Below are 248,831 nucleotides of genomic sequence, written 5' to 3'. Positions count from 1 at the left end.
GTAACCTCCCAGGCACTACTGTCTCTCTGTAAGTGTGGACAAATCAGCTTTTGCAGTCCTTGGGCAGTGCTCTAAAGAGAATCACAGGAGTGGGCCGTCAAAAGCAAAAGGACACAGAAGCTGGGGGGAGTGTCCTTAGAAATGGTAAAAAGAATCCAAAGGGATCTGAGAGGAGAACCCCAAAATTTCCACTACCATGACCAAAGAGGGTGATTATCATAGTGGTGCATCTGTCAGCTCTTCCAAGAGACTTCCCTAATTAATTGAGCAGTTGGTCCTCTGGGTGAAGGGGGAGAACAAATGAGAGACATATGGACAACAGCAGCATCAAGCCAGTAGATCTTTGCCTCGCACTTTTGGAATTGGAGGTGATAAGGAGTCTTTCGTGTGCGTGTGTGTGTGTGTGTGTGTGTGTGTGTGTGTGTTTTGTGACTCCTCAGCGCTGGCAGCCTTCTTCTGGGCCCATGCTTGTATTCCCTGGTATTTATTGCCATCATGATTAATGTGTCCACCTGTCAATATCAGTGGTATAAAGGAAGGGTGTAGCAATTCTGTCCTTTGCTTCACAGTGGATGAATTGTCACATCATGCTTATTTACAGAAACACAAAGCAAATATTAACAGAACAGTGGATACAGATCTGAGAATTTATGAGCACCCATCTAGCTTAAGGCCTGATTTATAGATACCCCAGATGACCATACATATAACCAAAGTTTTGTAAAAAAACAACAAAACCAAAAGTCAACTCTTAGAAATTATCCAGAATAAGAAATAACTTTTGTATTAAGACACAGTTGGATAAGTGATCTGCACTTACTCAGCAAACGTACGCTGCACACCTATGATCTGCCAGGCATTTCATTAGAGAGAGACATATCATGGTGAATAGTACATGGTCCTTTCCCTGGAGCTTATGAATTAATAACACATACACTGTATTTTTGTATGCATGCAAAAATAGAGGTACATACAGGTTCAGAAAAGGTACAGAGTAAGCTGCTTAGAGGATGCCTTGCTGCAGCCTCAGGAATACTTTATAAAACAGTAGTTAAAAAATACAGACAAAAATTAGCTGGGCATGGTGGCATGCACCTGTAGTTCCAGCTACTCCAGAGGCTGAGGTGGGAAAATCGCATGAACCTTGGAGGGGGAGGTTGCACTGAGCCAAGACCGTGCCACTGCCCTCCAGCTTGGGTAAGAGAGTGAGACTTTGCCAAAAAAAAAAAAAAAAAAAAAAGTCCGGGCGCGGTGGCTCACTCTTGTAATTCCAGCACTTTGGGAGTCCAAGGCAGGCAGATCACGAGGTCAGCAGTTCGAGACCAGCCTGGCCAATATGGTGAAACTCCCTCTCTACTAAAAAAATACAAAAATTTAGCCATGCATGGTGACGCGTGCCTGTGGTCCCAGCTACTCGGGAGGATGAAGCAGGAGAATTACTTGAACCCAGGAGGTGGAGGTTGCAGTGAGCCAAGATTGCACCATTGCACTCCAGCCTGGGTGACAGAGTGAGACTCCATCTCAAAAAAAAAAAAGAAAGAAAGAAAGAAGGAAGGAAGGAAGGAGAGAAAGAAGGAAAAGAAAGAAAAGAAGAGAAGAGAAGAGAAAAAAAAGAAAAGAAAAGACGTTACAGACACAAGACCAGGTGTGGTGGCTCATGCCTGTGATCTCAGCAGTTTGGGATGCCAAGGTGGGCGGATTGCTTGAGCCCAGGAGTTTGAGACCAGCCGTGGCAACATGGTGGAATCTCATCTGTACCAAAATTACAAAATGCAAAAATAAGATGGGGCTTTGTGGTGCATGCCTGTAGTCCCAGATACTCAGGAGGCTGAGATGGGAAGGATCACCTGAGCCTGGGGGGTTGACGCTGCAGTGAGCCGTGATCATGCCACTGTACTCCAGCCTGGGTGACAGAGTGAGACCCTGTCTCAAAAAAAAAAAAAAAAAAAAAAAAAAAAAATACACAGAAGACCCCAGAGTCACTGATCTTTCCCCAAGTAGAGATGAGGTGGGAGAATTATGTTGCCTCTGCTCTGACTGCCTCCCAAGGCTTATGACAGAGAAGACAACTTAACCACAGTGCCGATAAATTATTGCTAACCCTTGAAGGAGCTATTACCATCACCACCAACAAACATTTGTTCCCCCATGATAGATGCTATGGTGGAATAGAAGTTTAAAGTCTACCTCCTTTACAAAGGCTTTCCTGGTCTCTCCAGCTAAATTTTCTTTCTTGCACATTCTACCTCTTCCACAACATTTATCACATTATATATTATACTACAATTTGTGCTATCTCTTTAACTCAAGTGGCAGAGTTTGGGATATAGAGACATGTATCATGTATCCTTGTCTCTCTAACAGTAGCTGGTATTACAGTTTACATAGGTGGTTTTTACCAAATGTTTGTGGACGAGTGAATGAGTGAATGAAATCCCAAGACCTTACAGTGGAGTTGGAGTGACAAATTATGTACTCATAAAAAGTAATTATAATATTACATGTCCAGGTCATCAGTAACATAGTTAGAATAATTAGGAAATGCTTTGTAGTTATACCATCAAGGATGGGTAGAATTAAAGAAAATGAAGGAAGACATTTCAAAATAATAAATGAATGAATGAATGAATGGAGGATTTACTATATGCAAGGCCCTGTGTGAGTGCCTGAAGATATACAAGTGAATGACTGTATTTCTGCCTTCATGAAAGGTATATACAAAAGAAATACACAAGTAACTATACAATGAAAAATCTTGTAATACTACCCTGACATTGTGAAATATATATTTGGTCTTTGTCCTTGTTTTCTGATATACAGTTCCTAAAACCCTTGTAGATAGGGATGCTAGGAGAATATTTGGTTTTAATATTTGGTCTTTGATCCCCAGTTCCTGACACAGAGCTTCTAACATCTTTGTCATTCCCTGAGTGATAGGAGGTGACAGGAGTGTCTGACACAGAGCTCCTATATTTCTTGGAATTTCCTAGATGACGGGAGCATATTTTGGTCTAAAATGTGACCCTTGGCAGACTCCTGCATACTCTCAGGATGGCGGCTGGTTGCTAGGGGAACCAACCATGTGATTAGAAGGTTGGAACTTGCAGTCTCACCCCCGACCTCCAGAGAAGGGAGAAATGCTTAACAGTCGATGTTGTAATTAGTCCTGCCAACATAATGACGCCTCCTAAAACACCCAAAAGGCCTGGGTTTAGTGACCTTCTGGATAGCTAAAGACATGGGGGTTTTTGGAGGATGATGCACCCAGAGAGGGCATGGAAGCTCCTCAGTCCTTCCTGCACACCTTGCCCTGTGCATCTCTTCCATCTAGCTGTTTCTCTGTATCCTTTGAAATACCCTTTATAATAAACTGATAAATGGGCGGGGCGCAGTAGCTCACACCTGTAATCCCAGCACTTTGGGAGGCTAGGTTGTGTGGATTACCTGAGGTCAGGAGTTCGAGACCAGGCTGGCCAACATGGTGAAACACCATCTCTACTAAAAATTCAAAAAAAAAAAAAAAAAATTAGCTGGGCATGGTGGTGGGTGCCTGTAGACCCAGCTTCTTGGTAGGCTGAGGCAGAAGAATCGCTTGAACCCAGGAGGCAGAGGTTGCAGTGAGCTGAGATTGCGCCATTGCACTCCAGCCTGGGCAACACAGTGGGACTCCGTCTCAAAAAATAAAATAAATTAAATAAAATAAACTGATAAATGCAAGTAAAGTGTTTTCCTTAGTTCTATGATCTGCTCTAGCAAACTAATTGAGCCTGAGGAGGGAGTCATAGGAACCCTGATTCACAGCCAATGAGTCAGAGGCCCAGGCCACAACCTGAGGCTTGCCCTTGGCATCCCAACAGTAATGTTGGGACTGACATTTAGGAGTTTCAGAAAGAGAACAACAACAACAACAAAAGGGCAAGTTTCAAATGAATAATACAAAAATGTTCTGAACTACTGAGTTTCAAGATTGAAACCATCCTCTAAGTTTCTAGGATAATGAATGAGGAGTCCTACTTGAAGTGTAACACCAGGATGTTTGAGTCCTCACAGTCCTCTCTGTCTTTCTAGTTATGTTGGGTGTTTGAAGCTTGTTCTTTAGTAGATTCTACAGGAAGGGCCCATGAGAATAACATGCAAGAAACTCCAAATCTTTATGTGTTAATAATAGTTTGCCTATATTCCTTTATACTTAAAAAATCAGCTTTATTGTAAAAAAATTTATTTGACTCACATTTTCTTTCCTTGAGTATTTTAAACACGTTATTCCATTTTCTTTCGGTATAAACCATTGCTGACAGAAGTTAGATGGTCATTTAATTTTCTTTCCTTTCTGTCTCTTGTTGTTTTTTGCCTCGATGTCCAAATAATTTTTTCTTAAAGTCTGTTAATTTTTAAAGAATGTGTCTTGGTGTTGGTGAGTCTCAGGTTGATAGAGTTAGGAACATGGTGTGCTCTTTCAACACGTAGTTTTAAATTGTTTTAAAATTTAGCTTAATTAAAATTATTTTTGGACATGGGTCTGGCTTTGTCGCCCAGGCTAGAGTACAGTGGCATGATTACAGCTCACTGTCACCTTCACCTCCTAGGCTCAAGCAATCTTCCTGCCTCAGCCTTCCAAGTAGCTGGAACCACAGGTGTGTGCTATTGCACTCTGCTATTTTTTTTTTATTTTTGTAGAGATAGGGTCTCACTATGTTGCTCAGGCTGGTTATAAACTCCTAGGCTCAGGCAATCCTCCTGCCTTGGTCTCCCAAAATGGTGGGATTATAGGCGTGAATGACTGCACCTGACCGTGTTTTTTAAATTTTAGGCAAGATTTCCTGAATGACAGATTTTATTTAATTTATTTATTTATTTGAGACAGAGTCTCACTCTCGCCCAGGCTGGAGTGCAGCAGTGTGATCTCAGCTCACTGCAACCTCTGCCCCCTGGGTTCAATCGATTCGCCTGCCTCAGCCTCCTGAGTAGCTGGGATTACCGGTGCCCACCACCAGGTCCAGCTAATTTTTGTATTTTTAGGAGAAACAGAGTTTCACCACGTTGGCCAGGCTGGTCTCGAACTCCTGACCTCGGGTGATCTGCCTGCCTCGGCCTCCCAAAGTGCTGGGATTACGGGCGTGAGCCACTGCGCCCGGCTCTCAATGAAAGATTTTAATATTTGTTCTGTCCAGTTTGCTTTACAGGGGCAGGCCCTGTAAACCTTTTCCCAGTTTCAGAAGCTGCTGTAAATTGGGTCCCCTGTGCTTTCCAGGGAGTACCTGTCGGTTGCCGAGGTTCTCTTGTTTCGAGGCCTGTTAGACGCCTGCCGCTTCCCTCTGCGCTCCAGCATAAACGCAGACACCATGCAGGCCTATAGCTGCTGGGAGTTTGTCCTCACCTGGTGCACTCAGATTTATGGAGATATCTTGTTACCTACTTTTGCTTTTGACTTTACTGTATAATTATTCTGACTGTTTATATGTGGGGATATGGGGAGATTCAGAAACCATGTTTCTGCTACTGTCTTCCCAGAACCCTTCTCACTGGAACAAAGATAAAACCCTAAAATGTTTAGAAAGAATCAAGAAACAGAAATGTGTCAGATTTAGAAGCAGTAACATTGCAAGCAAGAAAGCAGGGGAGAAATGTCTTGAAATCTTCAGGGAAAAATGTTTTTAACCTAAAATTCTTTACATAGGTAAACTACCAGAAAAGTGGAATAGGACTGTAGAGTGAATTGGAAACTGCTGTTTTAAGTTTGGGAAACTTGCAATGCTACCTGACTTTAAAAAAAAAAACAAAAAAACAACAAGCTATAAAGTCTTATTTTTATTATATTAAAATAAAAATTAAACAATAAAATGCCAAAGTGGCTGGAGAAGAGTGAGTAAGGATGAGGGACTCCTGAGATAAAGCTGGGACATTAGGGGGCAGTAGGGAAGAACGTGTGACATTGTAGAAATGAAACACACCAACGCAAGGTATATTCAGGCCACAATATTCCTTTCCTTCCTTCCTTCCTTCCTTCCTTCCTTCCTTCCTTCCTTCCTTCCTTCCTTCCTTCCTTCCTTCCTTCCTTCCTCTCTTTCTCTCTCTCTCTCTTTCTTTTTCTTTCTTCTTTTTCTTTCTCTCTCTTTCTTTCTTTCTTTCTTTCTTTCTTTCTTTCTTTCTTTCTTTCTTTTCTTTCTTTCTTTTCTTTCTTTCTTTCTTTCTTTCTTTCTTCCTTCTTTCCTTCCTTCTTTTTCTTTCTTTCCTTCTTTCTCTCTCCTTCCTTCCTTCCTTCCTTCCTTCCTTCCTTCCTTCCTTCCTTCCTTCCTTCCTTCCTTCTTTCCTTCCTTCCTTCTGTCTGTCTTTGTCTCCTTCATTTTTTCTTCAAGGGTAGAAGGGAGAAAGGGTCTTGTTCTGCTGCCCAGGCTGGAGTGCAGTTGTGCGATCACAGCTCATTTAAGCTTCACGCCAACTCAGCCTCCTGAGTAGCTGGGACTATAGGTGTGCACCACCATGCCTGGTTAATTTTTGTATTTTTTTGTAGACACAGAGTTTTGCCATGTTGCCCAGGCTGGTCCCGAACACCTGTGCTTAAATGGTTCACTTGCCTAGGCTTCCCAAAATGCTGTGATTACAGGCATCAGCCACTACGCCTGGCCTGCCACCTTTCTTTTCTTTCTTTTTGAGACACGGTCTCACTCTGTCACCCAGACTGGAGTGCAGTGTCACGATCTCGGCTCACTGCAACCTCTGCCATCCAGGCTCAAGTGATTCTCCTGCCTCAGCCTCCTGAATAGCTGGGATTACAGGTGCGGACCACCACCGCCTGGTTAATTTTTATATTTTTAGTAGACATGGGGTTTCACCATGTTGGCCAGGCTGCTTTTGAACTCCTGACCTCAAATGATCCACCCGCCTTGGCCTCCCAAAGTGCTGGGATTACAGGCATGAGCCACCACACCTGGCCAGCCTGCTATCTTTCATTTGCATAATATGTCATCAAACATAGTCACATAACAGAATTCAGAAGGTAGAGAACAATAAGAATTCAATAGCTATAGAACTTGATAAAATAAGTAGGTCAATCATAATTAGCTTAACTTTATAGATTTATTTATCACATAATTGCCAAGTTATTGCGATGGCCGAAACAGACATGATCCCTGACTCATGCTGTTTATGCTATAGAGGGCAAGAAAGACATTAAATAAAAAATCCTAAAAGCATAACCACAACTATGATCAATAGCGTGCATGCATAGTATATAGCAGAGAGGCCATGATCTGGTCTGTGTGACACAGAAGCCCTTCTTTCAGAGGAAGCAGAAGCAGGTCAGGATGCTCAGTATATTCGTTTGTTTCCTGTTACCTACAACTGGATAATTTACTTTAAAAAAGGAATTTATGTCTCACAATTGCAAAGGCTGAGGCATCCAAGGTTGAGGTGGTGCATCTGGGCCTTCTTGCTGGTGGGGACTCTCTGCAGAGTCCCAAGGTAGCACAGGGCATCACATGGTGGGCAGCTAAGTGTGCTAATGGGCTAGCTCAGGTCTTTCTTCCTTTTATAAAGACAACAGTTCATCTCTCATGATAACCCATTAATCTACAAATTGATTAATCCATTCATGAAGGCAGAGTCCTCATGATCCAATCACCTCTTAAAATGTACATCATTCAATACCGCCACATTAGGGATGAGGTTTCGAACATAAATTTTAGGGGACACGTTCAAACCATAGGTTTCCAAGTGGAGAGGGAAGGGGAAAGTTGAACAAGATGAGACTGGAGAGTTAAGGAAAGGCCAGAGCATGCAGGGCCATGAAGGATGTAATTAGGATGCCATGCTTTTTCTAACAGAAATGAGAAATACTGAAGAGTTTTATACAAGGGAGTGATTAGAGCAGATTTCTGTTTTTCATGGGTTTTTAAATTTAGAGATAGGGTCTTGCTCTGTTGCCCAGGCGGGAGTGCAGTGGTGTGATCATAGCTCACTGCAGTCTCAAACTTCCGGCCTCAAGTGATCTTTCTGCCTCAGCCTCTCAAGTAGCTGGGACTACAGGCACATGCCACCACACCCTGTTAATTTTTAAATTTTTTCTAGGAATAGGGTCTTGCCATGTTGCCCAGGCTGGTCTTAAACTCCTGAGCTCAAGTGACTCTCCCATTTTAACCACCCAGAGTGCTGGATTACAGGCATAAGCCACTGCACTGGCCCAGATTTCCATTTTTAAAAGAGCATGTAATCGGCTGGGCGCCGTGGCTCATGCCTGTAATCTCATCCCTTTGGGAGGCTGAGGCAGGCAGAGATCGTGCCATTGCACTTCAGCCTGGGCAAGAAGAGCGAAAGTCCGTCTCAAACAAACAAACAAAAAATCATGTGATGATGCCATTTATGTTATTTTTAACAATATGTATATATATACTCTCAGGAAACTAGGAATAGAGGAGAATTTCCTCAACTTGATGAAGAACATTTACAAAGAAACTAACATCATACTTAATGATGAGTGTTATAGATTGAACTGAGTCTCCTCTAAATTCACATGCCAAGTCCTAATCCCTAGCACTTCTGAATGTGACTGTATTTGGGGATAGAGTTGTTAAAGAAATAATTATGTTAAATTGAGGTCATTAAGATGGGCCCCAGTCTAATACAACTAGTGTCATAAAAAGAGGAAATTAGGACACAGAGAAGTACTGAGAGAAGGTCATGAGAAGACATAGGGAGAAGGCAGCCATCTACAAGCCAAGGAGAGAGACCTCAGAAGAAACCAACCCTTCTGACACCTTGATTTCAAATTTCTAGCCTTCAGTATTGGGAGAAAATAAATTTCTGTTGTTTAAGTCACCCAGTCTGTGGTACTTTCTTACAGCAGCCCTAGCAAATGAATACAGTGAGAAACTAGAGGCTTTCTCACTAAGATCAGGATCAAGGCAAGGATGTCCCCTCTCACTACTCCCATTCAACATCTCACTGAATGTCCTACCTAATGCAATAAGACAAGAAAAGGAAATAAAGTGTATACACATTTAGAAGGACGACATGAAATTGTCTTTCTTTGCAGGTGAGAAGATTTTCTACGTAGAAGATGCAAATAATTAACAACAAAAAACTCCTGTAAAGAATAAGTGGTTATGGCAGCGTTTCTGCATACAAGGTTAATATATAAAAGTGAACTGATTTCTTACATACCAGCAGAGAACAACTGGGATTTGAAATGTAAAATACAATGCATTTACATCAGCACCAAAAAAATGAAGCTAACAAAATATGTATAAAATCTACGAGAAAAACTATAAAAATCTGATGAAAGAGATCAAAGATATAAATAAATGGGAAAATATCCCAAATACATAGATAGAAAGATTGCCTCAATATTATCAAGATGTCAGTTCTTCCCCAACTGATTCAATTTCCAACTGATCAATTTCCCAATGATCTATAGATTCAATGCAATCCCAACAAGACATTTTATGTGTGTGTGTGTATATATATATGCATTTGCATATGCATAGACTGTAGCTAGAGAGATTAATTAGAAACTTCTCACAATATGTTGCTTCTGGGTAGAGGAATGGGCATTGTGGGGGGGATGCTTGCTTTTACACATTTTGTATTTTGTATTTTTGAATTTTGTACCAGATGCATGCACGTAAACAAAAACAATTTAGCTTAGAAAATAATTTATACTAGGTCACACTGCTAGTAAGGGATTACAAAAGGGGACTAAATCCAGGTCTTCTGGAGTGTAAGCCCAGTGCTTTTTTTCACTAGCCCAGTATGTGAAGATGAATAAGAGAAGGGGGTTTCTTTTCGTATGGGATGGTAGTGAGAAGCAAGGATGGAAAGAGCCTCGTGGTTGGATTGGGAATGGGTTAGGCAGAGTGTTGGGCAAAGGGGTGGGAATGTCAGTCTGCAGATCATAAAGAGTGGCCCAAGTTTTATCCAGGGGGAATTTGATTAGAGTAATATTAGCGGCTTGTCTCCTTTCCTCTTTTGACCATTGCCCAGAAATCTACCCAGTCAGGATTCCAAAGAGTGAATTAGGAAGAAGAGGGACTGTTAGTCCCTTTGGGCTGCTGTAACAGAATACCAGAGACTGGGTAATTTGTAAGCAACAGAAATGTATTTCTCACAGTTCTGGAGGCTGGGAAGTCTAAGATCAAGGCAGCAGCCGACCGGCCAGCAGATTCCGTGTCTGGTGAGTGCATTCTGCTTAAAAGCTGACCCCTTATTGCTGCTTGGTGGAAGGGGGCGAGGTAGCTGCTTAAGGGCACTAACCCCATCATTAGCATGTAGCCCTGGTGATTTGATCACTTCCCAGAGGCCCCACCTCTTAATATTGTTACATTGGGTTTTAGGTTCCAATGTATTTCAAACATCTAGCCTTCAGAATTGGGAGACAATACATTTCTGTTGTTTAAGCCACCCAGTCTGTGATACTTTGTTCTAGCAGCCCTACAAACTAGTATAGGGAGAAACTAATGCATTTTGGGGGGACATCAACTTTTACGCTGTAAAAGAAGGATTCTTTAAGAATTGAAAAAGTAGTATATATACAGTCTTTTGTTATTTTTAATTATTAAATTTTTTTTATAGACAGGGTCTCAGTCTGTCACCCAGGCTGGAGTGCAGTGGCATGATCATAGCTCACCATAACCTTGAACTCCTGGGCTCAAGTGATTCTTCTGCCCCAGTCTCTCCAGTAGCTAGGACTACAGGGGCACACCACCACACCTGGCTAATTTTTAATTTTTTGTAGGGACGGGGGTCTCACTATGTCACTCAAGCTGGTCTTGAACTCCTGACCTCAACTGATCCTCCCACCATGGCCTCCCAAAGTGCTCGGATTACAGGCTCAAGCCCCTGTGCCTGGCCTTAGAATATTTTTGTTTTAATAGAAGCTCATTTGCATAAGCCTCAAAGGGTTTTAGGAATGACAAGAGCACCTAGTAGCAAAAAGGTAATGGAAGGACGACTTGATCAGTGGCCGAAGAAAGAACATATGCATAACTAACCAGCACTTAAGAGACAGGGAGAATGTGGGGGAAGGCATGAGAAGCAATTCTAATATTCCTGGCTACCCTTCACACGGATTGCTTTTCCTCTTAACGAAGCTGTGTTCACATTAGAATTACCTCTCCACGTTATGAAAGCATCTAGGATCTAAAAGTCATTGCATTTTTACATGTAAGCCCAGCTGTAATGCAATAATTTGCATTTATATAGCAACATTCATCTAAGGCAGAAACATGCTTCTCTAGCATTAACTCATTAATCCTCACAATGTCCTTGTGAAGGAGCTGGTGAGCGTGATTATCTCCCTTTCACAAATAAGAAAAATGGAGCCACAGAGATGAGAAGTGATTCGGGTGAGAATAGGTTGAGTCTATATAGTGAATTCATAACTAGTATTAATACAAATCTCTTGGAAATGAGTTATAAATGATTGGTTCAACACAGTTTGGTGTTCAGATGTCTCAAAAAATTTTAACAAATGAATATCTTACTTTGGCTTTATAACCAACAGAATCTGATTATTATTCAGGTTTTATTCACCCTGAATGATGAATGACAAAATTTGTCTCATGGGAATTAAATCCACATTCCTCTCCGACTAATAACTTTAGAGCCCAGGACTCTATGAAAGGAATTACAAGATTGGGGTAATAATAAGAGGAAGTCACTTGGTTTAAATGGGTTATGAGCAATTTTTTTTTTTTTTGAGACAGGGTCTTACTCTGTTGCCCAGGTTGGAGTGCAGTGGTGCAATTGTGGCTTGCTGCAACTTTGAACACCTGGACTCAAGCAATCCTCCCACCTCAGCCTCCCCAGTAGCTGGGATTACAGGCGTATGCATTACCATGCCCAGCTAAGTTTTTCATTCTTTTGTAGAAATGAAGTCTCATTATTTTGTGCAGGCTGGTCTTAAGGTCCTGGCCTGAAGCAATCCTCCCACCTTGGCCTCCTAAAGTGCTGGGATTATAGGCATGAGCCACCACTCCCAGCCTCCGACTTCTGAGATAAAGATTTGGGTGCAAGTAATTTATTCAGAGGTTATCCCAGGAAGCATGTTGAAGGCATGGAGAAATAAGAGAGGAAAGTTCATAACCATTTCCTTACATGGGGAACAGCTGTGAGCCTCAGCAGATGGAGCCCATTACCCACAGCTGTTATCCATGTGAGGCGCTGGACCTCAGAACTGGCAAGGAAGTTTTTTGTTTTGTTTTGTTTTTTGTTTCGTTTTGTTTTTTGTTTCTTTAGAGACAGGGTCTGCCTCTGTCACCCAGGCTGGAGTGCAGTGATGCAACCATAGCTCACTGTGGCCTCCACCTCCCGAGCTCAAGGGATCCTCCCACTTCAGCCTCAGCCTCTCCAGTAGGTGGGACTGCAGGTGTGCACCACCACACCTGGCTATTTTTTTTTTTTAATTATTTTCTGTTGGCCAGGCATGGTGGCGCACGCCTGTAATCCCAGCACTTTGGGAGGCCAAAGCAGGCATATCACTTCAGGTCAGGAGTTCGAGACCAGCCTGGCCAACATGGTGAAACCCCCATCTCTATTAAAAATACAAAAATTAGCCAGGCTTGGTGGCAGGCATGTGTGGTCCCAGCTATTAGGGAGGCTCAGGCAAGAGAATCACTTGAACCCGGGAGGCGGAAGTTGCAGTGAGCCGAGATTGTGCCACTGCACTCCAGTCCGGGTGATATACTATATATATATATACACACACATAAATATAGTATAGACAGGCTATATTGCCCATAGCCTGTTACCATCTTGGCTTCCATTTTCTTCATCTCTTCTAAACTGATTTACAAATATATGTGCTTCTTTCTTGTTAACTACTTTGCCTGCTTTTTCTCTTTCCAACCTGATTCTCCTTTGTAAAAATCTTTCCAATGATTGCGAGCTCATTTGGGGCTTTCCTTCTGTATTCTCTGATGATTTCTGGTCTCGCTTAAAATTTACTGATATTATTATATAATCCCAAAATTCTGTGCTCTTTTCTGGCTTCCAAGGTGATGCTAGGTAAATTTTTCCATGGGTTAGCAGGTTGTTGATGAGAAAAGACAAGCCCCTGTCTGTTCTGCCTGACAAATGCATCCCAGGGAGCATTTATATACCTTAAACACGATTCTCCAGAGTCAGCCTTCAATTTCTGAGCACTGCTTGGCCGAATGGAATAATGATGTCAAGATCTTCAGTTTAACATGGAGGCAAGGGTAATAGGCTATCTACGCATGGGGCTATTTTCTGCTCTGTACTTAAATCACTTGGATTACATTTCCAGATAGTTTTGTGAAGAAGGGAAAGAAAGCAATTTGGGATGCTGAGAAGGATTCAAGTCCTATCTCTATTAACAGTCAGGTAGTGTCTGCTGGCTGTCGTACAACTCTCCTCTTGGGCACCTGTGTGCTTTCTGGTCACAGTCAGACATTGAGAACTATTAAAGGTTGGGTGCAGTGACTTACACCTGTAATTTCAACACTTTGAGAGGCTGAGTCAGAAGGATGACTTGAGGCCAGGAGTTCACTATGGGCAACATAGTGAGACCCCCCTCTCTACAAATATATATATATTTGGTTTTCACAAAAAAAACTACACACACACACACACACACACACATATGGTCTCTACAAAATATATATATATATATATATAATTAGCCAAGTATGGTGTCATGTGCCTGTAGTCCTAGCTACTTGGGAGGTAGAGGCAGGATGGTCACTTGAGCCCAGGAGTTTGAGGCTGCAGTGTGATTGAGCCACTGCACTCCAGCCTGGGCAACAGAGCAAGATCCTATCTCTTGAAGAAGCAGAAGGAGAAGGAGGAGGAGGAGAAAGAGGAGGAGGAGGAGAAGGAAAAGGAGAAGGAGAAGAAGGAGAAGGAGAGGAAGAGGAAGAGGAAGAGGAAGAGGAAAAATGTGTTCGTGTGTGTGTGTGTGGTGATAACACAAAGACAAAGTCAATGAGTCTGGAGTGCATTAGCCATCTTGCATTATCAACACTACGTTTAGGAACTCCAAAAGCTGAGAGTTAATGCCACATCTGTTTGGTTTGGTAGTTTTTTCTAAGGTAACCAGTAGGTAGAAGGTATGAAGAAAAGACGCAGAAGGTATAATTACACAGTTGTAATCAATGAAAGTCAATTTCCCCCTTCACTCATTGAAACAATCTGGAGAGGTTATGAAGTATGGAGCCAAAGACATAAATTCAACCTATAGCTCCCATGCTAAATGGTGGTCCATTTATTATTAGGGGTGGGGGAAAGGAGAAAGGGAATGGAATTGTATTCTTGTATCACTTTAGAAAACAATTCTAAATGGAAATCACAAGGGCACGTTAGTTTCTCAAAAATATTGGCCAAAAAGGAAAGGAGAGAGGTAGAATGGTAGCTATGAAGGAATGCAGCATCACGCCAGGTGTGGTGGCTTATGCCTGTAATCCCAGCACTTTGGGAGGCCGAGGCAGGTGGACCACTTGAGGTTAGGAGTTCAAGACCAGCCTGACAAACATGGTGAAACCCCCATCTCTGCTAAAAATACAAAAAATTAGCCAAGGGTAGTGGTGGGTGCCTGTAATCCCAGCTACTCGGCAGGCTGAGACAGGAGGATTGCTTGAACCCGAGAGGCAGAGGGTGCAGTAAGCTGAGATTGTGCCACTGCACTCTAGCCTGGATGACAGAGTGAGACTCCGTCACCAAAATAAAAATAAAAATAACAATAATAAAAGGAATGCAGCATTAAAAAACCAGCAAGCAAGCAAGCACTCATTCCATCTTACTGGGATATTATCAAATAAAGTTAGGATATTTTGTTCATGTCTTTACTCTTCAAATGTTTCCCTTGGTTTTCATTTTCTTTGGCAAAAATGTCCCAGTCTCTACTGTACTCTATGCTCACTCTATGTGGGTTAGGTGGGGGTTACTCTGCCTGGGCAATCAGAACAGTTTATCCTCCTAGTCATCAGAATTGGCTCACGAATTGGCCAATTTCGAGCCAATGAAAGTCAGGCCAATGAAATTTTGGAGCAACTGGGAGACAGTCACTCTCTTTCTGAAGTGGTTGCTAAGGGGATAGGAGGTAAGCTTGGAGCTGCAGGTAGCCATTTTTATTTCATCTGGGGATGAACCCATATAAGAATGAAATTATCATAGAGGAAAGCATGACTAATAGGTAGAGACAGAAGAAGTTATGATTACATTGAATATTTGAATCCAGCCATGCCTGAAATATAACATTTATTGCTTGACTTTTCAGTTACATGATCCCGTACATTTTCTTTCTTTTATCTTTTCTACAAACAAATTTGAGTTGCCTTTCTTGTGCTTGAGAACCAGAGTTCTAATATAATCTTTTATTAATCAATGGCTTCTCCTTTCCATTGCTCTATTTGGCTTGTATGAATATTTTTAATATAAACTGAGCTTTTTTATTGTAATAAAATATACGTAACAAAATTTACCATTTTAACTATTTTAAGTGTACAATTTCGTGGCATTGAGTGCATTCACAATGTTGTACAACCATCATAATTATCCATTTAGCTCAGCCTTTTTAAAGAAGCAATATTTCAGTTAATTTTTCTTCTTTATAATCTATTTCCAAAGAGGCTTAGTCAATTACAGTAATGCTGGATCAAAACCATTATGTGAAATTAACTTACAAAAACAATGCTTGTGGGAGCAAAGAAATTACCCATCCACAGGTCACAGAGGAGCTATTTCTCCCAGATACATATTGAGTGGACACAATCTTGTTACACCCTGAATACCTCTTAGTCTAATGTTAGTATTGTAGAAGGACCCAATACAAAGAAAGCATTATTAAGTTATGAAACTACTTTAAGACTCAAAGTCAGAGACACAAATGGATGTATAAACACCATTGACTTTGCATTGGCAAGTCAAACGACTGTAAGTACTTAATTCTTTGATCTTACCCTTTGGAGTCTTTAAACAGTGACTTTGAAAGCACATAAAAACTTGGAGCAATGGGGAATACAGGACACTGAAGTGAACTGTTGCTGGGAAATACATACTAGAATGTAGTAAGATGGCCTTGTGTGTGTGTGTACATGTGTGTGTGCTGGACAGGTAGGGGAGCGGTATTTAGAGAAAGCTGATAAGGGAACCAGCTCAGATTTTATCTGGGCAGACAGATCAATGTGGCCTTCATTTAGAATCTTCAGGGAATTATTGGAGGTGATTTTTCACTTCCCAACCTTCAAATACGTCTCTTTCCTTTTCTCTTTTTATTGTCCTTCTCCTCCTATCTTCTGACCAATTTTTGCTTCCACATGTGTCCTTTTTTCTTTCTTCCTTTCCTTTGCCTCAATTCCATACTCATTACCAGAGGCAGTGATAGGCACCACGTACAAATGTTCTGAAAGCTCCTTAGAATCCAAAGTTGGCCCATTTAGGCCAGGAATCACCTTAATTTCTCAAAGAAACTCAAGGTTTACTAACTGCATAGGAGGTCAGAAATCATGTTCTCTATCATATGTACATGAAATTGTCTTGTAGATATTGGATTGTTGTGATTTTAGGAGTTCTGGTATTTCAAGCCCTCAACCATCCCTCAGTGGAAGATGCAGGAGAAATGATAATGGTTCTAGCTAAGAGTTCTTATTAACAGTGAGTATAATGTAAGCATAATTTTTTTCAAAGTCTTTATGGATAACAGCAGGAACTGGGATCAAAGGCATTTAAGAGTAACTCACGATGATTTAAAATATCTGTCCTGCTTGCTACTCTACAATTTTTTTTTTTTTTTTTTTTTTTTTTTTTTGAGACAGGGTCTTGCTGTTGCCCAGGTGGTAATGCAGTGGCACAATCTTGGCTCACTGCAACCTCCATGGTCTCAAGTGATCCTCCTGTCTCAGCCTTCCAAGTAGCTGGGACCAGAGATACAATTCACCACACCAGGCACCTTTTTTTTTTGTTTTTTGGTAGACATGGGGTTTCCCCCTCTTGCCCAGGCTGGTCTCAAACTCCTGAGTTCAAGTGATCCTCCCGCCTGAGCCTCCCGAAGTGCTGGGATTACAGGTGTGCACCACTGTGCCTGGCCTACTCTACAGTTCTGTGATGTTGGTGTCAGTGTGTGGAATTCTGATTTGGTTGATGCATTGCAGATATTGGGGAATAGTAGAATACACTCCTGTGATGAGTGAGGGTTTTCTCTAAAGAGTGTCCCATTTGGTGTTTGCTTTTTTAACAGATAGATTTTAAACAGAATTTTCAGGTAGTCAAGTGCCTGGGTGTGGACTACTGGGTTAGAAATGCAAAGATAGTATCTACAGGAAATTTGGCATTTATCACTTTCCTATTTAAGGTGTATTTTTTTTTTTTTTTGAGACACTGTTCTGCCACAGCTGTAGCGTGAATGTGGGTAACTAACTCGTGGATGGGTCAGTTAGATTTTTGCTTTAGAGAAGTTGGAATTGTAACAATGAGAGTGTGAGTCAACTAGATGATTATGTGTACTTGAACAAAAAGGTCATATCCACTCAGGGCTGGAATTGCTTTCAGGGTGGGGCAAATCCCTGTTGCAGCCAAAATCGTAAAGAGCCTTAAAGGTAGTATTCAAAGAGAAGCAGGAGAATGGCATAGCAATGCAGGCAAAAAGAGACCAGGGATTAAACAGCATCCCAATTGCTTAGGGGAAGCAACGCTAGCTGCTGTAATAAAAACCCAGGCCAGGTGCAATGACTCATGCCTGTAATCCCAGCACTTTGGGAGGCCGAGGTGGGTGGATCACTTGAGGCCAGGAGTTTGACGCCAGCCTGGCCGACATGGTGAAAACCCATTTTCACTAAAAATACAAAAATTAGCCAGGCGCAGTGGCAGGCACCTGTAATCCCAGCTATTGGGGAGGCTGAGGTACCAGAATTACTTGAATCCAGGAGGGAGAGGTTGCAGTGAGCCCAGATCACACCACTACACTCCAGCCTGGGTGACAGAGTGAGACTCCATCTCAAAAAAACAAAGAAACAAAAAACTCAGAGTTTAACGATGCATTTCCGTAGTTTAACATAGTAGAAGTTTGTTTCCAGCTATACACGGTCCAACTGGGTGATCTAGGTTGGTGGGTGGCCTTCCACTTAATCATTCAGGGACCTAAGGTCCTTTTGTCTTGAAGCTCTATTCTCCTCTAGTGGCTCATAATTATATTTTTGATATCAGTTCCTATACTGGGTAGAGTGAATAATGCTCTGTAACAGATAAATTCTGACCACAGTGGCTTGACAAAATAGTAATTTACTTCTTGCTCATATAAACTCCAATTTGGGATTTCTGGGTGGAGAACAGCCATCTCTGTGGTCATTCTGAGACACAGAATCTTTCTATCTTATAGCTCCACCTCCTTCTAAGGCCTTGGAGTATAGCTACCCTACAGGTTCTTCTTGCTAGCTGCACAGAAAAACTGATACACTGAGACGACAGTGTTGCAGTAGAGAAAGTTTAATAATTGCAAGGCTAGACAAGCAGAAAGATGAGAGATAATCCTCAACTCCACCTCCCTGATTGCTGAGAGGCTAACGTGTTTAAGGATAATTTGGTGGGCAGGGGGCTAGGGAATGGGTGGTGCTAATTGGTTGGGGATGAAATCTTAGGCATGTCCAAACTGTCTTTGTGTGCTGAGTCAGTTTCCAGGTGGGAGTTTCTGGGTGAGATCAGTTCCTTGGTATGAGTTACAGATCTGGGCAGAGTCAGCCAGTCACCAGAATGGAAAAGGCTGAAAAATATCTCAAAGATCAAACTTAGGTTTTGTTTTGTTTTGTTTTGAGACGGAGTCTTGCCCTGTCACCCAGGCTGGAGTGCAGTGGTATGATCTCGGCTCACTGCAAGCTCTGCCTCCCAGGTTCACGCCATTCTCTTGCCTCAGCCTCCCGAGTAGCTGGGACTACAGGTGCCCACCACCACGCCTGGCTAATTTTTTGTATTTTTAGTACAGATGGGGTTTCACCATGTTAGCCAGGATGGTCTTGATCTCCTGACCTCGTAATCTGCCCGCCTCAGCCTCCCAAAGTGCTGGGATTACAGGCATGAGCCACTGCACCCAGCCCCACGTTTGTTTTTTAATATTTGTTTTTTTGTTTATGATAGAGATAGAGTTTCATCATATTGCCCAGGCTGGTCTTGAATTTCTGGCCTCACGCAATCCTCCTAAAGTGCTGGGATTACAGGCATGAACCACTACTCCCAGCCCTTAGGTTCTGACAATAGGAAAACTCTACAGGAACAACTGGGGAAGTTACAAATCTTGTGACCTCTGGCTACATGACTCTTGAGCAGTAAGCGATTACAGAAAGGCAACCTAGGGAGCAATGGCTGGTTATCATTTAACTATGCCTACATTCTAGCAGAATTCTGGCCCCTCCTATAATCCTAACCTTGTGACTTTTCATTAGTCTTACAAAAGTGATTTCCATCCCCAAGCAGGAAGGAAGTTAGTATCAGGAAGGGACTGTTATTATCTTTGTTTTAAAGTTAACAAAGACAGTGAGCTTGTGAGGTTAGAAGCAACACGGAGTCAGCAATGTCAGATTTCTTTCACTGTCATAATTTTTGCAAAGACTGTTTCAAGAGTGCTCTTCATTAAGGGATCACATGGGATAAGAGAAGCTGATTGTGTATAGGTGGTTTTTGTGGGTTAGGCCTTCAAAACGGGGATGACATATTTACCATTCCTTGAGCAGAAGTTAGTCACTTGGCTACAGCTACCTACAAAGGGAGGTTGGGGAGGTTAATCTAGCTATGTGGCCAGAAGTAAAGGAAGGTGAGTTTGGGGAGCATTTTTTTTTTATGACAAACACTCTGATATTTTCTACTTCTAATTCTTTTCTTTTTCTTCCATGACATTTAAGACCATGTCATATGATATATATTTTATTTATTTATTTTGATTTTTGTCTGATTCCACCACATAATATAAACGCTCTGATAAAGGTTTGCTCATGGACATTTTTTTACTGCTGTATCTGCCTCATTTAGAACAGTTGCCAGCAGCTTGGGATAGATGCTCAATAAGTCTTTATTGAATGAATGAGTATAATTCAGATCTTTCTTTTTCCAATTCCTATGTAGTTCATTCAGCTCAGCTTTGCTTCCTGCCTGTGAATGCATTCTTGAGCACCTGTGTGTTCTTTCCAAAAAAAAAGTCTTTTGACTAGAGGTAATTTGACTGTGGTTCTTTTTTCCTCTGACAATTGTAAAAAGCCTGGATTGAGATAATACCTACCTCATGAAATAGACTATGGGGTGGAAAAAGATGGGGCCTGAGGGCTTCAGCAAGCAAACCGTATCTTGCAGATATGTTATTTTGTGGTATATTGAGCATTTATTTTTTCTCTTTTATTGTTCCCCCAAGTTAGTCTTACTAATATTCCAGCCAGCCACATGTTAGGTGTTTAGGAAAATTAAAAATTATGTATGTATGTATGTGTGTGTGTGTGTGTGTGTGTAGGTATAGTTGGTGCAAAAGTAATTGTAGTTTTTGCTATTATTATTATTATTTTTTTTTTTGAGATAGGGTCTCACTCTGTCACCCAGGCTGGAGTGCAGTGGTATGATCTCAGCTCACTGTAACCTCTGCCTCCTGGGTTCAAGCAATTCTCATGTGTCAGCCTCCCAAGTAGCTGGGATTACAGGGGGCCTGCCACCATGCCTGGCAAATTTTTGTTTTTTTTTGGTAGAGAGAGGTTTTCACCATGTTGGCCAGGCTGGTCTTGAACTCCTGATCTCAAGTGATCTGCCTGCCTTGGCCTCCAAAAGTGCTGGAATTACAGGCATGAGCCACTGCATCAGGCCTCCTTTGCCATTACTTTTAATGGCAAAAACCACAATTACTTTTGTGCCAACCTAATACAGATAGGGTAATATGGCAGAGACTACTAACTGTCCAACAAAATCCATTCTTTTCTTCTTCCATAATAATAATAAAAAAAAGATGTGCTATTCCATAGTTACACAAGGGAAGTTAGTGACCACATTTCCCAGCTTCCCTTGCAGCTAAGTATGACCATGTGACTCAAATGTTCCCAGTGGAATGAGCAAAAGTGGTCTGTGCAACTTCTTCCTCACTTGTTTATGATGGAATTCCCAGCCTTGGTGAATCATTCTTTCCTCCTGCCAGTTGCCTGATATGGTGAAGACCAGAGTGCCCTCGGAAGTCACACATTGAGGCCGCAGGGCAGCTATTAGCCTGACTCCCTAAAGGATCCTGTGGATAGATTTGCACGTCAACCTAGACCACCATTCTGGACTGTTGTGAGGGATAGAAATAAACTTAAAAAAAAGTCATGTTATTTTTTGGTGTCTTGTAACAACAGACTAATGAGAGATCCGAAAGAAATGAGCCTTTGGGGTCAATATCAGGGCTGCAATGTCTAATTGGCCCATTCTTCAATATGATGTGATGATTAAAATCATAGGCTTTGTGGTCAAACAACCTGGGCTTGAACAATAGTTTTTCTGCTTACTAGTTTCAATTTACTAATAAACTGAATAGTTTACTTAATCTCCCTGGGCCTTGGCTCTCTCTCTCTCTCTCTCTTTTTTTTAATTGAAGAACAATATTGCCTTAGAGGGTTACTGAGGGGATTAAATGAGATTAAAGTATATCAAGGACATGGTAAACATTTAAGAACAGTAGTAATCACGATTTTAAGTCTAGGAATTCCTCCTCTGGCTGGGTGCAATGGCTCACACCTGTAATCCCAGCACTTTGGGAGGCCGAGGCAGGAGGATCCCTTGAACCCAGAAGTTCAAGACCAGCCTGGGCAACATGGCGAGACCCCAGTTTCTATTAAAAAAAATTTTCTTCTCCATTGCCAACTTTGAGGTACAAAAGCTTGGTTTATTAGAGAGATGGTTGGTTTCCTTATAAGGCACAGAAAGAGCTTTGGGTTATCTAAGTTGATTGTGGTTAGACACCAAATGCCATAATCTCTGACTCTTCCAAACCAGAGGTGTTCTCACTTTTCAAAATTGAGGTACAATTCACATACCATAAAATGCGTAAATCTTAAGCTTTGAAAAACATATGTACTGCACTGAAGTAAGTACCATACCAGCCAATCTATAGAACATTTCCATCATCCCAGAAAGGGTCCTCGTCACCTTTCCAGTCAATTCCATTCCCAGTGGCAACCACTATTCTGATTTCCATCATCAAAGCTTAGTTTTTCTTGTTCTAGAATTTTATATCAATGGAATTATATAGGAAATGGTTTATTTTGCTCAACTTAATGTTTCTGGGATTCATCCATGTTGTTGGTATCATGTCAAAGACAAAACTAAGTCTGAGACAAAATTAGCCAAGGCTCATTATTCATAAACTTGTGGCAAGGGAACCCATCTGCCATCACTTTTGTGTCAGCAAGGGTTCAAAGGTGTTAGAAAGAGAAGTGAGTTTTTATAGAGGAAAAAGAGGAAATCTTCACACAGTCTCTGATTGGCAAATATTCTGTTAGGGTGGGATTTTTGGAAGCAAGGGAGACTTTCTAATTTGTTTTCAGGTACATTTGGCTGTTCTCAGTTGGCTGAAAGGGAGCCAATTGGAGCAGTTTAGGAACATTTCAAAAGAGGAAGGCCGGGCATGGTGGCTCACGCCTGTAGTCCCAGCACTTTGGAAAGCTGAGGATGGAACATTGTTTGAAGGTAGGAGTTCAAGACCAGCCTGGATAACACAATGAGATACTGTCTCTACATAAAATTTTAAAATTAGCCAGGCATGGTGATGCACCTATAGTCCTAGGCACTTGGGAGGCTGAGGCAAGAGGATTGTTTGAGCTCAGGAATTTCAGGCTGCAGTGAGCTCTGATCACACCTCTGCACTCCAGACTGAGTGACAGAGTGAGACCCTGTGTCAGAAAAAAAGAGGAAAGAGTTTTCAGTGTTGGGAGTGGAGGGCTTTCTGTGGCTAGCCATTGCCTGGAACAACGTCTTTTTGTGGTCAAACTGTCATAACAGTCCTTTGTGGGGCATATTGCCAGAGCAAGTAATTTCTCAATCAGTAATTTGGTCTTTTTCATTCCTGAGTAGCATTCCATTGAACGTATTATACCATTCCATAGTAAACCACAATTTGCCTATCCATTGAAAAATTCTCTTGGGGAAAAAACTCAATATACAGCCAATAAATTTGTTAAACTAGGCCAGCTGCAGTGGCTCACACCTGTAATCCCAGCACTTTGGGAGGCTGAGGCGGGGTGGATGACTTGAGGCCAGGAGTTTGATACCAGCCTGGCCAACACGGTGAAACCCGTGTCTACTAAAAATACAAAACAGTGAGCTGAGATCCGGCCACTGCACTCCAGCCTGGGCGACAGAGCGAGACTCTGTCTCCAAAAAAAAAAAACAAAAAACAAACAAGAAAGAAAACAAAACAATTAGCCAGGCGTGGTGGCAGGCGCCTGTAGTCTCAGCTACTCAGGAGGCTGAGGCAGGAGAATCGCTTGAACCCAGGAGGCGGAGATTGCAGTGAGCCCAGATTGCACCACTGCACTCCAGCCTCGGTGACAGAGCAAGACTCCATCTAAAACAAAACAAAACAAAACAAAACAAAACAAAACAAAACAAAACTGTGTTTGTCTTCTTGATGGAGTGTAGAGAGACCTACATCTAACTGAACATATGAAAAAAGTAAAGATTCCCTTAGGCAGAAGGCTAAAATAATGTGATAATACCTAAATGTTGGTTACTTTATTTTTTTCGGTTAGAGAATAAATAGGTACAAAAATTTTTTACTGGTCTCTGAGTCTTTCAGCATTTTAAAAATTTTTCTATAATTTATTTTAAAGAATCCAAATTAGGCCCAGTCCAAAAAAAGGGAGTCATCGCCTATTTTAGCAAGTGCTTAGCATAGCTACTAATTGATCCTCTTACATTTGTCTTTAATAAATCATCACTTCACCTGAGCAAGTAGAAGAGTGGTAATTTGCAGGATTGTGTTACTTACAAGTACTCAACTGATTTCTCTCTCAGAATTCTCCTTGATCAAATGCCTACATTTTACGTATCTTTCTTTAAAACATAATAAATCATTCAGCATTATTATTTTCATGTAACAAACACTTCTGTGGTAGGTGTCAGGAATACAGTAGTGAAAAATCAGCAAGCTTATCCTAAAAACAAGTTGCACATATTGTAAATGAACAGTTTCCAAGTGAGAAATTCATCAAGCTGAGATTTTGCTTTTGGGGAAAAGATGCAGAGAAGCGAGGAATAAAGACTTAAGGTGAGATTTCCCAAGGAAGGGCATTCACTCTTACTTTCACAAGCTTGAAAATGCAGGAAGTTCTGTGGTCAAGAACCTCATGTCTGGGATTAAAAGCATCATTCTTTAGAATGGTTGCTATTCCCTCACCCTAACATGGAACATTGTTTATAACATACAACACACAAAGAATGGCATTCCTTAAATTTAAAAACAAGATGAGGCCAGGTGTGGTGGCTTATGTCTGTAATCCCAACACTTTGGGAGGCCAAGGCGGGCGGCTCACCTGGGGCCAGGAGCTCGAGACCACTCTGGCCAACATGGCGAAACCCCATCTCTACTAAAAGTACAAAAATTGGCCAGGCATGGTAGTGCGCACCTGTAATCCCAGCTACTAGGGAGGCTGAGGCAGGAGAATTGCTTGAACCAGGGAGGTGGAGGTTGCAGTGAGCCGAGATTGTGCCACTGCACTCCAGCCTGGGCAACAACAGTGAGACTCTGTCTCAACAACAACAACAACAACGACAACAACAAGATGGACGATGTAGCCTGGATTTTGTGCAAGGAGGACATACAGGTCATACAGGTCAAATATGACATACAGGTCAAAGAGCATAACAAATTTGCTCCATCTTCACAGAAAAAGCGAAGTTTGTTTGAAATTAACCTATCAAGGTACAAATGGGCAGAAATGAAAGATGGAAGTATTTTTTTAATGAATAAATTTGCTTCACTCCAACAACTTTCTGCCATATAGTGATAAGAATGAGAAAGGAAACTCAAATGGAAATGCTAAACTCTTAGGCTGACCTGTTTCTACCGCCATCTAATCAGTGGGCCAATAATGTCCAGAACAGGCAGGCATTGCCTGAAATACAAGAACCATCCCTTGCTGTTTAAGTGACTATTCATGCTGGCAGCAATTTTCACAAACAGAGAAAACACTGGGGGGAAGGAAAGAAAAGTTCATTTTCATTGCGATTCCTCTGTAAAGCCAAAAATAGTCTGCTAAACAGTAGTAAGGGAAAAAAAACCTAACAGACAACTGGTGTTTGTCTGTTTCTAAAAATCATTTGTTAATGAATTGACTACAAAGAATAATTGTTTTTGCATCAGCTGGAACAACTTAAGATTTGCCAGTGAACAGACTGCTAGCCCAGTGATGGACAGTGGTGCTGCCGGTGGTAACAGAAACTATTATTCTTTAAATGTTTGCTATGTGCCTGGCATTATTCCACATCTAATCCCACAATAAGCTAATGAAGTGAGCATTATTATTGTGTTCAATGTATTAGGTTGATGCAAAAGTAATTGTGGTTTTGCCATTAAAAGTAATGCAGGCCGGGCGTGGTTGCTCATGCCTGTAAATCCCAGTACTTTGGGAGGCCAAGGCAGGTGAATTACCTGAGGTCAGGGGTTCAAGACCAGCCTGGCCAACATGGTGAGAAACCCTGTCTCTACTAAAATTACAAAAAGTAACCGGGTGTAGTGGCGGGCGCCTGTAATCCCAGCTACTCGGGAGGCTGAGCTACTCAGGAGAATCACTTGAACGCAGCAGGTGGAGGTTACAGTGAACCGAGATGGTGCCATTGCACTCCAGCCTGGGTGACAAAAGTGAAACTCCATCTCGGGAAAAAAAAAAAAAGAGTAATGCAAAACCGTGATTACTTTTGCACCAACCCAATACAATGAGGAAATGAGACTAGGGTAAGTTCTTTGTCCAAGATCACACAGCTAATATGCAGGCAGAGCTGGAATTTGAACCCAGGTTGGTGAACCTCAAAGCCATGTATAAGACATGCTGTGGAAGAGCTCATCCTTGCTAAAACTTGAGTTCCCAAAACGCCTAGGAAAACATGTGACTTGATATTAACAACCTAATAATGACATAGACCCCACATGCCTTAGATTTAAATAACTCATTTTTTTCCTGAATACTGTACTTCATTAGAGCAGTCGAATTCACTCAGTTACCTGTTGTACAGTCCAGCAAAGCCAACGATTATGTGGTTATCTCTGTAGGTTTCTGAAGAAAAAGTTGCTTAGGTGTTCGGTGCCTGGTTACTTGTATTATCTTTCTCTATGTAAGATGTGTCTGATGCTGAGAGAGCAGTTCATGGATAGAGAGAGAAGGCAACTGAAAGTCAAAGGAGGGTAAAAACCAGGAAACTTGAAGCGACCTATGAAAAACTGAGAAGAGTTAGGAGCAAATTGTTGAAAGATACCGCTGCGTGGTGCCCCAAGAGCAGCTGACAATTGGCGTGATATTTTCCATGTTCCTTTTACACAATGGAAAACCCATGACTCTGCTCTATGTATGAGGCAACTGAATATTTTTATTTCTAAAATGAGTTTCCAGACCTCTGGTATTTGATTAAAGAAAAACAATCTCTTCAGTTTTCAAGCACCCAATTTTTCAGTCCTTCCAAATTTTTTTTTTCTTTGGGAATACATTAAAACTATTGTTAAATAGAAATTATAGGAGGTTATTGCTTTGGACTAAGCTCCTGCACTAAGCCCCAACAGATCAAACTAAAAATCAAAATGGTGTCACTCACGCCCGAGGTTCCACATCACCAAACCAAATTAAATTGTTATCTGACCTTTTGAGAAATCAGGAAGGAGACGTAACAGTGCAATTTTCCAGACAGGTCAGTTTTAATCAGCATGATAATAAAGTTCCCTCTGCTTTAATTCTCACAACAAAAGGTAAACTGAGGTAACTGGATGTTAACCAATAGTTATTTCTCTAATGTTCTGTTTTCTTGTTCCTGCCTTACAAGGAAAGTGACTTTGAAATGACCAATCTGCTTTTTGTTCTTTCTTTCTGTTTTCTTCAGCCCTGTCTATAAAACCAAACTTGTCTGCTTGGATCATTAGAACATTTATTCTATTTAATGGAATGAAGTGTTGTTTGATTCTAGAATTGCAAATAAACCAATTAAGATCTTTTTTTTTTTTTTTTTTGACAGGATCTTGCTCTGTCTCCCAGGCTGGAGTACAGTAGCACAATCATGGCTCACTGCAGCCTTGACCTCCTGGCTCAAGTGATCCTCCCATCTCAGCCTCCTGAGTAGATGGGACTACAGGCACACACTACCACACCTGGCTAATTTTTGTATTTTTTGTAGAGATGGGGTTTGCCATGTTGCCCAGACTGGTTTTGAACTCCTGGGCTCAAGCAATCTGCCTGCCTCAGCCTCCCAAAGTGCTGGGATTTCAGGAGCAGCTGACAAGATATTCAAGTGAGGCCGGGTGCGGTGGCTCCTGCCTGTAATCCCATCACTTTGGGAGGCTGAGGCAGGCAGATCAAAAGGTCAGGAGATCGAGACCATCTTGGCTAACACAGTGAAACCCCATCTGTACTAAAAATACAAAAAATTAGCCAAGCGTGGTGGCGGGCGCCTGCAGTCCCAGCTACCTGGGAGGCTGAGGCAGGAGAATGGCATGAACCCGGGAGATGGAGCTTGTAGTGAGCAGAGATCGTGCCACTGCACTCCAGCCTGGGTAACAGAGCAAGCCTCTGTCTCAAAAAACAAACAAACAAAAAAAAAAAACAACAAAAAAAATGATATTCAAGTCAAATTATTGTAGTTTTGTCTTTTGACACATGATATCTATGAATTTGCCAAAATGGAGAAATATATCACCAAATTTAAAGTATAAAATATGTCCTACTTATATACATAAAGTGTAAAACATGTTCTACTTAATTTAGCCTTTCTCTTAATTATCATTTTCTGAACGTAAATTATATGACTATCTATCAAAATGTGCAAATAAAAAATTCCTACTTTGACACAATCAAAATGAGATATTTAAGTACATAACTAAATTACATGTTTATCTTCAATATACCTTATTCATTACCTCACACAGAATTTATTTGATGTTTGGATGTTTAAAAAGCCTTCTTTACAAACTAAGTATTGATTCATGCTACATGGATGAGCTTTAATTCCATTTATATGAAATGTCCACAACAGGCAAATCTATAGAGACAGAAAGTAGATTAGCGGTTGCTTAAGGCTGATAAGTGGGGACTCAGGGACTGACAACTAATGGGGATGGGGTTTCTTTTATGAGGAATGAAAATGTTCTAAAATTAGATTGTAGGGATGTTTGTGAACTATCCTCTTTTATCTCCACTTAAACCCCAACAAATTTGCACGTGGGAGTACATGCCACTTTAAGTATTGACATAGCAAAATCACATAGTTGCATTCAGAGTTATTCAGCGGTGAGACATGCTACTGTTTATATCTCATCTTTCACAGAGTTGGAGGGTGGCCAGTGATTTCAAATCCATACACAGAGTGTGATGTTTTCTGGTGTAATTAACAAGTGAGAATGTAAATGACTGATGCTGTGTGTCTAGTTTTAGCTCAACCACAAAACCATCTTTTAAAACCAGGAACTACAACATAAAGAAAGAAATTCTATTTAAATAACAATGCTCCATCTGTAGAAAATCAAAGCCAATTACTCTAACCCTTCATTTTCTCTATGCCCTCGTTGTTGAGGACCCAGGCAAGTCAGGAAGATAATTCGTCTGTTGGAATCTTTTTTCTCCTGCTACCAGTTGAGCAATGAATGAATAAATGCACACAAAAAGATACATGAAAGGAGATCACATATGTGAAAGAAAATAACATAGTGTCTAGCATATGGTGGGTATGTGATAAATAAATGATACAGTAGTTTCTTAATAAATAGGAGGGGGTTGTTTCCTGCTAAATAGAGAGCAGGCTTCAGCTTGAAGCTCTTCACTAATGCATAATTACTACTTCACTATGTGAGAGATTCAGAATATAATTAGTTATTTTCAGTATTTAGGCTTTTGCTTATTGGGGCAGGGGCAAGAGGATAGAATGCAGAAAGGAGATGCTCTTTTTTTTTTGTTAGTGCTTACACTTTGTGAGTATGGGGAAAAGAACATTCAATCTGGTGGTTCTTGGTGTTTTTAACCTTTTACTCTCTGGCCTCCTTGGAGAACTGTCAGGAAAGTTTTTAATTTTCACTCTCCTGCTTTGAGATCCATGAATCAAGAAGAGGTAGAAGTATGTCCTGAGAGACAAAGACACTTTTCAACTTAGTAGCCTCAGCCTTCGAGCTGATTTGAGAGAGGTGTTGAGTGCCCAGACACCATGCCAAATTGCTTTGACCTGCAACAGTAATGAGAGACAGAGGGATTAGAGAATTCAAGGAAAACATGAGGCACAGCAAGCCATCTCTACAATTTCATTAAATATCCCCATAGTGGGAAAGCAACTAACAACACGTTCCTCCAGCCAGGAGTGGGGAATCTCTAACTCACTTTTAGGGGAGTTCTGAGGACAGACACAAGGTCTATAGCCTTCCAAAATCTGAGAGTAGCAGCATTTGTTTTAAGGTTGCATAGAAAAAAAATGAGCTGACCCCTTCTGGGCAGGGTGTATCATTCATTCATTTATTCACTCACTAATTTCATTCAGCTCAATGAATAACGAGCGTCTATTATGTGCCAGACTCTGTCTTAGGTCGTGGAGATACTCTATTAAATGAAGATATTTAAAGTTGACAGTGATGCTGAGAGGGAGGTGTAAAAAGAAGGAAAGAAAATGAGGAAGACTAGATTGTTATTGACCCGGGTTAATAGGGATAATGGTCAAATTAGAAACAAACAAAGAGGCCGAGACAGGCAGATCACGAGGTCAGGAGATTGAGACCATCCTGGCAAACACGGTGAAACCCTGTCTCTGCTAAAAACGGGCGTGGTGGCGGGCACCTGTAGTCCCGGCTACTTGGGAGGCCGAGGCAGGAGAGTGGCGTGAATCCAGGAGGCGGGGCTTGCAGTGAGCCAAGATCACGCCATTGCACTCCAACCAGGGCGACAGAGCAAGACTCCGTCTCAAAAAAAAAAAAAAAAAAAAAAAAAAGAAACAAACAAAGAAGTATATAAACAAACTAGAGAACATGGAGAGATTAGTAGGATTGCATCAGAAAAAAAAGACAGCTTTACTGGAGGATGAAAAAGAATAGGTATGTAAAAGGGAAGTAGTAAGAGAGAGAGAAGAGCTTGCAAAAGCTGCCTTTGCCTAAAACTAATTGTGAAGATCTTGAAGATGGACAGCTGAGAGCTTTCATGCCAACTTCTGTGAGTGTTGAATTAGAAAAAGAAGGCATAAGAAGGGAAAAAAGGATAAACATATTACGTTTGAATAAGTGACTCACTCTTTTGGAATTTTCTTTTTGGTCAAATTTATTTTTGAATTGATAATACTTGGTTTCAGAAAAAAGTAAGTATGTATACAGTAAAAAATGTCTCTTTCCTAATCTAACACACAGTTACTCTTTCCTAAGGCACCAATTGTGTTTGTTTCTTGTATGTCCTTCCATGGATATTGTAGTAGTCCATTTTGCACTGCTGTAAAAAATACCTGAGAGGCACTTTATAAAGAAAAGAGGCCTAATTGGCTCACAGTTCTGCAGGCTGTAGAGGAAGCATGGCAGCATCTGCTTCTGGGGAGTCCTCAGGAAACTTACAATCATGGTGGAAGGTGAAGGGGAAGCAAGCACGTCTTAGGTGGCTAGAACAGGAGAAAGAGAGAAGGTGGGGGGAGGTGCTACACACTTTTAAACAACCAGATCTCGTGAGAACTCTATCATGAGAACAGCACCAAGGGGATGGTGCTAAACCATTCATGCAGGACCCACCCCCACGATCCAATCATCTCCCACCAGTACCTATCTCCAACACTGGGGATTACAATTCAACATGAGATTTGGGTGAGGACACAGATCCAAATCATATCAGATATTATGCAAATACAAGTACATGCAGTAGTATTTTTAAAATACAAGTTCTAAAGCAAATACAAGTATATGCAGTAGTATTTTTTCTCTTTTTATGTAAATGGTACCATAGTAAATATGGAGGGGAAAGTATTGAAGTTCTTCTGTGATCAGAATTGCAATTTGGGAGAAAATGCACTCTTTGGTACTGAATACAATCAGATAAAGGACCAAAGTGTGTGTATCTGTCATAGATAAGCTCCTTGGGGAAAAGGTTCTGGGTCTCTGAGACATGTGTGTGGATTGTTCTAGCCACTTGGTCTTGTAGTGCCTCTTCCTTGGTTGATGTTCTCTGGTGGATAACATGTCCTGACTACTCCAGTCTTTCCATCTACAAACCTCTTCCCCAGACTGTCTTTTTCCCAGTGTTCCAGTCCTTCTCCTTTCAAGGTCTTGACCAAGCAACCAAACCATTTGCCACTGTCCATGAGTCTGCATAGTTTTAGCTTGGGGCATTTTTCTTTTGCACAAAGTGGATGACCCCAGGTGCACCAACAGAAGCTCTCTCCATTGGGAGGATCTCCCTTCTCCGTTGATCTTCAGAGTCACCTCTGAGTGGGGTTATAGTGCAGCAGCAGTCCAGTTTTCACTTGTACCCACATATTGAGCTGAATCATCCATGAACCAAGCCCTGTCTCTTTTCTTCTCTATGAACTGTTCACAAGGGCCTTGTTATGTAAACACAGGTGTGAGCTGAAGGAGAGGTGCTGGTGCAATAGTGGTGAATGACATGGGGGCTGGGGCACCTGCTCGTAGAGCTTATTTTTGCCCTTTTTCCCTTTGCATGTACTCGATCCTGAATGTGTAACTTCCATCTTAGAATGAAATGCTGCTGAATGCACCTGACCTTATAACTTTGTGGGTGTGACAGATCCAGTTCATGATGGGTAGTTCTGGACACGTGGTCAATTCCTGTCCCACAGCCAAGCATTCCCTCTCTACCAGAACCTAATAGCATACCAGGAGCTGCTTTTCAGATGGTTTATAATTACCTGCTGCAGACGGCATGATTTGACCCCAGAACCCTAGGGATCTGCATTGTGATTTTTATGTTGGAATAAAATCCATATGGCATCTTTGCCTATTAGAGAAATTAGCAGATTTCTCTAATAGCATAGGATTAGCTGGGTCAAATGGCAAAGTGACAGATTTGTACTGCAGGCTGGATCTGCTGCAGAACCCTTTACTACTCTGGGCCTACTCAAAGCAGGAAGCTTCCTTGTTATTTGGTAAAAACATAGGCCAGAGCTGTATTTCTGAGTGTAGAATATGATAGCTCCAGAACCCAAAGATCCCTTCTAGGTGTTTTGGTTCCCTGCTACTGGTGGAAAGTGTGACATACATTAGTGTGTCCTTCAATTTTGTGGGGATATCCCATCATGCCTTAGACCATTGACCTTGAATATCTTTGCTGATGTAGTAGGCCCTTGAAACTTTGCTGTTTTATTTTCTCTATTGTCTGGAATGTGTGTCTTACTGAAGCTTCCAACACACTTGCCACTGTTTGTTTATCTGGGCCAACCAACATAGTGTCAACAATCCAATAGGCCAAGGTGATATTCTGCAGAATGGCCAGAGAATTCAGTTCCCTCTGGGCCGTAGTTTGACATAGCCCTGTGTCAATACAGTAAACATATAGTCTATCTCAAGTGAATGTAAACTTTCTAATCTGTCTTTCTGAGACAGAAAAGAAGGCATTTGATAGTTTAATGGCCACATACTATGTACCAGAAGCACGGTTAATCTGCTCCAACAAAGATACCACATCTGACACAGCAGGTACAATTTGGGCTACTATTTAGTAGAGTTTGAGGTAGTCCACTGTAATGTTCCAAGATCCAATTTTTTGTAGGACCTAGACTGAAGAAGTGGATGTTTGATGTGACCCACTAATCCCTGCATCCTTTAGGTCTCTAAGAATAGAACGAATCTCTGCCATTCCTCCCTGGATATGATATTGTTTTTTAACTTACTATCATTCGAAGGTGGTAGGGGAGACTTCTAGTTCCCATTTTGTTAAATTTCACCCCAAACCAAGTAACAAATATAGAGTATTCTGCCAACTATTAAGTATGTCTAGTTCAATAATACATGCATACATACACACATACTCACGTTTGTAAGATACAAAAATAAATCAATTGTATACATAAATATCAATTATATTTTATAGGATAGGAATGAACAATAAGAAAAATTATAAAAACACATGAGTGATAGTAAAATCAAAATTGTGAATATTTAGGAATATATCTGGAAAAAGATGTGCAAGATGTGTAAATTTAAAACTACAGCTCATGAGATAAAAATAAGAGCTAACTAAATGGAGAGGTATATAACTTTCGTGGGTCAAAAGACTCAATATTGTTAAAATCTCAATTCTCCCCAAATTGATATATAGATTGAATGCAGTCCCTTCAAAAATTCCATCAGGTTTTATTTTAGACACTGGGAAACTGACTCTCAAATTCATTTGGAAATGCAAAGGACCTAGAATAGCCAAAATGATGTTATAAAGGGTAAGAAAGTTGAGAGACTAATGCTTCTGATTTCAAGACATATTAATCAGGACAGTGGAGTGTTGGCACCTAGATATATAAATATATCAATGGAGTAGAATAGAAAGTCCAGAAATAGAGCCATGCATATATGGACAACAGATTTTCAACAAAGATGCAAGGGTAAGTCAATGGAAATGAAAAGTCTTTGCAACAAATTGTGTTAGAATTATTTGATATTCTTTTGCAAAAAAATGAACTTTGACCTATATCCTAAACCATGTGCTAAAACTGTGTACAAAATGTGTCATAGACCTAAACATGATATATACAATTATAAAATTTATGGAAGGAAACATTGGAGAAAATCTTTGTGACCTCAGGTTAGGCATAGAGATTTTAGCTGTGGAACCAAAAGCACAGTTCTCAAAAGAAACAATTGATAAGGTGAGCTTTACCAAAATTAAATCCAATTCAAATGTTCTTTGAAAGCCATTGCTAAAAAAAAAAAAAAAAAAAAATGAAAAGGCAAGCCATAGAGTGGGAGAAAACATTTGCAAATCCTATATAAGAACTTGTTTAAAAAACTCTTAAAATGCAAACAAGGCGATCAAAAAATGGGCAAACCAAAAATGGGCAAAGATTTGACACTCGGCCAAAGAAGATATATGGATAGTAAATAAGCATGTGAAAAGATTCACAACATCCCTAGTCATTAGGGAAACGTCAATTAAAACCACAACAGATGCCCCAACATCCTATTTGAATGGTGAACATTTAAAAAGCCGACCATACCAAGTATTGGTGGGGATATTGAAGGACTGCTGCTGGGAATGTAAAGCGGAACAAGCACTTTGGAAAATAGTTCGACAGTTTTGTAAAAAGTTAACATATACTTACCATGTGATCCAGTCATTCTATTCCTAGGTGTTTACCAAAGAGAAGTGAAAGCAAATGTACGTTAACAGTACTTGAATACAACTTTTTATAGGAGCTTTACTTTTAATAGCCAAAGACCGAATTAAACCAAATGTTCATCAATAAATGAATAAATGAACACATTCAGCATCCATATACATTCAGCATATCCATATCCTGGGATAATATAAAGAAATGAACTATTGATACACACAACAATATGTCTGAACCTCAAAATAAATATGCTGAGTAAAAGAAGCCAGATAAAAAAGAGTACATATTGTATGAGTCAATTTAAAACTCTAGAAAATGCAAACTTATCTATGTTGATGAAAAGTAGGTCAGTGGTTGCCTGGTGATAGGATCATAATGGGTGTCAAAGAGGGAAGGAAACTTTTTTTTTTTTTTTGAAACAGAGTCTCACTCTGTTGCCCAGGCTGGAGTGCAGTGGCGTGATCTCAACTTACTGCAATCTCTGCTTCCTGGGTTCAAGCGATTCTGCTGCCTCAGCCTCCCGAGTAGCTGGGACAGGGTTTCACCATGTTGGTTGGCCAAGATGGTCTCCATCTCTTGACCTCATGATCTGCCTGCCTTGGCTTCCCAAAGTGCTGGGATTACAGGCGTGAGCCACCGTGCCTGGCCAGGGAAGGAAACTTTTTTGGGTAATGAATATATTTATTATTATTATTATTTTTCAGATTCTCCTAGATCCTGAGGATATGCTTATTCTTTTGATTGTAGTGAAGGTTTCATGGTTGTATACATGCTCAACACTTATCCAGTAGTACATTTGAAATATGCACAGTGGTTTGTATGTCATTTATGCTAAAATAAAATAATTAAAATGTGCATCTTTTATGACCAAGATACTTCATTTAAGGTATGTGTAAAATGTGTTTAATAGAGCCTTGGTTGACACTGTAAAAATCTGTGAACAATGCAATGCCCACTATTAGGGGATTAGTTACATAAATTTTGATGCCTTCACACAATGGAATTATAAAGTACTAAAAAGAATTTTATTCATGTCTACACACAGAAAGATACTCAAGATATTTGAAATGTAAGAAATAGACTGGGCGTTGTGGTTTATGCCTATAATCCCAGCACTTTAGGAGGTCAAGGTGGATGGATTGCTTGAGCCCAGGAGTTCAAGACCAGGCTGGGCAATATGGTGAAACCCTGTTTCTACAAGAGAAAAAAATATATATTAGCTGGGCATGGTGGCACATGCCTGTAGTTCCAGCTACTCAGGAGGCTGAAGTGGGAGGATTGTTTGAGCCCCAGAGGTCAAGGTTGCAGTGATCTGTGATCATGCCACTGCACCTCAGCCAATGTGAAAGAGCCAGACCCTGTCTCAAAATAAATAAATAAATAAATAAATAAATAAATAAATTGCTGCTGGAGATATACAATGGTACAGCCACTGCAGACAACAGTTTGACAGTTATTCCAAAAACTAAACGTAGAGTTACCATATGACCCAGAAATTCCACTTCCCAGTATCATATATAGCCAAGAGAATTGAAAATACGTGTTCATGTAAAAACTTGTACATGAATGCTCATAGCAGCATTATTCATAATAGCCAAAAAGTGGAAACAACCCAAATGTCCATCTGATAAATGGATAAACAAAAAGTGCTCTATCCATATGATGGAATATTATTCATAAAAAGGAATAAAAAGGAATGAAGTACTGGTGTATCCTACAGCTTGGGTTAACCTGAAGGAAGCCAGACATAGAAAGCCACATATTGTATGATTCTGTTGATATGTAATGTCCAGAATGGGGAACCCGTAGAGACAGTAGATTAATGGCTAACAGAGGCTGAGTGAGAGGAAGAATTGGGACTGATTGCTAACAGATACGGCATTTGTTTTTGCAAGGATGAAAATATTCTAGGTGATGTGGTGATGGTTACATAACACAGTAAATATAATAAAACAACCAAATACACCCTTTCGAATAGTGAATTTTATAAGAAGTACATATCAATTTGTTTTTATTACAAATCCTCATTTCAGTAGAGTTTTAAAATATTCCAAAGGGGAATAAATATTAATCCATCTACAGAATTTCTCTTGCTGTTTTAAATATATTCTGATTTGCACATGTAAATAATGCATGCTTATGAAAGAAAGTCTGAACTTCCGTGGTGACCTTCACAAGTCCAAGTCAATTCCTAAAACAGGCAATGGTCAAAATACTGAATGATGTTGTACCACATACAGCCTGACAAAAATGCTAAAGACTGTGTAAGGAATATCCACATGTTTCTGAGGGTCATTTCCCTGGAAACAGCTTCCTTATGGCCCTTGGAAGGTGGAAAAGCTCCTGTTTCATAAAAATGTGATAAGAGGTCCTCTTTTTCAATAAACTGTTGATAGATCCCATTGGTAAGGTCATCAGTCTCCAGGGGTACATCTTTAACTGGAAAGATCCTGTAATGTTTGTGTGTGACTGTTGGTTTCCGGTACCCAAGGATCCAGGTTTGAATACTGATAGGTTCAGCTTTAGGATAAGCTATCGTTGTATCCATTATCCACTGGAGGCCTTTTGATTTGCTAATTCTTTAGCACGTCCTCCTGCTGGACTTCCATTTCCCTCTTGTGCTACAAGTGCATTCAAAATAATTTTTGTTGCCCCAAACCTTGGCAGAGTAACATGTGTATGAAATGGCAAGTTATCTTTCTCTGCAAATGCCCGACTTGTTTCTCGCCTCTTCCTGAGGAAGCCCCTTTCTGGAAACAAAATAATCCATTTTCAATCTCTGCTCCTGTAATTACTTTCTAAGTGCTCCTTGAGAAGCAGCAGCTGTTGGTCACAATAAGATCTTCCCTGTCTTATAAAAAAGTCTCCGTGAACTGGAGAAACAATTCCAAAGTTGATGTACTTAAAAATATGATCCATCAACCACATCATCTGAGCAGCAACCAGTCCTTTGTCCTGGAGGCGCATCATCAGTGTGCACACATCTGCTGTAGCCTGATGATTCACCAACATCACTGCTTCATCTTTTGAAATTGCTTTAACATCTTCTCCACATTCTATCTTTTTTTTTTTCTTTTTCTTTTTCTTTTTTTTGGAGACAGAGTCTAGCTCTGTCACCCAGGCTGGAGTGTAGTGGTGGTGTGATCTCGGCTCACTGCAACTTCCACCTCCCAGGTTCAAGCAATTCTCCTGTCTCAGTCTCCCAAGCAGCTGGGATTACAGGTGCCCACCACCATGCCCAGCTAATTTTTGTATATATATATGTATTATCTGAGATGGAGTTTCACTATTTTTGCCCAGGCTGGAGTGCAATGGTGTGATCTCGGCTCACTGCAACCTCTGCTCCCCCAGTTCAAGCAATTCTCCTGCCTCAGCCTCCTGAGTAGCCAGGATTACAGGCACCCGCCACCACACCTGGCTAATCAATTTTTTAAAGTATTATTTTTGAAAAGCTGTGAAGAGCAAAAGTTGCAATGTTAAGAAAAGAAATTTGGATATAGTATAATTGGGTATAGTAAACGTAATTTTATTTAAAAATTAAGGCCCCGTGTGGTGGCTCATGCCTGTAATCCCAGCACTTTGGGAGGCCAAGGTGGGCAGATCACTTGAGGCCATAAGTTTGAGACAAGCCTGGCCAACATGGCAAAACCCCATCTCCACTAAAAAAAAAAAAAAAAATTAGCTGGGAGTGGTGACACATGCCTGTAATCCCAGCTACTCGGGAAGCTGAGGCAGGAGAATCACTTGAACCTGTGGGGTGGAGGTTGCAGTGAGCCAAAGTTGCACCATTGCACTCCAGTCCAGGTGACAGAGCAAGACTCTGTCTCAAAATGTATATATATATTCCAAATTAATTGATATACATACATATATATGCTTAGACATACAAAAAGATTTTTAAAATTATATACACATGTCAATACATGTATATAATTAATTTGGAGGACTATTCATTGAACTGCAGACAATGAATAGTAGAGTTTTGCTATTAAATATGTCATATCAAAATCATTTTAAAATCACCTTTTAAGTGAAAATCATTTTATACTTACTATTTGTACAAACGTAGCTTTTTGTTTATTGAAAGAAATGGTTTTCATTCAATAGATAAGATATATATATGAGATATTTGTATGTTAAAATAGTTTTTTTTTTTTTTGGTTCTTTTTGAAACAGAGTCTTGCTCTGTTGCCCAGGTTGGAGTGCAGTGGTGCATTCACAGCTCACAGCAGCCTTGACCTCTGGAGGCTCAAGCAATCCTCTAACCTCAGCCTCCTGAGTAGCGGGGACCACAGGCATGTGCCATCACTCCCAGCTAGTATATTTATTTAATTTTTTGTAGAGACAGGGTTTTGCTATGTTGCCCAGGTTGGTCTTGAACAGCTGGGCTCAAGGGATCCTCCCACCTCAGCCTCCCAAAACAGTCTCTAAAGTTTTAAAGTATTTTATTTTTTTTGCAATAGAAAACTAACGATTGAGCTTAAGAGTATTCACTAATACTTTAATATTACTTTTATGTTTATTACTTGTGGACAGTTCAGATTCTAATTAGGGTGATTCTTTTCCCCCAATTTTGAGTATAGGAATACAAATTATCTCCCTCTCAAACTGAGCAAAATAAGCATGACCATTTCATTAATGGCTGAGATTCGCTTTGTGATCTCAAATGCCTCCATGCAACGGCATGGCAGCCCTGGGAATGTGCCTCTCCGACCTCCTGCTTCACGGAGGGTAAGTAACTAAAGGCACAAACTGTTGTGTACTGACCTCCATTACTGTGTTCAGGCCAGGGCTCTGCTTCCCCTGCACTGTTCCCGTTGACTGCTCATGGCAGGATACTAAGGCAGGCCCATTTCTGAAGACAGAGGACTCCTCTAAAAAGCACCTTTGGCTTGAGCATTCCCTGTTAGCCTTGCTGAATCTTCCTTATTGCAATGCTGCAAGCTAAGCTGTTTGTTCTCTCCTTCATAGGGGTGGGATCATAATGGAGTCTGACGTCTCACCAGCCTCCTCCAGCCCCCCATTTTCCCTCACCAACATTTGAACCAGTACACCTCTTATGTGTCTAATCCTATCTTGGCTTTGGCTTCTCAGATGTCCTGTGCTAGCAAAAGTAGTACCAAGAATGATCCAAGAAAACAGGTGGTAAGATTGTGATTTGGAATTGACCTACTAACACTCCAGTGGGCAAAGAGGATATTAACTTGGTTGATAGGTGGGGTATGGATAGTCGGTAGCATAAGGTGGCGAGTCAAAGGTGAAAGTTTCATCGATGGTGACCTGGGAAGATGTCCTGGTGGGGAGGAAAGATGTTGCAGGTGTGATGATTGAAGCATTTGAAACTTATGGAGAGAAAAATGTCCTCAAAGACAGCAGAATTGTTGGCTGTTTACTGCTAAGTTGTATTGCTGCTAGCTAAGGGATAATGAGAGCAGTTAAGCAAGGAGTAAATGGCTAAGTGTGGGAGGCAAGAGGCTTTTTGGCATTTTACAAGAAGGCCCTTACCTCCTGCAGTGTGGGAGAGCAGATGTGATTGAACGGGTGAAAATCAGATAGTTAGAATTGCAGAGATCCCTAGATGTTTGAATAATCAGTGAAGAATAGGTTGCCAGTGGTGGGGGCTGGGGGAGTTTGGGGAACACCTGGGACCCTGGGAAAACTTGGGACCCTGAAAACTGGGATGAGGGTATGTAGGCAGAGGCCCTTGAATATATTGTCTAGGCAAACTGCCGCTTTCTTTCCCAATCCTTTGGGCTTGCAAAAGTGCCCCATCCTTTCTGGTAAGAGCTAGTGCTTCTATTGTGTAAGAAGATGCTGCAGAGGCCTCTCCTTCACAAGGCAACACATGTTCCCTCAGTAGGTGTCCTCATCTCTCCTGCCTGAAAACTAAGGTTCAGTCCCAGCATAACGCGAGTGGGTACATGCTGGGGACGATTAAGTAAAAAGGAGACTATACACCAGATGAGTCGCAAGAATGAGCCAGTGGGAACCAGAGGAGGGCACCTTGGCCTGTACTTTGAGAGTGCTTGATCAAAGGACTTGGAATGGAAGTTTCTCAGAAACTGAGATCTAACACGTTGGCCAGGACCCCAGGGAATAGGACAAACTCACTGCGAGGGTGGTTCTTAGAAGTCTGGGAAGAGTGATGACCAATGCACAGTGAAGTGGAAAATTCCGAGTTGCCTTTAGCAGGAAGGACTTCTGCAACAGGTCCAGGCTGCAGTGCAAGCAACACTGCTCATTGGTCCATAGGATCAGAGGAAGGGATAAAGAGGCTGAGGGAAGTGGGGGCTTGAGAATGTACCCTAGGAACATTCAGGCTCCTGCCACTTCAGTGACATTTTTTAGGAGGTTTATTAGGGCATGCCAGGACCTCTTCTCAAAAGTGAAAAAAAAAAAAAAAAAAAAAGAAGCAGGCACCACTTATATCCCTACTCCATACAGGAAGCTGAGCATCCGGCAAACCTCTTTGGGTTCAGGAGATGACACATTCCACAGATAAGAACACTGCTCTGCTGCATATACTGCCAGCTTTGAGCAGGTCTCAGAGCAGGAAAGGGCACTGCGGCAGGTGAACTGGCCCTAATTCTTAGTCTGCATGACTGGGCAGATCCAAGCCTTTGGAATGTCACTGTAGGGAAAAGAAGCAGTGGGAAAAGACAGAGTTTGTATCAAGCCCCAGGGAGAGAATCACCTTACAGCCCCTGGGATTCTGGAGGAAGATCATGCAAACCACTGCAGAGAATTACACACCTTTTGAGAAGTCGCTATTGCATGCCTGTAATCCCCGCACGTTGGGAAGTCGAGGTAGGAGTTTGACCAGCCTGGGTGATACAGAGAGACCCTGTCTCTATTTAAAAAAAAAATTAGCTAGGCATGGTGGTGTGTGCCTGTAGTCCCAGCTACTTGGGAGGCTGAGGTGGGAGGATTCCTCAAGCCCAGGAGGTTGAGGCTGCTGTGAGCTATGATCGCATAGGCAGTCCAAACTGCCTTATTCCTTTCAGCTTCAATAGATACATCAGTGCCCTCTCCCATCTCACATGTATGGCCATGTGGAAGTTCCCATAGGACAACTGAAGGAGAAGGGAAAAGCCTGAACTTAGTTGATAGATGAGGTGGGTCTGTATGTAGATGCAAACTGAAAACTGGTGAGGTGGCTTTGAAAGACAGTGGAGAGGGAGAATCTTCCCAATGAGCAGAGGTGCAAGCAGTGCACCTGGTCATCTACTTGGCAAGGAGGAAGTGGCCTGGGTAAGCATATTTATAGTTCCTGGGCAGTGATCAATGGCCTGGCTATCTGGCCAGGAGCCTGGAAGGAAAAGGACTGGAAGATTGGGTCTAAGAGGCCTGGGGTAGAGGCTTGTGGGTGCACATATGGGAGCAGGCACACACTATGAAAACTTTTTTTTTTTTTTGAGATAGAGTCTTACTCTGTAACCCAGACTGCTGTGCAGTGGTGCAATCTTGATTCACTGCAAACTCCACCTCCCAGATTCAAGTGATTCTCCTGCTTCAGCCTCCCGAGTAGCTGGGATTACAGACATGCACCACCACGCCTGGATAATTTTTTGTTGTGGTATTTTTAGTAGAGATGGGGTTTTACTATGTTGCCCAGGCTGGTCTCCAACACCCGGCCTCAAGTGATCCGCCCACCTCGGCCTCCCAAAGTGCTAGGATTACAGATGTAAGCCACCACACCTGGCCCAGACTGTGAAGAGTTTTGTACCACATGTTAATGTCCACCAGAAGCCATCCATCATGGGAGAGGTATTGAACAACCAAGTTGACAAAGTGACTCAGACAGTTGACCTGACTCAGACTGCCATTGTCCACCTTGGAATTGGCAGGATGGGCATATCAACAGAGTGGCCATGGCAGCAGAGACAGAGGCATCCAACTAAGGGACCACTTCCCAGCAGAGGAGGTGGATGGTGTAGGTAGAACATGAAAACCACACCATCCAAAAACTAGCATCACAGAATGGAGAAAGAGCCTGTGAGTCAGTTATGCTCCCTGCAGAAGGAAATCTGAGAGATGCATTTTCATGGCCACCACAGACTCCTATTGGCACTGAACGGCTCTACGTCTCCACCTAAATGGCCCACAGGTCCAGCTGTGGTGCTCTGAAATCTATCATCACGTTTGCTCCCAGCCAATAACTGAGTGTGACAGGGATACTAAGCAGGTTGAATGTGCAAGATGCTGGCCTCTTCTGAAGAGTGACTTTGGCTCAAGGACTCCCCTAGGCCTGGCTGAAACTTGCTTATAATTGCACTGCAGTCTAAGAAATAACTTCCTTCCTACCTCCTTCCCCTTTCCTCCTCTCTTCTCCTTTACAGGGGGCGGACTTGCATCTGAGTCTGATGTCTCCTCCACTGGCTCCTTCTCCATTTTCCCTCACTGGCATTTCCTCTAATAAATCTCTTGCACATCTAATTCCATCTTGGCATCTGCTTCTTGGAGGACCCAGACTAACACAGATGGCATGTATACGTGCTGATGGGTGTCTAAGGCAGAAAGGCAACTATGTCAATCTTGCATGCTAAGTGTAGTCAACTGGGAGCAGCTGCCAGGAGAGTGCTGAGTTGAGAAAGACTCTAGAGCTGTATCTGGCCATTTGAAATAAATACTATGGCCTACCTTTTTTTTTTTTTTTTTTGAGACAGGGTCTTGCTCTGTCACCCAGGCTGGAGTGCAGTAGCATGATCACAGCCCACTGAAGCCTCGACCTCCTGGGCTCAAGCGATCCTCCAGCCTCAGCCTCCTGAGTAGCTGGGACTACAGGTACATGCCACCAAGCCCGGCTAATTTTTAAATTTTTTCTAGAGATGGAGTTTCACCATGTTGCCTAGGCTGGTCTTGAACTCCTGGGCTCAAGCAATCTGCCCGCCTCGGCCTCCTAAAATGCTGGGATTACAGGTGTGAGCTGCTCCCAGCTGCTATGGTTTATTGACGAGGTCTACCATTGAGGGTTAAGGGAGGAACATCTTGATCTTTCACCAGTCACCTCTGCTGAATTTGGATGTTCCCTAAATCTCTGTCAAGAAGGGTCATGGTCAGAGAGCTATTGTATGTAAAACTTTTGTTAATGATGAATGATATTTATAATGAGAGTGAATGATTAATGATACTTAATGACTAATAATAATGATTATTAAAAAAAAGGCCAGGCACAGTGGCTTATGCCTATAATCCTAGCACTTTGGGAGACCAAGGCAGGAGGACTGGTTGAGGTCAGGAGTTTGAGGCTGCAGGGAGCTATGATCATGCCACTGCACTCCAGCCTGGGAGGTACAGTGAGACTCTATTTCTCAAAAACAAACAAACAAAATAATAACAATGATTATACAATAGTGTAATGATATGATTATGTAATATGATTAAAGATAATGCTTAATGATGAATGATATTTGTAAAACAGTAGTCTATCATTGAAAATCCTAAGGTGATACTAAATGCAAGATAATATGTGGCTTAATCATATAAGCAATAATTTTCACACTGAATGATGGTGGGTCACATGCAATCTAGAAAAAAAAAAGATTTAAAGCATAAGGATTGGTTAGTGGTTTCCGTCTCTGACTTGGGGTGACTGTGCTCTGAGCCGATGCGCTGATGGGGTTATTCCTGTTTTCTTGGCAGGTCTGTATCATGAAGCCCATCATAACATGATGCCATTCATGAATATTAGTCATTTTCCTTTATCTGATTTTATACTTGCCAATCAATGTGCTGACATTCAGCAGGTTTTAGAAGTAGATTTTCCAGCTGGGTGCAGTGGTTCATACCTGTAATCCCAGCACTTTGCAAGGATTGCTCAAGCCTAGGACTTTATAAGACCAGGCTGGGCAATATAGGGAGATGCTGTCTCTACAAAAAGTAAACAATTAGCCAGGCATAGCGTCATGTGCCTGTGGTCCCAGCTATTTGGGAGGTTGAGGTAGGAGGATTGCTTGAGTCTGGGAGGTTGAAGCTGCAGTGAGCTGTGATCCTGCCATTGCACTGCAGCCTGAGTGACGAAGTCAGACCCTGTCTAAAAAAAAAAAAAAAAAAAAACAAGCAGATTTTCCTACTGGAAAGAGAATGTGCTGACCAGTTGACATAGGTATTCTAGTCTGTCTAGCATTTGATTTCTTTCCTTTAAAAAAAAAGTCTTTTATAAATTATAAAACAATACAAGCTTATCATGAAATAACATTCAAAAAGTATAAAAGCAAACTTCAAAGTTCACTTCTTATGCACATCTTCTTTCCAATCCACTCCCTGGGTGTACCACTTTATTTTTTGTTGTAAGTTAATTGGTTTCTCCATTGAATATCTGATATTCAAGATGTTTTCTTTATGACCTTGTTTAAAAGGAATCTCTTGTGAATTCACTCAGAATGAACTAACAAAACTGAGTTTCATTTTTTTCTTTTTCTTTTTTACTTCTTCCTTCATCAAAGTCTTCTTAGCTACAAAAAAACCCTGAACTTCCAAATACACAAAACTGAGGGCCAGCCTTTTCATTCAGTCCTTTTGATCTTCACGTGCCAGTGTTCTGTTAAGTCTTTTATGATGGGAAACTTGCTTCACGAAAAGTGTAAGACGAGAACAATTTGGCAGAACATGTGTAGCGCTGAGTTCACTGCATCTCATGATTTATTCAGTCCTATGAACTACCACTCCCTTATTTTGTGTGTATTGTATTACTTTTTAGTTATTTTCCAAGAGTCTTTTCACCTCCCTTGAATCCCTGCCAAGGATAAAGGATAAAGTAGGAGTTAAGAAAAATAACTTTAGTCCTGGTGTAAGTCAGTATGCACCTAGTTCAACAGTTTTTTAAAAAGATCTCATGAAGACAAATCTGAAATGATGTAGACTGCAGATTGGCTTTTTTTTTTTTTTTTTTTTTTTATTGGCCATTTTTAAACTCAAAGCAATTTCTGATGAGAAAAATTACTTCCCTAATACAAGTACTGTTATGCTTTTAGTGTACATAGAATTTATTATAAAAGAGTTTCCTTACTGGAAAGAGAACATTTAGGTCTGTTTTTGAAAATGCTTTCCCGTAAGGATTTAGGGAAAACACCTTGAGCATAAGATCTCTAAGGGAAAATTACTGTTTTAGGAACAGAAAAGACAACTTACCAAAATAATGCTAATAAAGCTATAAAAATAGATGTAATTATGTAATTTAAAAATGGTTCCACTTAGAGAGGGACTACATTATTTTTATAGAGGAACTAAACTTACAAAGTATATTCATGTTATTTAAGGCTAAGATTTTTTAAAAATTTCGCTACTACCAATGAAAGCTGAGAAGCATTTTTCAGGATAATCTTTTTGATGGGACAAACGATGAAAATCAATACAGAAATCTGGTTGACTGCGGGTGTAAAATTAGAGATATTTTCATGTAGATTAAACAGATTTTTCTTCCAAAAGAAAATGTGGAATTAATTTGTAGCACATTTATTATTTACCAGTTTTCATAAAATGGAATACAGTTAAGGTAGTTACAAAAATATATTGTAGAAATATCTTTGGTGAGAGGCTGTGATTTAGAAAATATTGCATTTATTTCAGATAGTCACAGAAGTAAGCTTAAGTTCACATTGGCACTATTCTCTAAACTTCATTTTCTGATGTTAGAAGTTAGACACAATTTAACAGCTAGTTGAGGCAAAAATTACTGGGCCTGAAACTCTTTATATAATAAAGAACCATAGTAGTATGGGACTATCATTTCAGTAATCATACTAGATTATTAGACCAATAGGTTTGATCATCTTCTATTTAAGGTCAATGATTGTTGCTCAAGGAGCTTTAATACATTTGTTTCCATTTTTTCTTTTCAAATTTTAACATTACCCATGAGTTAGGCAAAGTACCAAGGTTGGAATGCAAATTTACGTAGTGCCTTTATATTGAGTTTATCTCTGGCTTGGGAGAAACAGCCCTCTGCCCTCATGAAGATATTGGCAGGTTCACGTGGCCTTCTGTTGTGATTTAATAGAGATGCAGAAGCTAAAAATCCAATAAAACCATTGCCATGAGTTTATCTATTATGACATTCTGGCATATGATGTCAGTTTGTCCTGGAAAATTCAAAATTAATTTTTTGTCACTATTTTCATACATGGGGAGTGAACTTTTAATATCAGCATATAGAAATGGCCTTTTCAATGTCATTTGAGTTGCAATAAAGGTTTTGAAGGCATACTTGCTTTCATGCAAATGTTATCTCCTGGCTCAACCAGGTGCTAAAACCTTATTAATAAATTACAAAATAGATAAAGGCACTGTAATAGACTGGATTGGCACATTTTTGATCTTCTCAACTTACTCATTTCCAGTTCTGATAGGTCTAGTTTCTGTAGATCCTACCTAAACATGATTTTGGAAGCCAGACAAACTGCATTTAAATTTATAAAGATACCATGAATTGGGGGGCACAAATGATATAATGAAATAAACACAAAATCAACTTTTGGGGTCCAACAGAGCTGAGATGCTTTCTGTAAAATAATTAAGAATCCAAACTAATCACACATATAAACAAGTTTATTAGATTGTCAGTGATACTTTGAGACAAATTCAAGTTATTTTATTTTACTTCATATAAACAGAGTAAGGGAGGAAAGTTTTAAACTTCAAGCTTTGTTCAGCATGTGTGCAGTTAGCATCCACAAAAGCACCATTGGGTATGGGAGAATTAGCACCACAGAATTTTAGGACCTAACTGTTAACATGCATCACTGAAAAACTTGGAACATAAAAACTGAAGTAGTACGTGGTATGGTCTATTATAAACAATACAAGGCAATTTATGATTTGTTTTCATACAGTACAATACAATCACAATAAATGAGAATCTTTTAAGAACAATACGGGACAAAAACCACCTTGTACCCTGTTAACACTAAAGCAGTTACAGATTTAAAAAAATGTTTCTGGTAAGAGGCAGTGGGTTGAAATTATCCCTCCCCCTCAATTTTTAAATTCAGAGTTATATAGTTACATGATCTCTTAAGAAAGTATTTTCAAATCTATACGTCTCTCTACCTCAAGGCTGACAAATGGTGGTTTGAAAACAGAAAGGCTTGATGAATGAAAAAAAAAAAAAACAAAACCCAAAAACTGGATAGAGTCGAAAAGTACTTCAATGTGGTGGAAATTATTCCACATAAGATCAGTTTGGAAATGATGCCAGTGGTGTTGATATTTGTCTTCCCTTCTGTGGAGGAATGTCAAGTACTGAGGGCTTACATTCATGATGAACTTCAGTTCATTTCTTTCACCGAATGCCTTTATTCTGAGGTGTAACATAAGAGATTTATTCCTTATTCCTCAACTGTTTTTGTAGTATCATGGGGCTGTTCCTTATGCTTGATTTGACAACAGTGAAAAAGGTTGATATTCTCTCTGGATTTGGGGTAATTTGTGAGCTAAAGAAAAAATATTAATTTGAATTTAGCAAACATGAAGTTTTCAAGGGAGTTCCACTATTTTCACAGTACAAACCCATAATTAAACTCGTTGAAAACCTTTCTGTTAGAAAGCATGTAACAAACCCTCAATTTTTAGTTGTGTCTAGGCCAATTTTGGCATATTTGAAGCTACTGCATAAGAAATGTGTAATAAGGATCGATAGATACAGGTATATTCAGATCTCAATACATTGATGCCAAGGAAAATATAATTTTACTCACCAAGAGAAGAATATACCTTGAAGCATCTATGCAGACACATGAATCAATCATGTATCTGCCCAACTTCTAATTCTGGAATAGTGATAACAGGGTCATTTAGGAAAAAGTACTCAATTACAGTACGGCAGCAATTTTATGTTGTATATATTTAACAGCAAAACATTTTTGAAAATAGAAATCAGTACTATATGGTAAGTTTACAATTCACCATTTCTATATTTGTAATACATGCGTTTATTTGTTTTCCAAGTTTTAAAAAATCCCACTAGGACCAACATCTTTCAGAACAACAATCTAACATTAAACAAAACTTCCTAAGGAAAATATTTAGCATCACAGAGAGTTGAGAAACGTCTGTTACTCAGCATCACAAAATACTCAATAGGTCTACATTGAAGATTGTTCATGCCATGACATTAACACACCTTTGGGTTAATATATCCTATTTTTAAAAGAAAACAAAGAACCAAACCAAAACAACTGACATGGAATTTGTGTTTGGTCTCTCCCCTTCACAAGGACAGACCTCTGAAGGACAGACCTCTGATAAACTTGACTCCTTTCTATATCATGTAATGATCAGACTGTCTAGGAAACTGCATGTACAGTTAGCAAAACATTTAAAATTAGAGATGGAAAAATGGCCACCACAGAGAATGACTTAAAGATAAGGAAACTTATAGAAAAATGTGTTTTTGTAAAAGTGTACTGCCCCTCAAGCAAAAAAGAAAGTGGAGTTTGTCCACTTTGAAATATTTTTCTGTTGAAAACATTTCTTGGATAAAAGCCTATCCTTATGAATGTCAGAAAGATGTTAAGGTTTAACTTGAGAGGGTTGAACCCTTTTGAAAAAATTATCCTATGCTTTTTCTGGTATAAATCAAGTACTAATTTTCTGAAGAGGAAACAGCTATACACAGCAGCACATCCAGGTTGATGATTTAAATTTGATAGTTCACCAGGTGTGGCTGACTTGAGCAAAAAAGAAACAAACGGATGTTTTAATGTTTTAGAATTACACTAAAAAATCTCAACTAAAGCAAAATTGAATTATAAGGGACCGGCTTAATGATTGCCTTTACCTTTGATCAACATTTCAAGACAAGGTAGTACCAATTAAAAGTAAGATTTAAAAATAAAAACTGTCCAAAAATTGTTCAATGAAAAACTCTTCAAATCTGACATTTTAAAATCTCAAATGATTGTAGACTAACTTAGACTAACAGTCTTATTATCACATGTACTTTTGTTATTCTTGAGTTTTATGTCTGTATTGTTCATTGGTTATATCGTTAACAATTTTTCTGTTAAGTTACAATAGTTTGAATTGACACATTATACTATAAGAGGCTTTAGAAAAACATGTAACTAGGATAAATTTATAAAAGGATAAAGAATAATTTAAGGGATTTTTGACATATTCTATACAGACGAATAGCTAGTTCAAGGTAATAAAGTGCCTTCTTTTCCAGGTAATTAATTTATCATTAAAATATTTTAAGGCTTTATAAGAAACTCAATGCTATCAGAAGTTTGATAGTATATGGAGTTATGTTATTAATTAGCATTCTTTTGTAGCTTTTATTTTGTGTAATCTTCAATCCATAAGATATTAATAAATTTTAATAATTAGCAGCTTAAAATTACAAATTTGAATTGTCAATTCTGAATTCACTTTGTGGGAAAAAAATTTCTAAATGCTGTGATAGACTCATGTTGCTTGTGAACAATAAGTTTATGATGTAATATACAGCAGCCAATGCCCCTCAGAAAATTCAGCAGAATTTTTAATCCCATGGCAAACAGAGCCATCATTTTATCCATTCATTCATATATCCTGCTATCTATACATTTAAAATGATCATGCAGGCCTAAACAAAAAAGGCCAGAGAAAACCTAGTAAATTTTTCAGGTACAGGCACAATGAATATTTTTTATTGCAACAGCTTATGCATAATCTATATTGGTGCCAACATCTAAAGTTAAGCATTTATATTTATTTTTATTTTGCTTCTACTACCCATGGGTGCATGACAGTAAAATACTGGTAACCTAATAGAATGTACGTGTATGTGTGTATATATATATAAAAAATAGCTTATATATATGTGATACCCATAATAATACAGAATTCTGATTCTTCCAAGTCTTGTCATTTCTCTTTAGGGGATATGGGTGTGTTTTAAGCACTTCTGTGTACTTAGTTGCCTTGGCAGCTCCAGAGTTTAGATAAATTATGACTATATGGACATCAACTACTCAATTATTTATGACCAATGAAAACTAATTAAAATGTTTGAATATTCTTTTCCAGGAATTCAGTTATTTTTATCAGAAAATTACTAAAATCAGGCACAAGATTAAGTGGTCATGATACTTAAAATATTCTTCTGGTTACCACTGGATTAATTTAAAATGGTTCTTAAGTTAAAGGTTTTGAAGTTAGGATAGAGGAGGAAAGCTAAAACTCATTGCAAAGAATGGTTTAAGTTAAACATTCCATGTAATTACAAAAACAGGAATTACCAGTAGGAAAAAAGTGCTAGTCTTAAAATTGGGTTTGGTTTTGACTCTAAAGCCTAGTAAGAATAATTACTGGGAATTAGAAAAAAAATCAAATGGCATTAACCTTTATAATTGCACATTCCTTTACCAAAGTGCCACAAGTTGCCAAATGTTTTTCTAAAATGCACAATGCTACTTTTCAAAATCTAAATACATATACAGTTTTACTTTTTCATACCGGTATAGTACAGATTCATACATTTAGCACAAATATAACCAAGAAGATGATACTTTCTAGAAACAGTATAGTCTTTGTTTTTTGTTTTAAACAACTGTTAAGAGCCTTTGTGATTATGAGGATTCCAATCCAAGTACTCTATAGTCAAAGCATTACCATACAACCTGAAAACATCATGATGGTTTGTTTAGGCAAATTTTAGTAATACTCTGCCATGCAATGCACATAAGTCACATGTGTTTTCCTTTAAAATAAAAAAAAAAACCCCACACTGGTTTAATTACCCTGTTTTTATCTATTTGTCTACATATACATCTTGTCTTCAATCACTGAACTGACAATATATGTAACAATCAAGTTTTGAAAACAGTATTAAACACTGAAGTTTCTAGCCTTAACTGGTTATTCCTATAAAGTCCAGCAAAAATGTCTGATGCATGGGTTATTAATTTTCATGCTTCTATTTCTTTACTCTAAATAGAAACACTAAATGGAAATGTTCAGAGATAATATAATGACAAAAGGACAGTAGAGAACAAAGCACCAACATGTGGAACAAGTAAAATAATATGCAACTGTGTGGAGGTTCTCTGTATTACCTAATTTGGCAAATCAGGGATGACAATAAAAAATGAAGATCTCTTACTCATGTAATAATCACATTGATATATATTTGCAAATAAATGGAATGCACAGAAAGTTAAATTTTGAATATTTTTGTTGTTTCTGAGTGTGATAAAACTAGAGTTGCCTCATTATAAATTAAGATTCTCCCCCACCCCAAAGTTCTATTGTTCAGAGGAGAGACAGAATGTAAGATTATGATTCTCTGTGACAGATGACCTGGGCTCTGCTATGCCACAGGCTAACCTCTGCGGTGTAGTGCCCCATTTAATTAGGGTGAAAGCTGGTAGGAACATAAAAGTACTAAAGTTGCCGGGCGCGGTGGCTCACGCCTGTAATCCCAGCACTTTGGGAGGCCGAGGCGGGCGGATCACAAGGTCAGGAGATCGAGACCACGGTGAAACCCCGTCTCTACTACAAATACAAAAAAATTAGCCGGGCGCGGTTGTGGGCGCCTGTAGTCCCAGCTACTCGGGAGGCTGAGGCAGGAGAATGGCGTGAACCCGGGAGGCGGAGCTTGCAGTGAGCCGAGATCGCGCCACTGCACTCCAGCCTGGGCGACAGAGCGAGACTCGGTCTCAAAAAAAAAAAAAAAAAAAAAAAAGTACTAAAGTTAAAATTAGGATTAGTTCATAGTCAAAGAACATTAAATAACTGTCTAAATGGGTCCCTTCCTTGAGCATCTGAATCTTAGGTATAAGAATGACTATATAAAAGCATCTTAAAGATATGGCCCATTCTATGAATTCATCTTTTGAGGGTGTACAATGGGATATAAATTGGCATCCTCATCTTCTGAGAGAATTAACAAACTTTAAAAACATAACTAAAATCAGAAAAGATCAGGCATAATAAATCACTGATAGCTCCCCCAAACCCAACATACTGGTAGGTTAATCACAGGACAGATTCATCTTATTTAACAAACCTTCCTACAGTTTCTGAGTATTAGAATATAATCCATTGTTTGTGAATAATAGTCTTGGATAGTTTCAGCATTTAAATATTGGAGAAATACTTCTGATAAACATTGAAATACAGAAACTCTTAATAGAAGCTGCAGATTTATAGAAACTTCATAGTATGTGTGATATTCCAACTATATTTAGCTCACGTAATACCCAAAATAATATAAGATTCCACAGTTTATCTTGTTAATACACACAGGTATTTTCTCAACTTTGTAAAAGCTAGGCAACTGTATTTACCTAAAATAGCTTTTCCGTGGTAGTGGTCCTACAGTGTTGACATAAATACTGAACATACCTATGAGAATCATTTCCACCCTATAATTTAATATTGTTTTCTTTTATTCAGCTGCTTTGTAGCTCTTTCCATTTCCAAAATGCTTCACAACGAATTATAACAGTTATTTCTCACTGTATCCCAATGAACAAGGCAAAGTTAATACATTGCTTGTGCAGTGGTTCAGGTGCACAGGTTGATAATGATCCTATGTAACTTCTCTGCTCTCTGGGCAGTTATCTAGCATTGTCCATGTTGTGAGAACCTATACTGTATGCTCTTTGGGACCAAAGACTGGATCTTGTTGTCTGCTATATTATCCAGACCCAGAGAAACTGTTAGCTCATACCACAGGCAAAATAAATATCTATTGATTTAAAGAATGAATGAGAAATGAGAGTGAGAAAACAGAAACAAAGAACTTCACTGTAACACTCTCCTACCCCTAACCCCCACAAAAAGCTGTGCTGGTTCACTTTGGCTTCACCCATACAATGGGATGGGTAGTATTACTTGTCTTAAAGAATAGGATAGTATTACTCACTCTTGAAATGGTACTCTTGAATCGGGTAGTATTACTCTTGAATAGGGTAGTATTACTCACTCCTGAATCGTTATGGCAAAAACCATATGATATATTTTCCAGAGTACCAATGACACAATTGACTATTACTACAACTACTTCTAAAACTCTGAATTACTCATCTTTACCTTTGCCAAGCATTTAAATTAAAAGTTGTGCATCTGGTAGACTATTCTTTTCTTAAGCTAATTCAGGCATAATGAATCAAGGAAATAATCCTCAGAGCTGCAATCATTAGCATGAATATGGAGAATATCAGAGGGAATTAAAAGACAATTACACATATACACAAAGTGGATCTGGGGACTACTGGTTCTTCATTGTTTTGGAAATTAGGGCAGGAAAGCTAAGACCTGTAAAAAGGTAATAATTATATTGAACTATTGAATACTGAGAGGTAAGACTTGATGATGTTGAAAGTCTCTTCTAGCTCTAAAATTCTATATTATGCTAACTAGTTCTTCCTCTGATAAGATGGGAATCTGTACAGTATTCAAAATAGATTTTCTTTTTTTTTTAGGAAAAGGATAGTTGAATCCAAAAAGTTTGATGTTTTGGAACTCTTGAACAACTGTATTAAACATTTTCTTTAAACCACCATTACTCCTTTTGCAAAGATACCATGTAAAATATTTTATTTTATTTTTATTTTTCTTGAGACAGGGTCTCTGTCTGAAGCCCAGGCTGGGGTGCAATAGCGTGATCTCGGCCCACTGCAACCTCTGCCTTCTGGGTTCAAACGATTCTCCTGGCTCAGCCTCCCAAGTAGCTGGGATTACAGGCACCCGCCACCATGCCTGGCTAATTTTTGTATTTTTAGTAGAGACGGTGCTTCACCATGTTGGCCAGGCTGGTCTCGAACTCTTGATCTCAGGTGATCCACTTGCCTCGGCCTCCCAAAGTGCTAGGATTACAGGCATGAGCCACCGTGCCCGGCCAAGATCTCTTTTACCTTTCTAACATTAAATGGATAGCACTGTTCATATTCAAATAGGAACAAAGACCATATCCTCATTTTTTCATCTGGAAACAAACATTATCAGCAGTTAATTAAAATTAATTACTACAACCAAAACGATAATGAACTGTTTGGAGACTTCAATTCATACTTTTGAGCGATTGCTCAAAAGCACTTATCACTCTTGAGAAGATATATCCTTGAGGCTTAGTATGACAGCACTGTAAGCTGCCCTTCTGGGTTAAATTATACCAACAAGATTCTCCTAGTAATTCAAATGTAACTGCTTTTGTATGAGAAATGAGACTTAGGCCAAATTCTACACTAAAGTAGGTCATGTTAAAGGGAAGATTCATTTAAGTATTTTTGGAATTATCAGAATGAAATATGAAGATGGTAAAACAACTTAGGAACCTGAAGAAAAAAGTTAAGTATGACAGGGGAAAAGGAAAGCGCAGGTATTTCAGTGGGAGGTGAAGGAAATGAGAAAAGCGAATGAGAAGTATTTCAACAACGGGAATAATCTGAAACTTTATCAGTGTTCTCTCAGTAATCAGGCTACATTTCTTATTTCTTTTGCATACCATTATTTTTCTTTTCCCACTGAAGTGATATAAGCATTATAGTACTATATGGCTGCTATCTTTTTCTGGCTGAATAATTGTATAAATATAGAAAACTGGCCGGGCACGGTGCCTCACACCTGTCATCCCAGCACTTTGGGAGGCCACAGTGGGCAGATCATTGACGTCAGGAGTTTGAGACCAGCCTGGCCAACATGGCAAAACCCCATCTCTACTAAAAATACAAACATTAGCCAGGCATAGTGGTGCCCACTTGTAATCCCAGCTACTTGGGAGGCTGAGGCAAGAGAATCACCTGAACCTTGGAGGTGGAGGTTGCAATGAACTAAGATTGCCCCACTGCACTCCAACCTGGGTGACAGAGCAAGACGCCATCTAAAAAAAAAAAAAAAAAAAAAAAAAGGCCATATTAACTATTTGTAAAAGTAAGAAAATGGCTGTTGGTATGTGACAATGTTTTGGGATCCCTTTGTACTCCTGCAGCTCCTTATTTCAGTCTTGAAGGTGAAGATGGTAAGAATGGGGGTGGACTAGCCAAAGGCCAGCTCAATCCTCTCCTTTATTATGTCGAAATTCAGCCACTTTTTTGGTAACTATAGAATTTTCTTGAAAAAGACAATAAGCAGAAAGTAAAAATTCACCCTTTAGATTTGTTGGTATACAATTCACTATGGCTCCCCAGAATCACAGCATAATCTTTGCTTAAATTTACTGCCACTCCCCAGAATCTCAGTGAATCTTTGCATAACATGACAAACAATTTAATTAGGACTTTCAGAAGAACAAAAATGCAATCTGGATGCTGCTGTTACTGTATCTACTCTTGTTTCATTTATATAATATTTGCTTGAAATTACAGATCAAAATGAGTTTCTAATAATAAAACTGAGTTCATCAGGTCTAAATTACATAATTTTAAGAGGGCATAAAACCTCCTGAGGCATCATCATATTGATAAACAAGTAAAGCATTCTTTCCAGCATGTTTTGATAATGGAGATACTATAAGAAGAATATCCTTGGCTGGGCACAGTGGCTCATGCAGGTAATCCCAGCACTTCTTTGGAAGCCCGAGGTGGGTGGATCACTTGAGGTCAGGAGTTGGAGACCAGCCTGGCTAACATGGTGAAACCCCATCTCTACTAAAAATACAGAAATTAGCTGGGCGTGGTGGCAGGTGCCAGCTACTAGGAAGGCTGAGGCAGGAGAATTGCTTGAACCTGGGAGGCGGAGGTTGCAGTTACAGTGAGCCAAAATTGTGCCACTGCACTCCAGACTGGGCAACAGAGCAAGACTCTGTCTCAAAAAAAAAAAAAAAAAAAAGAATATCCTTAAATGGGATTATTTTTCACAACTAGTTTCTGAAGTCAAAGCAGAACTATAAAGCGACGGAAAGAGTAATAGTTTTATGGCTGTTACAATTGCTGATGTGAACTCAGGTTCCGTTTTTAATAATTCAGTCTTTCAAAAGAGTAGCTCTTGATGCATATAACGCTAATTAAGGTGGGAAAGTTGTTCAGATGTTAGAAGTACTGTCACTTAATATTAATATAAGAGGATATTTTCTCCCCCTGCATTCTTACTACAGGTTTGCTGCCATGATTTTAATAGTAGTTACGTGTCAATCAAGATCTTCAGTGACGATCTGCTTATTTCTTGCCTGTTTTAAAAAAGTATCATCAGCAATAAAAGAAACACTCTACTGACGGACTCAAAAACATGGACAATCTCAAAATTATTATGTTGAGTGAAATAAGCCAAACAGAGAAAAATACATGCAGACCAGGCATGGTGGCTCAGGCCCGTAATCCTAGCACTTTAGGAGGCTGAGATGGGCAGATCACCTGAGCTCAGGAGTTTGAGACCAGCCTGGGCAACATAATGAAACCTCATCTCTACAAAAACTACAAAAGTTAGCTGGGCGTGCTGGCATGTGCCTGTAGTCCCAGCTACTTGGGAGGCTGAGGCATGAGAATTGCTTAAAGCTGGGGGGTAGAGGTTGCAGCGAGCTGAGATCGTGCTGCTGCACCTCAGCCTGGGTGAGAGTGAGATCCTGTCACCAAAACAAAACAAAACAAAACAAAAAAAAAGAAAAGAAAAATACATGCAATTAGCAGGGGATTCCAGAATAGACAAAACTAACCTGTGGTGACAAAAATCTGCTCAGTGGTTGCTTTTGGAAGTCAGGGTCGGGGGAGTGTTGACCAGGGAGGGGTACATGGGAACTTTCTAGGGTGACAGAAATGTGTCTTCAAATTCATCGAATCTGACTGCATGACATGCTAAGATCTGAGCATTTCATTAAATTATATCTTAATAAAAATGTTAAAATGCATTACAATGAAACACAACATTCCTTCTAAGGCATCAGAAGCTCCTTGGCATTTTTGTTTTTCTTTTTTTTTTTCATTTCAAAACTTCTCCCTTCAAACCACCACGCAGAGAACAATATGCTCTGGAAAGGGATTCATGACTAATTCTCTACGGAGGACACGGGTTTTATATCGGGGCTACTAGTGGAGCAATAAGACACCATGAGTAGAGAAAGGAGACTGATGCACTTAAAACTTTTAGGTGGGAAGGAAACAAGATTTTACCTTATGCTGCTTGGTGCACAGTCAAGTGTATATATGGTCTATCACACTTTAAAATCATGTTGAATGCTAGTGTCTGGGAGCCTAACTTATGACTAACTTACCACTTCAAATCTAAGGGACCACTCGTTCATCAGCTTTAAAGAGGTTACATTCAGAGTCAAATATCCAATGAATTCCCAGTTTCCTACAGAAATAACTTATTACACTATCTGACAATTCTAAAAATAAATAAGTGAGAAAATTCTATTGGTTTTGAGAAGAAAACAGTAATGACCTCGACAGAATTTATCCACGTCATGCCAAATATTCATCTACAAAATTAAAACCGTCATCAGAAGGCCAGGCGTGGTGGCTCATGGCTGTAATCCCAGCACTTTGGGAGGCCGAGGGGGGTGGATCACAAGGTCAGGAGATCGAGACCAGCCGTGGCCAATATGGTGAAACCCCTTCTCTACTAAAAAATACAAAAATTAGCCGGGTGTGGTGGTGGGCGCCTGTAGTCCCGGCTACTCAGGAGGCTGAGGCAGGAGAATAGCTCCGTCTCAAAAAAACAAAAAACAAAACAAAACAAAACAACAAAAGAAACACTATCATCAGAAGTCAGACAATTATTTCTCTAATTTACTTCGTTTTGTAATTCCAAGTGAAACCCACCAAAGGCATTTGCTATCCCAAATCCACCTATAACATACAAACACATCTAAAACATGTAATTTTACTATTCATTATCATCTCCACCTTAGGTTAGAGGGGAAAAATAAAAGTAGTGAGCTATTTCCCTAGTACAATGCTGGGCCTATGGGAGGAACTCAATATAGATTTGTTGAATAAATAAACGAATGTTCTCATTCCCCTTGAATTGCCATTTCTTACCTCACAGTGTCTTCTAACTCAACATTACACATTCAATATGGTTAAAAAGGAAAAGCATAGGCACATACTTAATTAGTTTTTTTTAAAAAGCTCTGAAACTCCCAAGCCATACATTATATTGCTACTGCTATTATGTTATTATTAACATAAAAATTGCATAAATATATCTTGACCCAACTGTAAAAATGATACTACAGATTCTTAGCTATCAAATCTTCCTTTTAAAAATTCAATTAGTGACACTAAAGGACATTATCTGCTTCTCTAGAGTGAACAATAAAAAGTTTTGGGATCAACAAAAACGACAGTCATGTGGTATTTCATGTCAACATTTCTGAGAGTGAGAGGAATCATTAGTATCAAAGGAAAATCACGTTCTAAGAGCTAGATGATAGAAAAAATATGTTCAAATAAGAAAGAGGAAAATCTCAGTATTAAGATGGTGGTCGGGTAAAAGCTGTTTATGACAGTCACTGGGGCTTAAATTATAATGGTTCCTTACTATCCCGAAATTGAAGATTGAAGTGCGCATCAACCTTCAAAAAGCTATTTTTTTTCAGAGTCAAATGACCCATGAACATACTCTTATAATAATGCTTTCAACTTGAAAATAAAGAGGTGAGAAAACTCTTCTAGTTGAAGGATAAAAACAAATAATCGGAATGACGCCTATATAATCTCACTGATTTTGAAGCCAAATCAGTGTAATTAGAGAAACAGACACTGAACAGTGGAAGGACCACTTAATAACGTCTAGTTCAAGTTCTGAAACGACTAGTTAACTGATGTCAAAGTCATACAAATATTTGTTCTATCTCTTGTAAAATGAGAGTGTTATATTACCCCCAAACACACCTTCAGCCAAAAAACGATCAAAGTCAATGGTAGATCTAGATGAGAAAAACTGTAGGTACTAGGAAATAGGTGAATGTAATCCTTTTAGCGCTGGAGCAATTGGTCCCCCAATCATGCAGACAGCGTAATGATTATGTTTTTTTAAAAAAGAAAAAAACAAAGCTGTTCTGATTTCCTCTAGAATAAAACTATGCTTCAATTATTTTCCAGTCTGTGGAGAGTTTATGCATTTTCTTAATGGTGTCTTTTGATGAGTAGGAAATTTTAATTTTGATGGAGTCTAATGTATTGTCTTTTTCTTTTATAATTAGTGCTTTTTGTTTCCTGTGCAAGAAATTTTTGCCTGCACAATTGTGCACTTTTATATTTGACTGAAAACAGTTTCGTGAGATTATAAGCAGCCCAATTCCCTTGCAGCTGCTACACCTAAAGGTTCTGATGGTAAAAGGAGGCTCCGTTTGAATTTTGCATAATTTTGTTATACTTTCCAGGGAACCATCTGTTCTGTGGGTTGGAAAGAATTAATAATGACGTTAATTAATATTTGCTAAATGCTTTGATTACGTGACATTTTGTTAACAGCTTTATGTACCTGAAGGCATTTAACTTTCTTTTTTTCTGAGATGAAATCTTGCTTTGTTGCCCAGCCTGGAGCACAGTGGCAGGATCTCGGCTCACTGCCACTGCAACCTCCACCTCCTGGGTTCAAGCAATTCTCCTGCCTCAGCCTCCCTAGTAGCTGGGATTACAGCTGCGTGCCACCATGCCTGGTTAATTTTTGTATTTTTAGTAAAGATGGGGTTTCACCATGTTGGGGAGGCTGGTCTTGAATGCCTGATCTCAGGTGATCCACCCGCCTCGGCCTTCCAAAGCACTGGGATTACAGGTGTGAGCCACTGCGCCCAGTAGCATTTAACTTTTTTAAGAGAATTCTGGTTGACTCTAGGTTCTGTGAGGGCAGGGAACCTTACATTTTGTTATCAATATAATCCTCTGAACTTTGAAGATTGCCCAGCACATAGTAGGTGATTGATAAATATACAATGAATGATGAGTGAATAAATTCTCACAACTCTATACAGTTATATAAACTGCTCCAAATTATACAATAAAGGACAGAATTTGGACTTGAACCCAGGACTGGTTGACACCAAGGTCTGTTCTGTTTACGCTTTATAGTAGGCCACTGAGATTGCCTGATAACTTTCAGGGATCCAATACCTAAAAATACAGCTGAAATTACTGCTATTGCTTAAGGGGGTAGAGGAAGTGGATTAAAATCATTGTTGTTTTCTTCTCCTGGCAAAAGGCAAGTGTGGAACTCCTATCAAGCTCCTCCTTGATAATCTTAGCCGTATCGATCTGACTTTTACATTTATAACTATATGATAATTTGTGCGGATTAACCCAATCTGAAACTTCTATGGCCATAAATACAGAAACAGAATAATTCAGTCAGCGCAGTGGCTCACTTGTAATTCCAGCACTTTGGGAGGTCAAGATGGGTGGATCACTTGAGGTCAGGAGTTCAACACCAGTCTGGCCAACATGGTGAAACCCTATCTCTGTCAAAAAATACAAAAATTAGCTGGGCGTGGTGGCGTGCACCTGTAGCCCCAGCTACTCGGGGGGCTGGGGTGGGAGAAGCACTTGAACCCCGGAGGTGGAGGTTGTAGTGAGCTGAGATTGCACCACTGCACTCTAGCCTGGGTGACAGAGACCTTGTCTCTAAAAAAACGAAAAACACACACAAAAAAACCACCAGAATAATTCAATCTGCATGTAAGAATTCAGAATTTAGTCTGCTAGTTCCTCAGTAGTGCTACAAAACCATGGTTAACTGGGAATGTCAGGGAGCGAAGTCATTTACTTAACAGCAATTCCTAGGTAATAGTATGCTTTTAATCCTATTGAAACGGAAATATTTCTAATATGTATTATTTTGATTTTCTGCTTTAATAAATACAGCTTAATAAACATGATTAAATTTTGCATGCGCAAATGAGAACACTGCAGTGCTCTAGGGCCTTCACTGTCAACAACTGTAATCATGGTACTGATGAAGACGAAGAACAGTGGGTTCTTGAGTAGGTTTCATAAAACCTGGATCATTCCTTTCAAACAGGTTTCTGAAAAAGTCTGCTTCTAACTTATTATGTGGTCATTTATCTCTTGTTCATAAGCATGTAGAGGGTAAACCAGCCTAGGCAACATAGTGAGACTCCGTGTCCACAAAAAATAGAAAAAATAGCTGGGCGTGGTGGTGCATGCCTGTAGTCCCAGCTACTCGGGAGGCCGAGGCGGGAAGATCACGTAAGCCCTGGAAGTCAAGGCTGCAGTGAGCCGACACCGCACCACTGCACTCCAGCCTGGGTGACACAGCAAGACCCTGTCTCGAAAAAATAAAAAATAAAAAATAAATTAAAAAAAGAATGCAGGGAAAAGATTTACTAGATGTTTAATTAACCAAAATTATGCAAATGAAGTAGTTTTACCTCTTAAATCCTCTAAACGATATCACTTTTGGAGGGCTATTCTTCAATGCAGGTGCCATGACAAGATTTGGGTTAACAGGTGAGGAAAGGTCAAATTCTGGAAGATTAGCTATGGTGGGAAGCTCAGGCAGGGAGTCTTAAGCACAGAGGACAAAGGCTCAGAGTTTGAGGCAGAGGCTGAGGACGGCAAGCAGCTGGTGCACAGACATGAGCACCAATGTAATGAGTTGCTAGGCCTTCTGCCAGGGCCAAAACCAACAGTGTACTGAGTGCAGAATTGAGTCTAAAGATGTGATGAAAGCAAAAAAAATACTGAGATTGCATTTCAAAAAACTCTTTAAATGAGCTATAAACATATATGCTTAATTTTGCCAAATTTTGATTTCAAGTTTACCTCTTTAAATTTCTATGTTATTATTAATATAAAAGGCTTCAATGAGCAGTGGGCTTGTTAAAACCCTGGTATTTTCATTAGGCAGCTAAGTGATTACAGCAAATCATTTCACCTGCTGGGCTTTGGTTTTCTTCAACTGTTAAGTAGGGATAGTCATGTTGAACTAATCTAAATCAGGAGTTTCATCAGGGTACAATGAGGTATAATAGATGAAAGAACTTAGAAAAAGATTTTAACCTATATGTAAATTATTATAATTTAAAATTACACATTCTTTTTATATTTAATTGAATTAGAAAATATTTCATAATTAATGACCAGTTATGGAAAACTTTCAGGACAAATTTTTTGTACTCATGATTAACTGAATTTATCTATTAATTGTCTTCATTGCAGTGTCTCTATAGTGAAAATTATTACAACTGTGGATTTACTAACACAGAGGTGTCAGTAATATCTCATTTGGTTGGCTAAGACATTGGTGAGATAGTCATCATAGCTGAGAACACTGATGGATTTTTGTCAATCCAAACATATGAGGAGAAAAAGAATTTGTGAATATATTGCATATGCAATGAGAGTGAAATAAAATTAAAGTGAGGATGAATACAAAAGCCTGGGGCAGGAAGGGCTAACATGTGACATGTATATAACTACCCCTTCCTTTCCTCATCTAACTGCCCATCAACATACAGAAATCATCACAGTCTTTTACCATGGGCTTGAATGGAGCTTCACAATCATCTCCAACCTAGACTCAGGTAGTCATTACCACTTGAACACAATGGCACATGAGATGAAACAGAATAGTTATTTTCACCCTAGGACATCAAGGCAGATTTGGAATGAGGAAGACACAATTATTGTTTAAAATAGTATCATTGTATTTCTCTAAATCTGCATCAATGAAATATATTTTGACACTATGACAGTATGTAGATAGTTAATCATATTTAAAGAATAACTTGTTAAGGGAAAAATAATGCATAGCATTTTATACTAGGTAGCTTCAAATACACTTCCATATATACCAACACACTGTCTGGCACATGGCAGATAATCAAATACTTATCTGTTGAATGAACAAAATGATACTGTAATTAGGCTCCAAAAGCTGCTTTGAATCAAGTAACTTTGGACATGGCACACTTAAAGCTAACGGCAGTGAAATATTTGTCTTTCCTAAGTTACTGTATCCCTAGTCCCTAGCACAGAGCCTGGCAAAAAGTAGCCACTCAATGTCCCTTGAATGAGTAGAGGAACAGCATCACTTATCCATTAAGCAAGGGAAAGAATATTTCTGAAATAAAATTTAGGGTGTGCAGGCAACAAAACATCCCTTAATTGTGAGTCATCTTTGAAATAAAGATGACATAGCATTTTTTGTTATATTTTAAAACTATCACTTTCATTAACAATTGTTGCCATTTAGATTTGTCTGTTAAGTATTGTGATCCTGAAGCAACGAGATTTCAAAGACAAAACAGGAACAGGAATACTGGTGATTAAGTGAAAAGAGATGATTTAAGTAATCAGCCCAGCGCAAGGTTGAGAGGCGAATACAAAAGAGGAAGAAACAGTCTCTGCGTTTAAACTTAAATTCAAGTTAAGGAGATAGGATTTTTCATATGGGAAACTTAAGTTTAAAATATACTCTATCAAGTTTTAGGTTGTGTCTAAAAAAATCTCTTGGAACTGGAAGAATTGCCTATTTAAAACTTTTGTGTACAGGGCCAAAAGATAAGTCTTACTGATTATATATACAATATATCACAATCAACTAGTTTTTGTGTTAGTTCCAAGATAATTTATATGTTAAATTAAATGGCAGGGTAAAAAAGGGAACCGGGCAAATTAGGCAGAGAAGCGGCATACTGCAACACTGTAAAGTGGCCATAACTAAATATGAACTATGCCAAGAAGGAAAGGATGGTCAATAAATGTCAGATGAGAGATGAAACCAAGGAGAGTGGGAGGAAAATGAGAAAAGGCCAAAGAAGAAAGTAGAAACTAACTTTAAGAGACGCTTCACTGACTTCAGGGATACAGAAATTGAAGGGGTTCTTAGAGATCGTCACTCTGATCCAATTTCCTCAATTTATGGATAAGCAAGCTGAGGTCCACAGAGGTTAAATGACTTGCCCCAGGCCCACCTAGAAGGCATAGATCCAAGGCTTCTGAAAGACAGTGCATCACCTCTGTACCACACTACTGCACACCATGAGGTCAGCAGCAAGACTGCAAGGAATTTTTAACACAATTTTCTGAATGATTGAAATAGTAGTCCAAATAATACACAACTAATTTTTTGGGGTTTATTATAGCATAGATATACTGAGTAATTTATCATTCACATTCACTTTATAGTTATTTTGTGACAAATTTCCTAATCATTTAGAATTGAGTTATTAAGAATCTAATTTAAGAATCAAGTTCTGTTTACCCAAGATTGATTTTTTTCATATAAAATTTAAAACATTTGCATCAAATAAAATGTAGATTTTATTTAATATGCCTCAAGTCAGATGCAAATCACCTTAATAGAGGGCACTGCCTGAATTACAGCTTGGTATGTCATTAAATATAATACTTGGGTCTTTGAAAAAATGAGTCAAACAATAAATGGTGATCAACAAACCAAATCACAGTTACCTAGTGACCCAAAAACTTGCTTAAAGAGGAGTACAGTTGAATAACGCTTGAAGAACAATAATGCAAACTAACTTTAGTCATTATAAATCTTACAGGCATTCTTCATTCTAAGTAAGTTTAATATAATAATTGATATATTAGGTAAATATTTATTAAATAAAGGCTCAGAACTTGGGGAGTTTTCAGGCTGGAATTCATTGTACTATATAAAGGTTCCTGGCCAGGTGCCATGGCTCACTCCTGTAATCCCAGCACTTTGGGAGACTGAGGCAGGCGGATTATCTGAGGTCAGGAGTTTGAGACTAGCCTGGCCAACATGGTGAAACCCCGTCTCTACTAAAAATACAAAATTAGCCAGGCATGGTGATGGGCGCCTGTAATCCCAGTTATTCAGGAGGCTGAAGCAGGAGAATCACTTGAACCCAGGAAGTGGAGGTTGCAGTGAACCGAGATCATGCCACTGCACTCCAGCCTGGGCAACAAAAGTGAAACTGTCTCAAAAAAAAGGTTCCTACTGGCAAAATATTAGTGTCCAGCTTAGGTTAGAAGCTGCAAATTGAGGGGAGGTTAAGTTCTGGCATCACATGCTCTGACCAATGCATGACATTAAATAAACTTCTGTGATTTCGGGGTGATATGGTGATCAGTGAGGAAAGATCTTAAATAGTGAGGGGAACACTGAAAACAAAAAAAGGTAATTGCCCGGAACATTACTGAATCAGCTGCAACACAACACCTTCACTAAATCTTTTCAACTCAAGGAGTATTTTTTTCCCCCAGAAAATATTTCTAATTTTATAATGGAAATCAAAGAAAAAATGAGATTCAGTAATACCAATATGTTGCAGCAGATCATTAAAAAAATCTGAATTAGGCCGGGTGCGGTGGCTCAAGCCTGTAATCCCAGCACTTTGGGAGGCCGAGACGGGTGGATCATGAGGTCAGGAGATCGAGACCATCCTGGCTAACACGGTGAAACCCCGTCTCTACTAAAAAATACAAAAAAAACTAGCCGGGCAAGGTGGCGGGCGCCTGTAGTCCCAGCTACTCGGGAGGCTGAGGCAGGAGAATGGTGTGGACCCGGGAGGCGGAGCTTGCAGTGAGCTGAGATCCCGCCACTGCACTCCAGCCTGGGAGACAGAGCGAGACTCCGTCTCAAAAAAAAATTAAAAAAAAAAAAAAAAACTGGGCCGGGCGCGGTGGCTCAAGCCTGTAATCCCAGCACTTTGGGAGGCTGAGGCGGGCGGATCACAAGGTCAGGAGATCGAGACCACAGTGAAACCCCGTCTCTACTAAAAATACAAAAAATTAGCCGGGCGCGGTGGCGGGCGCCTGTAGTCCCAGCTACTCAGGAGGCTGAGGCAGGAGAATGGCGGGAACCCGGGAGGCAGAGCTTGCAGTGAGCCGAGATCGCGCCACTGCACTCCAGCCTGGGCGACAGCGTGAGACTCCGTCTCAAAAAAAAAAAAAAAAAAAAAAAAAAAAAAAACTGAATTATTTCAGATTATGGAATTATTTAAAATGATTCAATACAAATAGCATTTGTGTGAAAAACTCATAAGGTAGCATTGATATAAATTGTTAAATTCATGAAACCAAGACTTAGTTATCATTATCCAAGAGTCATGATCAATCAGTTTTTGTGCTAGCTCTAAAATAATTTAGGCTAAGAAAAGAGAGATTTTTTTTCCCTATGGGAAGATCATAAGCAGCATACTCATAATTATAGCATTTTTGGTTATTTAGATGTATATTGCTTAAAGACTTTAAGCTTTTATTCATTTCTTTAAAAATTTTAATAACAGAGGAAGACAAACATTTCAAAAGAAAAACTTTTACAGAATAAGAGTTTAAAAAATGTATTGCTCAGGTTGAGTATTTTCTTACTGCCAAAGATTTTGAAAATAACATTTGAAACAGTTCATTTGCAGAAAAATACATTTTTATTTTTTACCTATTTCCTCCCAAATTGTGTTTCTAATAAGGTTGTTTAAAGGTAAACAGTTTTATACTGAATAAACAAAGATTATGAAATCATTTAGTAAACATTAATTTGTCAAATTCTAGAAAAACTTCCAATCTACTACTTACGTTATAATGTGTTATGTTAACACAGTCTTAGAATGTACACAGGAAAAAGCCAAGGAAATTCTAGGATTGAAGCCTAATTGCCCCGGTAACTCTAGCCTTAAACCTTCAACAAACAAATAAAATAAGAAACCAGCCAGGAAGCATAAAGTGAGTTCCATAGGTCTCAAGAGGAATAAAGGCTTACCTCCCACTGTAAATCAGTGGAAAAGCTTCCAGGATAAAATACCTTCACTCAAAGATTATAAGTATATCTTATCTTAATACAAGCACAATTGCTTTGTAATTGTAAATCTTTTTGCATGTGAGAATTCTAACAATACAGGAGATAAAGTTTATACTTGGAGAGCTAAATAGCAATAACCGTAAACCCATTATGGATGGGAGAAGGGTTAAGAAAATATCTTGCTTAAAGAAAAGGTTGAGAAGAAAGCGTAATGGTAGTTGCCAGGCTTGGGGGAAAGGAAGACGGGGAGTTGTTTAATGGATATAGCTTTTCAGTTTTGGAGGACAAAAAAGTTCTGGAGATTGGTTGCATGACAAGGTGAATATACTTAACGCTATTCAACACAACATTACTGAACCCTTAGAAATGGTTAAGATGGTAAATTTTATGCTACGCATTTTTTTTTTACCACAACTGAAAACAAACAAACAAACAAACAAAAAAACACGCAACCACCAGAAGTGAGGCATTCAAAGACTGACTAGATGGACTAAGGCAATTTTTTTCTATTCCTGATAAATGATAGGTTTATACTGTATATATATTTTAAAAAAAGAGGCTGAGAAATGTCATTTGAGACTTACAGGGTCAACTTTTGAGACTGAAAGACCAGTCGCCTGGCTCTAGAGACTCTGAATGTTTGGTTGTGAAATCCAGGGAGTATGAAACCAGTGGACTGATGTCAAGTAAGATCAGATAGACAGAACGTGAGTTTAGGAGGCGGGTGAGAAACTGGCATTTCCAGGAATCACTGCCCAGAAAGCTGGCCAATACGATAGTATATAAAATCTTAAACACCTGGATTTATGCATTTAGCTTCTCTGTGTTTAAAGTGAGCCCTGGCCGGGTGCAGTGCCTGACGCCTGTAATCCCAACACTTTGGGAGGCTGAGGTGGGAGAAATGCTTGAGCCCAGGACTTTAACACCAGCTGGGGCAACATAAAGAGATGCTGTCACTACAAAAAATACAAAAATTAGCCAGGCATGGTGGCATGCACCTGTGGTCCCAGCTACTCAGGAGGTTGAGGCAGGAGAATGGCGTGATGCCGGGAGGCGGAGCTTGCAGTGAGATCGTGTCACTGCACTCCAGCCAGGGGGACAGAGTGAGACTCCATCTCAAAAAACAAACAAACAAACAACAACAAAAACAAACAAGCAAACCAAGGCTGGGCGCAGTAGCTCACACCTGTAATTCCAGCACTTGGGAGGCCAAGGCGGGCAGGTCACCTGAGGCTAGGAGTCTGAGACCAGCCTGGCCAACATGGTGAAACCCTGTCTCTCAAAAATACAAAAATTAGCCAGGCATGGTGGCACATGCCTGTAGTCCCAGCCACTCAGGAGGCCGAGGCATGAGAATCACTTAAACCTGGGAGGTGGAGGTTGCAGTGAGCTGAGATCGCACCACTGCACCCCAGCCTGAGCAACAGAGTGAGTCTCTGTCTCAAAAATAAATAAATAAATAGGCAGATAAATAAATACATAAAATAAAGTGAGCCCCAGATACTACTTATTAATATTGTAACCAAAAAATCATCATCCCATGGTGTTATGACTGAGAGTATTTAAAATTTAAGCAATTTCTGTTGGAAAAATGATATGGAAGAAAGAATGCAAGTCTAACAAGAAATAAACAAAAAAAGAATGCAAGTCCACAGTCTAAGTCAATGACAAAGAGGGGCTTCCAGACGACTTGTATCAGAATGAGTAAGACAACGAAAAATGCCAATTTCTGAACCCCTGTCTTGAACCAATCAAATCAGAATATCCGAGGATGGGGACCAAACCTATATTTTTATTTAATACACCTGCACACTAATATTTGAGAATCACTGGACTAAATTTTAAAGGATGCAACTGCTGTCATTTTAATGGGGGTCAGAACTCATTAGAAGCAAATGTAGAGTTTAATACTTAAGAGTGTCTTTGATGACATCATCATGGCCATCATTCTTCTAGTTTCTCAGAGGCATAGTGGAGATGCTCTGCTCTTTTAAAGGAGAGACGATCAAAAGAAAAAAAGAAAAAAGGAAAGAGATTTCAAACAATCTCTTTCACATATTAGAAGAGACACATTCCAGGTGAGTCACATGGTAGTTTGTGCTGCAACTGCCAGCTATCTGGCTAAGCTAGAAATTTTTAGAGCTACAATGAGAACTTTCACGTCTCTAAAGCAGGAATGACAAATAGCAAATACTTGGCATGAATGCTGTTTTTTCCCTCTCCCTGTAGATATGAACACAGCACTTTAGGGCAGCCAATCAATTGTAGATACAAGCCAGATGAAACCAATTTGCCACTACTTCTCGAGGGACAAGAAAAAGGTGAATAGGATTGGGATCTCTTTTAAAATTTTTTACATATATGTAAAAAATTGTATATATATGCATGTGCAATATATATGTTTAACATATATTACACATACTCTCTATAAGAGAGACTATATATCCATATCTATTATATATAACATGTATGTAATATTTATGTGGAGGACTAAAATTTGCTTAGCCAAATATTTAGAAATGTGCAATATAGTTTATAGATGTTTGTGTGATAACATCTAAACCACTCAGATCTCTCCATAAAAGCTACTATTTGCCCACTTGAAATCTGGAAATGTTACAGTATCACAAGAAAGCAGAGATGATTAGAAGAAGTAACAAGAAAAAAGTGGACAGTACCGGGAGAATCGAGTTTCATATGAATTCACAAGGTCCTGAATTTAGATATGATTGCATTTGTAACAATAACGAACTTACTTGGAAACTTGTTTAAAGCAAAAAATTTAAGATGAAATTAGCAAACGATGTTGCTTCTTTCCACCTGAATTGAGCAGTGCAAGAAAAAAATGCAGAAAGATATTACAGATGTTTCGACTTTTAAACAGAATTTAATCTGAATTTTTATAAAGAAAAAATTTGATAATATCCAATAATTTGGTTTTCCAATTTACCCTAATGCCTTTTATGTCTTTCTAAATAAATCTATAGCAGGTACTTTTGAAATAGCACTACAAATACTAAATTTATTCCTTCATACAATCTTTTCTGAAAAAAGACTGAAAGTGAAAAGTTTCTTTGAAAATTATAAAAGGTAGACTTAATCTTGCAGAATAAATTTCATAAATACTATTTAACTAGTCATTTAATTAATAAAGTTCATGAAAATTTAAAACCTAGTTCTTATGTTGTTCTGCAATAACAAAGGATGGGAAGAAGGACTTTTTTCTTTATATGTTTTCACAATAATATTAGAAAATTTGAAATCACACTTCTTTATCCAAACCAGTAAATTAACAGAAGGCCCTGAAGGCAAAAGTTCCAATGATTATTTCCAATAAATTCTGAATCCCTTGGAGTGGAGAAGAATCTTTGAGCCATAACAATTCACCTTTTCTGATTTTTTAATTCCCTTTATGCATCCCACATTCAGTGCATGCCTAGTCTCTACCTTAAATAATTCCAGGAGCAGAGAAGTCACGCAATCCTTAAAGTTTGCCCTAATGTTGAGCTGAAGTCTACTATAAATTTATTCTGCCTGAAGCCTACTCAAAGTATAATTCTAACACTTAATTTTTTAAATCTAAAATGTATCTTGTAGCCATAATACAAATGAATAGAGAATTCTTAAAAAAGTTACATTACCTATAATGATCCATTTGAGTTTGTGACTATCTCTGTTATGTCAGCAGTTAGTTAATCATTTTCACAATTAGGAACTAATTCAGTGTTCTGGAGTGCTAATCATTCAAAGGTAGTAGCTGTTAAGAGAAGTCAATGAACTTGCAGAACTGCCAAATGTCTACTTATGAATTAATTTAATACTTCAATAGGATGTAATCCACTAGAATGATAGCATTAAGGTTTATATACAGTTATAGATATTATATAGATTTCAATACAAATATGGTTTTATTATTGGGAGGCCAAGGCGGGCGGACCATGAGGTCAGGAGATCGAGACCATCCTGGCTAACACGGTGAAACCCCATCTCTACTAAAAAATAGAAAAAATTAGCCGGGTGTGGTGGCGGGCGCCTGTAGTCCCAGCTACTCGGGAGGCTGAGGCAGGAGAATTGCGTAAACCTGGGAGGCGCAGCTTGCAGTGAGCCAAAATTGCACCACTGCACTCCAGCCTGGGCGACACAGCGAGACCCCATCTCAAAAAAATATGGTTTTATTAATTTTGATCAACATATTAATTATAGTACAGAATATCTACAAGGTTGGCAAGCATAGAATAAATTATTTAAAAATATGTTAGTTATAGAAAGTGGGCTCAATGTGTGTTCAGGTGAAACACCTCTAATTTTTTTTCTTTTTTGATAGGGAGTCTTGCTCTGTTGCCCAGGCTGGAGTGGAGTGGGGCAATCTTGGCTCACTGCAACCTCCACCTCCTGGGTTCAAGTGATTCTCTTGCCTTAGCCTCCGGAGTAGCTGGAATTACAGGAGCCTGCCTACATGCCTGGCTAATTTTTGTATTTTAGTAGAGATGGGGTTTCACTATGTAGGTCAAACTGATCTCGAACTCCTGACCTCACATGATCTGCTTGCCTCCACTTCCTAACGTGTTGGGATTACAGGTGTGAGCCACTGGGCCCAGCCAATATCTCTAATTTTAAAGCAATGAGTTCAATTGTTAATCTAAAGAAAAGTACTGTAGGCCGGGAGTGGTGGCTCATGCCTGTAATCCCACCACTTTGGGAGGCCAAGCGGGCAGATCACCTGAGGTCAGGAGTTCGAGACCAGCCTGGCCAACATGGCAAAACCCTGTTTCTACTAACAATACAAAAATTAGCTGGGAGTGGTGGCACACGCCTGTAATCCCAGCTACTCAGGAGGCTGAGGCCGGAGAATTGCTTGAACCTGGGAGGCAGAGATTGCAGACAAAAAAAGGTACTGTAAACACACTACAGTATATAGTTCCTCCATTCTATACGTACAGAGAGTACACATGAAGATGGTAAAAACACTACACGCTTTTAGAGGAAATTAGTATATTTCTCACCATTTATATATCTTAAGACATAATCAGCATTTTAAGCTCTAGCCTTTAAATTCTGTTTACTTAGCTTATTCTAGTAATTATGAACCATTTGAGCTACATGATGTATGTTGCAAAATGGAAAACTAAGGGACTAAATTAATTCCAAGATCTTTCAAGTCCTAATATTTAATAGTCATTAAACTTGTATTAATAATTCTTAAGTAGATAAATTGTTCACTTTGCTTTACCAAGATTTATATACCATAATTACATAATAAATTAAAAATATGCATCAGTCTCCATATATTTAAAAGCTGAGCTTTTCACATGAGGTTTCATAACTGTTAATTCCTATCTGATTTTTCTCAAGATAGCTGTTGAAAAAGGAGAGGGAATCAGAAAGGTTATTAAAAAGACAAGAAAATAATTTTTTCCAAAACCATGGTCAACTTATTTAAAAAGTTGCTTGTTTCAAGATTTGTAAGCTTGTCAAGGCAGAAGGAGTAGCTCTCAGAGTCTCCTCTTTCTACCCAGATACCCTAGTTGTTTTGACTGAGTTTTTCCATCACTATCTTTTGTAGCTAAGGTAAAAATCTCATCAGCTAAGAGCAATGTGGTTCTTAGAGTGCGGTCCCCCTAGATCATAGCATCCACTCTTCTCGGGGCTGTTAGAATTTCACATTCTTGGTCCTCTCCCCACCCTACCAGTCCTACTGAATAGAAACTCTGAGCTGGGGCCAGCAATCTGTGGTTTAACAAACCACTGAGGTGATTTGTATTCACACTGAAGTTTGAAAATTAGTGCCCTATAGTAATGGGGAAAAATATGTATCTGTAAATGGAGCAATTATCTGTTTATTCCACTGGAATTAAGAGAAAGAGGAGGAAATTTGGTAATTAAATATGAAAATGAGAGGAATGATGTAGGGAGGACTATGGCAGGAAAAGTTGTGAGACATCAATAAGATGGCAGGAAAAAGTTGTAAGAAATCAATAAAACTTCCAAAAATACTGGTAAGATTTATTTTGAAACTAAGATAACCAGTTGTTTTTGGTTCATGAAAATGAAATTGTAGACCCATGGTGAATAGTAATTTGCCTCCTCTCTGCCCCTAGGGATGAGACTGTGAAGCTCTTCCACATTCTTGTGATCTGATCCCTTTAAAAAATTATGACATTTATTGGAAATAGTTGATCAGGATTAGAGGTTTTATCTGTAAACTAAAGATCAAATAACTTGTATGTATTAGCACCAACTTTAACCAACGGAATCCTCACATAAGCCAAGCGTCTCTTTGGTGAGACTAGTCCCACATATGGGGGATGGTTTTGGATAAAATAATTCCTAGTAAGCTGAGGCAGATGTATAGTGGCGACCGGGGATAGACTGTGCTTTATTAGAGTTGGAAGGATCAGCTTCATAGGAAGTCTGAAAGGCAGTTTGGCCTAACTGAATGGGCACAATCTTTGGCTTTGGTGTAAATTTGCGTTCAAATACATTAATTCTGAAATTCCGAACCAGTTTAAAAACCTCTGGAAAATCATATGAAAATGAAAATGGGGATGATAATAGGGTTGTTATAAGGATTAGGAATAGTAGTTATAAGGGGCCCAGCTATGTCTAGTATACAGTGGGTGGTCAATAAGTAATAGTTATTACTACTAATAAATCTTAATCAACTCTTCCTTTTCTTACCACCTTCTCTATTAAAATGGTCATGGTGAAGCTTCTCTAGGGACCAAATTCATTTCTTTTCTTTTCTTTTTTTTTTGAGATGGTATGTCACTCTGTTGCTCAGGCGGGAGTGCAGTGGTGCCATCTCAGCTCACTGCAACCTCCGCCTCCTGGGTTCAAGCGATTCTCCTGTCTCAGCCTTCTGAGTAGCTGGGTTTACAGGAATGCACCACCAAGCCTGGCTAATTTTGGTATTTTTAGTAGAGAAGGGGTTTCACCATGTTAGTCAGGCTGATCTTGAACTCCTGACCTCAAGTGATCCACCCGCATTGGCCTCCCAAAGTGCTGGGATTACAGGCATGAGCCACCACGCACGCTCAGCCTAAATTCATTTCTGAAATTACCTGTCAGTCACGCTAGTAAAAAATATTTTTCTGAAGATGCACTGTGTGTTGAAAAGTTGGAGTAACTGACCTTTCAGTTCATGTCATCCCAAGTCAAATTGGTTTTCTATTCATCTTAAACTCTTATATAGAAACATGGCAAGAGTGTGGAGAATAGTTCAGTGAAGTAGTAGCCCTTCTTTCTTAGAGTCTATAGATCTAGCTCACAGGGCAATTTCTAGATTTTCAAAGAGCAGCTCTGGTCTCTATTGTGTTTCAATTGTCTTCTGAACAAATAAATAGGATGAAGTGGGTCCATGTGATAGTGAACGAAATTAATGCCCTTACCCACTTCCAATAGGGTGCAGTGTGCAGGAGGGAAGAAGGAAAGAGGATTATAATGAATGGAATTTTAGAATTCTATTTTTACAACTGTATAACATGAGATGCCCTTTTTGGCACATTTACTAAGCAGCAAAAGATTTTGTTCTATTGAAATTCTAGACTGACAAATCACTGGAATAAATCACATTGATAGTTTGAAGAACCTAGAAATAAAATACAGTAGTCTCTGAAGTAAATTAGCAAATGATAAGGAATGTTGAGAATTTAGGTGTCTGTATATATCTTTATTCTTATTCCTACATCATTTTCCTATGGTTCTGTTGTTTTATTTTGCTCAGTAGTTTTGGCACATAGGTGAGTTCTTTTGGTAAAGTTGCTTAGAATATCTGATGGGAAGCTGAGGAAAGTTTCTACAAAATGGCACTTCTGTAGAAAGTATTCTCTCAAATCCCACTTAGATTTCAAACACCACTGAAAAAGAAGCAATCAAGGATTTAAAATGTATCTGCTATTTTGAGGAGAGGGAGGAGAAAAGACAGAAAACATTTTCTAACAACGGCCAATTCGTTCTATAGAATTTGTTGAAAACAGACCAACCAAATTGCTATTTTGAACCACCACCAGGGCAAAGATTAGTTATCATATGGAATGTTTCCGTAATGGAATTTATGTGCACAGAAACTTTTGAAATTAGCAAAATACACATGCATATGCACTTCAAAATACACTTAAGTTACTCTTAAATGGAGTCTTTGATAAACAGGCACCAAAAGAGAGGTCTAGGGAGAAATGGGTCACTCTTTTTTAATCCTCTCCACTGGCAGTGGTGGGGCACTGCATAGTTGAGGACTGGGGTTCTTAAATACATGCTTCTTTGCTTAAATACATACACTCCAGCCTGGGTGACAGAGTGAGACTCCATCTCAAAAAAAACAAAATAGTAATAATAAATAAGTAAATAAATAAATGCTTCTAAGACAAAAACCTTGTGTGCTGCTTCTTCTCTCTTCCAATCACCATCCTTTGACGTTTCTTAAGGCTAAAAAAACCCCCCAAACCATTAGATGGTTAACCTTTGCATACCCTACTAGTTACAGGTCCTCTAAAACAGAACCATACTGTTCACAGGTCAGTATCCTTCCCGAAGGTCTTTGTCAGACATCATTATTTCTAGCATAGGATATTCGACAGGATCAACAAGAAGGAATCGAAGACAGTAGGGACCACTACCATGACAGCTGCAGTATTATTTGGCAATGTGATTTATGGTTATTTTAGGAACAATGGCATTTCAGGAAGTGATATTCATCTGTAAAATTCCTTTGCCATGCAGAATATAAAAAATGATTACAGAATATTCAGAAACAAGCAATGCTCCTTCCAAATAATGAGATATTGGATATAATAAAGAGATGGGACATAATCAATATTTAAAAATATTTCTTTTAAAAAATTAAAGTTTAGGGTAGTTATGTAGTTAGTGTACAACAACTTGGTCTTAATAAGGACTAGAAACAAAATTTTATTTTGCGTGGCTAAAGAAATACATACATATTATAAAACTGACATTTTTTGCATTGTTCCGTTGGGTATCACCACAGGTTGCTGCATCATTATAGTTGTTTTTAATGTAAACAGATAAACTCTCACACTTCCCAACTCTGGTATTATCCATCTATTTTTCCTTTCACAGTCCACTGATACAGAATTTTAAATGTTTAGAGTAGGAGGGAACCTTAGCTTCCAGCACAATGCTATTCATCTTTCACATGAGGAAATCATCCAACAGAAGTTGAGTGATTTACTCAGGGTCAGGCCACACCTTGGCAGAATTAATCTTATTATTCTTTCTCAAATGCTTTTTTAAAGGTTAACAGAGATTGAGTTCTGACAATGACTTATTTCTCTTAGATGAATTTTGTTATGGACAGGCAAAATAATCAGCCACTGTATTTCTCTTTTCTATTTCTTCTTTTCTGTTTGCTACCTCTAGGCAACAACCCATCGAATCCACAACAAAATCCTGAAGATTTCTGTATTATCCAAGAGAATCATTTTCTTTAAGAAAAATAAAATAATAAATATGTTTTGAATATAAAAGTTTCTGCTAAAATAAATCCTGACTTTAATCAGATCAAATAAGATAATCAGATTTATACCATTATTTTGATAAAGACAAAAAAACCAACATAAGCTTTTTTCCCCCAATCTTACACTTTGAGCAACTCTTTTAAATACTATAAACACTTTTCATTAGGGACTATTTTTCCCTTTCCCTAGGAAAATGAAAACCGAATAGAACAATTTTTTGCAAAAATTAAGTTTAAGAGGGTAAAGTGTGAAGACAGAGAACTGCTACTTAATCATAAATAAGTTAACAATATTAAACAGGAAAGTATATATTTCATTTAAATGAGTTTTTCTTCTTCATATTCGTATCACAAAGTAACTTCACTATAGCAGCACTAATTCATTATGTTTTTATTTACTGGTGGATGTCACTGGCCCCAATAAAAATATGTAATTTTTCATAAGAAATATTCAAAAGAACATAAAGTTTGAAAAATATAATTTACCAGAAAGCACCAACATGGGAAGCTCTTCAATTAAGGATGGGAAATTATTAATATTTTTCAGCCTAAGTTTAAGCAAAATTCATTCCTAAAGATGAATTTTTAATGAATTTTATAATGAATTATTCAGCATGAAAATAAAGGGAGCAAACTCTTTTATGCTTTTAAAATATGTTTAAGAGGATCTTATCTTTTAACACCTCTCTCATTTTGTAAACAGGACATTATGCTACCAAATATAGAGTTATTATTCTAAAGTTTAAAGCAATGCTTTAAATTTGTAAACCTTATGACATGTTCATAAAATTCATGGATACCAATCCATGAGAAAAAATTCTTCTTCCTCAACCCACATTTTAAAAGATATTTACAATTGTATTGGATCTTTTACTCTGGTTGCTTTAATTCATAATTAGATAGCATCTTTCAGGACTCAAGTATGGGATCTTCCATTTTTCAGATAATTTTTTCTTGGTGGTCAATAGAAAAGTCATATCAAAATGCACTCTTGATGGGAATGAAATGAGAATTATGATTTTGGGGGAGGAGTGCTCACAAAACTATTAAAGCAGCTTTGTTTATGTTTATAGGAATAGTAATAATGCTAACTTCATTAAAAATTATATTGACCATTTCATATTCTTCCAGCAGAGAGTGGAGACAGTTTAGCTGTACTTGTAACCTCATAGCACCCCAATTTTTACTCATTCCCCAAATCATCCCAGCACCTTTGGTCCCAAGACTACTGACAGACTCTTGGTCCTTCAGTGAAAAATCAAAGCTTTAAACAATCGGGTCTAGAGTTACCTATTTGCTTAAACTTGGATTTGATGAGGTTGCTAAATGAACGTTATACCTTTCTCATAAAGATAAAGGCTTCATGTTAATAAAGTATTTCAAAAGAATTATAACATACCTTTTCACTAAGTTCTGATACTCATTTGCTTTTATAATGGCAAGGTCTTTGGATAAAGATAATAGTAACAGAATTAGTAAAAATTGAAAGTGATACTTTATTAAAGCTTTTAAATATGGGTGTTTTTCATTAGAGAACACAGTTTAAGATAACACTTGGTTAAATTATTTAATATCCTGGCACTCCTGAACTGCATTACTTCAGGAAAAAGACTAATATATCTGTGAGGGGAATATAGGAAGGCAAGATGGCTAGGAAGAGGGAAGGGAAACTAGTAGGATAAACTGAATATTTGTATATTTAAAATACACATATATTTGCATTTTAAGTAAATACCAATGGGATTCATTCAAAATTTCCTTGATATTTCCTTGGTATAGTAATATATTTCAAATTAAGTGATATGTTAACTAGCTCAAGTATGATATCTAAGGTAAAAAAAAGTCACTTAAAATGACAGATCTGAAATTGAACCTACTAGGTACAAGATAGTATATATAATACGTTTTCATCTGTATGTTTTTAAAAAGAATATATATATATATATATATAATACACATATACTTATATATGCAGAGTAACCCTAGAAGGATACACAAGAAATTGCTAACATTGGTTGCTACTTTTCACCCTCTACCCATCTGTACTGTTTCCATTTTGTACTATGTGTATGTTTTTCCCCATTCAAAAATAGTGATTAAAATCTCATTACCAAAATAAATTTAAATGATTTAAAATAGCATGTCAAATTAATAACAACTATGGATTTTTTCCACTATACATGAAAATATATACTTATACATATATTATTTTTCTAAGCTCTACCTACTAAATTTGGGTATATTTTCTTTATGACAGAGTTACTGTAATCTGAAAACCCAATTTTCACATGATATTAAGTTGGGAAAAGCACATTTTCCCTAAACTTCATTGCTACAGTATGGTGGACTATGGGTTGTATCAACAGCATGTTATCATACTTACTCTCTTTCTCTGATGGGCTAGCCATTAGCCACCATTTCTCTTTGAAATTCAAGAAACATTTAAGGAAATTTCAGAAGGATTTTAAGATCCTTTTCAGGCAGTGATAAATATTACACCTGTATTATTCTGTAGGCATAGAATCAATGTTAACTCCTCTTTGTATGTTGTCAAAGATGTTTGATATTTTAGTAAAGACAGACTTCAAACTAAGTGGTGACTAAGCAAACCCCTTACATAAAGCTTTGAATAGGAGTTCATAAATAGTTCCAATGAAAAACATTTGGAGATAAGCAGGAAAAAAAGCTCACACTTATGAAAAAATTATTTTCAGAAAACCACTTAAAATTCAAATTAAGTCCTATTCATTTAAATATTAATATATACCACAAACCCAAATTTAAAGGAATGATAATACATACATCAGCTTTCAATGGTAGCTGCTTATTTAAAATGAGCATCTGAGGGTGTATTCCAATTTCATCCTCTTCAAATTGTGCAGCTCAGATAAATGTTTATTTTATGGAAAATATTTGCAAAATTACAATATAAATACATGATTATATTAAGGTAGGATGACTATATAATGTATTCTTATCTATAGATATAAAATGAACGCAGTAAATATAGCACACTCTTGATGAATTGTTAGTACACAGTGTTTCTCAGTAAAGTATTATTAAGTAACAGTTATCTAGTTTTCAAATGTACATCTTAAGAAGCTTTTAAGATGGAAGGATACACTAAATCTCCCAATACCCTTTTTAGTTGGTGAAGGTTAGTACTTCTGTGAATTCTGAGATATCATATTTGTGTTAGTGACTGTTCATAGGTTCCTTGCATTTCCTTAACTTGAAACCTTATTTCTTTAGTCTGAGTGATCTTTAAATAATGCCACATCAGCTAACCACACTTTTAATTTGAGTATAATATTATGTACTGCATATTTATTCATTACTTAAACATATATCAACAATGAAACAATGATTGAAAAAAATTTGGTCTGGACAAATTCCCCAAATTAACTGTCAGGGCATTATGGGGAATCTCAACTAAATACAGTCTCAACTGTAATACGAATTTGGGTTGGAAATAGTATTTTATTTATTCTAGTTCTTAAGACACCAAATGTGAACTCTACTTTAAAATTATTTGTTAAATATACTGGGATTTGTTTCAAAAGCATCTTCTACCCTTCTCCATTATACTGATTTAATGGAAACCTGTTACAACAACAGTTCCAACACAAACATATGCATGCAAGAGATCACCTTATAGATTCTAGCTACATAGTTATTGAAACACATCCCACCTGTCAAGTGGCATAAATGTACATCTTCTATATACAAAAGGTAAAGTGCATTATTAAATTAGTGAACTGACAGATTGTCTGCCTGGACCATATAGCTTTCAAATAGACAAATGTGAAATTCTCCTATCAGAACCAATTATTTCAAGAGGTTCCAACTAGCTTTTCCACCCTGTCATTTATTTTTTTGGCCATGCTCTTTAGTGCAAATAAGCTTGTGTTTGACTCAAGTTTCAGGGACATGGCAGTTTGGGGTTTTAATAAGGAAAATTATAAAATGTAGCAGAACTTTAATATCTTTATAATACATTGCATCTTTTGCATATAAGCAACAGATTAGTGCTGCTTTCAATTGCTAGGAGCACACTGCCAACTATCAAGAGGAACCCGTTTCCAAATTTCATACTATTAGCTTATATTACTACAGTTTTGAGCCTGCACCACATTATGCTTGGATTATTATGTGCAAACATCATCAGTGTTTTAGAATTATACAGTGAACTAGTACTTTTGGTTACTAACTTTCATGCTCATTTTTTAACTTCTAACTTCCAGTTGCCTTAAGAGTTTAATGTCTTCAAGGCAGGGTTTCTGTTATTTTGAAGGATACCATGAACACTTGCAGCTCCATGTATGTTACAAATGACAATAAATAAAGTGAATATTGCACAGATAAGAATAGTAGCTTATTTTATAAGATACATGGCAATACATGTCCTAAGACCAGAGTTTTGAACTGGATCATATTTAATTATGGCTAATGAATTCTTGGGTATTTTAAGTATCAAAAAATCATAGCATCTTCTCATTTTTCAATGATTATGAAAAAAATGAAACAAAAGGACTGGCAGAAGGCTTAATAATTTTAGAGTATATTCAATTGCCAGTATATATGCATCTATTTAATCTGCAGCTTTGAGATGGTAAAAACTTTGAACTATAAATACAAGGTAGAAAATCTGGCTGCTTAACTAATTCTTTACTTAAATAATTAATGGAAAACTAAATTTAATAGTGTTTATATACAATGAGTTAAAGATATTTATCTTTAAGTCTGACATGGTATTGTATGTATGTATACACACACATATATGCATATACATATATGTGTGTGTATATATATAGATATAGACACATACTCAAATCTTATCAGACCCAAAAGGTAAAAGGAAATCATTTAGACCTAATGGATATAAATATTTTAGAAAGGAAGACTTTAAGAGAGAGTATACACTCATAGCAATAGCGATAGGAACAATCAAATACTAGAATATTCGCAGCTCCAGTTTGCCAAAATCTGACAGGTTGATTATTATTAATAGGCACTATGATGGGCAGCAATAACAATCAGTAGTACAGTAATTCAAGTGCACATCACTCCTTCATAGACCAAAAACTACTTTTTTTAGCAAGCCTACATAGTTATTTTACAGTTAGGACTGTTTAAAAATCCTTGCTACTTTTAGAGTCTCAACACCCACCATGTGCTATTAGCTCTAGTACTAACATTATCTCCTAACCTTCAGTTGTTCTATAGTGATCCAGATGGTCCAGTTATAATGAACTAATGAGATTCCTTCACGCTACTAGAGGAAATGTGAAATACGATCTGTAAACCAACACCAGTATATATGTCGGGGTTACTGATTGCTTGTTCTTAAGTAACATAAACCAATGAAATTAATTTTTTTAATTCATACCATCAAGTTTTCTTAGTGACCTCACGTAAATGTACTGGGGGACAAACCTCTGGAAGAAAAAAATTGCTGATATAATTTTAAATTACTTTTGGCATATAAAAGAAGAGCTACATTCTGATTTGAATCCATGCAGCCAGCTCGCATCAATGAGAGTAATATTTGGGGGTTGAAATCAGTGTTCTGGCTCTTAAATATGATTAGATGGACTTACTGTGTAGGAGGTGAATAAAGCCAAGATAAAAGACAATAATTTCATTCACAAGAAGATATAGCTGAATAGATGTAATTTCAGTCAGTTAATACAGGATGGGTTGGTACACATATAACACTATACCCACTTGTTTAAAAAATTGCTTAGGTGTTGAAAAATTGCTGTGGCACTTCCTGGAAAGTAATTTTTAATACAGGTAAATGGGTGAGTCTTGTGTAAAGTCAGAAAGAGCACCTTGGAAAATGCCTGAATTTTCCTTTCAAATATATTTATAACCAATCTTCAAATAATATTTTTCTCAGACTGGAAATTTGTATTCTAAATTCTTTTTAGAAAAAAAAAATCCCCACCCCCCTCCGGAATTAAAACACCTGTAAAATTCAGGTTTATACTGGAAGTGTTGACATGGTTTTAAGGGTAGCAATTGCAAAAGTGCTACTAAAATATATTATTACAGGTATATTTTTATATCAGTTAATTGGTGCACCAACCCTTCTGGAAGAGTGTTAAAGAAGAAGCATAAAGTATAACACCTTGAGTCCATGATCTATTTTGGGGAAGAAACCTCTCGCAATCTTCAAATTAGCATGAAAAGCTAAAACACCAAGATTTCCATAGCAAAGCCATTGGATGAAGCCTCCCACTCAATGTGGCATAAAAGTAATTCCTGAAACTTTGGAAAGTCAATAAAAACATAAAGAACATTAAGTAGAGGTAAAGAAGGGATTGTAACTAAACTTAGAATAACCAATTAAAACTCTCCCATGGCTTTGATATGGTAACTATAAAATGTAGGGTTACCACAAAGTTTGAAATTATAGAACACTATAGTATTCTTAAGAAATATTATGACACTGTATTTTTAAGGTTTAATTAGATAAGATTTGATCCTTTGATGGTATAAATATTCAGTTATCCAATGGACAATATACATCTACTTGTCCTTTTATAAGTAAATATATTTATATATACTGGAGGTCAATATCTGTTTCTGTGGTAACTGCCCTACAGGTAAGCTTAGCAGCTTTTAATGAAGTGGGATTGAAATACTTTTAGGGGAATTTGTTAAATAGAAAGTCACACTTCCATTTAAGTATATGTATCTTTTTTCAGGATTATGTCATAGTGCAATGTAAATCTTAGTTATGGTATTTAGAATGTCAGAATGTCACATTTTGTGCTGATTTGCATACTTCAATAGTCTGGAGCAGTTGAAGCAGCTAAACTATTTAGCTCTGGGAAGGTTGGAATTCCCGTAAGAATTATAGTGATCTATGTGTAACATAACATGAGAATCAGACTTCTTGAAGTATCAACTACTAGAGGTATTACTAGTAACAACGGGCCAAAAAAGAGGAAAAACTTCTTCAAAGGATAATGGATCAGTACTTTTAGCCAATTTGTGATTTTAAATTTTGCCTGATGGAGTTCAATTTCACTCTAGTCGAGGCATTCTTGTTCTTCACCACTGGCCTTTCTGCCATCCATTCTCTTTTCTTTATGGCTGTTGCAAATTTTCCTCATCTCTTCTTCATACTTGATAAAATTCTCCCCAAACCTTGTCCAAGCTTTGAATGGAACAGTAATAGTATTACGGTAAGGTGGTCTCACCTCACTTACCTTCAGGAAAATTCCATATTTATTAGAGCCCACATCAAAGTAGAACCTTTTATTGTCCACTCTGAAAGAAGTCCCCTCTGGGAGTTCTAGTGGGTCATCGTCTCCACCTCTTCGTTCTTCTATGTCTCCTTCGCCATAGTCTTCAATCAGCTGAACCAGGGCATCACGAAACTCAATCATTCCTTGTGCTGGGAGGACAATAGTCTGTTCTTGGCCCAAACTGTGGCCAAAATAACCTATCATGCCAGTCCCCCGCATCATCGTTTGTCTAATCCGTAGGAAGCGACCCCGCTGATTTTCCTTTAGGTCTAGGTAATATTTCCTATTGTCCCTCTCGATATAGTCTGTTTTCAGGACACTGTGAGGATGCTCTTCGGACCCCACCGAGACTGGTGGGGAGGGTGCCGAGTGCTTCTGTCTCCTCCTGGAGCCTTGCTCTTTGCTGTGGCCGTGCTCTTGCCGGTGGCCTTTCAGGCCCAGGTGGGCATAGTGCTCGATGAAGTCCCCTAGACAGTCCTTCAGCTCCGCTGCCACAGACAGGGAGAGGGTCAGTTTACTCTTTCTGATGTTGTCCTGCCGGCCTCTCCCTATCCAGACTTCGGCTATCTTTAGGAAGCGGCCCCGGGAGCTTTGCTTCACGTCTAGGTAAAACCTCTTTTTCTGGATGTCCACTCGTTTGGAGGCCAGCTCCTGGATTTCGGCTGCGCCCCCGGCCTGATTAGGGGTGGCTGAGGCCGCGTAGTGGGGGTAGTGGGAGTGCTGGGCCTGGGGATAGAGTCTACTCTTGCTTAGGCCAGAGCCCCCTACATTCTTGCCTCCGCGGCCGCGGCCGCCGCCGCCTCCCCTTCGCCTGGCTCTTTCCATCTTCAGCTGCAAGTGACAAACAGACACACGGGGTGGGGTGGGGGAGGGGTGTTGAGAACAATCGCAGACGCCCCTCGGCCTGGCCGCCCCCGCCGCCGCCCGCGACCCCCACGCCCGGCCCGGCTCCCCCGGCGCCGCAGCGCGGGGCTCCAGCTCCTGCCGGCCGGTTGGCGGCCGCCGCTCCGGCTCTGCCCGCGCTCCCCGCATCCCTCTGCCGCCCCCGGGGCCGCTCCCGCACGCCGCCGCCGCCCGTCCCGCGTTCCGCGACCCCGGGTCCCCAGCCGGCGGGCACTCACATCATCTCTGCCATCACCGCCGCCGCCGATGCCCTTCACGACCACCGCCGCCGCCGCCGCCAGCTCTCGGCCCCTCTGCTGCAGCCGCCGCAGCCGCCGCCCCCCGCCTCCTCCCCCGCCGCCGCCGCTCGCACTGCCCCCCGCCGGAGCAGCCGGGCAGGGGCATCGCCCGCGGCGCCCACCGCCGCCGCCCCTCCTGCGGCCGCTGCGGGGGCCGCTGCCGGGCTTCGGACACCGGCCCCACACCCGCCAGGAGGGGAGGGGAGGGGAGGCGGGGAGAGCGACGGCGGGGTCGGGCGATGGACCCCGCCTCCCCCGGCACAGGCGGCTGAGGGGAAGAGGGGGTCTCCGCTCTTCCTCAGTGCACGCCCTGACGGAAGCCCGGTGCGTGGGGTGCAACGGGAGTGCGAGGGGACTGGACAGTTGTGAAGAGGTGCGAACGAGGACCAGGTAGAGGGAGTGTTCTCACTTCTCCGGATTCCACCGGGATGCGGGACTCTGGCGGCCCAGCGGCACCTGCAAGGAGACTACACTTCCCGAGGAGCTCAGCGGCAGTGAGGGCCTCCGCGCATGCGTACCGCGGCGCGCTGGGCGGTGCTGGATGGGCTGTGGTGGGAGGGCTGCAGCGCCGCGCGAAAGGCGAGCCGGGCCGGGGGCGGGGAAAGGGGTGGGGCAGGAGCGGGGGCGGGGACGGGGCTGGAGGGGCGGGTCGGGTCGGTCTCCGGGAGCTGATGTGTACTGTGTGCGCCGGGGACGCGCCGGCGTGTATTGTGCAGCGCGGGAATGAAGTTTGCTGATTTGGTGTCTAGCCTGGATGCTTGGGTTGCAGGCCCTGCTTGTGGTGGCGCTCCACAGTCATCCGGCTGAAGGAGAAGACCTGTTGGACTTTATCTTCTCAGGGTAAAGTGTCTTCCCATTTCCGTTTTGCCAGCTCGGTGCCCCGGGTATCTATCGTGCTAGGCTTCTGAGACACGTGGAGGTGCTTAGGCCCGCGGAGCAGGCCCCTGGGCTGTGTTTGGGAGATTCCGGAAAAAACAGACATTCTACCTTTCCCTTTCCCCTCGGGAGCAGCCAGGAAAGGCGTCTGTCGGAGCTTCCGCCATTCAAAAAGTGCTTCCCTGCCTCTCCCGGCCCCAGCCTAATGTTTACCCTGCGCGCTTAGGTTGCTGCCTTTCCGGTACGGCCTTATGGCAGAAATTGAGCCACTCCAGGTCTGCACAGTAAAGTCGAGGGAAATAACCTGCTGTCTATGATTTAGCAAGTGATGATGGATATTTTTGAGTTCAAATCGCTCAGTCCTTAATGGATTTTCTTTTTTTTCCTAGTTGAATGTCAGTTGTTCTCCGGCTAGGTTTGATATGAAAAATACTACTCCCTGTTGAAGAGGGTGATATAATTCTTAGGATGCTAATACAGGAGTCTGTAAGTCGGAGTACTTCAGGCTTTTTATGGTTTGGTACATTTCTTTTTAGGGGTGGAAGATTGGGATAAGTAGGACAGTTCAGATCTTGATGTCATTGAATAGTGGTGTCGACCTAAAAGGAAGAGGCCGGGGCACAAAATTTTAATTTAAAGTGTTTACTTTAGCCAAAATGAGGGCAGTTGCCCAGGACTCATATCCCAGTTGCCTTGGGGAGTGCTCCTTCAGCCCTTGGTTACAAGCAGATTTTTAAAGGCGAAGGGAAGGAGTGGGCTGAGACAAAGTTGGTCAGGAATTGTTATTGGTTTACAGAGATACCATTGCTTGGTGATTGGCTGTACACTGTAACTCATAGGGTATGAGTTATCGTGTCCAGCATATGGCATTTTATGGCTACTTGGTACCAGTCTAGAGCACACATAGCAGGTGGGCTTTAAGAGATAATTATCCAGCTCAAGCAGGGAGTGAGATGGGACTGTTTTTTCATTCTAATGCCTCTCTGGGCCTGATAATTTAAAGGGGCTTCCATTCTTCAGCTGAAATTTTATTTTCTACTTTTTTTTACCCACAGTGGTCTCCCTTTATTAATCCAACAAATGTTTATTAAGGACTGCTCTAGGCACTAGAGATACCAACAATGAACAGAACAGACAAACATCTCTCTCCTTTTGGAGCTTACATTTTAGTGGACAGAGACAGGCAAAAAATAAAATGTATAGGGTGACATAAGGTGAAAATGGAAATTAAAAAGGAAAGGGAGATGAAGAGTGTGTGTGTGTTGGGGGTGGAGGGCTGTAGGGGGCTGCAGTTGTACAATAAGTGGTCAGGGAAGACCACACTGAGAAGGGAATTTTTGAGTCCAGAGCTCAAGGAAGTGAGAGAACTTACCTTGAGGCTCTCTGGAGGAGAAGAAAGTGCAAAGGCCCTGGGGGAACCTGCCTCTTTATATTCAGAGAGCAACTTAAGAGGCCTAGTGAGCTGGAGCCCAGCGGAGAGGAGGTCAGAGGTCAGGCCAGAAAGGGAATGGGGCCAGAATATGTAGGACTTTATGGGCTATATTGAAAATTTGGGCTTTCATTCTGAGGGAGATGGGAAGCTGTTGGAGAGTTGTTAGGGAAACGTGATCTGAATTATGTTTCTAAAAAATTGTGGTAAGATATCATAAAATTTGCCATATTAACCATTTTTAGGTGTTCAGTTTAGTGACATTAATTACACTCATCATGTTGTGAAATCATCACCACCGCTATTTCCAAGACTTTAATGACTTCAGACAGAAACTGTAACTTTTAAGCACTAACTCCCCATTGCCTCATCCACCCAGCCCTTAGTGACTTCAAATGTACATTCTTCCTCTACAAATTTGCCTATTCTAGATATTCTACATAAGTGGAATCATATAATATTTGTCTTTTTTGTATCTGGCAAATTCCACTTAGCATTCTTTTTTTTCTTTTTTTTTTTTTTTAAACAGCTTTATTGGGATAGAATTAATATAGCATACGGTTCACCCATTTAAAGTGTGCAATACAATGGTTTTTAGTTTGTCTTCAGAGTTGTACAGCCTTTATCACTATCACCTTTAGAACTTTTTCATCACCCAAAAGAGAAACTCCATAACCATTAGTACTCAATCCCACCTGCTTTCCTAGGCAATCACTTACCTATTTTTTTGTCTCTATATAGCTATCAAACCCTATAACATTCCTTCTATCTAACTGTATTTTTGTACTCATTAACAGCCTCTCTTCATTCCCACCACCCACCCACCCCAGCCTCTGGTAATCACCATTCTACTTACTACCTCAGTGACATCAAATTTTTTAGCTCCCACATATAAGTGACAACATGCGATATTTGTCTTTACGTGCCTGGCTTATTTCACTTAACAGAATGTCTTCCAGTTCCATTCATGTTGCTGCAAATGACAGGATTTCATTCTTTATTATGGCTTAATAATATTCCATTATTGATGTATATCACATTTTCTTTATCCACTCATCTGTTGATGGACAGTTAGCTTGATTCCATATTCTGGCTATTGTTGAATAGTGCTGCGGGAAACATGGAAGTGCAGATAGCTCTTTGACATACTGATTTCATTTCCCTTACATATATACCCACTAGTGGATTTGCTGGACTCGCTTGTAGTTCTACGTTTAATATTTTGAGTTATTTCCATAATGGTAGTAATTTACATTCCCACCAACAGTGAGGAAGGAGTTCCCTTTTCTCCACATCCTCGCCAACACTTATCTTTTGTCTTTTTGGTAATAGCCATTCTAACAGGTGTGAGGTGATATCTCATTGTGATTTTGATTTACATTTCCATGATGGTTGTTGATGAGCAATGTTTAATATACCTGTTGGTTATTTGTATATCTCCTTTTGAGAAATGTCTATTCAGGTCTTTTGCTCATTTTTTAAATACTTTTTTTTTTTTTTTTTGCTATTGAGTTGTTTGACATCCTTAAACATTTTGGAAATTAACGTCTTATCAAATGTATAGTTTGCAAATATTTTATCCGATTCTGTAGATTCTGTCTTCACTCTGTTGAATTTGCTATGCAGAGAAGCATTTTATTTTGATGTAATTCCTTTGTCTATTTTTGCTTTTGTTGCCTTTGCTTTTGAGGTCATATCCAAAAAATCATTGCCCAGACCAGCGGTCCCCAACCTTTTTGGTACCAAGGACTGGTTTCATCAAAGGCAATTTTTCCATTTGAGGAGGGAGGGGATGGTTTCAGGATGATTCAAGTGCATTTCATTTATTGTGCATTTTGGTTCTATTATTATTACATTGTAATATATAATGAAATAATTATACAATTCACTGTAATGTAGAATCAGTGGGAGCCCTGAGCTTGTTTTCCTGAAACTTGAGGGTCCTATCTGGGAGTTATGGGAGACAGTGACAGATTATAAGGCATTAGGTTCTCCTAAGGAGTGTACAACCTAGATCCCTTGCATGTGCAATTCACCGTAGGGTTTGCGCTCTTATGAGAATCTAATGCCACTGCTGATGTGACAGGGGAGGTGGAGCTCAGGAATGTGGAGGAGCTGTAAATAAAAATGAAGCTTCGCATGCTTGCCTGCTGCTCACCTAGTGCTTTGTGGCCTGGTTCCTAACAGGCCACGAACTGGTACTGATCTGTGGCCCAAGGGTTGGGAACCGCTAGCCCTGACCAATGTTAGGGAGCTTTTTTCCTGTGTTTTCTTCAAGTGGTTTCATGGTTTTAGGTCTTACATTTAAGTCTTTAATCCATTTTGAGTTGATTCTATATGTGGTGAGAGATGATTGACTACTTTCATTCTTTTGCATATGGTTATCCAGTTTTCCCAACACCATTTATTGAAGAGCCTGACCTTTCCCCATTGTGGGTTCTTGGCTCTTTTGTCAAAAATCAGTTGGCTATAAATGTGTGGTTTTATTTCTTGGGTCTCTATTCTGTTTTATTATCTGTGTGTCTCTTTATGCCAGTACTGTGCTGTTTTGATTACTAGAGTTTAGTATATTTTGAAGTCAGGTAGTGTGATACCTCTAGCTTTGTTCTTTTAGCTCAAGATTGCTTTGGCTATTCAGGGTCTTTTGTAAGGATAATGTTTTCAGGGTCCACCCATGTTGTGGCATGTATCAGAACTCGATTTCTTTTTATGACTGAATGATATTCCACTGTTTATATTATATATATGCCATATTTGTTTATTCATATGTTGATGGACACTTAGGTTGTTTCCACCTTTTGGCTGTTGTGAATAATGCTGTTATTAACATTGGTGTACAAGAATCTGTTTGAGTTTCTGTTTTCAATTCTTTTGGGAATATAGCTACGAGTGGACTTGCTGGGTCATGTGGTAAGCTTTTGGTTTAGCTTTTTAAGGAACTGCTAAAACTGGTTTTCCATGGGAGCAGTGTACAAGTGTTCCAGTTCTCCGTATACTCACCAAAAATTAATTTCCTTTTAAAAAAATTATAGCTATCCTGGTAGGTGGTGGGAAGTGGTATCTTAGTGTGGTTTTGTTTTGTATTTCTTTAATGACTAATGATGTTGAGCATCTTTTAATGTGCTTATTGGCCATTATATATCTTCTTTGGGGAACTGTCTATTAAGTCCTTTGCCATTTTTTATTTGAGTTTTTTTTTCTTTTGAATTGTAGGAGATCTTTATATACTTTGAATATTAAACCCTTATTGGATATAAGATTTGCAAATAATTTCTCCCATTTTGTGGGTTTTCTTCACTTTTTGATATTGTTCTTTGATTCACTTTTACATTTTTATAGAGTCCAGTTTATCTATTTTTTCTTTTGTTGCCTATGCTTTTGGTGTCATACCTAATTCCCAAATCCAAGGCCGTGAAGATTTTCTGCCATGTTTTCTTTTAATAGTTTTATAGTTTTAGTTTTTCTATTGGCGTTTTGAGTTAATTCTTATATATTATTTTGATACATTTTAAGTTATTTTTGTATATGGTGTGAGGTAGGGGTCCAGCTTCACTCTTTTGCATATGGATATCCAGTTGTCCCAGCACCACCTGTTGAAGAGTATTCTTTCCCACTGAATGGACTTGGCACCCTTGTCAAAAATCAATTGGTCGTAAATGTATGGATTTACTTCTGGAATTTCAATTCTATTCTATTTTATTTATATTTCTGTCTTTATGCCTCTACCACACTGTTTTGATTACTGTAGCTTTGTAGTAAGTTTAGAAATTAGGAAACATGAGCCCTCCAAGTTTATTCTTCTTTTTCAAGATTATATTGGCTATTTGGGGGTCCCTTGCAATTCTGAATTTGAGGATCATCTTTTCCATTTCTGCAGAAAAGCCTTTTGATAGGTATTGCAGTGAATCTGTAGGTAACTTTGGGTAGTATTGACATCTTAACAATATCAAGTCTTTCTATGCATGAACATGGGATATCTTTCCAGTTATTGGTGTTTTCTTTAATTTCTTTCAGCAGCGTTCTGTAGTTTTCAGAGTACGTGTTTTTCACCTCCTTGGTTAAATTTATTCCTTGGTATTTTATTCTTCTGGCTGCTATTGTAAATGCAGTTACTTTCTTACTTTCCTTTCAGATTGTTCATTTCTGGTGTATAACAACAGCTGATATTTCAGTGTTGATGTTGTACTCTGAAACTTTGTTGAATTTACTTATTAGATCTAGTAGCTTTCTTTGAGATTTTTATATGGGATTATGTCATCTGTATATAGAGATAGTTTTACTTCTTCCTGTCCATTATGGTTGCTTTTTATTTCTTTTCCATGTCGAATTTCTTTGGCTAGAACTTCAATACGATATTGAAAAGCAGTGGTGAAAGTGGGTATCTTTGTCTTGCTTCCTATCTTAGGTGGAAAGCTTTCAGTCTTTTACCATTAAGTATGGTGTTAGCTGTGGGTTTTCATAAATGCCCTTTATCATGTTGAGGAAATATGCTTTTATTCCTAGTTGTCTGAGTTTTTATCATGAAATTATGTTGGATTTTGTCAAATACCTTTTCTTTGTCAATTGAGATGATCATGTGATATTTTGCCTCCCTTATCTTAATGTAATGTGTTATATTGATTAATTTTCTTATATGGAACCACCCTTGCCTTTCTGGGGCTCATGTTATATAGTCCTTTAAATTGAGTTATCTTGTAATGGAATCACTGCTGCTGTTTTGAGCATAGACCAAACAGAAAAGCAGGTAAAAGGTAATATGGCTTGAACCAGCGTTGTAGCAGCGGAAGTGGTGAGAGGAGGTAGAATTCTGGCTTTGTTTTGAAGATAGAACCAACAGTATTTGCTGACAGATTAGATGCAGAATGTGAAAGGAGGAGATGAGTCAGGATGAATCCAAGGCTTTTGGCATGAGCAACCAGAAAGATGTAGGTGACTTACTGAGATGGGAAATATACAAAAGGAGCAGTTTGGGGAAACTTTATATCTGTTGAGTGGAATATGCCAATTAGAGATTCAAATATCCAGTAAATAATTGGCTATCAAAGTTTGAAGTTAAGAGGAATGGTCTAGGCTATTTATATAACTTTGGAAGTTTTGTGTATAACAGCTAATTTAAAAGCCAGCAGACTGACTGTGCTCTCTAAGAGAGTGAGTGCAGAGGGAGAAGAGAACAGGTCTGTGACTTGTATCCTGGAATGCTGTGATGTTTAGAGATTAGGGAGGTAAGAAAGAGCAGCAAGCAGAGTATACTGAAAAGGGGTTGTTACTGATATAGATGGAGACTCAAGAATTATAGCAGAGGCCTGGTAAAGTGTTTCAAGAAGATGGGTGTGATTAATTGTGTCACTTACTGCTGGTGCATTGACTCAGATGAGAGTTGAGAATTGGCTATAGGATTTGACAACATAAAAGTCATTGGAAACCTTGACATGAGCCCTTTTAGTGGAGCGGAGTGGTTACAGTGGGTTTAGGAGAGGATTAAAGGAGTGGAAACGGAGATGCTAGTGTAGATGACTCTTTTGAGTAGTTTTCCTATAATAGGGAGAATAATAATGGAGCAGTTAGCCAAAAGTTGAGGTTTTTTTTTTTTTCTTTTTTTTAGTTGGGAAAAATTAGATGTATGTTGATGGGTCTTTTCTGGCAGACTAGTAGAGAGGAAAAAGTTGATGATATAGGAGATGGGAAAATGTCTTTGAGTAGATGTCTTTGAGAAAATGTCTTTGAGTAGATGAGAGGTTTGCACACATGGAGAGGTTGGATGTAGGAGTACAGATAGTTCATCCATAGTTACATAAGAAAAGGTAGATATATTAGGGTTCTCCTGAGAAACAGAACCAATAGGAGATCTTTATATCTCTGTGTCCATCTCTGTCTGTATCTCTGTCTCTGTATCTATAAAGAGATTATAAAAGTCTTAAGATCTGCCAGGAGATATACCCACGGGAGCTAATGGTATAATTCCAGTCCAGTTGTGAAGGTCTGAGAACCAGGGAGCCTATGGTGTAAGTTCCAGTCTGAGTCCAAGTCTGAAGGCAGGAGAAGACCAATGTCGTAGCTCAAAGACAGGCAGAGGGAGCAAATCTTCCCATACTTAGCCTTTTTATTTATTCAGGCCTTCAACAAATCGAAGGCCCACCCACATTAGGGAGGGCAATCTGCTTTACTCAGTCTACTGAATCAAATGTTAGTCTCACCTAGAAACACCCTCACAGACACACCCAGAATAATGTTTAACCAAATATCTGGGCACCCCATGGCCCACTCAAATTGACACATAAAATTAACCACCACAGTAGAGTATGTGGGTACAGATATAATTATGTGAATAGATTTCAGGGTAAGAGCTTGTGGAAATTCATTTTTGATTGGTTCTAATGAAACCAGAAGCAAGATCATCAGCTAAGAGTGATGATCGGTGGAGGAGATATGAAGTTTAAGTGGAGAAGAGAAGGTATAAAATAGTCTTAGGAGGGGAGGATAGTAAATAGATTAGGGAAAAGTTGTAGGATTGCTAGGAAGCACTAAGGGCCCACCTGGGGCTGGTGGTCACAAATTTAAGGTGAGACCAGTCAAAATGGTTATGTTTTTCACCTGCTACATTCATTCAGCTGCATAGGTACAGGCAGAGTAGGTAAAGGTTCTTTTTTATTCAGGATTAGAGTTTTGCCAGGAGATAGTGATAAAGCCAGAAGGGCAATGAATTTGAGGGAGTATGCAAGGAAGTGGCTATCAACTTGGAATTTAAACTGGTCGAGAAGAGAATTAAGGACTGCCCAAGTGGATGAAGACAATGATATGGTAGCAGGACCCTTAAAGGTCCCAGTTAGGTCAAAAGATTGTTGGAATTGAGTTTCTAGAGGAATGAACTTGAAAAACAGAAGGTGTTGGTTGTAGAGTGGGATATATGGAATTGAGATTATGGAAGGATTTAGTCATTGGTAATAACATAGTATCTTTGTAGGAATAAATGGGTGGAGCAGGATACAGACGAGATCACTGGAGGAGAGCTGGTCAGAAGACTGGGAGGCACTATCTCCCTTGGATATTATACATCAAAGATTGTGATCTACTAGACAAGGAGTGGGGAAAGGGTAGGATGTAGATACTAATGGCTATAGTTTTGATGGTGATGGTCATGGTGATGATAGTGGTCCATTAACACTCAAATACCATCAATTTCATTTATATCTAACACCACAAAGTTAGGTGTTGAATTACATGTGGTTATATTGGAACTAACAGTCAACCCTTCATGGACTTCTATTCTTTGATCAGACTCTTCTTGTAGGAGTAGTAGGTGCCTTAAAGCGCCTTTTCATAGTTGTCAGATTGAAATCCTTCACCAGTGGTTTAGTTTAACCCTGCTACTGTGGAGGTTTCTGTTGGCTTTCTGTGTGGGCTGCTGCTTTGTCTAGTTTTACCTTTTGGGGTTAGCATACTATTGTGAATAATTTATTGGTGAGAAGGTAAGCAGAGAAGTACTCTATGTCCTAGTAGTTTCTTATCTAGGAATCTGTCCTACAGCAATAATAGGAATGCCTAACAATACCCACATATCCACAAGGGTATTCATTGAACATTATTTTTGGTGAAATTCACAAGCAAGTTAATTGTCATCAATAGGGAATTGTTAAATAAATTACAATAGATAAAGAAAATGGAATTCTATACAATCTTCAAAAAATCAGATCAAGAAGTGGTATTACATTTTAATTATCCCATCCTGTCAACAAGGGTGGCTTCAGTTGCAAGTAATGGAAAAACCAAAGTCAAACTGACTTTAGCAATAAAAAGTTATTTATTGGTCTATTTAATGGAGACATCTGAGGTAGAGTGGACTTCAGGCAAGTTCACTCAGGGATCTACCAATTTTTGGCCTTATTCTTGGCCCTCTTCTATGAAACCACCTTCAGGGTGGTTTCTTGTATGCTTATAAGATGGCTACTTGCACCAACCATGACTACATCTAACAGCAGCAAAAGCACCTTTTCCCTCACCAGAGAAGGAGAGTCCTGAGCTTTGTTGCACTTGAACTGCCTTGGAACCAATAATTATGGCCAGGAGATGGAGGTTAGAGAGCTGAGACCTGGGTCATAGCTCCTATCCTTGAATCAGTTGTATAGCAAGGGGAATTGGATTTTCCTGTTGGCCTTAAGACACTTGGATTTCACCTGTAGTCTTGGTGATGAGGTCAATTCCATCCATAAAACTTTGCTGTTATACATTTTGGGATAGGGTGAGGAGGGCTGAATGGAGATTAGGATGCTATTGAAATTTATTGTACACAATGGATCATTATCATCTTCTTTCTTAGTGTTAAGGTAATCAGCCTCTTTTTCCTCCTCCTATGCTTGACTTTACTAAAACCCTGAGGTATGTTTAACCTCGGGACTCCAATTTGAAAAAATATAGACTGTTATTTACTTTATTACTTACAGAAGCCCTTCGTAGTACTCTCAGATAGCAAGAAAGATGTAGACAGGAAGTAGGGGAGGGGGGATCCTGCTTACTGAGAAATTATAGAGTATTGAAACTCCTCTTTCATATACCTGACCTCAATCCCATTCACTTACCAGTAGGGGCCCCTATTAATTGGTACCTGACCTGCTTTTGCTGTTCATTCATAAAACTGAGTCATTGAAGTACAGTAGAAAAATAATTAGACTATAAAATAACTTTTTTCCTTCCAGGAAATCCACAATTACAAAATATCTGATTTTTCTTCTTGTTTGTATTATGTAAACTTACCCTGTCTGAGGGTCCTCCTGGATTGTTCTTTGCATTTATATATACATAGAATTTCATTTTCTTTTCTTTTTTTTTTTGAAACGTTGAGATGGAGTCTCACTCTGTCACCCAGACTGGAGTGCAGTAGCATGTTTTCAGCTCAGTGCAACCTCCACCTCCCGGGTTCAAGCGATTCTCCTGCCTCAGCTTCCTGAGCAGCTGGGATTATAGGCGCGCACCACCACGCTCTGCTAATTTTTGTATTTTTAGTAGAGATGGGATTTTACCATGTTGGTCAGGCTGGTCTCAAACTCTTGACTTTGTGATCTGCCCTCCTTGCCCTCCCAAAGTTCTGGGATTACAGTGTGAGCCGCTGTGCCCGGCCAATTTCATTTTCTATTTTAAAATTTAAACTACCACTGACACTTCGTTTTCCCCCTGTTTTACTTAGCATTTATCTTAGAGAATGATCTTAATACGTGTAGTTCTATTTTATTCTTCTACTGGCAGCTTAGTATGTGCCATATTATGGATGTGTCATTGTTTATTTACCTGTTAATTTACCCTATAACTGCTTCCTGTGTTTTTGCTTTTACAAAGGGATGTAATGAACATCCTTTATGTACATCTTTGTGCATATGTGCAAATATTTCCATAGGATAGATGTAATTACTAACTTGAAGGTTATGCAGATTTAAAATTTTGATGCCTTCTATGAAACATCTTTCAAAATGGTGATGCCAGTTTCTTCTCTCGTGATTACTGCATGTGGTCAGTCTTTTAAATTTTTGCTGATAATGATATATCAAAGTTATAACCAGTTTTTTGGCCTCATTTATTGAATAACTTGTTCTTTCTCAAAGACAAGACCTGCCTCCTTCATCATATGTCAGATTTCCATATTCACATGAATCTATTTCTGAACATGGCAAGTTTTATTTATTGTATGTATTTAAGGTGTACAACATGATGTTTTGATACATGTATACATAGTGAAACGATTCCTACAGTCAAACAAATTAACATATTCACCACCTTCCATAGTCTCTGAAGTCTTCAAGGTTTTCTCAATATGGCATTAGACATGTTATGTTCTGATCTGTTTTTGTATTTTTACACTAATTCCACACTAATTTTTTTTTTTTTTGACTGGGAGTCTTGCTCTTATTGCCCAGGCTGGAGTGCAGTGGTGCCGCCTCTGCTCACAGCAACCTCCACCTCCCAGGTTCAAGCAATTCTCCTGCCTTAGCCTCTCTAGTAGCTGGGATTACAGCACCCGCTACCATGCCTGACTAATTTTTGTATTTTTAATAGAGACGGGGTTTCACCATGTTGGCCAGGCTGGTCTCGAACTCCTGACCTCAGGTGATCCGCCTGCCTCAGCCTCCGAAAGTGCTGGGATTATAGGTGTGAGCCACCTCGCCTGGTACACACTATTTTAATTACTGTAGTTTTAAAAGTTTCGTATTTAGTAGGGTGAATTTTCCCTTGTTGGTCTTGTTTTTCAAAAAAAATTTGCTGCTCTTGAGTATTTTCTCTTCCCAGTGAACTTTAATGTAAACTCATGTGGTTCGATGAAAAATTCTGCTGACATTTTTTCTCGGTATTGCTTCTTGAGTGTATTGATTTAATTAATATATTTACAGTTTTGGGTCTGGCTATGCAGGAACTCAGTGTGTCTTATCCAGTCCTTTTTTAACTGTCTTAATAAAATTTGCTAGTTGTCTTTAAAATGGATCTTATATATTTTATGTTAGGTTTATTCCCAGGTAGGTTGTCATTTTTGCTGTTACTGATTTTGGATATCAATTTTGGATATAATTGTATAATTTGGACTTGGATATAATTGTATTCCATTCTGTCTCATATATAAAAATGAGATAGGATAATAATTTATCTTAGGATAAAAATAATTTGAGTATCCTTATTTTGAATCTGGTTACCTTATTTGCTCCTGTTAAACAAATAGATAAAATTACCTGTCCTCAAAGAGATACTGTGGAAAAGTTTTTTATTTTAGGAGACTTTGGAACTTTGATAAACATTAGGCTTATCTTTTGTAAAAGCTGGTTAGTGATAGCAATCAGACTCTTAAAGGTGGTTTTTTTCTTTCCTTTGATAAAATGCTTAATATGAGGGAGGATTAAGAAAGAGGATGGCTTTTGAACAGTTTCTTCATGGGGAAATAAGAAATTAGAATAATTTAATGTTCTCCAAAAAAAGGAGAACAATGACCTTCCCTCCTGAGCCTACTTCCAGCGTCTGTTTCTTTCTAACTCTATTGTTCTTATCTCTGCATTTTTCTGATCTCTTCTACTGTTAGTGTTTTAGGCTAGCTCCTCAGCAGAGGGCAGAAATTCACCTTCTCTTTAGCTGTGTTTGAAACCAAGAAGATAGAGGTATGAGATCTTCGTAGTCTGTAATAAGAATAATAGAACCCATCAGAAAAAAATATCAAAGCTTTGTAGCTCCTCCTGGAAGTTTTGATGTGAAGCAGGAGACATCATCTATTGGTACCTGACTTACTTTTGCTGTTCATTCATAAAATGGAGTCTCTGAAGTACAGTAGAAAAATAGTTAGACTGGAGGATAACTTTTTTCCTTCCAGGAATTGCACAATCACAAAATTGCTGATTTTTCTTCTTATTCATATTACATAAACTTATCCTGTCCGAAGAGACTATATTGGAACTTACTGTGGAAGATTTGCATTAGGTAAATTTGTGACTGCTTAACAGAATTGTGTGTTAATTTTCCAGTTTCTTTTTTACCCAGTCTCCACTTTTACCTTTCTCTCTTCCTTCTATACTTAAATTGGTCTTATTGTAAAATTTATGCATTTCTCTTTCTACCTGGCAATGCTGATTTTTTTTTTTTTTTTTTGAGACAAGGTCTCACTCTCACCTAGGCTGTAGTGCAGTGGTGCGATCATGGTCCACTGCAGCCTCGAACCCCTGGACTCAACCGATCCTCCCACCTCAATCTCTCAAGTAGCTGGGACTAAAGATGTGTGCCATCGCATCTGGCTCATTTTTGTACTTTCTGTAGAGGCAGGGTTTGCCATGTTGCCCACGTTGGTCTTGAACTCCTAGACTCAAGCCATCCTCCTGCCTCAGCCTCCCAAAGTGCTGAGATTACTGGCACGTACCACTACATTCAGCCAGGGCTGAGTTTCTGAATCATCGTTGCAGTAAGAGGAATTGGATTACCTTTAGACCACTGGCTCTACTGTGGGCTGGGAGTGGGACACCTTCCTTAAAACATATTGAACATTGGCTTTGTGGGTAACTGATCTTTACCTGAATGAAATTTATAGGTACTGTAGAAAGGGTCCAGGGTGGAACGGATGCTGGCAAGGCAACTGTCAACATCCACTTACTAATGAGTCCTATAAAATTTTATCTCAGGCCATATAAAGTAACAGTAATAAATATAAAAGGAAAAATAGCCTAAGCAAGTTTTTAAATTGAGTTACTTGAAAACTTTCTCTGCAGTTTCCCAGTTTATAATGGTTGATTTCAGCTGACTGGCTATAGCTACTTAGAGAACAGAGGAAATTCATTAAAAATAATGAATTATTCAGTTGGGTAGTGAAATCCAGTTGTACAGCACTTCGCTGTGCCATGGATTCAGTTCAGGTCAAGTGATGTTCCTGGTTTATGGGCAGTGCGGCTTCGCACTATGACACAGCAAAGAACGTGGCTTTTATCCTTTACCCTTGTTGCTAACTAAAATTAATGGCGTTTTATTGTGTTTATTTGTTTGATTCCATTTACAGTTTATTTCACTTGGTTTGATTAGTACAAAATTGTGCTTTATATAACATTTGACAGTTAGGAAAAATTGTTAGATACCTATACAGAAACAGGTCTCTCAAAAATCATTCTACTACTTTTAAAAATTACATCATCTTACTATGGTTAACCAAGCTATGAATGGGTGGTTTTATTTAGCTTTTCTGGTTTGCTTGCTTGGGCTGTTTGGAGGGAAATTAAGATGAGCAGAAATGTAGTAGTAGATTCATGAAAGCCTTGATCAGCTTCTTTAATTAGAGAATTTAATGAGGGCTTTGGCATGCATTCTTTGGTTTTTCTCTGTTTTCCTCTACCTCTTCTTCCTTTTGGTTCATAGAAAAGTAGAAAGAAATTCTCAAAAACCATACAGGAGAATACCTTATAAATGATATCTTCTGCAATAAACTATAGATTATTTACATGTTTATGTATCTAGATACACAGTCTGTGTGTGTGTATATATGCATGTGTGGGTATATATATGTATAAATTAGTTACTAGTATATAGGTAAGTATAAAAACTCAATGTGCAAGGTTACATTTTCAGAAAATATGTAACATAATAGAAGAAATCAAGCCTAGAATTTTTTAAAAGTTTATTGCGTTTTTTGTTAAAAATGAAAGGCTTTTTTGACTAGAAGCTGCTTCTCAGTAAAAATAACATAATTGTGTTGGTGAAACCGAAAGATTCTAATCAAAATTAGGATGTTGACCACCAAACTGAATTGCTGGAGTACTTAAGCTGCTTTGGTTTTGTAATCTTTCTGTGTCAGAATATTTGGAAAACACTTACTAATCCAATCTTGTAACTTATCCTTGAAATCTCTTTTTAATATTCTTTTCCACACACATGAAAAGTTAGATAAGTATATGAATTTCTGTTGTCAGACTATAGTTGGAAACCTCCTAAATATAGTTTGTGCAGTATAGTTAAAGAGAAAGAAAATAGGCCCAGCACGGTAGCTCACGCCTGTAATCTCAGCACATTGGGAGGCTGAGGTAGGGAGGATTGCTTGAGGCCAGGAGTTCAAGACCAGCCTGGGCAACATGGTGAAACTCCATTTCTACAAAAAATACAAAAATTAGCTGGGCATGGTGGCATGTGCCTGTAGTCCTCTAGTCCCTGCTACTTGGGAGGCTTGGGTGGGAGGATTGCTTAAGCCTGAGGAGATTGAGGCTGCAGTGAGCTATGATTGAGCAACAGAGCTAGACTCTGTCTCAAAAAAAAAAAAGAGATGTGTTTCGAAATTCAGTACTTTTTTTGAGTGAGGTCCAATGGGTAAGAAAGAAGCATTGGATAAATGAATCCATTTTCTCTTCTTTGTTTGAATTTGTAATTTAAAAGAATATTCTACCTATAAAGTACTTCAGTGCTTAATTAGCTGTCAGTGAATTTATATATCTTATCTAATTCATATGGATTGGCTATTTTTATCTGTACCTACAGATTCTTGACCTCTCTAATGGGATCCCAGTATACTATAGGGAATGAGGTACAATAGAAGTAAAAGACCTATCACTAGTCCTGTCATCATTCCAACTCATGTGTAATTATAGTTGAAAAGAAGTGACATCATGTGTATTGCTGTTGTCTTTACGTTAATCTTGTGGTCAAGAAAGCAAATATTATAATATATAGGAATAATATGATATCATAAGACAGGTAATATAATAATGGGAACATAATCCCATTTTACAAATGAGGCAATTAAAATTTAGAAAAATAAAGTGACTTGTCCAAGGTCACATGGATGCTAAGTGACCAAGTGTCAAAGCAGAATTTTCCAAATAATTTAAAGATAATTCTTGTACAAATATAGAAAGAACACATGTCATATGTGTCGTGTTGATGAGGGAACCAGCAGGATGACAGCTTTGGTTCAGAGAGGTGCAAAGATAAATATAGACTTTGGAGGAAAAAGTTGGGAATAAGATTGCTAGGTTAGATACAAAGCTGTGCTATAGGGCAATAAAAACCATAGACTTTGAGGTTATCTTTTTTACTCGACAAGATTCAGTTACACCTTTATGAGACCAAAATTTATTATTTAACATGTGGATATTAGAGTCTGAGTTTTAAAATCATTAATAAATAACCAGTCAAATAAAGATATGTCCCCTAATGAAATACTGATAATCGTTGGGTGAGCTTGTGCTCCTATATGACATTGAAATGACATACTGCCCTCTCTTTGTCTAAGTTTTGGATACTTTTTTTTTTTCTTTTTGGACACAAAGCAGCATTGGAACCTAGGTTTTCTGACTTTCAGTCCAGGCTTCTTTCCACTCTACTTCCTGCTTCTTCATAGTATAATTTTCAACGCTAGAGCAGTCTGCATAACTTTTGCAAAATCAGCTAGTCTTAGTTATTAGTTTTCCTTTGTGCAAAGTGATGTAGATACAGCTTTCTTCCTCAGAGAAACATTGTGAAATTCAATGGATATTTGTAAAATTTGCATACATGCCCAGTGTGAAAAATTGAAATTATAACTTAAGTATTGCAACTGTTCTTTTGGAATATTTTGTTAGCAAATTTCAGAGTAATTATAAATATTCTTGCGTTTTTATTGTAATAAGTATTTATAAAACAGTGTATTTCATCACATTAACCTTTACATATTTTGAATAAAATAGAATTGAACTGTTTTAAATAGTAAGTGGAAAGTTTTCCACATTAAACCCTTTAACTGGCTAGCACAGTTAAGCATTGCATTATTTAACTAATAATTTTTTCTTCAACTTCAGATTATTATCCATATGTGTCATGTAACTTGACAATTTTTTTTTTCTTTTAGTGCTTTTCAAAAAGAGTGGGATACTTTATTCAGTTTAGCCCTCAAGCAATTAGGGAAGTCAGTTACCATGGTAACAGTAGGTATTAATTTCCTTACCTAGTTAGAGGTTTTATGAACAAAGAAATATCTGAGTTCATCCACCAAAACCCAACTTTGTCTTGAGACTGGCCTCTTGAGACTGGTATTAAATCTGTCTATTTTCTAGAAGATGACACTATTCTAAGTGGAAAATGCGGTTCTCTTGAGGTGAATTTCTACTCTTATCAGAGTGATGTAGAGTATGGTTTAAAAGTTAAGTGATTAAAAAGCTACCCTTTCTTAGCTAATTTGGAATGTAATTGGTCTTAATTTTTCTAAATTTGTTCTAACTAAAATCTTACTGGCGTGATTTCTATTGACATGAACTAGAAATTACTTCAGCAGACAACTTGTCCCAATATCTAAATGCTGTCAAATAGAATCACTTAAGATGAATTTCTTCCAAAACAGAGTTCACAGTTTTGACAGATAATCTCTTAGCATTTAATTGACTGATATTACCAACCTTATGGAGTAGGTCCACTCGTTTAGCTGTCATGAGGACCATTTTGCAACTAATTTATCAAAAAGCCTTCACCGAGAAGTTTCATATCTTATTGATATTTTAGAATGCATTATGGAGATTAAAAATCACTACATTGGGTTGTTAATAACGCCAGCCTTGAACTTTCAGTTTTAGAGCATTTTATCTGTGTTCTGTAGTAGAAGTTGGTAAGGTGTCCAGTGGGTCATGTTTGACTTGCTGCTTGTTTTTGTACTATGTACTGAATGGTTTCTACATTTTTCAGTGGTTGAAAAGTCAAAAGAAGAAGAATATTTTATGAAATTTAAATAAATCCAGCTTTCAGTGTCTGTAGGTAAAATTTCATTGTAACGTTGTTATGCTTAAGTATTGTTTATGACTTCTGTGCTATAGTGACAAACTTGAGTAGTTTTGACAAAGATCATCTGGCCCGTAAAGCCTAGAATATTTACCATATAGCCCTTTAGAGAAAAAATTTGCTGGCCCTTGTTCTATAGTATGAAAAAATGTAGCCTTGATTATTCATTAAAAAATTACTTTTTCTTTTTATTGACATACTTTTGTCCCCTGATTGTTAAAAGGAACACATGTTCTTAGAGAAAAGTTAGAATATATAGAAAAGTATAAAGAAGAATATGAAAAACCATTTGCAATTGTGAAATAACCACTAATGTTTTGGTATACATTGCTCCAGACTTGCATACAAACATACATGCGTATTTAGTTTATACAATTAGAGTCTAATTTTCTTTTTGAGACAGTCTTGTTCTGTTGCCCAGGGTGGAGTGCAGTGGCAAGATTTCAACTCAATGCAACCTCCGCCTCCTGGGCTCAAGTGCTGCTTGTGCCTCAGCCTCCCAAGTAACTGGGATTACAGGCATGCACCATCATGTCCCCCTAATTTTTGTATTTTTAGTAGAGACGGGGTTTTGCCATATGCCCAGGCTGATCTCAAACCCCTGACTTCAAATCATCTGCCTGTCTTGGTCTCCCAAAGTGCTGGGATTACACACATGAGCTCCTGCTCCTTAATTTTTTAATTTGCTTTTTTCACTTGAATATTTATAAGAACATTATTTTTAATGATTGTGTAGTGTTCTGTTTTATGGATGTACCATACTTAATTATTTAGCCATAATTTATTATTATGAGGTTGATAGACATGATAATCAGATTGAGCTCAAGAAGCTAGTTATAGGGTTGCACAATTAATGAATCCCAGGTACCTTGCTGGGTTACTGAGGCTGCTATTTTTTTCCTGCCTGTTTGGAACACTATGTTTGAGACCAATGAGGCAAGGGAAATTGAAGAGCTGCCATTTTCAATTATTCTATTAGAAGATACATTGAAGATTTGTGGAATGACATAGACACAACACTAATCCAGAAAATTATTTAATCAAAAAGGCATTCGTTTCAGATATGAATTCATAAACTTTTGTAATGATTCTCAGTTTGAAGACTGTATAGAATCCCTGAAGAACTGGAAGACATTATTTGCTTGGCAAAGAGAAGTTCCCAAACCAACTGGGGATGAAATATTCGAAGAGATAAATGAATACTTTGAAACATACAAGATACTATGGAAACAGAGTGGAAGTTTGGGACAGGTAATGACAGGAAGATATAAAAGCTTTACATTAAGTTCAATCTAAAACTTTATTCCAAGTAACAGGTTGTCTTATTCATGCAGAAGCAGTTGTAAATTAAAACTTGCCTGTGGTTTGGAATTTCACATTAAATGATTACATTGAAAATTCAAATGGTGAGCCTAACTAAATCTAAGCTCCTACAGTACCTTCTTTTCACCTTTAGGTGAAGAAATGCGACGAGCTATTTTATTACTGATTATGTGATTATGTGGACAGTCCAAAGGAAGGTTTATAAGCGAAAAGAAGACATTTAAATTATTCCATGTGAGTGATTCTTACTTTGCAGATTTGTTGAAGTGTAGTTATTGGCTTCAAAAAGTGGTATCCTTAACTGACATTTTGAGTGCTTGAATTCACTCTATAAAAAAATGCAATGATCATGTGGAAAATACATTAAGGTATATGACAGAGTTTATGGATTCAGAGCAAAAATTCAGCTTTGGAAAAGTGAAGTTAAAATGGTTTTATAAGTGATGTTTAATTGGTGTTATTTGAATCCTAAAGAAGATTAATAGTGCTAGTAGAGGAAAGTCAGTGTGCGTCTGTGACAAAGCTTTAGTATTATTTTGAAATACTTGATGTAAAAAAGTTCAAGTTTACTCAAAGCTTGAATCATCTGAATAAATTAACATATTTCCTAATTAAAGAAAAGGAGAAGCTATTAGACTTAAAGAATTTTTGCACCCTTGAAATACATACAATTTGAAGAGACTAAGTTGTTGGAATACTGGTTAATGGTGAAAAAGGAGTTTTCAGTCTATGAGAGCAAAGCCTTCTCTTTTGCCATTTGCTTCTTTGTAGTGGTTGCTATGTAGAATTCAAAGAAAACATTGTTAAAAAATCTTGGTCAGGAGTAGAGTGTAGCATAAACCCAGTGCATTTTAACATGAATAATGAGGAAAAAGGGAATGCATGATAATTTCATCAAGTCAGAAAAAAATGGAAAAAGAAAAAGAGGAAACTGAAGAAAGTAATGAAAGTAAAGTGAAAGGGAAAAAAACTTTTTGTACCACCTGTGAATGAGATTAATTTTCATTTCCGTACTGAAAGACAAACATATTCCGATTAAGCCATTCAAAATAAAAAACAATTTTTTTTTTAATATGAGATGGGATCTCACTATGTTGACCAAGTTAGTCTTGAACTCCTGCCCTCAATCAGTCCTCCTGCTTCAGCCTCCCAAAGTACTAGGATTTCAGGCATGAGCCACTGTGCCTGGCCAAAACCAAAATTAAGCAACAAAACAACAACAACAAAAATTCCGGACAGCCTTTAAAATAATGATAAAGGTTGAAAAATTGTAGATAGTGGTAGACAGATAAGATTTCAGGAAAAGTCCAAACCAAAGCAACTCATAATACGTTATTTTAAAGGGGGGTTTAAAATCCTTTAAAGGTACAATATGAAGCATTATGAAATGATAAAATACATGTTTTTTAAAAAAATTAATTTTATTTTAAGTTCCAGGATACATGTGCAGGACGTGCAGATTTGTTACATAGGTAAATGTGTGCCATGGTGGTTTGCTGCACCTATCAATCTATCACCTGGGTATTAAGCCCCACATACATTAGCTGTTTTTCCTGATGCTGTCCCACCTCCAGGACCCAGTGTGTGTCGTTCCCCATATATTCTCATTGTTCAGCTCCCACTTATAAGTAAGAACATGTGGTATTTGGTTTTCTATTCCTTTGTTAGTTTGCTGAGGATAATGGGTTCCAGCTCCATCCATGTCCCTGCAAAGGACATGATCTTCTTCCTTTTTATGGCTGCATAGTATTCCATTGCATATGTATCACATTTTCTTTATCTAGTCTGTCATTGATGGGCATTGGGGTTGTTTCCATGTCTTTGCTCTTGCGAATAGTGCTGCAGTGAACATGCATGTGCTTGTATCTTTATAATAGGATGATTTATATTCCTTTGGGTATATACTCAGTAATGGGATTGCAGGGTCAAATGGTATTTCCAGTTCTAGGTCTTTGAGGAATTGCTCCACTGTCTTCCACAATGGTTGAACTAGTTTACATTCCCACCAACAGTGTAAAAGCATTCCTATTTCTCCACAGCCTTGCCAGCACCTGTTGTTTCTTGACTTTTTAATATACGCCATTCTGACTGGCATGAGAGGGTATCTCATTGTGATTTTGATTTGTATACCAAAAATATTTGTATTTCTCTAGTGATAAGTGACGTTGAGTTTTTTTTTTCATGTTTCATGGTTGCATAAATGTCTCTTTTTGAGAAGTGTCTGTTCACGTCTTCTGCCCACTTTTTAATGGGATTTTTTTTTTCTTGTAAATTTGTTTGAGTTCCTTGTAGATTCTGGATATTAGACCTTTGTCAGATGGATAGATCGCAAAAATTTTCTCCCATTCTGTAGGTTGTCTGTTCACACTGATTTGCTGTGCAGAAGCTAAAACACATGACTTTAGAAAAAGACCTGTCAAAGTCATACATGCTGAACGACATAGCGAGTACGTATGTAAATAAAAAATTATTTTATACTGTGAATTTGACCAGGAATAACCTTTACCTCGTCAGGAATTACAATCCTCATGTATGGCAAAGGATTTCCCTATTGCAAGTTATTCCACAACATTAATTTTCGATGTGCTTTTTATCTATCCCAAGATATAAGTAAATTTGACAAAGATGTTAGGTTTGTAAACAAATTTACGTTCAAGTTCTTTGCCTGGAAGTATCTAGATAGAATTTTGCATGCAAAAGAGTATTTACATCTAAAAATTACATATTTTGAATTAAAATGATTTTAGTGTTATAGATAGAAGGAAAGAGTTATTGAAGTTTATTTCTGTTTTGGCAGTGTAAATGAATTACTTACAAAATTTCAGAAGTCTACAGATGTTTTTATAAAGTTTGTGTTATTTGTGGAAACCTCAGTTTTCTGGCATTTTGCCAATGAGATCTACTCTACGTATAGCAGAAACTTGTTTTCCAGCTTTATAAATATATATTTTAAGATTAAGAACTGATTTTACATATATAATCTGGGATCAACTTTTGACTTCTCCTGTCAAGGATTTTGAATTTGTGACAAAATATACACTTATTGATAACCAGTGACATATATAAAATGCTTTACAGTTCATAAAGCATATATATTTGACATATTTTTTCACTACATATGATGCATGTGGCAACCCCAAGAGTTGAGTTGTACCCATGGGCAAACTTTGATCATGATTCAGTGAATATAAGCAAGCACCAATTGCAGATAGAACATTCTTTTTTTGAGTCCCAAACCGTGAGAAATAAATTACAAAAATGTACCTTTCTTCTGCATTAGGACACGTTGTAGTTTTGTATTAACACACTAGTTTTAAGCAATATATGCAAAAACATTGCACAAAGGAAGTTGTTTTGATATTGGGACTCCTGTATTATTATTTTTAATTATGTGCTTTATTTGACTACCCCACATTTTCAAGCATAAATTAATAAATCCATAATTCCAGGCTCATTAACAATAAACAATCTCCAGGCTCATTAACAATAAACAATCTAGATAGTTGAACTCTTTCTTGCTAACATTTTCTAGATATGGACTGTTTGGTATTTTTCTACTAATAAAGACCCTTAGTAAGCTGCCTTCTGGTTTGATGTCATTGGGATGTTTACTGGGAACTTTGGTGGAGGTCTTTCATTCTCTCTCCCCCAGTGGTTAAAGAATGAGTTACAAACCTGCTCTGTTAACCCTTTCCTTCCCAATGTACAATAGTTTGTTGGAGTTTGTTCTAAATGGAAAATTTGTTTGATAAAGTCATCTTTAAAATTTTTTGTTCCATAAATTATCGGTATTTTCAGTTTCTGATTCATGCTTGGAATAGTTGCTGTGTATTGTTTAATTTTGTCAGAATTTATATTGTTAAATATCAAATACAACAGACTATTCTCAAATCATAGTTAGTGTAGTTAACATTAACATCCTGTTTCATCATGAGACTCTTCAGTGTTACGTTAAAAACTGCTACCTCCTTGGCTGGGCGTGGTGGCTCACGCTTGTCATCCTAGCACTTTGGGAGGCTGAGGTGGGCAGATCATGAGGTCAGGAGATCGAGACCATCCTGGCTAACACGGTGAAACCCCCTCTCTACTAAAAAATACAAAAAATTAGCTGGGTGTGGTGGTGGGTGCCTGTAGTCCCAGCTACTCAGGAGGCTGAGGCAGGAGAATGGTGTGAACCCAGGAGGCAGAGCTTGCAGAGAGCCGAGATCATGCCACTGCACTCCAGCCTGGGCAACACAGTAAGACTCCATCTCAAACACAAAAACCAAAAAACAAAAAAACTGCTACCTCCTTATTAGAAAGCTAAAGTAATAGGAACTAAGGTTGAAGTTTGAGGAATTTACTAAGAACTAAGCCTTGAGCTAAGGCTATTTCAATTTAGTATGAGTCATATCAGGGTACGGATCCATTTTACTATTAACAAAACAAATATGTTATTATTTTTTAATGCACACACCACCTTTGGGAGATTCTTATTTACTGTATTTTCTTTAATTATACTTGAATTTTGGTTTACATTGAGGGGTGCCCTCAAAGATATTAACAGATTTTTAAAAAATCCTCTAAAAAACTCATTCTTAGGGAAATTTGTTCACTTACTAGGCGAGGAGCAAAATAAAAATCCTTAATGTAGAAGAGCTATTATCTGTCTTCAAAATTAAATCTTTAAGTAGACTTGTGAATAAATCTAATAGTTTTGCTGAATTTACTTAGATCTTAAGACAGAATAATCATGTAGAAAATTTAAAATATCAGGAATTCATAATAATTCATATACCCAAGGATTTTCATTCATAGTGAGGTGAGGTTATTCTTAAGAATCAAAGTCATAGAATAATAGAATTTTGAAACTGTCAGAATTATACAAGTCAATTAAAATGGCTGCTTTGTTTTAAGAGGAAGAAATAATAAATGTATAATTATTAGATGCAGCATATTGTATCTGTTTTCTTTTGTAATTCTAGCTCTTATAACTTATGCTTGGACCTAGGTGTCATAACTTACTTTAAATATGTATGTTTGGTTTTCATTCATATCGACAGTACTACCTCTCAGTTTTTTTCAGATATTGTTTTGTATTTACCCATGAAGACATTGTTTTTTTGGACTCTGCAAATAGGACATTTCAAAGATGAATGAAAAAAAATTGGAAACAACTTCACGGCAGCGGAAATGTCCTGAATGGATGAATGTGCAGAATAAAAGATGTGCTGTAGAAGAAAGAAAGGTATGTTGTTTATTGACTATTCTTTTAGGTGGGAAATTTAATTTATATTTGACTGTGCGAAGAGTCAGTTGTTACTTGTAAACTTCAAGTCATTGTTTAGGTCAGAGTTACTGTTGTCTAAATGCACCAGGACCTAGTTGTTGAAAGGGTAAACTGGAATAAACTTTAATTGGGTTTACAAAATGAGAATTCTTACTGTACATTTTCTCTTTTTATATTCAGTTTGCATGGTTGACTTTACCAGTTTGTTCTAGTTCAGATAATTTAGACAACATTACCTTTGTTGAATTTTTTGTTTGCCAGCCAGCCTTAAGCATTTTAAGGCAACATTATTCTTACAGCTATAATATGAATATAATTACCAGAAAAAAAAAACTCAGGAAAATAAATGCTTTTATGAAAATGGGATTAGAGGTTTAAAGATAAACTTGTTAGGAGAAATAATTTTACAATGGGATGGCTTTTTCTTTGTTTAGTTTTCTTTATGACTTCATTAGTTTATAAAACATTAATTGATAAAACTTAGAACTATAAATTGAATGCTTCAGTGAACTTTATTATTTCAGTGAACATTTGTTATTTGATGTGAACTTTGTGCCTGTTTTGAAATTTACTAAACTCAAGGCATGTGTTCGGAAGAGTGTTTTTGAAGACGACCTCCCCTTCTTAGAATTCACTGGATCCATTGTGTATAGTTATGACGCTAGTGATTGCTCTTTCCTGTCAGAAGATATTTGGTAAGTGATTTGAATTTCCTGATTTCATTTGAATTTGGACCCTTAGAAGGTACTATTATGGTAATATTGTAATATTTGTGAATATACTGAGTTTTACAGTTGAGGTGTGTTCAATAGATAATTATTTCTATGTATAGACTATCACCAAGTTTTACGTTTCAAATAAAAAATAGTCACTGAATTAATTTGTAATCTGTCAGTTTGTTCATGCATATGCTTTTCTATTACTTTAGACAGTTTTTTTAACTTTTTTAGTATATGTGCTGCTGAAGTGAGCACGACAGTTTTTTTAACTTTTAGTACTTAAGATGTTATATATAGAGCTACTGAACATATTGTGTTTATTTTACCAATTTAGGGAAAAAATGCAAAAATTATTTAACCTTTAAATGCACCTTTATATTTCATTAAAAATAATCAACATAGTAATATTGAATAATGGCTGTGATTGGCTCTGTTGTGTTTAATTAGCAACAATTCTAACAAATGATCCTTAAAAAATGTTCTCACTAAACATTAGAGGCCAGATAACGGTGGCTCAGGCCTGTAATCCCAGCACTTTGGGAGGCCGAGGCGGGTAGATCACGAGGTCAGGAGATCGAGACCATCCCGGCTAACATGGTGAAACCCCGTCTCTACTAAAAATACAAAAAATTACCCAGGTGTGATGGTGGGCGCCTGTAGTCTCAGCTGCTCAGGAGGCTGAAGCAGGAGAATTGCTTGAACCCGGGAGGTGGAGGTTGCAGTGAGCCAAGATTGTGCCACTGCACTCCAGCCTGGGCGACAGAGCAAGACTCCATCTCAACAACAACAACAAAAAAACAAAAATCTAACCCGCAAACACACAAAAAACAGAAATGTCTGTTAGTATTTTTAAAGGTTGCCTTGTAAAATTAGGACTGCAATAATGCAATCCAAGGCTCTCAAAGCATAAAACAGAAGTAATAAGGAATTCATTCAGATCTTTTTTGAAGTTGTTATACCTGTCTTTTTTTTCTTTAAAAAAAGGAAAAAATTTGTTACATATTGGGTTAAAAAAAGCAGAGGTGCTGGGCACAGTGGCTAATGTCTATGATCCCTACACTTTGGGAGGCCAAGGCAGGAGGATCGCTTGAGCCCAGGAGTTTGAGACCAGCCATAGTGAGACCCCATCTCTATAAAAAAAAATTTAAAAATTATCCAGGTGTCTGTGGTCCTAGCTACTCAGGAGGCCTAGGTTTTGGGCCCAAGAGGTTGAGGCTGCAGTGAGCCTTGATCACACCACTGCTCTCCAGCCTGGGCAACAGGGCAAGACCCTGTCTCAGACAGACAAACAAACAAACAAAAGGCAGAGGTAAGTTAACCTATTTATTAATGGTCTACTGGTGTAGATATAAGCTAGAAATAACATTCAAGTGTTTTTACTTCTACTATAGTTATCTGGCCACTTTGGGATTCATTATACTGAATTAGTTCACAGAGGAGGTAAAATCTGTTGTTTATGATTACATATTAACTCTACCATGTTACCTTCAGCCTTGCTACAGTATGTCATTTCTGAAGGCAATTAGCAAAAGTGACTTGAAGAATTGTAGTTTTGATGACTTCTATGTATTTTATAAAAGGCAGGCAGAGTTTTTGTGTTTGCTTTCCCTTCCTCTAGATACCTTAAATTTTTGCTACCACATATTTCCAACAATTTGATTATGATGTGCCCTTGTGTAATGTGGTTGGTGTTTATTTGGCTTGGAGTTCATTGAATTTTTTTGATCCGTGGACTTATACCTTTAGTCAAATTTGAAAAATGTCTTCAGATCTTTTTTCCTCCTATCCTGTTATTCTTTTCACTTTCTGGGACTCTTAGTACACACAAGTTTGATTGCTTGATACTGTGTTGCAGGCCACCGAGGCTGTTTCCTTTTAGTCTTTTTTTCTTTCGTCCTTTTCTTCTTTCTGTGCTTCATTTTGAATAGCTTCAATAGTTTCGTTTCCTATGTCTTCAAGTTCACTTATATTTTTTTCTTCTATAGTGTCTGGTTTGTTTATACCATCCTGTGAATTTCTTTTTTAGATACTACATTATTTTGTTTATCTCTAGAAGTTCCATTTGGTTCTTTTTTTTTTTTCTTTCCATTTTAGCTCTCATTATTCATGTTTCTTTTGAAATTCTTAAATATATTTAGCATATTTTTAATAGCTGTTTTAATGTACTTGTCTGTTAATTCCATTATTCTAGGATTTTTTTCTTTCTGTTGGATGATTTTTCTCCTGGTTTTGGGTCATATTTTCCTGTTTATTCTTACAGCTGTTAATTTTTTTTTTTTCTAGATTAGGCATTGTGATTTTACTTTGCAGAATGTTAGACTTTATTGTTTTCCTTTAAAGAAAGGAACTTTGTCAGACATCTAAGTTACTTGAAGATCAACTTTATGTTTTGAAGCTTATTTTCAAGCTTGATCAGGGAAGGTCCACATTTGCCTTTAGTCTAAGGGTAATTTAGCCTTCTAATAAGATGTGACCCTTCTGGAGTCTTTGTTGATTGCCTCTGGTGATCAGCCATATGTTCTCTGACTTTTCAGAGCTTTAATGCCTCTTACCTTTGTGTAAGTCCGTCCTGAGAATCATTCAGCTTATGGTTATTTGCCCGGCCCCATAGAGTAATGGTCTATGCATGCTTGTCTTCATATTCTGCAAAGACCAAAGGAGTCCCTTAGGAAGATTTCCGGAGCTCTTTTCCTGCCTAGCTTCCTCCTCTCCAGAACTCTACCCCAGCAGTTCCAGGTCCTTCAGCTTCCAGGGCTCTGAACTCTGTCTCCCCAACTCAGTGCTCTCCTTGTGATTCTTCTCCCTGTTCTGTTGTCTGCAATGGGTCCCAGGAAGAACGTGGGGCAACTGTAAGGTTCACCCTTCATTTCCTTTCCCTTGGAGATCATAGTCCTGTACTGCCTGTTGTCTAGTATCCGAAACAGTTGTTTTATATGTTTTGTCCAAGTTTAGATTTGTTTGTGGTGGGAGGGTGAGTCTGGCCTCCCTTGTTATAATGTTGGCCTGAAGCAGAAGTTGAGTTTCTTTTATTTTTTAAATATATTTTCAATTTTTAACAACTGTTAAATAAGCAAGTATCAACAACAATAGATAGCAATATAATAAATATGCATATTCCTCCCACTTTGTTTATCAAATCTTAATTTTCTTCAATTTTTTTTTTTTTTTTTAATAGGGTCTTACTCTGTTGCTCGTGCTGGAGTGACAGTGGTGTGATCTTGGTTCACTGCAACCTCCGCCTCTTGGGCTCAAGTAATCCTCCCACCTCAGCCCCCTGAGTAGATGGGACTACAGGCATGCACCACCACGCCCGAATAATTTTTATATGTATTTTTTTATAGAGATGGGGTTTTTGCCATGTTGCCCAGGTTGCTCTTGAATTCCTGGACTCAAGCAATCTGCCTGCCTTGGCCCCCCAAAGCGTTGGGATTACAGGCGTCAGCCACTGCGCCTGGCCTGTTTTCTTCAGTTCTTTATCAAGAAATGAAACATTAAAATACAGCTGAAGCCCCATGTTTGTTCTTTCTGATTCTCCCCCTGTGCCCCTCTGAGATAACTTCTATGAGTTTTGTGCATTTTTTTTCCCCTTTTTAATAAAAACAGGGTCTTGCTCTGTTATCCAGGCTGGAGTGCGGTGGTGAGATCATACTCAATGCAGCCTCAACCTTACGGGCTCATGTGATCCTTTCACCTCAGCCTCTCAAGTAGCTAGAACTACCGGCATGTGCTGCCATGCCTGGCTAATTTATTTATTTATATTTTTTAAAGACAGGGTCTCACTATGTTGCCTAGGCTAGTTTTGAACTCCTGGCTTCAAGTGATCCTCCTGCCTTGGTCTCTCAAAGCACTGGGATTACAGGCGTGAGCCACTGGCTGCTCACATGGTTTTTATAATAGTACTTAATAATTTTATATCTGAAAATATTATATAATGTTATTTTGCCCATTTAAAAACTTTAAAAAATGCTAACAAACTATGTGTACTCTGCAACTTGTCTTTTTTACTCAACACTATGTTTTTGAGAATTTTTCTTGTTGATCTGCGTAGTTACATTTTAACTGTTACATCTTACAATGTTTCCTTATGCAACAGCTGGTTCAGTCCATTCTCTTGTTAATGGAAATTTAGTTTGTTTCTAAGTTTTGCCAGTAGGAACAGTGTTGCAATGCACATTCTTAAACATGTCTGTTTGTACACATCTGAGGGTTTCATTTATTTGTGACAAAACTTGCCGGGCCATAGTGTTTATGCACCTTCAACTAGATATTGTCATTGTCAAAGTTTTCTTCCAAAAGGATTTTACCAATTTATACATTCCCCACTGATAGATATCTTTTTAACACTTGGTATTCTGAAACTTTAATTTTTACCAGTCAGATAGATGTGAAATCATGTAGACTTAATTTGCATTTCTTTGACTTCTAGTGAGAAGCAGTGTCTTCACATTTTTTTTTGGATTTTTAAAATTTATTTTTTATTTTTGTTTTTCTTGGAGACAGGGTCTTGTACTTTTACCCAGGCTGAAGTGCAGTGATGTGATCATAGCTCACGTTAACCTTGAACTCCTGGACTCAAGTGATCCTCCTGCCTCAGCTTCCTGAGTAGCTGGGACTTACAGGTGTGTGCCACCCCACCCAGTTAATTTTTAATTTTTTTTTTTGGTAGAGACGTGCTGTGTTGCACAGGTTGGTCTTAAACTCCTAGTCTCAAGCAGTCCTCCTGCCTTGACCTCCCAAAGTGCTGAGATTACAGGGGCAAACCACCGCACCTGGCCATATCTTTTGGATTTATAGGTCATTTGGATTTTCTTTTGGGAATTACCTGTTCATATTTTTCTCCATTTTTCTGCTGAATAATTTGTCTTTTCATACTTATTTTTCAAGCAATTTTACATATTTTCTGGCTGTTCATTATCAGTTGTATGTGCTGCAGATAACTTGTCTGTGATTGCCTTTTAATTTTTGAATTATGTCTTTAATTATACAGAAGTTTAAATTTTTAACATAATTAATTTACACGATTTTTCCCCCCTTAGCATGAGTCTATCAGATGGGGATGTCGTGGGATTTGACATGGAGTGGCCACCATTATACAATAAAGGGAAACTTGGCAAAGTTGCGCTAATTCAGTTGTGTGTTTCTGAGAGCAAATGTTACTTGTTCCACATTTCTTCCATGTCAGGTTGGTGTCTCTTCATTTCATTTTTTTATGGCTGATAATTGTAATATGTCAACTTTATCCCTATAAAATTAAGTTCTTTTATTAGCTGGCCATTCTCTCATTATCTTAAATTTATTTAAGTATTTATGTTCTACCTGATTCACTCGCATTCCTTGTTTTATTTAATTTTCACAACATACCTGTGAGGCATTGACATTTTTTCTGTTTTAGAGAAGAGAAAACTGAAATTTTAAGGGGCTAACTGACCAGGATATATACTGCTATTGCTAGCAGGAGTGGCATTGAAACTGATTATTTTTTCTTGTCATTTATCAATCAGGACCATTTGCTTTAGTTAAGACATACTCAAGGTGAATGTGTTTCTGAATTTAAGATTACTGTTAAATACAAATTTAAACATAAACCTGGTATGTATAAGAAGTAGGACATAAATCCATCATACTTGACAGAACTTACGGAAATAACAAGAAAATGTTACAGTTTTCCCCCAGGGATTAAAAATGTTGCTTGAAAATAAAGCAATTAAAAAGGCAGGTGTAGGAATTGAAGGAGATCAGTGGAAACTTCTACGTGACTTTGATATCAAATTGAAGAATTTTGTGGAGTTGACAGATGTTGCCAATAAAAAGGTAAAATCAATATATATACAATTTTCATAATGAAGATAATTTTGTGTTGCACAGAATGTACTTTCTATCTGAATGTTAGAGTTTTTGAAAAAATAGTTTAAGTTATATAATGTTTTTGTAGCAATAAAAAAGTTCCAAGTGAATGTTCTATAATGAAAACCTTTAGTTTAGGTTTTTTTTTTTTTTTTTTAATTTTTGTTTCATGATCAGGGGTACATGTGCATGTTTGTTACATAGGTAAACTTGTGTCATGGGGGTTTATTGTACAGGTTATCACCCAGGTATTAAGCCTAGTACCCATTAGTTATTTTTCCTGATTCTCTTCCTCCCTTCTCCCACTCTCCACCACCCACAGTGTGTGTTGTTCCCCTCTATGTGTCCATGTGTTCTTATCATTTAGATCTCACTTACAAGTGAGAACATACGGTATTTGCTTTTCCGTTCCTGCATGAGTTTGCTAAGGATAATGGCCTCCAATGCCATCCCTGTCCCTGCAAAGAACATGATCTTGTTTTTTTTTTTTTTTAAATGGCTGCATACTATTCCATACTATTCCATGATATATATGTACCACATTTTTTTTTTTTTAATGCAGTCTATCATTGATGGGCATCTAGGCTGATTCCATGTCTTTGCTATTGTAAATAGTGCTGCAGTGAACATATGCGTGCATGTGTCTTTGTAACAGAATGATTTATATTCCTTTTGGTATATACCCAGTAGTGGGATTGCTGGGGTAAATAGTATTTCTTTCTTTAGGTCTCTGAGGAATTGCTACATAGCCTTCCACAATGGAAAACCTTTAGTTCTAATCCACTGTCTTGGCATACAGTTTTTTTTTTTTTTTTTTCCCCTGAGATGGAGTTTCGCTCTTGTTGCCCAGGCTGGAGTGCAATGGTACGATCTCGGCTCACTGCAACCTCCACCTCCCGGGTTTAAGTGATTCTCCTGCCTCAGCCTCCTGAGTAGCTGGGGTTACAGGCATGCGCCACCAAGCCTGGCTAATTTTGTGTTTTTAGTAGAGATGGGGTTTCTTCATGTTGGTCAGGCTGATCTCGAACTCCTGACCTCAGGTCATCTGCCTGCCTTGGCCTCCCAAAGTGCTGAGATTACAGGCATAAGCCACCGCACCTGGCCAGCATACAGTTTCTTTCTTTCTTTCTTTCTTTTTTTTTCTTTTTGAGACACAGTCTTGCTCTGTTGCCTGGGCTGGAGTGCAGTGGTGCAATCTTGGCTCACTGAAAACTTTGCCTCCTGGGTTCAAGTGATTCTCCTGCCTCAGCCCCACAAGTAGCTGGGACTACAGGCGTGCCACCACACCCAGCTAATTTTTTGTATTTTTTTTAGTAGAGGCGGGGTTTCACCGTGTTAGCCAGGATGGTCTTGATCTCCTGACCGTGTGATCCACCTGCTTCGGCCTCCCAAAGTGCTGGGATTACATACAGTTTATTTAAGCAAGCCTTCTCCTTCCCTTCCTCCCAGTTCTTGGTACTCTTTCACATTCATATATTTGCAAATGTAAAATTGTGTTTTAGGTGTATATTTTTAATACATTTATACCAGTAACTCAAAAAAAATTTTTTTTTTAATTTAAAGGAGAGCATAATGGAGCTCTTGTGTTACAGTGCTCTTAGTGGAAGTTTGGCTCTCAGTTCCATCACCTATATTTCACATATTTTATTAATGAAGTCATTAAATTAAATTCTCATATTTAGCCAACTATTCATTTGGCTGGGAGGTAGAAAGACTACTAACCAGCTTTTTTTCATGAACAGTACTTTTAAAGTCCAAGAATTTTAATACCTACATTAGGGAAATTCTAGAATTAAATTCTTACAATGTGGACTGCATATGAGGCTTTTAGTGACAGGGAATTGGTTGAAGGCTGTCTGTGGGTTGTATTTTGGTATAACATTTCCTAATTTTATCTGTGGTATGTTCATTTGATGTCATTTGTTAATACCTGAAAACAGGAACTGATTTTTACTGTGTTGCTTTTTCATCATTTCTAGTTGAAATGTACAGAGACCTGGAGCCTCAGCGGTCTGGTTAAACACCTCTTAGGTAAACAGCTTCTGAAAGACAAGTCTATCCGCTGTAGCAATTGGAGTAAATTTCCTCTCACTGAGGACCAGAAACTGTATGCAGCCACTGATGCTTATGTACGTGCTTAAAGATCTTTAGAAATTGTGATGTGTTTTAAAAACATTATTATAAATGACTTTAGAAAAATTTTATTGTAGTAGTGGCAGAAACTCTACCAAAATATTTTATATCAATTTGGCATTGAAAAATGCTTAGGAAGACATTTAGTGAAAGTGTTCATTCTCGATATTAGTTAGCAAGTACCAATCAACAGATTGTTCAATGCTAGTTATTTTCATTGTCATGAAGCCAAATTAATGTCTAATTTGTATGTAAAAAAAAATGTGAACTTGCTGAAAACATGAAAGGCTAAGAAACCCAGGCTGAGCAAGCACAAATAGTACTGATGATGGATTTGATATATAAACAATTCAGAATGAAAATAATTATAGTACAGTTTCTATTTTCAAACTGGCCTTATTTCCTATATTTATACATAAAATGTGGTGAAATTTTAGAAAAATTGCCTCCAAATTTAGCTTGTTGCTGCCATTAGATATATTTTTATATTTACATGTTTGTATGTAGTGAAATCTGGGCTTTTCTTTATATCTAGCACTATTGTGTGTTTTTTAAGAAACGTATTTTATTCCACAGTGAATTTGTTTTCTCCTAATTCATGCTATCATTTGTAGATGAATATTTTATTGTTTCTCCTTTGCATCTATCAAAGGAATGGAAACTCCTTTGAATTGTAACCAGCAACAATTCACTTTTGTTAGGAAAATTGGATGATAATTTTCCTTTAAAAGATATCCCCAAACTTGCTGAGAGCTAGCACAAGTTCTGTAGCATTTTTATTCATGAAAAATCAATGTGACTTGATTGTTCTTGTTAACAGGACTTAGAAGGAGGACTCTTCATATACTGACTAACATTCTCAGCTGATTTAAATAGGATTTCTCTCACTAGATTGCATTTTGTTAGATTCCGTTATAGGTTATTTTATTTGGATATTGTGTGTAATATTGAGTGTGAAAAAGTGAAAACAAACTTTTAAGGCTTAGGCAGCTTACTTTCTCAATTTTCACAATTGGTATGATTATTAAATGAGGACATATTGATATTTGTGTCACATAATAGGTTGAATTCCATGTTTGGGTGCTTTGCGAATCATTCTCTTCGATTTTTCTGAAGATGGGACTTACTGTTTTATTTCAGTGATCTTTAGGACACTTTTTAAATTTTTCTGTTTTTTTATAGGCTGGTTTTATTATTTACCGAAATTTAGAAATTTTGGATGATGCTGTGCAAAGGTTTGCTATAAATAAAGGTATGTTAAGATCCATAAATAAAATGTGAATTCACTCTTTTGTGAGGGTTATCTCCAAAAAGACAATATTCACGTATTTGCAAAGCATTTAGTGCTATAACTTCTTGAATGTCTGAGTATTCCTGACATTAGGGTGGGATCCATCAGGGCCCAAGATTAGTGTTTCATCTTTGTTACTTGTGGCAAAGCAGCCCTTACTTCTTTTACTTTGTAGCATTGCTATGTATTTGGCTTCTAGAGTTGGGGCTTTGTGGCTTTCATAATAGCAGTGACACAGCCAGCTTTCTCCCTGTCTGGAGATGATACGTCCTTGCTATAAGTATTTGAAATGCTTTCTATATAATACTTTAAAACATATGAGATGGCTTATCCCCAAGATGGTAGCTAATAAACACTAAATGAGAAAGTAGGTAAAGATATATTTATTCATTTATTAAATATTGTTGAGCATTTTACAGTGCTTTCTAACATACTGGTTTACATTTCTAATTTTTTTCTGTGATTTTTCTCTAAAAATAATGGACATGTCATCCAAACTCAGTGCTGTTTTTAGAGGTCTTGATAGGCCAGTGAGTGCAGAAGGAGCCACGTAGTGGAGTGGGTGAGCCCAGGCTTTTTGTTGCACAGACCAATGTGAATCCCAGCCATGTGACCTGGGATGTACCTGTTTCTCCAAGGGTGGAATGTGGAGATACTAGCATAGTGTCTGTTTTATAGAATAATTGTGAACACCTAAAGGGACAAACTATTCAAAACATCTGTATTGATAATAAAGTTATCACTATTCTTGTAGTTTCTTTTTGGCGGTTTTAAATGATTGTGTTTGTTAAGATGTTAATTAAATTAGACCATTTTGCTAAATACTCTTAAAAATATGGCATGACTGCCTCATATAAAATGATATGATATTCTTTATAATTGTCATTGAGAAGGGATTCAGAGCCTCTGTGGGTGGCAGGTCCTCCTTTGTATGTTAAGGTAGAAGAGTCTTTATTCTTACTTCCCCTCCCTGGAGAGCCACTTCTGATGAATGCCTGCTGGTTCTCTGTAGTCAGAGGTCTTGTGGCTGTAACTTAGAGTCAGCCTCCATATCCCTGGGTTCTGCATCTGTGGGTTCAGCCAATCGCAGATTGAGAACATTCCAGCCGGAAAAAAAAAATTCACAGTTTAAAAAAGGAAAAGTTGAATTTACTGCGTGGAGTACCACACTGAATCCATATGAATGAAGTGATGTGTAGGCATTGTATAAGGTATTATAAGAAATCTGGAGATGATTTAAAGTATACAGGATAATGTGTATAGGTTATATGCAAATACTGCAGCATTTTATGTAAGAGACTTGATCATCTATGGATTTGATATCAGTGATGGGGAGGTTCCTGGAACCAATCCCTCAAGGATACAGAGGAATGACTGTATGTTAATTAACTGAGGCAGGTGATAGGTTTTTTAAGCTGATTAGGGAAACAGTATGTAAGAACTTATTTAACTCATAATAAAACTAAAATTCAACAGAGGAGATTTATGAATTTTTGGCTTTATGGTTTGTGGAATTGCATGTAGGTTACATGTACAATTTTGTTACATGTGCAATTTTGATGAAAATGCTTCCAAGGAATGTTTACTATATTTTTCACTAAAGTAATACATATTAATAACACAATACTGGAAGTCCTGGTATCTGTGTACCTGTCATTGTAATGCTACATTGTAATACTACATTATTTGACCTTCACTTTTTTTTCCCTTTATTACATTATATATGTGAGTATATTGTGACATCTTGACTCAGATTCCAGTGAATTGTATTAGTTTGGTGCAAAAACAATTACGGTTTTGGTAATTTTTAATGGCAAAAACCACAGTTACTTTTGCACCAACCTAATAACCAAGAATACCATCTTTTTGCCTTCCTTCCTCCCTCCCTTCCTTTCTGTTATTTAGCCAGAAGTATCAGCATCACTGTTCTCTAATTTTCTTCATGTACATATGGATGATATTTTCAAATGATCACTTTTCTCTTTCGCTTTTTATTATTAGACTGTTTTTTTCTTCTTGTTAAAGGATAAAAAGATTAGAACATAAAAGAATGTTTACACATTGTTTCCCCATTGACTTATTCCCAAGATGGTAGCTAATAAACACCAAATGATATAGTAGTTAAAGATACATTTACTCATTTATTAAATATTGCTGAGCATTTTACAATATGGGAATACATTAGTGAACAAGCCAGGCATAGTCTGTTTCCTGAGGGGCCTACAGTTTTATTGGGGATATAGATGAGTGAAAAAAGCAATTGCAGGGAGATGAGTCTTACGTCATGGGAAAACAAGGTACAGTAGTTAGCACACCAAGAGGCATCTGACACATATTGGGGGAAATATTATAGAATATTTCCTGGAGAAAGTGCAGGTAAAAGCCAGACCTGAAACCTGAGCAAGAGTTAGCTAAGGCCGGGCGCAGTGGCTCATGCCTGTAATCCTAGCACTTCAGGAGGCCAAGGTGGGTAGATCACCTGAGGTCAGGAGTTCGAGACCAGCCTGGCCAAAATGGTCAAACACCATCTCTACTAAAAATACAAAAAACTAGCTGGATGTGGTAATGGGCACCTGTAATCCCAGCTACTTGGGAGATTGAGGCAGGAGAATCGCTTTAATCTGGGAGGCGGAGGTTGTAGTGAGCTGAGATTGCACCATTGCACTCCAGCCTGCATGACAAGAGTGAGACTCTGTCTCAAAAAAAAAAAAAAGTTAGCTAGCTGAAGAGTATAGGAAAGAATGGGTACAGGAAATTACAGGCGCCAAGTTTCAGAGGTAAGAGAAATTATGGTGTCTATAGGTAATTGAAAGTAGTTCAGTAGAACACTGAATAGGACTGGGCGGATGAAGGCGAAGCAGAAAAAGGAAAGCAGATGGGCCATGGTAAGAAGTTTATATCTCCTCCCAAGAGCAATCGAAGTGACTGAGGGTTTTAAACACAGCAATGAATTACATTAAAAAAAAGAAGAACTTGGGCTCTAGAATAAAAAACGAATGGTAGGAGGAAGGCAGGAGTCACAGTAAGAATATCTTTTGGGAGGCTGTGACAATAATCCAAGTGAGAGGTAATGGCAACTTGAATCGGTTAATTGTGTTGAGAATGGAGAGAAGTTGACAGATTCAAAATTCATTTTTTTTTTTTTCTTTTCTTGAGTCTTGCTCTGTCACCCAGGCTAGATGTGATCTCGGCTTACCGCATCTTCTACCTCCTGGGTTCAAGCGATTCTCCTGCCTCAGCCTCCTGAGTAACTGGGATTACAGGCACCTGCTACCACACCCAGCTAATTTTTATATGTTTAGTGGAGATGGGGTTTCGCCATGTTGGCCAGGCTGGTCTTGAACTCCTGGTCTCAAGTCCTCCGCCCACCTCAGCCTCCCAAAGTGCTGGAATTATAGGCGTGAGCTACCACACCTGACCTCAAAATACATTTAATAGAGCAAGCATTGAGCCACTATGCCCCGCCTCAAAATACGTTTAATAAACCAACGGAATTTGAGGTAATGATGAAAGACACATGTCAAGGATCATTCCTGTGTTGTTGGCATAAGCAACGGGAATGAAAAGCATTGAGGAAGAGCAAGATTTTGGGATGCATTGTCACACAGTTGATTTTAGGTATGTTAAGGGAGAGAGACCTGTAAGATAGCAAAGTGGAGATGGTGCAAGAATTAGTTGTGTTGGCTGTAGCGCAGAGGACAGTTTGAGTTAAGAGAGTTTGGACTGAGAATCCTGAGGAACTCTTAGTGTTGAACATTTGTGTGGAGGAGGGGACACCAAAGGAGTTGCCATAGACATCGAGGAAATTAGGAGGTGTGGTGTGCAGAAAGCCAAGTGAAGAACATGTTTTAAGTAGGAGGATGCTATCAACTGTTTTAAATTCTGCTGAGAGTTTGAGAAACTGAGGACTTAGAATTCATCATTAGATTTGGCAATGCGCCGATCATTTGTCATCTTTTAAACAATAGCTTTGCTGTACTGGGTAGCAAAGGAGTGTTTTGAGGAGTGGTCATTTGGAGCATATGCTATTCAAACAGAGAAGAGTCCACAGTCTTTGGTAACATGAAGGTCCTATAACCATAGCAAGAGAATGAGGTAGGAGGAAATCATATTAATGTGAATAGAGGAGTAAGTTAGATCTAAGGAATGTGGAAACAGAGACAGGTTCTCATTATGTTGCCCAGCCTGGCTCAGACTCATGGCCTCAAGCGATCCTCCTGCCTCAGCCTCCTGAATACCTTGGGTTTCAGGCCACTGCGTCTGGCTTGAAAACAACATTTTCTTGGAAGCTTGTTTTAGTTGTTTTAGAAATAACTAAGGCATGTGTAAACAACTGTTCTTCTAGAAGGTTAGTTTGGAAAGGGAACGTTTATTGATTCATATAACACTTATTTGTTGGGTGCTTATGTGTCAGGCACTGTTAGAGTTGCTTGGGAAAATTTACAAGCCAAACGAACCACACCCCTTCATTTCCTTTGGGTGAAGTGAGGGAGCCGTGTGGTTATCTGAAGGAAGACCATAGCAGGATTAGAGGGAGGAAAGTGCAAAACCTCCTAGGGTGATTGGCTGGCTTGTTTGGAGGAACAGTGCATATAACTGAATGAAATGAGTGAGGGTAAGAGTGGCAGGAAATGAGGCTAGAAAAGGAACTTGGGCCACATCACGTAGGGCCTTGTAGGCTGTGGATCTGACTTCATTTCTTATTAATGAAAATAAATACGATGATGGGTGATGGGAAACCCATAGGGGGTTTGGAGCAGAATAATTATATAATTAAAATTTTATTTTAGAAAGATTTTTCTGGTTGTCGTAAAAGGAAAAATGTTTAGCCCCAGGGCATTTTGGCAGAGAGTTTGGAGGCTATTGTAACAGCCCAGGCAATAGACAATAATTGTTTGGATTAGACTGGTAGCAATAGAGGTGATGAGAAGTGGTAGCTTCTGTAGATATTTGGAAGATATATATTGTGAGGGATTTGCTGATGAATTCCCTGTAAGGGGTGAGGTGTGAAGATTGATAGAACGTTAAGATATTTTGGTCAGATCATCTGATGAATGGAAAGGTCAGTTATAGTGGACAGATTATGAGAAGAACAGGTTTGGGTGAGAAAACTTTAGATTTCAGAGTTGCATATCCTAAGTTTTAGATGATTATTGGTATCCAAGAGAATGTCTTAGTTGGAAATATGATCCCAAAGTTCAAGGTTGAGGTTGGAGATGTAATTCAGATCCGATGGTAGTTAAAGCAGTGAGACTGAATGAGATAAAATAGGGAGTGAATGAAATAAAGAATAAACGTGATATTGACCTCAAAGGCACACCAGCATTTAGAGGTTGGGAAGATGAGGAGAGAGCAGCAAAGAGGACTGGAAGGACCACTAATGAAGGAGGGAAGTACAGGAGGTGTTTAGTTCTGAAGCCACCTGAAGAAAATGTTTTAAATAGGAAGAAGTTGTCAGTTGCTTTAAATCATTTGGAGAAGTTGAGTAAGATGAGAGTCTAGAATTAAGTTAGGTTGGATGGTGTAGAGGCCATCAATAACTTTTTCTTTTCTTTTTTTTTTTTTTTGAGACAGAGTCTTGCTCAGTCGCCCATGCTGGAGTGCAGTGGCGCAATCTCGGCTCGCTGCAAGCTCCGCCTCTTGGGTTCACGCTGTTTTGCTGCCTCAGCCTCCCGAGTAGCTGGGACTACAGGCGCCGGCCACCACACCTGGCTAATTTTTTTGTATTTTTAGGAGAGATGGGGTTTCACCATGTTAGCCAGGGTGCTCTAGATCTCTTGACCTCATGATCCACCCGCCTTGGCCTTGCAAGTGCTAGGATTACAGGCCTGAGCCACCACGCCCGGCCCATCAGTAACCTTTTCAAAAGCAGCTTTGCTCTACTGATTTGGGTGAAAACTTAGTTGGAGTTGGTTTGGGAGGAAATGGGAGCAGAAAATTTGAGAGAGTGAGTATAGACAACTCTTTCAAGGAATTTTGCTATAAATGGGAGTAGAGATCTGAAGACTGAATAGCAAATTGAAAAGTGGGAAGATGAGGTAATTCTCTTATTGTTTCATTTTTCTTAGTGAAATAAGAGGTGAAGTTGTTCTCACAGGTGTTGGAGGTTCACAAAGAAAGGAAGATGTTTGAAATAGTCATTTTGAGAGTGGGAAACAGAAGAATTAACAGTCAGGGCTGAGGGTGCGTTTGAAATCTGTGTCCTGAGTTTAAAATAACTTGTGTCATCATCGATGTGCTTTATTTTCAACTATGTTCAACTGCTTGGGTGTAGGCCTCAGGTAGGTAAAAAAAAAAAAAAAGTGGGTTTTATTAAGACTAGAGGTTTTGCCAGGTAATTACCATGGAGGGAGGGAAGAGCAAAGGAGTTGAGAGTCTATAGATACAAAGGAATGATTACTGTATTGTGGGTAAGAGAGAAATGGAAGGCTCAGTGGGGAGTGGGAGTAGGGAGGGCGATAGGTAAGGAAAAGGTGATAGGATCAATGCATTTGGTTCTGCAAGTGTCAAAGTATTGTTGGGGAAAGCATGCTGGAAGGAAAGATAGGTATGCTGGTGTTCTCAGGGTGGAAGGCTTACAGTTGAAGTCTGGAAGTGGTGATTTTATTGGCAATTATAAGGTCAACAGTATGACTGTGGAATGGAGTGGCTAAGGTCTGTTGAAGAAAAGATTGTCGGAAATGCAGGGGTCAAGGAACTGGCCTGTGGATGTTGAAGTCACTGGCAGTTATCACAGGAATAGTAGTGGAGGGAAAGTCAGTTAATGAATCAGGCGTTAAGATCTCTAAGGGATGAAAGGATGCAGTTTGGAGATGACAAGATAACTGTAGTAATCACAAATAGCAGGTTATGTAGCTCTATCTCATAGGCTTCAGAGGAGATGAGCTTTTGAAGGACAAGAGAAATGATGATGAATAAATTCTAAGCAGGAGAAGTGTTTGGTAAAGCAGGGCAGGCTTTGTGCTGTTGATGGCAAATGATGTACCAGGCAGGATGAAGTTGAGAATTTGGAAGATGATCACTGATTAGGAAGGCTTACATTTTATTTTGACCGGGTTGGTAGCTCATGCCTGTAATCCCAGCAGTTTGGAAGGCCAAGGTGGGCGGATCACTTGAGGCCGGAAGTTGGAGACCAGCCTGGCCACCATGGCGAAACACTGTCTCTACTAGAAATACCAAAAAAAAAAAAAAAAAAAATTAGCTGGGCATGGTGGCACATGCCTGTAGTCCCAGCTACTCCGGGGGCTAGGGAATGAGAATCGCTTGAAGCCGGGAGGTGGAGGTTGCAGTGAGCCGAGATCGCGCCACTGCACTCCAGCCTGGGCGACAGAGTGAGACTGTCTCAAAAAAAAAAGGAAGGGCTTGCATTTTATTTTGGTGATGACTGGGAATGAAGGCATGAGGGATGACTGTTGGAGAAGGCTGTGTTTACTAAACAGTATTATTAAGTAGCAGCATACATGGTGTTATACTGACTTCTGATTTTGCAATAGTACAGACGGGTTCAGATTCTCATTTCCACCTTCTCCTTCTGCCTAGGCCAATAACTGCTGGGTTATAATACATATGACTGCAGATCATTTGTAATTTACTTTAAATTGAAACAGTACAAATTTGAAAGAGAGGGAAAGCAACTGAGGCAAATTGGGGATTGAATAAGAAGGTCTTTTTGTTGGAATTCATTTAAGGAAAGAAAATGAAAATTTGAGCCCTAATATTATTTAATGAAGTGGCTGAATGAATATCTCTGCTTTGTGGTTTGAAAATTAATATTGATTTTTTTTTTTTTTTCTCCTAGAGGAAGAAATCCTACTTAGCGACATGAACAAACAGTTGACTTCAATCTCTGAGGAAGTGATGGATCTGGCTAAGCATCTTCCTGATGCTTTCAGTAAATTGGAAAACCCACAGAGGTTAAATATTACCGTTTTTTTTTGAATTTAAATCAATTCTGTTTTTTTTAAATTACATTTTCCTGTATGTGAAGAATACTATTTATTAAGGTTGACTCATAGAAATTTGCTTGAATACCCACACACAGACTGATGCATAAATTTGAGAGCTATCTTTCCAGTTGTTAAATAGTGAATCCGAAGGTTTAAGCCTTTTCTGTCTGCTTTGTACGATGTTTTATGAAACAAAGGAATAGAAATTGTATTCATATTATACATTTTGAAATTATATCTATATTATATTTTTTATGAAAGCAAAATAAGTATACATTAAGGAAAATATTTAAGATTCAAAGTTGTCATTTTCTTTCTGTTAATGAGTATCTTTCATTTGATAACATTTATAGTTTGGTCACTTGAAATCTATAGTGACCAAAAGCAACTTCATACTTAGTAGCCTCATTTTCTGTTATTATCTGATTATTACTTAAGAATTCTACTTAATTAAATAGATTATTAGAACAAAAGACATTGCAATTTTAGAGATTCTTTTATAGCTAAAGCACTAGGTAACTTAAAAAAGTTGGATCAAATGTTATACAGATTAATAGATCTTGGAATACAGGTGCTGTGTCTTTTTGGAATCAGACCTTGTCCTGGCCTTAATTGCAGGATGACTTCCTTGTTAAATCTCTAAAAGCAGGAATGCTCTGGAACAATGAACAATTAGAATGTGGTAATGTAATTTTGGGCCAAAAAATACTTTGTAGAAATGTGAAACTCTTACTTGAAATAGAAAGAATTCTGACTGAAAAAGTGCAGTTAATGTATGCTTTTCTGGATAAGATTTGTGATAGATTTGATTGAGATTTAAAACCATGATATATAAATTTAGCTTTTTTGTCAAAGTAATTTGTCCCCCTAGAATTTGTTTTGGTAATTTTTTTTTTCTTTTTCTTTTTTTTTTTTTTTTTTTGAGATGGCGTCTGGCTCTGTCACCCAGGCTGGAGTGTAGTGGTGCAGTCTCAGCTCACTGCAACCTCCGCCTCCCAGGTTCAGGCCATTCTCCTGCCTCAGCCTCCTGAGTAGCTGGGACTACAGGCACCCGCCATCATGACTGGCTGATTTTTTTCTATTTTTAGTAGAGACGGAGTTTCACCGTGTTAGCCAGGATGGTCTCAATTTCCTGACCTCACGATCCACCCGCTTCGGCCTCCCAAAGTGCTGGGATTACAGGCGTGAGGCACCGCGCCTGGCCCTGTTTTGGTAATTTTTAATGCAACTTGGAGAATTTCTGAAAGATGTAACTTTTTTTTTTTTTTTGGGACGGAGTCTCGCTCTGTCGCCAAGGCTGGAGTGCAGTGGCACAGTCTCGGCTCACTGCAAGCTCTGCCTCCCGGGTTCACGCCATTCTCTTGCCTTAGCCTCCCGAGTAGCTGGGACTACAGGCACCCGCCACCACGCCCGTCTATTTTTTTTTATTTTTAGTAGAGACGGGGTTTCACCATGTTAGCCAGGATGGTCTCGATCTCCTCACCTCATGATCTGCCCGCCTCAGCCTCCGAAAGTGCTGGGATTATAGGCGTGAGCCACCATGCCCGGCCTGAAAGATATAACTTTAAATGGGGGAGGATACTAGTAAAGCCATTTCTTACTCATTTATACATTTTTCCCTCCATGAAATTAGAGCAGTCACCTTTTACGTGACTTTTACATGCATTTCAGATTTTTGTACTAGCAATTAAAATATCTACTGGATGTAAATCACATATGCTTAATGCTTTGCTTCGTAATATCTGTTGAAGTCAAGTAAAATATAGAGACAGATCATTAAATTGAAAATGTTTTATTTGGGAAGCAAGAATTAAATTTGGGGCATATACACAGACTGGGTGGTCTTTGGTATCTCTGAACAACGAAGAGAAGTTTGGAGGTTATATAAAAAGGAAAATGTTACGTATTGTTTTTCCAGAAAGTTCTTTGGCACTAGTAAATTTTGGTGAGTTGGAAGCTCTGAATTGGTTAGTGACTGTGGTGGGTAAAACTAGTCTTAGAGTTGCAGCAGGTTGTTTCAGTATCTATTAGATAAAACTGGTTTTAGGTTATAATAGGCAGTTTCAGAAAGTAGGCTCCCAGAAAATTATATTCTTAAAGTAATGTTATGTGCCTTGAGTGCTTTTTTTCTCTTGGCCCTTGACTCTGATTTAGTTGGGTATGACAAGAATTATCAATTTATATAATTATTTTTTACATATTGAAGCTAAATGGGTTTTCTTAAAACTTGGGAATGGGAAAAACTGGGTCTTGCGAAGTTTTAGTGTGAAAACAATAATTAGTCTCTTATTTCATGTTCTTTGTAACCAGTCCACAGTAATATCTAATGTATCTAGATGACACCTCAGAACCAGGAGAGAACGAAAAAGACCTCTGAGCAGTCAAAATAATGCTATAAGCATGTATTCCAGCTTACTTTCTGCATTTCCAGTGGAGTGCATGAGGCCACGTTTTGCTTCACAAGCTTGGGTACCGAGTTAAAGTGAAAATGGTGTAAATAACTAATGATATGCACATGACAGTAGGTGGAAGTGACAGCTGACAATCTGTGAAAGAGTGAACAAAACTATAAAAATTCGAACTAAGAACTCTTAAAATAGAACGGTTTGAAGTTTGTTACAGAAGGGAGCAGCTTTATGCTTCAGTGGACTCTGAAGGTATTGGCAGTGTATAGTACTGCTTAGTCACTGATTTAAATTCAGTATATATCTCTTCTATTGCTGTCGTGTACTTGACATTCTCCTGGGTGCTAAGGCTGTCTGCAGGCTACTAATATGCATAATAACAATCCTGAAGAAGAAGGAAAAGTACACCGTGCCTTACTGAAGAAGGCAGGACAGCCTTGGTATTTGTTAGAGTAAATATTAGTTATCTTACATAACACATGTTATATTCCCTGATGTCAGGGCCTGATAAATGAGCCCTTACACTCTTGATAGTCAATCTGTGCCACTGTTGCTGTTTTGTATGTGACACCATTTCCTGTCCATGTAACAATTAAACTGTATCACATACCTGTTCCTACTAAACTATTTGCATGTAATTTTAACATTTGAGTGGCTGCATGTAAGGCTAAAAGTTCTTTATAAGATTTATAGAATTTTAGAATGTTTAAATTAGATAACATTAGTGTGTTTTTAGTTTTTGAATTTAATTTTGCTCTTGATTTTGTTTGTGTTAATGTAGACTTTGTCTACTTAAGCTTGAGCCCAACTTTGGAGTGGTGTTTTCAGTGATAGAAGTAACTGGAAATAACACATGAAACCACTTAGCACTTTTGGTAGTTTATTCCCCTGAAGGATCAAATTTTTACTTGAGTCATTAGTATAAAATTTTAAAAGGCATGTCAGATTTTATTAAGCATTGATATTAAATATATAAATATTAGAAGACCTAAACAAAATCACTAATTAAGGAGTAAAACAAGTCCCTGCCTATCATAATCCCTTCACTTCCACTAATTTCTGCTTTTATGAAGTACTTTAATAAGCTCTACAACAAATAGACAAGATGTTGTGCCTGATTTTACACTCTAGCAGTCGTTTTCCATTCCAACTAACTAGGTTGGGTTATAATATAGTCATTTAAACTTACTTAGTTAAAATGTTATACATTAGCAGCTGCAATTAAGGAGCTAAGAAATTCAGCTCATATTTATTTATATGCATCCTATCCATATTTTCTCACTTGTTATATTTGCCTACTGATGGGAAATTGATTTTTTCTGTTCCAAAAATGTAGAGTTTCGAGATTTTTGGAGATGCAAAACAGCATCATTTTCAAATTAGAGCACAAACACTCTTACTTGTTCCAGTTGGGACTAGTAATTGATCAGTGAAGTGAAACAATTAGGCAAAACGGGATCATCAAATTTTCTTTCTTTTTTGAGATGGAATATTGCTCTTGTTGCCCAGGCTGGAATGCAGTGGCACTACCTCAGTTCACTGGGACCTCTGCCTACGGGATTCAAGCGGTTCTCCTGCCTCAGCCTCCTGAGTAGTTGAGATTACAGGCACGTGCCACCACGTCTGGCTAATTTTTGTATTTTTAGTAGAGACAGGGTTTTGTCATGTTGGCAAGACTGGTCTCGAACTCCTGACCTCAAGTGATTTACCCGCCTCAGCCTCCCAAAGTGCTGGGATTATAGGCATGAGCCACTGCGCCCGCCCCAAATTTTCTTTTAACTTAAAATGTTAATGTTGGTTTGTTCCCAATCTTTTTGTATATGTCAAGGCTTTTTCGTTATATACAGGCCAGCTCTTTGGAGTTCTGCATGGTGTTTCTTGTTTAAACCACACCTATAGTGTACCATCTACAATTTCCAATTCTTTAAGACAGAGTGAAAAATTAAGACACTTGAAGTAATCTTAGTGTAGAGTCCTAGGCATTATGATTTTCCTTGAGACTTTTAGGGTTCTTTTATCATAGTTTATCAAACACCTTTTTTTTTTTTTTTTAACAAAAAAGAAATTTAAAGAATCTTTCTGTATATTCAACTTAGAATTTAATGAAATAGGTTTTTTTTTTTTTTTTTTTTTTTGGTGATCATGTATCATCAACTTACTTTACATTAATTAAATTAATCAAATTAATCAACAAAAAAATATATAGTTGGCATAAACAAATTTGGGATCAAGCACTACTGACTCTTAGTAAACATACAAGTCAACTGTTGGTACAGAAGTGCCTCGATGCTAGAGAGTAGCCTGTAAGCTGTAATTATATGTGGGCATTAGGGAATGAAGAACAGTCTTAATACTATTGATCTTTTAAGTGAAGGTCAACTTAGAAAGCTTTTACTTATTAAAATGCTTCACAATTTGTCCTTATAGTTAATGCAATTAAAGTTCAATTAATCTTTCTATTTTTTTTAGAGTTTCTATCTTACTAAAGGATATTTCAGAAAATCTGTATTCACTGAGGAAGATGATAATTGGGTCTACTAACATTGAGACTGAACTGAGGCCTAGCAATAATTTAAACTTATTATCCTTTGAAGATTCAACTACTGGGGGAGTACAACAGAAACAAATTGGAGAACATAAAATTTTTATTAATGTTGAAGATGAAACATGGGACCCAACACTTGATCATTTAGCTAAACATGGTGGAGAAGATGTACTTGGAAATAAAGTGGAACGAAAAGAAGATGGATTTGAAGAAGGAGTAGAAGACAATAAATTGAAAGAGAATATGGAAAGAGCTTGTTTGATGTCGTTAGATATTACAGAACATGAACTCCAAATTTTGGAACAGCAGGCTCAGGAAAAATATCTTAGTGATATTGCTTATAAATCTACTGAGGTACTAAATAAAGAGGAAGCACATTTTTAGTTATTAGTAGGGTCTGGCTGACTTTATTCCTGTAAAGGGGCAGATAGTAAATATTTTAGGCTTTGTGGGACATTCAGTCTCTGTGGCAGTTACTCAGTTCTGCTATTGTAGTGTGAAAGCAGCCACAGACAAATGTAAACAATTGTGCCTGTCTGTGTTTCAATGAAACTTTATCTATAAAAACAGATAGTGGGCCATATTTGGCTTGTGAGCCATAGTTTGCTGCTCCTGACTTAGTATGATGTGCAGCATTGTGTAGTGGAAAGATTTTATAGTGTCAACAGACATTTGTAGTAGTTCACTATTTTATAATTTCGTATGCTTTTTTCATAATATCTCTGCTTTTTGTGGATTCTCTTCATATCTACTAGTGTTTACTCTTCTGACTTTGATTTTTGGGGGTGTATTTTATTTCTTTATACAGACTTTTTTTCTTTTTTCTTTTTTTTTTGAGACAGGGTCTTGCTCTGTCACCCCAGCTGGAGTGCAGTGGTGCGATCTTGGCTGCCTGCAGCCTTCAACTCCTGGGCTTAAGTGATCCTTTCACCTCAGCCTCCCTAGTAGCTGGGAACACAGGCCTGGGCCACTACACTCAGCTGATTTTTGTAATTTTTTGTAGAGATGGGGTTTCGCTCTGTTGCCCAGACTGGTCTCCAACTCCTGGACTCAAGTGATCCACCTTCCTTGACCTCCCAAAGTGTTGGGATTATAAGTGTGGGTCACTGTGCCTGGTCCAGAATTTCTTTACTTGCTCATGTAAGAGGGTTTCTAATAAACTCCTGATGCTTTTGCCTGACACTATAGTTTTACTGTCATCTCAGAGTCAGATTTTTTTCCCTTAACTTCTTCATTAAATTAATTTCTTAATTTCTCATTTGTTTTTCATTAGTTTACAAAATTACTTGTTGCCTATATTCTCTGAAATTTTATATTTCATTTCACGATAAATAAGTTTTTAAAAAAATTAGATTTGAGGCCAGGCGCAGTGGCTTACGCCTGTAATCCCAGCACTTTGGGAGGCCAAGGTGGGCAGATCACAAAGTCAGGAGCTCGAGACCATCCTGGCTCACACGGTGAAACCCCGTCTCTACTAAAAATCCAAAAAAATTAGCCGGACGTGGTGGTGCGCGCCTGTAGCCCCAGCTACTCAGGAGGCTGAGGCAGGAGAATAGTGTGAACCCAAGAGGCGGAGCTTGCAGTGAGCTGAGATTGCACCACTACACCCTAGCCTGGGCGAAAGAGCAAGACTCCGTCTCAAAAAAAAAAAAAAAAAAAAAGGTTAGATTTGACCATTTAATTAGAGTTATTTCACCATCATTTTTCTAATGGCAACAATAATTTTAGTATTTGAGCAATTATCTATATTTTGGTAACTATTAGTAATCACTTCCATCAGTATATACATGCATTTCATTTTAAAATGATTTTCAAAATATTCTCATACCAACCATTCATAAAGGATGTTCCCCTTCTGGGAAATATCAGTTTTTGCTAACATCTGCATTTCCCTTTGATATTCTAGGAATTTTTATTAGGTATACACTTTAAGTGATATGTTTCATATAGTATTATAGAATTACCAGGATTTCATGACTTTTTTTTTTTTTTGAGATGGAATCTAGCTCTGTCGCCCAAGCTGGAGTGCAGTGGCACAATCTCAGCTCACTGAAACCTCCGCCTCCCTAATTCAAGTGATTCTCCTACCTCAGCCTCCCAAGTAGCTGGGATTATAGGTACCCGCCACCACACCTGGCTAATTTTTGTATTTTTAGTAGAGACGGGGTTTCACCATGTTGGCCATGCTGATCTCGAACTCCTGACCTCAAGTGATCCGCCTGCCTTGGCCTCCCAAAGTGCTGGGATTACAGGTGTGAGTCACTGCACCTGGCCTTAGATTTCGTGATTTGGCTGACATCTTTTACACCAATTACTGCCATTTTTTATTGGGTACCAATTATTAGTAGTGTTTTCTTTATTCATTAAATAAGAAGTAAAAGAACTTTTAAAAAATAGAACTTTTTTTCCTAGTAAAAAGCTTATTTTCAGTTTTTTTTATTGCTTAAATTTTGCAGGTTAATAAAGGCTGTACTTCTTTTTCCTACTTCCTGTTTAAATATTTGGCATTTTTTGAGGGTTTTCTTTCTATGGATTTTTGTCGCGGAATCCCATCTTGTTGGACGCTTAGTTCCTGGAGATTGCCAAATTATTGAAAAGTTTCCTCATACCCAAACATTGGCAATAGACTGAATAAATAACATCTCTGACACTACTTTTCAATGATATAGAGAATGCTATTGGTAAAATACTGATTTATTTAAAGATACTACAATCATAGTAGTTTTTTGCAATCTTTTTTAAATCAGTGGATGTCAAAGAACTACTATTGTTCTTTGTACGGCATTTTTCAACGTTGTGAAGAGTTCTTATACTCAAAAAGTTTGGGAGACACAGTTTGACATTGTTTAACCTGAATTGAACTTGTCATTTTGTATTCTTGTTTAGAGCAGGGATTTTATTTTGTCTCTTTATCTAACTTTGTATTCCTAACTATATTTCTTTCTTTCTCTTTGGTTCTCTGTTTCTTTGTTCATTCTTCTCTCCCTTTTTTATCTATCACATAAACATGTAAATATATATTATATATCCATTAGGGAAGAGGAAGTTGTCTAAAGATATCTAGTACATAGGAGCTTTATTCTGCAGAAAAGAGGATATGAAGTCAATTATACTGGAAATTAATGCTTAATACTTTTTTTAAAGCATTTGTCTCCCACTAATAATGAAAACGATACGTCCTATGTAATTGAGAGTGATGAAGATTTAGAAATGGAGATGCTTAAGGTATGCTTACAATTACAGAAACATTACTTCAAGTTCTTTCCAAAGCACATTTAATTAAGTAAAATATTAACTAATTCTAAACCAGGTTCCACCACAATAAAATTGCTAGTAATTACGTAACATTAGATTTCACATTTTCCAATTCATTTTTCTTTTACGTAGTGTATAAATAATGGGTTAGAGATAATATACTAATTTTAAATGTGCTTTTCTTGTTCCTTCTTGTTTTTTATTTTGAAATAGGGTCTCACTCTGTCACCCAGGCTGGAGTGCAGTTGCGCCATCTCGGCTCACTGCAACCTTCACCTCCTGGGCTCAAGTGATCCTTCTGCATGAGCCTCCCGAGTAGCTGGGATTACGGGCATGCACCATCATGCCTGGATAATTTTTATGTTTTTAGTAGAGACAGGGTTTCAACATGTTATCCATGCTGGTCTCGAATTCCTGACCTCAAGTGATCCACCCGCCTTGGCCTCCCAAAGTGCTGGGATTACAGGTGTGAGCCACCGCACCTGGCCTTGGATTTCATGATTTGACTGCCATCTTTTACACCAATTATTGCCATTTTTATTGGGTACTAATTATTAGTATTGTTTTCTTTATTAAATAAGAAGTAAAATAACTTAAAAAAAAACTTTTCTTCCTAGTAAAAAGTTTATTTTCAATTTTTTTTATTGCTTACATTTTGCAGGTTAATGAAGGCTGTACTTCCTTTTCCTACTTTCTGTTTAAATGTTTGGCATTTTTTGAGAGTTTTCTTTCTATGGATTTTTGTGGGGGATCCCATCTTGTTGGACACTTAGTTCCTGGAGATTGCCAAATTATTGAAAAGTTTCCTCATACCCAAACATTGGCAATAGACTGAATAAATAACATCTCTGATACTACTTTTCAATGATATAGAGAATGCTATTGGTAAAATACTGATTTATTTAAAGATATTACAATCATAGTAGTTTTTTGCAATCTTTTTAAATCAGTGGATGTCAAAGAACTACTATTGTTCTTTGTACGGCATTTTTCAACGTTGTGAAGAGTTCTTATACTCAAAAAGTTTGGGAGACACAGTTTGACATTGTTTAACCTGAGTTGAACTTGTCATTTTGTATTCTTGTTTAGAGCAGGGATTTTATTTTGTCTCTTTATCTAACTTTGTATTCCTAACTGTATTACTTTCTTTCTCTTTGGTTCTTTCTTTGCTCATTCTTCTCTCTCTTCTTTTTTTATCTATCATATAAACATGTAAATATATGTTATATATTCATTAGGGAAGAGGAAGTTGTCTAAAGATATCTAGTACATAGGAGCTTTATTCTGCAGAAAAGAGGATATGAAGTCAATTATACTGGAAATTAATGCTTAATACTTTTTTTAAAGCATTTATCTCCCACTAATAATGAAAACGATACATCCTATGTAATTGAGAGTGATGAAGATTTAGAAATGGAGATGCTTAAGGTATGTTTACAATTACAAAAACATTACTTCAAGTTCTTTCCAAAGCACATTTAATTAAGTAAAATATTAACTAATTCTAAACCAGGTTCCACCACAATAAAATTGCTAGTAATTACGTAACATTAGATTTCACATTTTCCAGTTCATGTTTCTTTTACGTAGTCTGTGAATAATGGGTTAGAGGTAATATACTAATTTTAAATGTGCTTTCTTTGTTCCTTCTTGTTTTTTATTTTGAAATAGGGTCTCACTCTGTCACCCAGGCTGGAGTGCAGTTGCGCCATCTCGGCTCACTGCAACCTTCACCTCCTGGGCTCAAGTGATCCTTCTGCATGAGCCTCCCGAGTAGCTGGGATTGCAGGCATGCACCACCACATCTGGCTTATTTTTGTATTTTTTGTAGAGATGGGGTTTCACCATGTTGCCCAGGGTGGTCTTAAACTCCTGGGCTCAAGTGATCCCCTGGCCTCAGCCTCCCAATGTGCTGGGATTGCAGGCATGAGCCGCTGCATCCAGCCCTGTGTTCCTTCTTGTGTTACTTTCTTGTAATTTTTTCCTGGAATATGGGTAGCGATTCAGCTCTCCAGTATTGAAGTTGCATTTCCTTTCTTCCAATTCATGTGTATCCGTTTTTATTTGGAAGTTTTGTTTTTATACATTCAATAATCATCTTTTCTTCCTTTGGTATTATTTACTATGGGTATTTTATATAATTTTCAAATGGATTAAATGGTTCAGTTTTACTCTCATTTATTATCGAGATTGAACATACTAGTTTGTAATTTATATATTTTCTATTCCTTTACCTCTAATTTCTTTGTCAGGTGTTATGAACCAAAGATGTATAATAAGAAAAGCCAGTGTAGCTAAATTAAGTAAAAAATGAAGAAAAACACAGAGGTTCTCCATTATGCATTTTTTTATTCCTAATCTTTAGGTTGATGAGTTTTTTTATTTTTATGAAATGAGATTAATTTCCTGACTTTTTTAGTTTTGAGGCCAAGTAGTGAGTAAGAATGTATATTCTAGGGCCAGGCATGGTGGCTCAGTCATGTAATCTCAGCACTTTGGGAGGCCGAGGCAGTAGGATCACTTCATTCCAGGAGTTTGAGACCAGCCTGGGCAACATGGCAAAACCCCGTCTCTACAGAAGAATACAAGAATTGACTGGGTGTGGTGGCGTGCGCCTGTAGTCCCAGCTACTTGGGAGGCTGAGGTGGGAGGATCACCTGAGCCTGGGGAGGTTGAGGCTGCAGTTAGCCGTGACCATGCCACTGCACTCCAGCCTGGGTGACAGAGTGAGACCCTGTCTCAATTAAACAACAAAAAAAGACTAGATTGTGAATTCAGATGTAGGTTTGAATCCCAGCTTTTCCAGTTAGTAGCTGTGTGACTTTGGGGAAGTTTCTTAGCATCTTTGATACTCAGTTTTATAATTATTATTTAAGATGTTGCTTGTAAAGAGTTTAGTAGAGAGCCTGACATTTAGTAAGTGTTTAATAAATATTAGCTAACAGTAAAACTAGAACATAAATACTGAATTGTATTTTGTTATTAATTATCCATTTCTCTGAGAAGTACTGTTCCGATAGTACATTTATAGGAAACTTGTGGACGTCTACAAACATATATGTTAAATCTCTTAGAAAGCAACCTGGATGCCCATATTAGAGAACTCTATTTTAAAAATGCATTCTAAGTATGTGTGTGGACTTGAATTAAATAAAACAAACAGAAACAGAAGCACTTCTTTTTTTTGCCTTCAGGCTTGAAATGAACATACTTTTTAAAAAAAAACCTTCAAAATGAAAATATTAAATAAAAGGTTTAATAAAAAGAGAAAGCAAAAACTGTAGTTTCATAAAGTCTTCCTGTCTCTTCATGGTTAAAAAATGTTATAGATGAAACAATTTTGAAATATTCTTGAAATAGATAATCTTTATTTAGGGGAGAATGTCAGATACTGTCAAGCCAAAATAAAAACAAATAACTTCATTTCACGTTTGTAAAATTCCTTTTCTAAAATGATTGGAATCTTTTGTTGTTTTGAGAATTCCAAAGCACATTTATTGTTTGCTTATAGTTTCAGCCTTATTTAAAAATAATGTGACTGACACATGATATAGAGAAACTTGTTACAAAAATAACATTAAAATCCACATTTACTACTTGGGAATCGAAAATATTGAAGTGCAATAAAGAAAAAATGTTTTAAATTATCCAAATGTAAAATTTATGATAGCTTTCCCCAGGGGCAGTTTATTATATGGTATTAATGAGCCTTGTTTATGCTGGAAATGTTCCATCTTTGGCCTTGCGCCTTAGAAACCATTCATGAGCACATATTTAAACTGGAGCACACATGTTCTTTTGTAGTATGGCTTGCACATCTGCCAGCTTTCAACAAAATTGTAGGCCCTGTTAATAATAGTCCTTTTGTGTTTGGTGAAAAAGATACGACACTGTCAGTGGTTTTGCTTTTAAAATTTCTTTTAAACTTTCAGTCTTTAGAAAACCTCAATAGTGGCACGGTAGAACCAACTCATTCTAAATGCTTAGATATGGAAAGAAATCTGGGTCTTCCAACTAAAGAAGAAGAAGATGATGAAAATGAAGCTAATGAAGAGGAAGAAGATGATGATAAGGGTAAGCACTGGAGTGTGTTTGAAATGACTCACCTGTGATTCCTACCACTGAATTTAACTTAGGATCCAGTTTTGGATGGTTTGGAGGTCAGGGATTTTGTGGCATATAATTATTGGATCCTTATAAGCTTTTGTCTCCTTAGTGCTTTTGTCTCCATAAAGCACAATCTTACTACTTACAAAAATAGAGTAATAGTTGCATTATGATAATAAAAATACCTTTCCCTTTGTTTTTTTGTATTAAATACAGATGTGATTTCTCCAAATCATTATAGTTCTCATTTAGAATTATTAAAGCTGAGAACTCTAATAATGAACTTTCATTGTTTCGTGGTAAATTATCTTGATTCTTTGTATTGCCCTTTCTTGGCTACTCAGGAATCTTTCAAGCTCACTGTGGACAGGGAAAGTGAGTTGGGCAGAGCTAACATAACTTCATTGTGCTGTGCAGTTAGAATTTTGACCAAAGATGTAGGTAACTATCTTTTCCTAACTAAATTAGATTTAGGTAACTAAACTAAATGAGATTTTGGTAACTAAATTTAGGTGTAACTACATTTAGCTTTAGGTAACTAAAACAAAGATTTTATTTTATCTGTGGACTTTTTTAGTGTAGCACTAATGTAATTTCTGATTACCATTAATTGAAGGTTGGTTATATTATCACATTTGGATTGTTATGTTATAACATCTAAATGTTAGCCTTTAGAAGTATTCCTGATTCTAAAACATCAGTTTTTTTTTTTTTTTTTTTAATAGTCCTGGCAAAGTGTGAATCACAACAAAATTCTAATACTTAAAAGTAATCCAAGTGTCATATATGGTACCCAGAAGACCAATTTATATTGAAATTGAAAAATAGAAAACATTAACCCATGATAGCTATCACTGTATTCTTTCAAAGAAGCCAATGAAATGACCTGTTTTCTCCCTCTATGTGGTATTTTTCTATTTGAACATAAATGCCCATTTTATTTTATTTCAAGACTCTTTGTTGCCAGCACCCAATGAAGAGCAAGTTACTTGCCTCAAGATGTACTTTGGCCATTCCAGTTTTAAACCGTGAGTATAATCTCAGTTAATCAAATCACATATTTAGTATTCTCTTTATGGTTATACATGCCACACTGTTTTTTCTGTGTGACTACAAAATTATTTCAAAGTGATAATTTGTATAAAATTCATTTCTGCAAATTGTTTTTTATAAGTGAGGAGAAATGGTTTTCCTTTAACTGAGCAGTTCTGAGTAGAAACTTGTTTAAAGATACTTATAAAAAAGTGTTAATTTAATACTGACTTGTTTTTCATTAAATGAGTGTCTATGTGCCTGTTTTGTGTATATTACCCAGAACATGCAGATGTACTAGAAGTTCTTAATACAACAATTTGAGGAATAGTGATAATCTTATCTATTTTAATGTACTCAAAATATGTTTACATCTAGCGGGCACATTTTTGTAAGGATTAAATGAGATGAATAAGAATGAGATGAACAAGTAAATGTGAATAAAACTAATAAGCATAAGAAAATCTAGACTGGATTTTTCCTATTCTGAGAATTTAAAATGTAATCCACTGAAGTATTTCTTTCCTCTTTTCTTTTGATCTTAAACATTTTTCATTTATGTCTTACATACAGAAAAGTGCGCATGGTGTAGAGATCAATGAATTTTCATAAACTGGGCACCCCGTAGCCAGCACTTAGTTAAGAATAGGTCATTAACAGCATGCCAGAAGACCACCTCTCCAATTGGTTTTTCCCATGATATTAAGAAAATTTTCTAAGATGTAGTAAAGTTGAAAGAATTTTTTTTCTGTGCATGTCTGTATTCCCACCACCTAAATTCTACTATCATTACTATACTTGTTTTATCACGTATCAACTCTCTATCCATCCATTAATTCATTCCAGTTTTAATATGCATCTCAGGGTCAATTGAGGACACCATTACACTTCCGCCTAAGGATTTCAACATGTAAATTATTAACAAGTTAAATATTTACTTACAGTTTTTTCTTTTGATGTAGAATTTGCACATAAGGAAATAAAAACTTTTTAAATGTACATTTGCAAATTTTAAGTATACATGTGCATACCCATGTAACCCAAATTGTTATCAAGAGATATCATTATCATCACCGCACAGAGTTCCCTTATTTCCCTTTTCAGTCAGTTCTTGTCCCTGGAACATTTCTCTTATTATTTTGAAGTATTGATTCTTTTGGATATCTAGTATGAAACTTAGAATCTGTTTTTTACTTTAGATGTATGTAATGAAATTTAATACATATACCAAATGGTAGTTGTTAGTTAGCTTGAATGGAAGGTTGGTCAAATGGCATTCATTGCTTTAAAGTTCCAAGTTTGTGCAGATTTATGTATGAAGTTCGAAAATAAATTCTATTAAAGGAAATGAAAAATTGAATGGATTTTAATTTGTACCTTGGGTTTCTTATTAATAAAACAAAATAGCTTTTTGCTTTTTACCTTCAAGAGTTCAATGGAAAGTGATTCATTCAGTATTGGAAGAAAGAAGAGATAATGTTGCTGTCATGGCAACTGGTAAGTTGTATTTAAGCAAATAACCTAATCCTTTAAAAATAAAGCATGAAGAGTTTGAAATAATCTTTCATTAAACTCTCAAAATACAAATGCAACTACAAATGATGTAAAATATAGAAGAGAGTGAACAGAGAACAGATGCTCAGATTTATGTATCAATTAACTTTTAGAAAGATAGCATACTAGTATTGACCATTCATCTGTATAAGTACATTGTAAAAAGAAATGAAAGCGTCAAAGGTTTATTTTTATTTCTATGAGCGTATTTTTTTCATTTCAAGGATATGGAAAGAGTTTGTGCTTCCAGTATCCACCTGTTTATGTAGGCAAGATTGGCCTTGTCATCTCTCCCCTTATTTCTCTGATGGAAGACCAAGTGCTACAGCTTAAGTAAGTCATGTTATCATTGCTGCAACATCACCCTCTTTTTTTCTTCTACGGATGAAACATCTGATCCATCATGCATGTTAAAATCTAGTTCACAATAACACATTTCTGCAGGTATTGCTTTATCTTTATTAGTAATAAATGACACTTTAGTGGAAGAGCTTATCTTCTTTCTTGTGTTCTCTGTAATTCAAAGCTATCAGGTGGCCCTGATAAAATTCTTTTAAAAAACATTATTACTTTATGCTGGTTTACATTGAATATCTCAAAATTATTTTGTTTCTATTATGCTTGCTTTTTAGCTTGATAAGAAGTGTATACATGGAAGTATATTTTTTATCTATGAAAAATTTTTCAGCTTCTTCAACCTGAGCTTGCAATCTGTTTTTAAATTGATACATAATATCTTTACATATTCATGGGGTAATGTAGTATTTTGATACACTCATATCAAATACACTTGATCAAATCAGGGCATTTGTTCATCTTCATCAGCTTGAACATTTATCATTTCTTTGTGCTGGGAACATTTCTAATCTTTTCTTCGAGTTGCTTTGAAATATACAGTATTATTGTTGTTAACTATAGTTACCCTACTGTTGGTTAATGAGTACAAACATACAGTTAGATAGAAGGAATAGGTTCTAGCAAAGAATCAGAGTATACATTATTATATTTCTTTATTCTTGCTCACTTAAGAATCAAATTGATATGTGTAATGTGTACATGGGGCCAGAATATTTGTTTTTCTTCTTATAGAATGTCCAACATCCCAACTTGCTTCCTTGGATCAGCACAGTCAGAAAATGTTCTAACAGACATTAAATTGTGAGTAATTTTTTTTCCCTCAACTTTTATTTTGGATTCATGGGGCTGCATGAGCAAGTTTGTTACATGGGTGAATTACATGTTGCTGAGGAAGTTGTGAGTAATTTCTGTGATTTCTAATCATGTGGTCAGATGTCTGTGGTATATGAGAGACTTTTGTACACAAACAAATTTTATTAAATGCCTGAAAAAAAGTCCATGATTTTAAAATGCACTTTCTTTTTATAGTACCTTTGCAGGACTGTTACTTTTTAAATCCTTCAAACTTGAAGAAATCTGTTATTCTCAGTTCTTGGGCTATAAGATTCGCATTGTAGTCATAGAATTATAAAAATTTTGGTTTTGGAAGAGAAGTTGGAGAGTATCAAGATTTATCTCATTTTATAGATGAGAAAACTGAGGATCAGAGACAAGTAATTTGCCCGAAGTCACTCAATGACTGACTGATCAGGGACTGGATTCTAGGTCTCTTGCCCAACCAATTCTATCATGATGTAATTCCTAAGGAGAATATCATCTCAGCCACACATACACACACCCATTTTGTGTGCCTGTGTGTATATATATGTACACACACACAAACATATATACACATACATATACATACACACACATATATTAATATATATGCATATATATGCATGTTCTAATTTAGAACATTTTCATCACTCCCAAAAGAACACCCCTGCCCATTAAGCAGCTGCTTTCTTTACATACATATTAGTATATACATACACATGAGATACACATGTATTTACTGAGTTTTGATAAATACATACAAAGATGTAAACCAAACCTCTGACAAGATACAGAATATTACTGACACTCTAGAAAGTTTCTTCATGTCTCTCCCCAGTCTGTCCTTCCATCCTCCATCCTAGGCAAGCCTCTGCTCTGATTTTCTCTGCCATAGTTTGGTAGAATGCCGTATAAATGTGTTCGCACAATATGAACTCTTTTGTGTGAGACTTCTTTCATTTGGTGTAATGTTTCTGAGATTCTTCCATGCTGTTGCATGTATCAGTAGTTTTTGGTTTTGTTTTGTTTTGTTTTTGTTTTTTTAGAGACACCGTGTCCTGTCACCCAGGCTAGAGTACAGTGGTGCAATCATAGCTTACTGCAGCCTCTAACTTGTGGGCTCAAGCTATCCTCCTGCCTCCCAAGTACCTAGGGCTACAGGCATGTTCCACCATGCCTGGCTAATTATTAAATTTTTTGTAGAGACAGGAGCTTCCTTGGTTGCCCAGGCTGGTCTTGAACTCCTGACCTCAGGATTGCTTCCAGTTTTGGATTATTACAAATAAAGCTGCTATGAACATTCACATATAAGTCTTTGTATGGACATATGTTTTCATTTTATTGATAATATCAAGGAGTGGGATGACTGGATCCTGTGGTGGATATATGTTTAACTTTGTTTTTTCTGAGATAAAATGAGAAAGCGATCCTCCTGCCTTGGCCTTCCAAAGTGCCGGGATTACAGGCGTGAACCACTGCACTTGGCATAGTTGTTTGTTTGTTTGTTTGTTTTTAAAAATATCTGAGTGTTATTTTATTGTATTTCATTGAATATAGCACAGTTTGTTTTTACATTTTCTTATTGATAGACACCTAGGCTATTTTTCTAGTTTTGGACCGTTTCTAATAAAGCTGCTATACACATCCTTATAAAAATCTTTTTTGTGAACATGCTTTCTTTTTTCTAAGCATTTTAAATCACCTTTATTGAGGTGTAATTGACTTACAATAAATTTTATATGCTAAGAAAGTATAATTTGGTAAGTTTTGGCACAGTTATGCACTCATGAAACCATCATCACAATCCAGTTAATGAACATATTCATCACCCACAAAGTTTACCTTTTTGTTTCAATCCCAGTCACCAGGTAATTGCTGATCTTCTTCCTGTTACCATAGACTAGTTTGCGTTTTCTAAAATTATGTATACACGGAGTCAATCATATTTTATGTGCTCTTTTTTTTTGTCTGGTTTAAATAATGCAGTATAATTATTTTGAGATTCATCCGTGTTATTACATTGAGTAATAGTTCATTCCTCTTATTGTTAAGTGGATTACATTTTATGGATATCCAACAACTTGTTTATCCATTCACCTGATAGACATTTGGATTGTTTCCAGTTTTGAGTTATTACAAATAAAGCTGCTGTGAACATTCATATATAAGTCTTCATATGGACATATGTTTTCATTTTATTGATTTTATATGAAGAAATGGAATGACTGGAACATGTGATGGATATATGTTTAACTTTGTTTTTTCTAATTGAGATAAAATTCACAGAACATAACTTTTACCATTTTTAAATTTTATTTTATTTTGAGATGGAGTCTTGCTCTGTTGCCCAAGCTGGAGCACAGTGGCTTGATCTCGGCTCACTGCAAGCTCCATCCCCTAGGTTCACGCCATTCTCCTGCCTCAGCCTCCCAAGTAGCTGGGACTACAGGTGTCTGCCACCATGCCCGGCTAATTTTTTTTATATATTTTTAAAATATTTTTAGTAGAGACGGGGTTTCACCGTGTTAGGCAGGAATGGTCTCTATCTCCTGACCTCGTGATCTGCCCTCCTCGGCCTCCCAAAGTGCTGGGATTATAGGTATGAGCCACTGTGCCCGGCCACTTTTACCATTTTAATCGTTACTAAAGTCCAGTGGGTTTTGGTGTAGTAATAATATATAGTATAATATATAATATATAACATTATTACTATATAATATATAGTAATACTATATAATATATATTATATGTAATATTAATATATATTAATTCCAGAACATTTTCCTAACTCCCAAAAGAATTTCCGTACCCATTATGTGGTCATTCCCTATTGTCCCTTTTATTTTCTTTTCTTTTTTTCTGAGACAGGGTCTCCCTCTGTCGCCCGGGCTGGAGTGCACTGGCATGATCATGGTTCACTGCAGCCTTGATTTCCTGGGCTCAATCGATCTTTCCACCTCAGTCTCCTGAGTGCTGGAACTGTAGGCACAAGTTACCATACCTGGCTAATTTGTTTTATTTTTAATAGAGATGAGATTTTGCTCTGTTGCCTAGGTTGTTCTCAAACTCCTGGGCTCAAGTAATTGTCCCACTTCAGCCTTCCAGAACACTGGGATTACAGGCGTGAGCCAATCTGCCTGGCCTTTTGTCTCTGTTCTACCCACTTCCAACCACTAGTCTATTTTCTGTCTCTATGATTTGCCTATTCTGGATATGTCTATAAATGAACTCATACAGTACATGGTCTTTTGTGTCTGGCTTCTTCTTAGCATAATCATATCAGTACTTCATTTAGTCTTTTTTTATGACTGAATAATATTCCATAGTATGGGCATACACATTTTAAAAAACTCGTTCATCAGGGATGGACATTTGGGTTTTTTCCTTTTTGGCTGTTATGAATAATGGTGCTATGAACATTTGTGTACCAATTTTTTTATGAACATACATTTTCAACGCTTTTGCATATATGCCTAAGAGTGGAATTACTAGACTATATGCTAATTCTTTGTTTAAGAAACTACCAAGCTTTTGAGAGTGATTGTATCATGGGATGTTCCCACCAGCAGTGTATGAGAGGTCCAGTTCCTCCCCATCCTTGCCATCACTTAGTCTAGCTGATCTTTAATTTAAGCCATTCTAATAGTATCTCATTTTATTTTTAGTTTGCTTTTCCCTAATGAAATTATATTGAACATATTTTCATACACTTACTGGCCATCTGTATATCTTCTTTGAGGAAGTGTCTGTTCAAATCTTCTGCTTATTCTTTTTACTTATTAAGTTTTGATAGTCATTTCTATATTCTGAATATAAATTCTTTATTTGATATATGCTTTAAAAACATTTTCTCCTAGTTTATGACTTTTCATACTTTCCACACAGTTCTTTTGAAGAGCAGCCGTTTTTCATTTTGATAAAGTCCAGTTTGTCGATTTGTTCTTTTAGGGATTTTTGCTTTTAGTGTTTTGACCCAAGGTTACAAAGATTTGCTTTTGTATTTTCTCCTAAAAGTTTTATAGTTTTAAGTTTTACATTTAGATTTATGATTAATTTTTAGTAAATGTTGTCTATTGTAGGAGATATTGATTACAGTTTATATATTTTTCACCTATTGTTCCAGCTCCATTTTTAAAAAAGACTATGCTTTTACACTGAATTGACTTTGTACCTTTGTCAAAAATAAATTGACTGCATATATGTGGGTCATTTGCTGCACTCTCTATTCTGTGGTGGATCTATGTCTGTCTTGATTGGTGTCTTGATTACTGTAGCTTTATAATAAACCTGGAAATCAGATAGTGCAAGGCCTCTAGCTTTGTTCTTTTCTTTCAGAGTTTTTCTGGCTATTCTATGTCCTTTGTATTTCTGTGAGCATGTCAGCATCACCTTTTCAACCAAAATGCCTGCTGGGATTTTGATTGCGTTTACCTTGAATCTAGATATCGAAACAATAGCTGTCTTGGTAATTATTGTCACTATTTTATACCAAAGAAACTGGGCATGCTAAAGTAACTTGGCTAACATCACTTACCTTGTAAGAAGTAGAACTGGGCAGTTTGACATCAGACCTTATTCTTTATACTGTTTCCTATGTTAATTAGAATACAATGTTAATTTCATAAAGGTAAAGGCATATCTGTTTTGTTAATATTTGATTCCTTGTGAAAGCACAGTGCCTAGCGCACAGTAGACACTTAAACATCTGTTGAATGGACAGGTGAATGCTTTTAAAGTCTTTTCATATAGAAAATTAAGTTTCATTACATTTGGCTTGATCTAGGTCTTCATTTCATAGAATGGAGCACAGACTCTGTAAATATTTTGCCCCAGACCTAGCCTTATTACAAACAGTGTCTTAATTAGGATTCTGTCTACCCAGAATAGAAATTAACTCAAGCTAGCATAAATGTATATTGAATTTTGTATTAAGGATAAAGGAATGTCTCATAGATCCCACTTAAAAGAAATTAGCCAGCCCTTAGGAAGAGACTGGAATTGGGTTTGGAAAATGCAATAGGGCTTTCTTTTTATATGTAGTCTTTAGTGAGTCATCCTCATTTTTCTCTCTGAAGAGGTAAGCATTCTCTGTATGTATATAGCCATCTTTTAGATTTTCGTGACATAAAGTATTTAAACATTCATCAGGTATTTTGATTTTAAGTTGTAATTCCTTGAGATGATTGTTTTCTTTATTGTTAATATGTTTCCTTTCTTTTTTTTTTTTTTTCTTTTTGTTTTGTTTGTTTTTGCAGAGGCAAATACCGGATTGTATACATAACTCCAGAATACTGTTCAGGTAACATAGGCCTACTCCAGCAACTCGAGGCTGATATTGGTAAGTGGTAAAGAAAGATCTTTGTAAATACTTACTGAGTTAATCTTTAAAGTTAAACCTATGGATGGACACTGGATTTCACTTCTGTTAAAATTTATTTCAAACATTACTTCCTCCAGGAAATCTGACTCTCTAATTGGGCGTTTCACCTATCTTATCCCATGATACTCTATAATTCCTTTTGCTACAGAAATTAGGCTCTGTTAGCATAATTACCTGTTTATATATCTGTTTTCTTCTGCTAGGCTATACACTTTTCAAGGGAAAAATACCACTTCTTAAAATTTATGTTTCCCCAATGCAGTGTGCTTGGCACATAGGCACTTAAACATATTGTTGAATGAATGTTGAATCCTAGGTTCTATGAAATTTTAATTTACTTATTTTTCATGTTCTGTATCTAAATTAAGTCAATGTAGTGGTTTTGTACTCTCTTTGTTCATAAGAATCACTTTTCAAACTTAAAAAAAATGTAGGTAACCAACCCCCAACCTTGAAAATTCTGATTTAACAGGCGTGGGGTGGCACCTGGCATTGGTGGCTTCTCACAGGTGATTCTGATGTATAGCCAGGGTTGGAAACCACAGTACCTTTGATTAGTTGCCACTAGTGAGTTTGATTTATTACAAAAACCAAAAACTTGGATAAGTCAGAGTTTATTTCCTAGAAAGTGTAAATATAGAATTAGTCAAAAGCTGATAGCACTTTTTTTTGTTCTTAAAAATATTTCAAGCCTCAGTATAGTGAGACCTCGTCTCTACAAAGAATTTTTTAAAAAATTGGCCGAGCCTGGTGGTGCATGCCTGTAGTCCAAGCTACTTGGGACGCTGAGGTAGGGGGATTGTTTGAGCCTGGGAGATGGAGGCTGTGGTGAGCCGAGATTACACTACTGCACTCCATCCTGGGCAACAGAGCGAGACCATGCCTCAAAAAAGAATTTTTTTTTCTTCTTGGTGGTTAGGCTCAACTATCCAAGAATTGCAATCATGGCTCCTCTTGCAAATGCCCCTATTTCACACTTTCAGTTGACCTAACCAAATTTAATTTTTCAATATCATATGATCTTGTTATATAATTATGTATTGAAATAATTCCAGATAGGTTAGGTTTTCAAATTGCAACGTCTCGTTTAACGGTTACTTTCATATAACTGTAGGAAAGCATTTGATAATTTTTCCAACAATATAGTGAAAACAAACTTGTATCTTTTTTGGTATGTGTTAAAACCAACAACAGAATGAGGGCAGCAATTAACATTTCATTAAATATATTAGCAACGAGTACATTTATGAGCTCCTAAACTCCCTTATTGACATACTATATTTTTTGCCTTTAATGGACAATTAATTTGATATGTTTCCTATTAGGTTGTGTGAAGTTCTTGTGAATATTTCACTTTGAATTAAGAATAACTACCCTATATATAAATTTCATGGTTGTATTGCAAAAGCTAGGGTCTATGTCTATAGTGGTCTGGGTACGTTTTTACTGTTTGCCTTGTTTCTGTGATAGTGTTAAATGAATAATAAGCTTAAGTATTTAAACAAATACTTAATACTTTTGACAAGTAGTTAAAACTCTATTTTTATTTTTTTGTAATGGGTGAATTTTGAACACTGCAATTATTAGAGCAGTGTACTTTGCTTATGATGGATGAAAATGTTCTCTGGTTGACTCAGTGTTGAATAAAAAGGGATAAATTAAATAAAAATTATTTTTGAAATATTTTCCTTTGCCTTTTGTTGCGGGAAATTGTACAATGCTTGCAAAAATGAACATACGCAGGATGTTATTTGTACAGCAGTCTGACATTTAGCTAATCAGATTCCTCATTTTTCAGTAAATGTTAAATTACTTAAGTAGTCTGGATTTTTAACAGAAAGAGCAAACATAGTTTTATAGGGAGACTCCTTACCAACCAGACTTTTAACTTAAGTGAATGTTGGCAAAAGCTTGTCTAAACTGATTTTGAAGGATAAGGTTTAGCTCCATTAAAAGCTACTTTGTCAAACCTGTAACTAAAGCTTTTAAAAAAAGGAAAGTTTTAAAGTAAAAGAGACCATCATCTCTGTTTCAACCTATTTAATTTAAAATCTGAGCTGAAGTAGGAGTATTGCTTCCACCCAGGAGTTCGAGACCAGCCTGGGCAACAGTGTGAGACCCCATCTCTGAAAAAAAAAATGAGCTAAGCATGGTACCTGTTATAGTCCTACTTACGAAAGAAAGAGAGAGAGAAGGAATGAAGGGAGGAAGGAAGGAAGGAAGGAGGGAAAAATCCATCAGTCACTCAGGTTTAGTTTCAAAAGCCAAAATAATTATAGTGATAATATTGAATTTTTTCCAGCCACTCAGTAGTACCCAGAGAATTTTGATACAAATAACTGACTTTGCCCCTATGTTTAGTAGGTTTTTTTTTTTTTGGCTTTCTTTCTCCTCCACACTGTCTTAAGACTGTTGTAACTTGTAATGTCAATGAATTGTAATTGTTTATTTGCATGTCTGTCTCCTCTTTTAGAATTGTGAACTCCTCAGGTCATGGATTGTATTTTATTAGTCTTTTTATTGCTAGAAAAGTGTTTGGATAATAATAGATATTTATTAACCATAATAGGAGTAGTAGCAATTTTTCTGTGTGTGTGCCAGGCCCTATTTTAGCATTTTATGTGAATGATATAATTTAATCTTTAGAGCATCTAGAAAATGTTAGGTACTATTATTGTCCACATTTTACTTGTGAGAGGACTGAGACTTGGAAAGCTTAAGTAACTTGCTTAAGGTAATACACATGACAGGTGGTGGAGCCAAGTTCTGCATCTGGGCAGTCTGACTTTAGAGCTTTTTAATCATCCTCCTCTTAGTGTCTGAACATTATTAATGCTCAGAGAAGTATCAAAGAATGATCATACTCATTGAAGGAAAAACTTATTCTTATGTATCAATTTGTTAATTGAGGGCAAAAGCACGACTGTTACTACTTTGAAAAATCTGAAGACATTGTTCTGACATGCATTACAACACACTGTTGATTCTGCTTCAGTGTGTGTGTCTGGTGTGGGGGCAGAGCAGAGAGGCTTCTACAGGAAGAAAGAACAAATTACGTTTCTTCTTACCTACTTTGTACATCATGTGATTTAGCTCTTCCCATACCATTTTACATTAGAAAATGTGGCTGTCCTCCTGTGCTCTGATACTGGCATTTCAGAGGACTCTTTGCAATATGATGTGTGGCAATGCAGTTAATTTCAGTAGAAATTTGCTGGCTCTTTTTATCTCTTTTAATAGCTAATGCATGAGACAAAATTGAAGGTATTACCAAAGAGAAATGCAGGTGGATAGTTTTGGAGACAAAGTCGCAGTAAGCAATTCATCTCTCCAAGGAATAGTGATGAAAGCTGAGATCCAATAAATGTCTTCTTTGGATTAATACATAAATATTTCCTTTTAAAATTCTTAAGCCTTTTATTCATATATCTCCCCTCTTCCTATTTCCAATAATGATTTTTTGTCTTAATATGATGGTATTTATGCTTCTGTTTTTATAGGAACCAAATACTTTGATTTTGGTTATTTGTTCTCCTTCGGAGATGTAGATGAGTTTATTTTTTCCTTTTAAGCTTTATGTTTTCCTTTACGTGTTTTTCTTTTTTATAGGTATCACACTCATTGCTGTGGATGAGGCTCACTGTATTTCTGAGTGGGGGCATGATTTTAGGAATTCATTCAGGAAGTTGGGCTCCCTAAAGACAGCACTCCCAATGGTAAGCTTTGCCAAGTCTGATGTCTCGAAATTACGTTCTTACTAAGGAGAGCATTCAGGATTGGGGAGTGGTAAAAAAGCTGGAGACTTCGCTATAAAAGAGCAAATGGATAATGTGAAAAGAGAAATATTTTTAAAAAAATTCTGAAGTTGGCATATAATCTGTTGAGGAATACAGTAGAACAAGACTTGACAAACCTTTTCTGAAAGGACCAGGTAATAAATATTTCAAGCTTTATAGGCCACATGTAGTCTGTATCACATATTCCTCTCTCTCTTTCTTTTTTCTTTTAGTAAACCTTTAAAAATGTAAAGGGTTACATTTTTCACTGGTGGGCCATAACAAAACAGGCTGTGGGCCATATTTGTCCAAATGTCTTCTCAGTGATCTTTCATCCATATATCCTTTTACTCTAGGATGCTGTGAAATCCCGGTTACCCCTTATTGTATCACATTGAAAACCTAAAGTTTGAACTATTCTACAGAGATTTTATTAAAGATTTCAGTATTAGAATTTCCCTTTCTTCCCTATTATAAAAAATAGCAAATTTTGACCAGGCGCCGGGACTCACGCCTGTAATCCCAGCACTTTGGGAGGCCAAGGTGGGCGGATCACCTGAGGTCAGGAGTTCGAAGCCAGCCTGGTCAACGTGGTGAAACCCTGTCTCTACTAAAAATACAAAAATTATCTGGGCGTGGTGGCAGGTGCCTGTAATCCCAGCTACTCGGGAGGCTGAAGCAGGAGAACCGCTTCAACTCAGGAGGCGGAGGTTGCAGTGAGCCAAGATCGTGCCATTGCACTCCAGCCTGGGCGACAAGAGTGAAACTCTGTCTCCAAAAAACAAAACAAAACAAATTTTTACATGAATATTCTACATGATTGGCATATTTACATGAATGGTTTAAAAACCCACAGTACTAGCACTGTTTTATTTTTTATTTTGAAAATTGTAAATTCACAAGAAGTTGTAAAACAAAAACAAAAAAAAAACGTATAGAGAGGTCCTATGTACCTTTCACCCAGTTTCCTGAACAGTATCATCTTGCATGACTATAGTACAGTATCAAAACTAGGAATATGACATTTGTACAGTATCTACAGTTTATTCTTATTTCTCCAGTTTTGTAAGTATTCTTTTGCATGGTGTGTGTATTGTTCTATACAGTTTAATCTCATGTACATTTGTGTAACTACCACTGCAGTCAGGATACCAAATGTTCCCTTACCACAAAGCTCCCTGGAGCTGTTCTTCCCACCCCTGGCGCTAGCCACTGGCAACCACAAATCTGGTCTCACTCTCTAAAATTTTATTTCAAGAATGTTATATACATGGAATCATGCAATTTGTCACCTTTTGGAATTAGTTTTTTTCACTCAACATAATTACCTTGAGATCCATTCAAGTTGTTTGTGGTCATGTGTTGCTTAACAACAGGGATATGTTCTGAGAAATGTGTTCTTAGGACATTTCGTGGTTATCTGAACATGCACTTACACAAACTTGCATGATAAAGCTTACTGCATACCTAGGCTGTATGGTAGAGCCTATTGCTCCTAGGCTGTAAACCTATCCAGCATGTTACTGTAATGAATACTGCAGGCAATTGTAATACAATGGTAAGTATTTGTGTATCTAAACATATCTAATGTAGAAAAGGCACAGTAAAAATACAGTATAAAAGATAAAAGATGGTATACCTGTATAGGGTGCTTCCTGCAAATGGAGCTTGTAGGATTGGAAGTTGCTCTGAGTGAGTGAGTGAGTGGTGAGTGAATGTGAAGGCCTAGGACATTACTCTACACTACTGTAGGCTTTATACATATTGTACACTTAGTCTACACTAAATTTATTTTAAATTTTTCTTTAAAAATTTTCTTCCTTTAATAATAAATTAATCTCAACTTACTGTAATTTTGATTCATAAACCTAAAACACTTTTTGACTTTGGACTCTTGTAATAACTCTTCGATTAAAACATAAACACATTGTACGGCTCTACAAAATTTTTTCTTCCTTGATTAATGCATTCCATAAGCCTTTATTTTAAAATTTTATTTTTATTTTTTAAACTTTTTTGTTAAAAACTAAAATACAAACACACATATCAGCCTAGACCTACACAGGGTCAGGATCATCAGTATTGCTGTCTTCCACCTCCACATCTTGTCCCACTGGAAGTTCTTTAGGGGCAGTAACACTCGTGGAGCTGTCATCTGTGATAACAATGCCTTCTCCTAGATACCTCCTGAAGGACCTGCTTGAGGCTGTTTTACAGTTGACTTTAGAAAATGAATATGTAGAAGGAGTATACTCTAAAATAATGGAAAAGGGTATAGGTAAATATGTGAACCAGTAACATACTTGTTTATTATTCATCAAGTTATATACTGTACATAATTGTATGTGCAATACTTTTTAATGACTGGCAGGACAGTAGGTTTATTGATAGCAGCATCACTACAAATGTGAGCAGTGCCTTGTGCTAAGACATTATGGCGGCTATGACATCACCTGGTGATAGGAATTTTTCAGCTTCATTATAATCTTATGGGACCACTGTTCTACATGTGGTCTGTCATTGACAGAAATGCCATTAAGTACCACGTGACTGTTTTTCGGAAGTCTGTTCCTTTTTATTATTACAGAGTATTCCATGGTGTGGTTGTACTACAGTTTAACTGTTCACCTGTTGAAGAACTTTTGGGTTGTTTTCCAGTTTTTGACTATTATGAATAAAGATGCTATGAACATTTGTGTGTATCTCAAAAGTTCTTCAATAGGTGAATGGCTAAACAACCTGAAAATATAAAAGTTTTCATTTCTCTGGGATAAATGGCCAGGAGTGTATTTTTAGTTTTTGAGGAATTGCCAAACTGTTTTCCAAAGTGCCTATAGCATTTTACATTCCTGTCAGCAGTGTGTGAATGATCTAGTTATCCTTGCCACTGTTTGTTGTTGCAACTGTTTTTTATTTTAGCCATTTTGATAGGTGTTGAGTGGTATCTCACTTTTAATTTGCATTTCTCTCGTGGCTAATGATGTTGAATGTCTTTTCATATGCTAATTTGCCTCCGGTGAAATTCCTTATATAATTGGAGTGCTTGTTTTTTTCTGTTGAGTTTTAAGAGTTTAAAAACTACATTGTAGAAACGAGTCCTTGGTCAGATACGTGGTTTCAAATATTTCTTTCATTTTGTAGCTTGTCTTTTCATTCTTTTTATCATGTCTTTCACAGAGTACATATTTTACATTTTAGTGAAATCCAGTTTATCATTTTTTCGTTTATGGATTGTGCTCTTCACCTAGCCCTAGATCCTGAAGATTTTCTCCTATGGTTCTTTCCTAAAATTGTTACAGTTTTATGTTTTAGGTCTGTGATCCATTTTGAGTTAAATTTTGTATAAGATGTGAGGTTTAAGTCAAGGTTCATTGTTTTCCCAATAGATGTTAAATTACTGCAGACCCTTTGTTGAACAGGCTGCCCTTCCCTTGTTAAATTGCATTTGCCCCTATGTTGCAAGTCATTTGGGTGTATTTGTCTAGGTCTATTTCTTGGTTCTCTAGCCTGTTATATTAATTTTGAATGAATAAATAAAGTTGACTTATGTTTAAGTTTTCTTGGTAGTAGTGAGGCAGTGGTGCCTTCTGAGCCCAGGATTTCCCAGTTTTGTGAGTAAACTGTGTTAGAAATTGTTTGTTATTCTTTTGGTAGATTGTCTAGTTCAATTTCATTGCTCATTAATCTTGCTTATAGATAGCAAATTGAGAGGAATCTCAAAAATAGTGTCTTTTGTTAGCTTATCTCACAGAGTTTAGTTGGAGCAGATATTAAAACAGAACAAACCAAAAAGAAATTAAATATACTAGTTAGCAAGTTTATATTGAGGGAAAATCAAGCCATGTGAATTGAGCTCCAGTGATGTGGCTGACCTTGGGTCAGATTTTTGTATCATGGTTCAACAAGGTAACTATTAAAATCTTCATACTACTTCTTGAAATAATTCTTCAGTAGTCACATAGGACAGCACACACTCCTGGATTTCTTCTTTCCTTACTGTCTCTTTATTCTCAGTCTCCTGTTTCTTCTCATCTCCCTGCCCTTTTAATGTTGGCCTTCCAGAAACCTTAGTCTTTGGACCTACCTTTGTACTCATTTTCTTGGTCATTTCACCTAATATACAATTTTATTTTATTTTATTTATTTATTTATTTTTGACATAGAGTTTCACTCTTGTTGCCCAGGCTGGAGTGCAATGGCGTGATCTCAGCTCACTGCAACCTCTGCCTCTAGGGTTCGAGTGATTCTCCTGCCTCAGCCTCCCGAGTAGCTGGGATTACAGGCAGGCACCACCATGCCCAGCTAATTTTTGTATTTTTAGTAGAGATGGTGTTTCACCATAGTGGCCAGGCTGGTCTCGAACTCCTGACCTCAGGTGATCCACTTGCCTTGGCCTTCCAAAGTGCTGGGATTACAGATGTGAGCCACCACGCCCAGCCTGCAGTTTTAAATACCAAGCCTATGCTGAGAACTCCCAAATTTTTATCTCCATCATAGACTGATGTCAGCAGTATATGAGTGATCCAGTTGTTTTTGCCTCTTTGCCAGCATTTGGTGTTGTCACTATTTGTTCATTTTAGCTATTTAGTAGAATATATGTACATATATGTGTGTACACACAGGCACACATCTATGTAACTACTCAACATGCCTCTGGTGAGATGACCAAAAGGTGTCTCAAACTTAACCTCTTCCTAAGTGACTTCTGCGTAGCACTCCAGATCTGCTCTTTCCTCACTCTTCTCCATCTTGTTTAACAGCAACTCCATTGGCCAAAATTTTGGAATTTTCCTCAATTTTTTCTCTTTTTCTCACACTCCACTGTTTATTTAAACAGTAAGGAAATCTCGTGAGGTCTTCAGAATATATGCAGGATTAAATCATTTCTCTCTCGATCCCTGTCATTCCCCAGGTAAAAGCCACCATCTCCTTAGAGCCTCCTGCGTTCACTCTTCCCATCCCTCATTCTGTTTCAACACAGTGTCCAGAGTGATACTTTAAAAATGAAGTCAGATAGATCATGTCTTCTGCTCAGAACCACCTAGTAGCATGCCATTTCCCTCTAAATAAAGGCAAAAGCCCCTTCCATTTTCCCTCTGACCTCATTCTCTCCTCCTTGTCTCCTCATTCACCGGATTCAGCCACATCACCCTCTTTGTTTTTCTTTGGACATTCCAGGCATGCTCCAGCGCCTGGGCTTTGTGCCTGCTGTTTCCTTTCCCTGAATACGTTTCCCCCACATTATCTGTGTGATGTTCTCCCCTACTTCTCTCAGATGTTTTGCATTTAGGCCTTCTGGGCTGCCATATTTGAAATATCAGATTAGTTCCCCCTCCCCCATCATTCAACATTACTCCTGAACCTTTGCTTTTTTAAAAATAGCACTATCACTGTTTAACTTATTGTGTTATATTTTGTTAATTTTCTGTGAGTTCTTCTTCACTGGAATATTCTTTGTAGGGAGGAGTTTTTGACTGTTGGTTTATAAAATCTAGAACAATACCTGGCTTATAGGAGGTGCTCAATATATAACGGGGTGAATGAATGAATGAATTCTGATGAGAAAGCTGAGAATTAGTAAAGTGACTTTCCAAAACAGGTAGTGGGCAGTATAGAGTTGGGCCATAAATAGCTACACCATACAAGCAAATGATTTGAAAGAGGCATAAAATGTAATTTCTGCCCTCAAGTAGCTCATAGTTCAGTAAAGGAGTCTAGATTCATACCTATAACAGTAGAAGTAATAGTACCAAACAAAATATGGTATTATGAAGTGGTACAAATAATACAAAAAGATGAACAGTGTTAGTAGTACATGTTTAGAAGGGATTTCTGTGGTGAAAGTTGCTAGGCACAGTGCACCTGGAGGACTGATTTCCATTAATTTAGAATGGTTTAAAATAAGCTTTTGGAAACTAGGAAGATTACTTTTTGTAATCCTTTCCTAGGCCTTTGATTCTAGAAGGATTGTGTTAAAGGAGTTTTAAATATTTTATACAGTTCTTAAACATTTTTTAGCTTGAATTAAATCTTGTATTATGTCTGGCCATGGATGTCATTGGATCATTTTCATGTCTTGGGAGGATTAATAAAGCACGTTCCTTCTGTTGGGCCTCCAGTGCAGGGAGCGTGTTGGCCGAGCAATGGCTGAGAAAACCTTTTTCCCCTGGTGTTTTCAAGAACCCTCTTTATTAGCTAAATGGTGAGACATGCCACCTGGTGGTTATAGCACTATCATTTTTTTTCACTGTTCTTGGTGCTTTTTTTCTTCTTCTGATTCCAGTTATACTAGGATAACTACTATAAACCTAGAATGTTTCACACCATATTATTTCAATAAGTTCAAAAACAGCAGAGATGACTAAGCTGTTTGGCACAAAGATTCCTATTTGGAGGGAATCAGACAAAGTGGGTGTTGAGAAAGAACAGGCAGGCAGAAAGCTTTGCATCAGTCTTAAAGCTATTTACATTTCAGGTAAGAGGAACTGTGAAGTCCATGAGACATGTGGGGTTTTTCTGTTACTTTCTCCCCAGTACCTATTACAAAGATCAGCACATAGTAGGTACTCAGTAACTATTTAGAATGAGTGCGTGAATGAATGAAGTATGTGTGATGTTATGGAGTACAAAGTTAGAATTAGCAACATGACCTGAATTTAGAAGCAGGTGGAATACTTAAACTTTTCTCAATCTGTGGGGACTACACTATTGAAGTATATGTCTAAGATCTTCCTAAATTTATAGTCATAAATCTGTTACTATAAATTTAGGAAGATTAATTTATATTTGGTTGTTTGATTTAGCAAAACTTGCTGCCTGTTAAAAAGAAATTAAGACCTGTCAACTTAAAGAATACATTTTGTGAGTTAAGAACTAAGTGACAGTATAATTTATTACCCGAAATAGTTTGCTTCTGAAAATTAAAGAGTTCAAGCTGTTAATAATTATGCCATGACTGCAGGCATAAACTGGGAATGTCCCGGCAAATGAGGATGTATTGTCACCCTTCTCATAGCCTGACTGTGTGTTGTTTTTAAGCTTCACTCTAGTTTATATATTTTAAATGTCATAAAATGCCACATACTTACAAGAGAAAAGGTCCTATTCATTGCTGAAGTGGAAGTTTATCATTAATTTTTAATATATTCTATTACTTTATTTTCTAATTCTAGAAGCAACATTCTGAGCTATATCTTTCTAGAATGTTGAGGCAAAAGAGTAAATTTATAGTGATTTTCACCGTTATCAGATTGCTGGAATAGGGAATTTCTGGTAGCAAGATGGGTCTAACACATCATACAGCCCTCTCCATCTCATTTTTTTTTTTTTTTTTGCTGAAAGAGCAGCCCTTGCAAATGTCAGTTGCAAATCGGGGAGTAGTACTCATGTCTCTGAAGTTCTTATATAGAATTCTTTTTTTTTATTTTAATGACAATATTTGTAAAAGTTGAAACTTTTTGAGCGCTTACTATATTTGATGCATTACAGCACTTTGCATGTTTTATCTCACTTGATATTCATAACTTTATGAGATGGCACTGTTATTGTAGCCATTTTATAGATGAGGAAACTGAAGCTTAGAGAGTTAAATAAAGAGCTCAAAAATCTCACATCTAGTAAGTGGCAAAAACAGGATTTCAACTCAAACAATCTGATTCCAAAACAGATTTTTTCCACTGTGGTGCCATTGTTTTGCCTGGTTTTTCTGTTAACTTCTTAAAGATACGTCATGTTTCATGCTTACTTCCTCATTTTCATAAATATATTACCTGCCCACTTATACATTATATTGCTTAGAAACAAACCCAACCCTCTTTTCTTATGGACTGTATCCTGAAAATCACTGTTTTTAATATGCAATTAAACAAGTATTTTATTAGTGCATTTATATAAATTATTTGACCAAAACACTTAAACTGGTGAAAGTGCTTTACTATGAGAGTGAGAATGTGCATGTTCTAAGAACCTCTAATTTTTAAACTTCCCTTAGTTTCAGTCTTATATTTGTTAAAACCTGTGTGTTAACACGAATACACCCATGTTGGGGGTTGATTAGAGAAACCAACCTCTTTATAGATTAGCTTGTTCCTCTTTAAGTTGCTAGGCAGGCACTGTAAATTCAGAGAACAATCTGATTTTAAGCCACAAACCAATGAAATTAATTTTGGGGTTGCCTTTTCAAATAGTGTCACAAAATTTAAGGATAAAGAATACAAAAATGATGCTAATTACCTTGTCACATTCGTTTTGATTTAATTTTTTTAATTTGAAAAAACCTACTCTCAAACTTAATTGATTTTTTTTTTAATGTGAGTTTGGAGATTGAGTTTTTATTTCAGTAAAGTTATAGTGATTGAAAAAGTAGTTTATAATTTTTAATAAAGTGATCTTGTTTTAATTTTGAGTCATATTCTAGAATTGCTTCTTTGCAAATTGGTAAATTGCACATACATTTCCACTTATATACAAGATAATTGTGATAGTTGGTTTGTAAAATAGATGCAGTGCATCTGAAGAGCTATTTTATGAGAATATTGTTTCCTGTATCTGTCATGAGCCAAAAAGAATATTTTTAAGAAAGTTATATTCTTGGTGATAGAATAGCTGATAATTTAGAAACAGCTGTAAGACAGTCCACTTTTTCTGATTATGAAACAATACCATAGTTACATGTAATTTCCTATAATAGGATAAAAATATGAGATCTAGTTTTAGGGGATTTCTGGAAGATGACATATTCGTGTTTTTCCTGATAACTGCTGAGTGTCCTGCTCTGTCTGCTAATCCAGTCAAGAAGTCTTTGCTAGCAATCAATTAATCATACATGTTTCATTTATACATATTTCCTATATATAGTATGTTATTGATTATCTCAGTACCACTGAAGAGAGGTTATCTGGGTCATTGGAGCTTTGCTTCTAGATTTGTGAAGACATAAACCTATATATTTAAAATAGGAGGCCAAAAAAAAAAAAAAAGACCATTGCTTTATGTAGTTAGATTTTCAGTGAGAGTTTATAATTTGTAATTATCCATTAATCAAATATAAGGCATAATTTACTTCCTGCTTATATCAGCACCATTTCAAATGTAATAAATGTTAAAAAATAATAAATGGAGAAGTAGATAGCTAATAGGTAGGCTTAATTTAATAAGACAAGGTAAATTGCATTTGGAAACCTCATGGATTTAATGTTTTATTTAAATGATTTCTGATTTTTAAAAAGTAAATATTGTATCCAGGAGCCTGAGAAACAAGTTAGTAGGGAGATTTTTTTCTTTACAAAAAATTTTACAGTTGCGTCTTTGACATTGTACTTCTGACTGTTGTCCTACCAGTCTCTTTGTAAGAAAGCAATACACATGTCGGGAATGAGTGGGCTCTTTCCTTTTTAAAATAACAGTTTTACATCATTCAGGTTCCAATTGTTGCACTTACTGCCACTGCAACTTCTTCAATCCGGGAAGACATTGTACGTTGCTTAAATCTGAGAAATCCTCAGATCATCTGTACTGGTTTTGATCGACCAAACCTGTATTTAGAAGTTAGGCGAAAAACGGGGAATATCCTTCAGGATCTGCAGCCATTTCTTGTCAAAACAACAAGGTAAGGATTTAATGGTTGATGAATTTTGGTAATGATTTCCTTTTTTTTTTTTTTTTTTTTTTTTTAACAAGTTATGTATTTTACAGTTTTCTTCTAATGCATATTTAACGTATTTCAAATTCCACTTAGTTTTGGTTCAAGTCAAGCATGATGTTATATAATCAACTCAGTGGTTGAGAATAGTCTATTTTTAAAAGCAGAAACTAATTCTTCTAATATCTTAATACCCCATTCTGTTGCTTAAACAGGGCGAATACTGTTTATTTTTGTTTTTAAAATTTTTATTTATTTATTTATAGAGACAAGGTCTCACTGTCGTCCAGGCTGGAGTGCAGTGGTGTGATCACAACCCACTGCAGCCTCAAACTCCTGGGTTCAAGCAGTCCTCCTGCCTCAGTCTCCCAAGTAGCTGGAACTACAGGCTCGCACCACCATGCCTGGCTAGGACATATACTCTTAATGATTGACAAGTAAACAAGCAAACATAAAATGACTCTTTCATCTGAATTCTGCCTAGTTTACTAATTACATGACTTCAGTCTTAAGGAGCTTGGAAAAGGTTATCTTACAAACACATTGGAGCCTGTATTGTGTTCCAAGGACTATTGTAGGCGCTTTATATAAATGATCTAATTTAATCCCTATAACTACTCATCAGTAAGTTACCTATTATTTTCATTTTACTGATGAGGAAACTGACATTAGTACTTTTTTTCTGTTTATTTTGTTTAAAGGCATTTTAAATATGTATGTTAAGAAATTTTCAAAAGCGTTTATTTTACTTTTTATGAGCCTTTATTTACTATTTGAGACAGCGTCTTTCTCTGTCACTCAGGTTGAATGCAGTGGCGCAATCCCGACTCACTACAACCTCCACCTCCTGAGTTCAAGCTATTCTCCTGCCTCAGTCTCCCAAGTAGCTGAAATTGCAGGTGTGCGCCACCATGCCAGGCTAATTTTTGTATTTTTTAGTGGAGACGGGGTTTCACCATGGTGTCCAGGCTGATCTCAAACTCCTGACCTCAAGTGATCCACCTGTGTTGGCCTCCCAGAGTGCTGGAATTACAGTTGTTGGTTACTGCACCCGGCCAGTTTATAATTTTAAACATTAAAATAAATGCTTCTTGTCCAGTCATGGTGTGTCACACCCATAATCCCAGCACTTTGGGAGGCAGACGTGGGAGGATCACTTGAGACCAGGAGTTTGAGACCAGCCTGGGCAACAGGGTGAATCCCTGTCTCTACAAAAAATATGAAAATTAGCTGGGCATGGTGGTGTATGCCTGTAGTCCCAGCTATTTGGGAGGCTGAGGTGGGAGGATCATTTGAGCCCAGGATGTTGGGGCTGCAGTGAGCTGAGATCACATCACTGTACTCCAGGCTGGGTGACAGAGCAAGACCCCATCTCAAAAAAAAAAAAAAAGAAAAACAAGAAAAACTTCTTCTACCAATACAAACACAAAACAAGCATAGACAAATAGAGTTTAAAGAACATCATGGGTGTTTTCCTGTAAAGGGAAGATTGATGCTAGGCTAAGAAAATCCTGGAGTTATTCTTGAGGACCTTAAGGAATAATTTAAATGTAGGATTTGCTCCTGGCTTTCTTGTCCTGTATTCAAAATAAAACAAGAATGGATTGAATATATTCTGAGTGTTCTGGCTGTTCTAGTGCTCTCTGAAGTGAGTACTCATTATGTTTCACTTCCCTTTCATCCTAAAGAGGAAAAGTTCTTTTGAAGAAGGCTATTTGTCCTAGGTTAGTCTCCACAGTCAGATCATTATCTCCTCCTAATCTTTGATCCTGTTCAGTCTCTATGGCACTTTCCCTTATAATAACACTCTCCTTTTTAAAGCGATTTACCTTTTTTGGTGTGTAATATTGTTCTGTTTTTCTGGCATCGTGGTCCTCTTATAATATCCTATGCAAATGTTTCTTTCTCACTGTTTTTCATGTTGACTCTGCTAATTGAGGTCTTTGTTACTCTTTAGCCCAGACTATTATAATTTCTCCAAAGATATCCCCTCTCCCTGGTGCTCCTTTTCTTTCAATGCACAGTTTACAAATTATTGTCTGCGTACAAATTGTTGACTGCGAACACATCCTTCAGTCTGGAATACCTTTCTGGACCTCTTTACTAGGAAATAAAGAGCAGACTCAGTGTAACATTCAACACTATCAAAGATCTTGATATTTAGTATGAAATTTTTTTTGAAGCAGATCAAGAAAGATTTTTATACCCATTTTTAATCCTCCAAGAAGACTTTGGACAGCCGGAAACCATTGAGAGTCAGAACACTTTCTACAGATCTTAGGTGAACAGAAACTTTCCTTTTAATGAGCAGTGAGATAGAGGGTAATTAAGGCTTCAGAACATTGTCTGTTATTTCCATCTTCTTCCCTTACTTTAACTCTGCCAAATTCCTGTAATTTGTTTATCAGTATTCATGTTTTTTTAATCCATTGAGCTAAGGTGTTTCTTAAACTAACCCTATTTTGTTAAAATCTTAATTATAATATATTCATAATACATTTAAGTGAGATAGATGAATCTCTCATATAATTTAGTGGTTAGATTAGATTAGAATTTTCTCCCCTCAGAAAATTAAGAGGAAATAACAGTCTTTAGCCAAATCACTTGGCAAAGTAATGACTCCTTTTGTAATAGGAATTTTTACTCTTTTGATTTATCTGTTACATAAGTTCAAATTTTTACATATTTTCCACCTTTTTTAAAAAAGAGTGGTATATAGTCAATATCAATTTGAACAACACTTGCATATAAACTGAAAAGGACTCCAATTTTCCAATTCCATTCCTCAGTTGTGATCACTGTTGGTATTTTGGCATTTAGTTATGTAGACTTCCTTTCTCTGACTCTCCTGCTGTGCATATATACAGTTGTAGTTTTTTTGTTGTTGTTAAGTTGATACAGAAATAGTTGCATACTGTATCCATTATTTCTGCAATTTTTTTTTCATTTAAAGTATCTTTGCTCTCTTTACTATATTTCAATATATTGCCTTTTCTTAAATTAAAGTCTTAATATATAGGATATTACAATATCTAGGTTTTGGTGAGTAGTTTTTTCTTCTTTGAAAACAGGTTTGTAAAATAAGATTTTTTTTTTTTTTTGACATGGAGTCTTGCTCTGTTGCCCAGGCTGGAATGCAGTGGCGGGAACTTGGCTCACTGCAGCCTCTGCCTCCTGGGTTCCAGCAATTCTCCTGCCTCGACCTCCTGGGTAGCTGGGATTACAGGCGCATGACACCATGCCCTGCTAATTTTTGTATTTTTAGTAGAGACAGGGTTTCACCATGTTGGCCAGGCTGTTCTTGAACTTCTGAGCTCAGGTGATTCACCCGCCTTGGCATCCCAAATTGCTGGGATTACAGGTGTGAGCCACTGTGCCCGGCCTTAAAATAAGATTTTTATACACTAAAAAAAACTTGTATTTTTTCACTCCATTAAGTAGTTTACTGTGAATTTTTGATATTGAAGCCCATTCGGTTGCTGTCAAAAATAGATTTGAGCAGTTTATTCAGTATGACTCTTGTAGTGAAATTATTGCCGTTTTTCCTCTGCTTAAGTTTTCAGTGGCTTTTGCCATAGTCCTTAAAGGTTTTACAATTTTTTTAATGTTTAATTTTTAAATGTTTGCTTAATATTTCACCGTATGAATATAGATAATGATGAACATTTAGATTACTTTTTACTATTATAGTGTTGCAGTAAATATTTGTTTGCATTTATCTTTTGGCTAATAAGCAAATATTTTTGTAAATTAGAATCCTAAAATTGAAATTGGATCAAAAGTTATATGCAATTGAAATTAAATAACTTTTCCTAAATCTAAAATACTATAGTCTTTTTTATATTGTCAGCATAAATGAATGCAGCTATGTAAATGAATATTTTTAGGCATTAAGTAAAATATTCCATGGAAATTGAACTTTTAAGTTGTTTATACTTCTATGGAAATTGTTTACACTTTTAATAAAGAAGCACAAGTTTCTACAAAATACATTCTAATAGATGTTTTCTATAACATTCAGTCTCAAGATTACTAGTAAATACTTCTTTGAACTGTAAATGCAATCTTTCAATATTATAAGAAAGCTCTTGCTTTAGTAAACATTTAGAAACTCAACTTTATTATCATGAGAGAATAAGAACATTGTAACAAGTTTTATGCATACTTCTTTGTAAACTCTCACCAGACTAATTGTTAATCTGGTGCCTTGCATTCCCCAAAGTATTTGTGTCTGTTGTTTAAAAGTTTTTATCAAGGTTTCAGCTAAAACAAATAAATTTGCTTCTGGTTTTAGCTTTAATTTGAACTGAAACTGTCAAAACGTGAGTTTTGGGGACTTCACACCATTCATTTGGACATTTGATTCTCTATAGTGTTTTAAATTTTCATGCACTTAAATATATAATTATTTTTGATAGGCTTTCTTCCTTTAGTCTTTTCTTTAGAAAGTAGAAAAATTAAATAAGATAAAACCCAAACTGGTCTGAAGCATATATACAATATATATGTTTGCTGTTTTGTTCTTCTTTTTCTTTAGTTCCCACTGGGAATTTGAAGGTCCAACAATCATCTACTGTCCTTCTAGAAAAATGACAGAACAAGTTACAGCTGAACTTAGGAAACTGAATCTATCCTGTGAAACATACCATGCGGGCATGAGTTTTAGCAGAAGGAAAGACGTTCATCATAGGTTTGTGAGAGATGAAATTCAGGTATGAGGATCAATCATCATTGCTCTCCATTGTTCATAGTGGAAGTAGATATTTCTCAAATGTTTATTTACCAGATCTTTATTGAATACTTTCTTTGTGTTGAACATAAAGCAGTCCCTCTGATAAGTGTGGGAGAACAAACTTGCAGATTGGTGTAAATAGCAATCTGTACCTAGTGCTTAGGTGCACAGAAGAGGGAGGAATAGCTCTGTCAGGGTAGTTGTGTAATGGGGGTGGTCCATCCAGGAAAAATCAGTTAGAGTCCAAACATGTAAATAGAAGTTTTTAAGTATGCCAGACCTGTAGGTGATGAGGGGAAAGGAATTGGTCATAGAATTCCAGGAAGAAGGACTAACAGGTGCAAAGACACTTTGATATGAGAACACATACTGGGCTCAGGAAATTGTGACTGGTTTGGAATGGTTGGAGGGAAACAGAATTGGGGTAGGAATGGCACAAAGAGGCAGGGTGGAACAGTTGGAGACTTGAGAGAACAGTTGAGTGGGTTGGTTGGCCAGGTTATAGATGGCTTTAACACTTGCAAAGAAGCAGTCTGGGCTTAGTATCATATACCTGTTAGTTTTCCCTGACTACTTTAGCCTTAGAATTTTTAGTTTAAATACAATTTTATGTAATAGGTAAAACAGATTAAAGTAGAATAACTCTGGCTGAAGTTAATTTGAGGGAAAAGGAGGTCCAAGAGTCTCCAGACCTTGAAGACACTGCCTATTGGGATCTTATAATCCTTGGAGTGCCAAAGAATCATTTGAAGATTATCATGATGTATTACTCTGTGTTTTTAAACAAGGTAATGGGATTATAGAAACATGAGACTGGCAGCAATAAGTTGGATTGATTTGAAGAAGAGACACTGAAGAAGGGAGAGGGTATCGATGCAGTTATTGTGAAATTCTATAGTTCCTGTCCTGACTGGAGTGGCTCAGTGGGTGTCATAGAGGATTTATTTGGGAGGATTTAAGTTCAAGGCACATGAGTAGGTTTAAGTCAACAACTTGACACTGTCAACATGAAATCCTCACTCTGTCACTATAAGTCCGGGTAAGAGCCTTCCCCTGAAGTTAAGAATTTAAAGTCAGCTCTCGCATTTTCTGTCCCACCGGTCATCCATTTCCTCTCTATCCATCTCTCTTTCTGATATCTAGTTGTTATCCACCCTTAGCTAATGTTGTTGAAAAGCTTAAGCATGGTTCATGTTCACTGTCTCTAAAGTTCACTACACATAGTCATACTGTAATGCATACCCGCCTGAAAGCATCTAGTCTCTCTTTCCCTTCTTTCCAAAGATAGGAATACCATTCACAGCGGTTTAGAATAGAAATTTTATCCAAATTCTTCAGTGTTTATATTTTTGTTCTGTTATTTCAGTGTCTTGAATATTGTCAAATAACATTTATTAGCTGCTATTGCTACTACTGAATCTTAATCAGTCTTCAAGCCATTAACTGACCAATGGTTTCTTCTATCTTAATGTATTAGTAATTATTCATTTAAAGTAAAACATCTCCCAGAACATGAAAGAGTACAATCTTTATTCATGTTACGTTGTGACAGGAGACTTCGTTGGATGCGCCTGATTTTCCTGCCAATACACAGCTTCATTAAAACATTAGTGCTTTGAAAAATGGCTTAGGAAACTTCACAGTGATCATTTTCTGGAAGAGTACATGCGTGTATATGTCATGGTATTTTCCCTTTCTGTGGCAGGATTCCACAAATTTTTTTCCACATTACGAAAATTTAAAAATTGATACTGTTTTTTTCTCCCTACGTGGATATCAGATACTCTGTTTTATCTGACAGCTGGCCCAATGTACTCCTACTTGGCCGTTATAAAGAATTCAGAAGCTTCATATTTGCATTGAAAGTTCTCAAACACTTTGTAAAGATGATGAAAATACGTTTCATCATCTATCTAGAAAGGTCAGGTGTTCCTGCAATTGATTACTTGCTACCGAGAATTGAATACCTACTGAGTGCATAATGTAGAGAATTCTAGATGTTCACTTTGGTGTGTTTTTACAGTTGCTATAATACCTTAGTGTGGGTCTAAAAGTGGAGGTGACCCCCGTAGCTCTTAATGTCTTAGACTGAGTGATGCTTAGAATCTTAGATTTTCTAATTTTAGAAAAAAGTATACTTTTCTTATTTTTGTAACCAGTTCCAACCACATTTGCATGCAGATAGGCGTTTTTAGTCTTAACCATTCATTTTTACTTTTACTCCTCACTTTTATTAGTTTTGTGTCTTTTTGTATTTAATTTCCCCTTTCAAGATGCCTTGAGTCCTTTCTTTTTAGGAATGATGTTGTGAATAAATTATTTGATAAAATATCTTTACACCTGAGAGTTTATAAGGATAGTTTGAAAATCATGTCTGTAAAATAGGTGTATCTCACCTAAAAATAATATTATATAATTAAAATTAGAATTATTATTTTGTTGCTTATTGACCCTTAAATATAACAAAATTGCTGAGTCTCATACAGCCAGAGCTTTTACTTAGTATGATACTCATTTCTATATTTACTTTTTTCTCATGTTTGTCATACTTTCTTTTACTTATTCAGCATTTCCTCCTTTCCTCCCTCCTTTCTTTTCTTCTTTCCTTCTTTTTTCTTCCTTTCGTATTCCTGGTCCACTTAGCATGTAATCTTTCTTTATGAAATGGCATACAAATAGGTCTACTGTGCTTATAGTGAAAAGCTTCAAGGCCTCATGTCTTTCCCACTTCTATTTCCAACTCCCAACCTTTTTAGCTGATTCTTTTGGTACTTTACCACTATATCGTGCCATAGTTTACATACATGGCTCCTATTTAATTTTTTGTTTATTTGTGTGTTAGTTGTAGGCATTATCTATCGACTCCTCTCTCTGAAAGATGAAAGGTTAGCTCTCTTTCACATTCTTTACTGCCCTTTTTTCTTACCTTGTCCATGTATTTCTAACCCCCTTTCCTCCTAATATGTTTATATCATGATTTTGGCTAGATCAGTGTATACGATTTACATAATTATTACTCTGTAAATGCTTTTTATAATCCCTGAGCCATGTAGTATATTATGGCTATTTTTTTCTTATCTATTTGTATTTTTATTGTTAATACCTAAGAAAAAAATTTCTATGTCTTCTCACTAATTCTTCCCTAAAATTTCCCACAAAGGTGTAAATTTACCTCAGTATATTCATAGATATGAGACATTCTATCAATTTTACCCTCTTAAAGATGCAGAGATAATGCATCATGTTTCATCCCACCATCTTTAATGGGAAACTTCCATCTTAGGTTAATATTAGAGAATGTTAAGATGCTCTGCAATCAGGTAAGGACACTTGCAACTTCGTTATAATGCAAAAGTTTTCTTTAATACAATAAATATTTTGAGGCTCTTTTGTGTCTTGTGTTCATAGAAGTTCAGATAAACCACTTTATTTATTATTTTTTATAGAGAGTGAACAGAAACCTCATTTCTAGTCACCAGTCCTTAATCTGTAAATCAGGCAGGTAGATAATCTATAAATGATAGTCGAAATCACATTAAATTCCATTTTGTACCAGGGACTTAAGTTAATGAACAAATTACTTTTCCAAAAAGGTATAAATGTAAGGTTTTCATTCCACTAAATATGTTTGTCAAACTGTGTTGTGATTTATTCTCAGTGTGTCATAGCTACCATAGCTTTTGGAATGGGCATTAATAAAGCTGACATCCGCCAAGTCATTCATTACGGTGCTCCTAAGGAAATGGAATCATATTATCAGGAGATTGGTAGAGCTGGTCGTGATGGACTTCAAAGTTCTTGTCATATCCTCTGGGCTCCTGCAGACATTAACTTAAATAGGTAAAAAAGCATTTATTGTTTTTACTCTTGCAGATTTCTTTCTTTCCATATAAACCTTGAAAGTGTTAGAGGCTATTTCCAGTATTCCAAGTAATTTGTGAGTGCATTTAAAGTAAAAAAAAAAAAAGAAAAAAATAAACCTCCCCAAATCCAGAGGACATGGAGGAAGAACATTTGTGGTAAGAGTTGCCACTTGGAGGAGATGAGCTAATTTCAGCATGCCTTAGTGTGAGGAATTAACTAAATCAGGACAATACTTGGGCCTGTAACAGAGATCCTATGGAATACTTTCCTACCATTGTGCATTAATGAACAAGTTCTTTTCCCCTTCTCAGATCCTGTCAAGTTGCCATGTCTTCAGCCATAGTTACTTCAGCTACCACTGATTTTGTTACTGATTCTTTCTTCCCATGCTTCAGTGGTGATTATTCCAGAGGACTTCTCTCAATCCCTGTTTGACTCTTGTTACTATTTGTTTCCTTGGTTAGTTCCGTGAGACCATTAACAGTTCTCCTTGACTGTGTGCGAATCATTGTGTTGCACTGTACTGCTAGACTGCCATAAATCAATATTAAGTGTTCAATATCTAAGTACAGGAGAGCCATGCTACTTAAGTACTCAACAAGTAGTTTGTTGGCGCTTAAGTTCTATGACATTTTTATTGTAAAGGAAAACATTATCTTGAAAAGATTTCTGGGCAGCATTTACCAACTTTGTTCCTTCATCCATAGGAAAAAGAATCTCAGGAGAAAAACCTATACATGGTAACCAGTGGGGCTGCCAAGCTGATGAAGTATTTTCAGAGTACACCTTTGTGTAGCTGAATACGTTGAGATCTTGAATGGACATATTAGCTTATTTTAGTAAAATGATCAGAGAGTGCCTCCCAGTACAGTTTTTGTTTTTATGCATTATTAAACAATGTGTTTTTGAGTGTCCACTGTGTTCCATGAACTATGCTATGTGTGGGAGATATAACAGTAAAGAAAAGCAAAGTACCTGCTTCCACAGAATTCAGTACAATGGGAATGGTAGTTCTTTAGAGAATCACATAACTATGGATACATAGGCTTCATTTTACTGTTCTCCTTTTGTGTTTGAAAATGTTAACAATCAAAAGTTTTTAAAAAAGGAATCATGCAACATATTTAAAATTATAATTGTGTTAAGTGTTATGAAGGGGAAATTGTATTGAGTAGTAAGAATATATAATGTTGTGTGGTATTTCCCAAGTTAAAAAGTTCAGATAAGGCTTCTTTGTGGAAGTGATGGTTCAGATCTGAAAGAAGAATAGGAATTAATTAGGTAAAAATGTTTGATGCAAATTTTAAGGTTTTCCTTCTGAGTAGTCAGTAGCTTTTCCTTAATATAGAAGATGACAAAACTATCCTTTTTTTGTACAGAACAATTCTTGTTTTCCTTTAGACAGTTGTATCTGTCAAGCTTCTTATGAACTAATTTAAATAATTGGGATAGAACACAGCTGTGCATGTTACTATTAAATATGGAATATATCAAACATAAGTTGATTCCTACCAGTTCTGATTTTATTTGTGTATTTTGTTAAAGGTACTGAGGACATTAATATCCAGTTTTATACTGTGCGTTTGAAGGTTCATCAATAAATACAATTCTTGTTTCTCTGGGTCTTAAAAGATATTTTAAATGGTTATCTCATTAAGATTTAATAGGAAGTAACAGTGATTCAAATCAAATAGTGGTGCCAGAAACCCAGACTTGAATTTTGAGTACAGACAGGTTACCCTTTGCATCAATCCTGAGGAAACTAAAACTACAGGATTAATCAGGATAAGAAAGAATTGAGCAAGGATTCAGGAGGGCTCTGTATCATCCTGGTGACAACTCTTCTAGAAAAAACTAGAAAGTCTAAGAATAAATGAAGTTGCTGGTTCTCACCTGGGAAAATTTTTAGACTCTATCTTATGCCATAATTCTTATCACTGAGAGAAGAAACTTGTCCAGTCATCATGTAATCTTCATGTAAATTTATATTTTTAATTGCAGAATTCATACCACAGGCAAAGTCCCAATGTCTGCATTTGTTGTTACCTTAAATAGTCAAACCCCAAAGTTATTGTAATCTTTTTTTAAGAGAGAATAATTTGCAAAATGATCTCGGTCCAATAGATCTTTCACTGGATCCAAATGATTTCCATGAATGATTTAGAATTTTTCTTATTTTCAAATTGTCTTTTTCTGTAGAATACCGGACTTATTTTTGTAGTCCCAAAAGAAGAATACGTATTTATTTATTTATTTGTTTTAAGAGTTATAGTTTTGTTTTCTCAAATTTGTCCTGACACTGATGAGATTAGTTAAATGTAGGTCATCTGAACCAAATACAGGGAAGGATCCAGTTCTGAGAGTGTGGGTGTTTGTTTTCTTGTTTTTTTTCTATAGGAGGGAAACGAGGTGAACAAAACAAATAAAATAAAGCAAAAAAGAACTGATTTTTATTCCTTGAGGTAGAAAGAATGAGATTACAGTGGGCCCCCTTACCTGCATTTTCACTTTCTGTAGTTTTAGTTACACCCACGTCCAAAATGTTAAATAGAAAATTCCAGAAATAATTAAATCAGTTTAATTATTTCTTTTAAAGTTTTAAATCAGTGGTGGTTTTGAGTAGTGTAATGAAATTTTGTGCCATCCTACTCAATCAGCTTCGACTCCCTTAGAATCATCCCTTTGTCCGGTGCATTCACGTTGTATTTACTCCCTGTTAGTCACTTGTTGCAGTATTGCAGTGTTTGTGTTCAAGTAACGCTTATTTTACTTAACAATGGCCCCAGGGCCGGGCGTGGTGGCTCAAGCCTGTAATCCCAGCACTTTGGGAGGCCGAGACGGGCGGATCACGAGGTCAGGAGATCGAGACCATCCTGGCGAACACGGTGAAACCCCGTCTCTACTAAAAAAAATACAAAAAACTAGCCGGGCGAGGTGGCGGGCGCCTGTAGTCCCAGCTACTCGGGAGGCTGAGGCAGGAGAATGGCGTAAACCCGGGAGGCGGAGCTTGCAGTGAGCTGAGATCCGGCCATTGCACTCCAGCCCGGGCTACAGAGCGAGACTCTGCCTCAAAAAAAAAAAAAAAAAAAAAAAGAATGGCCCCAAAGCACAAGAGTACTGTGCCTAATTTATAAATTAAACTTTTTCATAGGTATATACATATAGGAAAAAACATAATACATACAGGATTTGGTACTATTCTGTGGCTTCAGGCATCCACTGGAGGTCTTGGAATGTATCCCTTGTGAATAAGGAGGAACTGTATATGGTTAACCTAGGAGCTAGAGTCAACAGTTGGAAGAGACTTTGGGGATAATTACATGGAAGGGCATGGTGGCTGGTGGTTTCAGATGACAAGAATGTTTTTGAATAACGGATCATTTGTGTCTTCAGACTTTCCAGAACTCCTTGAGAATTATACAGAGGTATTTAATCAGTCAGAAGGTTGAATAGTCAAATTATTAGTGAGCGAAGTTTATTTTGATGGGGATTTTACTAATGCTGTCCCTTAGATATTACAAGTAAATCATTGCTTTCTTTTGAAATATCTGAAACCTAGTTAACATGGAGTTTTTTCTTGCAAAGATATGCAAAGCTGTTTGGGAGATTGTTGTCATCTGATATTTGCTATTCATGGGCTCTCTTCACAGAAGACTAGAAATTAACAGAGTCACGATGAATTATGGCAGCATTGACTTTAAAAAACACAAACACCTCTTTAATGTTATTTAACAATTTTGAATAAATTTGATATGGCAAACAAATCAGTTATAATTGATTGAGAAAGGAACTTAATTCTAATACTTTACTGGTGTCCCATAATAACCCATAATACTAAGAGACAGTTTTGGAGGGCAAGAAGTCCTAAAGAGCTGATAGAGATAAAGGTCAAATTTGAGCTTCTTTCAGTATTCCTTACATCAATGCTTTTAGTTTCTCATACAAAATAAATTAAAATAAAGAATTACCTTTTTACTGGGAAAAGGTAAAAATTAATAAATTGTAGAAGCCTTATTTGAATCCAAAAAGTATATGACATGTAAATTGAAATGAAAAACCTTAGAGTTTATGATACTTTTTCAAAGCAGCTAAAGAATTGATACTTGGACACAGGAAGTTTTTCAAAAACAATTTTTATAACATCAGAAAAATGTTTACCTCTTGTTGGGGGCATTGACTGGAAAGGAATATAACAGAACTTTCTGAGATGCTAGAAATGTTTTTTATCTTGATGGGGTGTGGGTTTTGTAGGTAATGAAAAATAAATAGTAATAAATAAGTAAATAAAAAGTAGGAAAGTTGCCAATACAGTTTTACATATTCCTGTGATGTTTTTAATCAACAGGCATCTCCTTACTGAGATACGTAATGAGAAGTTTCGATTATACAAATTAAAGATGATGGCAAAGATGGAAAAATATCTTCATTCTAGCAGATGTAGGAGACAGTATGTATTATTTATTTTATGCCAATAACATGGATTTATGAATGATGCTCTTTTAAGAAAACAATTTGGCTAAATAGTTGTCCGTATTTTGAAAAAATATTTTGTTGCTGTTATATGCGTGCTGAATTTTTAAGGCTAACTTCTTTGTGTCTGAATAAACTGAAGTCAAATAATGAGGTCCCAAGTGAATCAATTAATGATGATTTTACCTCATTATTTTCAGGAATGAACTTAACATATATGTTTCTGTTCTTTTTTTTAATTTAAAATTTTGTCTTGCGTAGAATCATCTTGTCTCATTTTGAGGACAAACAAGTACAAAAAGCCTCCTTGGGAATTACGGGAACTGAAAAATGCTGTGATAATTGCAGGTCCAGGTAAAGATTTCTTATTATACATGGACATTCTAAAAGTCTTTGTTTCTCTTCCTTTTCATATTTAATTGAATTTTTGTTGAATGATAAGTATTTCAGTTTTTTAAACAAAACAAGGAATATATTTAGATATAAGAGAAAGCAAACAATATTAAAGTACTTTGCTTCAAGAATAGATAAAGCAATAAAATGGTAGGCCTACATCAAAACATATCAATAGTTATATTAAATGTAAATGACCTAAAATATTATTTAAAGGCGTACGTTGTAAGAATTGGTTTAAAAACATGACCCTGTTCTATATGTTGTCCACAAGAAATCCACTATAATTATATAGATAAGTTTAAAAAAGAATGAAACATTACATTCCATGAAAACATTAATCAAAAGGAAGCTGGAGTTGTTACTTTAATATCAGACAATGGAGACTTTGGAGCAAAGAATATTATCAGGATAAAGAAGGATACTATATGATGTAAAAGAATCATTTCACCAATGTATCAGTCAGGGTTCACCAGAGAAACAGGACCATTGATATCATATATATACATATATATACACACACACATATATATATGCTATATATGCGGGGGAGAGGAAGAACAAATGTAGGGAGAGAGGGATGAGGGGACTGATTTTGAAGAATTAGTTCATGAAATTGTGAGGGTTGGCAAGTCTGAAATTTGTAGAGCAGGTCAATAGGCTGGAAATTCAGGCAAGAGGTGATGTTGCAGTCTTGAGGCAGAATTTCTTCTCTAGCAAACCTAGTTTTTACCCTTTATTCCTGCCACTGAGTGGATGAGGCCCACCCACATTACTGACAGTAATCTATGCTTAAAGTGAACTGATTGTGAATGCTAATCACGTCTACAAAGTATTTTACAGCAACATCTAGGTTAGTGTTTGACCAAACAACTGAACATCATAGGCTAGCCAAGTTCATGCATAATATTAATCATCACGACCAAGAGGACATCATCCTAAATATATATATATATACACACACACACACACGTATATGTAGAGAGAGAGAGATATATATATATATCTACTTAACAAAAAGACTGACAGAACCAAAAGGAGAAATAGAGAAACCTACAGTTAAATTTGGTGACTTCCAACATCTCTCAATAATCAATAAAACTAACAGACCAAAAAATCAGTAAGAAGATAGAAGCAATGAACAGGACTATCAACATGCTGGATCTCATTGACTTTTATAGAACATTCTACCCAACAACAGTAGAGTACACATTCTTTTCAAGTGCAGATGCAATATTCATGAACAGGGATCATATTCAGAGTCATAAACCTTAACAAATTTAAGAATCTTGTATTTGTATATTTTTTCACTAGAATGGAATTAAACTAGAAAGCAATAACAGAAAAATAACAAAAAAGTCTCTAAACCTTAGAAATTAAATAACACACATCTAAATAAATGCATGAGCCAAAAAGGAAGTCTCAAGGCAAATCAGAAAATGTTTTGAACTGAATGAAATGAAAATACAAAATGTGTGAGATGCAGCTAATGCAATACTGAGAAGGAAATTTATAGTATTAAATACCTATATTATAAAAGAAGAAAGGTCTTAAATCAATACCTAAGCTTCCATCTTAAGCAACAAGCAAATAAGAGCAAAATAAATTAAAAGGAAGCAAACAGAAGGAAATAATAAAGAACATAAGTCAATGAATAGAAAAGCTATGGTCATACCACTGTTCTCCAGTCTGGGTGACAGAGTGGGACCCTATGTCAAAAAAAAAAATAAAAATAAAAACAAACCAAGCAGCATGCAGCATTCATTGTCAATGAATAGAAAATGGAAAAACAATAGAGAAAAATCAAAGAACTCAAAAGCTCATTCTATGTGAAGATCAACAAAAATGATATGAACTTCTAACAAGACTGACAGAAAGAGAAGAGACACAGAAGACCAAGACCAGGAATGAAAGAGGGAATTTCACTACAGACCCCCCAGGTATTACCAGGGATGATAAAGGAACACTGAAAAACTCAGAACATAACTTTAATAATCTAGACGAAATGGATCAATTTTTTGATAATCTCAAGCTAATTAAACTTACACTGAATTAGATAACCTACATAGCGTTACAACCATTACAGGGATTGAATTCTGTGTTAAAAATCTCTGAAAATAAAATTCCCTAGCCCAAAGAGTTTCAATGACAAATTCTACCAAACATTCAGAAGACAAAATAATACCAATTCTATAGCACGATTCCATTTATATAATACTCTTTGAGACATAAAACTATACTAGAGGGATGAAGAAAAGATCAGTGGTTATCAGAGATTAGGGGGAGGGAGAAGGTATGATTCCAAAGGATAGTACAAGGCAGTATTTTGGAGTGATAGATTTGTCGTGCCCTGATTGTGATGGGAGTTAGATGAATCTATGGATGTCTTAAAATTTGTAGAACTTTACACATACATACAACCAATTTGCCTATGTTAATTGAAAAAATAAAATAAAAACAAATTATTTACCTAGTTGGGTTAGCTACATACATAAGTTCAATATCTGCATTACTGTAAGACAAAAGAAGCATTATTAGGGATGGAGTTGTTCTCTGTGTAATGGCAAATAGTTCCTTCACTAAGAAGACAGAATTGTTCTATGCACCTTTGAAAAACACACACACACACACACACACACACACAACCAACGAAGAGTAACTTGCCTGGTGCAGTGACTCACACTTGTAGTATCGGTACTTTGGGAGGCTGAGGTGGGAGGATCACTTGAGACCAGGATTTTTGAGGCCAGTCTGGGCAAAAAAGCGAGACTGTGTCTCTACAAAAGTAAAAAATAAAATAAAATAAAATTAGCTAGGCATAGTGTCATGTCATGTGCCTCTAGTCCCAGCTACTCTGGAGGCTGAGGTGGGAAGATCGCTTGAGCCTGGAAGGTCAAGACTGCAGTTGCAGTGAGCTGTGATGGCACCACTATGCTCCAGGCTGGGCATCAGAGTAAGACTCTGTCTCACATAAAAAATAAATGAATAATAATTTAAAAAAACTTGTCTGGGTGTGGAGGCTCACACCTGTAGTCCCAGCACTTTGGAAGGCCGAGGCAGGAGGATTGCTGGAACCCAAGACTTTGAGAACAGCCTGGGCAACATAGCAGGACCCCATCTCTATTAAAAAAAAAAAACTTAAAAATCCAGCAAATACATAAAGCACAAAACTGACAGAAGAGGTGGAGAAATCAATAAATCCACCATCAAAGTGGAAGAATTTGATATAATTTTTTGTTATTGTTAGGGTAAACAATCAAAGATTAGTACACTATAGAAAATTTGGCCAACATAGTAACAAGTTTGATTTATCGGATACATAGTATATAGAGCCCTAGACCAAGCAACTATAGCAGTGTGTCTCCAGTGTTTTTACTTCATGACCCACATAGCAAATGATATGTGTATGTAACACACTGAGCTAATTGTCAGAGTTCAGTTTCTGTCCAAAACCCTAAGATCTGGAGTGATTAACCTTTCAGCACACTTACAACTCACTTGTTTGTAAGCACACTGATTGAGAAGCCTGAAAGACTTCCCTCCTTAAACATGCATGGAATTTTTCTGAAAACTTATGTATTGGGCTGGGCGCAGTGGCTCATGCCTGTAATCCCAGCACTTTGGGAGGCCGAGGCGGGTGGATCACGAGGTCAGGAGATCGAGACCGTCCTGGCTAACACGGTGAAACCCCGTCTCTACTAAAAATGCAAAAAATTAGCCAGGCGTGGTGGCGGTCGCCTGTAGTCCCAGCTACTCTGGAGGCTGAGGCAGGAGAATCGCTTGAACCCGGGAGGCAGAGGTTGCAGTGAGTGATTGGGCCACTGCACTCCAGCCTGGAAACAGAGCGACACTCTGTCTCAAAAAAAAGGAAAACAAAAAACAAAACAAAAAAAACTGGTAAAAGGGCCCAGTGGCTCACACCTGTCATTCCAGCTCTTTGGGAGATTGAGGAGAGAGGATCAGTTGAGGCCAGGAGTTCAAGACCAGTCTGGGCAATATAATGAGACCCCATCTCTACAAAATTTTAACAATAACAACAAAAAATCTGGTAAGAGGCAGCATGAACAGTACTTTGTGGGAGTTTGATAGCTTGAAATACCCATAATTGAAAAGAAAATTTATCAGCTAAGCATCTCACTAAAGAGATTAGAATAGGAGAATAAACCTAAGCGTAGTTTTTTCCCCAAACATTATTATATCTAGATATTGAATGCATTCTTATTGCTATTTCAAAGATACTCTAAGGAAAGCAATTGAATTAGGTAGTTGAACTCTATAGTAGATTTTCTTTAATGAGTGATTTTGTTCTCAACCTACTTAAATAATTCTCATTTGAATTTATGATAATTTCAGATCTACCCAAAGGGTGACTTAGGAATTTAACTTCTAAATCTACTAAATGAAAGGTTTATAATATTCATGTTATTTTACAGTCATTAGTGTTTAACAATTTATAGCATAGGATTTGGGTGTTTTTTTTTTCATTTTAAACAAGAAGTTTATTTAAACAAGACACTTGACTAAGGGAAAACTATCTTGGAGTTATTATTACTAGAGTAATTTATTTCTACTTAAAGACAGATTGCCCCACACATAACAGCTACATAAAAACAGTTGTAAAATTGTCCTTGGTTTTACAATGATTAATGAAAAACGTTAAAATTCTCCAATTGAACAAGGTATGCAAAGATTTTTATATTGTTTTTTGCTAAAACTGTGACAGCAAAATAACATCCTGGAGTATAAAGATAAGAGCTGAATGAGCAGGCCACTAGGGGACAAAGGGAGTCTTTCCACAGAACCAATGCTTCTTTTCCCCACCCCATCTCCATTCGAAGTCAATCTAAACATACTATTATCTATTTAGTTTAAAAAGAAAAAAAGCAAAGCAATGTGTGCTTGTGTACATACACCAGATACTTTATGTGCAATAAAAGGAGGAGGAAGGGGGAAATGAAAGAATAGAGAAAACTCTATGTAGTCAGGATGTGGTGGAACCAAACTGCAACTTTCTTTTTTTTTTCTTTTTTTTTTTTTTTTTTAAGAGGGAGTTTTGCTCTTGTCACCCAGGCTGGAGTGTAGTAGTGTGATCTTGGCTCACTGCAACCTCCACCTGTCAGGTTTAAGCCCTTCTCCTGCCTCAGCCTCCCGAGTAGCTGGGATTACAGGTGCATGCCACCATGCCTGGCTAATTTTTGTATTTTTAGTAGAGATGGGGTTTCACCACGTTGACCAGGCTGGTCTCAAACGCCTGACCCCAAGTGATCCACCCACCTCAACTTCCCAAAATGCTGGGATTACAGGCGTGAGCCACCACGCCTGGCCAAATTACAGCTTTCTAATTGAGACTGTATTCTTGGTCTGGAAGAGCACAGTTCTGCAGTAAAGTAGCCCGTCCCCCTTTTAGTAGACATCTCCATGTCTGCTGCTGGAACACATCAGTTTTATCTTAAGCCTCACTTCCAAATGTACAGATGTGTCTGGTTCGTTGATTGGCTACCTGTCAAATTGAAACCTGATCTGCCTCATTGACAAACCCTGTCCCTCACAATAGGCTTTCATTGGTTTACTAAGTGGTGCATGGCTCTTCATCTCAAACTGCACCACAGTGCCATCCTGCTCCACCACCTTCAAATGAACGTTATCCTTGTTCTCAGTCTTGACTCTTTCCTTGGGCTTTTTGTGGACCCTGGTGAGTGTGGCAGTCTCCTCAGCTGCTGCTTCACAAAAGAGGTACCAGGTCTGCCCCAAATGAGCGAATCCCTGAATAGCACCAGGAGTGCCAGAAGAGGCAGCAACTGAGATGTGTTTTTTCTAAGCTGAAAGCCTTTTTGTTTGTTTGTTTGCAACAAATCTTTTTTTGCGACACACCTTTAACACTAAAGTCCAATATTTATATAATTGGTCAAGTAAGTGCAGCTGTTCTAGCTATAAATATAGCAACTGTGCTTGCTTGTACTGTTATTAACATTATTCCTTTCTGTGGTCTGAGGTACCTCCCATGAAACTTGCTTCTAGGGCACTAGGATTGAGAACCATCAACATAACATAACTGTTATGCTACAATAGTTTATTGTTCATATTTTTGATATTTACATACTCGGGTATAATGAACTTTATTCGTAGCTTCTGAAGCAGTTGGCGCATTTGAGATTTTTTACTTGGCTAATTGTTATGCTAAATCTTTTGATTTCTAAAGATACATGCCTTGGCTAAGCTTTCTTCATATGTTATTGTTTTTATTTAGATTGGGTCATTGCTATTCCATGGATGACTCAGAGGATACATCCTGGGACTTTGGTCCACAAGCATTTCAGCTTTTGTCTGCTGTGGATATCTTAGGGGGAAAATTTGGAATTGGGCTTCCAATTTTATTTCTCCGAGGATCTGTAAGTATACCTGTGAATTCCCTTCATAGATCTTCTTTTACTTATATTACACTTTCTTCAGAGGTTTGCAGTATTATGAGTGTAGCTTTGACTTCAGATGGGTTACTAGGAACTCACAGAATCTTACTAAGTTCCTGTTAAACACTACATTTGTTACTTTGGATAAAACCCGTGTGTATGGCATCTTCTGCTGTTTTCATGTTCCAAGACTATGTTCAGCTCTGCAGCTCAGTCTAGAAGCATTGTGTTAGTTTATCACATTGCATTGGTATGAGTCCCTAGACTCGTCTTGCTTAGGATAATTAGGAAAAGTTAGCTTTCATTGTGTCAAGGGACAGGTAAAACAAAATTGTCGTTTTGTCCAGAAAACTACTAAATTCTTCAAGGAAAAGTTTAGTTATAGGGATTATTTTGTAAATGTCTAATTTCAATAACAATATTTGGGACATATTTATTTTTCCTTCTGTTTCCTATTGGAAGTATTTAAAGTTATAAGAAAATAGTGGTTTTTGCCTTTACTAATGAATAAATAATCAGTTAAATTCAGCTACTTTTTTTGGAGTAATTGATGTTCCAGTATTCTCCTAAACAACCACAGGTACAAATGTGAATAAGATCGAACCCTTGCAGTCCAAGAGCTTGTTCTGTAGTCCTTTTCTTTATATGATTTTTTCCCCCGATTTAGAAGTATATAAAGCAAAGCTAAGTATTATGCACTGATATTGGCTGAATAAATCAAGAGCGAGAGATAGGATACTTTGCAAATATGCATACTTATTAAAATATACTTTAGAGATTAAAATTCTCATTTCTAATGTAGAATAGGTAAGCATTTATTTGTGAAATACTTGAATGCTTCATGTAAATACTTTCTGAGTTTGTATTTTTAAAAAGGAACATACTTATTAAATTAGTTGTGAAATACTTTTAATGAAATATATTGAAAACTTCTGTTGATTTTTCATGTACTGATGTTTTTAGATTCTAAATGGAGTTTAACATTTTGTTTGTAAATCACAAGTTGGATTAGAAATTTAATAGTAGAAGTGTTGCCTAAGGAACTATTTTAGGTGCTGTGAGTGAAACTGTATTTTTTATAACAAGAATTTTAGTTGTAAGGGACAGCTTAAATATAATTGAGATCTATGAAAATGCATTCTGTCTCTATCACCTTCAAAACCTTTGTATCCCAGTTGAATGTATAATTTATAAAAATTATTTTTGTTTTAATTTGCTATAATCCAGCCATATCCAGTATCAACAAATAAGTCTAAGTAGGCTCCTTGACAAACTTGAACTGGCCACAAGAGAGATCAGATTTCACCTATTAAAAAACCAAATCAGACCACTTATACTGACAGTCTCTTCTGGGAGTCCTCAAATTAAGAAGTTTATCCTTTGTGAAATATTATAGTACCCTTGCTAGACAAAAGTAAAACTTTTCTAAAAGTACCACTTAATGAAAATCTGTAGACACTAAATGCAATGAAAATAAGGCAATTTTTTTTTCTCCCCATTTCAGTGATCTTGGTATCCTGGGATATTGTTTTTAAAATTATCATTATAATTCCTTTGAGAATTTAGTAAAATGTTCCCTTTAACCAACTTAGGAAAAATTAATATCTTTGTATGTGATTTTGATCTGTAAAATAAACATTTTAAATTGGGAATAATTGGAGTTTAAAGAGATTAAATATGTAACATATATTAGCAGCATATAATTATCTCTCTTTTTTTTTTTAATTTTTTTTTTTTTTTTTTTTGAGATGGAGTCTTGCTTTGTCACCTAGGCTGGAGTGCAGTGGTGTGATCTTGGCTCACTGCACGCTCCACCTCCCGGGTTCATGCCATTCTCCTGCCTCAGCCTCCCAAGTAGCTGGGACTACAGGCACCCACCACCATGCCCGGCTAATTTTTTGTATTTTTAGTAGAGATGGGGTTTCACTGTGTTAGCCAGGATGGTCTCAATCTCCTGACTTTGTGATCTGCCCACCTCGGCCTCCCGAAGTGCTGGGATTACAGGCATGAGCCACTGAGCCCGGTTGTATAATTCTCTCTTACACAAGATTTTTTCTAAATAGTATAAACCGTTATGTAGCCTATCTAAGAGTTTGTGAATAGAGTTTAAAATTTTGTTTTTAAGCTGCAAGTTTGATTAGAAATTAAACAGTAAAGGTATTACTTAAGGAACTTTGTTTTAGCTGTCTAAACAACTTACTATATAAAAATCTTTAAGCATTCTGTATAAATATGTGATAAGATATACAATGACCTTAATTTTATAGATTAGAAAATAAAACCACACTCATTAATTTGCATAACTGAGAGCTTAAATGAAACTTCTTTTCTGATCACATTAGCAGAATGCCAAATCTTGTCGTGGCACTAGAATTAGACGGTAGTTTTGATGATACATGATTTGACTATAGACATTTGTTGAAACTATTGGTAGTTTTAATCACTCTTGTAATTTTCAAACTATCTAACGGGAGAGGATTATCCATCCTGTTTTCTAGACAAGCTATTTCACCTGAATGAAATATACTCCTAGAGATAATTATCACTATCTTTTGGTTTTATTTTGCACATGGAATTATAGTTCACAATGACTTTCTGAAGCCCTAAAGTTGTAACTGTGAGCTTCTTTGGCCTGTAGTGACTGGAAAAAGCACCCCCGCCCTGCCTTCCCTGTCCCCCAAAAAAGTTAAAGTGTTTTTAACAGTAGCTATGGACTTTTTGTAGTTTAAAAACTTAGGAGTTGCCCAGGGTGGAATGCAGTGGTGTGATCATAGCTTGCTGCAGCCTTGAACTCCTGGGTTCAAGCAGTCCTCCCACCTCAGCCTCCAGAGTAGTTGGGACCACAGGTGCCACCACATCCAGCTGTTTTTTTTATTTTTTAATTTTTTTGTAGGTATGGGGTCTCCGCTTGTTGCCCTGCCTGTTTCAAACTCCTGGGCTCAAGTGATCCTCCTACCCTTGGCCTCCCAAAGCACTGAGAGTCGCTGTGCCAGGCTGAGTTTAAAATTTCTTGAGTTGGAGTTTATGGCTATTTTTTCCACTAGTTATTAAACATGTATTTTTGTAAAAGGCACTGTATTGCATTTTGTGGGGGAATTCAAAGCTAAATTAGATGAGATGCCTCGTCTAGTATGGAAGGTGTTACTTAAGAAGAAATAAGTGTAATGTAGCACAGAACCAGATAAGGGACATGTGAATAGATATAAATGTTATTGAAGTTCTGAAGAGAGAGGGTGTTTAGAGAAATCAGAGGAGTACCTGTGAAGGTATAACTAGAACTTCCTGTTTTTGTGGAATATATGGTAGATTTTGGTGTGATACTGTCTATTTGGACAGTCATTCAGAGAAGAATGAGGGAGGAAGGGTGGAGAAGAATGTGGCATTCACAGTACAGAAAGCAGTTGTGACTTTTAAAGAGGTTAATATGGAGAAGTGGCAAGTCTTCTTTTCCTCTCCTCTCTCTTTCTCCCCTCCCCTCCCCTCCCCTCCCCTCCCCTCCCCTCCCCTCCCCTCCCCTCCCCTCCCCTCCCCTCCCCTCCCCTCCCCTCCCCTCCCCTCCCCTCCCCTCCCCTCCCCTCCCCCTCCCCTCCCCTCCCCTCCCCTCCCTTCCCTTCCCTTCCCTTCCCTTCCCTTCCCTTCCCTTCCCTTCCCTTCCCTTCCCTTCCCTTCCCTTCCCTTCTCCTCTTTTTCTTCTTTTTTTCTGTCAGATACTGGTGTAAAGACTTCGCTTTTATCAGAAACTGATATGTTGGGTCAGGTACCCTGGCCAGTCAGTTCTCTTTATTCTAACATTCACCGATCAATTAGATTTCCACATTCCATGATATGTCAGTTTTAGTAATCCTTATTTTTCCACCTGGTTTATAAAGGGAAAGAATGAGATATGTCACCCAGGCTCTGGAGTACAGTGGCGTGATCATAGGTCACAGCAGCCTCAAAGTTTCCAGTTCAAGCGATCCTACTTCCTTGGCCTCCCGAGTACGTGGGACTACAGGTGCGTGCCACCATGCCCAGCTAACTTTTTTGTAGAGACAGGGTCTGCCTATGTTTCCCAGCCTGGTCTTGAAACCCTGGCCTCAAGTGATCTGCCCACCTTGGCTTCCCGAGGTATTAGGATTACAGGCGTTAGTCACTGTGCCTGGCCTGAAAATTTCTCTTTTTGAGATGGCATCCCACAGAAGTATACCTGCTTAGAGCTAACACTGGCAAAAAGACTATTTAACCCTATTGCCTGATTTTACTGTAGTTGAGATTGAGTTAAAGTAAAAGCTGAATGACCTGCCCTAGGTCATACTGTTACTTTGTGCCAGAGTCAGAATGAGCAAATGACTTTCCTGCCTGCTAGTCTAGTGTCTTTTCTATTTGTTGTGCTGTAACATGCAGTTTTAAATTTGTATTGTTATGCCCAGTGGACATGGTGGCTCACACCTGTAATTTCAGCACTTTGGGAAGCCGAGGTGGGAGGATTGCTCGAGACCAGGAGTTCAAGATGAGCCTGGGCAACATAGCGAGACTCCGTCTCTACAAAAAAAATTTAAAAAGCCGAGTGGTGATGTGTGCATGTAGTCCTCCTTGTGGGAGGTTGAGGTGGGAGGATTGATTGAATCTAGGAATTTAGGACTGCAGTGAGCCATGATTACACCACTGCACTCCAGCCTGGGTGACAGAGCAATACCCTATCTTGAATGAATGAATGATGAATGAATGAATGCCCAAATCCCTAAGCTGTGTTCTGTATAGCAGCTTTCTCATCGTAGGCAGTTTTTACTCTATCGGTGGACAACCTACAAAATTAAGTTAACTACAACATTTAAGCAATTAACAGAGAAGGCCTTGTTCAGAGTGAGAAATCATTAAGCATTTGTTGTTGAAAATTCTTACTGTATTATGTTTTAATTATTATTATTTTTTAAAATGTTACTTGTTTTAGTTTGGATTCCTAGTTGAAAACGTAATATGATTCCTTTAAAACAAAGATACTTTGTTTTAAAGCAAAGGTATATCATCCTTTTCATGGTGATTGCCATGGAAACAAGACAATGTAAATTTATTCACATAGTACACAGTTTTCATAGTTATTGATCATGAGGGGAAGGGACAGTTAATCCCTACTGATCAGATAAAACCTCATTGTTTCATCCTAATATATGGGTTTTTAATGCTTAGGAAAGGAAAAGCCAGAAGAGTAATTTTTAGTATTTAGAGAGCTAGTGATTCTAGTTAGGGAACTTATACCTTTGGTGTTATTAGTTTGCAAGGAATAGAATCTCCTACTACAGAGGTAACCCCTAGCAGATGTAGAGTACCATTACCAAGTGTTCCAGGGAAGGAAACCCGACTAGATACCAAGTCATGCTTTTTACTCTTAGATTAAGAAATTCAGGTTGAGTTAAAGGATCAGCTGTTAACTAATAAAAAGCAGATTAATATTACTGAGCCAGGCTTTGTCCTGGTTATGGACTTAATCTTCATAGTATCCTCAAGAGATAAAAATGAATATATATGCATATTAGATGAGAAAATAGAAGATAAGTAACTTGCCAGAGCTATGGCTTGAATGCAGGTAATGTAGCTCAAGAGCCCCCACATGTATGTATATTGGGTGTGGGGAGCGGTACGTGTGGATGCTTGTGCACGCATGTGGTATAAGAAGAAAAAATTAGCTGTTATGCCTGTAATCCCAGCACTTTGGGAGACCAAGGCATGAGGATCTCTCAAGCCTAGGAGTTCAAGACCAGTCTAGGCCACATAGTGAGACCCTATCTGTACAAAAAAAATTTAAAAAATATTAGCGGGCATCGTGGAATACATCTGTAGTCTCAGCTACTTGGGATGCTGAGGTGGGAGGATCCTTGAGTCCAGGAGATTGAGGCTATGGTGAACTATGATGACACATCTGCACTCCAGCTTGGGTGACAAAGAGAGACCCTGTCTCAAAAAAAAAAAAAAAAATTAGAACTAGTCATCTGGAGGCCTATGTTCTAGTCCTAGCATTAGTATAGGTACACCGTGAGACATTAGACTACCATTTAACATCTTTGAACCTCTGTTAATTTGTTAACAATATGGGTAAAAATGACTAAGATAGATCAAAGAGCTCCAGCATTCCCTCCAGCTCTGAAATTCTATGATGTTTTATCTTATTTTACTTATAAAAATAAATTATATTATGTATATTTAAAGTACACAGTATAATGTTACAGGTTACCTATATATAGTAAAATGATTACTATAACGAAACTAACATATCCATCATCTTACATTGTTAACCATTTTCTTGTTTTTGTGGCAAAAGCAGCTGAAATCTACTCATTTAGCAGGAATCCCAAATACAGTACATTTGTATTAACTGTAATTCTCATGTCATACATTTGATCTCTAGACTTGTTTATGCTACATATGGTTGACTTTTAAACGTTCTACTCAAATCAACCCTAAGTCAGGGTTAGCACAGACGGGTCTTGTTAACAAGGAAGAAGGTGCCAGATTGTACCTGGGTGTTTATATTTCTCTAAATCTTGTTCTGATCATATTTTAATAAATAGAATCATCAGGACACTAAAATTCATTCCTTAGCTATTAAAAAAGTCTATTCTATTTTTATTGTTAAGATTTAGGAGAGCATGGTACAGATTCTCTTAACTATGCCTATCAGAAGCCTATGTTTTAAATCCAATATATAGGCACTGCTCTATTTGTCTCTGTTGAGAACTTACCCTGCTTTACCTAATTTCATCCTACCTTCCTTTTTGTGAAAGATCACCCTTATTTAGCCTATTTTTTGGCAAACCTACACCTTAGAAATAGTAATAAATGACATAAGCATATTAATATTTATGATGTGATTTATTTTTGTTTTCATTCATATACTTGGGAAGATTCTCAGATATTAAAGCAATGTATGTTTACATTTAAGTATATCGTTCTTGTTCTGTTTTAGAAGGCTTGTATTCGCGTTTTTAACATTCAAAAAGATAAACCTGTAATCATAATGATTTCATCAATTCACTAAAACCAGTATGCTTGTAATAGCCCTATAGTTGCCTTAGTTAAGTTTGCTGCAACTCATTTTATGTATTCTTTTAATTTTGATCCCTGGATTTTTAATTGACTATTAAACCTTTGTTAGGGTATATATGAAATGTAAAAATGTTGAGTTATAGTCTGCCTTTTTCTAAAATTTTAGATTGCATTTTTATATAGAAATTTAAGTTGCTCATAATCATTCTAGTGAATTTAAGCAGAAAGGTATTTATTACTCGGTATTAAATGGCTTATAATATTGTTGATAAGGTTCCACTGTAAAATAGTTCACCAAGGGAACTGTGGCCTCTTCTGTGATCAAGAAGCCATCTGTCAACTTGGGAAGCTTCCACTACAGCACGTAACCCCAAACTGCATTGAGTAGGAAGCTGTAATAATCAGGAAGGTTCTACCTTTACATGCTCTATAAACCAGTGTGAACCTGCTATAATTTGTAACCACAAAATGGTGCCTGTTGATACTTACGAAGCATGTCATTGTGTGCTGGATTCTTTGCTAATACTTTCTTATAAAAATTAAATACCTCCACAATCATGCATGCCAGCAGAAACAGCAGAGGAATAGCCTTGGCCTCACTTCCTGCTTATACCTGTCATGCAAATATACAGAACCCAGAACCCTAGCTGAAAGGGAGTTTGGGAACTAGTATTTGTACTGTCCCAGATTCTGCAGTGGAAGAATTCATAGTGGGTGGAAGGTAGAATGACCCTTGAATTACAGTCAGCCACATTCACCACAAATAACATTAAATAAGAGTAATTTTCCATAAAGCTCTATGTTTGTATACTTCCTTTTTTTTGTTTGTTTTTGTTTTTGCTCAGTCTGGAGTGCAGTGGTGTCATCATAGCTCACTGCAGTCTTGATCTCCTGAGCTCAAACGATTCTCCTGCCTCAGCTCCCGCTTCAGCCTCCTGAGTAGCTGGGACAACAGGTACACACCACCACACTTTGCTAATTTTTTATTTTTTATTTTTTGTAGAGATAGGGGACTCACTGTGTTGCCCAGGATGGTCTTGAACTCCTGAGCTTAAGTGATCCTCCCAAAGTGTTGGGATTACAGGCATGAACCACTGTGCCTGGCCCATAAACTTGTATATATATTTAAAAGTAGTATTTAAATGTAGGATGAATGAAAGAGGCAGTAAGAGGACAAAGTGAATGAAAAAGTACTTTTATAGGGAGTGAAAGCTGGAGAGGTCTGTCTGTTAGAGGAAAACAGAATTGCATGTGACAGACTAGCTTTCTTAACATTTCTAGAACTTGATGGCTGTGAAGAGCCTCCCATAGGAATTCTCCCTTCACTTAGGAAAGCATACGTCGAAACCATCAGCTATTTAGCATGCACCTTCTTTTCCTGGTCTTTCTCAGTGAAGCAGCTAAATTATAAATGATTAAGTAAACTTTACAGTGTATCATATGCGAAAGCACAGTAAAAACAAAAATGCATTGGAAGCTGTGAGTTGTTGCACTGCACTCACGGATGAGTAGCTGTTGGTTTGCATTGCTTTTGTTTGTTTGTTTGTTTGGTTTTTGAGATGGAGTCTCGCTCTGTCGCCCAGGCTGGAGTGCAGTGGCGTGATCTTGGCTCACTGCAAGCTCTACCTCTCAGATTCACGCCGTCCTCCTGCCTCAGCCTCCTGAGCAGCTGGGACTACAGGCGTCCGCCACTACACCCAGCTAATTTTTTGTATTTTTAGTAGAGACGGGGTTTCACCATGTTAGCCAGGATGGTCTCGATCTCCTTACCTTGTGATCTGCCCACCTTGGCTTCCCAAAGTGCTGGAATTACAGGCATGACACATTGCGTTTTATATAATTCTCATGGTGCTAGTCTCGAACTGTAGGATTTTGATCACTTTTTCAAACAATAACGTGAGTTTGCTAAGAGGTCTAAATAACAAAAGCTAAGTGTTCCAAACATTGAATTATATGTGAAATTTCCTGCCATTATTTAAGACACAAAAGGAACATTATTTTGATAATGTATTTATTTGTGAGTTGAGTGTTCAGAATGAGCACGATGGGTATAACATTTTTGTATGTTTTTAAAGTTGAAATTTAGTGTAAATCCAAAGAATCAATAGACAAGTCTGTGTTTTACTTAACCTGTATGTTTAAATTAGCATTTTTAGATACTGATTTTATTTTAATTTCAGAATTCTCAGCGTCTTGCAGATCAATATCGCAAGCACAGTTTGTTTGGCACTGGCAAGGATCAAACAGAGAGTTGGTGGAAGGCTTTTTCCCGTCAGCTCATCATTGAGGGATTCTTGGTAGAAGTTTCTAGGTCTAACAAATTTATAAAGATTTGCACCCTTACGGAAAAGGTAAACAGTATAGGAGTCTGCCTGTTTGACTTAATTTTGTTTCCCACTCTGTATTAAAAGATCCTTTTTGCTTTTAATAGGGTAGAAATTGGCTTCATAAAGCTAATACAGAATCCCAGAGCCTCATCCTTCAAGCTAATGAAGAATTGTGTCCAAAGAAGTTTCTTCTGCCTAGGTTCATTTTTCAGTTTTTTTCTTGTAACTTCTGGGTTTTTTGTTGCTATTTATGTGATTCAAATTACACCAGTTTATAGGCCTCTCACAAGTAAAATGAATTACCTGTTTGTTTTTGTATGCCTGTTTTAGTCAGTTTGGGGGAAGGGATCTGTGAGGAAAGGATAAGTCATAGAGCACTTTTCTTTTTTAAGAGACAGGGTCTCTCTGTGTCTCTCAAGCTGGAGTGCAGTGGTGCGATCATAGCTCACTGCAGCCTCGATCTCTTGGGCCCAAGTAATCCTCAGCCACCTGAGTAGCTGGGACTATAGACATGCACTACTATGCCCAGCTAATATATTTTAATTTTTTGTATATAGACAGGGTCTTTCCTAGGCTGGTCTTGAACTCTTGAGCTCAAGTGATCCTCCTACCTCAGCCTCCCAAACTACTGGGATTGCAGTCATGATCCACCGCTCCCAGCCAGAACACTTTCTTGGTTGATGGGAAGTAGCTGACCATGGTATTTACAAAGCTTCTTTCTCATTGATTAAAGAAGCAGTGTTGAAATCAATGCTGAGGAATCCATATATCGTATTTACTTCTCATGTGTAGAAGTGGAAAGGGAGGGAATACATTTGTTGCTTACTTTTTTATACCTTTACATGCATTGATCACTTGTGAGTTTTCTCTTTCACACTTTTTAAAGCTTCTAGAGCTTTTTCTGGAAAAAAGTCAGTTTTAAAAATTGCCGGTTCTAAAAGGGTAATATCTTATTCATCTTTCTGAGAGTGGAGTATGATGATTCATGAATTAGATACTTGCATCTTAACATTTGAGATAATTTAATTTTATTATTTTTCAGCTCGAGAACTGTATCTTCAGGCACCAAAGAGCATTCTTATAATCAAGTACCAGTTGAATTAACTGCAGAGAAGAAGGTTTGTTTTAAAGAAATTGTTCCTATATATTTCATTCTTTATTGATTCAACTTCTGTTTAAAATTTTATATTTTAATTCCCTTCCAATTAAAGAGAAAATTGCATATATAACAAAACATAAAATTTGGCAAGAGAAGTGATGTGAACAGACTAGAATATATGGTATATAATTTCTGGGGCTAATAAAGAATTGGAAGTATTTGAGAAAGGAATTTATTTGGGTTCTTTTAAACCTATCTTCTAACTCATTTGGCTTAGAGTGTTCACACGTTATAATACTTATAGTTGATCAAAAAATAAGCCTGATTCCTAAGTGTTCTTATTAGAGCTACACACACACACACACACACACACACATACACACACACACACATTCTCTCTCTCTTTCTGTCTCTCACACACACACACTCACTCACATACTTTCTTGCTTTTTTTGATCTAAGATCTTAGATAACTATTACAGATTAAATACTAATCCACTGGCAGACTTCAGCTGATCAGAACACTGGAATAATAGGCAAGTATAGTGAATTACATTTTCTGGTGAACCTTTTCTGCTTATTGAAGTATGCAGAATGTAATTGAATTGTTTTTATAACTTTGGCACTTGCTATATATTAGAGCATTCTTTTGATGATTTATTTTCTATAGTTTTGGGAGGGATAAGACATTGGATTACGTTTCTAACTACCTTTAGAACTTTAGAAACGGATAATTTAGGAGGTTGTTCTCAGGTGATTTATTTGATGGCTTGATTATGCAAAGAAAAAATTGTGATTGTGAGATTTTTGTTTCTTATTTTCTTCACATTTACAAGGTTTTCGAAACTTCTTTTTTTAATGGACCTTTATATGTTTAAATGCAGTCTAACTTGGAGAAGTTATATTCTTACAAACCATGTGATAAGGTTTCTTCTGGGAGTAACATTTCTAAAAAAAGGTATGGAGTTCCATATTTCTATGTTCTATACTTACTTTATGAGTACTTTTTTTCTAAAGAGAAAGGACTGTCAGATGTTGGGCTATTTCACTGGCAAAAGGAAGTTAAATTTAAAACATAAGCCTTTCAGTATTAGAATGATCAAAGTGAGCTACAAAATAATAATGTTAATTTAATAGCTAACACTTCTTGGATATTACTGTTTGTCAGGCATTATGTTAAATGCTGAGAGCTTTATATGTGATGTCTCATTTAATTCCTACAAGAGCTTAATAGCTGTTATTATTTATCACCATTTTATAGTTGAAGATACCAGGGGTTAAGAAGTTGACTAACTTGTTCAAGAGCTTATAGCTTATGGCCGAGCTGGCTTTCAAATCTATATTTGCCTACCTCTAGCATCAGGACACTATTTATTTTTATTTGCGTGAAATATATACAGGCCTGCTTTGTTTTATTGTGCCTTGCTTTATTGTGACTTGCAGATACTGCATTTCTTACAAATTGAAGGTTTGTGGCGACCCTGCGCCAAACAGATCGTGTTAGCCCCGTTTTCCAACAGCATGTCCTGTTGTCATGTCTTTGTGTTATAGTTTGGTAGTTCTTGCAATATTTCAAACGTTTTCATTGTTATCATATCTATTATAGTGATCTATGATTGGTGATCTTTGATGTTTCTATTGTAATTGTTTTGGGGTACCATTAACCATGCCCACATAAGGCAGCAAACTTAAGTGTTATATGAGTTCTGAGTGCTGCATTGACCGGCCATTCACCATTTCTCTCCCTCTTTGGGCTTCCCTGTTCCCTGAGATACAACAAAATTGAAATTAGGCCAATTAATAACTCTATAATAGTCTCTAAGTGTTTGTTTGTTTGTTTTCTCAAGACTGAGTCTCACTGTGTCGTTCAGGCTGGAGTGCAGCGGCGCAATGTCGGCTCACTGCAACCTCCACCTCCCGGGTTCAAGCGATTCTCCCGTCTCAGCTTCCTGAGTTGCTGGGGCTACAGATGCCTGCCACCATGCCTGGCTAATTTTTGCATTTTTAGTAGAGATGGGGTTTTGCCATGTTGGCCAGACTGGTCTTGAACTCCTGACCTCAAGTGATCCCCCGCCTTGGCCTCCCGAAGTGCTGGGATTACAGGTGTGAGCCGCTGCACCTGGCCCATCTCTAAGTGTTTAAGTGAAAGGAAGATTCACATGTCTCTCACTTTAAATCAAAAGCTAAAAATGATTAAGCTTAGTGAGGAAGCCATTTTAAAAGCTGAGATAGGCCAAAAGCTAGGCCTCTTGCACCAAACAGTTTCCAAAGGCAAAAGATCCTGAAGGAAATTAAAAATGCTACCCCAGTGAATACACCAATGATAAGAAAGCAAAGCACCCTTTTTGCTGATATGGAGACAGTTTTAGTGGTCTTTATAGGAGATCAAACCAGCCACAACATTCCCTTGAGCCAAAGACTAATCCAGAGCAAAGCCCTAACTCTCTTCAATTCTCTGAAAGCTGAGAGAGGTGAGGAAGCTGCAGAATAGAAGTTTGAGGCCAGCAGAGGTTGGTTCATGACGTTTAAGGAAAGAAGCCATCTCCATAACATAAAACTGCAAAGTGAAACAGCAAGTGCTGGTATAGAAGCTGTAGCAAGTTATCCAGAAGATCTAGCTAAGATCATTGATGAAGGTACCTGCACTTACAGACTTTGAATGTAGACCAAATACTTTCTACCAGAAGAAGAAGCTGTCTAGTACTTTCATAGCTTGAGAGAAGTCAATGCCTGGCTTCAAAGCTTCAAAGGACAAGCTGACTCTTGCTAGAGGCTGATACAGCTGGTGACTTTAAGTTGAAGCCAATGCTCATTTAGCATTCTGAAAATCCTATGGCCCTTAACAATTAGGCTATATCTACTCTTCCTGTGCTACATACATGTAACAACAAAGTCTTGATACCTCTTTAAAGCATGGTTTACTGAATACTTTAAGCCCATTGTTGAAACCTGCTTAGACAAAAGATTCCTTTCAAAATATTACTGCTCATTGACAACACTTAGTCACCAAGAGCTGCAATGGTGACATACAAGGAGATTAATGTTGTCTTCATGCCTGCTAACTCAACATCCATTCTGTAGCTCATGGATCAAGAAGTACATTAACCTTTCAAGTATTGTTATTTAAGAAATACATTTTGTAATGCTTTAGCTTCCGTAGATAGTGATTATCAGAGAACGGTTTTTAAGAGGTTTTCCAGAAAACCTTCTGGAAAATATTCTCTATTCTGGATGTCATGAAGAATATTTGTGATTCATGAAAGTAAGTAAAAATATCATTATTAATAGGAATTTGGAAGAAGTTGATTCTCATTAAAATCAAGAGTTTAGTGATAGACATACTGAGTTTGGGATACCTGTGGAATAGTCCAGAAATTAATTTAAATATATGGGCTTAGTGTACAGAAGTGAGCAGCAGGATGCTTATATATCAATAACTATTATTTTAAAATGTATTGAAATTTTCCTTAAAATAATACCTATACTTGATTGAAAAAGTTAATTGGAAATTAATGGCTTACGACAAGCATACCAGCCCACACTCTTCCCAAACTCACTTTGCTGTTGTTCATAGAGGCTGTCATCTTTAAATCTTTCAGCTGATTTCTCTGGCCTGTGCCTTTTTATTTCTGAATGATATGCTTAGAATACTATTTTTTTGACTTACCAATTTTAGAAATTTTCTACTCACCTCCTATCACGGTAGATTTCCCCTCCTTCATTCCTCCGCCAATATAATTATATTTCATCATATTAATAATTCATTTATATATTTTTAAATATAATAACAATATGACAATATTGTATTTATATTATTATAACTACGCAAATATTATATGCATGCTACTAACCCAGCCATGTTATTATGACCACCCGCTACCTTTATTTTTTTCCTCATGTTAGTGATTGTCTTTGTGTTCTTTTCTTGGTTTTTAGTGTTCCTTTTACTAATTTTCTTTTTTCCTATTTCAGTCTCTCATTGTTTGTTTGCTCATTTGGAGTGTTGCTTGACTTTTATCCCCTCCCACCTAGTGACATTTTAATTTTAGTTATCAAATTTTTAATTTCTAAGAATGCTTCTTGTTCTCTTCTTGTTTCTTCTTCCCCACCAGCTAAAAATCTATGATGTTATAACAAGGATCATAAATTGTATCCCAGTAGATTAAGAAATCTTGGTTAAAACCTGTTGTATCCCAGTAAGTTGAAAGATGTTAACGTGTCGTATTTTCTTTCAAAAGCAGTTGGTTGAGGAAGAGAATGGAACAAATGCTCTTTTTAAAACACAGCAATTTTGTGATGAACTCAAATGGCAATTTTAACTTTACCATTATAATGAATGTATTTGATCCAAAATTTTTTAAATCTAGGCTGTTGTCTTTTAAATAACAAATTACCTTACTGGTATCATGAAGAGTAAATGTTAGTACTGATTTGGAAAGACATTCTCATTTAGGAGATGAAATAGAAAGTAAATGAGGAGAAAGAAAAGCTTTTATTATTTATTTTCTTTTAAATATTTTAGTATCATGGTGCAGGCACCAGAAAAATCTTACAGTTCCTCAGAACCTGTTATTTCGGCACAAGAGCAGGAGACTCAGGTAAGGCTTTTGTAAAAAGGTAATTAGTTTATGATAGGGTAGTTATGATTCTATGCATGCTTAAAATTCTGTATTTTGCCAGTATTTTAAAAATTGTTCTTAAGCTAAGAATCTGAGTTTATATTTCAGTTTATATTCATTCTAAGGAAAAATGTGGGATCTGAAGCTCTAAAAATAAAGGACTGGATCTTTTAAGTACATTTTTAAAAGTATTGAGTTGTTTCTTTGTTTTTTGTTCAGACTGTGTTATATGGCAAATTGGTAGAAGCTAGGCAGAAACATGCCAATAAAATGGATGTTCCCCCAGCTATTCTGGCAACAAACAAGATACTGGTGGATATGGCCAAAATGAGGTAAACTATCTTTTGCATGTGTTCTCATTTATTTCCTTCTAACAAAATTTATCCAAGTTGATAATATGACCGTAGCTTCCACTGTCACATCTGGGAGGTGACTCAAATTCCCCCTGCGATGCTTATCTCTTTGCCAAGCTTTAGTACCACATTTCTATATGAATAAAAACCAGTTACGTTTTCAGCAATCATATTCAATATATATAAAATCTAACTCATTATCTAACCACCCTGCATTTTATTCAAATGCCGAAATTCCTCTTTTTGGATTCTTTTTGATTATCATACCATCACATTCCTAGTCAGAGGTTCCTAATGCTTAAAACCTCTGATCTGAATTTTCTGTCCTCCAACATGAAACCTTTTCCTCCTCCTCCTCCTCCTCCTCTTCTTCTTCTTCTTCTTCTACTTTCTTCTTTCTTCTTCTTCCTTCCTCCTTCTTCCTTCTTCCTTTTCCCTTCTCCCTTCTCTCTTCTCCCTCCTTCTTCTCCCTCCTTCTTCTCCCTCCTTCTCCCTCCTTCTTCTCCTCCTTCTTCTCCTCCTCTTCCTTCTTCTCCTCCTCCTCCTTCTTCTCCTCCTCCTCCTCCTTCTCCTCCTTCTCCTTCTTCTTCTTCTCCTTGTCCTCCTCCTCCTTCTCCTCCTCCTTCTTCTCCTCCTCCTTCTTCTCCTTCTCCTCCCTCTCCTCCTCCTCCTCCTCCTCCTCCTCCTTCTTCTCCTCCTCCTCCTTCTCCTCCTCCCTCTCCTCCTCCTCCTCCTTCTTCTCCTTCTTCTTTTTTCTCCTCCTTCTCCTTCTCCTTCTTCCTTTTTTTCTGAAGACAGGTCTCACTCTGTTGCCCAGGCTGGAGTATAGTGGTGCGATCACTGCTCACTGCAGCCTTGACCTCCTGGGCTCAAGCTATCCTCCCACCTCAGCCTCCCGAGTAGCTGTGACTACAGAACATGCCACCCTGCTCAGCTAATATTTGTATATTTTGTACAGACAGGGTTTTGTCATATTGCCCAGGCTGGTCTCCAGCTCCTAAGCTTAGGCAGTCTTCTCGCCTCAGTCTCCAAAGTGCTGGCACTACAGGTGTAAGCCACTGTGCCTGACCTCTTTTTCTTATTTAAATACTTTTCATACCTTTTGTAAAATGGGTTCCTTGTTGCCTGTCTATGCCTTCCTCCTCCTCCTTAATGACACCTCATTAGTTCTGACTGTTTTCCCTTGGCATGTTGCAGAAGCCTCTTAACTGTTAACCCTTCATTCTCTCTCTCTGTTTCATCCAGTATATGAGTACCAAACTAAATCTTCCTTTATCATGTCTTACTTCTGCTTAAATGGTTTCTTTCTAGCTTGGAATTCAAGGCCCTCCATTTATGAACTTGCTTTTCCATCTAAGTTACAGAATTTGAAACAATCTTACCTGGGTTGTTTACCACTTGTTGAAGACCCATTTTCAACTTCCATATATTTATTTTCAGTGTTGCTTCTCCTTGTAGTTTCCTTGATTCCTCAAAACTCCTTTTAAGAAATTCTTTAAGATCTTGTTTTATTACTATAAAGACTATGAGAAGGTATTTCATGATCTTATTGGCGAAGTAATTCCTCTCTCTTGAATTCATAGAGGACTTTCAGATGAATTCTAAAGATGCTTCTCTGGCACTTACCACACAATGCTATATTTTAGTTTTTTGTAATTAGTGGTAAACGTGTATTATTATATCTTCTAGATTTTAAACTCCGAATAAAGGTATTAGCTCCTCATCTTTTTGTGTGTCTCCCATAAGCACCTAGCACAATGCCTCGTAAACACGGGGTGATCATTAAACATTTAGAAGAAGTTATTTCCCAAGAATAGTTGCTTGGTAATTGTATTCATCTTTTGCTTCCTTTTAAAAAATTGTTTCTGTCATGTATACATATGTAACAAACCTGTACATTGTGCATGTGTACCCTAGAACTTAAAGTATAATTTAAAAAAAAATTGTTTCTGTCACTAAATTGCATCCAATATATATTACTTGAGTGTGGAATTTTCTAATGACATTACACAGTACTATATCTGACACTAATTCTGTTGTTAATAAGTATTCTAAGACCATACTTTACTATTCAGGATATATATATATATATATATTTGGGACTGAGACTTACTCTATCACCTAGGCTGGAGGGCAGTGGCACAATCTCGGCTCACTGCAACCTCTGCCTCCTGGGTTCAAGCAATTCTGCCTCAGCCTCCAGAATAGCTGGGACCACAGGCGTGCACCGCCACCCCCGGCTAATTTTTTGTATTTTAGTAGAGATGAGGTTTCACTGTGTTGTCCAGGCAGGTCTTGAACTCCTGAGCTCAGGCAATCCACCTGTCCCGGCCTCCCAAAGTGTTGGGATTACAGGCATGAGCCATCGCACCTGGCCCAGAGGAGATATTTAATGAAAAGGAGTAATCATTAGATCGGCAGATTTTTAGAAGGAAGGAGGGCATCGAATGTGTTCTTGGATATTGGACACAATAAGAAATATTGAGTTAAAAGTCTGAAGGAATTGGCAGATACACTGTTACTGGTAAACACTTTGTAGAAGAAAATAATGAATGAGACTTTCTTTTGAGATTTTCTTAGCCTCTTAGTTGTTCCCAGTTAGAGCCTCATAATTTTCCTTTTCATGACTATAAAGATAATAATAAAATCAGTAATAAAATGAATATTTCATATGTTAACCTGTTCCTTTATGATAATGTCCTGTTTAACAGTTAACAGTGTGTTTTTGTGGTGATGGGGACAATAGTGTTTTTATTCATAAGTTGGTAAAAGCACAAGTCTTTAAACGGTGGTAAGCAAAGAAAGAAATTATAAAACATGATTAGTTGTATTATACATTGTTTTGGTTGTTGGAAAAACTATACATTTAGAGAATCATTATGAAGCTGAACATCAGCTATATTGCTGGAGTGATACTGTTTCAGTGGTTTCTTGACCTTTTTGTTGTTGTTAAACACAGACCAACTACAGTTGAAAACATAAAAAGGATTGATGGTGTTTCTGAAGGCAAAGCTGCCATGTTGGCCCCTCTGTTGGAAGTCATCAAACATTTCTGCCAAACAAATAGTGTTCAGGTAAAATACTGTGGTTTGCAGGAGCTCTTAGAGAATAAGCATTTTTTGTAACCATTTCAAAAGTACCCTTCAGAAGCAACATTTTCTCACTTTCTTTGCATTTCCATACTGGACACTTAGAAAATGAATTTAGATTGTTTTTACAGTCAATCTGTCGTAAAAACATGTCAGTTATCTACTTTTAAAGATGATACTAAAAAGTAGTTGTCCAGGCTGCTGATGTCTTTCTATTTCATTGGGAGGTTTTGTTTTTAAATTGGAAACATTATTTTAGGTTGATAAATTATAATTTTACATTCAAATATGGTAGTTGGAAATTAAAGCTGGAAAGTTATCCTTGCTATGAGTTGGTCAGGAGCTCAGCCACTTGCTTTTGGTTTAGCATATTCTCTAATCTCCCTCCCCTTCCAGTAATGCTGTCTTTTGATAGTACATGGATTTCATATTATTCTCTTCAGTTTTAATAGTGTTTCCTTCATATCCTTTTATTATTGCCTGTTCTGCCATAAGTGACCATTTCCAGAAAGATCATTTGGGATTTTCTCTAAACTCCACGTAGCAGACTCTATGATGTATACTCTGCAGAAGGTGAGGCAGTGGGGAATAGAGGGCAGACTACTGGACTTGGAGTCTCAGAATCAGGACTTTAATTCTTCCTTACAGTTGTTCACCTGGTGAACCTGAACATATCCTTTGATTTCCTTGGGTCTCCATTTCCTCAGCTACACAATGGAAATGACATTTCCTCCCCCACATCCGGGAAACAACAGATGACATTAGAAAAATAGAAGACATGGGATAAGTATAAAACATTGAAAGAGTTAAATACATTCAAGACAATATTAAGGGATTATTTTTTACTTCCAAGAAGCTCCTGGAAGCTTTGGGCAGGCACAGTTGGATCCTACTTTAGAAAAATCTTTCTCTAACTATAAGTAGAAAACCCTTCTGCTTTTTGAATGTAGCATTTCCCTCTTTTGATATAGAATATCTTTGGCAACTTTAAATTTTCTTTTTCATACTGTTATATAAGACATCATGTGAAAATTCTTATTTCTTACTGAGTTTTTGGAAATAAAATGATAATGTCTTAATGGTTTGGGAAGAATATCATACCTACCAGTGGTGATTGAGTAAGTTCCCTCTCTTTGGACACTTGACAGTAGTATCTTCTTTCATGATTAGTGATATTATTGAATAATGAATGAATGATTTCTCCTAACTCCCCTTCAGGAGAGGAAACTGAAGTAGGGGAAAAGGTAAATTCCTCAAGGGATGGGTATAAAACCTTTATGAACCTTCTGGATAGAGAAGATGACTGCTAATTTCTGTGATTAGAAATTATACTTGGGTTATTCTGCAAATTGAAATCATTTATTTTTTGAAATGTCAATTTTAATGTTTATTAAGCAAGTTTTGTTATTCATGAGTTTCATTAGCCTTTAATATATTTTTTAAATTTTGAAGTAAAATTTCTTGCTGTCACAATACACATTAAAAATTACAAATATGACACATATATTAAGCGCATTAAGATGTCCATTTAGGAAAAATATGCTAAAATATTTTTATATAAATACATTTTTTTGAGAATTTTGAGAATTTATGGAACAAAGTAATGATACAATCCACAAATGTACAATTAAAGGGTTTAGGGATATCCAAAATACTTGGCAAAGTAATCTGAAATAATACTCTTAGGAAGGAAGGGCTACAATGTGATTCTAGTAAACAAAAATCTAATCAAATCATACTCTAGTCCCAGCTACTCGGGAAGGTGAAGCAGGAGAATGGCATGAAGCCGGGAGGCGGAGATTACAGTGAGCCGAGATTGCGCCACTGCACTCCAGCCTGGGTGACAGAGTGAGATTCCGTGTCAAAAAAAATAAAAAAGACTGTATGAACATATATGGCATAAATATGTACAAATATTATTTATTTAAAAAAAATCCAGGGGTAAGGGCAGAGTAGTTAGAAAATACCTGAGGGTGTTCATGAAATAAGATTGGCTATGAATGACAGTTGCTGAAACTGGGTGATGTCCATCTTACTCTCTCGACTTGTGTTATATGTTTGATATATCCCACAATAAACCTTAAAAAAAAAGATGAATGGTCAGTTATAGGAAGATATAATAGAAAAGACAATAAGGACAAAAGTTGGCAAAGCTTACCTAAGCACTCTTTAGATAAAAAGACATTTTCGCTAACTAGATTTGAATATTATAGTTTGATTGGCAAGGAGAATGCCTCAACTTAATCTTTGTTAAGAGACTACTTAAGGCACTATCAGAAGTTCCCTTATGGCGAGGTGCAATCCCTTGTGCCTGTAATTCCAGCACTTTGGCAGGCCAAGGCAGGCAGGCTGCCTGAGGCCAGGAGTTAGAAAACAACCTGGGCAACATGGCGAGACCCCACCTCTACAAAAACAATTTTTTAAAATTAGCCAGGCATGGTGGTGTTATCCTGTAATCCCAGCTACTTAGGATGCTTAGGCAGGAGGATTGCTTGAGCCCGGGGATTTGAGGCTGCAGTGAGCCATCATTGTGCCACAATACTCCAACTTGAGTGATAGGAAAAAAAAAAAGGTGTCTTTGTTATATTCTCAAACTTTCAGGTGAGCTGGCTTCCTATATAACTCTTCTATAGGACAGAACATACTGGTTGGGGCAAGTGAAACTGTCCAGTTATATGGCTCATAAGTTAATGAATTTGTTTTCTAGTGTATACACTGATATTTATACACACATACACATAAAACCAAGTTCAACAGATGGGTAGTGCAACTCTACTCCCCAAAACCCAACTACCCTGTAATAAGACACATTAGACTTTTGAGATTGCATGGATGAGGACTGAAATGCTGGCCTAGACCATGGCGTTGCCATAGTGGGGTGACCAGTCTGAAGAGCCAACAATGCTTCCTCAGTAAATACATATTTTGTCTTGATAGGATTTCTACAGATTGCAAAATGCAGCTATTCTGAAACTGTAAAAGAGAAACAGAAGCATGTAACACCTGGGAGAGTTTTATTAGACCCACCATATGCTCAGAACATGAAATCTCCGCTGCTAGGGTTATTTGATTGAAACTGTCTTTTGTGTTGATGTGAGAGTTTAGCTCTGAGATTCTTCCCCATGTAAAATGTAATCCCCCAAAAGGTTTGGCAAGCACGTTTTATTGCCTTGGGTCAGATAATTCAAATTCTAACATTAGACATCATCTATATAGCATGTAAAAAGTAAAAGAGAAATATTTATGTTTCTCACCAAACAGTAAATTAATACTCAACTAATAAATTTCTTAAACTCCCTAATAACAGAGTATGGAAACAAAAAATGAACTTCTTTCCAAAAGAAAAGTTCATAGATACGTTTCCTCATATATGTATACATAATATAGTAGACCACATGATAAATAACCTTATAAAAATGATACCAATAGCATTCATCAAGAGACGAGGCACTTCTTTAAATTATTAATTTAGTTTGTTACAGGTTTTATTATGGCTATAGTATGTTGTTTTAATCTACCTTTTATGTGTAGTTAAAAAAAAAAGTTGTCCATCTCTTTACCTTTATTTCAGCCTTTAAAAAGATTCCATTATTTTTTCATTAATCTTGTTTTTCAGTCGTTCCCCATTTTTTCTTTTAAACATTTCTTAAGGAACCATATTTAAGATTTTATAGAATACTTAGATTTCTAGTTGGGGTGTATCATTTAGAATTAGATATGCAGAGAGAGTGTTATGATATATTTCCTTATGATGTATTAGTGGTTATAGTACCTAAAATTGAATAGTGATTCTGTTTGTTTGTTCGTTCGTTTGTTCATTCATTCATTCATTCATTCATTCATTCATTCATTCAATATTCACTTCCAGGGATTGGGGACTTACTTAAATACAGAGTGGTTCCCATTATACTTCCTTTTTTAGTCCTGCTTATTGGTTAAAGAGAAGACTAGGAAATGTTTGTTATTACAAATATTTTGTTAAAAATTAAATTTGTGTGCTCTAGCATTGTTTTACTTTTTTAAATCAATACGTTAAAAATCCAACTTCTTTTTGAGCTCCCTATAAAAAGGGAATTATTTGTTGCTTATAGGTTTAACTTGTGTTTATTTTTTTCTTAATGGCTAATGATCATATTTATATTCTATTGTTATATTGATATTATTGATCATTTGTGCTACATTTAAAATTCTGTAGACAGACCTCTTTTCAAGTACAGAACCTCAAGAAGAACAGAAGATGAGTCTGGTAGCAAAAAATAAAATATGCACACTTTCACAGTCTGTGGCCATCACATACTCTTTATTCCAAGAAAAGAAGATGCCTTTGGTAAGTGTGACTTTCAAGTTACAGGGAATTTTTTTAGTTTATTTAAACTTGTGTTTTATCAGCTGTTTAGTATTAAAGTTCTGACTTGGGATAATTTCCTCCAACTCTACAATAAATCTCAGTTTAATTTTAAAAGAGAACGTTTTCTTTTTCTGTTAAGCCTCCCTGTTAAGTAATAGCAGCAAGTTTAGTTTGGCCATGAATATCTTCTAGAGGTTGTATCGGGGTACTGATAAACACATTTATAGCTCAGGGATACTGCCTCAGCCATATTTTAAAATGGGACTAATAGTTTAAAAACTATAAATATTCACAGTGTTAAGAAACAACCTCAAGATGCATTAAGAAACAGGAAGGTGCAAAACAGTGAGAAAAACAAACGTAAATGTATGTGTGTGCATATGCATGCTTATATAGTCACATATTCTTGTATGTGTACAAAAAATACATACTGGATCTCTGGAAGCATAGCCAAACAACTGGAAATATGTTTTTAAAAACTTGCTTTTCATTCTCTCTCTTCTAGTACTGTTTTGATGCTCTTTGAAAACAATCTAATTGCTGTAACAAATGACCATATGTAGGCCGGGTGTGGTGGCTCATGCCTGTAATCCCAGCACTTTGGGAGGCTGAGGCAAGCAGATCGTTTGAGGTCAGGGAATTGAGACCAGCTGGACAACATAGGGAGACCCTGTCTCTACTAAAAATACAAAAATTAGCCAGGCGTAGTGACACGTGCCTGTAATCCCAGATACTTAGGAGGCTGAGACACGGGAATCGCATGAATCCAGGAGGCAGAGGTTGCAAGGTTGCAGTGAGCTGAGATTGCGCCACTGCATTCCATCCTGGGCGACCAAACAAGCCTTGGTCTCCAAAAAAAAAAAAAAAAAAGACCATATGTAATGTTTCTTCATTGATCTAAGATAAATCTTTAAGGCTGTTGAGGTTTTTTTGTATACAAAATGGAGAGTAAGTTTTTAATGGAATGTGACAAAATGAGACTTACAGGTAAGTTTAATTTGAATTCTCATCCTCTTGACATTTAGTTGATTTGTAACAACAGATATGGTCCAATGCCTGCTTTTCTATTGTCTCTGGTTCCATCCACTAGTGCCTGTATCACACACCTTTTGTTCAGGTTTTATCATTTAAAATAAATAAGAATAAACAGTCCATAACTTATCTTACTTACTGAATAAATGTTTTAATTTGACAGTCATGTTTCTTAAAGTTCCTTACAAAAACCATTGCCCAAGAAACCAAATAATTCCATTATACTATTTTTGAAATAGAACACATAATGGGAATTTTAAGTTCAATTTCTTATGTAAATAATAACTTCTATGTACATGTTAAAAATGCCTGTATATACCTAATTTGACCATGTATGTATAGTAGAAATGAAAACAGTTACTAAGAAAATTTGGTATTGGCTCCAAATTTTCCGAATAAAGTGTATTCTAATGCTCAGTTGTAATACAGGGTTTCATGTATTAGTGTGTGTATTCATGGTTAAAAATGTGAAGACTGTTATATCTTCATTTGTGGCTTTTGGTATTATTTGGTTGTATTTTATTGTGTGATATGGTGGTATAATTATTCTTACCTCCCAGGAGTCTGAGAGAGTCTTGCCAGTTAACCGCAGAATTAAACATGCTTAGGACTAATTAATCAGGAGCAATACTACAATTAGTTGGAGGTAATTTGAAACCTGCTATCAAATAACCCTGATGTTATGCACACATGGTGCACACTTTTCTAGTAGACATTTAATGAAAGTAATTTAAAACCTCCCTTTGAAGGATGAAAAACTTTGCCTTAAATGCTGTATTCTGTGAAAGTGTCAACATTCATGCAAATACAGTCTAAATTCAGACTTTGAAAATGTATTGAAAGAGAGGATCATGAAATAAGTTAGAGCTGAGTGACTAAGCTTTCTGGGTGTTTAAAAGAATGTTTTACCTAATAAGTATCTGAAATGTATTTGCAGCCACATTTGTTTAAAGAACCATATAAATATGTAGCACTGTTCATGTGAAGTTCAATGGTAGGAAAATGCTGACACCCCTTGTGGAACTGTGGTTATTATTATTTTATGAATAGAGCCAATTTCAAACACCTATTAGAGTCTTCTCAGGAACCTTTTATAGAATGCATCTGGAGCCTTATGTTATCGCTAAGCATTTTAGGATTTGTCTTCTTGGAAATTCGTGTAACCAAACCATCACGTGTTATTTCAAGTGTATAGAGTATTGGGTTACAGTTTACTGTGTTTTCAGAAGGTCGTAACAACTGTTAGACTTACAGAGAATGACTTCTCTGCCACTAATGGTTTTCTAAAGTGAATAGAGAGGGACGAGGATTGAATTCTTCGATAAAGCTGGGTGATTTTGTTTTATTCAAAACAGTTTAATAAGTATAAAAAGTAGAACCTATAGAGAGCTATAATGGGGGTAGTTTTAAAGAAATTCTGAAAATGAAAAGTTTAAGTAAAGGTTTAGTTCATTGTTTATTTCACACTGAGCATTTACTACCTGAATGTTTTGGACATTTTCTTTCCATGAGTAGAGTGGACACTTTTAAAATTCACTGGGTTCTTTTGCTGTTCTTTCTCTAGAAGAGCATAGCTGAGAGCAGGATTCTGCCTCTCATGACGATTGGCATGCACTTATCCCAAGCGGTGAAAGCTGGCTGCCCCCTTGATTTGGAGCGAGCAGGCCTGACTCCAGAGGTTCAGAAGATTATTGCTGATGTTATCCGAAACCCTCCCGTCAACTCAGGTGAGAAGCATGGCCTGCCTCTGCACCCTTAATGACTTGACGAAGTAAACAAGCAATCTACTAATATTTTTCACTTTTAACAGCACTAATCCTTTATGCTATTATGAAAACCTTTTGTGATTCTTTTTCTTGTTTTAGGAAAACAGTCTTTCTTCCCATTATCACTCAGAGGAAAATATACTGAGAAATTCTTTTGTTTTGTTTGTTTTTTTGAGACAGAGTCTTGCTCTGTTGCCTAGGCTAGAGTGCAGTGGCGTGATCTTGGCTCACTGCAACCTCCACCTCCTGGGTTCAAGCGATTCTCTTGCCTCAGCCTCCTGAATAGCTGGGACTACAGGCGCATGCCACCATGCCTAGCTATTTTTGTATCTTTTGATAGAGTCAGGGTTTTCCATGTTGGCCAGGCAGATCTCGAACTCCTGACCTCAGATGATCCGCCCACCTCAGCCTCCCAAAGTGCTGGGATTACAGGTGTGAGCCATGGCACCTGGCCAATACACTGAGAAATTTTTATTTTCCTTTTCAGCTTAAGGTTACACCTTCCCTGCCATCCAAAACAGTGCTTTCATTTTTTCTAATTTCTACCTCATCACTTGCAAAAACCATATTTTTCTCCACATTCATTCCCAGTAGCTTCCTGACTCCTAGTTCTTCCCTAAACCTTTCTGAGTCCTTGTCATTGGTTTCACTTGAGTAGCCTTTCTAATCAACACAGTCATTGGTGTCAGTTACTGTGACATGGAAGGGACAGACCAAGTTCTGTGGGCTGCTGTGTAGAAGGATTTCCTGTCACTTTGCTGCAGAACCTCAGCTGTGCTGCAGAGAGCAAGCCCCTTTGCTTGCCTTGTAGAAATATTTTAAATTATTATCTTTTTTTTTTTTTTTGGTAACAGAAATAAATAGGAGATACGTTAGAGGATTTTCTCTCCTAGATGTGTAAATACAAACTTGGGGTCTTATAACTCAATAAATCTGATAAATTTCTTTAGACTGTTAGGATAGAGCAGTGGCCATCCCAAAAGCCTCATCTCCAAAGCTGCAGTGCAGATACTTTTTACTACCTTGAAGTTTCTCCCACTTGTGAACAACTTGTGAATAATTCCCCCTGAGAATTTGGAAAATCACTCTCTGAAAGCACAGTCAATACTGTGCTTAAATAGATCTGAGCAAAAATAAGTCACTTAGAAGACAGGATTATTTCTAGGCTTGAGCATGACTTGACTGAAGGTCTAAAGAATGAACACCTCCTTCACTTCCATTGATCACGGTGGATGCACAGGGAAAGGAAAGACACGGAGGCAAGTTGGAGTAGTGCTCATCTAAGTTCCAGGGATGCGGGGGAGTGGCCAGGGGACTTCAAGTATAGTACATAAATAACCTGTTTATAAGTTATGTCAATGTCATGTTTGAAATAGAAAACCAAATACTGCATGTTCTTTCTTATAAGCAGGAGCTAAAGTTGGTGCATATGGATATAAAAATGAGAACAGGCTGGGTGTGGTGGCTTGTGTCATAATCCCAGCACTTCGGGATACCTAGATGGAAGGATTCCTCGAGCTCAGGAGTTCAAGACCAGCCTGAGCAACATAGTGTGACCCCCATCTCTACAAAAAATAAGAAAATTAGCCAGACGTGGTGGCGTATACCTATAGTCCCAGCTACTTGGGAGACTGAGGCAGGAGGAGTGCTTGAGCTCAGGAGTTTGAGGTTACAATGAACTGTGATCATGCCACTGCGCTCCAGCGTGAGTGACAGAGTGAGAACCTGTCTCAAAAAGAAAAAAAAAAAAAAAAGTAACAGTAGACACTGGGGACTACTGAGGGGAGGGAAGGAACAATGGTTGAAAAGGTGGGAAGGGACAGTGGTTGAAAAACTGCATGTTGGGTACTATGCTCACTATCTGGGTGATGGGATCAATTGTACCTCAAACCTCAGCATCCTGCAAATGTAACAAACGAATGTAACAAACCTGTTATACGAATGTAACAAACCTGCCCATGTACTACCTGAATCTAAAGTAAAAGTTATAATTTTAAAAAATTATGATAAAATCAGAAAATAAAGGTCTGAGATGGAAAATTAAAAGACCAAAGCCACCCATAAGCACAATAAATCCCTTCCCCCCAAAAATTATATATATAAAAAAGATATTGCGCCAGGCGTGGTGGTTCACACCTGTAATCCCAGCACTTTGGGAGGCTGAGACGGGCAGATGACTTGAGGTCAGGAGTTCAAGACCAGCCTGGCCAACATGAAACCCTGTCTCTACTAAAAATACAAAAATTAGCCAGCAGTGTTGGCACGTGCCTGTAATCCCAGCTACTCAGGAGACTGAGGCAGGAGAATCGCTTGAACCAGGGAGGCGGAGGTTGCAGTGAGCCAAGATCGTGCCACTGCACTTCAGCCTGAGTGACAGAGTGAGACTCTCTCAAAAAAAAAAAAAAAAGATCTTGCACCCTGACAAGTTCTAGTTTGTGCAGGAATGCTAGAATGACTCAAGATTGGAAAAATCTTTAAATGTTACCACAATAAGGGTAAAAGGAGAAAAATTACCTAATGTCATCTGAACAACAACAAGAAGAAATGAAAGACATTAAAAATTGGGAAAAATTTGTATTTGAGGAATACTCTTAACAACGAATTCTGCTTATATATCACTTCCTAGTTTTCTGATAACTTCCCATGCAGATGTGTATGTAAGGAATGGATGTAGTCATGCTAATCTGAGTATTTATCTATGTGATACTTATGAATTAACCATGTAAGTTAATAAGTTAGCATTTCAGGGTTAAATTAGCCAAATCCTGAGCTAAGCTGTAAAACATCCAAGGTAGGTTAGAGAGGCATCTTATGAGAAAGCTGGCCAACTTTCCTGGTCACCTTCTGATCTTCCTAACTTCAGAAATCAAGGCAGAGAGAGGAAAATAGTAACTACTTTGTAGGATTAGATTTATGGTTGTCGAAACCTCTGTTTCTCCAGTGCAGAATGAGATAGCGTTTTAGAGAAAGCCAAAGACTCAAATGTCTTCTTCATGCTTATAGTCTGGAATTTTTTTTCCTTTAGAAATGTACTGTCTCTCAGGACTTAAAGCAATTTGCGTCTTTCGATGAGATGTTGAGTAGTAGGCTGAGTAGTAGGTTGAGTATTCTCTGAAAGAATTTGTGCAGGCCGGGCACGGTGGCTTACGCCTGTAATCCCAGCACTTTGGGAAGACGAGACAGGCAGGTCACTGAGGTCAAGAGTTAGAGACGAGCCTGACCAACATGGTGAAACCCCGTTTCTACTAAAAATACCAAAATTAGCTGGGCTTGGTGGCACATACCTGTAATCCCAGCTACTTGGGAGGCTGAGGCAGGAGAATCGCTTGAACCCCCCTGGGAGGTGGAGGAGGTTGTAGTGAGCTGAGATTGCCTCATTGTACTACAGTCTGGACAACAGGGTGAGACTCTGTCTCAAAAAAAAAAGAAGAAAAGAATTTGTGTAGTTCCCTCTGCCAACCTTTTTTTTTTTTTTTTCTATTGGCATTTCTGCTATTATTTAGCTGCCTTCTTTATATCCTGAAACTTACAGGTGGTGTTGGTCTAGTCTGTAAGAGCAAAGGCTTTGGTAATAGACAGATCTGTATTTAGACCTTGGCTCTAGCATTTCATTGTTATGTGACCTCCATCAAGTGATCCAATTTCCCTAATCCTCAATTTCCTCATCTCTAAGACAGGGAGAATTAATATTGCCTCTCTTATAGAATTGTGAGAAATATAGTCATGCGTTGCTTGATGATGGGGATGAATTCTGAGAAATGTGTTGTTAGGCGATTTCATCTTATGGGAACCTCACAGAGTGGACTTAATCTTAGATGGTGTAGCCTACGACACATCTAGGCTGTATGGTATAGCTCCTGTCTTCAAATCTGTACAGCATGTGACTTTAGTGAATACTGTAGGCAATTATAACACAGTGGTATTTGTGCATATAAACATAGTGAAACATAGAAAAGGCCCAGTAGAAATACAGTGTAACAGATTTTTTTAAAAAGGCCAGGCATGGTGGCTCACGCTTGTAATCCCAGTACTTTGGGAGGCCGAGGTGGGCGGATCACCTGAGGTCAGGAGTTCAAGACCAGCCTGGCCAACATGGTGAAACCCCGTCTCTACTAAAAATACAAAAATTAGCCAGGCGTGGTGGTAGGTGCCTGTAATCCCAGCTACTTGGGAGGCTGAGGCAGGAGAATTGCTTGAACCCAGGAGGTGGAGGTTGCAGTGAGCCAAGATTGTGCCACTGCACTCCAAACTGGGAGACAGAGTGAGACTCTGTCTCAAAAAAAAGATACAAAAGGGTACATCTGTATAGGGCACTTACGGCGAATGGAGCTTGCACCCTGGGAGTTGCTCTGTGTGAGTCAGTGAGTGAGTGGTGAGTGAATGTGAAGACCTAGGACTGTGCACTGCTGTAGACTTTATAAACCCTGTGCACTTAGGCCACACTCACCCCTCTGATACGAATCTATCTGTATAATGTACCTTCATATGTACCCTTGAAACTAAAATAAAAGTTAAAAAAATTTTCTTCTTTCACCAATAATAAATTAACCTTAGCTTACTGTAATGATTTTTCTTTATGAATTAAAATCTTTTTACTCTTTTGTAATAACACTTAGCTTAAAACACAAACATATTGTACAGCTGTACAAATATATTTTCTTTATATCCTTCTTCTCTAAGCTTTTTTCTGTTTTTGATTTTGTTAAATTCGTTTTTACTTTTTACATTTTTTTTTTTTGTTAAAAACCAAGACACAAACCCACACATTAGACTAGGCCTACATGGGCTCAGGATCATCAGTCTCACTGTCTTCCACCTCCACACCTTGTCCCACCAGAAGGTCTTCAGGGGCAGTCACATGCATGGGGCTGTCATCTCCTATGATAACAATGCCTTCTTCTGGATACCTCCAGAAGGGCCTACTTGTTTTACGATGAACTTCTAAAAAATATTTATAAAGTGTATAATATAGCAAACACATAAACATAGTAACATAGTCATTTATCATTTTTAAGTATTATGTACTGTATATACTAGACTTTTACACAGCGGGCAGCAAAGTGAGTTTGTTTACACCATTACCACCACAAACACATGGGTGATGCTTTGCATTGTGATGTTATGATGGCTATGATGTCACTAGGTGATAGGAACTTTTCAGCTGTGTGATAATCTAATGGATACTTGTTCCTGTTGGCTGCCCATGGTTGACTGAAACATCATTATGTGGTGTATGACTTTAAATTAGATACTGTTCAGAAAGCTTTGGCACACTGGTAATAGCAAATGGTGGTGGTGAATATGATGATGATGATGATGATGACTGAAGACACAGATGGTAAAGTTTTATGGTGTCTTAAATATACCCTTTAAATATGATTATTTTTATAGTTTGTCATTTTTAATAGGCACTTAAGAATACATGAACTTAATAAGTATATAAGAAAGAATGTTCCCCAATATGTATTTTATAGAGACATACAATTTAAGAACTCAAACCGGTTGTAATGGTGTGTGTGTGTGTGTGTGTGCACGCACGCATGTGTGCTCATTCGCACTAAAAAATTCTTGGGCATATATTCCTGAATGTCCTAAATGGACATTCTAACATCACTTCATTATGGGCAGAGGGAAATGGTAAAGGAAAATTTCATATTATATTATTCAGCCACGTATTGACAACATCTGTTTTATTTGCCCACGGTAAAGAATTGAAGCACTGTTAATTTGCTTTCTAAATCATGTAGGCACAAAGTTATGGAACTTTAGATTTAGAAATGAAATTGGAAACCATTACGCTTTCCCTTTCCTATCCCACCCTGTTTTGGAGATAAGGAATGTGAGGCCTAGAGAGTTATAAAACTGTTTTAATACCATGTCTAAGATTAATGACTGAACAAGTTTCTCTTTTTACTCATGTTAAAGTTGTATTGCCAGTTAACTTAAAGGAAAGAAATACGCAATTTCTAATCCTGATATAGGATATGGGTATATAAACTCGATGAGTGAAACAAATTAACTTATTTATAATCAGTTTCATATCTTTATTTATTGAGTGTCTTTACCCCTTACCATATCTAGTACCCTCTACATTCTAAGATTTGCAATTTCCATTTTTGATGTTAGATAACTTTTTAAAGTAAGAAATATTAAAATCAAGCAGAATATAATGGTGAAAAATTCTTAAGATATACTTACTAAAAACTTATTGTTCTGTTAATACACTGTCTGTAGGTTGCACATATAATATGAAAAAGTACGTTTTTGTAGCCTACTTTTAAATCTAGAATAGAGGAGGTTAAGAAGGTTGTGATAACCATTAGCTTTTTTTTTTTTTTTTTTTTTTTTGAGACAAGGTCTCACTCTGTTGCCCAGGCTGGAGTGCAGTGGCACAATCATAGCTTACTACACCCTTGAACTCCTGGACTCAAGCAAGCCTTCCACTTCAGCCTTCCAAGTAGCTGGGACCACACCTGGCTAATTTTCAAATATTTTTTGTAGAGATGGGGTCTCACTACATTGCCCAGCCTAGTCTTGAACCCCTTAGTCTCAAGTGATCCTCCCACCTCAGCCTGCCTAAGTGCTGGGATTACAGGTGTGAGCCACTGAGCCCAGCCCTCTTTTATTTCTTTTGATAGTACACTCAATCATTAAACTATCATTTATGGATGTGAGATTGTGCTTTTGGATTCTTGTTTTTTCTTTATAAAATACCTTTTGTTCTCTTACTGGAGAAAACATTGTTGGATTATAAATGATAATAAGGAATGAGGATATACATACTATAATAATGATTCAGATATGCTATTTTCATATTTTATTTAACTGTAGCCATGCCACAATAATTTAGAGTTTTAAAGAACGAGTTTGATTAAATCTAAACTTTGTACAATCCTGAATTGAGAAGTTTCCTGTATTTTATTATGACACAATCTTTACCTAAAAATAGAGTAATTATGAATTGAGAAAACATAGCTATTAATTTCATACTCTTATTTGTTAAGTAGGTTTTGTCTGGAAAACTGTTCATATTTAAAGGAGCTTTGTACCTTCGTATTCTTTTCGTTTGTCCTTGTTTATATAATTTTAAACTCTGTTTATGGATTTGGGATTCGAACTATGCTTAATAATAAATTAAGGCATTGAATGAGGTACCTAGATAGTATTTTGATTAATTTTATTCTCCCATTCTTAATGTGCATGTAACTGGAAAATTAAGAGTGGCTTCCAAGGGATCTACTACAGAAGTAAGGGTAATATGATCTCTTTGAAAACACTGAAGGCGTGTAGCCAGTGTTGTCATGAATTCTGCGGTAGATATTTTCAGCACTTATTTACATGGGAAGTTAGAGCAGAATGAGATGCACCTGTAAAGCTAAATGCCACTTATTTGCATATGTATAAAATGCAGGATGAATTTACCATAGAAATATAAAGGGTACTTGTAGAAATATATTAGAAAAATATATGAATTTTTAAATTATATCTAGAAATTAACCTTATACATTTAACTTTAAATCATTAATAGTGGTTTAACACCATAAGCGGATGTTTATGCATCATCATTTTATGAACAAAAGACATTCTAATTTTAGAAATAAAGTGATTCAAAAGTGAATGAAATATCTTATTTTTTCTTTTAAAATTAATTTGTTTAGCCCATTACACGATAATAGCTCAAGCTTGTGTGATTTTTCCCTAAAAACTTGGTTTATAAATGTCACATTTATAGTATGAAGAAATTAATCATCCATAGTTTATTTATCTAATTTCTAAATACCCATGGAAGAAAATGAATTTAATGCAATGTAGTGGTATATTACTTGGTTTTGAGTGTGGGAAAATTTATATGGTCTTTCTAAAACAGCACTATCAGTAGAAATATAATGCGAGCTACATATGCAATTTTACATTTTCTAGTAGCCACATTTTAAAAAGTAAATGGATGCAATTTATTTCGATAATATAATTTAGTCTACTATATTTAAAATTTTATCATTTCAACATGTAATCAATCTGAAAATTATTAATGAGATATTTTATGTACTTTTTTCTGTAATAAGCCTTTGTAATCAGGTATGTACTTTATATATACAACATATCTTCTGATGCTAAATTTTAACTGGAAATACTTGATCTGTGTTTAGCTTTTGTAAAATTTACCGTTGAACAAAGTGGACTAATGTGCCCAAGGTGTTCCAAACGTATTTTAAAATTTGAAGACAAATAAAAGGGAACTCAAAGTAAATTTGGATACACACATACAACAGAATACTCCTCAGCCATTAAAAAATGATGAAATAGCAAAATTGGGGGAATTTTGACATTATTAGGATGATATAATGATCAAGGGACAAATACAATTTTAGTTTGGTTGAGAGATAAGATAGTCACGTTGCTGATTTTACTATGTATAGAGGTGATCTTTTCCTTTTTAAGATTTTGAAACTTTAATTAGTTAACCCACTGACCTAGTTTATATTAGCTGCATAACTTTCTCTTCCTGTTTTTTGTTTTATTTTGTTTTGTTTTTTGCTTTTTAAACTGCAGTGTTTTGAGGAGTCTTGGAGTAGCAAGCTAATCTTTAGAAGAAAGGAAAATATAAACCTGAAAACTAATAATTTAAAGAACGTCTTTTCAGTTTGTCATTTGAAAAATACTTGGTTTCTGATCACTGATTTGAGTTGGGTGTCAAATGTTGGATATGTTTTGTAAATTAGGTGAAGGTGAATGGGTAGGTTCTAAACTGCTTGGGTTTACCGCACTCTGGAGCATTGCAGAAAAACGTGATGTTGGAAGGAAGTGCTGAAACATAATTATTGGCTTGCCTATAGGAGGGTGCTACATAATTTTAGAAGGTGTCAAGAAATTGACACAGTCTGAATTAGTTCTGTTGAGTTGCAAAAAAATGTAAAGTTTCTTGATTCTGAAAATAAGAAATATGTTCCCAGAAATCTCATCTAGTTAATGTGCATTTAAAATCATTTATGTCTCTTGTTATTACAGTAATAGCCATTGAAAGAATCCTTTTTATTAGAATCTTATTTACAAGTACGATTAGCTTCTACTTAAAGAATAAATCATTATTATACTTGATCTTAGGCAAAAGGCCAGCAAGTGATCAGAATAAATTATTTTAAGAAAAATCTAATTATAATTGATATTTGGAATTGGAAACACAATTTCCTTTAGAGCAATTCTATGAATGGTTGTTTTGACTCTCATGGCAGCCCACAAAAGACAGTTTGAAACACAATTTATGCGGTGTCAATAGTACTGACCTGACTTTGGACCTTGGAGGCAGGGGCTTCAGGTGATAGTGATACCCGAGTGGAGTTTTTACTTCATTTCCGTTCCGTAAGGCTATAGGCATTTGAAAGAGGAAACTTCTTTGGCAACCCTCCTCCTTCCTTTCTACAGAATATTTCACTATTTCTAGCTGATACGTTTTCTAAAATGTTCTCTGTAATTTATTTTGAAATGGAGTTTTTTTTTTATCTTTTACAGATATGAGTGAAATTAACCAAATCAGAATGTTAGTTCCTGAAAACATTGACACATACCTTATCCACATGGCAATTGCGATCCTTAAACATGGTACTGACAGCAGACTTCAGCCTTCATGTGATGTCAACAAAAGGAGATATTTTCCCAGTTCTGAAGAGATCTCTTCAAGTTCTAAGAGAAGCAAGGAAGAAGTAGGCATCAATACCAAGCTGTTAATTATATAGAGAATTTTCATATAGTGTCAGTTTCTTCAATTTGCATATCCTAGTACTAGAATGCTGTATTTTTTGAACTGTTATGAATTCTGATATGATTACTTTCTCTATGGGCCACATTTCCTTTACTTTTCATAAATATGATCTGAGAAAAGTGATTTTTTAAAAAAAGACAGTAAAAGGGATGTTTAGTCCATCTGTTTAGCTTACTGTGTAGAATGTCAGCTTAAATTTTACCTGTACCTCATATTGACCATATAGCCTGGAAAAATCTTCCTTTTGGATGTATAGTTAATGAATTTAAGCATATGGCAGTTTATGTAGTTAATGAAAGTGAAAACAAATTGTGTTATAAATACCTCCCAGACTGGTTTATTATCATTCTGTCATTCATCATCGTCTGTTACTATGATATGAATATCTGAGGTACAAGAATTACTGTTGCTTATGGCTCTCAGCATTTCCTAGTGCTTTTGCATGATCATAGATAGATTACAAATTTAGTATTATGTTAGATGGTATGTTTTATTAAAATCAAATGCTTCAAAAATAATTGCTCTTTGTATGGCATGAGATAAATAGCAATCAGAGAGTATTATTTAGTAATATGACTCTTAAATAATGGCATAAATTTAAAAATTTGACCTTCGGTATCTTCCAGGTCTAAAATTACATGACTCCATTATAAATGTTTTTGAAATGATTAACTAAAAAATTGTTTAAATTCTTAGTTGGTAAATTCAGTGTGGCAGTAGGTGGTGGTGATTATTTGTATTAGAGAATTAGGAATTACACTTTAGTTCTAAGGTAATCTTTATAGGCTGTTTGGCAATTAAACTGCTATTTTTTTGAATTGCTTAAAAATAAGGGGAGCTGGTCTTTTTAAATTCTGTACTTGAGTTAAATCTGTATATAGAGTCATGTCCTAGATAATCTAATGAAACTTAATTAGTTGGAAATCTTTATATTGTTCATAACTGAACTAGCTGTAAGAGGAACATTAAAGAAAACATATTTTGGGTGGAGGTAATGAAATTTAGCTTCTAATGCTCAGCCTTCTGTTAATGTAATCTATACCAAATGCCTAAGACCCTCTTATTTTTTCCCAGCTTCAACCTGTCAATACAGGAAAAGGTGTAACTTACTATTTTTCCTCAATATAGAAGCACATTTGTAGTAAAATTTTAACTATATATTGCCATTTTTGCATTTCCCCTATTTCAGTAACATTACATGTCAACAAGAGAATGGGGGATATTGTGGGGGTTTGGGTGGGAAGAAATTTTACTAAACTTACTGGATTCTAAAAGGTCTACCTTATTTGGCCCCTTTTTCCCATTTAGGGGAACAACCGTGTTGGGGCTGGGAAGTAGAGGTGAGTGAGTCATCCAAAGCATCTGTCTTCATCAGCCTCCCTTTATGAAAAGCTGATTTCTGTAGAGTGTTGGAGGCCTACTTTCAGAATCTGTCATATGTTAACGTTCATCTTCTCTACTGACCTGATTTATATCCCTTAGTCTGTTTCATTTATAATTATGAGGCTTCTGACAAAGGATAAAGTCATTAGAACAAATTCTTTTTATTAGTTGACGTATTGTTATGTTTACATCTCTTGTGTTTGCTATTAAGATAGAAGCTCAATCATGTCTTTGTTTAACAGAAAGATGATGTCTTGGCATTGATAATTCGGATTCAGTATCCATAGGTACATGGTGGATTCTTTAAATATTTAGTATTCTTTTATTTCTGGAAAGTTTTCTTAAATGATAGTTTTTTAAAAAATGTTCTATAAAGTTTTCTTAAATCATACTTTTTAGTATTTTGTTCCATTACTTTGTATTTCTTCTTCAGGAACTTCTGCTATACATGTATGTTGGATCTTCTTTACCCAGCTTCAATATTTGTCACTTTTCATGCATTCTTTTTATTTCTTCATTTCTCTTTAAATTTTTTTCTTCCTTTTCACCTTCTATTTCTCTTTTAACATAATCAGTTGTATTTATTTCTGTATTCCACATAGCTTTGTATTCACTTATTTTTAAATTATTTTTTAAAGGTTCTGGATTTAAAAATTCTTTGTTTATTTATATAGAGAGATATTATTTTATTTTAGTTTTACCAAAGGAGCAACCTTATTAACTGAAGACTTCTGTCATTTTTTTCTTTTATTTCTGATTCTTTCCTCAGTTTTCCCCCTCAGTTTTCCCCCAGTTTTGAATTTTTCTAATTTTGATTTGTGACATCTTTTTGTGTTTTAGATAATTTTCCTAATGTTTTCTAGTTCATTTTGAAAGAATACAGTTTTATTCTGTATCTAAGCAAGTCTTTCTGGTGTCAAAGATTTGACCTTGATACTTTTCTTTTGCTCGTTTTCATATGAGATTAGTTTTCCTGTACTTTCAAAAGAAGGCATGGTTCAGGATGATTTTCCCAATTTCACATCTGTCTCTAATGTTTTTGTATAATGTCTAAAATATGGAAACTTGGTTTATGAGATCTACTCTGCCATTTTTATCTAGGCTTTGTCTCCCTTTAGTCTCTGTTGTACCTGTCCTGCTTGGTTTTGATTTAACCCCAGTGATTTCTCCTGAATGTGGAGCCTTCTCCTAGAAGGCAGCCTCGGCTAGTCCCAGGGTTCAGAGTAGCCAGCTGCGCTCTTCACCTAAGAGATCACTGTGGATTCGTTGTACTCGCTATTGGCTTGGACAAAAGCTCTCCCATTTTCAGATGCTATTATCAGATTAATCTCTCATTAATCTGTCTTCCCAGTGTTTGCCTGTGGGCTATCTTGGGGTTCTCTTGTTATCGGACACTGCTTGCCTCTGCTTTCTCCCGTACAGATGTCAGTACTGTGCAGGTCTTAATTGCTGTTGGTGGTTTGCCCCTACATTGTTACAATTTTAGTTTCCCAAGGACACCTTTACACTTGGTTTTATTGTAAATGTTGACAATGGATTTGGGGTTTTACTATCTACTTCTGTCTTAATTCTGGAATTCAGAAAGATTAAAAGCTCTGCTGCTGCTGCTGCCGCCACCGTCTTCCCAGTACCTCTCGTCCTGTGCCTTTTTTTTCTTCTTATTTTTCCTGACTGTATAAGAGAGAATGTGTGACATTTCCTGCTTGATCACTGAGTTTGATTACAAATTAAAATACACAATATTTTATACAAATAGTTTTGTAGAAGATTTATTTACAGATGCTGATTCACAGGTAAAATTGATTTATGAAAATAGTTTTCATGACAAATGCATCAGGCTTGGTAACTAAATATATGGATTGACCTTGTTTATAAATGAAATTAAATGTGAACGTAACTTACATATTTCTGTATTTGCTTCATCTGTATGTGCACATATAATCAGCAAATGAGTTGATGTTTCCTGTTCATAACTTAATGGTAATAGCTTGGTAACAGAGTTGGGAGTATTAAAAAGATGTAAAGAGGCCCTTAAAATTTTGTTGCTGGGAATTTTAGTAGTCTACTGAGGAAGGAAATAGACACTGGAAGACATTGTTTCTATTAGGTAACTTAGATCTCATACTGAACACTTCTTCAAATAATTTACTGTTGACACTTGAAAGACACACTCAGTGTAAGTATTTCCCCCTTTTTTCAATGAAATGAGATCATTATTATAATTCCACTATAAATGCTGATGATCATGTTTATAGAAATACAGAAGACTTGAAATGATATTAGCTACCAATTAATGAGTATGAAGAAGAAATTAGGATTTTGCTATTTTACATTTATTCTTATTTAACTCCAAATAATTCAGTGATGTTATGTACTATTATTTCCATTTCTCTGTGAAGACATTGAAGCTTAAGTAACATGCATAATAAGGTCATACATTTAGCAAGTGGCTCAATTAAAGTTCAAACCTGGTTCTGCCTGATTTCAAAGTCTATGCTACTCCATGGTATTAGGCTACATACAACATGACTTAGGGTTTCTTCCTCTGCTTTATTACTGTTCAGATGTCCTCCTCTTTTGGCAGAGTTGGAGAAAATTTTTGCAATCTATCCATCTGACAAAGGTCCAATATCCAGGATCTACAAGGAACCTAAACAAATTTACAAGAAAAAAAAAAAAAACATTAAAATGTGGGCAAAGGACTTGATCAGACACATCTCGAAAGAAGACATTTATGTAGTCAACAAACATGAAAAAAAGCTCAACATCACGGATCATTAGAAAAATGCAAAATGCCTTTTCTGTATGCCACCTTATATCCCCAATATTTATTATTTCTAAGTCATAGTATCTTACAGTGTGTATAAGTCTCATCCATTCTTTTGATTTTCTCTTCCCTGCTTGCAGTTGGGTACCTAGGAACAAAGTTGCAATCTTAGCCAGTTTTTTCTTTAGCCTTTGCTGATGTGTACAAAGCCCTTTTTTCTACCCTGGATTTTTTTACTTAAGCTGGAACAGCTAAGTTTTTACCTTTTTTAAATATGAAGTTTCAGAGTGTTCTGCCAAGGATCTTTTGCTGTTTTCCTACTGTTAAATATTTCAAAGCCTTTTTTAAACATAGAAAATATAATCAAACATAGCAAGCAGCTGATGAACAATATCTAGATAGTCTTCATTCTTGAAATGGAATAAATGGTATTTTTGTATTTTAGGCTAACAGACACATTGTACCTTAGATAAGGCCAAACTTCTCATAAAATCTCTCAATTACTTTTATTAATAATAACCCCAAATTAACTCTGGATTCCAAGATGTACTCATGATGGAATGATTTCTCTGTTATGTTATCCTGAGGATCTAGTACTCTGAGATAACACAAATGTATGCCACTGTAGGCTTATGAAACACTTACTTAAAATTATCTAATTCTTTTTCATGTGCAGATGGTATTGTACCCAAACACTACCTTTTTTGTTTGTTTGTTTTGTTTTTTGTTTTGTTTTGTTTTGTTTTGTTTGAGACGGGGTCTTACGCAGCCCAGACTGGAGTGCAGTGGCATGACTATAGCTCACTGCAGCCTTGACCTCCTGGGCTCCAATAATCCTCCCAAAGTGTTGGGACTGCAGGCATGACCCACCTCACCCAGCCTTAAATTATTTTTTTTCAAGGATGTTTAACCTGAGGTTTAGAGGCTCTTTGACACGTGAGCTGCTGAAATGTGTGCGAAAGTGTGCACGTGTATATTTCTCTTTTTTTCTGGGAAGTGGATCTATAGTGATTCTCAGATGAGTCTATGAGACAAACTTTTATTTTTTCCATTTATTTAGCAAATGTTTATTAAGCATACTATGCCTTGGCCACTCTACAGGGTGCTGATTGGACAAGTCTGTCTACCTCCCATTGTAGATGTTAGAAGCTATATTCTTTTCACATGCATAATATAACTCTTTGTGTATGTATACATGCCCAGGCATGTTCCTTCCTCAAAACATTAAATTCACCATTTTGGTCAACTCAAAGCAAGTACACCATGGGATATAGATCTGAAATAATGTCTAGATTTTTACTTACTGAATGAGGTGTCTTGAGTGTCTAAGACTATGTGATGAGATGGCAAGTAATTGCCTAAAGAAATGATGTAGTGATTTTATATCTCTTATATTTATTTACTTTTTGATCCAGAAATAAATTATGTAGATAACCACTAATTTGTTTTTTTTTTTTTTTTTTGGATGGAGGAGAAAGGATGGGTGTATATTCAGGAACCTATGTTACTTGTTTGCAACTAATACCCCTTCTCAGTAGTACAAAGATTTGATTTCTTTTTCTTTCTATTTCCTATAGACTTCATCTGCAGAGAGAAAGAGACGATTACCTATGTGGTTTGCCAAAGGAAGTCACACCAGCAAGAAATTAATGGACAAAACGAAAAGGGGAGGCCTTTTTAGTTAAGCTGGCAATTACCGGAACAATTATGTTTCTTGCTGTATTACAAGAGGAGAGTTATATTTTATTTCTGAAGAGTAAGGAATAGTATTTTGACTTAAAAATGATTCTGATTACAGAGTTCACTGTTTATTGAAGAACTAGCGTCTTAAATCAGCCTTCCGCAATTCACGTAAAGTTTCTGGGTCTTCTGGGAGGCTACGTGAGTACATTACCTAACAGAATATTAAATTAGACTTCCTGTAAGATTGCTTTAAGAAACTGTTACTGTCCTATTTTCTAATCTCTTTATTAAAACAGTGTATTTGGAAAATGTTATGTGCTGTGATTTGATATAGACAACAGATTAGTAGTTACATGGTAATTATGTGGTATAAAATACTCATATATTATCAAAATTCTGTTTTGTAAATGTAAGAAAGCATAGTTATTTTACAAATTGTCTTTACTATCTTTTGAAGAAGCTCTTAAACACATTGTTAAATGGTATTAGTTAACCAGGCCAGTGAAAATGAAACCACATTTTGGGTGCCATTAACTAGGGGGAAAAAATGTAAAAAATGTAAAATGGATACCAATTGCACTAGGCAACTGTACATTTTGTATTTTATATACAATTTCTATTATTTTTCAAATAATAAAACAATGATTTTCACGCTGAATATTATAGATATTTTTTAGCTTTCATTTACTTAATTACTTTAAGTACCTTTATTTTTCAAGGATGTCAGAATTTGATTCTAATCTCTCTTATGTAGCACACGTGACTTAATTTAAAACCTATACTGTGACACAGAGTTGGGCAAACTATGGTTATTTAACTTTAAGCAGTTCACTATACATTTCAAAGCCTTTGATTGGCTTTTTTGTAAATAAAAATGTCTTGTTAAGAAACAAATATATCTGTCATAGAAGAACTAGAAAATCCAGGGAAGTGAGAAAAATGAAAATAAAAATCATTCATAATTTTACTAGTAGCTAATCACAGTCAACCTCTTTTGTGTATCCCACCAGACTTTTTTATATTCACTTGTTTTTAGGTAAAATATAAAAGTCTCGTATATTCCCATTTTTCTGCATTCCATTACCAGAAGGTAGTAGCGCCTATTAAATATGTGATATGTAGTTCTCCAGCCATGGCTTCTGCATTTGCATGCTGTTGTGTGTGCATCTGCAGTACCCTGTGAATATCCTGTGTGATGGAGTAGCAAGTACGCACAGACACATCTGCTGCATGCCTAGGTAAGAGGCTGTCTCCAGGAGAAGCACTTGTTTATTTGAGTTGCCAATTGAATTTGCTGCTTTTTTTTCATGGAATGCCATTTTCACTGAAAAGAATGATGAAAAACGATGATTGGTTATTTAGATTTGGATGTTTGGCAGACATTTTCTCAAAATTGAACTAAGATGGCCTCTTCTCGGAAAACAACTGATGGTATTTGTTGTGCCAATGATAAAATTGGAGATTTCTAGCAAAATGTATTATTTTGGAAAAGTTGTATTCCTCCACTGGAAGCTTGACAGCTTTCCTTAACATAAAGACTTCTCTCTGTCTTTCTCTCTCTCTCCCCTCCTCACCCTGCCCCCTCTGTCTGTCTCTCTTTCTTTCTTATCCTCCCACCTCAGCCTCTGAGTAGCTGAAACTACAGGTGCATACCACCATGGCCTGCTAATTTTTTCTTTTTATGTTTTGTAGAGATGAGGTCTCTAGGTTGCCCAGGCTGGTCTTGAACTCCTGGCCTCAAGCAGTCCTCCTGCCTCAGTCTCCCATAATAGTGGGATTACAGGTGTGAGCCATCGTGCACAGTCTTACATAAAACCTTTTCTAATGAGATGGATAGTAATTAACAAATGTGAGTTTTTGATATTATGTAAATATTTTTTTCTGTGTTTAGAAGATCCTTATAACTCAGTGAATCAGCATGTTCTGGATGACTAATATGTGATGTTAAGAAATCATGACTGAGACCGTGCGCGGTCGTTCACGTCTGTAATCCTAGCACTTTGGGAGGCTGAGGCGGACGGATCATGAGGTCAGGAGATCGAGACCACCCTGGCCAACATGGTGAAACCCTGTCTCTACTAAAAATACAAAAATTAGCTGGGTGTATTGGTACACGCCTGAAATCCCAGCTACTTGGGAGGCTGAGGCAGGAGAATTGCTTGAACCCAGAAGGCGGAGATTGCAGTGAGCTGAGCTTGTGCCACTGCACTCCAGCCTGGCGACAGAGCAAGACTCCATCTCAAAACTAAAAAAAGAAATCATGACTGGGTAAAAGATCTGTTCAGAGGACAAGATGGACCAGTGGATTTGAATATAACAGAGTATGAAAAAGTTTTTGATACAGTTTCAGATTACACACGGCAACTAATCTTTAAGAAACTATCACTTGTCCAGGTTTTGGTAAAATTTTGGAGAAGAACGTCCACCGTTATCTGAACAAGCTATTAAAATACTCTTCTCTTTCCCAACTACGTGCCCGTGTAAAGTCAGATCTTTTTCATATACTTCAGCCAAAACAGCATATCAAAATGGATTGAATGCAGAAGCAGATCTGAGAATCCAGCCACTTCTGTTAAGCCAGACAAAAGTGGTAGTGATAGATACAACCCACATTAACAAAAGCTCTTTGGGGTCCTCAGTGATTTTTTTTGTGAGAGTATAGAGGGGTTCTCAGACCTAAAAGATTGAGAAATGCTGATGTAATGTTTTATTATAAAGGTATACCATGAATTATGTACCTTACTTCATATTGTTGGACATTAAAGTTGCTTTCAGTTTTTTTCTGTTTTCAACAGCACTGCTTTGACCTTTTTAAAAAAAAATGAGTCAGGATCTTGCTGTGTTGCCCAGGTTGGAGTGCAGTGGCTATTCACAGGCATGATCATAGCATGCTATAGCCTTGAATTCCTGGGCTCATGTGATACTTCTGCCTCAGCCTGCTGAGTAGGCGGGAGTATAGGCGTGCACCGCTATGCCCAGCTGCTTTGAACACTCTTGAAATGAAATATGGTATAGTCTCATGCCATATACATAGCCAGAGGGGAAGAGAGAGAATTTTGTTGTTGTTGTTGTTGTTGTTTATGTTATCTGTAGTGGACTTTATGCCTTCCCAGCATAAATTCTCTCTTTCCCCATTTCTTGTGGCTCTTGATTTTTGTTGGGGTTCATTCCAAGGAGAGTAATACCCACCTGGATATTGGATTGGCACCTGTGACCTCATCTAAGCTAGTCCCTAGTAACAGCGTTGGATCTGGCGTAGGTGTGTGGCCTGCTGAGCTGCTGGTTCATGCCTTTCCTGAAATGAGCCCTACCTCTGAATATTTCAGAAACATTTGAATGAGGAGTTGTTTTTCACTTCCAGTTGTATTCAGTTGCCACAGAAGCACAGTGATGTAACTGGTGGAAAGACCCGTCAACAGACACAGAAGATGTGAAGTGTTTTTAATCTCAAAGGATATGGAATCTCAGAGGTAGTTACACAGAGTAGAGGATGAAGCAGCTCCTGGATGGAGGCAGAGGCTTCCTGGATCTTTAAGTTCTGTATGGGTTGTTGTATTAGGTTGGTGCAAAAGTGAGGCAGGAGAATAGGGTCTGGACGCAGGGAAACCAAGGCCGATTCACACTGACTTCGTAGAACTAAATCCAAAGGAAAACCCCAATTTTCCACACCTAAATAACAAAAGGACCAGATGGCTACTCCTTTTGCAACCGCCCCTCCCCGCCACATTTCTGCGTGGCAGATGGAAAATTGAAAGTACCTCTGTTGCTTTCTGCGTAGGAATGTAACTTTGTGACCAATAAGACTGCAGGCCAAGTCTTGTCTGCCTAGAAATGTAACTTTCTAACTTCACTTTAGCCTCTGATTGGTTGTTTTCCACAACCAATCAGATGCTTGCATAGGGGGTAACCTTTGTGACTTCACTTCAGCCTCTGATTGGTTGTTTCACTTCAGCCTCCCATTGGTTCTTGAGTCCCGGAGCCTGTGGAGGGTACTTTATTTTCAGTAATGTCTGATTTTGTGGCTTCATTCTTTCCTTGCTTTGTGTATTTTGTCCAATTCTTCGTTCAAGACACCAAGAACCTGGACACCCTCCACTGGTAACAAAAGTAATTGGTGATTTTGCCATTAGAAGTAATGACACAGAACAAGTACATGAGAGCGATTTCTTATGGAAAATTAAATGGAGCATAAGTCGTGTACTCAGGGTAAGGGAACTGGGAACCGGCAGAGTAAGGTCTCCAACCCGCACCCGTGGGATCTCCGAGTCTTTGAAAGTCTGTCCCTACCCTGTGTGAAGAATGGGAGCGCGGCTGGATTCGTCACTGGGGACTGGGGCGGGGGGCGAACTTGTCATTTGAAGGTGTAGGGAGGTTGGACAAGTCACAGGGGTAGGGAGGGGGCCCACTGGAGCACCACCAGGACCCCAGCGCCCTAGATCCAAACCTGGTCATGCTTGCCACGTTCAGAGGCAAACCCCCCTCCCCTTGGGGAGTGGAGTCAGAAGAGGCCCCCTCTCCTTCCTTTCCCAGGTCCGGTGGGGGCGGGGCTTAAAAGTAAAGGTAAAAACAGCAATAACTTGCACCAACTTGTTACCTTCCAAGTTTCCCTCCCCTCGCTCCCTACCACCTGAGTGTGTTTGGAGGTTCTGTCTTTTTGCACCTGCCTCATCACCAGGTGCAAGTAGCTGGGCCAGAACCACCTCGGCACGTTACGGAATATTTATACAGGAACAGGTGAACTGAAGGCGAATTCCCCAGGTGTAGCCTGTGACCATAGAGTCAGACAAAGCCCTGACTGTTACCTGGAATTCAAAAAAGCTGTATCCCTACCAGACAGAATGAGAAAAGAATATAGGATTCTTCCTGTTCAAATAGGTTGCATGCAATTAAGAGCATGAAAGATCCAATGGAATGAACTCAAAGTAGTTTTTGAGCTTAATAGACTTTAAGTATCTTATGGAAAAGAATTGCAAAACCACAGAAAAACAGTGAAGAAGGTTAGTTACAGCCTTGATGGGGTAGCTGACTTCAGCAGGCTCAGCTATCTGAGAAGGTATTTACCAGATTTTGGTTGGGAACGTAATCTCGAAATCATTTGAGATAATGTACTTGTTTCCTTACTGGGTAAATGTGTTTAAACCTTGAAAAAATGTAGACATAAGTAGAATATAGAATAAATTAAGCCTTTGGTAGTAATGTGTTAGGTTTAAGAAATAATAAGTACATATTTGATATTTAAGCATTTGTAATGCTTGAGATAATTTATCTTACTCAGGTAACAGATTACTCTTGTGACTCCAATGTAAAACGTATCATTGAAAAATTAGTATCTGCTTGTGATTTTTAAGTAGAGACCCTACCATTTGAAAGGTATTTGCCCTTACTATTGGAGATATTTCATATGAATGTTTAACTTTGTTATTGCATAGAAGTATTTAAACAGATTTCACTTGCAAGAGAAAGGTATCTAATAGGTTACTCTTAATTAGTACTAAATTACTACAGTTACTATATTAATTCTATTAATATCGATTCATTAAACCCAGAACTTTGTGTCTCAGAAAATTAATTAAACTTTAGCCTCACAATCAGCTATATTTTCTAACTCAATGTTTAAAATTGACAAGTATGTATTATACTTATTTATGTCTTCATTCAGTAAACATTTGCATTTGTAGCATGCAAGACAACATGCTAGATGCATGAAAGATGGAATAAATAGAAGAAAACTCAACACGGATCTCATGCTTAAGAGGGACAGATTTACTCTGAAGATTCAATGAAAAAACATCCACAAAAAACCTTTTCTATAAGAAACAAAACATTTTAAAGAAAACATTTACTTCACATAATAAGATATGAGAAAAAATGGACTCTGAATGAAAAAAAGAGGAGATCCTGTGAAGGATTTGCACAATTTTTTTTTTTTTTAAGTTATAGACTGAAACATTCCTAATCATTAACATTTGTTATTTCAGGGGAGTGGAATTGGAAGGGTGGAAGGGATATTTAAATTTTTATAATCTCCATGTATTTTAAATCAAATCAATATATATTGCATTTATTCTTTTAGTTAAAATTTTAAGAACTTTATAAAAGAATAGAGACAGGGACTCCATTTGTTACCCTGGCTGGTCTCTAACTCCTGGGCTTAAGTGATCCTCCCACCTCAATCAGAAGGGCAGAAGGGCCAGCTGTTTAAGTTTCTGTAGTCTCTGTATTTGTTAAATATATATTGCATTTATTTTAAGTTTTAAAAACTTTTTAAAAAATAGAGATGGGGTCTCCCTATGTTGTCCAGACAGGTCATGAGCTCCTGGGATCGAGTGATCCTCCCGCCTTAACCTTCCAAAGAGCTGGGATTACAGGCATGAGCCACCATACCCAACCTATTGATTTGTTTACTTATTTTTAGAGGCAGGATCTCACTCTCACCAGACTGAAGTGCAGTGGTGTGATCATAGCTCACTGCAGCCTCAAACTCCTGGACTCAAGCAATCAAGTAGCCTCAGCCTCTGAGTACTGAGATGACAGGCATGTGCCATCACACCCAGCTAATTTTTTTGTAGAGATGGGGTCTTTCTGTGTTGCCCAGATGAGTCTCAAACTCTTGCCTCAGCCTCCCAAAGCACTGGGATTACAGGCATGAGCCACAACACATGGCCCTGCTTTTATAAAATATAAAGTAGGCAGGGCTTTCTGGAATGATGGGCAACCATTACATTTGCTTTCCCTCCGTTCTGAATGTCAACCTCCATACACCTCTCTTGAGCCATCAACTGGCAGGCAAGCAGGATCTTAGGGTGCTGGCTGGAGGGCTGGAAAGCCCCAGGGCAAGGATATGAATGTGAAGGATTTTAAGGAGATTCTTGGACCTCAAGGGAACTATTGGTCTAGGTTTCCTGGGGTATGTTAGATGTCTTGGCCCCCAAATAATTAAGGAAAAGCTGCAGAGGTGGACCGAATCCTTTCCAGTCCTGAGGCTGGGAGAGCTGTGTGACATCAGTGGGTGCTCATCCTGGTGCTGCCATGGACCTGACTACCTACTTCCGTTAAACTCCCCAGCAGGTGAGCCTTCATGAGAGGACGTCCTCTACCTTTTCCATGAGGCGAAGAATCTTTGGAGCCAGGGGATGTGCTCACTGGCTCACACCTGTCTCCATTCTCTAGACCATGCCCCAGAATGCCTGGCCCAAACACGCCTTGCCTTCAGGGGCTGCAGGGGCTTCTGGCCTTGTTTCCCCATCTGATAAGTTCGTTTCTGGTCTGAAAGACTGTGACAGTTACTATGAAACTGAACGAAGGGGGATGAAAGCAGAAATGAAAACTTAAGACAAAAGTAACTGTTTTAAAGAAAGGGACCCAGGGAAGAAGAGGGCTCACTGCTTCTAGTGAGCAAAGGCAGCCGCCCTGAGCTTCTACAGCCCTTTGTGTTTATTGGGTAGAAAGAGCCGGGAGGAAGAGGTAACGATTGGTCAGCTGCTGGATTGATCACAGGTTCACATTATCGTTAACAGGCTTCAGATGTGCCTGATCACAAGAAACACTTGCACCTGAGGCATGACTGCCCTCGGCATTCCTTCTGGGCGGCAGACACAGTTTGTCAGTTTGCTGACAACCTGCTTTCATGAGAACAGTTTGCTGTTTACTCATATAGCCTCCAGTGGTTTACTGAGTTGATCACGACCCTCACTCTTTCGGCCTCCAACAAAAGATGGTCAAAGAATGGCTGTTTGTGGAGGTTTATGGACAAGGCTTGATGTCCAGGCTGAGTGTCCGTAGGCACAGGAGCCTCTTGGTGGTGCAGAGTGAAGCCAGAGGAGGAGGAGTGGGTTGTGTCCATGGGCTGATTCTCCCTGCACCAACAGGACAGAATCCTAAGGAATACGAGCATTCAAATCTGCAATTCAAATCTGGTCTTCCAGGTTGTTATATATTTGTCTAGGTAGGAGGATAGAATGTATTTAAATGGAGTTAGCCTGACATGTTTAAATATTTCATATTTGGGCTTCTATTTGTTCCTTTGTCTTGGGTTCCAAAAATATATTAGAGGTGGCCCTGTCTGTTCTCTTGGACACAAGGACCTCAGTGAGCTTCCACTGTTCTCTGTGTTTCCTTCCTGGTTTCCTGTTATATACAATTTTACTTCCACTTTTTAAAGACTAAAATGCATGATTTTTTTTAACCAATATTGATACAGTGGACCAATATATCTTACCCTTATTTTTGCTCACTAGTTTTTTTGTTTGTTTGTTCGTTTGTTTTGCCTTCCTCGTCTTCTCACTAAGTTTGTCTGACTACAGCCACACACCATTCATTCAATACCAAGTCTTTTTTTTTTTTTTTTTTTTGGAGAGAGCTGACACCCAGGCTGACACCCAGGCTGGAGTGCAGTGGCATGATCAAGGTTCACTGCAGTCTCAAACTCTTGGACTCAAATGTTCTTCCTACCTCAGCCTTCTGAGTAGCTGGGACCACAGGTGCACATCACCATGCCTGGCTAATTAAAAACAAAATTTTTTTTTTAGAGACAGGGTTTCACTATGTTGCCTAGGCTGGTTTCAAACTCCTGGGCTCAAGTGATCCAATACCAACTCAACAGTTGGTGAGACCCAGTGGTCTAGACAAACAGCCACATAGCAATATGTTTTTCTCCATGATTCATATCTATGTTCGTTTGTTACAAAATAACAGGCATGTACATTTTCTTCAGAGAGGGAGATCCCTACTTATCCATTAATTACTCATTTGGAGTCCTTTCCAAACTATTAAACTTTGCAAAAGCAGACATGAGAAAAGAAACTTAAGTCAATGTTTTTATCACATGTTGGTGCCAGCCTCCCCTAGTGGTGCTAAATTTATGAAATTGCAACAAAACAAAAGCTCAACCCAACAACGAAAAGCTATTTGTTGAACACGATGACTAACAAGCTTATTAGAATTGCCTGTCAGAGCCATGTGTGGATTTTATAGGAGGAAAGATTTTCTTCCCTCCTAGACATTTTGCAAAATAAAAGTAAAATATTATCTTTATGTACGTGGTAGATAGAATTCCACAAGCTTCAAATTCAACAACTCAGAAATGTTGCTTTTACTTTCCATATCTCAGAAGTCACTTTTATTTAGTTTTTAGAGATAGGGTCTCACTGTGTTGCCCAAGCTAGAGTTGCAGTGATGCAATCATAGCTCACTGCAGCCTTGAACTCCTGGGCTCAAGCAGTCCTCTTATCTCAGCCTCCTGAGTAGCTGGGACTGCAGGCGCATACCACCACTCCTGGCTAATTTTTAAATTCTTTGTAGACATAGGATCTTGCTGTGTTGCCCAGGCTGGACTTGAACTCTTGGCCTCAAGTGATCCTCCCACCTAGGCCTCCCAAAGTGCTGGGATTGCAGGTGTAAGTCACCATACCTGCCCAGAAATCTCTATTTTAAACCCCAGTTCCTCCTGATAGTAAAAAAAAAAAAAAAAAAAAAAAATGTCATCTTGGTTTATTTTGGCTAGGCTGGATCACTTCAAGGTTCCCCCTCCTCCTCCTCTTCCTGTGAGTAAAACCTGAAGCTCTGACAGAGGCCTGCAGGCCCTGCTGGGATCTGTCCTCAGTCCCTCTCGGACTCATCTCCTACCATCTTGGTCTCACGCCATCTCCCTGTCCTTCCCTCTGCTCCAGCCATACCAGACCCTGTACTGTTCCTAGAAGACACCAGACATGCTACGTCTTAGGGGAGAATGTGATTTCGCCAAGTAGTGCCCCCCAAGTGACATGCATTTGCCCTGACTTGTCTTTTCACCTGCTGTGCTGTTCCCCCAGATAACCACAGGCAAACTACGCCAACTCCTTCCAGTCTATTCAAATGAACTATACGATGAGTAGTAACTTACTTAAAATCTTCTTGCCCTATTCCATTCTCTTACCTGTTCCAATACTTATTTATGATACTGATATATGATCTCCCTCTACTAAACTGTAAGCTCCTTGATAGCAGGGAGTTTTGTCTGTTTTTTTCACTGCTGTGTCTTTAGCACCTGGAAGAAAGCCTGGCACACAGCAGGAACTCAGTCAGTATCTGTTGAATAAGTAAACACATGAATGAATCAATGAATGGGGAGGCCTAAGTGCTGTGGGATTCTGGTCAAAGCTTTGGCAACTAGGGACGCACAGGGACCCTCATCATCTCTGCCTCCTATGCAAGTATCCACTGAGATCCGCAATCCCATCTGGTCCTTGGACCAGTTACCCTTCATGTTGGCCTCTGTTAAGATGTCCAGGTTGTATCTGGTCTCCAATCCTATGGACCACATGGCATCCCTTTATTACTACCCTGGACCTTAGCAGTCAGTCACACTTTCAGTAAAGTCCACAGCTCTGCCATCTCCTAGCTAGGTGACTTTGGACAGGTGACTTAGACACTCTGAGCCTCGTTTGTAACACTCAGAGACGTTGCTGGGATTAGACACAATGCCTGTAGACCATTTACCAGTGGCTGTCACACATGGTTGGTATTCCCTCAGCTGTCGCTAGGGAAATAGCAGACAGAAACGGCACAGCGTCAGTGGCTGGGTGTCCAGAGAGAAGCAGCCCCTCTCTCTAGATAACACTTGGCAGGCAACTACTTGGCAAAATCACAGCAGTCCAGTGTGTGGCCCTTTACTGACCTTGGTTAAAAATCTGTGGTGTCAGCACCCCCAGTGGATCCTTCTTACAGGTGCAGATTCAGACTCATTATCCAAGTTGACAGAGACGGAAGTAAATATTCAACAAATATTTATTGAGCACTTACTATGTGCCAGGCACTGTTGTAGGTGCTGGAATACAGCAACAAACAAAAAAAGTGAAACATTCTTCTTTAGATGGTGATAAAACGATAGAGGACACAGCAGGGAAGGGGTTTGGACTATTTCAATTTGGGACAGGAAACGCCTTGCTGAGAAGGCGAGGGTTGAGCTGTGGAATTAGCCTGAGTTTGACCACATGTAACTGCAGCTTTGAGCAAGTCGATCCACTCTAAGTCTCTTTTATTAACACCATTGTGTGGAAGAGGAAATAGAGGCTTAGCTAAAGTCATTGGAGAATTGAATGTGATGCAGCATTTAGCACAGCATAGGAATAATAAAAGCCAGCTGTTCTCATCCTTTGCCCATAGAAAAGCTATCAGGAAAGCCACGTTACAGTCTGAAGGCTGCCTACTGATTTGGTTAAAGAAAGGGGAGTTAGATAATTTTCATGTTCAAGGGCACGGGGTTAGATTTCTTGAGGTGCCAGAGTAATGCTTGCTTTTCATGAACAACGGATAAAAGGTATGGCATTGCAGGATCTTTAAAGAACATAACTGGAATAATCAAATAACCGGAAGTGCATGAAATATTCTGGTTCATGAATTAGTTATCTGGTAACTAAGTCACAGAATACAAATCACTTTAAATTTCCTCCAAAGCTTACTGAGTAAGGGGAGGGACGTTTAAGATGCAGAGGAAGCGCTGAACTTGCAAGGGGAACAAGGAGGAAGGCGGCTGCTGGAACTCTGTAACCCTTACAGAAAATGTGGATGGGATTTGGCAAGCCCCCAGACCCTCTTTGTTTTGGGTCCTAATAGGGACAGTTTATTATTTTTAGTGACTCACGTGAATTGTACACTGTGTTAAACATCCACCAAAAGCCTTTCGGCTTTTTCCCTAATTAGACTCATTCTCACATGGGGAGGAAGTGAACATTTTACGTCTTTGGTTCAAGGGCACCATCTGCTGGTCAGATTTGGAAATTTCGGGTTTTACGGCACTGGAAAATCAAAGAGCATTTTGATTTGGTTGTGTTTGGTTTTGGTCCATCCACTTATCAATACAGGTTTTTTGGGGGACAAAATAATGTGAAAATCAGGGGAATCAGGTGAGGGCATTGGATGTCTCTTTCTGTCATGGAAGATGGGGAGCTCAGTCGATTTTAAGCTTCTAACATCAGCTGGTCTGGAGAAGAGCAAACCTGACAACCGGCACGAAGAAAGTAGTTCTGCCTGTGTAGTGTGCGGGGCATTCCGGTTACATAGATGGGCTTTCTGGTTCCGACAAATATGCAAATTCCCCAAATCTCCAAATTTGGTAGCTCTGGGGCTTAGGGCAGCTTCTGGAAAGAGAACTCAGACCTAGCCTGTTGGAGCAGGAAGGGCTTCTGAGAAGATGATATCTGGACCATCTAAGGAGTGTCAATAAGAAGCAGCCATGCCTGTAATCCCAGCACTTTGAGAGGCTGAGGTGGGCGGGTCGCTTGATAAAATCAGGAGTTTGAGACCAGCTGGGGCAACATGATTAAACACCGTCTCTACAAAAAATACAAAAATCAGCTGGGTATGGTGGTGCATGCCTGTAGTCCCAGCTACTCTGTAGGCTGAGTTGGGAGGATCAGTTGAGCCTGAGAGGTTGAGGCTGCAGTGAGTCGTGATGGCATCACTGCACTCCAGCCTGAGCAACAGAGTGAGACCCTACCTTTAAAAAAAAGAAAGAAGGAAAAAAGAAGAGATCAGGAGTTTGAGACCAGCGTGGCCAACATGATGAAACCCCATCTCTACTAAAATTTTTTTTAAAAAAAATTAGCTGAGCGTGGTGGCATGCGCCTGTAATCCCAGCTACTCAGGAGGCTGAGGCCAGAGAACTGCTTGAACCCGGGAGGCGGAGGTTGCAGTGAGCTGAGATCACACCACTGCACTCCAGCCTGGATGACAGAGTGACTCCACTCAAAGAAAAAAAAAAAAAAAGAAAACAGAAAAAGAAAAGAAATAGCCAGGTAGAGAACAGGGGAAAGGCCAGAAGAGCAGGGGCGTAAAAGGCATGGAATGGCATGCGGGGGAGTATCAAGGTTGTTTTTTCTTTTTTTTTTTCTTAAACAGAGTCTCGCTCTGTCGCCCAGGCTGGAGTGCAGTGGCATGATCCTGGCTCACTGCAACCTTCACCTCCCAGGTTCAAGAGATTCTCCTGCCTCAGTCTCCCGAGTAGTAGTCTCCCGAGTAGTAACCTGGGACTACAGGTGTGCGCCACCACACCCGGCTAATTTTTGTATTTTTAGTAGAGACGGGGTTTCATCATGTTGGCCAGGCTGGTCTCGAACTCCCAACCTCAAGTGATCTGCCTATCTCAGCCTCCCAAAGTGCTGGGATTACAGGCATGAGCCACCGTGCCCAGCTAGTAACAAGGTACTGATTGAACCAGAGTGTGGTGTGCAGGGTGGGGTGTGTCAAGATCAGGAATCAGCAAGCAGCACAGGGGGTGTCCTGGGCGGGGATCTGGGGCTCAGGCCTTCCTGCTACCCTGCTACCCGCCTGCACATTTGTTCGTTTTCTTTCCACTCATTTTTCTCCCTTGCCCAGACTTCAGGTCTACCAGATACACTTCTTGATTTCTTTGGCCTTCAAAATTCAGTTCAATAAGGAAAATGTTAGCATTATTTTCATATAGGTCCTTGACATTTCTTGCTAAGGTTATCGTTAGATTTTTTTTTTTTTAATGGTGTAATCGTTCAGGCCTTCACTCAAATGTCATCTCTCTAGAGAAATCTTCCTTGACTACCATAACAAAAACGGTTCCAGTGCCACTACCGTCTATCCCAGCCCGTCCTCTCGTGTCCTGTGGTCCTGAGGTTCTGTGATAATGTTCTATAATTCTGTGCTGTCTGATATGGTAGCCACGAGCCACATGTATTCGTATAGTCACTATTGAGCACTATATAATGTGGCTAGTGCAATTGACACACTACAATTTTAGTTGAATGCAACTTAAATTAATTTACTTTGAAATAGCAACGTGTTTGGCTCACGCCTGTAATCCCAGCACTTTGGGAGGCCGATGCGGGTGGATCACCTGAGGTCAAGGGTTCAGGACCAGCCTGACCAACATGGTGAAACCCCATCTCTACTAAAAATACAAAAATTAGCCGGGCATGGTGGCATGCGCCTGTAATCCCAGCTACTCGGAAGGCTGAGGCAGGAGAATCACTTGAACCTGGGGGGTGGAGGTTGCCGTGAGCTGAGATTGCGCCACTTCACTCCAGCCTGGGCAAAAGAGTGATACTCTGTCAAAAAAAAAAAAAAAAAAAAAAAAAAAAAAGAAAGAAAGAAGGAAGGAAGGAAGGAAAGAAAGGAAAGAAAGAGCCACAGGTGGCTGGTGGCTATTGTATTGGACAGCATAGCTCTGTTTCTCCCACTAGAATGTAATTTGATGAGGGTGGGGATTTGGACTTATTCACAGTCGAATACCTAGAATGGAATAGGTATTTTGAATGTTTGTGTCCCTCCCAAAATTTATGTTGAAACTTAATCCCCTATACAACAGTTGAAGAACCTTTTAGAAGGTAATTAGGCCATGAGGGCAGAGTCCTCATGGATGGGATTAGGGTCTTGTAACAGGACTTGAGTCCTCTTATAAGGAATGGCGAGTTCACCTTTCCTTCCCTTCTGCCATGTGAGGACACAGCATGTGTCCCCTCTGAAGGACACAGCAACAGGGCTCCATTTTGGAAGCAGAGAGCAGCCCTCACCAGACACTGAACCTACTGGTGCCTTGATCTTGGACCTCCAGCCTCCAGAACTATGAGAAATAAACTGTTGTTTATAAATTGCGCAGTCTGTGGCAGCACAAACAGACTGAGACAAATTGGTTCTGGCACATAGTAGTAACTCAGTGATTTTTTCGTAGAGTGAGCAAATGTATGAATGAATGAATGAATACAATGCCATGCACAGTTTTCATGGGTCGTGAGTACAAATGAGAAAATACGATCCTGCTGCCATTGCAATGGTGTGAAAGCCCAGCACTTACTGGCAGGAACTCTGTCATTTTTTGCAGTTCTCCTTCCCAAGTGTTTCCAGACTCCCGAGGAGTGCACATGTATGTTTAGGAATCAGTTCTCATCTGCTAGACCATGGGAAGGGAGTTGATAGCTGTTTAGTTGCTTCAAGTGCAGTCCTAGCTGACCCTGGAGGATCCAGGAACCTATGGGTGCCATCGCGGCCACCTTTGCACTATCCTGTGGGAAACTCTCTCCCATCCTTGGTGATGTCCTCCTGCAGTAACCTCAGTGAGAGAACTCCACTGATTCCCTAAACCAGCGGTCCCAACCTTCTTGGCACCAGGGACTGGTTTTGTGGGAGACAATTTTTCCACGGATCATGGGTGGGGAGGGGGGGATCGTTTTGGAAAAATTCAAGTGCATTATAATACGTTTATTGTGTACCTTATTATTATTATTATTACACTGTAGTATAGAGTAATTATATAACATACCATAATGTCTAATCAGTGGGAGCTCTGAGCTTGTTTTCCTGCAACTAGATGATCCCATTTGAGGGTGATGGGAGACAGTGACAGATCATCAGGCATTAGATTCTCATAAGGAGCACGCAACCTAGATCCCTTGCATACGCAGTTCACAATAGGGTTCGTGCTCCTATAAGAATCTAAGGCTGCTGCTGATCTGACAGGAGGCGGAGCTCAAGCGGTAATGTGATGGATGGGGAGCTGCCGTAAATACAGTTGAAGCCGCTCACCTCTTGCTGTGCGGCTGGTTCCTAACAGGCCATGGACTGGTACTGGTCCATGGCCCGGAGGCTGGGGATGCCTGCCCTAGACGGTAGACTTCTCAAGGGAAGGGGAAAGAATGGGCCAAGGAACTGTCAGTCAAGAGGGCCCCCACTCAACGGAAACAGACCAGCCACTGGTATTACAGTGCAAGTTGAGGAAGCTGGTCTCAGAGCTGTTAGAGGAGACACCTGATAAGCAGATCACACCCGGGAAGACTCAGCCTCAAGATGGAGAGGAGGGAATGCGATGCTCCTAGTGGCAGCCGTAGGATCTCCTCCCGCACTGGAGGAGAGCTGCCTCCTAAGAACAGGAAAGTGAATCAGAGTGAGGTTGTCATTATAGCAAGATAAAGAAAGATGAGTGGCGGTTTGGGAATCTGGACAGAATTAGCATCTCCTTGCTTTAGGGTAGTGGCTTCTTTTCACTCTTGAACAAAACGCTGTCCTGAATAACTGCAGGACCAGGATAACAGGACTTATTGTTCAAACTCACCCTGTTGCAGCATTTTCCAGTTATCGGCATTTGTGTGTGTGTGTGTGTGTGTACCTGCATGTGCACAGATGTATACACACACAGACAAACACACTCCAGGCTTTGGGGAAATCATATTCGTAGATGCTTGTCTCTACCTTTTTTATGTTAAAGAGAATCCTGACTCTCACGTCGCGGACTTCATTCATTGTGTTGCTCACGCTCAGGAAGAAACCCAGAATGCAATAAGGATAATTTGTTGATTTGCAGGGAAAGAGAAAATTCATTGTTTTGGGGGGAAAGAGAAAATGTATTGATTTGTGGGGGAACAGACAGTAAGTGAATGTTTCCTGTTCTAGGACTGGCTTCGCCTTGTCAATAATTGATTTTGTTTTTGAGAGTACATTTCAAAGCCTTGAAAGCAGTATGCAATTAAGGATGATATTTTTGCCTGAAATGACTACTTTGCATCATATAGAAGGAAACAGTGTCTTTTCAAGGCAACAGAGGCAAGTCTAGGACCCAGAGCTTTAGAAGGCTCTGGGCTTCGGGCATGTGTCTGATGTGTTGAGAGTTGCAGGGAATGGGAGGGGTGTCCACTGTGGGCCAGTTTCTACCAGCCACTGAGAAGCTGGAATTTGTTCAATTCATTTATTAGAAGAACAGGAATTGGAATCAAAGTCTGTCTGTCAGTCCCTATGTGAGGGGTGTAATTGAAGTGACTTCTCTGCTCTCAACTGGAAATCTTCCTTTGACCTGTAGTGAGAAAATTCTATGGCTCCCTCTAGTCTAAAAAGGGTTTTGTTGTTGTTGTTGTTGTCGTTTTAACTTTCCTCCCTACTCCCTTGTCCCCTAACCAACATAGGGAGCTCAGCCCACAGCCTCACAGACAGAATGAGAGCAATGCTTAATTCTTGTTCAATGAATCTCATGGCCTCCTCTAGTCTGCAAACTTGGATTCCAAGTGCCTTGAAGAGCCAGGTACAGTGGCTCTTGCCTGCAATCCCAACACTTTGAGAGGCTGAGGCAAGGGTGGATCACTTGAGGTCAGGAGTTCAAGACTAGCCTGGCCAACATGGCGAAACCCTAATTCTACAAAACATACAAAAATTAGCCAGTCGTGGTGGTGCATGCCTGAAATCCCAGATATTCCAGAGGCTGAGGGAGGAGAATCACTTGAACCTGGGAGGTGGAGGTTGCAATGAGTGGAGATTGCATTACTGTAATCCGCTCTGTCTCAAATAAGAATAATATTTTTTAAAAGCGCCTTGAAGATAGAACTGCACTTCTGCAGAGAGCGCCCCCGAAGCTCAGGGTAAGTGCCATGCTGCTTACCATCCTAGAATGGAACCAGGTCACCCATCCCTAGGTGGGATAACAGAACTCCCAGGATAACCCCTGAGTTACGGGTGGACTTGTGTCTCCCCCCATTTCAGATCTTGAAGTCCTAGCCCCCAGTGCCTCAGGATGTAACTGTAGATTCTTGAAAGAGTGAATTAAGATGAGGTCATTACTAAAAGCCTAGACCTGACCACTTACACAATCTATGCATGCAGCAAAATTGCACATGTACTCCATTAATGTGTACAATTTAAATAAATAAAACCAGGTCATTACAGTGGGTCCTAATCCAGTACGACTAATGTTTTTGTGTTTTTGTTTTTGTTTTGAGATGGAGTCTCACTCTGTCGCCCAGGCTGGAGTGCAGTGACACAATCTCGGTTCACTGCAACCTCTGCCTCCTGGGTTCAAGTGATTCTCCTGCCTCAGCCTCCTGAGTAGCTGGGATTACAGGCACGTGCCACCACATTCAGCTATTTTTTTTTTTTTTTTTTTGTATTTTTAATAGAGATAGGGTTTTACTGTGTTGCCCAGGCTGGTCTCGAACTCCTGACCTCAAGTGATTCACCTGCCTTAGCCTCCCAAAGTGCTGGGATTACAAGTGTGAGCCCCTGTGCCCAGCCTGGTGTTCTTATTAGAGGAAGAGATTAGGACAGAGACAGACACAGAGGAAAGGCTGAGTGAGGATGCAGGGAGAAGACAGCCATCTGCAAGCCAAGGAGAGAGGCCTCAGAAGAAACCAACCCTACTGACATCCTTAGCTTGGGCTTCCAGCATCTGTGAGAAAATAAATGTCTGCTGTCTAAGTCACTCAGCCTGTGGTATTTCGTTGTGGTAGCCCTAACAGATGAATACACCCTGAGTCTCTCATTGTTCAAATCATCCTGTAAAACTGACTCAACAGGCTGTTTCTGAGCAGGATTTTCTGTTCATGTACTCATTAATTTTCCTTAAATGAAAAGAGAAGTTGCAGATACAATATAAAAAATTAAAAGTTCAATTAGAAAAATGAGTTTCTATCATCATCCTACTCAGAATTAACCATGGTTTCAAATAGGGGTTTTGCTGGTGGTTTTTTGTTTTGTTTGGTTTTGTTTTGATACAAAGTTTTGCTCTTGTCTCTCAGGCTAGAGTGCAATGGGGTGATCTTGGCTCACTGCAATCTCCACCTCCCGGTTTCAAGTGATTCTCCCGCCTCAGCCTCCCGAGCAGCTGGGATTACAGGCAAGCACCACCACACGTGGCTAATTTTGTATTTTTAGCATAGGTGGGTTGATCTGCCCTCTTCAGCCTCCCAATTACAGGCAGCCTCACGATTACAGGCATGAGTCACTGCACCCGTTAGCTGTTTTGTTTTGAAATCAACTTTGAAAAATGTTTTGATATCTCATCATGTCCCCAACGCCATTTGTAATGGTCACACAGCATTCTGTTGTATGATGTACCATGCCTTATCCAACTCATGTCCTATTTTGGGATAGTTAGAATTTTTCTATTTCTTTTCACTATTATAAGCAATGCTGCAATGAACATCCTTTTAAATGCTTTTAAAAAACAAAAACCCGGGCCGGGCGCGGTGGTTCAAGCCTGTAATCCCAGCACTTTGGGAGGCCGAGACGGGCGGATCACGAGGTCAGGAGATCGAGACCATCCTGGCTAACACGGTGAAACCCCGTCTCTACTAAAAAAATACAAAAAACTAGCCGGGCGAGGTGGCGGGCGCCTGTAGTCCCAGCTACTCAGGAGGCTGAGACAGGAGAATGGCGTAAACCCGGGAGGCGGAGCTTGCAGTGAGCTGAGATCCGGCCACTGCATTCCAGCCTGGGTGACAGAGCAAGACTCTGTCTCAAAAAAAGAAAACAAACAAAAAAAAACCCAAAAACCCTCTTGATATAAGTACCTGTTTATAGACTTGCAAGGTCAAGCCTTCCCATTTGAAGACTATTGAAATGTACTACCAAATTGTCCTCCAAAAAGTGGTCTTTTCTTCACCCTCATCAGTTTTGGGTGTTATCACCTTTTTGCATTTTGCCAAACTGAGGTAAAAAAGTGTCTCTTACTATTGTATGTAATTGAATTAAATTTATTTAATTTATTTATTTATTTATTTATTTATTTAGACAGGGTCTGGTTCTGTCCCCCAGGTAGGAGTGCAGTGGTGCAATCATAGCTCACTGCAGCCTTGAACTCCTGGGCTCCAGCAATCCTCCTGCCTGAGCCTCCCAAGTAGCTGGGACTCTAGGTGGGCCCAGCTAATTATTATTATTTTTTAAGGTACAAGATCTCACTACTTTGCCCAAGCTAATCGTGAACTCTGGAGCTCAAGCAATCCTCCCACCTCAGCCTCCTGAGTTGCTGGGATTACAGGTAGGAGCCACTGTGCCTGGTTACTGTATATTTCAAAACAATGAAAAGAGTGGAATTGGAAGTTCCTCACACAAAGAAATGATAAATGCTTGAGATAATGGTTATCCTAATTGCCCTGATTTGATCATTACAACTTTTATGCTTGTATCAAAATATCACGTGAATATTTATATTTATATTTTTTGAAATTATATTTATGTGAGATTTTGATATATTTTGTAATGATCATTGTACATATGTACATATTTATACATATGTACAAACCAAATAAACCATACATATTTATATGTATGCACATATGTACAAACCAAAGAAACTGGGATATGGCTATCACAGTTCTATTAAAAAATTGAGATGTTTTTCTTCTTTATTGATATTTCCTGCTTTTTTTTTGTTTTCAAAAATAATTTATCCTTGAGTCAGTTGTGATGATTTATACCTGTACAGAGATTACTAGTTTGATCAAAATCATTTCATTTATTATTAAAAATTATATAATGATATTTCTCCTAATTAAAAATTTTCCTTTAGCTCTGTGACTATATTCCATTTCTCATTCATCATATTTTCATTTCATTCCAGTTTTCCTTGGTTTGCCTTTTCTATGATTTGTGTCTTTTACTGTTCTTTTCAAAGAATAGCCTTGGTATTTATTTATCAATTCTATTTCTTTTTAATTTCACAATTAATTGTTTTCTGCTTTTACCATGACTAATTCGCACCACTGCTTTCATAGATTAATTTTGTGTTCTTTTTCTAGTTTCTTCAATTAATTTATTTATTTTCATTTTTTAAAAACTTAACAATAAAAATACTTAAAGTCCTAAATCTTTTTCTGAGTACTGTGGGATTCTTTCTGTGTACTTGGGCATGTAGTATGACTATTGCAATCGGTATAGATGGTATTACAGTTCTTACTCCCTCTTACATCCAGGGATTACTAAGGAGACTGATTTTAAATTTGCAAGAGGTTTGACTTCTTTTTTTTTTTTTTTTTTTTTTTTTTGAGACGGAGTCTCGCTGTGTCTCCCAGGCTGGAAGTGGCGTATCTCGGCTCACTGCAAGCTCCGCCTCCCGGGTTCACGCCATTCTCCCGCCTCAGCCTCCCAAGTGGCTGAGACTACAGGCAAGAGGTTTGACTTCTAAAAGTGCTAGGCTCCTTTTTGATGTCGAGTCTCATCCATTTCTTCTGTTTTTCTTTAGTAACTGAACTTGGGTTTTGTTGAAGGCAGCAAACTACCTAGCTAAAACTTCTCAACGCTTTCCTGCTAAAATTGCTCAAGTATTCCCTGCAGCTAGTTAGGGCATGTTACCTGGCTCTATCTAGAGAGACGGAGATGCAGGTCCTTGGAGACAGAGTCCCCTCTTAAAAAGGCAAAGAGTTACCAGCAGAAAACCCATTTTTGCCCTTTCCCCCTCCTCCTCACTGACATCCAAGTGTTACATCTGGAGGTACGAGAAAAGGAAAGCATAAGGATAAAATCTAACAGGCTAAGAATGACAGGGCAGAAAGACAGAAAGGATCTGTGTCCCCGATAGCATCATTGTACCAGCAAGACTGATGATGATGTAAGTCAAATGAATGCCCAGCTTCTGTTGGCTGTGTTTTTTGTTATTTGCAGCTGAATGCATTGCTAATGTACACATTACCTTCAGCCAGAGAATATGGCTTGCCAAAAGTCTACTTTTGTATATTAATCATGATACGCTGGCCGAATGGAGTGGCTCACAGCTGTAATCCCAGCATTTGGGGAGGCCGAGGAAGGCGGATCACTTGAGGTCAGGAGTTTGAGACCAGCTTGACCAACATGGCAAAACCCCATCTCTACTAAAAATACAAAAATTAGCTGGGCATGGTGGCTCCTGCCTTTAGTTCCCGCTACTCAGGAGGCTGAGGCAGGAGAATCTCCTGAACACAGGAGGAGGAGGTTGCAGTGAGCAGAGACTATGCCATTGCACTCCAGCCTGGGCAACAGAGTAAGACTCTGTCTCAAAAAAGAAAGGAAGGAAGAAAGAAAGGAAGGAAGGAAGGAAGAAAGGAAGGAAGGAAGGAAGAAAATCATGATATGCCAAGTGCTGTAGCACCTAGACTGCAAAATGTACATCACAGCAGTCCAGTTCTCTGTTCTCTTTGTTTAGGCGTAGGCATGGAGCTTAATTTTGACCTATGAGACAATGCGGGAAGTCCACTGGGTTAGGAGTGCTTCTGGACAAGGTTTCTTTGCTTCTGAGAGAGGAATGCGAGGAAAAAGTCCGTCTTGGTGTGGATTTTGGTGTGGGGGGATGTATACAAAGCCTGTAGCTGTTGAAGCCATCTGGCAAACTTGAGGGGAGCAGCTGACTCTCTGAGCTGGTAGAATACAGAAATGGAAAGAATTTAGATCTTGATATGGTTGAGAGGCTGCCCTACCTTGGGACTTCTTTTTTTGTGTGTGAGTTAACAAGTTTCCTTATTGTTAAGTTGCTTTAGTGGGTCTGCTATTACTTGTAGCCAAAACATCTTATTTATTATGGCACCATCTACTTCATTCTCTCATTCTGCTATCCTTATTACAAGTATATTTACAAGCTCATTGTCATTCACATCATCATTTTCATCAGCACCAACAACAGCATTACCAGTAACATTTATTGGGTGTTTTTAAGTGCCAGACCCTGTTTTTCTCATTTAAATCTTACACTAATCCCTATTGCTCAGATACTACTCTTCTTAAAAATTATTATTTTTTTTTTAGGTACAGGATCTTGCTCTGTTGCCCAGGCTGGAGTGCAGTGGTGTGATCATAGCTCACTGCAGCCTCAAACTCCTGGGCTCAAGTGGTCTTCCCGCTCCAGTCTCCCAAAGTGCTGGGATTATAGGTGTGACCACTACCCCCTGTCCTATTATTATTGATTCAAATTTACAGATGAGGAAAACAAGGCTTAGGAAGGCTACATAATTTCCTAGATTGCTTATTTAGCAAGCGGCAGAGCAGGATTCAAACCCAGACCTGAGTGACTCCTAGACTAGTCCATGCCACTGTGATATGGCCTTTCACATCTCTTCTTTCATCCATCATCATGATCTCTTTCTCCTCTGAGTTCCAGGGAAGTTTCTCAAGTTGAACTGCCAATTTTCTACGGGATTTTCCTGTGATATCTAACTCTTTCATTTACTGCTTCCATTATATTTCCTATCACCTGCAATTTCGCTTATATCTAAAACCAATCGCTCCTATATCTAAGATGCAACATCCTTCTGAATTATAGTGATAATGCAATAGGGTATTTTGAAGGTTTCTGTATGTTTCCTGTAGAAAAGTTATCTCATAGGGGAATATATACTTCCATTTCCCAGTGGTCTACTTCTTTTAAGCCACAAGTATGGCACTTTCCCTTGTTAGTTTAATCTTATAGGTATATAATTTTCAGTATTTCCAGTGTTAGAATTTGAGATTCAGAGAGCTATGAGTCTCTGTTTTAATCTTTCAGTCCTAGGAAAAGGAGAAATAGGGCTGCCTGTCTTTTCTGTGGTTTTATTTTGCCAGTTTAATTTCTAGGTGACTGTGAGAAGCATCAAGAGAGCTGTAGCTCAAGGCAGTTGCATGGCCCAGAACTTCACAGCTGAGCCAAGTGACTTCTTTTCCGTGTTTATTGTGGCAGCCAAGGTCAGCAGAGGCCATGCCTCTTGCTCTAAGTGCCTGGACCACCCCCATTAGGAGTCTCCCACAGCAACGACTCTACTTGGCCCATGATAGGTGAGGTTGGCACTGTGTCTCTCTCTTTGTACATTTTGTTTTCTAAGTTGCTTGTAGGGTCAAGCTTTGAGTCCTTGTTCCATCAGCTTAAGCTCCGGCCTCTCTGAATTGGAGGATTTTGTTTGTGTTTGATTAGAGCCTGTTGGCAGAAGCGAGTGCCAAAGGCAGACACAAAATGGAAAACTCTAATGTGGTGTCAAGTGTTTTCCAGATGTTGCTGATCCTCTTTCTTTTCCTTCTTTTTTTTTTCTCTTTTTTGTTATTTTTGATCCCCTTCCTTTTCGCTTCCCAAAGGTTGACCTGTGCTGTCCTACAGGCAGTTCAAAGATTGGGTCTTCCTGTCTCTTGCCTCTCCTGCCCTCGGACTCCTACCGTGGGCCTTTTTTTATAGAGACAGGGTCTCACTTTGTTTATTGTGTTTTTTTTGTTTGTTTTTTGAGACGGGGTCTGGCTCTGTCACCCAGGCTAGAGGGCAGTGGTGTGATCTTGGCTCACTGCAACCTCTGTCTCCTGGGTTCAAGCGATTCTTTTGCCTCAGCCTCCCGAGTAGCTGGGATTACAGGTGCATGCCACCACGTCTGGCTAATTTTTATATTTTTAGTAGAGATGGGGTTTCGCCATGTTGGCCAGCTTGGTCTCAAACTCCCAACCTCAGGTGATCCACCCACCTCGGCCTCCCAAAGTGCTGGGATTACAGGTGTGAGCCACCGTGCCCGGCCAGGGGTCTCACTTTGTTTCCCAGCCTGGTCTCAAACTCGTGGCCTCAAGCAGTCCTCCCACCTTGGCCTCCCAAAGTGCTGGGATTACAGGCATGAGCCGCCAATGCCTGACCTACCCTGGGCCTTATATACTGCCTTCTTTATGATTCTTATTTGAGTAACACCCTGTCTTCCCTCACGAAATCCATACCCATTCCACAAGAAGAGATCTTTCCTGGTTCCTACCTGAGTACATCTTTCATGTCCCTGAGCCTACGGAAAAAGTATGTTTGCTTCTGTGGAAGTTTTCAGGCTGGAGTCCAGGGAAGGTGAACAATGATTCACTTGCAGTGTAGTTTTTCTGTGTGGAGAGCTGCTAGGCAATCAACAAATCAACTGTATATAAGGCAGGTTTTTTTTTCTTTTTTTGAGACGGAGTCTCACTCTGCCACCCAGGCTGGAGTGCAATGGCGCGGTCTCGGCTCACTGCAACCTCCGCCTCCTGGGTTCAAGCAATTCTCCTGCCGCAGACTCCCGAGTAGCTGAGATTATAGGCATGTGCCACCACGCCCGGGTACTTTTTGTATTTTTAGTAGAGATGGGGTTTCGCCAAGTTGGCCAGGCTGGTCATGAACTCCGGACCTCAGGTGA

The 248,831-nt window shown here is 37.8% G+C and overlaps 2 protein-coding genes and 1 pseudogene across 17 annotated transcripts; 1 reads left to right on the top strand and 2 right to left on the bottom strand.

The window, feature by feature from the left end:
* Nucleotides 1-36,463: 36,463 nt before the first annotated feature.
* On the bottom strand, nucleotides 36,464-42,841 carry LOC126960711 (acyl-CoA:lysophosphatidylglycerol acyltransferase 1-like; annotated as a pseudogene).
* A 1,848-nt stretch (nucleotides 42,842-44,689) lies between these two features.
* PURG (purine rich element binding protein G) lies at nucleotides 44,690-85,178 on the bottom strand. Of its 3 annotated transcripts, none has more exons than XM_050802534.1 (3): nucleotides 84,900-85,144; nucleotides 83,740-84,609; nucleotides 44,690-45,169 (listed from the first exon to the last, which is right to left on the bottom strand). In XM_050802534.1, the coding sequence occupies exons 2-3, from the start codon at nucleotides 84,601-84,603 to the stop codon at nucleotides 45,134-45,136; spliced, it is 900 nt and encodes a 299-aa protein (XP_050658491.1). In that variant the 5' UTR covers nucleotides 84,604-84,609; nucleotides 84,900-85,144; the 3' UTR covers nucleotides 44,690-45,133. The 3 variants fall into 3 exon arrangements, with proteins under 3 accessions (XP_050658491.1, XP_050658490.1, XP_050658489.1); XM_050802533.1 differs by lacking the exon at nucleotides 44,690-45,169 and adding an exon at nucleotides 46,965-47,864 and having other exon boundaries at nucleotides 84,900-85,178; XM_050802532.1 differs by lacking the exon at nucleotides 44,690-45,169 and having other exon boundaries at nucleotides 75,932-84,609; nucleotides 84,900-85,178.
* Nucleotides 85,179-85,585: 407 nt separating this feature from the next.
* WRN (WRN RecQ like helicase) lies at nucleotides 85,586-224,662 on the top strand. 14 transcript variants are annotated; one of them, XM_050802420.1, is made up of 37 exons: nucleotides 85,586-85,799; nucleotides 104,596-104,751; nucleotides 107,177-107,270; nucleotides 109,943-110,050; nucleotides 110,675-110,787; nucleotides 115,848-115,993; nucleotides 116,474-116,622; nucleotides 118,635-118,784; nucleotides 119,971-120,040; nucleotides 127,878-127,992; nucleotides 132,900-133,329; nucleotides 136,120-136,200; nucleotides 137,578-137,658; nucleotides 140,163-140,304; nucleotides 141,290-141,365; nucleotides 142,799-142,866; nucleotides 143,148-143,256; nucleotides 144,013-144,081; nucleotides 149,355-149,437; nucleotides 153,089-153,195; nucleotides 162,675-162,862; nucleotides 167,433-167,607; nucleotides 171,286-171,467; nucleotides 175,837-175,938; nucleotides 176,223-176,315; nucleotides 182,602-182,743; nucleotides 191,962-192,132; nucleotides 192,213-192,307; nucleotides 193,151-193,226; nucleotides 194,092-194,165; nucleotides 197,730-197,805; nucleotides 198,046-198,158; nucleotides 201,139-201,253; nucleotides 205,464-205,595; nucleotides 208,213-208,375; nucleotides 217,922-218,112; nucleotides 223,899-224,662. In XM_050802420.1, the coding sequence occupies exons 4-37, from the start codon at nucleotides 109,955-109,957 to the stop codon at nucleotides 224,004-224,006; spliced, it is 4,281 nt and encodes a 1,426-aa protein (XP_050658377.1). In that variant the 5' UTR covers nucleotides 85,586-85,799; nucleotides 104,596-104,751; nucleotides 107,177-107,270; nucleotides 109,943-109,954; the 3' UTR covers nucleotides 224,007-224,662. The 14 variants fall into 14 exon arrangements, with proteins under 14 accessions (XP_050658377.1, XP_050658374.1, XP_050658372.1 ...); XM_050802417.1 differs by having other exon boundaries at nucleotides 109,889-110,050; XM_050802415.1 differs by having other exon boundaries at nucleotides 109,879-110,050.
* Nucleotides 224,663-248,831: the final 24,169 nt, after the last annotated feature.

This window comes from Macaca thibetana, chromosome 8, assembly GCF_024542745.1.
Source record: "Macaca thibetana thibetana isolate TM-01 chromosome 8, ASM2454274v1, whole genome shotgun sequence".
NCBI classification, from domain to species: domain Eukaryota; kingdom Metazoa; phylum Chordata; class Mammalia; order Primates; family Cercopithecidae; genus Macaca; species Macaca thibetana.
This window is presented reverse-complemented; position numbering and strand designations above follow the sequence as displayed.

Excerpts from the sequence above, each read along its gene's own strand:
- PURG (XM_050802532.1), bottom strand. The coding sequence starts at position 84,603 with ATGGAAAGAGCCAGGCGAAGGGGAGGCGGCGGCGGCCGCGGCCGCGGA.
- WRN (XM_050802412.1), top strand. The coding sequence starts at position 109,955 with ATGAATGAAAAAAAATTGGAAACAACTTCACGGCAGCGGAAATGTCCT. Across the intron at positions 110,788-115,847 it reads TTCCTGTCAGAAGATATTTG|CATGAGTCTATCAGATGGGG; the intron begins GTAAGTGATTTG and ends TTCCCCCCTTAG. Across the intron at positions 137,659-140,162 it reads TAGAAATGGAGATGCTTAAG|TCTTTAGAAAACCTCAATAG; the intron begins GTATGTTTACAA and ends TTAAACTTTCAG.